At 46.0% G+C, this 288,358-nt stretch overlaps 5 protein-coding genes across 26 annotated transcripts in view; 2 read left to right on the top strand and 3 right to left on the bottom strand.

Annotated features, from left to right (window-relative positions):
• NCOR1 (nuclear receptor corepressor 1) overlaps positions 1-77,039 on the top strand; it is a gene marked incomplete at its 3' end in the record, with an annotated part of 146,190 nt that extends 69,151 nt beyond the window's left edge. For 6 of the 16 annotated variants that reach the window (XM_082602808.1, XM_082602813.1, XM_082602798.1 and 3 more), the window contains 33 exons: positions 1-9; positions 11,286-11,413; positions 13,974-14,191; positions 16,094-16,156; positions 17,976-18,115; positions 20,850-20,976; positions 28,301-28,847; positions 31,510-31,639; positions 35,060-35,255; positions 40,779-40,939; positions 45,296-45,416; positions 45,509-45,610; positions 45,989-46,089; positions 48,642-48,810; positions 49,807-49,947; positions 51,248-51,331; positions 51,820-52,076; positions 52,364-52,724; positions 54,402-54,629; positions 56,697-56,906; positions 57,353-57,502; positions 57,845-57,952; positions 60,394-60,559; positions 60,804-61,294; positions 63,711-63,839; positions 64,201-64,358; positions 64,517-64,740; positions 67,174-67,320; positions 68,915-69,057; positions 72,892-72,945; positions 73,606-73,827; positions 76,150-76,329; positions 76,480-77,039. The exon at positions 1-9 is cut by the window's left edge and continues 93 nt beyond it. In XM_082602808.1, the coding sequence (XP_082458934.1) occupies positions 1-9; positions 11,286-11,413; positions 13,974-14,191; positions 16,094-16,156; positions 17,976-18,115; positions 20,850-20,976; positions 28,301-28,847; positions 31,510-31,639; positions 35,060-35,255; positions 40,779-40,939; positions 45,296-45,416; positions 45,509-45,610; positions 45,989-46,089; positions 48,642-48,810; positions 49,807-49,947; positions 51,248-51,331; positions 51,820-52,076; positions 52,364-52,724; positions 54,402-54,629; positions 56,697-56,906; positions 57,353-57,502; positions 57,845-57,952; positions 60,394-60,559; positions 60,804-61,294; positions 63,711-63,839; positions 64,201-64,358; positions 64,517-64,740; positions 67,174-67,320; positions 68,915-69,057; positions 72,892-72,945; positions 73,606-73,827; positions 76,150-76,329; positions 76,480-76,679 (5,865 nt within the window). The remainder of the gene's footprint in view (positions 10-11,285; positions 11,414-13,973; positions 14,192-16,093; positions 16,157-17,975; positions 18,116-20,849; positions 20,977-28,300; positions 28,848-31,509; positions 31,640-35,059; positions 35,256-40,778; positions 40,940-45,295; positions 45,417-45,508; positions 45,611-45,988; positions 46,090-48,641; positions 48,811-49,806; positions 49,948-51,247; positions 51,332-51,819; positions 52,077-52,363; positions 52,725-54,401; positions 54,630-56,696; positions 56,907-57,352; positions 57,503-57,844; positions 57,953-60,393; positions 60,560-60,803; positions 61,295-63,710; positions 63,840-64,200; positions 64,359-64,516; positions 64,741-67,173; positions 67,321-68,914; positions 69,058-72,891; positions 72,946-73,605; positions 73,828-76,149; positions 76,330-76,479) is intronic. The other 10 variants (XM_082602814.1, XM_082602812.1, XM_082602803.1 and 7 more) reach the window with 9 other exon arrangements.
• A 726-nt stretch (positions 77,040-77,765) lies between these two features.
• Positions 77,766-104,375, bottom strand: TTC19 (tetratricopeptide repeat domain 19). 6 transcript variants are annotated; one of them, XR_014291820.1, is made up of 11 exons: positions 104,160-104,375; positions 103,968-104,080; positions 102,081-102,191; positions 101,588-101,626; positions 100,735-100,791; positions 100,360-100,421; positions 97,874-97,968; positions 82,734-82,888; positions 81,424-81,586; positions 80,257-80,843; positions 77,766-79,209 (listed from the first exon to the last, which is right to left on the bottom strand). XR_014291820.1 is itself a non-coding variant. In XM_082602815.1 (10 exons), exons 1-10 carry the CDS (start codon positions 104,341-104,343, stop codon positions 80,710-80,712), a joined length of 1,113 nt encoding a protein of 370 aa, XP_082458941.1. In that variant the 5' UTR covers positions 104,344-104,375; the 3' UTR covers positions 80,086-80,709. The 6 variants fall into 6 exon arrangements, 5 of the variants coding, with proteins under 5 accessions (XP_082458941.1, XP_082458942.1, XP_082458944.1 ...); XM_082602815.1 differs by lacking the exon at positions 77,766-79,209 and having other exon boundaries at positions 80,086-80,843; XM_082602816.1 differs by lacking the exons at positions 77,766-79,209; positions 101,588-101,626 and having other exon boundaries at positions 80,086-80,843.
• A 102-nt stretch (positions 104,376-104,477) lies between these two features.
• ZSWIM7 (zinc finger SWIM-type containing 7) lies at positions 104,478-117,411 on the top strand. Its single transcript, XM_082605293.1, has 5 exons — positions 104,478-104,581; positions 106,696-106,717; positions 109,751-109,853; positions 114,729-114,833; positions 116,189-117,411. The coding sequence occupies exons 1-5, from the start codon at positions 104,491-104,493 to the stop codon at positions 116,306-116,308; spliced, it is 441 nt and encodes a 146-aa protein (XP_082461419.1). The 5' UTR covers positions 104,478-104,490; the 3' UTR covers positions 116,309-117,411.
• Positions 117,412-117,531: 120 nt separating this feature from the next.
• On the bottom strand, positions 117,532-138,748 carry ADORA2B (adenosine A2b receptor; the record flags this gene model as incomplete). The annotated part of the gene is made up of 2 exons (XM_082605287.1): positions 117,532-118,909; positions 138,411-138,748. 2 exons carry the CDS (start codon positions 138,746-138,748, stop codon positions 118,246-118,248), a joined length of 1,002 nt encoding a protein of 333 aa, XP_082461413.1. The 3' UTR covers positions 117,532-118,245.
• Positions 138,749-153,404: 14,656 nt separating this feature from the next.
• On the bottom strand, positions 153,405-288,156 carry SPECC1 (sperm antigen with calponin homology and coiled-coil domains 1). 2 transcript variants are annotated; one of them, XM_082605266.1, is made up of 13 exons: positions 287,969-288,156; positions 244,195-245,774; positions 232,665-232,872; positions 229,885-229,958; positions 229,355-229,533; positions 215,350-215,495; positions 214,142-214,242; positions 209,961-210,042; positions 206,858-207,014; positions 203,851-203,953; positions 173,292-173,408; positions 163,738-163,797; positions 153,405-155,451 (listed from the first exon to the last, which is right to left on the bottom strand). In XM_082605266.1, exons 1-13 carry the CDS (start codon positions 288,006-288,008, stop codon positions 155,362-155,364), a joined length of 2,937 nt encoding a protein of 978 aa, XP_082461392.1. In that variant the 5' UTR covers positions 288,009-288,156; the 3' UTR covers positions 153,405-155,361. The 2 variants fall into 2 exon arrangements, with proteins under 2 accessions (XP_082461392.1, XP_082461393.1); XM_082605267.1 differs by lacking the exons at positions 153,405-155,451; positions 163,738-163,797; positions 173,292-173,408; ... (3 more) ...; positions 214,142-214,242; positions 215,350-215,495 and adding an exon at positions 221,525-222,932 and having other exon boundaries at positions 287,969-288,154.
• Positions 288,157-288,358: the final 202 nt, after the last annotated feature.

Genomic DNA, 288,358 nt, shown 5'->3' with positions numbered 1-288,358 from the left:
AGAAACCAGGTATGTTTCATTATTGTATGAAACAATTTCAGGGTTGGTGGAAATATGAAGATGAAAAATTTTAACAGGAGCCTTATATGTAATAAGGTGTACTTTAGGAATTGATGTTTCTATTAAATTAATTAGAATGTTATGAGCATGTTTTGATTATTTTGAATATATATTTAATGTGTTATATTTTCTACTTTGAATGCATTTTAAGTTTCTAGTATAACAAAATTAATGAGAAGTTTTATATTTTCATGCTGTCGAAATTGTGCATGTCAGAGTTAACAATAATAATGTAATTAAATATTAGAACCGTGACAGCCTATTTAATATACCACCTTTACCAGTCCTTTTGTCTGTGGAGGGGACAGGTAGAGTAAGGGAGAGAAGTACAGCATGGTGACTAGAGTACAGGGTTGTTTACTGAAATACCTGGGACCTGATTGTGTTTCAGGTTAACTTTATTTCTGGGGTTAAAGCACTTGACCTCAAAAGATTGTTTTTAATGCAGTGCAGTATGTGTTTTCACAGTCGCAGTTCAGTACTTTAGAAACTCTTTTCCTTCAAGTAGCTGATCAGCCGCCGTCACAGCTCCCATCTGTTCTTCCTGTGCGCCCCACACCCTGAGACCGCTTGCAGGATGCGTGGCACATGTGGGCGTGGACGGCTGCTGCCATCTTCAGCATTCCTGACGCTCTTCTGGTTCCCTCACACAGTCCCTTGCCTTCCCTCCCCTGGTCACCCTGGTCACCAGATACAGGTTCTCTCATGATGTGTGGTCATTGTTCCTCCAAAACAATGCCACCTGACAAGATGTGATGACACACTCATCAGAAGCAGTATTTCTTGGTCAAAAAAAGTATAGAGTGTTTCATCAGTCAACTGTGTAAAACGCTGCTAGAGGTCAAGTGAGCTGTGGTGGGTGGGTGAGGGGCCAGGACTAAGACCGTAGTGAGCGAGGGGCACGGGGTGCGGGGCGACACGCTGCAGAGCACAGGTGTCCCCTTGTTTGTAAGGTTTGCTTAGAGAGGGTGCCGAGGAACGGTGGCGGGGCTGCTGGGAATCAGAAGGGAGGGAAGGGCCTGCTGGTGCAGCAGCCAGTGTTGCAGAGACAGAGCAGTGGCTGCAGAGCTCCAGGAAGGGCTAACCAACTAACTGAATGGCAGGTTGGACATTGACGGTGATGTGGGAAACTCTGTTGCACCAGAGGAGCCAGGGTATCTCTCCACTTCCCACAGAGAAAGTGGAGTCAGTCCATTAGCCAGAGATGGTAGAGCCTACCAGCATCTTAAACATGTTTCAGCTACTAATTTTTTTTTTAATTGATTCTTCCAATCCAAGAACATGGTATATCTCTCCATCTGTTTGTATCATCTTTAATTTCTTTTATCAGTGTCTTACAGTTTTCTGCATACAGGCCTTTTGTCTCCTTAGGTAGGTTTATCCCTAGGTATTTTATTCTTTTTGTTGCAGTGGTAAATGGGAGTGTTTCCTTAATTCCTCTTTCAGATTTTTCATCATTAGTGTATAGGAATGCAAGAGATTTGTGTGCATTAATTTTGTATCCTGCAACTTTACCAAATTCATTGATTAGCTCTAGTAGTTTTCTGGTGGCATCTTTAGGATTCTCAGTGTATCTGCAAACAGTGACAGTTTTACTTCTTCTTTTCCAATTTGTATTCCTTTTATTTCTTTTTCTTCTCTGATTGCTGTGGCTAGGACTTCCAAAATTATGTTGAATAATAGTGGTAAGAGTGGACATCCTTGTCTTGTTCCTGATCTTAGAGGAAATGCTTTCAGCTTTTCACCATTGAGAATGATGTTTGCTGTGGGTTTGTCATACATGGCCTTTATTATGTTGAGGTAGGTTCCCTCTATGCCCACTTTCTGGAGAGTTTTTATCATAAGTGGGTGTTGAATTTTGTTGAAAGCTTTTTCTGCATCTATTGAGATGATCATATGGTTTTTATTCTTCAGTTTGTTAATATGGTGTGTCATGTTGATTGATTTGTGAACATTGAAGAATCGTTGCATTCCTGGGATAAATCGCACTTGATCATGGTGTATGATCCTGTTAATATGTTGTTGGATTCTGTTTGCTAGTATTTTGTTGAGGATTTTTGCATCTATATTCATCAGTGATATTGGTCTGTAATTTTCTGTTTTTGTAGTATCTTTGTCTGGTTTTGGTATCAGGGTGATGGTAGCCTCATAGAAGGAGTTTGGGAGTGTTACTTCCTTTGCAATTTTTTGGAAGAGTTTGAGAAGGATGGGGGTTAGCTCTTCTCTAAATGTTTGGTAGAATCCACCTGTGAAGCCATCTGGTCCTGGACTTTTGTTTGTTGGAAGATTTTTAATCACAGTTTCAATATCATTACTTGTGATTGGTCTGTTCATATTTTCTATTTCTTCCTGGTTCAGCCTTGGAAGGTTATACCTTTCTAAGAATTTGCCCATTTCTTCCAGGATGTCCATTTTATTGGCAATGAGTTGCTTGTAGTAGTCTTTTAGGATGCTTTGTATTTCTGTGGTGTCTGTTGTAACTTCTCCTTTTTCATTTCTGACTTTATTGATTTGAGTCCTCTCCCTCTTTTTCTTGATGAATCTAGCTAATGGTTTATCAATTTTGTTTATCTTCTCAAAGAACCAGCTTTTAGTTTTATTGATCTTTGCTATTGTTTTCTTTGTGTCTATTTCATTTATTTCTGCTCTCATCTTTACAATTTCTTTCCTTTTCCTAACTTTGGGTTTTGTTTGTTCTTCTTTCTCTAGTTCTTTTAGGTGTAAGGTTAGATTGTTTATCTGAGATTTTTCTTATTTCTTAAGGTAGGCTTGTATTGTTATAAACTTCCCTCTTAGAACTGCTTTTGCTACATCCCATAGGTTTTGGATCGTCGTGTTTTCGTTGTCATTTGTCCCTAGGTATTTTTTGATTTCCTCTTTGATTTCTTCAGTGATCTCTTGGTTATTTAGTAACATATTGTTTAACCTCCATGTGTTTGTGTTTTTTACATTTTTTTCCCTGTAACTGATTTCTAATCTCATAGTGTTGTGGTCAGAAAAGATGCTTGATATGATTTCAATTTTCTTAAATTTACTGAGGCTTGATTTGTGAGCCAAGATGTGATCTATCCTGGAGAATGTTCCGTGCGCACTTGAGAAGCAAGTGTAATCTGCTGTCTTTGGATGGAATGTCTTATAAATATCAATTAAATCTGTCTGGTCTATTGTGTCATTTAAAGCTTGTGTTTCCTTTTCTGTCTGATGATCTGTCCATTGGTGTAAGTGAGGTGTTAAAGTCCCCCACTATTATAGTGTTACTGTCAATTTCCTCTTTCATAGCTGTTAGCAGTTGCCTTATGTATTGAGGTGCTCCTATGTTGGGTGCATATATATTTATAATTGTTATGTCTCCTCTTGGATTGATCCCTTGATCATTATGTAGTGTCCTTCCTTGTCTCTTGTAACATTCTTTATTTTAAAGTCTCTTTTATCTGATATAAGTATTGCTACTCCAGCTTTGTTTTGATTTCCATTTGCATGGAATATCTTTTTCTATCCCCTCACTTTCAGTCTGATTGTGTCCCTAGGTGTGAGGTGGGTCTCTTGTAGACAGCATGTATATGGGTCTTGTTTTTGTATCCATTCAGCAAGACTGTGTCTTTTGTTTGGAGCATTTTACATTCACGTTTAAGGTAGTTATTGATATGTATGTTCCTATTACCATTTTCTTAATTGTTTTGAGCTGTTTTTGTAGGTCCTTTTCTTCTCTTGTGTTTCCCACTCAGCGAAGTTCCTTTAGCATTTGTTGTAGAGCTGGTTTGGTGGTGCTGAATTCTCTTAGCTTTTGCTTGTCTGTAAAACTTCTGATTTCTCTGTTGAATCTGGATGAGATCCTTGCTGGGTAGAGTAATCTTGGTTGTAGGTTCTTCCCTTTCATCACTTTAAATATATCGTGCCACCTCCTTCTGGTTTGTAGAGTTTCTGCTGAGAAATCAGCTGTTAAGTTTATGGGAGTTCCCTTGTATGTTGTTTGCCATTTTTCCCTTGTTGCTTTCAATAATTTTTCTTTGTCCTTAATTTTTGTCAATTTGATTACTATGTATCTCCACGTGTTTCTCCTTGGGTTTATCCTGTATGGGACTCTCTGCGCTTCCTGGATTGGGTGGCTATTTCCTTTCCCATGTTAGGGAAGTTTTTGACTATAATCCTTCAAATATTTTCTCAGGTCCTTTCTCTCTCTCTTCTCCTTCTGGGACCCCTATAATGCGAATGTTGTTGTGTTTAATGTTGTCCCAGAGGTCTCTTAGGCTGTCTTCATTTCTTTTCATTCTTTTTTCTTTATTCTGTTCTGCAGCAGTGAATTCCACCATTCTGTCTTCCAGGTCACTTATCTGTTCTTCTGCCTCAGTTATTCTGTTATTGATTCCTTCTAGTGTAGTTTTCATTTCAGTTATTGTATTGTTCATCTCTGTTTTTTGTTCTCTAATTCTTCTAGGTGTTTTTTCTTTAATTCTACTAGGTCTTTGTTAAACATTTCTTCCATCTTCTCAATCTTTGCCTCCATTTTTTTCTGAGGTCCTGGATCATCTTCACTATCATTATTCTGAATTCTTTTTCTGGAAGGTTGCCCATCTCTACTTCATTTAGTTGTTTTTCTGGGGTTTTATCTTGTTCCTTCATCTGGTACATAGCCCTCTGCCTTTTCATCTTGTCTATCTTTCTGTGAATGTGGTTTTGTTCCACGGCCTGCAGGATTGTAGTTCTTCTTGCTTCTGCTGTCTGCCCTCTCAGCTACTAATTTTTAACAATAGCTTTATTCCTAGTTAAAACTAGTATTTATAATATTTATTTTTAGAAATTATATGTATTACTGTTTAATTTTTTCAATCCCAGATAAAGTCAGGAGATAATTTGATTTATATTATACCTCACCTTTGCCGGGTTAGCAGTCTGTTGCTTATGATGACAGAGCAGGGAGTTTTGTGCGACGGGGAGTGTCTCTGTTACTCTGAAACATCGGCTTTCTATCCTAAAGTTATCTGGGACAGCATTTTACTCCTTGCTGGGATGTACGTGTCCCTGTGCAGTTCGAGGCACGGTGATGTTTTCTTCTGCACCACTTGTCCTCTGTGCTAGCACCCTTCCCACATCTCAGGACGCATGTGCAGAGCCAAGGTGGTTCGTGTGTACCCTCACTTGGACCTGAACCTTGGGATGCTTGCCCCTGGCTAGGCTCAGTTTCGTTTTTGGTAGCCTTTCTGATAGTCTAGTCCTGCCACCCTGAAGATTTTCCCTCTATTTTATATTTCTCTGGTTGATTCACTGGGAACTTGGGAGGGGAGGGAGTTAAATGATGGACTTACAAACTACTATCTCAGACCAAAAGAATCTTACCTCTGTTTCTTAGTTGCTTGTGTCAAAATACTTGGACAGTTTTTCAGAGGTAGGTAGTGTTGGGCTGTGTTTGCTCTCTCCTGTGGAACCGAATCATGGGCGCTGATACCAGAGGAGAGGCGAGGCCATTAGACTTTTCAGCAGAAGAGTCACCTCAGGTTTCATTGGTGACAGGAGGCTTCTGGCTGCTCTGTTGAGACTCTAATGTAGGGGAGGCCAGTTAGGGGTTATTTTAGTAATTTCAGTGTCTCGGACCAGGCTCTTGTGGGAGCTGGGGAGAACTGGTCAGGTTCTGGGTATGTTTTTGGAGGTAAGGCCAGCAGGTTTTGCTGATGGATTGATTGTGGGGATGCAAGGACGATTAGCAGAGATAGGCTGTCTTGGCTGCTGGAGTTGCCGTTGACTGTGACGGGCATGGTGGAAGGAGGAGCGGATTTGGGGGGATAATCAGCACGTACTAGATTTTAAATACCTGTTAGACTTTGTCCACATGGAGATGTAGAGTGGGCGGTTAGATACAGAAGTCTGCAGTTTAGGAAGAAGGTCTCGGTTGGAAGTAGAGAATTTTCTATATAGAAAAAAGTTCAGAAAGACTTCTTTTTTTTTTTTTTTTTTTGCCATGCCACATGGCTTGTGGGGTCTTAGTTCCCTGACCAAGGATCGAACCCAGGCCCCCAGCAGTGGAAGCTCGGAGTCCTAACCACTGGACCACCAGGAAATTCCCCCAGAAGACTTTAAAAAGAAAAAGAATCTAGTTACAAGTTAAAAATTTTTAAATGGGTATTTTTACCCTGGCAGGTATAGAGAGATCTAATTTGAAAATCACTCTACTGCTCTATTATGCAGTCAAGTTTGAAACCTCGGGTCATCCCGAGTGATTAGAGATTTATTCCAGATTTATTCCTCTGACGTGTGCACTCCATCCTTTCAGGCTTTGATTGCTTCTCCCCTCCCCCACTCCCAGCTGCTTACCTGTAGGAAGTAATTTTTATTCAGCAGATGAATATGTAGTATGCTGTTGGCTGAGAGATTCCACATCTGTGAGGTGTGATTTTTTTTTTTTTTTTGCGGTACGCGGGCCTCTCACTGTTGTGGCCTCTCCCATTGCGGAGCACAGGCTCCGGACACGCAGGCTCAGTGGCCATGGCTCACGGGCCCAGCCGCTTCACGGCATGTGGGATCTTCCCAGACCAGGGCACGAACCCGTGTCCCCTGCATCGGCAGGCAGACTCTCAACCACTGCACCACCAGGGAAGCCCGTGAGGTGTGATTTTTAACATTGCTGTTGCCATAGGGGACCTTGCATACTATTTATGCAGAAAATGAGTTTTAATCTTAGAATCATCGGGAAATGAGAGATAATCATACTTTTGTTACAATTGTGTTCAGAGATTATTGTTGGCAAAAGTTTTAACTCTTCTCTCAGAAATTCTGTTGGCTACTGCCCAAACCATTGTTACAGTCCATCTTATTGGCATCCCATGACAGGAATGAGTGTGGTTCTTTATCATTTTTAGTTGAAGCAGTGAATGCTTATCAAAGATTATAAACCAAAAGCCCCTCTTTGGCTTTACTGTTTGGGATCTAGAATTGTAAATACCATGCCAAGTAGTAACTTGATTCTGTGTGCAACATTTTTGTTAGAAGTAAGAATTCCATCTCACTTTCCAGCATAAACTCCCATGTAATAAGTCTGTCACTGTGCAGATGGGATTCCTGTGGCACCTGCTCGTGACCTGCAGTAAAGCAAGTCATTGTTTAGAAACCACATTTTTCATTTCCAGATCTTTGAGGGCTCTTACAAGAATTTGTACTCTCCCTTCATGCCGACAACATCTTCCCCTTTAACTGTGCCAGCGTGTTTTTATTCCCCAGAGGTGTTCAGAAAGCATATACTTATGTAAATGTAGTAATTGTTGAAGTTGGAGGAGTTTTTGACTAAACCGTTAGCTATGCACTAGTTAGAAAGGGTGATTTAGACAATTAAAGAATTGGGTATAATGGAAGGAGCTTTAGATCCCCAAATGCTCTGCTTCTTTGTGTCTGTGACACTCTAGATGTGTCCCTTCACTTGGTGACATCTGTGGGAGTGACATCTGTGAGCACTGGTTCTTACCTTGCAGGGTTTATAGGAGACTAGTTGTGTGTGCAGTACCCAGAGTGTAGGGACCGCCCAGTAAGTAAAGGGCAGCAGCTACCGCCTTTGTTGCCTTCAACCAAACATGCGTCTTGGTGATCAACAGCTTTCACTCTTCAGGAAAGTAGTCTCCAATTCAATTGCTTTAAAGGCATTAGTTATTAATATACTTTAATAAGATTGGCATAAGATATTTTCTGTTTACTGCCTGAAGTACTTAAAAAAAACCTCAGTGGCTGAAGTACTTCATTTTTTCTGTTTCTTGTACATTGTTATTTAACTAGCTCCTTGTTTTTAAATTTGGTCATTTCACTTTTTGGCAACTTCATTGTCTGCTGAATGGGAATTCCTTTATTTATTTGTTTTCTAAAGACCTGACCATTTTAACAAATATATATGAGTGTTAGACACCCAGTCAGATGTAGGAGTAATAAATCTCAGCATAAGCTAGCATTTGATCTTTTCTTTTTTCTTTCTTTTTTAAATATATTTCTTTTCAAAATTTATTTATTTCATTTATTTATTTTTGGCTGCATTGGGTCTTTGTTGCTGCGTGTGGGCTTTCTCTAGTTGCGGTGAGCGGGGGCTACTCTTCATTGCGGTGTGTGGGCTTCTCATTGCGGTGGCTTCTCTTGCTGTGGAGCATGGGCTCTAGGCGTGTGGGCTTTAGTAGTTGTGGCACATGGGCTCAGTAGTTGTGGCTCGCGGGCTCTAGAGTGCAGGCTCAGTAGTTGTGGCACACGGGCTTAGTTGTTCCACAGCATGTGGGATCTTCCCGGACCAGGGCTTGAACCCGTGTCCCCTGCGTTGGCAGGCGGATTCTTAACCACTGTGCCACCAGGGAAGCCCTAGCATTTGATCTTGCTATAGAGGACCCTGCTGAAATTGACCCTATTCTTCATTTATCTTCATGAAATACATGTAACTTTCACTTTTTTCATTGGAATTTTTATTTTGTTTTATAATGTGCTCTGCCATTCAGAGTGAATAGCTTATTGTTTGGCAGGAATGTTTCATATTGGGAGAACCTCCCTAACAGAATGAGACTTCTTTTTAATTGACTATCAAGTGTTGGGCTTAAGGAGGGAGAAACCTGGACAAGAAGCTCATGGGAGCGCCTGTGTCTCTTAGGGTCCTTTGAAGAGTTTCCTTTTGAAACCATGGCTTCTGCTCCAGCCAGCCCGCTGGAAAGGGTTTGAGGTATGTGGCCTGTAACCTCCATCCTAGACCATGGGGGCTGGCACTTTTCTTTACAGATCTACCTGGAACAGAAGCAGTGCCAGCCACTTCTTGTGAAAACCAGAGTTTGTTCCTTCCTTTCTTAGTGTCCGTGGCCATCCTTGCTGTGGGTCTTGATGCTTGTCTCCTGGGTTAAGTGCTGTCCACACTCTCGGGCCTCCCTTACATCCCTCTCCACTCGCTGCTGCTCGGCGTGGGGCTCTGCTCTGGAGGGGCACACGCTTCTGCAGACTGTCTGGCGGCCCCAGCAATTTCTTGAGCTCATTTGCACACACTCTGTAGAACTGGAGGCTGCGTTTCTGGAGGGATCCCGTCCTCTTCTTCCCTTTGACTGGTCAAAACAGGTGCTGCCCTTGCCTCTCAGCCACCAGCACTGCAGGAGTGGGCCAGTCAGCTGGGGGATGGTTTCAGGCAGCAGGGCACGTGGGGGATTGCTTGCTTACTTCAAAACCCGGGTCGGCATTAGAAGCAGAAGAGTATTCGGGGAATACAGTTATATGTGTTGTTCAAGTCTAAGGGACAGTAGACCTCTTTCTTTATCTTCAGCTGATTTGACACCTCCCCATCACTTCTTTGGGCTGTAAACCGTTTTCTGGGTTATGCAGCCCACTTGCTAGGCAGGGAGCAGAGTTTGTTGTTGGTATGTCATTTTGTTGGTTCAGAATGACAGATGAATGCTACGTTTGTGGCGGGCAGGGTGAGGTTATTAGCATTTCAGACAGATCTTGGGATCACTGTGATGTGCTAGGGAGTCGGATGAATAAAACATTCCCAGTTGTAAAGCAGAGCTAGTCATGCTTGGAAAGTATCCATTAAAATCTTCCTGATTTCTTAGTTTTCTCTAGCAATAATACATACTCAGAAGAAAAGGAAACTGACAGTTAGCCAGGGTGAGAACCTGGGAAGGTCAGGTAAGGTAAGTGAGGGAATCATGATATTGAAATGATTTAGCTGGGGTCAGAGTGGAAGAGTGGATGCCATTCTTGGTGGGCTGTGAAAATTTCCTAGCATCAAGGGATTGTAGATGGTGATGAGGACAAAAAGCAGGACTGGACTGGCGACAGTGGAGATGTGGGCTGGGAGGGATGTGAGTGGCGGTGGTTGCAGGGCACACTGTCAGATTATAGGGTCGGGGGGGGCAGTGCCCACCGAGGATGGCAGTGGTGACTTGCTGTGGGAGACTGAATGGCAATGACCTGAAAGTATTTCACACGTAGGATATCGTGTTGATAGAAAAGGCATTGACAGGCATCTTGAAATCTGAAGAATAATAGCGTGGCATAATGAGCTATGTGATAAAATCATCTCTGTGCTCCTGGGAGTCTTTGAGAGTCAGTCTGTTACACCACAAGAGGGAACAAGGTGTCACAGGTAGATTTTCTGAGATTTGTAACAGGAGGTTTTTAAATACCGCAGCTGAGCAGTGTTCTGGAAGTGGCAGTGGGGAGCAGGAAGGGTTTAGATTCTTCCTCCATGTGTTAGAAGGAGGCCTCTCCAGAAGCGGTCCCCCGTCTGGAGACATCCCCTTCTGGACCCCCTTCTGGAGGGGCTCCCTTCTGGAGAGGCCAGCTGTCTTAAGGAAGAAGCTAGATTGTAGTTCTGGGGAGGTGGTAAAAGACTGTGAGATGCTATCGGAAGTTGAGGAAGATTTTTCTCTATTCTGAGCAAAGGCATGAAAATGCTGGGTGTGCTGAGGGCAGCCCGGGTGCAGACCGTGTGGGCAAAGGTACACCTGGGCTGGTCGGCCGCGTGCTGCGGGGGAGCTGGAGTTCGGTCCTATTCGGTTAGGCTGTTTGATTTTGTAATTAAAACACCACAGTTTCATTTCACTTTTCTCAGGTTTAGCAAATGAGACATCAGAGTTAAAAGGGTCCATAATCTTATTATCTTCCAGTCTTTTGTTTATATACCTATTTACAATTACAGAGTTGTAATTACAGTTTAGGCATATTTGAGTGTTTTACTTTTTAGTTTATTATATCCATAATACTTTCCTAAATTGCTTCAGTCTTAATAATGGCCATGGCTGTCTACTCTTCAAGTAAATGAATGTTTCCCCAAAAGAGTAAAAGCATAAGAGGTTTCTTGTAGTATTATCCATAATGATGAAAAATTTGGGAACATATTAAGGATTTAATACCAGGGGGATGGTTTGACAAATTATCAAATTTCAAGTAGAATTGAAATGTGTAAGTGACAGATTAGATGTGGGAATTACAAAAAGAGAGTACCAACCTCAGATTTCTAAATGGAATCTTAACATTGTCACCTGTCTGATGGATCCAGACACCGTGAACATTTGTGTGTGTTTATATGTGTGTGTGACCTTTGAAGCAATACATATAGACTACATTAAAGAGCATTAGACTCATTTTTAATACATGACCCCTAGTTACATTGTAGATGGTGAATAAGTTAATCATAAATTTGTTGCATAGATATTTATTATTCATCATTATGATTTGAGGAGCTGTTTGTTTTACTTTCCAATTTTACAAATGATGGTTCATTCTAGCAGCAAATTGCCCGACCCTCACAAGAAGAAAAAGTAGAAGAAAAAGAAGAAGATAAAGCAGAAAAAACAGAAAAAAAAGAGGAGGAAAAGAAAGATGAAGAAGAAAAAGATGAAAAGGAGGACTCTAAGTGAGTTAAATAGTTAAATGTTGTAGTTATTTTTAAATAATGAGATTGAATCTATTGAAGGTATAAAATTTTAGATAAAAGAATCAATGGGATGTGTGCTTTGATCACCTGATAGTTATTTGACATAATTAAGGAGTGGAATATTCCAGTAAGTATAACTTTTGGCTTGATGGACTTATTTGCCAGACATGACATACTCTGTTTCAGAAGGGATGAGCTACAATAATATACACCATCACTGAGATACACTGAGTATAATTTAATCTTTGATTTGGAAGAACCTCAGGATCTTTTGTTTTGAACCCCAGGTAGTGTACATTAGTGTAAAAATGCTGCTGAATGGTTTTCATTTATATAACACCTTCTATTCCAGCTTTATGGATTTTATTTTTCATATAAAATAGACTTCCTTTTTTTTTAAAATTTATTTTTGGCTGCATTGGGTCTTAGTTGGTGCGTGCGGACTTTCTCTAGTTGTGGCGAGTGGGGGCTACTCTTCCTTTTCGGTGTGCGGGCTTCTCATTATGGTGGCTTCTCTTATTGCGCAGCATGGGCTCTAGGCGCGTGGGCTTCAGTAGTTGTGGCACGTGGGCTCAGTAGTTGTGGCTTGCGGGCTGTAGAGCGCAGGCTTAGTAGTTGTGGCACACGGGCTTACTTGCTCTGCGGCATGTGGGATCTTCCGGGAGCAGGGCTCAAACCTGTGTCCCCTGCATTGACAGGTGAATTCTTAACCACTGTGCCACCAGGGAAGTCCAGATTTCCTGGTTTGTTTGTGGTTGCTGTTGCTGTTTTCCTCATTATACAAATAATTCTTGTTCCTTACAGCAAATCAGGAAGAGAGAGCAAAATAGAAAGAAAATTAACCTGTGATTCTGCCACTCAGAGACAGCTATCGTTGACATCTTTGTGTACATGTTTTGGCAGGGTTGGGTGCGGGGAGGCCCTTAGCAGCTGGTTTGTTTGTTTTTCTTCCAAGGATCAGCTTTATTGAGGCATAATTTTGCATAGACTAAATTTCACCAGTTTTTAAGGGTATACGTTGATATATTTTGACAGTTATATGCACTGGTGTACCTGTTGCCGCACTCGTGACTCAGAACGTTTCCATCACCCCGAGAAAGTTCCCCTATGCTCCTTTGCAGTAGTTTCCCTCCCCCCCATTCCCAGCCCCTGGTAACTACTAATTTGTTTTGCCTTTCCTATAATTTCATATAAATGGAATCGTACAGTATGCAATCTCCTGTTGTGTGGCTGCTTTTACTTAATAAGTGTGAGATCCATACAGGTTGTTGCTTGTGTTAATAGTTTGTTTCTTTTTAATATTTATTGTTATTTCTATAATCCTCTTGGAAATACTGATGGTTTATCTAATTTTGCGGCAGCTAAAGCAGCCTAAATCTCTTGCCATGTTTTTTAAAGAGTTAGATACTCATGCCATTCTAATTTGTGCTTTAGGAAGATGTTATCTATAAAAAAAAATTTTTTTTTTTTAGTTATTCAGGTAAAACATTTATCCTCCCACGTGATCAGTGGTTCTGCTCATATGTTACTGCCATATCTTGTTTTTACTTTGTTCTTAAAATCCCTAGTTTATTTAACAAGTGCTCATTTATTACTGCTGTGAGCTAGGTCTTATGGAGGATGCAGAAATACGTAAGATACGTACTCTTCCCAGGTAGTTTATGATCTAGTAGGAAAAATTAGGCAAGATACAAGTACTCTTTAAGGAAAAGAAAAAAGCCTGGCAGGAATGAGCAGAGTCAATAAAGTGTGCTGGGAGATTGAGAAGAGGTTGAGGTTTCCTTCTGCCTGGATAGTTTGGAGGACTTCTTGCAGGAGCTAGTGGTCACTGTGGGTAGAACAGAGGGAGTGGTGTGAATGGACAGGCCTCTTTGGGAAATGGCAGATAGTGGTTTCATTGGATTTGAACATAGGACGCCTCAAGGAGAAAAGCGGAAGGAGGTTGGGGTTCAGTTAGGTCAAGCCTTAATGAAAGCTAAAGCGTAACCTCCACTCAGGAGGCTGCATGGCTCTGTTTGGGAATAGGTAGGATTAGAATGGAGGAAATGGTTTATTGCCAAAGCTGTTGTGCTAGAATATGGGTCCATGAGCAGTATAGAATGGATGGGGATGCAGAAGTCAGGAAGGCTGTGCTCTGAACACGTGCAGAGGTAACAGAGATAGAGGTGGTGGAATTGGTGAGAGAAACATCAGTGAGAGGAAAGCACCAAAACGAGGCACTAGTTCACAGACAGGTAACGAGCAGGGGGAGAGCTGAAGGTGAAGTCAGACCTGTAAACGGAGCGATCATGAGCATATGCTGGTACTGTTAACAGCTGCTGGTCAGGGGGCCAGGGAGCAGGAAGCAGGGTGGGGAGGGCGAGCGTGTTTTGGGGCAGGTTGAGTTTGTATTGATGGGAAGCCCAAGCGGTGATTCCAAGTAACTGGGAGGTTGGGTAGTTTTATTCAATTTCTATTTAAAGAATTTTCAAGGCTGTAATCTTTTTGGTGTATGTATACTTTTAAATCACACAAAACGTTCTTTTGCTGTTGTTTCTAGAGAAAACACCAAGGAAAAGGATAAGACGGAAAGTACGACAGAAGAAACTGAGGAGAGAGAGCAGGCCACGCCCCGGGGCCGAAAGACTGCCAACAGTCAGGGCCGCCGAAAGGGCCGGGTCACCAGGTCCATGACCAGTGAGGCCGCGGCTGCCAGCGCTGCGGCTGCTGCAGCCACTGAGGAGCCCCCCCCACCTCTGCCACCGCCACCAGAACCCAGTGAGTGGACGAGATTGGAGCGAACGGGCCAGAATTTTGTTTGGGATTCTGTTTCAGTGCTGGGGTGAGGCAGGAGGGACCTCTGATATTGATGGCCTAGAAATGCTGATCTGAAATTCTGGCCTTTAAATTTTTTTTTAATGAATTTATGTATTTTATTTATTTTTGGCTGCGTTGGGTCTTCGTTGTTGCACGCAGGCTTTCTCTAGTTGTGGCGAGCAGGGGCTACCCTTTGTTGCGGTGCGCGGGCTTCTCATCGCGGTGGCTTCTCTCGTTGCGGAGCACGGGCTCTAGGCTCACGGGCTTCAGTAGTTGTGGCTCGTGGGCTCTAGGGCGCAGGCTCAGTAGTTGTGGCGCACGGGCTTAGTTGCTCTGCGGCATGTGGGATCTTCCTGGACCAGGGCTTGAGCCCGTGTCCCCTGCATTGGCAGGCTGATTCTCAACCACTGCACCACCAGGGAAGCCCTAAATTTGTTAGACTTTAATATCAAAGTCTTTCGAAAAAGAACATAAGGCCCAGCCTTACTACCTAATACAGCTGTTTTTCTTTTTCCTCTCTTGTAATCCTAGTGTGTGTGCCACCTTGTTTCCTGATGTTCTAACTGGGCACATGTCCTGAATGTTTTCTACTTTCTAACTGATCTTCATTTTCACTTTCAATGGCCGTGAGATGTTGGCCATCTCCTCCCGCCTTTAAAACTAATATGGATAGCACTTTAATGAAAAAAAAAATCTTTATTCACATAGCATTTTCTTTCTGTTAAATTAGTTTTCATGGAAATAAATTCTTAGACAAGGCAATACTGGGTCTAAGAGTACACGCATTTTTCTCTTTCTTATTAAGGACTGTCTTCATTAGTTTATAATGGGATCATATTAATGATGAGTACCATCATTGGTGGTTCAGTGGTACCAAGTTTATCATAACATGAAGTATGAAAGAAATCGCAAGTTTTGGAAATAACAGGAATGAAGTGAAGGAAACAGTTGGACAAGCAGATGGGGCAGATCATGGTGGGCTTTGTTTGAACTATATCCTGCTTTGCTTACAAAGTAGGGAGCCTACAGAGGTTTTTAAACAGAGGAGTGTTGTGATTAGATTGGTGTCTTAGAAAGATAACTCTGGTGACAGTGTGGAGGAGGAGGTGTGTTTGGGGTAAGGGCTGGAGGCTGAGGGACCAGCTAGAAGGGCATCATTATGCATTCAGTGGTCCAGGCAGCGAGGGGGTGTATTCAGGAGACCAGAATTGACATACATCATTGCATGTGAGTGGTAGATGGATGGAAAGATTTAAAAATTAGTCTAAGGCTTCAAAAATTAGTCTGAAGATCCTGATAATAATTGGAGTGACTGGGTGGATGGTAGTAATGCTAATTGAGGAGAATATAGCAGGAGCTCATTTTAGGCCTGAGAGTCTCAATTTTCTAAAGTAAAGGAGGAAGTGTTCAGTTTGTGATCCATCTGTTTGGTAGATTTCAGGCACTGAGGATGAACACAGGGACTTCCAGGAGTTCAGGGGAGATGGGGGTTCAGAGAACAAGAGAGGACTGTGCCTGCCTGGGCAGGAAGCAGAAGGGCGACTGCTTCTTTTGACACTTCAGGAGAGAAGGGATGGAGCTCTAGGAAGTGGGGAGGCACCGCATTCAAACATGTGGACATGGATGGAATGTTAAAGAACGTTGAGGAAGACCATGGTGCTGAGGAGTGTGGGGTTTTCCCCTCTATTACAGTAGAGGAGAGGCTGATACCATCCTATTTCCATAGTCTCTTTCACCTAATGCTTTAAAGTGGCTTTATGTCAGATAAATATTTAGGCTATAGATTGTACGGTTGGTGCCATATAATCTATGAATGAAGGACTTCATTTTTCTCTGGCTTATTGGGTTCTGTCTTTATTTCAGTTTCTACAGAACCTGTAGAAACCTCTCGATGGACAGAAGAAGAAATGGAAGTTGCTAAAAAAGGTAAATGATAGTAGTTCAGGTTCTTCAGGTTTGTTTTTCTTTGTTTGTTTATTTTTAGGGTTATTGGTAATGAGTGAGATGGAACTAATTTCTTTTTAATTGAAAAAAAAAGTTTGTTCTTCCACAATGGTAAGTAGAATTTAGAAGTACACTTAAGAGTTCTTTTTGATGGTGTGGTGCCCTGTAAGGTGCCCCAGTGTGCCTTGTTTAAGAGGCCCACTTCTGAGGAATTTTTCTCTCTCATTTTGTTTTGAATGTCTTATTAGAGAGCAAGTAAGCTACTTTCAGTTTTCCAGAATAGTTGTGATTAAATGCTATTAAAATTTTGGAAGGTATTTGATATAAAAAGTCTCTTATTTAAAAGTTGCATTTGATAGAATGATAAATACTTTCTCAGTTTGCATTTAGTAAGGCTAAGTTTGATTATAAAATGATTCAGAGGAGAGAGCATGGACTTTGTAGCCAGACAGATGAAGGTTTGAATTCTGCTTCTGACACTTTCCTAGCTGTGTGGCCTTCATCTTACTCTGGAACTTTACGGATCTTGTGTTCTTCTGTTGTTTCTTATAAATGTCATACAGTTTGAGATTGAACTAAAATTTCTAAAAGGATAGATAATTGGTTTATATATAAAAAATTATTTTTTAAGTAAGCTAATTTTGAGAAAGATTAGCCAGCTCTTTTGGGGGTTAAGGATTTACCTTGTAGTTCTAAAGAGAAATTATTGCAAATAGCTTGAACTTTTAGTGACACATTTCAGATTTATTTTCTGTTTAGCTGGTAATGAGTAATGCATTTAAGAATCATATAAAACAACCTTAACAAAAATACAGCAGTTTAGAGTGTCCTGTCTTCAAAATAGTTTTGTTTGAAGTTTATTGCCATGGTTAGCACATCTGTGACTGTCATGCTTCCGTGTATTACTGTCATCTGACCGTCATAGCATCACAGTGGAGTAGGTAGGTGTCAGCTCTGCCACAGTGTGCTTTTGTCAGGTGCACGTCCTAGCACGTGACTGCTCAGGCACCACTCCTTCCAGCTTTTAGTCATATGTCAACAGGATCTGGAGATGATCTTCCAGTTATCATTGTGAAGGAAGCTACTGGTGTTAACCTTGGGAAATTGATGTTTTCCCATGAATTAATGAATTTGTACTAGCAATTCCTGCTTGGACACATCTGTGTCTAAAATATCTCTCTGTATTTATGCATTTATATATCCATACTCGTTGCACATACGTATCTGTGTGCATACGTGCATCATTTGGAAGAAACGTCAGATTGCGTAGGTTCCTGTGATGTATTGTATTACAACAGGTCTAAAAGAAAAAAAAACTGGTTAATATTTTTGAGGGCGTCCTTGATTGGGAATGGACTGAAGACATGCTGATTATAAATGGAACCTTAAGTATATCTTTACTTTGTGTTAATCACTTATGTTTGATTACCTTATTAACTTTGTATTGATACACTGTTTCCAAAGATTGAGAAGGACTGTACCCAATCCCTCAGTTTACAGTGTTTGGGCTCTTACTGTGTGTCCAGCATTGTCCTAGTCCTCTGGGAGATATATAACAGGGATACGGTTGAGTCCTCCCATTAATGAGCATGTTTTAACTTTGGGTAGAAAAATAGAGCTGTGAATGAGTTTTGTGTGAATCACATTTCAGCAAGCATTGAAGTATGTCAATAAATAATTGAAAAAACACTTTTAGTGTTAATGATTGTGGATGCAGTGGATTAAGTTGATTTTATCATTTTTCTTGTTTGCTTTATCAGGTGACTACTCAGTTAATGTTTGGTCTGTTTTTAAAATACAGGTCTAGTAGAACATGGTCGTAACTGGGCAGCAATTGCCAAAATGGTGGGAACTAAAAGTGAAGCCCAATGTAAAAACTTCTATTTTAACTATAAGAGACGACACAATCTTGACAACCTCTTGCAGCAGCATAAACAGAAAGTGAGTATATCAGGGGTGGTGAGTCTTCTACTTACTGTTTTTTACTTAGTTTTTTTTTTTTGAGCTTCAGAGATTGGCTTTGAAGGAAACTTCTTTGTATCTTGTATTTTTTTTTTTTAACATCTTTACTGGAGTATAATTGCTTTACAGTGTTGTGTTAGTTTCTCCAAGCAGTTGCAGCTTTGTTTTGTAAATGGCAGTTTCACTTAAGAATGCCCTTAATGTAGCAACTAAAAATTGGCTTTGGTAAACCTTGAGCCTTACACACACATCTGTTTGATGGTGGGAGGGTGCACAGAGCCCTCTGCTCGGTCCTGGTGAGCAGCGGGTCTCAAGGGAAGGCACTCTTGTGTCGTTTGAGTTCCAAGCTGAACTAGCCCCCCCTTTTCCATGGAATGTTATTTTTAATTAAAAGAATGCCAAAACAGATATGGTTTTTCAGACCTGAATATTTTGCAGACATCTTCTTGAAAATGAATGAGCCTGTCTTGAAAGAAAACAACCATTAGTATTTGTTGCCACTTTTAAATTTCCAGCTTTCAGGCAAAAATTAGAATTTTGGAAAGTGTATCTCTCACCGTGAGCTTAATTAACATCTTCACAATACTCAGATTTTTCTGATGAGATTAGTGGTAATAATAACTAATGTGATATTTTGATATATAATGAAATGTATCCAAATTTTAAAAATCTCTAACTCATTTTCCAAGTGACCAACTCATGATGTCACAATGTATGTTGTGTATGGATAAAAGATTTATAAAATGTTCTTTAATACACCAAAGTACAAGATAGAGGAATGCATTTTATTTTATTTTATTATGGTTTTTTTTTTTTTTTTTTTGCGGTACGTGGGCCTGCTCACTGTTGTGGCCTCTCCCGCTGTGGAGCACAGGCTCCGGACGCACAGGCTCAGCGTCCATGGCTCACGGGCCCAGCCGCTCTGCGGCATGTGGGATCCTCCCAGACCGGGACACAAACCCGTGTCCCTTGCATCGGCAGGCAGACTCTCAACCACTGCGCCACCAGGGAAGCCCAGGAATGCATTTTAATAGAGTACCAAAAATGTATCGATACGTTTCAGATTTCATGTTGCAACTAACCGTGGGTAGAGCATTTTATCCTTTTTAAAAAGATTTTCAGGAAAAAATGACAAAATGTCTAATACCTGTTAAAACTCAGTGGAAGATTTATAGGTGTTACATTTCCGTTTAAAACGAATACTCTCATATAATGAAGAAGGGGTCTGGAGGTACAGTAGCTCACTGCGTGTGAAGAGAGGGATGTCACAGTCATGGTAAGTTGCTGTCTCTTCTGCAGCCGTCCAGGACAGCGCCCCGCAGAATGGGTGGATGCTGCCAGAGGAGGGTACAGGTTGGGCACTGAGAAAACCCATAGAGTAGCTATTAGCTAATGCTCAAAAATAGAGCATTCATGGAACCTTCTGAAGGCTTCTTAGAAAATGTAGCCAGAGGAGTCTTCCCTTGTGTTCTTGCTCAGAACATAAGGATGGATTTTTTTTTGGTCTTCAGAATTTCATCTAGTTCTATTACTCTGATGTCAGAAAATGGATTTTTCTCTTGACTTAATTAATGCTTTAGGTTGGATCCTAAATAGCATATTCATATCTAAACTAAGAATAAGAAGAAATAAGAATAAGAATATTGGTAATTTTTCACAGTTGGTGTGTGGTAATAGGAATCTGTTACCTGTTACCTCTGAGGAATCTCTCCCTGGGAGAGGCTGGCAGCTGATGCCTGGTGGTGTGCAGGGTCTGTAGGAGGCACAGAACAGAGGACTGCCAGGGCCGGGACCCTATAGATAGTACAGTAAATGGCTAATGTCTTACATTTATGTACATAGACACATACACTTACAGACAAGTGACCCCAGTAGAAGAATGAACAATTTTACGTAAACATGTAGTTTGCAGAAGGGAAAATCCTATTTAAAAAAAAAAAAAGGAATTTGTTCTCATTAATAGTAAAAGAAATTCACTAACAACAACTATGAGTTGTTGCCTATGAAATCATATTCTTAATGGTAGTGAAGGAAGGCTATTGCAGCATTATTAACAACCTAAATGACTTGAAATAGGAAAATTTGAAATATATATTGGTAGAGTGTTTTAATGGAATCATTAATAAAAGTAGTAACCTTGAAGCACTTGTAAAGTAGGTATGTGTGTAGTTCATGATTATATTGTTAAAAAAAAAGGTAGGATATATAACTACATAGGGCCATTCTGTTTTGTTTACATGTGTACATAAACATTTATACACACATATACGCATGTAAAAGACTGAAAGGAAATGCAGCAGTATACTTAGAATCTCTAGCTGCTAGAATTATGAGCAGTTCTTATTTTTCTTAACATAATTTTCTGTCTTCCACATTCCAACACGTTATTTTTATTAGAAGATAAATATATGAAAATAAAAAGCAGGAGTTTTGTGGGGTTTGGCTGTTTGTACACGTATAGTGATGAGTAGTTCCAAAAACGGCTCGGATGTAACTTTTGATCAGTTTGATGAAAGCCATCCATCCACCTGCACAAAAGGCCCGTTAGTGGATCCCTGAGGTGACTGCACTCCAGCCAGAGTGCTTGTTGGACACGCAGCCTCTGGTCTGGTGTGTGCATGCCAGTGTTCTGCCTCACCTCAGGTGTGAGAAGGTTTGTTTCTTTCCTTTTAATTATTTAAATCCCAAATAGCAATATTTTTTACTCCTTTAGGCCTCACGGAAGCCTCGTGAAGAGCGAGATGTGTCTCAGTGTGAAAGTGTAGCTTCCACAGTTTCTGCTCAGGAGGACGAGGACATCGAAGCCTCCAACGAAGAGGAAAATCCCGAGGACAGTGAAGGTATCACAGATCTTCCATCTGGTTGTGGCTTCTGCTGGCTCAGATGCGTGACGTGTACCTTAGTCATTTGACTATCTAGGAATTGCTTCATTAAGGAAACGTGTACACAATGCATTTATTCGTTCACTCAGCACATATTTATTTATGTAGGTCCTAAGACGGCCCAGGTGCTACACCCAAAAGATCTTGAAGATGGTGGTCCTGCCTCAGACACTAAGTGCCGACATCAATAAAATGTCTGTGTGTCTGGATCGTTGCCACATGTATTGGTTCAATCGGTATCATCAGTTACATTTCCCTCTTTATTCCATTGAGCTTGATTTATTTCAGTGTTTGCAAAGCTTACACATGTCATATTGATGTTTTCACGTAAAAAGTATTAATGACCCAGAGGCACTGGCAGAAAAAAACGTCAGCCCAAAAAACTTAATAAAATCCTGTTCATGACTTGAACAAATTAATGACAACTTCCTGAAAAAGTAAATATTTTCTTGATTTTTTTCCTAATTAAAAAAGTTACCTAATTTATTTCCGTTTACATTACTTTCAAAGTTTCCTTGGATTTCTTTTGAAAACTGTCCTCTTCTGAAGTGGGGATTTTCACAGTGATTTCAGTAGCTCTTTATATATTATATCTTAAACATGTTCATGTTTTTATGTATGCAAATATTCCCTCCATCTCATTTGCTTTTTGTTTTGTTTTATCTTTAAATTACCAGAGTTTAATCTTTTCAGGTAATTAGAGCTGTTTACATTTGCCTTTGTAGGCTCTTATATTTTAAGCTTACGAGGTTCTACACCTTCCAGGAGTTTTACGTTTTGTTTCATTATTTTTTTCCTACAAGTTGTCGTTACTGGGTTTTCAACTTAAAATTTGTCTTGAAATGGGTTTTGGCTTTGAACAGTAAATTTTATTCTGTGAGGTTTTGTGAAAAATGAGGTAGCTGTTACAAAAGTAAAGAGACTGTTGGAGCAGGCTCACCCTGGGGTAGAATGAGGGTCCTGCAGACAGTTGGCGGGGAGGGTGTGTCTGGCACTTTGAAAGAGGTCCTCAGAGTTTGTTAATTTTCATAGGTTTGTAGCTGGTAGCCAGTATTCCCTAGGTCATAAGTGTACGTGAAGCCTGTATTTCGCAGACTGGGCGGCTTAAACAATAGAAATTTATCGTTTGGATCAGGGCCCCACCCTTATGACCTCATTTACCTTCATTACCTCCGTCAGGTCATTATCTCCAAATACAGTCACAGTGAGGGTTAGGGCTTTAACATAAATTTTGGGGGCAGTGGGGACACAATTCAGTTCCTAAAAAGGGCCAAGCCTATTTGTCATATATGTGTTTATTTCAGAACAGAGAAGCCTATCCATACATGGGCTAACAGATTCCTAAAAACTGAGCACCAGAAAGTGACCTTTTTCCTTCTGTTTCCCTCCTGTTACTTTCTTCTTAGTGTGAAGCTTTTCTCAAATTGTCAGATAAGGTGATTAAGGTTAAGTGAAGTATTAAAATCATGTTTCCGTTGGCTCTAATGTGGGGTAGCATGGTCACGTCATGCCCATTTATACATATGCTTGTCTCGTGACACCTAGAATAGTTTCCTATTAATAGGAAGTGAACTTGCCCCTAGAATTGTGGGATCTTCATTTCCTTGGACTTAATTTCATTTGGAAAGTGCCAGAGAAAAGAAAGTACAGTGCAGTGTCCACGAGCTATGCCCCGTCTCACTGCCCAGCTTCCGGAGACCCTACAGACCTCCTGTTGGTTGTGGGGTCAGGCTCTTGCCCACGGGAGAGGGGAGGCATCTGCTGAAAGCAGAGCCTCCGTGTCTGGCTTCCTGAGACACACCTCTAGCCGTGGGAGTATCTTTTGTGACTAGATGAGTTAAATCAGAAAGACCAAAACCTTACCAGAATTTGGATGTGTTCTTGTTCTCTTGTTCTAAATCATTCCTTATGGTGTTTTGGCAGGGGAAAGAAAAAAAGGCACTCACGTTTGGCTGGTGCTTGGTGAAGCGCTGTGCCTTGGAAATATTCCTACTCTTTTGTGGCTTGGAAGAAGAAAATAACTGAAAAAGTGCTTATGTCAGATGATATCATCTGTGTAATCACTAACATGTCCTCCTGTATTTGGAAGATAAATGACTTGTTCATTTGTCCTTGGGTTTGAGGCTTTCCATCACTATATGTATAGAAATGAGGATGAAGTCAGGCTTTTTGTTAGCCTTTCAACATTTTGGTAGCATCTTTCACTAATAGTAATTGCTGCTGTATATTGAGACCTTACTACATGTGAGGTGCTCTTCTGAGCTTTTGTCTTTTGATTTTTTTATTTTTGAGACTTGAAGTCTCATCTGAATCCAGGCTGATACATCTAACTGCCTATTTAACATTTCTACTTGGATACCTAAGCGTTAACATCCAAAGCCGACTTGTGTTTCCCCACCACTACAGCCTACTTTCCCTCCAGTCTCTCCCTCGGTCAGTAAATGATGCCAGCTCTCTCTCATACCCCACATGTGGGCCATCAGCGAGGGTTGTCCACTTGTCTTTAGATGCATTATTTAGACTCTCGTCACATCCCCCTCCCTCCATTGCTGCCACCCTGCTTCCAAGCCACTCTCATCTCTATTGCAGTGGCCTTTTGATTGGCCTGCTTGCTGCTGTTTGTTCCATTATATTTTTTTTCCTCCAAAGAACACCCAGAGTGAACCTTATAAAATATACATCAGATCATGTTTCTCCTGTACTCCAAATCCTCTGATACTTTTCCGCGTCTCATTCAGAATCAAAGCCAGAGACCCGTGGTGAGGACTCCCTGCGGGAACGGGCCCTTAGGTTTCCGTGACCTCCTTGTCAGCCCCTTTCTGCCTGCTCGCTCTGTTCTTTGTTGTTGGTGTGAACTGAGATAAAACTGACATACAACATTATATTAGTTTCAGGTTAACAACATCATTCGATATTTGTACGTATCATGAAATGATCACAAAAGTCTAGTTAACATTCATCACTGCATAGTTTTTTTCTCATCATGAGAACTTTTAATACCTACTCTTAGCAACTTCCAGGTTCATAACACAGCGTAATTAACTGTAGTTAGCATGCTGTATGTCACATCCCCAGGGCTTACTGTTTGTATAACTAGGTGCTTGTATCGCTCGCACCTTCATCCACTTTGCCCACCCCTCACCGCCTGCCTCTGACAACCACCAGTCTCTTCTCTGTGTATGCTTTTTTGTTTTTTAACATTCCACATATAGGTGAGATCATACAGTATTTGTACTTCTCTGTCTGACTTACTTCACTTAGCATAATGCCCTAAAGTTCCATCCATGTTGTCAGAAATGGCAAGATACACACAAACACACACACACACCCCACATTTTCTTTACCCTTTCATCCATTGATAGACACCTAGGTTCCTTCCATATCTTGGCTATTGTAAATAATGCTGCAATGAATGTTGGGGTGCATGTATCTTTTCAAGTTGGTGGGTTTTTTTCCTTCAGATAAATACCCAGAAATAGAATTGCTGGATCATATGGTAGTTCTATTTTTAATTTTTTGAGGCACCTCCGTACTGTTTTCCATAGTGGCTGCGCCAATTTCCATTTCCACCAACAGTGCATGAGGGTTCCTTTTCCTCTGCATTCTCACCAACCTCATTACTTCTTGTCTTTTTAACGATGGCCGTTCTTACAGGTGTGAGGTGACTGCTCCCTCTGTTTTGACCGCACTGTCCTCTTTGCTGCTCCTGAGCAGACAGCCCCCACTTGAGGGGCTTTTCCACGTGCTAATCTCTCTACCTGGAATGAGCTTCCCCACTTCCTTTGGGCCTCTTGAAATGTCACATTAGCTCTCTAATGCCTCCTTACCCACTGGGCCCCAATTTTGTTCTTTATTCACTGCGTTTATTACCACCTGACATGTCATGTGTTTATGGTTCGTTGTCTGTTCCACACTAGAATTTCCGCTCCATTAGAGTAATTTCTTTTTCCCACTGAAGTGTCACCAGGACCTCAAACAGCTCCCTGCATTGCATGGTGGATGTTAGGTACATATTTACAAATTCACTCTTTCTTTCATTCAGAGTTTTTAAATACTATGTTATGCATGAAAAGTATCCTTTCCCATATGGTCATTTAAGTTTTTATTTTTACTGTTTTTTATGTAAAAATAATACGTTTATGGCTTCAGAGTTTACTGTTTTCTGTTTTTATTTTGTTTTGTTTTGTTTTTGCGGTACGTAGGCCTCTCACTGTTGTGGCCTCTCCCATTGCGGAGCACAGGCTCCGGACGCACAGGCTCAGCGGCCATGGCTCACGGGCCCAGCCGCTCCGCGGCATGTGGGATCTTCCCGGACTGGGGCACGAACCCGTGTCCCTTCCATTGGCAGCCGGACTCTCAACCACTGCGCCACCAGGGAAGCCCCAGAGTTTCCTGTTTTGCTTCAAATATTTCTCCATACCTCCTGAGGTTATTTGTATCTTGTACTAAATTATCTTCTTAGAATTTTAAAAATCTTTATTCCATTTGGAATTATTTTTCTGCATAGTGTAGTTTTTCTTCAGACAGAGAACCAATTCTGAGAAAGCTAGCTTATTAAATATCATCCTTTACTCAATGATTTAAAGTATCACCTTTGGCATACATTAATTTCTCACATACTTTAGGAGCTATCCCTAGACATTATCTTCTGTACCACTGATTTATTTTGTCTGTCTCTTTGGCAGTTCCCAACACATTGGTAATACATTGGCTTCATAGTAAGTTTAAGAATCTGGAGAGGCAAGTCTCTCTCACGCTAATGCTTTTTCTAATTTTCTTGGATTTTCTCAGGGACTTATTTTTTCATATAAATTATAAATTGGTCTATGTAGTTTAAGAAGTTTTCTTACAAACCGCTGGGATTCTCATTGGAGATATGTGTATTAATTTTAGGGAGATTTAAAGTTTTATGTTGTCTTCTAGTCTATTTTAAGAAAATAATTGAAAACTTAATGTTGAAGTGAACATCTCTGTGTAACTATTTATAGCAGTGTCAAGTTGGAAGTAGCCCAAGGATCCACTAATAGAGGAAAGGTGAAGTAAATTTAAAGACACATTCACAGCCGTTCATTCACTTCTTACTTAAGTAAATGTTTGAGTCTGCTCTGTGCCAGGCACTCGGCCCTGTGCTTGTCTCTAGGACTTAGCTGATAAGCAAAATATATGATCCTTGCCCTTAATGGTATTTACAGCCTAGTGGGAGCAACAGCAAGGAATCAAATAATTGTGAATAAATGTAAAATTGTAACTGTAATCAGGACATGTGCTGTAAGAGCCATAGTAGCAAAATTCAACTTTGTTAAGGAAATGATAGAAGGCTTTTTTTAAGCATGTGGTATTTGATCTAATATCCAAAGGGGGAAAAGTAGGTGAAAGCCGCTCAGACTGTATGAAGTACGTGGTAGTGGACGCATGGGGTATTCACAGAACTGGAAGAAGGCCAGTGATATGGGACACAGAGAATGCAGGGCTCGAGATGAGGCTGGACGCTTGCAGCAAGGCCACGCTCAGGAGTTTGGAACTTTATCCTAGGAGCAGTGAGGGGGAGAGAGTGTGAGTGAGTTTTGGTAAAATTTGGCTTTTAAACTCACTCTGGCCTTGTAGAGAATGGTCTGGGATGGTGGTCAGAAGAGTCGGTTTTGGAGTCAAGTGGCAGTTGTGAAGTTGAACAGAAATGGCTGGATTTGTAGAGAGAAGATCTATGAGACTTATCGAGGCAGGATATGGGGACAAATGAGAGGAGTGTTTAAAAGGTGACTCCTAGGTTCCTGGTTTGTTTGTTGGATACTAAACACTAAAAAAGAACTTGAGTTGGGACTTGAGGAGTTGAATACCTGTCCAGAGTAGGACGTAGTGAATTTGTGATTCCTTTGAGATAATCTGGGTAAAGATGTCAAAACACATTAAAAGTATATTTATGAAATGGTACAAACGATGGGAAAGACCAGTGTTACAACGTTAAGTTAAAAAATCTATGTGAGGGCTTCCCTGGTGGCGCAGTGGTTGAGAGTCTGCCTGCCGATGCAGGGGACATGGGTTCGTGCCCCGGTCCGGGAAGATCCCACATGCTGCGGAGCGGCTGGGCCCGTGAGCCATGGCCGCTGAGCCTGCGCGTCCGGAGCCTGTGCTCCGCAACGGGAGAGGCCACAACAGTGAGAGGCCCACGTACCACAAAAACAAAACAAAACAAACAAACAAACAAAGATCTATATGATATTGTTCTAGAGCTTTGTTGTCTAATGTGGTAGCCACTAGACACACATGTGGCTATTGAGTTCTTGAAATGTGATTACAGTCTTCCCTCTATCTGAGGGTCCTGCAGTTCAACCAACTGTGGATGGAAAATATTCAGAAAAAAATTACAGAAAGTTCCCAAAAGCAAAATTCCAGAGTGGCAACTATTTACATAGCATTTACATTGTATTTACAGCTATTTACACAGCATTTGTATAGTATTACGTATTACAAGTAATTGTAAGTAATCTATAGATGATTTAAAGGATACGGGAGGATACTTTTGCGTAGGTTATATGCACGTGCTGCCATTTTACATCAGGTACCTGAGCATCCGTGGATTTTGGTGTCCGTGGTGGGGGCATGGGGGTTGGTCTGGAGTTAGTCCCCTGCAGACACCAAGGGACGACTGTAGTCCAAATTGAGATGTGCTGAAAATGTGAAATACAATCAGATTTTGAAGACTTAGTACCAAAAAAGGTAAAACACCTTATTACTAGGTTTCTATATTGGTTACATTTAAAATGATAATATTTTGCACATACTGGATTAAATAAGATATATTGTTGAAGTTAATTTTATCTGTCTCTCTTTTTACTTTTTTAACATGGCCACCAGAAAAATTTAAATTACAGATGTAATGTGCATCATGTTACTATTGGATGGTGCTGTTCTAGTGTTAGCTTTCCTGGGTAAAAAGAAAAGCACAGAAACAGGCTGGTAGAAATAAACCAGAACATTATCATTTATGGGAATGTTTTTTGTTTAGTTTTGTTTTTCTATCTTTCTTTGTTTTTCAAATTTCATATGGATTATTTTTAGACATTAAAAGCTTTTACGCTTTCAATTTCTGAAGGCCAAGACAATTTGATGTTTCCCTTTCATACTGTACTTAAGAAAAAACTTTAGTTTCCCAATAGCTGTAATACTTCAGTGAGGTCATCAAAGGAGGATAATTCATCCTAAACAAGTACTTTCAAGCATGGCTGCTGTCACCACCTGACAGGTGTTCATTATCAGATTTTTATGCTGTATCATTATCTTTAAGGTGCTGAAAATAGTTCTGATACAGAAAGTGCTCCTTCTCCTTCACCAGTTGAAGCTGTCAAGCCCGGCGAAGACAGCACTGAAAACGCGCCTCCTCGAGGGACCACGGAGCCTGCGGCCGAGCTGGAGGCCACACCCGACACCGTGCCCAGGGCCTCTCCCTCACCGGCAGTTCCGAGCACAGAAGCAGCCGAGGATGACAGTGTGGAGACCCAGGCGATCGACAGTGTGGCAGTGGACACAACAGAGCCGATGGACGTGGAGCACAAGGAGTGTGGGGCTGAAGGCCCTTCTGCTCTGGACCTCCCCTCGGCTGCCAAGGCTGACGCTGTGGATGTGGAAATGCCAGAAAGCAGTCCATCCAGAGTCGAAGGGGACCCCAAAGACAGAGACCTGGAGAGAAGCAGCGAGAAGCCGGAGCCTGGAGGCGACGACCTGGGGGTGGCCCAGCAGATGAGCGCCCCGAGGCCCGAGCTCCCCTCTGACCACGACTCCAGTGCCACATGCAGTGCCGACGAGGATGTGGACGGGGAACCGGAGAGGCAGCGGTGAGGCTCCCTCCTTGACCTCCTCCTGCTCTTTACTCTGTTGGTTGCAGACTGAACCCCAGGGCGGTGCTGGCTGCTGAGGTTACTCCTGTAGAAATACTGGCAAGTGAGAGAGTCTGTCTGCTTTTATTTTTTATTTTTTAATTAATTTATTTATTTATTTATGGCGCGTTGGGTCTTCGTTGCTGCCCGTGGGCTTTCTCTAGTTGCGGCGAGCGGGGGCTACTGTTGGTCGTGGTGCGTGGGCTTCTCATTACGGTGGCTTCTCTTGATGTGGAGCATGGGCTCTAGGTGCACGGGCTCAGTAGTTGTGGCTCGCGGGCTCTAGAGCACAGGCTCGGTAGTTGTGGCGCACGGGCTTAGTTGCTCCGCAGCATGTGAGATCTTCCTGGGCCAAGGCTCGAACTCGTGTCCCCTGCATTGGCAGGCAGATTCTTAACCACTGCGCCACCAGGGAAGTCCCTCTGTCTGCTTTTAGTGTTGGGTTCTGATGCTGTTCACCTGATTAAGTAACCAAAAAGAATTGTGTGATCATTATTCTTTAATGAGAAAGATTTTAATTTCTTTCTACATCACTTGTAACGTGCATGCCATATGATAGCAGAGAAGGGGCTGTCAGCTCACAGAGCTGTGGCCTGAGCTGCTTCTGTGGCAGAGCTGTGTGATGTGGTGGTGAAAGTGGAAGTGGGGGCCGCCGGCTCCAGCTTTGTCCCCAGACCGAGCAGCCTCAAGCCGGGCCTGTGGGGCCTGCACATGACAATGTGAGAGATGCTCAGGGCAAAGATGGGAACTGGAGTGAGTGTGTTAGAAAGCGTAATCAAGATTCAACTTAGTGGTCATTATATAACGATCACTTTTTTGTATCAGTTAAAACTGTAGGTTATGCATATTTGTAATTCAAAATATCAGGTACAATACAAATTACCTTATAAGTACTTTTAGTCAAATTAATAATATGCAAATATAATCTTAATGGTTTTTATAAAAATTACTGTAAAAAATACATATTTTGCAGGAGTAGATGCCAACTTCTTTAATATATTTAATTTCCTGGGTGTTTCCTTTTCCTTGAAAGCAGTGGAATCACCTAGAATCACAGTAGAATGCTGGATTGGTGCAAATTCTAGAAATGAATTAGACTAAAACGTCATTTAACCAGAAACCCAATTCAGCTCTGGTTTTTGTTTTTGTTTTTCTTTTTTTCCCCTTTTTAATAAGAAAGAGGCTCTCAGGAGATAGCCAGATTCTGCTCAGAGCTCAGCTTCCATAGTGTGTCCTGGTGTCACTGTGCTTTCAGTCCATATCCAGTATATTGTGCATCTTACATATTCTAGAATGAGACTTGGTACTAGAATAATATTGAACATAACAGTGATGGTTTCTCCAAAGAGATTTTTATATGGTAGATACTAGAATTTTAATCAACAAGAATTGAAATAACATAGGGCTCCTACTTAACGGTTGGTTTTTCAGAAAATTGAAGATTCTAGCCCTCTTTTATTCTCATGTCACAGTAATCTAGATTTTAATTGTCCCAGGCTTTAGAGTAAACATCAATGGATTCAAGCTGTGTGGTCCCTTTTTAAGCATGCTTTATTGAAATATCTCAACTAAAATAAGAGTTACCTGTGTTTCGCACTGCTGGTTTCAGTAACTTTTTTTTTTATAATCAGTAACTTATTTATAAATTTATAAATGAAGGAAAAATTAGGATGGCAGTAATCTTACAGGAGAGGAGCATCCTAAGAGATGACCGTGACAGTAGTCGTGAAATTCTGAAATTCCTTATAAATATATAGTGGTCTCTGGATGATACTCTAAAGTTTACTTCACTTCCAGACTATCAAAATAACACTTTCAATTGTCTTCTATATCTTTAATATTATCTTTATTCTTTGTGTAATATGTAAATTGTTTTCTTTTACCCATTCTAATTTTCTTACCAATTTATACCTTTTAAAATGTTCATCTTTCCCCAGTAACTGACAACACTGGGAAATATGATGGAGCCTGTAAGGTATTGATATAATTTCCCCAGTTCATACGTTGGGTGTCCTAAACTCAAGTGTATGTCCTGAAAATGAGTGAAGCTGGTGGAGTGTGAGCTGGCAGAGCTGTGACTGGGGAGCACGGGCTGGGTGGAGGGGCAGCCCTGCCAGTTCAGCCCGCTCTTGCATGGGGGTGCTACCTCTGCGGTGCCATGTCTTCCCATTTTTCATGAGAAACCAGAAGTCTGGGATTTTGGGTGAGATTCTTGATTTTAAAATGATGGTGGTTTATTCAAATGTTTTAAAAAAAAATACTCTGTGATCCTAGAGAAGCATTCTGTTACAGGTAACATAGTTTGTAACCTATGTTAATGATAAATTAGGACCTAACTTTTTATAATGGCCCTTGTTCAGACTATTCTGTTGGTTAGATGCAGATGATTAAATTCAGATAAATTTCAACCTATAAAGCTATGTTAGGCTTCTTTACCTAGAAAATTAGCACTGTAGATTTTTTTTCCTGACTGTTCAAATATGCAAGGTTAATGTGATGTGTGTGTGTGAGTGTGTGTGTGTGTGTGTGTACATGTTAACTTAAAAGGAATTATGGTGATTGTATGTTTAAAGTTTTAAATAAGAATATATTAATTTATCTTTTTAAATTGCATTTGCAGAATGTTTCCTATGGATTCAAAACCTTCATTGTTAAACCCCACTGGATCTATACTGGTCTCGTCCCCAATAAAACCAAATCCACTGGACCTGCCACAGCTTCAGCATCGAGCTGCTGTCATCCCGCCAATGGTAAGTTTTCAATGTGAGTAAGAGGTGTTGAAAACAAAGACCTTTAGAGACATTTTTTCTCTTCTTTAATCAGTGCTTGTTTTTTTAAAAAAATTGTGGTAAAAATTCACATAACATAAAATTTACCGTCTTAACTTTTTTTAAGTGTTCAGTAGGGTTAAGTATATCCATTTAACCATCACTCTCCTTCCCCCGCTTCCCCCAGCCCCTGGTAACCACCTTTCTACTTTCCATTTTATGAATTTGGCTACTTACATAAGTGGACTCATACAGTAAATATTTGGTTTTTTTGTGGCTGGTTTATTTCACTCAGCATAATGTCCTCAAGATTAATCCATGTTGTAGCACATATCCGATTCTTCTTCCATTTTAAGACTGTTGTATAGACCACATTTTATTTATCCACTCATCTGTTGGATACATTGCTTTTTCAAATGGATTCATCGTGATAATTGATTGAAATGGTCATTTCCATTTATAGAAAAAAGAGAAATATAGTGCTCTAGCCATAAATGTTAGTAAGTTCTGTGTTTGTTTTGTTTTGCTATAAGACAGTAGTAGAATAAATATATAACTGGGTTTTGAATATTTAGAATAAATTATAGAGGTTATGGTTAACTTTAGTATACAGTTCCAAATCTAGTATTATTTACATTTTACCTTATTAATCTCTATGAGTTTGACTCCCTTTTGATCCTGAATTCCAGTCTTGGGTATTGATCTTTTACTTAGTTATGTTCTAGCTCTTGCTTTATTTCAGAGGATAAAAATTTATTTCGTCTCACATGACAATATGTAAAAGTTAAGTGCGTGCTTTTTTAAAAAAATAAATTTATTTATTCATTTATTTAATTTTTGGCTGCATTGGGTCTTCGCTGCTGCACGCGGGCTTTCTCTAGTTGCAGTGAGTGGGGGCTACTCTTTGTTGCGGGGCACAGACTTCTCATTGTGGTGGCTTCTCTTGTTGCAGAGCCCAGGGTCTAGGCGTGCGGGCTTCAGTAGTTGTGGTACACGGGCTTCAGTAATTGTGGCTTGTGGGCTCTAGAGCGCAGGCTCAGTAGTTGTGGCGCACGGGCTTAGTTGCTCCGCGGCATGTGGGATCTTCCCGGACCAGGGCTCGAACCCGTGTCCCCTGCATTGGTAGGCGGATTCTTAACCACTGCGCCACCAGGGAAGCCCTAAGTGTGTGCTTATGATAAATAGGCTCACCAAAAAAATCATTAAGCATTTGCTCATTCATTGATTTACCCAAATGGACATTTATTGATTGTCTCCCTAGTTCAAGATAACTTTTTTTTTTTAAATAAATTTATTTATTTAATTTTGGCTGTGTTGGGTTCTTCGTTTCTGTGCGAGGACTTTCTCTAGTTGCGGTGAGCCAGGGCCACTCTTCATCGCTGTGCGCAGGCCTCTCACTGTCGTGGCCTCTCTTGTTGCGGAGCACAAGCTCAAGGTGCTCAGACTCAGTAGTTGTGGCTCACAGGCCCAGTTGCTCCGCGGCATGTGGAATCCTCCCAGACGAGAGCTCGAACCCGTGTCCCCTGCATTGGCAGGCAGATTCTCAACCACTGCGCCACCAGGGAAGCCCCCAAGATAACATTTTTAAAGCTGTGTGGAATATCATGATCTCTGACTTCAGAAAATTTAGGGATTGGTCTTGATAATAAGACAGAAAAAAAATCATAAAAAAAATTTAAAAGAATTAAAATGTGATGCTCTCTTAGTTTGAAAAATATACTATGGGTGATTCAGAGGAAGAGCTTCCTTCTTAAAGAGACAGACACTTAAAGAAGACTCCATGTAGGAAATAGTGTTTTGGTTGGACCAAAACAGTTCATTTCGCTTTATAGCAAAAGGAGGAAAGCCATGTTTACATACAAGCCAAAGCACAAAGGCAAGAAAATTATGTGTGTGTTATCGGTGCAGTGAAAAATCCTACTTACGGGGCTTCCCTGGTGGCGCAGTGGTTGAGAGTCTGCCTGCTGATGCAGGGGACGCGGGTTTGTGCCCCGGTCCGGGAGGATCCCACATGCCGCGCAGCGGCTAGACCCGTGAGCCATGGCCGCTGGGCCTGCACGTCCGGAGCCTGTGCTCCGCAGCGGGAGAGGCCACGACAGTGGGAGGCCTGTATACCGCAACAAAAAAAAAAAAAAAAAAAAAAAAATCCTACTTACGGCAGCAGAGAAAACTCTGGAAGTCTTTAGATAACAGGTTCTAAAAGAGTCAGATCTCTGCTATTCCCAGGACTCTTTTGTGTTCATGAAGTGATGGACTGAGTTAGGGGCTGTTTATTTATGTTGGACAAAGCAGCTTGGGTTCCTTCATGAAGTGGGAGAGACAGAAATGAAGCAGAGAAAACAAGCATCTAATTGCAAATTGTGGCGAGTGCTGTGTCCTGTGAAAGAGAGGGAGGGGGTTTGCAGTATGTTTTGGATGGTTAGGGATGGCCTGTCTGAAGAGGTGACGTTTCATTTCCGTCCTGAAGAGAATTGGTATGTTAATGAATTGGTTGTGGGAAGAGAGGAGATGAAGTCCAGTGTGGCTGCCAGGTTTCTGGCTTAAGCTGCTGTGGTTCTGTTTCGTGTGATGGAGATCACTGTAGGAGAAGCATTGAGTTTAGCAAATGAAAAGTTCCGTTTTGAATATAAGTTTTGAGGTGCTTTGAGATATCAAAGTGGATTTGTTAGGTAGGCAGTCTGTGAGTGTGGAACTTGCAGGAAAATGTATTAGAAATAGAAGTTTATGAGCCATTCACGTACAGGTGACATTTAAATCCATAGAAGTGGGTGTGAGCACCTGTGAGAGGGCAGAGGAGGGTGGGACCCAAGCCTGAGCCACTAGGGACTCAACATCGTGAGTTAAAAGCAAATGGAGGGCTTCCCTGGTGGCGCAGTGGTTGAGAATCTGCCTGCCAATGCAGGGGGCACGGGTTTGAGCCTGGTCTGGGAAGATCCCACATGCCACGGAGCAGCTAGGCCCGTGAGCCACAACTACTGAGCCTGCGCGTCTGGAGCCTGTGCTCCGCAACAAGAGAGGCCGCGATAGTGAGAGGCCCACGCACTGTGATGAAGAGTGGTCCCCGCTTGCCACAAGTAGGGGAAGCCCTCGCATAGAAACGAAGACCCAACACAGCAAAAATAAATTAATTAATTAATAAACTCCTACACCACCCCCCCAAAGAAAGCAAATGGAAATATTGTGATTTCTGTTTTGATTTCTCTTACCACAACTTCGGGATTTATTTTGTGTTCAGATCTGAAAGTAATTGTTTAGCATTTTAAGCATTATGCTTGAAGATTTGATTAAAAAATGGTAAAATCACTTCAAGCAGTCATATTACAGAAAGAAGCATTACTTGCCACAGATGGTAATTACTGTTTTGTTGGTCGGTGGCATATTTAGATTTTCTTCTTCCTGTAGGTTTCCTGCACCCCATGTAACATACCAATTGGAACTCCAGTGAGTGGCTTTGCCCTCTACCAGCGACACATCAAAGCCATGCACGAGTCAGCGCTTCTGGAGGAGCAGCGGCAGAGGCAGGAGCAGATGGATCTGGAGCGCAGGGGTTCTGCGAGCCCGCGGGGCACCCCCAGGAGCCCAAACAGAGAGTGGGAAGGTAGGTGGCCCTCGCGCCACAGAGAACTTTTTTGAAAGCAGTGTCCTTAGCGCTTAGGAACTTGATTTATGGCGCTTGTCCCTCACAGATAAAACGCCTTCACATTGACCTCAGTTAAACTAAAGAATGCCAGTATTTCTGACCACAGAGGGATGGCAGTAACATTTTCAGTAGTCTTGTTGTTAATGTGAATTTTCTGATACTCACCTTAATGCCGGATGACTGCATAAAAGCCATGCTTCACGCTGCATTCATCTGAGTTTTCCAAGCAAATCAGAGTAACATTCTAAATCTCTGATATGACAGGGGACAACTTTGTGTAGCATACAGCCAGTCAGACCTTGACTTACCCCTCGCTCTGGCCATGGGCAAGCCACTTGACCTTCTCAGCTTTAGTTTTCTCATCTGTAAAGTGCAAATAATATGTCTGTCTGTCTGTCTGTCTAATCTAGCCATATCTCTGCCTTGCCAGGATTACAACCTGTAAGAAAGAATGAGCATTCAGTATTGTTTTATAAGACATGGCTCAGCGTCATTTTATGTATAATATAATAAGTAATAGTAGTATATTCGTATATGCATAGTGTAACAGATACCATGAAGGTACTGTTGTTGTACGTCACTGTTATTTCAAGTGACAGATTTGAGTTGTGCATGCTCTTTTTTAGTTGGTGCATGATACACTTAGTTTCTTTTAAAAAAAGAAAAAAGAGAGCAATTTCTAAATTTTAATAACTTCTTCTGGCATGATAAGAAAATGGCACATGTATTCTGGTTGATAATGACTTATGGACTATCCAGTATGATATGCATAGCATATAAGACTATTAAAGTCTTCTCTTATTATGGTTTCCTTTTTTGTAATGATTCAGAAGACTGTAGTACCTGACATAGGTAAGAGCTATTAGCTGTAGAACACCATGCATTTCAAGGGCTACTTAATATAAAAGAGGAACTGTGCTGCTTAACTGATCCTGCTGACTCCCCGCCCCTGTCACACCAGTAATGACTTATTAGTTACATGACACACTGAACCTCTTATTTTAGAGTCTTACATATCAGATTGTTAGTGTTTTAAATATAAATCTTACGCTACTAAAAATGTGAACCAGAGTGATTAATACCCACCAGGGCTGTGTGTATAATAGGTGCTAAATGAATATTTCTTGAATGAAGATAAAAAAAACATTGTTAACCTTTGGGCTTTTAGTATATTGCCTCTAGGGAATCCTGAATTCCTAACTCAGTAATTGACATAATGTATACTCAGTAATTACATGTTAAAGGAATGATTAAATGAAGTAGGATAAAAATGGATTTAGCAGAAGTGCTTGTCTTCAATTATGAGAAAATCTGTCATTATGAGAATGATAAATTATAGAATAATTCAAAAGTCTTTTGATCTATTCCTTACATAAATGATTTAGAATAAATTTTTTAAGGCAGAATTAAAATGTAGAAAAAATGACAGTCAAAGGTATTTGCTGAACTCATGCTAAAGCTTAACATTATTCAGGTGACAATATCTGGGTCATTCTAACATGTCTATATTGTATAGTTATTTTAGGACCTCAGTTTCTTTTCTTGACCTCCTTTACGAGATGGATTGTATTTGGTAGCTGGAGAGACTGAACTAGGCTAGAGCCCTAGATTCTGAGACTCCAAACTGTGACTTGCATTTCTCTGTAATCAGTCACATTAATTCATGTGGTTTAGATCTGAATGGTACCCTTACTTTTAATAGTGATGCAGTGGTCTTAAAACCAAACTGTCATTATATATTTGATCAATATGACACCAAGGTGTTTGTTAATAAGACACCAATTTGGTTCAGGGTGACTCTCTACAAACTGGGATGGTTGATTTACATTTTTTCCCAAGGTTAACTTTTGTTTTAGCTAATCTAGCTAGTATGTTCATCCAGTAATTTATTTAACAAGTGCCTGAAGGCTCTCCTGAATTTATAGCTATCCTATATTTCGCTTAAAGGATAATCTCCCAAATAACATTTCTATATTTGCAGTTAACTTGCTTGTATGTAGACTGTTTGATATAAATGTTTTCAGTGCAGCATCATAGAATAGTTTATAGGATGGTAAATATAGTGAGAAGAGGATTTACGTATAAACCATCACCAAACTGGTATTGTCCACCTGAGGGTAGGACCACAGTTTTGGCTTTTCCCTTCATGGGCTCATTTAGAAGGCAGCAGGCAGCACCTGTTGTCCACCTGTTTGATTGAGTTCACCTTCTCTTAATATCAATGAGACAGGTGGCGTAAGCCTTTCCACTTGTAGAAAAGCTTGAAAAAACCTCAGAGAAAGATTGTTTTCATTTTCCAGTGACGTTTACACAAGTTGACTCCTGCTTTAGTTGGAAACCTTTTTTCTACGGTGAAAGAACTCAGACATTACACATGTAGAGAGAGAGTTAGAAGTGAAATTCTAATGCAGGTTTTAAAATCAATCCAATCAAACTAAGAGTTAATGCCTCTGTGCAACTGAATCTAGTTTATTTTGCTGTTGTTGTTTCTTAATTTTTTCAGCTGAGTACATGATGATTTAAATAGCTATATTTAAAACCATCTAAACTTTCATCCTTTTCTTTAGCACTATTATGACAGTGTGTTTTTCCACATGATTATAAAACAATCAGACACTGAATATATGTAATATATATTACAATGCACTCTCATGTTAAATCCTCTAGAAAGGGAGAAGTGATATTCTTTTAAAGTTGGTTTATTTCATAAATCTGCACAGTATTAGGACACTTAATAATCTAATTCATTATATTAATCCTTCAGAGAAGGAACGGGTAACATCATCTTGATGGTTACCCCAGAGGCATCTGAAATTTCTACACCCAGTGCTCAGGGAGACACCATTGCACTCAGGATGGTTTAGAGCTCAGGGCCAGGAATTGCACTGCTTTCGAAAAATCTCCAGCCTTGGTTGGGCAGTTAGATGTGATTCTTCTGAGCTTCAGTTTCCTCCTCTGTCAAATGGTGTTAATGATCTCATTAGTCATGAGGGCTAAACGAGATACTTCTGTAATACACAGTGCTCTGCCCATAGTACAGATTCCTATTAGCTGACATTATAGTTGTTGTTTCTGGTTTTTAAAAATATCTTAGTTAACTGAAGAACGTTTTAATTTTGCTAATGAGTCTCTATCTGAAACCAGTCACAAACCATCCACTTAAAAGTGAAATGCTAGAGACCGTCTCTTTAGAAAGGACCTGTGAGGATGCCCAGTGTTACTTACTGCAGTGCAGGAAGAAAGAAAGGAACCAAACGAGGTTTAGCTGTTGAAGGGAGAAGACAATTTACTATTCACAGGGTAAGATTATTCACCTAGGAAGCCTAAGAGAATTAACTGAGAAAGTTCTTAGAGCTAAGAGGAAAGTTCATTAAGTTTCTCAGAAAGAATTGATATACAGAAATCTACAACTTTCTTTCTTATATATCTGCAGTAATTAGTATATATAAATATATATATTCCCATGTATATTAAACAGATGGTTTTCCTCACAACAAAATATAAAATACCTATGAAATACTTTTTATGAAATTATGAAAAATGACCTATATGAAAACATCTAGCTTCCTCAATTAGAAAGCTCATTATAAAATGTCAAGTCTCCTATAAATACAGGAGAGAAATTTAATGCATGTCCACTGAAAATTCCAGTGATACTTTGTTTGGGGAGGAAGTATTCAAAATGATTTTAAATTTAGATTTATGTGGAAGAATAAATGGGTAAGACTAGGTAAGCAAAAGAATAAAAAATGAATGGGAATTTGTTCCGGCAGACATTAAAATGCCACAGTTTAAAGTGGTTTGGATTACAGATGAGTTTTCACTTTCTTCTTTGTGCTTTTCTTATTTTCCAAAATTACAGTATGTCGATTCACTTTAAAAAAAAAAAAGAAAAGATTGTATATTATATATATAATTACATATATGTATGTTTTTAAGTCTTAATATGACTCTGCATATCTGATATGCCCTTTAAATGCTTCAGGCTTTTTTTAATACTTTATGTGGAGGTAAATTATGTGGAATAATTTTCATCAGCATTACTACAGTAAAATTCATAATTTTATAAGCTTGTGTAGCCTTTAAAAATTATTTTGATCTGTATCTTTTGAAACCCTTCTTCCATTTCTTGATTGCATTTATTTCTCTGAATATTAAGCAGTGGGCTTCAACAGGCTAATTATAAGAGGTGAAATCCTCAGAGTTCTGGCCTCTAATTCAGGCCATACTTGAATTCACAGAATGACTGGATAATCTGATGTTTGCCTGCTGTGGTCTTTATTGCACGTGAAAATACTTGATTCTCCTATTGAGAGGAAAGAGAAGTTCTTTGTGATTTGAAAGGAAAAGTCGTAATTGAATTTTTGAGGATTTTATTAGGTCACAGTAAAGACGCTTACACAGAAGATTTAGATTTATAGGGGTTTTTAAAACCTCTCTGTGGGTGGATTCCCCCCCGGGAATTTTAGATGTTGATAGTAGTGTATAGTTGGATCTGCCCCTGGATGGTGTGGGCTTGGTCCTTTCACACTTACTATTTTAATATGGGGTTCTTCCCTTATTTTGATAACTTTAACTTTCATAGGAAAATCAGTCGCCTCTATGCCTTATTCTGAGGTTACACGTGCTCTAGCACAGGAAGCACAGATGCACAGTACCGCAGCAAGGTCAGCATCACCGTGTAGCCTCTCTCCGAGAGAAGTCAGTAAAGCTGCGCCACAGCCCGATGTGAGTGCAGCCCGCTGTAGTGTCCCGCCAGGTAAATACCTCTCCTCTGTGCCGTGGCTGCTGGCCATCGACCTACACGTGATGACCTGGGTGGTTTACTCCCAGGATGCGTCCTTGCTGTTTCAGAATTTCTCTGCATTCCATCTTCAGTTGTATTCAGTTGAGATGCACTGGGCCACTGGGAGGTTTGTGTTCATACATGTGTACTATGACATTGACTGCCTTCTTTTAAGAGTACATGTACTTTGTAAAAACCTTGAGATCCACCCTCCTAAAAAAAATTCAAGTGTCTGTGAGAGTCAGAATCAGCAAATGTTTCCAAATTATGCAGGATGCAAAGAGGACGTATAACTGGTTGTCAGTCAATCTATATATTCTCCAGAGTTGTAATATCAGCTGTTCCTAAGAAACACCCTTTTTCTCACCTCCATTGTGAGGTCCAAAGAGAGATGGAGAGAGAGAAAAAATTGTTTGCCACTTGCATATGCTGAGCAGAAATAGTTTGAAATGGACGTCAGCCTGAAGGCTCTGGTTTGCCAGGGAGTTGAGTATTTCAACCTCACAAATACCATTTGTGACCTGAGTATGGATACAGGTTTAATTTAAGTGAAAGAAATTTAAAATAGAAATGTTCATCCTCAACTTCATCTTGCACTTACAGTTTAAATGTGATTAAAGAAACAATTGATATAGGTGGAATGTCGCAAACTAGGAAATTGACTATTTTAAATAATGTTTTCTCCCTTTTGAAAGTCCTCCAGCCTGCTCCGCATCAAGTGATAACTAACCTCCCTGAAGGGGTTCGGCTTCCAACAACTCGACCCACTAGGCCACCTCCTCCTCTCATCCCATCATCCAAAACCACAGTGGCTTCAGAAAAACCATCTTTTATACTGGGAGGCTCCATCTCACAGGTAAAAGGGCTTCTCTTCCCAGTAGATGGCCTGTTGTTTTTTGCTTTGGTAAAAATTGTCCCTCCTTCCCATATTAATTTGTCAGAGTCCTAATAAATAAAAATGTATCTATTTATGAAGAGACAGTGACCTGAAAATGCAGCAGTCATTTTCTATTCCATACCACACACAGGAAGTTTATTGGAGTCAGGTGCCCAGGTTGAGTGACAGTGGCACCCGTCTGGTTTAGCTCGGGAAAGGTGCGTGTGCCGTGAAGTGTAGTGTAGCATGAATGGAGATGGAATAGTTTCAAGTACTAGAGGATAACTATTTTAAAGGTTCTAATATTAAATTGTAGATGATTGGTAAGCCCTAGTTTATTCTGACCTTGGCCTCTCTCTCTCTCTTGACGTGGTCTGATTGTAAAGCCTCAGTCAGGCTGACTGACGTTCACCACCAGTGACCGTGCCCCCATTGGGCTGGGGGCCATTTCCGCCCCTCCTAGGCTCTCTTCCTCCTCTGCCTCAAGCGCTCTCTGTTGTTGTAGGTTAGTTCTGCCTTTTCCAGAACTCGATATAAATGGAGTCTTACATTTTGGCTCTTCTTTGTCTGTCTTCTTTAACTTAGCATTAATGATTTCAGGGATTCGTCCAGATTTTTTTTTTTTTTTTTTTTTTTTTTTTTGGCTGTGTTGGGTCTTCGTTGCAGCACGTGGGCTTTCTCTAGTTGCGGCAGGTAGGGGCTACTCTTCGTCGTTGTGCACGGGCTTCCCATTGCGGTGGCTTCTCTTGTGGAGCACAGGCTCTAGGCGCGCGGCTTCAGTAGTTGTGGCACGTGGGCTCAGTAGTTGTGGGTCACGGGCTCTAGAGCGCAGGCTCAGTAGTTGTGGCGCACGGGCCTAGTTGCTCCGCCGCGTGTGGGATCTTCCCAGACCAGGGCTCCAACCCGTGTTCCCTGCATTGGCAGACGGATTCTTAACCACTGTGCCACCAGGGAAGTCCCCGTCCAGGTTTTTGTGTAATCAGTAGCTTCTTCCTTTTTATTGCTGAATAATACTCCATTGGGTGAACATACCAATTTGTTTATCCATTTTCTTGTTGATGGAAACCTGAGTTGTTTCTGCTTTTTGGCTGCTGTAAATAAAGCTGATACGAACATTCTTATACCGGGCTCTTTGTAGACATGTGGCTTCGTTTCTCTTGTATAGGCCCTGAGAGCAGAATGTCTGGGTAGATGGATGTTTTACTTCATAGTTTTCCGGAGTGGCTCTACAGTGCCACTGCCACCAGCACAGTCTGAGTTCCACTTGCTGTTGTCAATCTTTTTTATTTTAGTCATACTAGTAGGTATGTAGTATTCCACTGTGGTTTTATTCTGCATTTCCCTGATAACAAATGATGTTGAGCACGCTTCATACACTTATTGGCCATTTGTACATCTGATTGTGAAGTGACTGTCTTATTATTTGTTTTTATTGGACCTTTTAGTTATTAGGTTGCAGAAGTTCTTTATACATCACAGATGAAAATTCTGTTTTTTATATATATATTTTTTTCTCTATTTGTGGCTTGTGTGTTTTGATGCGTAGAAGTTTTAAATTTTGATGGAAGTCTATATATATTTTTTTCCCTCTTATGACTAGTTCTTTTTCTCTAAAAAATCATTGCCTGTTTCAAGCTCGTGGAGATTTTCTCCTAGATTTTCTTCTGAAAGCTTAATAGTTTTGGCTTTTGTATTTAGGTCCATGTGCAACTGATTTCTGTGTACAGTGTGAGGCAAGGATGGGCCTCATCCATCCATGTGGATCTGCATTCCCGTCACGTTGGTTGAAAAGTCTTTTCTCTCTCCCATTTGCATGTTTGGGTCTGTTTCTGGACTCTGTTCTGTCCCATTGACCTACTTGCCCATCCTTTCATCAGCACCAGTCTTGGTTACTGTGGTTTTTATAGTAAGTCTCAAGATCATGTCGTATAAGTTCTGCAGTGCTCTTATTCTCAAGATTGTTTTAGCTCTTCTGTGTCTCTTGTATTTCCATATAAGTTACATAATCAGTTTGTCACTTCCTACAAAAAATTCTGCTGGGATTTTGGTTGGTATTGCATTAAATCTGTAGATTAATTCTTAAGAAAGTTGAGTCTTCTAATCCATGCACATGTTCGTCTTTCCATTTATTTAGGTCTTTGATTTCTCTCAGCAGTATTTTGTAATTTTCACTGTAGAGATTTTGTATATGTTTTGTTAGCTTTACTATCGGTTAATTTGATTATTTATAATGTACTTTATGTTTTTATAAGTGATATTTAAAAAATTTTCCTTTTCTGGTTCTTTCTGGTGTATGAAAAAAGTTGATTTTTATATCTTGACCTTATTTCCTGTTACATTTACTTACTGTTTCTGATAGGGTTTTTTGGTTTTATTTTTGTTTTTTTGGGGGGGTGTAGATTTCTTAGGACTTTCTCTGTATGTGTGTTGTCTACAAATAAAGACAGTTTTACTTCTTCCTTTCCAATCTTTATGCCTTTCCTTTTCCTTGTTTTATTAAACTGGTTAGGGTAGAACTTTTAGAACAGTATTTAATAGAAGTGGTGAAGAGAGTATACTTTGCTTGTTGCCCATCTTAGGAGGGAGGCATTCAGTATTTCACTTGTAGGTATGTTAACTACAGACTTTTCATAGGTGCCCTTCATCAGATTGATGATGTTTCTGTATAGTCTTAGTTTGCTGAGAGTTTTTCTTTTTCTCCAATTCTTATACTTTCCAACTTCAGAATTTCTATGTGGTTCTGTTTTATGATTTCTTTCCCTTTGTTGATATTCTCTATATGATGAGACATCATTTTCATACTTTTCTTTAATTCTTTATACATGGTTCCCTATAGTTCATTGAACTTATTTATAATAGCTGACTTAAAGTCTTTTCCTAACAAGTCTAAAGCCCAGGGACAGTTTTTAGTCACTGCTTTTTTTTTTTTTTTACCCTCCTGTGTATGGATCATACATTCTTGTTTCTTGGCATGTCTTGTAATTTTTGGTTGAAACACATAACATAATGTAGAACTCTGGAAATCAGATTCTCCTTTCTCCCTAGGATTTGTTGTTGCTGCTGCTGTATACTTTTGTTGTTGTTTATTTGAACTAATTCAGTAAAGTCTGTATTCTTGTGTGGCCACTGAAGTCTCTATTTGCTTAATTAGCGGTCAGCTAGTGATTAGACAGAGAGTTCAGTGCCCAGAAAGAGGAAGTTTCCCAGTCTTTACTGAGGGGCTGTGTGTGCGTACGTTGGGATATGCCTTCAACGTTCAGCCAGGCAGCTGACAATTCTGCCTTAGTCTTCACTTCCTGCTTTCTCAGAGCCTTGAGGTCAGCCAGCGGTGAGAACTCATGTCCTTCTCATGTCTTCCCTGGCAGGTACACAGCCTTGCACGTGCACTTGGCCTTCTAGGTTCCTAGGAAGATGTTGGAGCTTTTCAAATCCCTTGTGAATATCACTTCCCTTAGCTTTTCCTCTCAAGGTTTTTGTTTAGCCTGTTTTATCGCCCTAGCTGTTCTCTCCTGCCTCAGCCAGTGGAGAGGTTAGTCCATTGACTCTGATAGTTTTTGACAAGCCTGAACTTTCTTCCCCACCACAGTCAGGCCAGAAAAGACAGCTTTGCAAGTGAGTCTCTCAGAGAACCGTCAGACCAGTCTGATCATGACAGTTACCTGGGAATGATAACCCCGTTCTTTCCCTTGTGCTGTCTGCTGGACTGCTGGTTTTCACCATGATCGAGGGCTGTGGGTTCTCAAGGCTGAGACAGAGCTGGCGGGGGTTGGGGGGTGGGGGGCGTGGGAGGGACAGCAGAGCAAGTCCAAGTGTCACAGAGCTCATGGTTCTTACCTAGGTTCTGCCATTTTTCTTGAATAAATACTCCCAGATTTCTACAAGCCTTTGGTTAAAGCGTTGGAAAAGAGTTCTTAAAGGCTGATTCTTAAAATTTTTGCTAGTTTTCTGGTTGCCTTTATGGAGGAGGGTTCTTGGAAGTCCTTACTCCACCATTTTCATTGGTGCTTCTATCCCATAGCATTTTTACGAGGGATAATGTTGTTAATAATAGTAGCTTACATTTTGCGTGTATGGTTAAGTGCTTTTATTTATGTAATTTGTTAGTAATGCATATTCATAAAATTTATGGTAATTTTGGAAGGCATATCTTGCTCCCTTTAAACACTTTTAAAATTTAACCAATCTGTGTCAGGGATTTTCTTGCTTTAGAAATAGCTGTTCTTAATTTTGGTGGGGGGTGAGTGGTAAGTTTTATAAACAGAAACCTGTACCTTAAATATATAGTTGACCTTGTGAAAAGACAGTGTTATTCTAGTCCTTTAACATTATTTTTAGGGAACACCCGGCACTTACTTGCCTTCTCCTAATCAGGCCTCCTATGCTCCCGAGGCAGCGAAGCCCTCGGCGGGCTCCATCTCCCTGGGACTGCCACGGCAGCAGGAGGCCGCCAAGCCAGGTCAGTGAGGAGGACGTGGCCATCTCTGCCTTTGTAGTGTCACAGTCAGGGATTCAGCACTTGAACTCACTTTCTCTTGCTTTGGTCCGTAGCTACTGTGCCCTACATCAAGCAAGAAGAGTTTTCTCCCCGAAGCCAAAACTCACAACCTGAGGGTTTATTGGTCAGAGCCCAACATGAAGGAGTCGTCAGAGGTAAAATATGCTGTTTGGCAGAAATACTAAACTCTGGTCCCCAATAAATATATCAAAGGAAGTCATTAATGTGTTTTAATGATGATGGGCTCTTAACTTAGAGCCTTTAAATTCTAAATGTAAGTTTTCTTTCTGTATAAAAATGACTTTAAAACTTTGAAATTTCATATTTCTACAGTCCTTTTTAATAATTGCAAAATTATTTTAAAAGTACATTTCAATAAAACAAAAACTATTCTTTTTGTGCTGCTGTTTCCTCTCTTCGAAGTAGGGGCTGGTTTTGTTTGCTTGGTTTTTTGGTTTTTTTTGTGTTGGTTTTTTTTTTTTTTTTTTGCAGGTGCAGGGGTGTGATTCGCTAATGATTTTGTTTTTATTCAGGTACTACAGGAGCCATTCAAGAAGGAAGTATAACTCGGGGAACTCCCTCCAGCAAACTTTCTGTGGAGAGCATCCCATCCCTCCGGGGCTCTATCACCCAGGTTAGTTGCGCTCATTCATGAGGCAACCAGAAGTGATGTGTCGAGCATGTTGGCTGCTCTAGCAGTAGTTCTGTGACTATGTTGTTCGTTGTCCTGGGTTATGGAACGGGGTCTCAGTGATGATAAACCTCAGATCTATAAACCGTGTGCAGAGAGACAGTAATGTGATCCTTTCGACCACAAGCCGTATCATCTGTACTGTGGTTCATTTGAAAAGGTCGATTATTTGCAACTTGGCAGAAGAAACAAGTTCTAATTCATGTAACTCTCACTGTCTTCCTGGCAAAGCTTTTACCATTGTGTTCAGCTTAAATAGAAATTGAGAGGAAAATCATTATAAATTGTTTGCTTGCTTTGCCCCTTCTGAAAAGGAAGGTCTGTAGTCTCAGGAAATATGGATGGTGTTGACAAAAGCACCAGAAGTCAAGTATCTTCTTCTAATTTTAGGCTGAGGTGCCAATTTTGATTAATAAAAGGTCTTTCTTTTCCTCAGTTAGATGTAAATTTTAGTTTGAAATGTAAAACAGTCCTTAGCCTCTTTATTAATGTAGATCTGGAAAAGGAAAATTCTATTTTGGGAATTCGTTGTAAACAGAATCCTGTACTTTTGTGCGTGTGCCTGTCACAAGCTTTCTGTTCTGTTCCTCTTCCTTGACTTCTGTTTCTGTTCCCTAGGACAGTGGTTGTTAAAGTTTGGTCTGCAGAGCAGCAGCATCAGTATCACCTGGGAAGTTGTTAGACATATAAATGTTGAATCCCTGCCCTAGTTTTCCTGAAGTCTCACCCGTGGGGCCGGGTTCCAGCGGTCTGTGTTCTCCAGCCCTCCAGGGGTTCTGCCGAGCGCCCATTCGAGAGCCAACCCTAGGGCCCTGCTGACCGAGTGTAGTGCGCCCCAGAGGAGCAGCACCACCTGGGAACTTGTTAGGATAACGCAGAGATTTCAGTCCCTGCTCCAGACCGATGGAATCAGAATCTCCTTTTTTTAAAAAATTATTTATTTATTTATTTATTTATTTATTTATTTATTTATGGCTGCGTTGGGTCTTCATTGCTGCGCACGGGCTTTCTCTGGTTGCGGTGCGTGGGCTGCTCTTCGTTGCGGTGCGCGGGCTTCTCACTGTGGTGGCTTCTCTTGTTGCAGAGCGCGGGCTCTAGGTGCGCAGGCTTCAGTTGTTGTGGCATGCGGGCTTCAGTAGTTGTGGCTCGCGGGCTCTAGAGCGCAGGCTCAGTAGTTGTGGCGCACAGGCTTAGTTGCTCTGCAGCATGTGGGATCTTCCCGGACCAGGGCTCGAACCCGTGTCCCCTGCCTTGGCAGGCGGTTCTTAACCACTGCGCCGCTAGGGAAGTCCCAGAATCTCCATTTTAGCAAGAGTCCAGTGATTTCTTTCTGATACGTGGTTATAGAGCATGTGGTGTGTAGTGATCTGGAAAGTTACACACTAACTTCTCAGATCTCTCCTTTCACATTTGACCAAAGTTATCCAGTCCCCTGATGTTAGTTTTCAGAATAAGCAAACACTTTAATATAAATAGAAGAAAAATAAATGGCCTATGCATCTTATTTTTCCTTCTTCATTTTCGCTCCAGTATCCAAACCGGATGCGGAATGAACTGGATCAAGTGAGGCTGGGCTTTGCCTGTCGATTTTCCAATCTGTCTGTCCGTGTGACATGAGCACTTCCAAAGAGGGTGTGAGGATTTCTGGGTGTTCACCACTGAGCTCACCTCTCGGCTGCACGAGCGGACACGTGGACCCCATCACTCTCCTGCAGGGACACATGGGTTCAGGGTGGCCTCAGTGGAGTTTTGGGAACACTGAGTTTTGGAGTGTGTGTGGGCTGGGGCTGGGCCCCCCACTGTCCCATGCAACCCAGGCAGCTCACTGTGCACAGTGTTCTGCACTTGAGGTTCCATGAGTGCTTCCCTTGAAGGAAGGGTGACAAGAACCGTGGCCACAGGCGACCCAGAAGAGGACTAGTGATGGTGAAAACGCGGGTGACCTAACCAAATCTGAGTCACATCACAGCACGGGGGCATCTGAGTTTTCTGTCCCCTCTTATTGATGACCAGAGGTCTAACCCAGCAGACGGTTTAGTAACTGAAAGCTCTTTTCCCCTCATCACAGTATGAGAGAAGGTGGTAGTACTTTAATTTAAAACTTAATTTGTTGACTTATTTTTCTTAGAAATTTTGAAAAAGCTTTATTACGTTTTCGTGATTTTAGGCCTTAAGACACATTTTGTTTCTGAGAGTTAAGTACCTTCATAGAGGTTTGACTTTGAGGTGAGGAAGAAAGCTCATCAACTCATATACCTGTTAGCATTTTAAGAAGTTTTGTATGGCAGGGTTCAAGGACCAAGGTACAGTGTTTCTTTACGTTTATAAAACGTGTGTCTGATTTCCCGTCATGTGCTGGCCTTTCTTATTTGAGGACATGGCTTGCTCTGACTCTCGGTGTGGCAGGTTACATTTTCTGAGCGTCTGTGTTTCCTGTAAACTCGAGTGACGCTGTGTTTGAATTGACGCTGTGCCTGTGTTTGAATTGATGACAGGGGACCCCGGCTCTGTCCCAGGCTGGCATACCAACTGAGGCTTTGGTAAAGGGACCCATTTCTAGACTGTCCATTGAAGAGAGCAGTCCTGAGAAAGGCCGAGAGGAAGCTGCATCCAAAGGCCATGTTATTTATGAAGGCAAAAGTGGACACATCTTATCTTATGATAGTAAGTATTGCATCTCCACACTGAAGCCAGTGTTGTAATGTGTGACTAAGGACATGGTTCTGGTTCCCTACATGCTTGCTTTGGAAAAGTTAGTTTTCCTTCCCTGAGCCCAAGTTTCCTCTCTGTAATGTAAAAAAAGGTTAATACTGGTACTTCTCGTGGAACTTTTGTGAAAAATTAACTGAAACAGTCAGTGAAAAGTGATTAACAGTGCAGAGCCCATACTAAGTGTCCCCTGAGTGGTATCTTACATCGCCAGCTGTGGTCATTTGATTTAGCCTAGGAAAAGAATCTTTGTTTAACTTTAATAGAATCACTTTTATTTTAAAGGGGTACCTATTTTATGTGTTAAGAATTAAGGAGTAGATAATAGTCTGATAATCCTAGAAAGAGTATTGAATTTAAATGCTGCTTAAATATAACTATTTTAATGTCTGTATGTATGTGAGCATTTATCTTTAGGTGTATCCTTAAGTTTCAGTTTTAAATTGCATGCTGTTGTGAGTAGTGAGATTAAATCTCACGCTATCCCACCCAGGGTGTGAATCTCCCCTTTGCCCACTGTGTCCACACTGGCTCAGTCAACAGTGACTTTCGTGAACTGCAGTGTTGTGTTCAGTGACCCTTATCTGAGCTTTTAGATGTCAGGATCCGCTTCCAGCATTCTCATAGCCCACTTGTCCATAGTACCGGTTACTGTGTGTAACCACCTGGTAATTTATCTGTATCCACCACTACTGCTGAGTTTCACGAGGGAAGGGACTTAATTTGTTAACCTAATCTGCAAGCCTGGTTTATGCCTGACACTCAATAAATATATTTGAGTGAATGAAAACGTTTTTATAAATGGCATCTGCACAGATGTATATAGTAGATTAAGACCAGTTTATATATATATATATATTTTTTTGTGAGATTATGAAATTAAGATAACTTATTTACCATACAGTAGGCCTTGGGCTCTGTCCGAGCAATTCTTGTGTCTATGTCCTGCAGATATTAAGAATGCCCGAGAAGGGACGAGGAGTCCGAGAACAGCTCATGAAATCAGTCTCAAAAGAAGCTATGAATCAGTGGAAGGAGCTCTAAAGCAAGGGTTGTCCATGAGGGAGTCTCCTGTGTCAGCACCGCTGGAGGGTGAGGTGTTGTTTCCAGAACGCTGTTTAGATACATTGAATTTCGTATAGTAAATTTCCATTGTTGAGTTAGGTTGTATTCAGTCTCTGTCGTTTCAACCTGAAATTTATATTTATATCAATATATAAATGAAACTCATATAAATATATTAATATATTACTAATGCATGTAATATGAAATATACAGTTAATATATTAACATGAAATTTATATTAATAAATGTTTAAACTTATGTTCATATCTACATGTAAATCAAGTGGTACGTGACAGTGGAGGGAAGTAAAAATTAAACATAATTGGTCATACCGTAGGTAACTGTTAGAATGCTCATATAATTTGTAGATTATTCCTGTTTGAGTTAAGTGAGTTTAAAAATGTGAAATTCATCCTGAGAACTTTGTTTTTATTGTGAGGCAGATAGAGTGGTATAATGGGCAGAGCAAAGACATGTATTTGAATCCTAACTTCACTCTTTGCTGGTGAATTCCTCTGTGTCTGTTTCTTGCTCTGTAAATTAAGGGATTGTACCTACCATTGTGTGCGGATTAGAGACAGGTGTGCAGTCTTGTGCTGAGCATGTGACCTGCGTTCATCAAATGATAGCTGTGGTTTGGTTTTGTTAGTGGCTCACTTTCCTTAAACCTTAACCTGCCTCAGTTATTTTATTTTAATCTAGATAAAAGACTAAAAACAGGGTAAGGACTCCTCAATCTTGAAGGCCTGTGAAATTTTCTAAGAGCTGGATTTTCTCTGTAGTAAAAAAAAAAAAAAAAAAATCTCACTTTCCTTTCTTTCCTTGATTCAGATTTGTTGGCAGTATAACATGAAACTTCTTAGGAGGTTATTTACATCTCTTTCATTTTGATTTTCATGTTTCATTTAATATATTTTACCTTTTTTTGAGGTATCCATCTTTCATGTTTTCCCCTTCCCACAGGTATATTTCAGAGCTAAACAGTGATTTCCAATCCCCCTATATTTTCTCTCACCTCTATCAGAAAGCACTGGGTGTTTAGATTTAGCTTTGAAAATGTTGCTCTTTACTTTTTGACTTACAATAGATGTCTTCTGTGGCCATTTTCTATTTGGGAAAATGTTTAAAAAGAAACGGGTGATGTCATTTTGGGTACTTCCAACTTTTGTTATTTTTTCCATGATGTTCTTCTGAATAGTTTGCAAATCTAAAATGGTACCCCTTTCTCCATGGAGCTTTTATCAACAGTACACCCTCTTAAGAACAGTGTGCGTGAACTGACATCCGTGTTGTGTCTAACTCCGGAATTGCCTCCTTGTTTTGAAAGGGCTGATCTGCCGAGCATTACCCAGGGGGAGCCCTCACTCTGACCTCAAAGAAAGGACTGTGCTGTCTGGTTCTATAATGCAGGGTAAATATTTTGCTCATTTGCTTTTATTCATTACTGCCTCACTGGCAAAGTAGTTTGAAATTAATGTGCAGTGTGTGATATCTGAAAAAGATATTTGTTTTTCAAGATATCTTCTCTTTTGAAATATTAGATATTTAAATCCTGAATATAACTTCTTCTCTTAGTTACATAGTGTATTGGAAGATGATAGTTGCCTAATCTCTGAATACAGAGACACCTTCATTATGTTAGAACAGTTCTGTGATTGTGATGAGTGATGTATTAAATCTTGAACAACACCGTCCCCCCCCAAAAGAATGGCCGATGAGTATTTATTTAAGGATCTTTTGTAAACCGAAAATTGATTAGAAACTGCAAGATGGCAAGGCATTCATTTTTTTATATTGCGGTAAATTCTGTGCAACAAAATTTACCATTTTAACAGTTTTTAAGTGTATAATTCAGTGGCATTAATTTAATAAGCATGTTTCTTGAATCCTTTTTTGAAGGCACACCAAGAGCGACAACTGAAAGTTTTGAAGATGGCCTTAAGTACCCCAAACAGATTAAAAGGGAGAGTCCGCCCATACGAGCATTTGAAGGTGCCATTACCAAAGGAAAACCTTACGATGGCATCACCACCATCAAAGAGATGGGGCGCTCCATCCATGAGATCCCACGGCAAGATGTTTTAACTCAGGAAAGCCAGAAGACGCCAGAAGTGGGGCAGAGCACGAGGCCCGTGGTCGAGGGCTCCATCTCCCAGGTAGCCATTCCGCTTCAGACTGCAGTGCGACCTGGTGATTATCAGGAGTTCTTATAAGCATTATAAGTGTCAGGTCTCTTGGAAGGAAACATGAAGGTTTGTGTCTGCTTTACCCTTAGTTGTTCTGGTGTGGGAGAGTGTGCAGCTCCAGCTCAGTGGACCTGTGATGGAGACCCATACAGACAGCAGCCGTCGTTGCTGCCGTCGTTGCCGCGAGCCTGACGTGGCCTGCGGTGGAGAAGCGGCTGAGCTGTGGCTGCCTGTGACGCCTGTCTCTTTCCCTGTAGGGCACACCCGTCAAGTCTGACAGCAGTTCAGGCCAATCCGCCATCAAGCACAACGTCAAGTCCTTGGTTGCGGGGCCTAGCAGACTGCCCCGTGGGCTGCCTCCACTGGAAATTAGGCCAGAGAGCATAAAAGCGGTCGAACGGGGAAAATACGAGGACGTGAAAGCAGGCGAGCCTGTGCGTTCCCGGCACACGTCGGTGGTAAGCTCTGGCCCCTCGGTTCTCAGGTCAACGCTTCATGAAGCCCCCAAAGCACAGCTGAGCCCGGGGATTTACGAGGATGCCAGCGCACGGCGGACGCCGGGGAGTTACGCCAGCACTGCGTCCAGAGGCTCGCCCATGATGAGCAGAGCTCCCGATGGTGTGTTCCTCTCGTGTTCTTGTCTGACGTTTGTGTTGTGCTGTCCGCCTCCGCCAGCAGCACACAGCCCAGCGTTGGCTCCAGGTGGTCGAAAGCGCTGTTGGCTGTGCTTGATGCTAGGGCTCTGGAAGGCTGGCTGCCACATTAAAATAGGCATAATTGTAGGTAAAATGCCTAATGTTTTAACTAAATGCAGAGTGTGATGGAGTCCAGAAATGCTCGAGTAAGTAATGCTTAGAGTAGATTTTCAGCTAACCCGTGAGCTTTTCTGGAAGTCAGTCTGGACTGCTGGCTCCTGGGCGCCGTCTGCTGTGGGGCTGAACATTTAAGCTGTGGAGCCGGGCTGCTTAGGGTTGAATCAGGGTTCTCCTTGCTGTACTAACTTGGACCCGTTCCTCAGGTTTTCTGTGCCATAGTTTCCTCATCTGTGAATTGGTGGTGTAATACTAAGGCTTATTACCTCATTGGATTGTTCTGAGGTGATAGGTTTAAAGAACTTGGAAAGAATAGTGCCTCGTGTGTAAGAAGGACTCAGTTAGTGTGCACTGTTGTTACAGTTGGTACTACTGTTGGCGCCACGACCCCACACCTCCTTGGGGTTTATGCTGCTGGCAGGTAGATCAGCGAGCTGAGAGGCATGGTTTCTACCAGGTGGTCCCTGAAGCAATCCAAGGCCCTTAAACATGCTTCCACTTAGCATTTTTGACGGTACTGCGGTACTCATTTATGGCTGGGCTTCCGTGCAGGGTCCTGGGCTGCATTCTGTGAGGCTGTGGGCGTGAAGGATGTGGGTGGTGGGAGGGGTGGCATGGAGGGAGAAGGAGAGGAAAGTGCCTGTTCGGGGGCGCGGAGTGAACCCAAACCTTGTTGGCTCTAGTTACGAAAGAGGAGAAGTGCCCTGCAGAGGGAAAGGCTCTGCAAGTTAGAGCAAGTTGGGGTGTGAGGGGATGTACTAAACCAGCCTGATTTCTTGGTTTTGACAGGCAGGTTTGTGTGATCATAGCAAAGTTGATATTATCAAAATCTGAAGGATTAGGTGGTGCTGACGGTTGCACAACATTGTATGTGTATTACTGTCACTGAAGAGTACCCTTTGTAATGGCTAAAATTGTAAATTTTATGTTCCGTGTGTTTTACCACAATCATTAAAATGATAGAGGGTTGTGGCTGGTAGCACTGATGGGACGATCAAGCCTCTCTGGATACCGTCATGTAGAAAAGAAGCAGCTGGGGCAGGGAGGAGACTGATGCTGGTAAGAAAGTCTCTGGACGTACAGAGCGAGGAGACTCAGTGTAGCCTAGCAGGGGCTGGCAACGCAGGCGGAGAGCAAGCTGAGGTTTGATGCATGCAGGATCAAGAGAAATTAGAATATCAGGTTGCAGAGACAACGAAACAGTGTATAGCGGGGTTTAAAGAGGAGTGTCGCATGTCGTTTTTAGTCGTAGCATTCGGGGGTAAACCCGGGCTGTGATCCAGAAGGGGGCAGTCTCCAAATCACAGAGGTGCCTGCCAGTTCTTCACATTTGCATATTCTGCAAGATTACTGTTACATGTTTAGTGGGAAGAGAAGATCAAAATACTATACGAATATGGTCTGTATTTGAGTGGTTGAGAAATGAACATTAACAAGTTTGCTTAAGAATTTGTGGTGTTGGCCCCTTTTTTTTTTCTTGCAGTTACGATTTCTTCTAGCAAGTCTACCAGTCATGAAAGGAAATCGACACTGACCCCTACCCAGAGGGAAAGCATCACAGCGAAGTCTCCAGTTCCTGGGGTAGACCCTGCAGTGAGCCACAGCCCTTTTGAGGCGCACCACAGGGGCAGTGCCCCAGGGGAGGTTTACCGGAGCCATCTGCCCACACATCTGGACCCAGCCATGCCGTTCCACCGGGCTCTAGATCCTGGTAAGCACCATGTGTAGTAATAACTGAAAGCAAAGAAATAACATACCTGTGTGCCTTTCTAGACTTTCTGTTTATTAAGGTACAGTCCGCAGACAGTTGCGTGTGTCATTAGTGTATATAGTTCAGTGAATTTTCACAAACTATACACCCCATGTAACCAGCTCTCAGATCAAGACACAGAATATTACCAGCACCCCTTAAAGAACTAAAAATACTAGGTATGTGGAAAGCTCTCTTGTCTGATGGCATTTGGTTAAGCTGATTGGAAAAGTGGGTTAATGTGAAGAACTGTTTTTAAATGACACATGGATATGTTAAATGTTTCAATTTACAACAGAGACATGCATTCACCAGTGTTCTGATCTCAGGTCAGGGGCCACTGATTAAACCTCACCACTGCCTCTCTTGTATAAATGATACATCTCCAGGTTTGGTTCTTTAAGTGAAGTTAGAATTTAAAGACACTTCAAAGCAATCTAAATACAGAATCCTTCTAGATTTTTTCCCAGTCTTTTAAAATTATCTAGTCCATACCTAATTCAGCTTCTATATTGAATCTTTCCAAAGCAGTCAGCTTAGTTTCTGGAGAAACCACTTTTTTTGTTCTTCTCTCAAAGATTTACAGATTTTTTCATTAAGTTACACAATTACAGTAGCAAGTACAGCTGGAAGGAACTTCTGAACAGACACCACTGACTTTGAGTAAACATGGCTTTGGTCGGTGTAGAAGCGTGTAGGTTTTCTAGAGAGCAGCCCGCACTGGGCACGGTGATGCTGGGGGCACCGGGCAGTGGACTCTGCACAGGGAAAGGAGTCCCATCAGCAGGTTGGTGCATAGTCTTTGCTGGGCTGTCGTGATGTCAGTACCATCACGTTGTCGCTTGAGAACGTTCAGTTTCAGAGGAGCCCACACCTGGTTCTTCAGGGCCTGTCTGCCTCCAGAACCGAGGCACAAGTTCCCACTCACACAGTCAGCTGACAGATTCAGCTGGGAGTTCTAGAGGAAGGGGACGCAGACACTCCCGAAAGCTTGTCGTTTGTTCTCCTAGGGAGAACATACATATATATATATATATGATAGTTCCTTCAAGCTCTCAGACAGAAGCAAAAGTTTTTACTTTCATTTAGTGTTTATCATAATCCTTTATTTCATAGTAGTTTCATTTGCTTGCCATTTTTGAGCTTGAGCTGGATGATCAATGTTTTGAGGATAGAGGCATTATCTTCTTTTATTCCAGTTTTATTGGGATAGAATTGACATACAGCACTAAGTTGTGTGTGTTCTGCTCATTACCACACCTCCAGCTTCCTGGCATCTGTGTCACGCTCTAACCTAGGGTCAGAACAACTACAGCCTCAGGCCAGATCCTGCTGCTGCCTGTTTGTACAAATAAAGTTTTATTAGAACACAGCCACACCTGTCTTTATATTTTGTCTGGCTGCTCTCACACTGTAATGGCAGAGTTGAGTTGGTACGACGGAATGGTCCACAGAGCCTCAAATGCTGACCACCTGGCCCTTTGCTGGCTAATCTCTGCTTTAAACAGACACGCTAATTAAATGCTAGTAGACTAATCATTCTTACCCCCAGAAAAGTAGATTTACTATCTGTTACAAAGTGTTTTCACACATATTTCCATTTAGTTGTATTAGATGATCGGTACTATAAAAAATAATTTTATTTTCAAACACAACTTCTGGAGACTTCAGGTGAAAAATCTAATAAAGTTCCACGTCAGAGATTGAAAATGAAACTACTGGAGAATTTTTTTTAGCTACTGTTCTAGTGGTAAAAAGCTTAATACTCTTGTTTTGTCTAGTCTGTCTTCCCCCTTTCCATTACGTCTGACATTAGAATATTTATATTCACGTTGCTGATATGTCAGGGCCTAAAAAGAATCCACCAAAATCCTGTATTCCCCCGACCCCCGGCCCCATGACAGCTAGAAGTTGATTGTGTACATAGCTCAGCAGATGGTTTTTTTCCTTACGTTTTCTGTGGGTGATGTTTGGCAGATGCATTCTACCCAGACTAAACTAGACGCCTCTCTCTCTCCTCTCCCTCAGCAGCTGCTGCTTACCTGTTCCAGAGACAGCTGTCACCAACTCCAGGTTACCCCAGTCAGTATCAGCTCTATGCGATGGAGAACACGCGGCAGACGATCCTCAACGACTACATAACCTCACAGCAGATGCAAGTGGGCCTGCGCCCGGACGTGGCCAGAGGGCTGTCCCCCCGGGAGCAGCAGCTGGGCCTTCCGTACCCAGCAACCAGGGGTGTGTGCCTTTGCAGACTCGAGCTTGTGCGCCCAGGGTTTCCTAGGCACTCTGATAAATGCTTGGCGGGTGGATGATGGAAAGAAAGAAAAGGCCGTTCCTTCTCTCCATAGCCATTAGCCCAGGAAGGCAAACAAAGTGATCCGTTGAGATGGGCTGTTTTGGCAACACTGAAGTATTGAAACCAGACCAGTGTGCTCGGGGTTTGAAGCCATGGTCTCACCAGTCTCCCTCCCTCTTTCCTCTCCCTCCCTCTTTCCTCTGTCCATGTCTTTGGGTGCTGGTGTGGGGTGCAGTACTTCATATCCTTCTCTAGATGGAGATGGTCTTACTGTGTGCAAATTATCATTGGGTTTTAGAGATAAACAAAATTAAAAAGCCAGGTGTAGTTCTGTATCTTTAGAATAACAAATAAAACATAATTCTGTTGTATTTCTTTTGAATAGGAATCATCGACCTGACCAATATGCCCCCGGCAATTTTAGTGCCTCATCCAGGGGGAACAAGCACTCCCCCCATGGACAGAATCACTTACATTCCTGGAACACAGGTCACCTTCCCTCCCCGGCCGTACAACTCTGCGTCCATGTCTCCAGGTGGGTCTGCGCTCACCCCTTGCTGGTGTGGACAACGTGCTCATGTGCTGGCAGCAGAGCCCTTGGAGGTGTTTGGGGTCCTTTTCCTGCATTTGGTCTGCAGTTTTCCATTTAATATTAGTTATCGTTCCTTTGCGCCATCTGTCCCTAGATACTCGGGAGAGATCTTGGGAGCCTGTGTCATGCTCTGAAGTCACTCGAGACTCCTAATAAGACACACTTCCTACAGTTCAGCTTTGGAACTTTCTGAAAATCTTTCAGTCACTTGAGAATGTAAAACTTGTTTGACGCACTTGTACGTTGACGTTTTGTCCTCAAGTTGCAGGTTTGTGTGTTTTCCAGGACACTCGACACACCTCGCTGCTGCGGCAAACGCTGAAAGAGAGCGGGAGCGGGAGAAGGAGCGGGAGCGCCTCGCCGCAGCCTCCTCGGATCTCTACCTGCGGCCAGGTGGGTGGGAGGCCTCAGGCTCATGCGGCAGCGGGTGACGGGGCGACCTCGCAACCAAGAGTTACCAGGCAGAAGGCGGTGATGGCACTGAAGTGGAGGTGCTGTGCGGGCTGCAGTGGCGCAGAGGTCATGGGCATTTGGTCCCAGCAGTTGGGTCTGCAGAGACTGGGCACAGGGCTCACTGAAGCCGAAAGTCGCCCGGGCGAAGGCTCACAGGAGACCAGTGAAGACGGGTGTCTTGTGGAGCTGGCGGTGAAGGAAGAGTGGACAGCATGGTTAGCAGGCTGTGTGACGGTGTGAATTACGGTCCAGTGCAGGAGGCAGGTGGTGTGATCAGAGGGGCATTTGCACGGGAGCAGCTTGAGATGGGTTAGAACCCAGGAGGCGGGTGTGGGCTGGTGCCAGGAGGACAGTGAGACCATGTGTGTCGTCCCTGTGTCTCCTGAGATAGGTTGACACTGGGAATGGCCAGAAAGGAGGTGCTTGGATGAATACTGTTAAGGTGAATCAAAAGGACTTCACAATAACTGGATAATGGGGGTTGAGGAAGAGGTGAGAGACAAGATTGGTCTGCACTTCAGATAGAGCAGGATTAGTGAAAACAAAGTGATAGTGATTGTTTTGGCCGTAGCTAATCTGACGTGTCTTTGGAAGATGTATTCTTATCCACGGCGTAGTTGTCATTTTATATTCTGTGAAATCAAACCATTGATCATGTCCATGTTGTCAGATACTCAGATCAGTACTTAGGAGAACAGACAGAGCACAGAGATGCTGACTGAGAGTGGAGAGTCTGGCTTGAACAAGATATCGGGGGGCAGGTGTGCACGGAGGAGCAGGTCTGTCCCGAGATGTTCCTGGGAGGGCTGCTAGAGGTGGGGGCAGAGGGGGCGGGGGGGCACAGGGGGCCAGAGACCCGCCTGAGAGGTTGCTGCGGACCCAGAGGGTGTCACGTTCCCGCGGCCACAGCCGACAGACCCCCTGGATTGAGGAGGGGCCAAGGCCAGCGGTCACCCCTGACTTCCTCATACCATTCCTGGGGATTTACCTCAAACAAGTCAATGGTTGCAAAGCCTACGTACGTTTAGATGTAACCTGTTGTCTGTATATAATTTAAAGAATCACTAAGTGTCTGACCATAGTAGATGCTTTAATGAATCGTGAGGTAGCACCATAATATTGATTATATGTTGATTGTATAGAAACCATGGGGATTGATTTTTTTTTTTTTTTTTTTTTTTTTTTTTTTTTTTCCTTTTTGCGGTATGCGGGCCTCTCACTGCCGTGGCCTCCCCCGCTGCGGAGCACAGGCTCCGGACGCGCAGGCCCAGCGGCCATGGCTCACGGGCCCAGCCGCTCCGCGGCATATGGGATCCTCCCAGACCGGGGCACGAACCCGTATCCCCTGCATCGGCAGGCGGACTCTCAACCACTTGCGCCACCAGGGAGGCCCCATGGGGATTGATTTAATTAAAGAAAGCCAAGTGGAACTCATACGTGATTTTTAGGAAACTGTGCCTTAAAAATGTTTGTGATCTCACTGATGGATAGCATGCATATTTAAGTCAATAAAGTACCATTTTTCTCCATCAGACATTTGAAAGGTCGATAAATATCCTGTGTTGAGGTGTGTGAAGAAACACTGATTCTTACACATTGTCAATGGCAGTGTAAATAGGGGTAGCTTCTTCAGAGATGTAAAAACGGAAATAGTAACCCCACTTCTAGGAATGTGCCCTGCAGGGCACTCAGTACCGGTGTGAGGTCAGAAGGGAGAAAATTGCTCAGAAGGCTGTGCTAGGCGCCTGCTCTGAAGTGAAGACAGGGGTGTTTGCTAGAGCTGCTGGCTCCAGTAGGAAAGTCAGGGTGAGGCCGAGAACCCCAGGAGGTGGGGGAGAGGGTGAAGAGGGGGAACCTGAGACCCTGTGAGTGAAGGAGCTTTGCTGTGGAAGAGCCTCGGCCAAGCGGAGGGAGCTGCAGAGCTGCAGCTGGGTGGGCAGTCTCAGGCCCTGCTGCAGCAGATGTGCATTATTTGCATTATGATACTTAGATAGTTGTTGCAAACTTGAGTTTGGAAATGAGAAACACGCCAGAGTTTGAGGAAAAATCTGAGAAACGAACTTATCTGATTTGTGTTAGTGCTTCATTATTGGTGTTATTTTTATTTCTCTTTGGATTCAAGATAGAAACTTGTCACCAAAATGGAAATGACAGTAAATGGTAGCTGATGATTTTGTTTCAAATTACTAGTGTGGTTTTATTGCATCTTTATTGGAAAACCCTTACAGAATTTATTTCTAGAAAGGCCAGAAAGCAGGGTAGCAAGTTTCTTCCCGTGTTTTCCTTTCTCCTATTTAGGAATATTAGGAAGGCAACCATCCCCCAGTGATGCCGTCCAGCCTCTTCCTTATGGCTTGTTTCTTTGTCCCTCTGCCCTGCAGGCTCAGAACAGCCCGGCCGGCCCAGCAGCCACGGCTATGTTCGCTCCCCGTCTCCTTCAGTCAGAGCTCAGGAGACCCTGCTGCAGCAGAGACCCAGCGTTTTCCAGGGAACCAACGGAACCAGCGTGATCACACCTTTGGACCCGAGCGCACAGCTACGGATCATGTAGGTCTCTGTGTACATTTGGACCAGAACTCCCCATCTTCTGCACACACGCCTTTAAATCTGTGACTGCAGTAGTCTAAGGAGAGTGACGTTTCCTCCTGCTGCACACTGTGTTTGTTGCAGTCCGTCCGTCCCCCCCGCCCCGCCAACACACACACACTCCCCTCCCTCCCTTCCACCCCCACCCCCTGCCCCCGGGAGAGAGTCTCCCCTTCACAGACCTTTGGTTTGGTTTTATTTTTAGGCCGCTGCCTGCTGGGGGCCCATCCATCAGCCAGGGCCTGCCGGCCTCCCGTTACAATACTGCTGCGGACGCCCTGGCTGCTCTTGTGGACGCCGCAGCGTCTGCTCCCCAGATGGACGTGTCCAAAACAAAAGAGAGTAAGCATGAAGCTGCCAGGTTAGAAGAGAATTTGAGGAGCAGGTCAGCAGCAGTTAGCGAGCAGCAGCTAGAGCAGAAAAGCCTGGAGGCGGAGAAGAGACCCGGGCAGTGTCCGTACACTCCTGCAGCCCTGCCGAGTGGCAAGCCCCAGCCTCCTTCTGCAGTAGTTTACTCTGAGGCTGGGAAAGAGAGAGGGCCGCCTCCAAAGTCCAGATATGAGGAGGAGCTAAGGACCCGAGGGAAGACTACCATTACCGCAGCTAACTTCATAGACGTGATCATCACCCGGCAGATTGCCTCGGACAAGGATGCAAGGGAACGTGGCTCCCAGAGTTCAGACTCTTCCGGTAGCTGTATGTATCTCAACCCGACCTCGCACTGTGGTACTGAGTACGGAATTACATGATTCTTTAGGGAAAGCAGAACCATACGGTGTAAAGAAATTCTAATCTTGGTAGTAAATGTAATGGAAAGGTTTTGTGGGTTAGGGGTGCAAAGTGTCTCTTCTGCTATTATGACTCTTTAAATATCAGAGTGTCTTAAGTGTACCTGTCAAGGTGTTTTCCATGAGAAGCCATGCCCTTTGTGGGATAAGGTTGGAAGGGAGATAGAGGCGGAGCCCACTAACATCTTCAGGCTCTGGAAGGTGACGGGTGTGTCATCAAGCGCAGCGCTACCGAGGCCTCATTCCTCAAGAAACGTTTCCTAGGATGGGATTCAGTACTTAGGCCGATACTCCAAAGCCTCTAGTGTTCTTTTTCTAAGATAGATTTTTTAAAAAGCGAGACCACCTTGTTGGTAATTATTATTATTGGTAATTGGCATTTCTTGCAAGTTGGATTTTGACCAAGTCTGGTTAGTCACTTTGATATCTACCCTGTTAAGTGTAAGAATTCACAGATCTACAGTAAAATGCTAGAAAAGTTACTTTAAATTTATTTTTAACTACAGCCTAAATTCTATATAGAATTCCTGAAGGAACAGGCCAGTATTTAAACGAGTATCCATTAATACTGAAGTAATTTAACCATACGTAGTAACCTCTCATTTCCAGTAATGAACTGAGTAGAGTCAGAGACAGTGACCTGTGGGCCCTGTGCACCAGCATGCAGTGCACTGTTGTTTAGTTTAGTCAGTTCCATGCCTAGTCGTAACCTATTTGGGTAAATACCCCATTGCTGAGGTTTCTGGAGACAAGTGGGGGGCAGCTTGGTAGCCTGTTGTGTAAATGAAAGACATCCTTTAGCTTGGACTATGAAAATCAGCCCAGTAGGTATTACCCATGCAGGAAATCTGGAAGATCCCTAGTTCTACGACCAGGCCTTCTGGAGGGAAGTCACCAGCACTCATGTGGTGACCCAGCCTGGGGCCTGTCGAATGCTCGCTAATCGCCCGACAACACTTCTTTTCAGTTTGCGTCACAGAATGTCTGAGAGCAGAGAGTCTGGCTCCTTTTCTGAGTGTTTATCTTTTCATCACTGAGTCAGTTCCTTGCGTGAAGCCCACAGGCTCTTCGCAGTTGCCGGCGTGCCCTCCGGTTTTTCCTCTCCAGAGCCTCCCAGCCCCCTTCAGGCATCAGGAACAGTGGCTCCGAGTGGTGCCAGGCCTCCCGTGACTGCGCGCTGGATGTGGGGAGCAGATTAGGAGGATGCTGGCTCGTGAACAGTGATGAATACCCACTGCAGAGCAGTATCAGTTACTTTGAATATAGTGACTTATTTTAGTTCTCCAAAGATAATTTCCACCCCCGTTAACAGGTTTCTGTCCTGAGTGTACTAGACCCAGGTTACTGCAGCTTCCGTGGCCTGGTGGGGGGCAGGAGAGGGCTGTTGAGATGAGGCTGGAGGAGTGGGTGGTGGTCCAGTAGCAGAGTTCATTCCCACCTTCTGCCTGTGTCCAGGACCCATCATCGCCTGGCCACGCTTGCTGATCTGGCCAGGGTCATACACCCTTTGGGCCTCTGACCGTTTCCTCAGGTGCTTCAGTGCACCCAAAGGTGCACACAGCACTCGCGAGTCAGAAGGTTCCTGAGCAGGAGGTCACAGCCCCCCGACGCCCCCATTCTCGGCTCTCAGGCCATGGCAGGACTGAGAAAAGTACCTGGACCCCTACTGCATAGACCCTCAGTTTCCTTGGGAACCGCATCGTAGAAGGGCCCTTCCCTGGCATGTGCATCCTCCCTTTCTGCTAACCCAACGGAGTGATTTGCTTCCCTGCAGACATTCCCTACCATTTGTTTATCTTCACAGTGTAACGTGGTGCTAAAAAGTGGGAGAAATTTTTGTCAGCGTACTCAGTGATTTGAGAAAATCATTATGTGATGTTACTTAATCTACAGCTTTAAAGTCGTCCTGGTAAAGAAGAGCTGACTGTCCCACAGAATGGAAACGACTGGAAACAGTGGACTGTTGACATCTACTCTCTCGTTGGTTTAATCCCTTCTGATTAGTTTCCTGGTGATTTTCTTTTCCAGCCCCCAGGAGTACGTCAAGCTCTGTTTCTGTTCTGCCTCACCTAAAGGTCTTAGAGCCCACAGACTTTCAGGAAACTCCATACCCTGCCAGGATTAGGAGTCCGAGGAAGCGCCTACTGACCTTTGACACCATGCATTGACCTCGTTGTTTTGTTTTGTTTTTTCCATTGACCTGAGGTGCCATTGAACATTTCTCAGAGTAAAACCTGAAAATTTGCCAATAGGTTTGAAGAGCTTGGACTTCCGAGACTTTTCATAGGATTAGTTTTAAAATAGATTCTTTTCTTTTCTTCAAGTATCTTCTCACCGGTATGAAACACCTGGCGACGCCATTGAGGTGATAAGCCCTGCCAGCTCCCCTGCGCCGCCCCCCGAGAGGCTGCAGGCCTACCAGCCGGAGGTCGTGAAGGCGAGCCAGGCAGAAAGTGGGTCTTTGCGTGTTTTCACATTTCCTTCTTCTTGCCTGTCCAGAGCACGTTAAGAAATAGCTCGTTTTGTTTGAGAGTAATCTTGTATGAGTCTAGAAACATGTAAAACTTTTAAAACTGCTCTAATGGAAAACAGTTTTTAAGCCATTATTGATGACTTTTTTGTGTATATTTTAATGATAACAGTTGATATTAGTTTTGTTTGCTAGTCTTCTGATTTCTCTCAGTGAATAAATATTTTTTCTTCAAAATTAAGATATGAATTCCCTTCCATGTGTTTCTCTGCGTTATGTTTAACCTTTGCTCATGAGTGAAAGGCGGGCCTCCCTGGAGTAAGACATCTGTCTGTCCCCGTTAGACGAAGCCTGCAGGCAGTACGAAGGACCGCTGCACCACTATCGGCCGCAGCCGGAGTCGCCCTCCCCGCAGCCACCGCCGCCCCCATCTTCTCAGGCTGAGGGGGTGGGGCAGGTGCCCAGGACACACCGACTCATCACACTTGCTGATCACATCTGTGTAAGTTTCTCACTCTTACTAGTTTTTTTTTTTTTTAAAGATCAAGTAGGAGGCACATTTCACGTAGAATCACAATAAAGTTGTCTACATTTTTTTACACTACACTTTTTTGAAAGTACTCAATGGCTCTAACTAATTCCTTCTTCTCTCACGCACAGCAAATTATCACGCAAGATTTTGCTAGAAATCAAGTTCCCTCACAGCCTCCCCAGCAGCCTCCTACTTCTACATTCCAAAATTCACCGTCTGCTTTGGTGTCTACACCCGTGAGGACTAAAACATCAAACCGTTACAGCCCAGAATCCCAGTCTCAGTCTCTTCACCATCAAAGACCAGGTTCAAGGGTCTCTCCAGAAAATCTTGTGGACAAATCCAGGGGAAGGTATGGTCTTTATTTTAAGCCATATGTAAATTTCCCAACAGTAAAACAGTTTGTATCTCCAAGTTAGGAGATTCATTTCTTATACCTAAAGTTATTTTACGTTCATTCCCTGGAAAGTGTAAATGAGGGTTTTTCCTCTGTATATTATTCTTGGGATGTCTACTGGGCAGTTTGGTCCTATACCTTTTTATTATGTATTCACAAGTTGATTGCTCTACTCTGTGGGTTTGCAAAGACAGGAAGAATGTGTGGTTTGGTGGTAATGTCGGGACACTTTGCCTGGTTCTTCAGAATCCTAAGAATGTTCAGATGTTTAGGAAGCTGACATTAAATAATGAAAGTGAGGCCAAGAGAGGCACCACGAGAGGAAACACGTTTATATGCAGGGCTACGTGGTGAAGAGCATGTCTTCTCCCCCAGTGCTCTGCATTTGGAAGCTTAAAAAATGGACGCAGGGCTGTTCGTTCAAGGTAGTAGACTAAGTGTTGGGGCATGTGAGTTGATGTAGAGCAGCATGAACGTTCATGAAGTTCATAAAAATACTGAGAACAAGACTGGGGTGTCAGCAGGTCAAAGATTCTGCAAAGATCTGGAAGACACACAGAGGGGTAGATGACCCAGAGCAGCAGAAGCCACAATTCAGTTTGCAGCAGAGGTGGTTCTCCAGTCTGCCTTCCGACCCCCCAAGTTAGCAGAGAACATAGGGAGGAAGAATAACTTATTTAAGAAGCTGAATGTGCTCATTTGGGAAAAAACAACTTTATTGTGGGACTTTTTGAACACACAGAAGTAGAGAGGACAGTGTAAGATGCCACCGTGCATCCATCGCCCACCTTCAAGATCCTCAGCATAGGACCAGTTTGTTTCATTTTATCCCCACTTGCCCTACCCTCAGACTGGGTTGTTTTGAAACAAATTTCAAATGACATAATCATTTCAAGAAGCTGGATGATCTTAAGGATAAGATGAAAACCCATTCTCTTTTAACAAAGACAAAAAAACCAAAGAAGAGAACTTGTTATCAAATAACAGAAAGCTATAGCAGAGTCATTCATGGTACATTCTTGATACGAAGTACTACATAGATTTTGAGCAGTTGATGGCATTTTTGAAAAGAAAATCCTTTTGACTTTTCACTTGTAATTTCTGCATCACTACACCTGTACATTTTTTTTTTTTTTTTTTTTTTTTTTTTGCGGTATGCGGGCCTCTCACTGTTGTGGCCTCTCCTGCTGCGGAGCACGGGCTCCGGACGCGCAGGCTCAGCGGCCATGGCCCACGGGCCCAGCCGCTCTGCGGCATATGGGATCTTCCCGGACCGGGGCATGAACCCGTGTCCCCCACATCGGCAGGCGGACTCTCAACCACTGCGCCACCAGGGAAGCCCTACACCTGTACATGTGAATGAGGAATGTTACATTTCTTTCATTGGTTTTAGTCGGATTACCTGGTTTTACAGTTTAAAATGTTTACAAAATCCATAGTGTTGTAAAACACCATTAACTGATTTTTCAGTCAATGAGCAAAACACAGAGGAGTTTTTCTAGAGTTTTAGAACAGAATTTAAATGCTGTAAATCACATAAAAATGGCTGAGTATGCTACATATACAGTTAAAGTAGACAAACTACAGATTAAAATAAAATGGGCAACAACATAGAGAAGGTAGTCAAGCTCTTCATCTTTCATGGAAGGAAACTGATAGATACTGTTTCAAGTTCTGATACATCAAGAAAGGTATAAGATTGATTATTTAGATGATTTAGAGGTGCCCACCAAAGAACTAAAAGAAAAATGGTCAAAAATGGCCACCTCTAAGAATTGGATGGGGTGAGATTGGGGAAAGAAATGACAAATAATACATATATATAATTATACTTATCTATAATAGTAATAAAAGCAGCTATTAAAGGTCACAGATGGCTTTTAATATGTACAGTTTCTAAACCAAAAACTCTTTTGGGCCCTAACAGTGTTTATCTCACACCATCCTTACAACATGGTGTCCAGAGGAAGAACATTAAATTGTAGGTGTCAGTGTGGCGCTCAAGTCCTTTGTCTTTTAACTTAATGGGGAAGTAACCTGGTAGGTCCTGGCTCGAAATCAGCAACAAGACCCTGGAGGGCTCAGTTGAGTAGCTGGCCAGGGGCACAAGGGGTCCGGTGCTGGGCAGTGACCTCCCCACAGAGCCCGGGCTGCGGCCTGTCCCCGGCACTGTCTGTCATGTGACTCCGTGTACCTGGATGAAGCAACAGTAACAGACTTTTTCAGAATAACTAGGTACAGAGTGAGTATATGAGGCCACTTTTTTTCTGATACGTATTGCCAACTCTTGGTCCTTGAAATGACTGAAGTAATGAGGTAACCAGTTCCTGTTCAGGGTAAGCCGCAGGTGAGCCCTGGGAAGACTGTCTAATGTTTTGTATGTTCCAGTATCAGGCCTGGAAAGTCCCCAGAGAGGAGTCACGTCTCTAGCGAGCCCTACGAGCCCATCTCCCCACCCCAGGTTCCGGTCGTGCACGAGAAACAGGACAGCGTGCTGCTCCTGGCCCAGCGTGGAGCCGAGCCCGCGGAGCAGAGGTGCCTGTGCGCGCACTGCGTGCCTTTCGTTTTCCTGAAGTCAGTGTGTTTTTCCTCTTCCGGGTCATGTGTCAGGAGGATCGTTTTGTTTCTGTTTTCCTAGTGACCTAATGCCATTGGATTTTAATGAAAAAATTGTAATATTTAAATAGGTCATAGAACATAATTGTTCATTACTCTTCTTGAAGTTAAGTCATCCTAGATCTTATTTTTAAAAGATTTCTGTGTGGCCGCTGAACTCCACTTGAGTGCTTGCTAGGCACCCGGCGTCTGGGCTGTGAGTGGAAGGGGGTCACAGTGAGCCCCTGGGCTGGGCTGTTTACCGTGTGTTCTCTTCGCAGTTTCTGACCCTAACCCAACCCTAGGAATTATTAGATTCTTATTCCCATTTGGTTTAGACGCCTTTGACTTGGCCCCTGCCTGGTCCACTTCCACCAGCAATCTGTCTAGAACTCAAGTGGACTCGAGCACTTACTTGGTCACGAGCGTGGCACTGAATTTCTCTGTGGCCAGGTGCATGCTCCTCACCCCACTTGCTGCCGCTCCACCCTCATGCTTCCCTCCCTGTGCCCTGAGTTCCCTCATCTGAACTCGTGCTGTTTTCTTGGTGTGGAACACCCTCCCCTGATGCTCTGATTTGCTGGTGATCAAATAAAGTAAGAGGGAGTCCAGCTTTAGACCAAGGTCTGTCTCACTCCAAACCGTTAGTGCATTTCTTAACAATGTGTCATAGTTATTTACTTATTGTATATATTAATAGGCAACCAAATAGAGGTTGGTACCTTTCAAGGAAATGAGGACAAAATCCATTTTTGGAAAGGGAATGATGTTAAATTTAATTATACGTTTACGTGTTTCCCCTAAGCTTGTGAGTTTTCTGAGGACAGAGACCAGGTCTTAGTCATTTTTCTTTGTCTTTCTTGGATACAGTAGGTGTTCTCATGTTTGAGTGATGGACCAGATTAAATCATCAGCACCTTTCCATATGTTCTCTGTTACCGTCTCTGGCACTAGTTAGATCCTGGGTAGTCCTGCACTGGTGGAGGAAACTTGTTTTTCTAAATGTGTTAGTATAGGAAGCTGCCAATGAAATATGAAAGGAAGTCTTTATGTGAAACTCAGCTCAACTGGTCGCAGGCTTGAAAACAATCAAATAGGTAACTTTTTTCTACATTGTAGCTATTCTGTTCAAGTCTAATTGTTGCTTAGGTGTGAGTGCTTGCTATTTTATAGGCAGGTGTGCTAGTAGTTACAATTTTATTGTACTTCAAAGTAATTCTGCTAGTAAAATAGTTCCCAGCTTACACAGTAACCCTAAATATCTCAGTGCCTGTGCTGTTGATCAGACAGAGTCGTGACCAGTGTTCCTATTAAGGTCCATTCATTCTTTGTTAAGAATCTTGGTTCTAGATTATCTCTATTCCAGTCCTCGTTTTTTGATGTCATCCTTGTGTCCTCAGATGTGATGTCCTCACTGGCTTTTGGTCACACGCTGTCCCTAGGCTGTCAGCACAGATGGGGAGGGACTCGGCCTGGTACTGGGATGGGCGGGGCAGGAGCGCATGACTGGTGACACGCTAACTGTCCCCAGCAGGAGTGATTCCCGATCACCAGGGAGTATGAGCTACTTGCCTTCCTTCTTCACCAAGCTGGAGAACACCTCACCCATGGTTAAGTCAAAGAAGCAGGAGATCTTTCGTAAGTTGAACTCCTCTGGTGGAGGTGACTCTGACATGGGTAAGTGGGATTTCCTTCATGAACCCCAATAAAATATGCAGTAATAATGGTGTCTCCAGTGTTGCCTCTCGTGTAATCCTTGAGTTCGAAGGCTCTTACAGGCATCTGTCCAAGCACAGCAGATCCTGAAGCTCCTTCCCAAATGTCTGTGGGCACGAGAGGATCTCCTGTTAGGGAGCAAGCACTTGCCTCCTTCCTCAGCCCTCCATTTTCCCTCGGAACAAGTGCCGGGTCTAGGACGTTTGTTTCTCATGTGGGGTGGGATTAGCCCTCCAGCGTTTGCTGCCCTGGTCCGCGTTTCCTCCATGCGGGCCGTCTCAGCTGTCTGCAGACAGGTCATGCCCTTCCAGTCTTTTCTTTACACGCACCCCCGATTCAGTGGTTGTCCATCAGGTGGCCTGGTTCTGAGCATTCCTGCCATCCCAAGTGTTCTTCATGAAAAACGCTTTATTCGGCTTAGCCTTTCAGTAGGTCTGAGTACTGTGGTAGGACCCACACCACATTCATCATTTTAAGGGGGTCTGGGGTCGTATTAGGGTTTTTTGACAACCTATGTGCTGTTAAGTTCCAATGCACTTAATGTCGGTACAGATAAAGTCTCCTGAGATGAGCTGCCCTTGAGCCTCCCCTTGCTGTCCTTCTGTGTCCCTCCCACCAAGCATGGGACGAGGCCCTCTGTGCTGGCTCCTTTTCTGCCCTGCCAGTGTCTTTGTGGGTGGCGTGCAGATCTGCTAGACCCGCCACCTAGGACGGTGCCAGCATCAGGAGCGGCAGCCGCTGCAGCTCCACGTGCAGCACTGCTGTGCTCCAGGCTCCGTTCTAAGCGGGAATACGTGTGGACTCCTGTCATCTTCATAGCAAACCCTGCACACCACGTGCTGGAACCATCTCTGCTTTGTAGATGAGGAAGCTGAGACGGGGGTTTCCTAACTGTTACAAGTTACATAACTAGTGATTTGGGCTGTGGTTCAGACTCAGGAATTCCAGCGCCAGAGCCCATGCTTCCAGTAGTTCTGCACTCGGCGTCCTCACCCAGGCCGCTGGTAAATGTCCACTGGGATAGAGCTCTGGGGCATCCAAGCCTTTCCTTAGGGTGGATATGCACGTGCCCGCTGTTTTCAGCACTCGTGCCATCACCCAGGCTTACTCGTGGTCCTTTCCTCACGTGTATCCAGTGATGCAGAAGCTGTGTGGGATGCCCTGTAGAATCCAGGCCTCCTACAGTCTGCTTTATTTCTGGGCTACCTGCTATAAACTGCCAGGTGGAGGTGTGTTTGGATCTGTGACACTTCATGATTGATAAAGGCCAAATGTCCCAGAGAAAAAAAGAGCACAGTGTCACTTGTTGTTTGTGTAGCTATCCTAGCTCTTGATTACTAGATTCACTTTTTAAATGGCAACAAATCGTCTAAAAGAAATACTTTAGAAGGCTGACCAGAGTTGCCCTCAGGCTTACAGATTTTCTTTCTTTCTTCTTCTTCAGGAAGAAATTCTTCTTGATAGGAAAATGCTCTGTATGAATTGAAGAAGCCTACTTTATATTTTTCTTCTCTCTTCTAATGTTTTCCATTGTCCTTAGGCAGTAGCTCGGTCATCCATTAATTCGATAATCATTTATCGAGCAGGGTGCTCTGTTGGGTGCTTTGAGAATGACAGGTGGTCTCTACTCTGTGAAAATGTATATTGATACAAATATCTAACAAGGTAAATTTTATTAATGTCGTAAGGCAAGTACTAACAAAATTTGCTTTAGTTTGGGATTTCTGATTGTGGAAAGGGACAATTAAAGGGTTGTACTAAGGAACCAGTGGGCTCGTGGGACTCCAGGCACATTGGGTTCTCACCAGGAAGTAGAACTGAGAAATCCAAGCCCTGGGCAACCAAGACAGCTTCACTTCACCTCAGGGCTCCCACCGAGGACATCAGTGCCTTTACTCTGCAAAAAACTTCATGCTTTGAAACTTGCTTTATCTCATCTCTCTGCCGCTGTTGACATTAGTGACCCACTTCCCTCTTCCAGAAATACTTTCTTCTCTTGGCTTTCAGGTACTGCTTTCTCCTGTTTTCTTCTCTACTTCTTTGACCATTTCTTATGTCTCCTTAGAAGCTAGGTCTTGCTTTACCTGGCTCTTGGATGCTGGTTTTCCAGTTTCTCCTCTTGCACTGTATTCTCTGAGTCATTTCATCCACTCGGGCGGTTTGCACTATGTGCTAAAAACTCCCAAACTTGTATCTGGAGTTCAGCTTTTTCTACTAAGCTCTACTTACACATCTTTGCTGCCCTCATTGCTTCCTGAACGTCTTACTGGCTCTTTGAATGTTTAAAATGACTTCCCATGCTAGCCCTCCACACAGAGGCCTCTGGTCCTCCCCCTCCTCCTCCACGGTTCCCTCACGAGGCTCCACAAATCACTCTCCCCGGGCGCTGTCCGTGGTCTTCACCCCGACGCTGCTTCCTCCTACTGTCACGTCAGCCTCAGCAGCTCCTAAGTGCCTGTCTGCCTTTCCCTCATTTCTGAGTAATTACCATGTCCTCTCGTAAGTCTGCCCATCTGTCTTACACCAGAGGCCCTCAAACTTCACTGCCCATCACAGTCACCTGGAGGGCTTGTTAAAACACGTGCCTATGGGGCTGCAGGAACCTCAGAAACCGGCACTTTACTAAGCTCCCCAGGTGATTGACCTGATGGCCTCAGAAAGTACCCCGCTGACCTGTGAGCTCCACAGGTGAAGGGGTGCATTTTAAGTCCAGTACCTTAGTGTTATCGTTGGTTGAACAGTATGAAATTGTCTTCATATGACCATTTTTTGATCAATATGAAGGTGATTTTATTATTCAGCCAAATAATCGCTCAGTAAATATTTGTGAAATGAATGAGTCCTATTCCCCAGGTTTTGTGGTAACTACCAGGCTGGGCCTACCACCCTGTGCTATTTCAAGTTCAGTTCATCTACCATTTCCTGACCTGTGAGGAGCCTGTACCGTGTGGTCCCTGCTGTGCAGTCTTCCTGGAGCTTCCTCCTCCCGCCCGGACAGTTTTCCCTGATCCCAGAAGTCAGCGTCTGGGCTTGCATGCGCTCCCCATCTGCACGGACGGGCCCCCCTTCTGGGGTCTTGCCCGAAACTGCACATTCTTCTCTGGGACACCGCTTGTTTATAGCCACCCACTTTACTTCCTACATTCTTTCTCTTTCAAAGTCTCAGCATCGAGTTGGAAGACGTGATGAAAACACCGTTTATGTTCCCAAATTCCTTCTATTTCTGGCACAGTGCTTTACAAGTAGCTCCCAGGTTGTCCCAGCTGTTGTCATTCAAGCTGAGCAAATGACAAAATGCACAGTTAGCAGGAATGAACAGAACCAACAGGCAGAATCTTATCTCATCCTGGGATCAAAAAAAAAGTTTCCAGGTAACCACGGCAGGGACACACGTGGTCACGTGTTCATGCCGTTCACAGGGCACCTTTCCCCCCGATCTAATCTCAAACTCGGATATTTGCAGGGTCTTCTTAGAGTCACCGTCTCTTCCCCAGCGAGCCTGGGTTCCTGTTCTGAGGGCAGCTTTTCCCTCTGTGTGTTTTCTCCAGCACTGCAAAAGTTCCTTTCCTTCCTGGGCTATATTATAGTACTCCTGTTCTGATTTCTTACTTTCTGATTTCTTTAAAAAAAATTTTTTTCTTTCACTTTATCTTCACTTAATGGGTGAAAAATAAAGTTGAGATCATGGAAAATAAGAAGGTTAATTTTATTGTAGGATTTTTTTTTGAGGCTATATCTCTTTCGATGTATGTGATTATCACATCTCAATTAACTTGAATGTTTGTTTAAATACAGCAGCTGCTCAGCCAGGAACTGAGATCTTTAACCTGCCGGCAGTCACCACCTCAGGTAAGATTCAAAAGACATTGTTTGCCAATAGGAAACTGGTACAGTAGCAGTCGGTCCAGCAAATAGGTATTGAATACCGACTGCATACAGGAAACTGCTCCAGGAAAGCTCATCATTTAGTCAGGGAGGGAGGGAGTCAGTGGCGGTAAATAATGAGTTGAGATTCAGTAAGTACTTGTTGAAAAGATAAATGAAGGGGCTTCCCTGGTGGCGCAGTCCGCCTGCCGATGCAGGGGACACGGGTTCGTGCCCCAGTCCGGGAAGATCCCACATGCCGCGGAGTGGCTGGGCCTGTGAGCCATGGCCGCTGAGTCTGCGCATCTGGAGCCTGTGCTCCGCAATGGGAGAGGCCACAACAGTGAGAGGCCCACGTACCGCAAAAAAAAAAAAAAAAAAAAAAGATAAATGAAGAAGGAGAATCAAAACTATTAAAGAGCTAAAAAGAGAAGAAAGCCATCCTCGAGTAACTCTCACACAAGTGGGTGCCTGATTTAACAAAGAAAAACACATTGCCTGTGAGTTACGCTTGCTGGACTTAGCCGGCCTCCGTGTGGGCTCTGTGTTGTAGGCACCTTGCCAGGTGCTGCGTGTCCTGGGGGGGCTCCTGTCTCCCAACTTGCCCTTGGAATCAGGCAGAGGCGTCGTGCTCGTCTTTTGCAGGCTCCGTGAGCTCCCGAGGTCATTCCTTTGCTGACCCTGCCAGCAACCTGGGGCTGGAGGACATCATCCGGAAGGCGCTCATGGGGAGCTTTGAAGACAAAGTGGAGGACCACGGGGTCGCCATGCCCCAGCCCCTGGGGGGGGTGCCTGGTGGTGCTGGCACCTCAGTGGTGACCAGTGGTGAGGCCCGGAGAGAGGAAGGGGACCCGTCACCTCATTCAGGTAAAGGGCTCATTTCCGTGCTCTTCTGCCGCCTTTCCCAAGAAAAAGCCAATTTATACCCCAAGTTCTAACGGACACTAAGAGATTTCATTTATGTGCTCATAGTCACCTCGGAAGGTTTCAGTTACTTAAACCAAGTCTTTTTTTTTAACCTGCTCAGACATGTTAGTAATATGAAATTTAAAAGGATGAAAATTTTTACCCAGAAAGTCACCCTCCAGCATATCAGTGTTTATTTTTGCTTGCATCTAGTCCTTATCTGTACACGTACATTGTAATTGTAATACAAGTGCAATTTCATATTCTGCTTTTGAATCAAAGTAACTTACGATTATAATAAAAATGACAGGCTCAGTATAAAAGAATTTTAAGCCACAGAATAGAGTAAGGGAAAAAAAGCAGATCACATGGTCTAGAAAGCTAGTGTTGTTTATATAAAAGGACAGCTTATTGGAATGAGATAATTTTATGCATCCTATCAAAAGCAAGCACACAAAAACCAGGACTCTACTCTTTATATATGTATATATAACCTTTTTTCTTAATCTTTTGAGAATATCTTTTATACCTTAAAAACTACCTGAAGGTCAGTAACATTTTAAGTTTAGTTTATTTTCCTGTTATGGTCAAACAAACGATCTCACTAAGGTTAAGAAAAAGATAAAGAGATTAGGGGGGTTAGTTATTTATTTTTACACATATATGTTAATTTTAGGACAGTATGAATTTATTTCCTGCTCTAAAAGATGAGCCACCGTCTCCCACCTCTGCTCTAATCTTCCGATTTTTATTGATTTTAAGTGTGTTTTAAGGTTGTAGTATTGGTGACTTAAACACAAATACAGTTATCCTGGTTACATAATCTTTCTATTATGGCGTTTCTGGTAAGGTTTTCACACCGTTTTCTCCAAAAGGCTGCTGTATCCTGAGGTGCATGCTCGACAGTGTCTTCTTGCTGCCTTTATGTTTGAGACGGCGGCTTGGCAGGTTATGATATTCAGCATGTACTTTTCTCAAAACATCCCGTAGACACTGTTAGGCTTTTTTCTGGCATTCATTGTTGTATAAAAAATAAGACCAGATGTCTCCCCCCCACCTTTTTTTGGTAGTGACTCTCTGCCCAAAGAATCCTTTTTTTACCTCGATTTCAATAAATTTATCATGAGTGTGTTAGTGTTCCTCGTCCTGTTGATCACAGGAGGGTGTTTGCCCCTTCAGGTTGATTTCTGCATTCAGGGAAATGTTCTATCAAATGTTCCTCTTAGTTATTTTCTTTCTTTTTGGGGCCCTCCATTTCAGAAAGAGTTACCTTTTTGCTGGATAGTCTTTGTTCTCTCTGTCTGTTAACCTTCTAATTATTTTAGTCATCTTGATCTTTTTCTGTTGCTTTTACTGTCTCTCAAATTTTTCCTTTGCACTAATAATTCCCTTTCCCTCGTGTCAATTCTGACCCTTGCTGTTCTTTTGTTTCCTAAGCCCTTTCGCCCCTTTCATTTTGGTTATCTATTCTTTGAGCTTCTTTCTTAAACTGGCCTCATGTATTCCGAAGTTTTCTCTAGTGTTTGAATCACCTTCCCTGCCCCCGCCCATTTCTTTATTATATTCTTTTCCTTATCATCAAGGATTTGCATTTCTTCTTTTTCCAGATAGTTGGAGGGGTCAAAGTTGCTTTCTGTTCCTTTTTTCTGTACCTCGAAGGACTGGGGGCAGGGTGAAACTGTTCTGCTAGGGCTGAGGAAAACATTTGCTGGTGACCTGGACTCTGTTCTCTTCTGAGATCTTTTTAACGTTTTGTTCTAGAGCCCACTTGGGGCTTCCCACTCCTGTGAACTTCTGCTGAGTTCATCAGCTGTACAGCCTGGAGAAGCAGAAAGGGCCACCTTGACTTGTCAAGCTCTGCTGAGGTCCAGTAGTGCCCTGAAGGGGCTTCTGTTCTACAGTTTTATTCCTCCTCTGTAAACTGGTGGGGCAGGAGAAAGTGAGGATTTAAGATCTTTGTCAGCCAGCTTTCATTTCCTTAAGCAGTTTCTGTGCTCCAAGGCCAAGAAAGAAATGATGTTCCAGAAATGCTAGTTCCTTGATTACGTTTCTGAGTTTATGGCATGAGGACGTACCCCTTTTTGACTTTAGCTGCTCTAAGTAAATTCTGGCTTTCTTTTAAATATTACTTTTTTACTTCATTAGGCGCTAGGATTTGGATTCTTCATGCTACCATTTTGCTTCCTTCACTTAGCATTAGATAATCATCAGCATTTTGGTAGATTTTAAAGTTGAGAACATAATTACTAAATATCAGCAGTTAATAATTTATTTCACTTTTAGGAGGAGTTTGCAAACCAAAGCTGATCAGCAAGTCAAACAGCAGGAAATCGAAATCTCCTATCCCGGGGCAAGGCTACTTGGGAGCTGAACGGCCCTCCTCAGCCTCCTCTGTGCACTCAGAAGGGGATTACCACAGGCAGACGCCAGGCTGGGCCTGGGAGGACAGGCCTTCCTCGACAGGTGAGGAGCTGCTGAGAGTCTGAAAGCAGCCGACATCAGTGCCTTGGTTAGCGCTGCTTCGAACACCGCTTCCATTACAGCCTCATTAGGGGGTTCCACTGTCCAGAACAGAAGCGGAACGCGTATAACCTAACCCTCCTTCTCCCGCAGGCTCCACGCAGTTCCCCTACAACCCCCTGACCATGCGGATGCTCAGCAGCACACCCCCTGCGCCCGTCGCCTGTGCGCCCGTCGCCTGTGCACCCACCTCTGCCAGCCCCGCCACCCCTCACCAGCCGAGCAGGATATGGGATCGGGAGCCAGCCCCGCTGCTCTCCGCGCAGTATGAGACGCTGTCCGACAGCGACTGACCTGCGGGAAGGGGGTCCTGGGGCCCCCTGGGCGGGGGAGGGGCTCTAGTTTCTGGTGGTTTCAGTTTTAATTGCAGGCCAAAAGCCTGCCCTCCTAGGACTTGTGCCCAGAGACTTTTCAGGAGAGCCTGGGCCACAGATGACGACGAAATGATGGAAGTTTATTTCAAGAGTCAAATGAGGGGAAAAGGCTGCCCTGATACAGGCAGTTCAGTGGATCATAATAATAGTGGAGGGTTGGAATGTAGAGTTTTTAAAAAGTGGATAATTCCTGTTCTTACATCTGTTTGTAAAGAAAATCATAATGTCTTTAAATCACTCTTGTGTAAATAGATGACCTTTTTGCAGTGTTTCCCCTCACTCTAGTATCTCGTGTACTTATATTCAAATCAGCGCATCAACTCGGGGGGTAATTTTTTAAAATCTCATCTTTTTAACCTTTGCCTTCTAAACAACCTCATACAGCCCAGTTATACAATGTTGGCTGTCACGGGCATTGTACTTTTATCCAGTTTTGTTTCCTCCAAACTCAGATTCCCAGTGATGTTTAAAATCTTGTGATAAATGTTTAGATTTTTAACACAGACCCTGTCATAAAATCTGTACGTTAACGTATTAGGGTCAAAAGGAGAAACAAAATTCTGCCATACTGTAAATTTCCAGTGCAGGCTTTAATTTTTTTAAATTAGAAGCACTGAAAAAATAGTACTGCATGGGTATTGTTATAGTTCAGTTTTTAACGTTTTAAAGGCTTATTTGAGGCATACCTCACTGTTATGCACACTGGTAATTAACCACGCCCAAGAACTCCTTTTCTCCTGCATTTGATGCAGCCCAACAAAGCTTTTGTTTTGAAATAAATCTGACTGCCCTGTCCATTAGCTACAGTAGATTATTTGTGATTTAAGCCTTTCGGTGTCTCAGGTTTCAAAGGAAAAACTTACGCTGTCCTTTAGTTTGATATCTATTACTGGTTGAGTCAGAAGGTTACAATCTGTGCAGAACCTCAGTGTTTCAGGCTTGCTCGTGCCGCATATCCTGGGCTCTCGTGGGAGCAGCCGGTCCTTTTCCCCTCGTGCCACCCTGTGCTTGCTTTCACTTTGATTCCTTGTGGGCAAGAGTTTGTCCGATGTTTTTATTTCACTGAATCTCAAGAAGCAAATAACTTAAAAGACTGAATTTTAAACCCATTATGGTACTAGAGGATCAGTCTTACCCTTCAATAATAATTGCTTGTTGAATTAAAAATTTTTTTCATACAACTTTAACATAGCTTGAAGCATCCTTCTATAGCACACGGATGCTAATGGTTTTGGGGGAATGCCACAGAGAGAGAGGTCTCTCAGAACGATAAAAACTAGCACTTTTATAGACTCTTAAGTAGACCTGAGCTTTTAAGTGAAAGTACTCAAGCCTCTAAAGACAGCAGGTGTCCGACAACCACTGACTAAGCGCCTCTGTAGTGGAGTGGACCTTGGTGTCTAGTCCCCCTTTTATAGATGTGGATGCAGGTTCAGTACCTTGCCCACAGTTAAATAAGCAACAGAGACAGGGCCACAGGCCGACACTTGTCTGAAGCTAAGGGAACTGTGCACCTGCGTATGCTTGAGGTCCTCAAAGTAAGCTTTAGATCAGGTGTAGTGGTCAAATCCCTACTACTTGGAAAGCTGGTACGACTTTATAAATACATACAAAGTTTTAATGTGAATGAAAAACAGTAACTTAAGGTTTTTGCTTAAAATTTTGTTTAGGTACTAGTAATATTTTAGATTTTAATTATTTGTCAACAGTCCCAAAGAGATGATGCTGGTATTTTTCTATGACTAGTTCTTGCGAACACGTCAGATCAGAGCCCTGTGCGTCACCTGTGCAGCTCCACTCAGGACCCAAAGGGAGCCGCTGTTGACCACTCACCCCTCCTCATCAGAGCGCAAGTTGTTTTACTTCACCTGCTGTCACCTGGAGAAGAGATCCCGCAATGGGAGACAAAACCCACGGTCCCGCCTCGGTTCAGAACAAGGGCAGAACAGAGTGCAGGCCTGCGGAGGGGGCAGACTGTGTGGGAGGTGGAGGCCCACCCCGGCGTGACGTGACCTGGCCAAGTCAGCTGTGAACCGAGGCGGGATGCTGCGGGCTGAGACCCCAGGGTTCTGAAGCTACAGCCTGGCAAGTGACTTTTTTTTTTTTTTTAGCACCCAGAACGAAGTTACAGTTCACAGAACTGTGACAGACAGCCAGTGTCCACCACGTGGTCGTGATGAGAAGATTCGTAGTGCTTGAATGCGGGTGTGCTGGGTGATTCTATCTTAAAATATCCATGCCCTGAAAGCTCCAGTGAGATAGTTCAAGTTTTTATACTACTGTGAACAGTTCACCTTTGGATTCAGCCCTGTCAGTGGCAGGCCAGTCCTCCTCGTTTTGCTGCCTGTAGTGACCGCACCGCATGCAGAGGGGCTTTCTGAAAACTCCCGCAGGTGTTCCGGGACCAGGAGCCGCATCACTGAGGAGGGTCAGAAATTCTCAGTAAAACCTGGAGCGAAAAACCTCCCTTTCAGTAACTCCTGCAACTGTGAGAAGGTAAAAACATTCTCAATGCAGAAGGTGAGTAGTCGACAGTTTTTTAAAGTCACAAATAAACGAAGACTGGTTGCACTGAAACTCAACGTGAGTTAAAGTTTCTCTCTCCAGAGTCAGACTTGAGTGATTAAAGGAATTAACTGGGTCGGAAAGTGGGAAGATGGATGCATCTGCAATGTTAAGATAATAGTTTTAGTCTAATCCCTGTATTGTTACTTTTATAACTCTTTAGTAAATTATTTTTTTATGAGAAACTCAAAGATTATGGAATACATACACTATTATTGCAGAGTGTCTAGTTTATTATGAAAGGATTCTCCCAGTACGTACACAGGAACCCAACTGTCAGTTTATCCCCCCCACCCCGCTGCCACCGCCGTACCAGCAACAACAGGGTTCCTTCGTGGTACCTAGAAGAACCGCAGACTGCTGGGGTGAAAACACCATCAATGCCCCGTGTTGTGTACTTTACATACGCTGAGGAAGTGTGATAAAGCTCTCAACACAGCAGCCTATCCAGGTAAGGTCATCCACCAAATGCATGCACCCAGGGCTGAGAGAGACTCACTACACACGAGGATACTGAGACCCAAACTCCAAAAGCCTGAGCTCGGGTCCAGAGCACTGGTTCCTCTACAGCACCAGTGGGACACGTCAGAATGACTGGGAAGCTTTCAACACTACACCTACAGGGCCCCACTCAGAGTCAGAGGGTTTGGGGACACCCATGACCGGATGCAGAGGAGTGAATGCTCAAGAGAGCAGGGATGCAGGGGGTCGTCATTCCTTGCCCTCCTTTTTTCACAGTTGTATATAACCAGATGATACATACAAAAACATAAAGTTCGCTTTTATTTATAATCAAATGGGTGCTATACTTTCAAGTGCCTAATTCCCACTTTAAAACTTCATGCTGCTGGTAAGCCAAGATACTACTTTTTTTACACGTTAAATCCCACACTGGGCTTCAGGAGATAAATTATAAGAGAAAATAACTCACCGTCATCTCCCTTTGCCATGAGACCGGTAGCTCTGGTCTGCCAGGTATTGATGAGAGAAGGCAGCAAATCAGTGGACAAAAATCTTACAGGACAGACGCCTGGCTGAAATACCAGACCCCACCCCAGAGGGAAACTGGCCCCTCTTAATCTAGAGTTATTCTCGGACCAGCATGGACAGCACCTAACCAGCCGTCTGCTGCAACGGAAAGCATTAACTGACACCCGTCACAGAAGCAAAATCAGGTCGGGGTGGGGGGGGGCAGTTTTCTTCGCAAAGCAAACGCGGCAGTGCACACAGTGTGTACAGCTTGTCCTCCAGCAAGGCTAAGTTGAGGGGACTTGAGTATCGAGGACAAAGGATTTAAGCCATTGATCAGGGTGCCACTGGGACTGGAATGAGAGGTGTTACCATAAATTCGCTATGACAGAAAGGGGCCCAGAGCTCGGCAAGGCTACGACAAAGGTCTCCTTTTCTTTGACAGCCCGGCCAGCTCTTCCCTGATGTGCTGCACAGAAACCTCATCTCTTTTCAGCTTTGCTCGCTTCAGTGCTTCCCGGTAGATCTCTTCTGCTTGTGCATATCGTTCTAAAATAACCCAGAAAGAAGGAAGAATAAAGAAAATGTATGTTTCACCATGATTCTGAAAGAGATTTTGAAGAGAAAGCACAAGTGATGGGACAAGTCTAGCTCATGGCATGGGGCCTTGTTTCACCCCGTGACCCCCGGGACCTCATGGAGCCCTTCCTGGCACACTCCAGTGGCTAAGGCCTTCGCCCACGGTGGTTCAGGTGAGAGACCTGTCGTTGCAGGTTTCTGAGCAGAATGGCCGAGTATGCCCATCAAGCTGCCAGGCCCTGTCGCACGAGCTCCGTGAGGAACAAATTAAGCTGCGTGTGAGACATTTAGAAACCTGTAAAGCACTACAGAAACAAGGTGCCACTGCAAACGTTTCCACCTCGATGTGCCTGACAGGCCGGCAGGGCAGGACTACAGGCGGGACGTGAGCTGGGCCCGACGGCGCCTCCCCTGCGTCTCTCCCCACTGGCCCATCAGCTCGGGAGCATCCTGTCCTCACTGCCCCCCTCAACGCCATGCACAGGCTTCTGATCCACTGACGCCCACCCCTCCCGAGGCCAGCCAGCCAGCCCGGCCCCGCGCTCCGCACCTCTGTGCATCAAGACCGCAGCCAGGTTAGTGAGCAGCACGTGGAGCTCAGGGTGCTCCACCTGTCTCGCCAGGTCTGACGCCCTCTGTGCGTGAACACAGGCCTCGTCGGAGCGGCCCTGCGCGTCCAGGGTGGTGGCCAGGTCACTCAGCAGCACGATGGTCTACACACGGGAGGAAACACAGGCAGCTGCTGCTTGCAAACACCTCCACGGCTCGAGAGTCAACGTGGAGTCTGACGAACTGTGGATACACTGAAGGGGTCGCCTTGCCTGGCAGTCCAGCAAAGGTCAGGGCGTCAGCAAGTCAGGTGCATTGATCATTCACACTGCACAACATCAGTCTGACCCTCTGGAAAATGATACAAGTCTAGACACTAGGTAACAGGGTGAATATTACTTATGAAGCTCACTAATTATCAAAGGAGAAGCAGCAAATGAAAAATAACAGCAAAAAGAAGTGACAGACTCTGATCCCCTTCTATTCAAGGCTCAGCACCCTTGAGAAGCTGGTCTCGGAGCCGTACTGTACTACGATGTCGCTCCTGTCTTCAGGAAGAAGAGGAGACCCACCACTGCTCCTGGGGAAGTTCCCACCGAGTCTACAAAACGCAGGCAGTAAGAGCTGCGGCCTCGCCTCCTCCTGCACTTCAGGCCCTGGTTCTTGTACCTGGTGACTTGAATTCCATGCCTGTCGTAGTCTTATTTCTCAATGATATCCCATGAAGGGGGTGCTCTAAACCCCCGTTCCTGCCAGTAACTTGACCTGCTCATCTGCTCGCAGCCTTGGGGCATGTTTAGCCCAGTTAGAACTTTCATGTCCTAGGTTGGGGGTTACCAAGCATTCACAAAGTGATCCATTTCTTACCTCTTAAGACAAAACAGATGATTTCAATTCAATGTGTTTACCGTTCTAACAGAAGGCTCTGCATGCCGTGCTTAAATTCTATGTCAGTGGTTTTAAATTTTGTTTAATGCAGTCCCACCGTCCTCTTCCCCCTATGTTCCATTTTATCGGTGGGGCTCAGGAGGTGAGGATCTGCGTGTGTTAACCTGTTCCTCATAAGATTTTCATAAGATTCAGTACCTAAAATACCGTGCTGTGCAAACCAATCCTCACGTAAGCCCTGCTGGGCAGACCCAGTAACTCATCAGCAGCCTCAAATCCTTCTAGAAACAAGCAGTTGGGCGCAGGGGAGGGGTGGTCGGGCACGAGGAGGGAGATGTACCTGGGCCGCCTGCTGACCGTCCCCATTTCGTATTTCTGGATTCTGAAGCTTTGTCTTACAGCCCTTCTGTTCTCCTCCCTTACCTGTGGGTGTCTTTCTCCTAGTATTTCTTCAGAAATCTGCAGAGCTTTTTCATACATCCTTTGTGCCTGTGATGGCTGCTTGGAGAACAGAAGGTAGCGGGCATAGGTGTCTAGGCACATGCCCAGGAGGAGGTGGGTGTTGGCTTTCTCTTCCACTAGGAAGGAAATAAGAGCAGTGCTGGGATATAACCAGTATAGTACAGAAAGTGAGGCAGAGACGTGGCCAACCTGCCCTGATCATTTTTCTTGTTACCAAGACCCACACTGATTGTTGCACGTCACTAAAGAAGTACTCCTAACCTTATACTTTGTTACACAAAGGTGACAATTCAGGTGGATTAACATCTAAACTGGCTCCTGGACCCACCTGTGTGTGCTGGGGAAGGGGTGGAGCGTCTCCACACCAACAAGCAGTTGGTCACCAGCAGGGTATCTAAGAATCCAACTAAATTCTGACACCATCCACCCAGAGTCCACAGGCTAACCCGCTCCCCCGACTTCAGACACAAGTCCGGGTCGTAACCTGTGCTTGTGAACAACTGGCTGTAAATCAGAGGGAATTCCCCAGGACTCCCTTCCTCGGGTTCAATTTGTTAGCTAGAGTGGCTCACAGATTACTAGATCACCGGTTTATAAAAGGCTGTAACTCGGGAACAGCCAGATGGAAGAGGCACAGGGCAAGGTGTGTGGGAAGGGGCCTGGCGCTTCCCTGCCCTCTCCAGGCACCACTGCCCCAGCACCGCCCTAAATCCCATCCTTTGGGATGTTGATGGCGGTTTCATTACAGAGGCACAACTGATTCAATCACTGGCCGCTGATTAACCTTCCAATCCCTCTCCCCTCCCTGGAGGTCGGGGCTAAGACTGAAGGTTCCAACCCTCTAATCCTGTGGCTGGCTCCACCTGCAACCAGCCCATCCTTAGGTGCCATCCTAGTCACCTCATTAACATAACAAAAGACACTTTAAATCACTCCCAACACTTAGGAAATTCCAAGGATTTGGGAAACTATGAATAAAGACCAAATATTTTTCGTCATCTGAATGACCAAATACATATTTCTTATAAAACACTTCAATATCCAATTAAATGATGTCTGAGTCCACACTTAGTTTCAAACTTTAATCTAATAATATTTAGCAGAACCAGGTGAAGATAAACTCAAAGAAGAATAAGTTAACAACAAGAAAAAGTCTAGGGCCAATGAAAAAGTTTTCAGGTATGAAAACAGCACTACAGAAAGGAACCAGAGAACACTCAGAATCCTGAAATGGGAAGTCACAAGCCAAATTTAAAGAATAGCTAATCCATTTTTTTTTTTTTTTTTTTTTTTTTTCTTTTTGCGGTATGCGGGCCTCTCACTGTTGTGGCCTCCCCCGTTGCGGAGCACAGGCTCCGGACACGCAGGCCCAGCGGCCATGGCTCACGGGCCCAGCCGCTCCGCGGCATATGGGATCCTCCCAGACCGGGGCACGAACCCGTATCCCCTGCATCGGCAGGCGGACTCTCAACCACTTGCGCCACCAGGGAGGCCCTAGCTAATCCATTTTTTGAAGAACAGTAAAAGACTGCAATGATATGGCACCTTCCAACACACGCAAGAATTGACTACACAACGTCTGAAAAAGAACAAACTTCAAACACCTAATGCCGTGTGAGAAGAACCAGAGAACAGACCTAGGGACCAGTAACTAAAAGCAACCTGCACAAGTAAAGACTCAGGAGAGATGATACAAAAAAATGTGGAAATGGCGATGAACTAGATCAAAGGAAATTTTGCAAACAGCTCAGCTGAAAGTAAATGTTTACACAAAGGACTTGAAAAAGAGGTGCCCTCAGATAATCTTCTGTAACACAATTATCAGACACCCAAATGAAAGGGTTCAGACGGGTTTCTTTACCAGCAAAGGTATTCACACCAACCAAATACCTTTCCTTCCATATCATCAAAGTTTCAGAAAAGTTACAAATGGGATAGAGAATTTAAAGACTATGTTACCAAGTAAGAGTATGACCAATTACTGAAGAGACAGTTTACATAAAACAATGCAAATAAAAATACCTACTGAAATAATATCTGAAGGTAAAAGTGAAAAAAACGTTTTTCTTCAAGTAGAAATCCAAAGTTATTACTTTGGCCTAGTTATATACAAAAGGTAATGATAATCATTTTCTTAAAACCAAATTAGGAGTAGTTTTAAATAGATCACCTTACAAATTTATTTTCGAAAAATATAGATGAAAATTATTTTTATAAATATAGAAAGTATATATAAGTTTATGGATATAACCAATATAAAAAAGCAAAACGTAAGATGGCACCAAATAAATACATGTAAAGATACCGTATTTCTCTTTTAAAAGGAAATGTTGAAACGAAAAAATATATCTCACTATGAGCACTCTTTTTAAAATGCTGAGCAAAAGCTTATAAAATCAGCAGCAGTTTAAGATCCACACTATTGGGAGATAATGTAATGGACAAAGGTCCAGGTAAAGACAGACAAACCTCTGTGCTCTCTTCACTTACTAACAAAGGTCCAAGGAGATAAGCAATTTGTAACAGACTGAGAATATACAGACACACTAAAGTCCATGTTCTTGGAGAACATTTAAAAACAAAAATATTTACCAAAACTATCACAAAACAATGTATAAGTTAATTATTCCAATTCTGGAAACTGTATATTTCAAATGTGACTACTGAATCATATTTCTGGAATGTGTGTTGTTAAATTCTCTTTAGATACTTCTACATTAACAAAAGCATGCTCTTTTTACATTTTACAATTAGAAAATATGTTCAACACTGTAACTCAAAAGTACAAGAATAAAGTGACAATTCTAGTAGAAAATTACCCCTGATATCCGTAATGGAAATTAAACTAGAATGGCAGAAAAGATAGTAAAGCTTTTTAGAAAGAATAACTGATGAGGTAAAATTTTAGCTGTAATATTTTGTCATTGTTAAGAAAATACATTTTAAATTCGTAGCACATTCAAATCGTACTAACAAAAAAATGAAAAAAATTTTAAACAATATACTTCTCTAAAAATAGGACCAAGGGAGAAATAAAGACTCCATAATAAAACCTTTATTAGCACACTGCCAAGTTAAAAGTTCACACTTTTAGTAAAGTACCAAAAAGAGCTCCTCTTCTAACTAATAACAATTAAAACATGGTTCTTTGAAATATTAATATAAACCCTGTTAGAAATTAGACAAGAACAAATCAGATAACCTAATAACAGCTGAGAAATAAACTGGGATCGTTTATACAGAGCTTCCCCCAAAGGATTACTGGAATCTGAGGGGGAGGGAAGCATACTTATTTCTTCAAACTTCAGTTGTAAATAGTTCTTTTTCACAAATTATTCCGAGGAGAAAAAGATGAGCTACCTAACATCAGTCTATGAAACAAACAAGATTCATCACAGAAATCTGTACTCAAAATATAAGCAAACTGAATTCTCAAATGCACAAAGGTAAACACACCAAGCAGTTTTTGTTCCAGGAATACCAAGAATGGCTCAGTCTACCTAACATATCAGTGTATCAGATTAGGCGTGCATAAATGCAGACTAAAAGGAGTTTGGTAAGTGACTGGAGCAATTATATGCACTCAGGAAAACAGGAATAGGGACTCCCCATCAGTAAGAAAAAGAGCATCTAGAACTTAAGAAAACGTGAGCACGGGCATCTAATTCCCCCGCCCACCACCAATAATAATCTAGGAAAGTCTACAGGGTCTTTGAACCTAAAGGTATTTGCCACCCATGTTCGAGGAACATCCTAGAATTTCTGCTAAGCTGAATCTCTCATTACCTAACCGATCACCCCATCGGCACTTCCCGAGACCACTAATGGGATCAGTGGAAGGAGTTTTTGGTTCCAGTAACATGACTGATAATCTGAAAACCCTTCTGCTTCAAATCTTATAACGAATAGCCTTTTACATGTACAGCTGAGTTCCCGAGAGAAGGAAATCCCAAGGGCCAGAAATTGGAAATAAGCTAAAACCCAAAGTGGAAAGCATGTGTGTTGATGCAGCAGAAGCCCAGTTCTGGTTGGTTCTGTGGGTGGCCTGAGTGTGTCTGAATCCAGAATTGGATTCTTCACCTTGTGCAGAACAGAGAACCAGATGTGAAGCCCCTGCATAAAACCAGGATGTTCCCCAGAGGCTGCAAGAGAAGCCTGAATGGCCAAAGAAGGATCTAGAAGGGAACAACGACTGCATGGAAAGCTGTATCATAGGCCTGTGCCCACGCAGTGTGACGTCTAAATCTGTATCATCCATTTAGGCTCGGACCCAAGTGCCCGGAAGAAACAAACAAAACCAGCCTGGAGACTCACTTCTCGAACCCCGCTGAAGATGAATTTATAACCCCAAGTATGTAAGCATGAAGATGCATCAGAAATGGAAATCAGCAGACAATAAAAAGGAGGTCTTCCCCTCAAGATAACTGAGTGATCCCAGACTAGAAACTAAGTAAGGCCAAATGCTGACTCAGACGTCAGGTATGCTCCACCTCAGAGCCTTGCACTGGCCGCCCCTCTGCCTGTAACTTTCCTCCCTCAGCGATGACCACTTGGCTTACTCACTCCCCTTCAGGTTTCTTACCAGTCGGGCCTTTCCTGACCCCTCTATATAATACTGTACTGCCCCACCTCTCCCCTAAATACATATTTCCTCATAAACTTATCTATGTAGCCCTTTATCATTTTTGGATATGTTATTAAGTTAGTGGATAGTGTTTATTGTGTGTTTTTCCTTCACTAGAAATTGAGGAGGCGTCCTTCAGGCTTTATTTACAGCTGTACCTCAGTGCCTAGTAATACGCCTGGCATGTCACAGCATTCAATCAGTTATTTCTTGACTGACCGGTTGAATGAATGAACATATATAAAAAGAAATGACTAGAAACATGAAGGTACTGAACTAAATAAGGAAAATACAATAAAGCTAAAAGTTTTAATTACAGAAGTAACAACACAACACTGCATATATCTATGAAAGCTCAGTACAGAGATGTCATTACAAACCAGTGAGAAACCGATGCACTAATAAAACAGTCCTGAGCTAAAATCCGTGCTTGAGGGAGGAAAAGAATCATATCATTACCTCACACCATATTACAAATAAATTCCACATAATTGAAGACTAAATGTAAAAAAGCAAAATATTTAGAAGAGACTATCTTTCTGACCTTAAAAGAGTGAAGGATTTTATTAAACAAGACTCAGAAAACACAAACTATAAAGGAAAATATCAAAAGATTCTATTACATTCAATAGAATTAATCAATCTCTGTCAAATGCCCTAAAGTGCAAAGACAAGGTCACAAAGAGATAATGTAACCAACAAAATAGATGCTCAAAAAAAGATGCTCAAAGACATTAAGCTGAGAACTCTTTACAAATCATTCAGAAAAAGACAACCCTTCCAAAAAATAAGCAAAGGGGATAAAGAGACAGTTTTCAGAACAGGAAATCTGAATGGCCAATAAATACATGAAAAGATGTTCTGTATCTCACTAGTAATCAGAGAAACATGCACTGAAGCCATAATGACACTCCATCAGATCCACCAGATCATGCAAAAATTTAAGCCCAATAATAACAAAGATATAGAGCAACAAGAATGCTAACACACTGCCACTGAAAATGTAAACCAGTAAAAGCACTGATAAGAGATTTGGTAATGTCTAGTATTTGCACCCCGGCAATTCCACTCCTAGGTGTACCCCTAGGGAACATCCTGTATGTGGGCACAGAGACACAGGTCCAAGCATTATTTTCTACAGCAAAACAGGTAGAACCTACATGTCCATCAACAGGAGAAGTGAGTACATGCCCACAATGGGGTGTCAGGGCCACCTCTAGCTGTATCCCTCCTTTCCAGGATGGAAAAAAAGCACAACCTCACCCCTCACCCCCACCCCAGGGGCTAAGTAAAGAAAGTCATCCCTTCTGGACAGACAGACAGCGTGGCAAGCAAACAGGGCCTTTGTGTCAAAAAACCCTGATGCTTTAAGTATCAATCTGGATAAATCTCTGCAATATGATAAGTGAAAAAATAAACTGCAGAAACAATTGTACAGTATGATGCCATTCATAAAAAGTTTAAAAACATATTAGTCCATAAAAAGTTTAAAAACAATAAACATATTGTTTATTGATGTATACAAGTGTAATAAACAGGCATAAGAATGATAAAGACCAAAGCCAAGTAAATAGATGGTTTACCTGCTAGTTACATCAAGCAGGAGTACACAGGGGTTTAAACTCCCCCGCCTCCCTGCCCCAAACATCACCTGAAGCACATATGGTAAAATACTTAGACTTGACAAAGCTATGGGGAAAGTGTACAGGTGTTTGTTAAAGTCTCCACTCTTTATTTTTGCTTGAAATCTTAAACAAAACAAACATACCAGAAGAAGAAAAGGACAGAACTGACTTTTCTGAATAAGTCAATAATATGGAATACACACTGGAAAAATTCCTAAAATACAGACAAGAACCTGAGAGGAGAGAATAAGTTTATACTACAGAACAGAGAAGAAAGAGTCCAACATACAGGTAAACGACACTCCTGAATAAAAAACCACAGCAAGGCAGAACTATAGCAATAATCAAAGGTGCACTACAGAAGCTCAAGAGAACTGGATATTAAAATGAAGGGTCACCACAGACCAGGCAAATTCATAGACACCAACCCCCTAACCTTATGCTAAAAATCTTCTGACACCTACAAAGTAACCAGGCAGGAGAAAACAGGTTATTTACAAAAGAAGGCAGGGCTTCCCTGGTGGTGCAGTGATTAAGAATCCACCTGCCAATGCAGGGGACACGGGTTTGAGCCCTGGTCCGGGAAGATCCCACATGCCGCAAAGCAACTAAGCCCGTGTGCCACAACTAGTGAGCCTGCGCTCTAGAGCCCTCAAGCCACAACTACTGAGCCCACGTGCCACAACTACTGAGCCTGCGAGCCACAGCTACTGAGCCCGCATACCACAGCTACTGAATCCCACGCACCTAGAGCCTCTGCTCTGCAACAAGAGAAACCACGACAATGAGAAGCCCGTGCACCACAACGAAGAGTAGCCCCCACTCGCGGCAACTGGAGAAAGCCTGTGTGCAGCAACGAAGACCCAACACAGCCAACAAATAAATAAATTTATATATAAAAAAGAAGGCAGGTAAGTTGGCCTCAGAATTCTCTGCAAAAAGTCCCACTAGAGGGGCTTCTAGAGGGGCTTCCCTGGTTGAGAGTCCGCCTGCCAATGCAGGGGACACGGGTTCGTGCCCCAGTCCGGGAGGATCCCACATGCCGCGGCTGGGCACGTGAGCCATGGCCACTAAGCCTGCGCGTCCAGAGCCTGTGCTCCACAACGGGAGAGGCCACAACAGTGAGAGGCCCGCGTACCGCAAAAAAAAGTCCCACTAGATCTAAAATTCCAGATCACAGAGAAAAAACAAGTGGGAAGAGGTAGGAGAATGTTAAATTGTAGTCACTTCATCTTACAGAAGAAACTGAAAACAATTTTTTTTCTGAGTCAAATGTCTTTTAGAAATTTTTAGGTTACCCTTTAATAGAACTGGAGACCATAGATGTGCCTTCCTTTCAAAATATAAATGGAGGTTTAGTGAGAAAATCGTCCCTGTAAGAGGGACTTGAAGGGACTTCCCTGGTGGTGCAGTGGTTAAGAATCCGCCTGCCAATGCAGGGGACATGGGCTCGAGCCCTGGTCCAGGAAGATCTCACATGCCATGGAGTAACTAAGCCCGTGCGCCACAACTACTGAGCCTGCGCTCTAGTGCCTGTGTGCCACAACTACTGAGCCCGTGTGCTGCAACTACTGAAGCCCATGCGCCTAGAGCCCATGCTCTGCAACAAGAGAAGCCACTGCAATGAGAAGCCTGCGCACCGCAACAAAGAGTAGCCCCCGCTCGCTGCCACTACAGAAAGCCCGAGCGCATCAACGAAGAACCAACGTGGCCAAAAATAAATAAATAAATAAATTTGTTTTTTTAAAAAAGAGGGACTTGAAAATATAAGAAATAACAAAAATGGAAAGCTTTTAATGTAAAAAATTAGACCAAATATCACTTTCAATTCTAACTTTAAATAGGTTTTAAGATTCTCTACCACAAGACAACAATACTCAGATTAGGTTAAAAAAAATCCAAACACAGCCTTCTACAAAACACATAGTGAAAACAAAATTACTCAGAAAGTTTAAGAGTAAGATACAGTCAACAATGTAAAGCTAAAGTTTGTGACAAATACCTTAAGTAGGAAAAAAAGAATCATTTTTCTGATGGAAGGATAATTCACAATGAAGATATTTATATCCGGGGCTCTAAACAGCATAGAAATATGTATAAGAAAAAACTCACAAAAACAAAAGTTCTGTCTAGAACTAGACAGAAACAGAAGACCTGAACAGCACTGTAAATACACCAACTAGACCTGACAGATGTCTACAGAGCACATCTCCCAGCCGCTAAGGGACATACTCTTCTCAAATGCATATGCAGCATTCCCTGAAATAAGCCACATACCAGGCCATGAAACAATTCTCAGTAAAATGTAAAAGGACTGAAATCATACAAAGCATGTTCTCTGACCATAATGGAATGAACTTAAAAATCAACAACAGAAGGAAATTTTGGAAATTCACCAATATATGGAAATTAATCAACACATGCCAAAATATCCAAAAGATCAAAGAAGAAATCACAAGAAAAATTTTAAAATATTTTGAGATACATGAAAATAAAAACACAACATACCAAACTTTATGGGATGTAGCTAACACAGTAGAAGGAAATTTATAGCTGCAAATGCCTACATTAGGAAAGATCTTGAATCAACAACCTAATCTTCTACCTAAGAAACTAGAAAAAGAGCAAAATAAACCCCACAGCAAGCAGGAGAGATACAAAAGATTAGAGTGGAAATAGGGGAGGTAGAAAACAACAAAAAAATTCGAGAAAATGAAACCAAAAGGTGGCTCTTTGACAAGGTCAACAAAATCGACAAAAAACAGGAGAAACTATGAATAAGAGTCAGGAAGGCCCTTCATAATTAAGAGTGGTAAACACAGAGGAGCTAAACCATTTAATAAACTAGGTTAGAGCAGATGCACCACATTCCAGCAGACTCCTTCAAAGTCCTCAATGAGTCTCAGTCTCAATCCTAGAGCATGTAATCCCCATAACAACGCTGTAAGGCACATTCTGTTTTCTTATTGTATGGATGAGGAAACTGAGGAGGGGATAAGTAACTTGTCTAGTCCCACTGCTGTTCTAAATGGAAAAGCCAGAATTCCAACCAGGCGCCAGACTTCAGGCACTCATGAAACCAAATATGCCACCAGAAATACTTCAACTCTCCAGAAGTGTTTTACTTAAACTATGAAAATGAATGAAACTCTCATCTCAAGGAGAGGAGGAAGGAATGGAAAACTCTCTTAAAAAAAGGAAATAGGGGGCTTCCCTGGTGGCGCAGTGGTTGAGAGTCCGCCTGCCGATGCAGGGGACGCGGGTTCGTGCCCTGGTCCGGGAAGATCCCACATGCCGCGGAGCAGCTGGGCCCGTGAGCCATGGCCGCTGAGCCTGCGCGTCCGGAGCCTGTGCTCCGCAACGGGAGAGGCCACAACAGTGAGAGGCCCACGTACCGGAAGGAAAAAAAAAAAAAGGAAATAAATCCACAAAATTAAAAACTGGGAAAGGAACATGATCCTGAATACATAACAGAATATTGTTAAGTTATGCTTTACAAATATAATTCCAAAGTAAGTTTCTTCCAGGAAAATACAGGTCTCCAAAATTCTTTCACCCATGCATTCACTTATTCAACAGGTATTTATTTAAGCTGTGGTCTTGGCACTATCCTAGGTACTGAAATCAACTCAAGAAAATGGAAGAAACTTAAATGTATAAGTAACCGAAGAAAGAAGAACAAAAGCTGCCAGAGAATCAACTCTAAAGGAGATCTGAGCCATGTGGTTTCATAGATCCTACAACTTCCAAGGACTAGATCACTCCATGTAATACCCCACACCTATCCCAGAAAACAGAAAGCATGCCAGTTCATTTTATCACATTAATACAATCCTGTGATGAGAAGCTCAAGAAATACACTATGGATCTCACAAAACAAAATAAATGTGAAAGTCTAAATAAAATATGAGCATTAACTATTACCCAGCAGCATACCGAACAATTAACCAGTTACCGGCAAGCCTGACTTGCTCCACACATAATAATGCATCTTCTCACACGGTCTTGCACCAAATCAGATACAAGACAAAGTTGTCCAGCACCACTGTTACTTAATGTTCTCCGGTTATGGCCAATGCACTAAATTTAGTAAGGAGAGGGAGTAGGGGCACAGAAGTATAACTATCTGAAAAAAGACAATTATCATGACCTCCCAAATCTTTAATTATATATCTGGAAATAGTGTGAATATCAACTCAAAAGCAAATAGTTTAGTAAGGTGTCCATTTAGAATCAAATGTAACAAAACAGCTGTCAGATCCACCTCAAAGATCTGTAAGGAGAAGCAGACCACGTCCCTGAACGGGAAGACAGCGTGATGAGAGCAGAGCTGCCGTTGGTCTCAGCCACTTTCCTCACATGATTCAAGCAGACGGGGTTCCGAACCTCTGTTAGGAATGGATCCTGATCAGTTTTAGCCAGTCATGCTAATACCACTTCTCTTGCCAAGGACTGGGTTAGAAATGCCATGTAACCCAATCTGGCCAGCAAGAAGCAAGCATAAATCTAAGTGGGGACTTCTAGGAAAAATTACCTTGATTCTAAGAGAAACATGCAAGAAGTGGACACTGTCGTTTCTGGATGAGATTCCTGGGATCTGACAGTCACTTATCAACCAAAAGGAAAGTGTGGAGAGAAAGCCAGCACACTGAGAGTGTCAGTGAGGATGGGGAGACCATGTCCCTCAGGACTTCAGTGAGCCACTTAAAGCACTGCCCCCTTTCACTAAACTGCCAGTCACATGACATAATAGTGTCCTCACTGCTAAACTTCATTTAGTTGAAATTTTTTGCTATTTGTAGTCAAATGCTAACTTATTCAGATGGCAACCTCCCCAAACTAATTTATAAACATAACACAAATCTAACAATTCATTCTCAAAGCACTTTGGGGGGCAAACAGAAAGATCTAAAATTCACATGAAAAATATCTAAAATTCATGTGGAAATTGAGTGAAAACCAAATGGGAAAAAATTTTGCAAAAGAAGTATGTGTGAGACCAGTATCACCATGTAACTCAAATGATAACACCTGATTCAGACAACATACACTGTTATGAGTCATCAGATGAATAAATCAGAAAGGAAAACCTTAAAAGAAACCCAAGTATATACTAACTAATATAAGCACATAATGATGATAGATTATTATCTTTAAGAAAGCAGTTACCAGGGACTTCCCCAGTGGTGCAGTGGTTAAGAACCCGCCTGCCAATGCAGGGGACACGGGTTCGAGCCCTGGTCCGGGAAGATCCCACATGCCGCAGAGCAACTAAGCCCGTGCACCACAACTACTGAGCCTGCACTCTAGACCCCGCGAGCCACAGCTACTGAAGCCCGCGTGCCTAGAGCCCGTGCTCTGCAACAAGAGAAGCCATTGCAACGAGAAGCCCGCACACCACAACGAAGGGTAGGCCCCTGCTCGCCGCAACTAGAGAAAGCCTGCGCGCAGCAATGAAGACCCAATGCAGCCAAAAATAAATAAATAAAATAAATTTATTTAAAAAAAGAGACCCAATTTAAAAAACAAATCAGGTTACAAAGAAGTCATGTACAGTGTGACTCCTCATTTGCTTATTAAAATGTAAATAGCTAGAGGAAAACAAGCCTAGAAAGACATACACCAAAAAATAAACAGGAGTTCTTAATACAATTATGAGTGATCTTTATTTTCTTCTTAATGCTGTCTGAAATTTTCTTCAACACCCTCGTATTGCTTTTGGAGTCAGAAAAGACTGCTTTATACTCTGAAGCAACTGTCTACAGTCAATGTATAAATGAAACATAGCAAGAGTGTGGATAGTTCAAAAGTGACTTATTTGACAGCTAGAACTTGTTTTTACATCTTTTGTGAATTTCTTCAAAGCACTTCCATACTGCAGTGACATTTGTCAGTGTTTGCTGGGCCCTTTCACTCAGCAATTATTACTGAGCCTCTATTATGTAGCAGGCAGTACTCTAGGTCCTAGGGATTTAGCAGTGACAAAACAGATGAAGGCTCTTTCCCTCTTTGATAGGGAAGACACTAAAAACGCTTGAACAAAAATGAACTTCAGCAGCGATACAAGCACACAACGCACACACACCTACTTCCCAGGGTGACGAAGCAGAGGAGGAGAGGGGTTCAGAAGGCGCGCAGGTGGGAAGACTGGCTGGCAGGCTGGCCTCCGAGCAGAGGCCTGGGTGAAGGCCACTGGCCACGGAGAGAAGAGCAGGCACGAGGCCCCGAGGCGGCACTGAGCTGGGGACGCACAACAGCGAGAGAAGAGCCGGGTGGCGAAGGTGGAAGGATGGTGTCAAACAGGCAGTGGTGGTGGTGGTGGGGTGGGCAGTAAATCCTCTGAGGGAATGAAGGGAAGCAGGACAAGCTGTGAGAAGGTGATTACAGTAGTCCAGGCAAGAAGCAAGGATGGCCTGGACCAGAGCGGTGGGGCAAGAGGCTGAGACGGCTGTGACGTGGAGGCATTTTGATGGCTGATTCAGTACAACTTGCTGGTGAATTACACGTAGGAAATGAGGACGAAATCACAGATGATGCTTAGGTTCTTGGCCAAAGCACCGGGTGAATGGTGGTGCCATTTACAAAACGGGCTGCCTCGTGAGAAACCAGTTTGTGAGGGGCAGAAACCAAGTGACCCATTTCGCGGGGAGGGGCACTACAGGGGTTAGGGAGTAAGAGGTACAAACTATTCGGCACAAAATAAGCCCCAAGGATACACTGTACAACTGCACAACATGGGGAACATACAGCAAGTATTTTATAATAACTACAAATGGAGTATAACCTTTAAAAACTGTGAATCACTATACTGTATGCTTGTAACATATAATATTAGACATCAACTATACGTCAACAACAAAAAAGTTAAATCAATGCAGGAAAAAAAAAAGAGAGGCCCATTTCAAACATGTTAAGTGTGAGATGACCGTTAGGCATTCAGGTCAGGATGTCAGGTAGACAATCTTACCCACGGGTCTGCAGCTCACATACAGGCTGGGGCTGAAGGTGTAAAACTGATATTTAAAGGTATGGGACTAACTGCTGTCTCCTAGGGTGTGAGGGCAGAGAGAAAAGGGAAGTGGGCCAAAGACAGCCCTGAGGCCCGCAACCTTTACAGGTGACCCGGGGAGGGCAAGGGACCAGTGAGGTGTCCCAGAACCAAGCGAATGAAGGGTTTCCAGTAGGAGACAGTGATCACCTGGGTTGAGCTGCTAGTTAGCAGAGCTGGTAAGATAAGGATTGAGAACTGGTGACCTTAATAAGGGGGGCTTCAGTGGAGTATGAAGGAGGAAAACAGTTATGTTCAAGGGAGAACTGGAAGACCCGTGAGTACAGAAAACTCTTTGAAGCCGTATGTACTGCTTTAGGGACAACAGAGTTGGCCGCTGTATCTCTAGCATCATGCTAGCTCTAGGCAAAGAGGAAGTGTGAAATCAGAGCTACTGCATGAATGTCAAATCTGAAAATTCCCAATACTTCAACCCACATTAAGAAACCCGAATGCGTATGAAAAGATGCTCAACATCATTAGAGAAATGCACATCAAAACTACAATGAGGTACCTACCACCTCACACCAGTCAGAGAGGCCATCATTAAAAAGTCTACAAATAAATGCTGGAGAGGGTGTGGGAGAAGGGAACCCTCCTACACTGTTGGTGGGAATGTAAGTCGGTGCAGCCACTGTGGAGAACAGTACAGAGGTTCCTCAGAAAACTAAAAACAGAGCTGCCATATGATCCAGCAATTCCACTCCTGGGCATATGTGTAGATAAAACTATAATTCGAAAAGACACACACACCCCTCTGTTCATAGCACTATTCACAATAGCCAAGACATGGAAACAACCTAAATGTCCATTGACAGATGAATGGATAAAGGAGATGTGGTACATAGACACAATGGAATATTACTCAGCCATAAAAAAGAATGAAATAGCGCCATTTGCAGCAACATGAATGGACCTAGAGATTATCATACTAAGTGAAGTCAGTCAGAAAGAGAAAGACAAATACCATATGATACCACTTATACGTGGGATCTAAAATCTGACACAAACTAACTTATCTGTGAAATAGAAACAGACTCGTGGTTGCCAAGGAGAGGGGGTTGGGGGGAGGGATGGACTGGGAGTTTGGGGTTGGTAGATGCAAACTATTACATTTAGATGGATAAACAACAAGGTCCTACTGTAGAGAACAGCAAACTATAACCAATCTCCTGGGATAAACCATAATGGAAAAGAATATTAAAAAAGAATGTCTATATGTGTAAAACTGAGTCACTTTTGCTCTACAGCAGAAATTAACACAACATCGTAAATCAAGGATAGGAAGGAAGGAAGGAAGGGAGGGAGGAACCCAAATGGCTGAGAGCCAGAGAGTGTCCCGCCCACCCCATTCTGTTCCCAGCATGACTCTTCATGCTCTTCCCTCCACAATGAGGACAAACAGACAAAACATGAGCTTCACTTCCTCTCTCATATCTGGTGGACATTGGGGACCAAAGGTACTTAATTAGCATTGTGACTGGTAGCTGAACCAAGAGACAAGAGAAAACAACTTCCCTTTCTGCTCCCCAATTTTCCAGAGATGATATATAATAAAAACCAACAGATATATTATGAAGATGTCACCACGGGGTTAAAAACAACAACAACCAGTGGTCAAGTCATTTAAAGAAAATATCTAATTCCAAACCCTCCGAGACCTTAGAAACAGCCACAGCTTCCAAAGTGAGTGACTTTCCCTCCCCCAACTCAGATACCTTTCTGTTTCCTTTACCACAGCCTAAGAGTGAAGCCCTTTGTGGCAAAAAAGGCAACTGTCCAAAAAATAGTCAGATTTCCCTACCTGACAAAGTGTCTTCTGATAATTCCTTTTCTCTTTCAATTTTTCCCTCCAGAGTTGAAATGCAGAACTCATAGCCAGCAAGAGCCAGTTCCTGTCTGTAAAGCAAAGAGCATCAATCAGCTGCACACCTTTCACAAAGTGCTCTTCCGTCCTCATTCGTCCAGCTCGGGTTTACATTATCAAGTGTAAGACGGGAAGAGGGAACTGTGTTTAAAGTCTCTAAGAGGTGTCAATCTGCGCTTTCTCAAGAGTTTGGGAGGGCTTCCCTGGTGGCGCAGTGTTTGAGAGTCCGCCTGCCGATGCAGGGGACACGGGTTCGAGCCCCGGTCCGGGAAGATCCCACATGCCGCGGAGCGGCTGGGCCCGTGAGCCATGGCCGCTGAGCCTGCACGTCCGGAGCCTGTGCTCTGCAACGGGAGAGGCCACAACGGTGAGAGGTCCGCGTACCGCAAAAAAAAAAAAAAAAAAAGTTTGGGTTTTTTTTGGTCACCTAATTAACGTTAACTTAAGACAGAGTTTCAATAACCGACGTGACCAGCCGTTCCCTCACCTCCCACTAACACAGCTCAGAGGGGTCAGCTCCTCCACGTGTGAGAGCCTCACCCCTGCTCGAAGTGACAAACCACCCACGGAGGCGAGGGCCCCTGCAGTAAGGATTCTAACTGCTGACCTCACTCAGGTTCTGGAGGTCCGTTAGCTCTACACTTCTCCCAAGCTACAGGTCTTTGATGCAAGTTCCTTTTACAGAAAGGGAACTCCTAGCTAGGGCACTAGAAGGCATTTAGCCCCACTGTCAGGACCTCAGTCAACTGGAGAGGACACCCAGACAGCAGGGAGACTGACTCTGGACAGAACAAGGGTCATCTGCTGGTTTCTACAGAGACGCACAGAAACACGACATAAACTCCGTCTCCATCCACAAGCTCAGCCCTGGTTTCTGCTCTTCCATTTTGGCTCTTAGCTTCTCACCACAGGTGGCACTACCAAGCTCACCTCTTCTCCTCTCGTGCTTTGCCAGATGACCCCACTGTTCTACTGTTCTCAGAAGAACCAAACCTTGGCAGGAGGGACCCTATCCGATCAGGGCACGGAACGGGGGAGGCTGCCCACAAGGCATCCTGAGTCGCAGCAAAATGTCTACCAACGACCCCTCCCAACTTGTATCAGCCTTTCTCAGCCTCAGGGCCTGGCCTGGCCACACATTTCCTGGTCTCATGAGTTTCTTAATAAATCAAAATGAAAAAACACTTTTGAGTAACTTCCAGGCAAACTACTAGTGGGTACTGCACAGCTTTCACCTCTCAAGAGACCACGGATGTGTCTTACCCTCCACTGTTACTATCTTTGGGCTGCTTCTCACCCTGGGAGTTCATACCCCATCTGCAGCTAGTCCTGTTGGTCACCTTTCCAGGGAGACTGACAAGGCTGCAGCGCTCCCCTGCATGGACCAACCGCAAAGCTCCTCTAAGGACTCGAAGTCAGAGCCCCTCAGAGGCCCTGGCCCATCTAGTGCCCAACCAAATGCCAGGAGACGGACTGGGTTCCGCTGAGACGGAAGGAGCTGCTGACTAGAGCAGCAGGGACCGGTGACAGAGCCCGTGGCCTCAGTGAGCACTCTTTCTACAGCACTAGGCTTGGTATCATTCCAAACTTCTGGTACCCAACTTCTGCAGCAACGATAAAGCAAAGGAAAAGCCAGGCTTACTTAGGTCTTTCCTTAAATTTACCCCAAAATAGAACTCTCTAGAGGAGCTCTCTGCTTATATCCTAGGGTTTCTTCTTTGAACCCCACCTAGAGAAGGAAGGTACCAGGCCTCTCTCATCCGCGGCACACACCTGGGTTGTCCCCTAAAGCCTTTCCCGTGTACCCGCAGACTCTTCCTTCTTTGTAACAACTTAGACTCATCTAACACTTTCAACTCAGCACTGCTTTCTGTCCCACCTGCAGGTCTCTCCTCCACTCCTAGGTATTGCTTCCTAAAACCTAGCTACCAGATAATCTCTACGGGCTTTAAAAGCTGCCCACTAAGCTAGCCACTAAGACATTCCCACAGCAACGCTCTCATCATTTAACTTTATACCTAACTTCCTAGTTTGTTGATCCTTAAACCAGCAAAATACATTATCCCCAGAAGTCTTTACAGTGCTCCCTCCTCTCCAAGGAAAAGCTAAACTAAGGCTCTAAGTACAACTTCCCTTCCCAGTTCAAGTAGGAACAGTAAACTTGACTAGATTTGTCACGGTGCAGCCAGAGGTATGAGGGCTGCATGTCCCACTCAGCAGGCTAATGGAAACAGCAGGGGCAAACCCAGAAAAGACTCAGAATTTCAAAGATGAGGGACGGAGCACGATGAGTGTGACACCTAAGTTTTGGAGACCCAGGTGATTAGCAGGTAAATGAAAAGTATGCAACATCCCAGGGTCAAAGTTTTGCCCACAGCCCTACTCCTTGACTGCTTCCACACCTAGATTCTGACTATACTTACCTATTCTGAGCAGCATAAATAGTGGCCAGCCTTAGAGAGATTTCTATTATTGCATTGTCTTCCTGTTGGGAAAAGAAAAATGAAGGAAATTTGTAACAAGTAAAATTTCCTCATGGGATATTTCAGATCAACTTCTAGACTGACTTTGACCTGAAAGCCATAGTCTTTAGACTTTTGGAGGAATCAGGCAACTGTGAATTCCTCAGGTACCGTGCTTTTGCGTGAATGAAAGACTGGCAATTTTTATACCAGTCTTAGGGAAAAAGAATTCCAACTCTTTGGCCAAAGCACACGTCAGGGGTGGGTGGAGTTTACAGGAAGTAAGACTTTTGAAAACTGCTTCAGCTAGGGAGCAATCCTACGTCACGTCCTTACCTGTTGCATGCCCCCTCCAAGCAGGTAACTCATTGTTGCTTTAAAAAGTTTTTCCGCCTAAAAGCACAAGGAAAAGATTTTTGTTTTATTTGGGTCCCCTATCCAGATGACCCTGGATTCTAAGTACTAGTCTGATGTACCATTCCTTGAAAAACACAACATGCACGTGCGCGCGCGCGCACACACACACACACACACACACACACACTTACACTCACATATACAAAGAGAAAGGTAACCTTGTGGTGGGAAAACAGACTAAAATACCAGGACTGCACATCCTCTGGGCACCTTGAAAACTATTCTGTGATGAGTAGAAACCAACTTCATAAATTAACTTCCCTTCCAAACCCACTGTGGCAGAGACTGGAAACTATCCCCTAATATTCACCCTCCTCTCCATCTTTTTAGTTAGACTCTCCTCAATTTTTACCAGGTCAAGCCTCCTTTGCAGTTAGGTGTGGTCATATGATGAAGCTGTGGCCAAGAGATGCATGCAGAACGAATGTGAACAATCTCTAAATCACACTTTATAAGGAAGTTGCTTGCCCTCCATCCTCTCCTTCTTCCTTCCTGTAGGCTGGAGGTGAGCCAGCTCTCTTACGCAGATGAGGACCTATCTTAGAAGGAACCTGGGCTTCTGGGCCACTTCCTGGAGCAGAGGCACCCACCCATCTTCAGGGTTTAGCTACCTCTGGATTAATGCATTAAAGGGAAATATGCTTCCTTCTTATTTGAGTCACTCTATTTTGGGGTCTCTTTGTTACAGCAGCTTAGCCTGTACCCTTACTAACAGAGGTTCCTTCAGGCTAGCCCTTCACAAATTCATGACATTACAACGTGATTTACTTACATTTTCAAGCTGGCCCCGCATAAATGCTAAGTTGGCCATCTGAAAATTAATTACAAGTTGTTTTTCAGTTGAGAGCATTGTATTCCTACTTACTTCAAAACGTTTAAGCTAAAGACTCCCCTTTGCTTCCACCCTCTAGCTAAAAAAATAGTCCAGAGAGAAAAGTATGTCACTGATCTGCTAGTAGCAAAGTACAGCAACGGTGTGAGAACAAATACGCACACAGACTTTGACGATGACAAACCAAATCTAGATCCACTCTTCACTGAAGAAACAAATATTAATGATATTCATTTCTTTTCTGTCTGGGATTGAGGCGTCTTGTGACACCCCAAGAGTAATAAAAATTGAAACCAAAAGAAAACTTAGTAAAAACAAAACCCAAAGAGCTTCAGGGCCTGCTGCAGGTCAGGAACATGAATCAGGAGCCTAACCACCCTTCTCCTGCATCCACCCTTAATCATCAACGGCTCAGAATGGTGAGAGGAGTTACCAAATCATAAGTGTAAGTGATGGCCTTCTTGTTATCACTCTTATAGGCAAGACGAAGAGCATCATGCAAAACTAGCTCTGCCTCTGCTGGCTCATCTTTCATGATGCACAACTGAAAAGAGAAAACAAAGAAAATAACAGAAAATGAAATATAAAGAAAGCAGATGCCTGTGCTACCACATGGAAGTGGGTACAGCTATATATCCCAACACACAGAAGGAAGTTATTTATTCATTCGTCACATACTGACTGAATTCCTACTATGCACCAGGTATTATGTCTACAATGGTGACGGGGAGTTCAGCCTCCCCTGCAGCTCTGGCCACATGACAAAACTCTGGCCAACAGATGCAGGCAGCAGGAATGTAAGTAATTTTTATCAAATCTTATAAGGAAGCTGCTGGCCCTACATCCTCTTTCTTCCTGCAGGCTGGAAGTGACCCTGTAGGACAAGTAAGCTTAATGACAACTAATGATAAAAGCTAGCAAGAAAAGCAACAGAAAGGAACAATAAGGGGTCCTCCTGAATGGGAGTCAGAGAAGACTTCCAAGGAAGTGACAGTTAAACTGAGGTAAGAAGGAAGAGAAAGAGTCAACCAAACAAGGAATTGTGAGGAAAATGACCCAAACAGAGAGTAGGGAACGAGCAAAGGCCCTAAGGCCGAAGAAAATGGTTTTTCAAAACCCAGTCAAGGGCTTCCCTGGTGGCGCAGTGGTTAAGAATCCGCCTGCCAATGCAGGGGGCATGGGTTCGAGCCCTGGTCCAGGAAGATCCCACATGCCACAGAGCAACTAAGCCCGTGAGCCACAACTACTGAAGCCCGCGCGCCTAGAGCCTGCGAGCCACAACTACTGAAGCCCGTGTACCTAGAGTCCGTGCTCCACAACGAGAAGCCACCACAGTGAGAAGCCCGCGCACCACAACGAAGAGTAGCCCCTGCTCGCCGCAACCAGAGAAAGCCCACGCACAGCAACAAAGACCCAACATAGTCAAAAATAAATAAATAAAATAAAAATAAAAAGAACTAATTAACTCCTTCTAAAAAAAAAAACTCAAAAATGAAAGGAAACACATGTGAAGGGAGGATGGTGAGCCTGACGATGATTGCCAAATAGGTAGGCAACGTAGGGTGGATCCTGTAGGGTCTCACAGGCCACGGCAGGAAGCCTGGGTTCTATTACAAATGCTGTGGGAAGTCATTCAAGGTTTATGGGCAAGGAAGTGATACGATCCGATTTACATTTAAAAAATCACTCTGGCTGCTGCACGAGGACTGGGTGGCAGGGGGCCAACAGGGCAGACCAGACTCGGAGTTAGGAGGCTGCAGCAGCGTGGCCAGGGTGACAGCAGGAGAAACAGAGAAAAGGGGGCAGATTTGAGAAATAGTTTGGATTTGGTGGCAAAATCCAAAAAGGCTCTGTTGCTGGACTCTAAGTATACCAGAAGGCGGTAGTTAGGGACCCCAAGTTTTAAGAATGACTATGAAGCGTCCAGGCTGGAAAACTAGGTAGGTAGCAGTGAAGAGGAGACGGTGAAGGGAGGTGTCGGGGGTGACACTTAAGATCAGGGGTTAGTCTGGGGCAGGTGAAGCCTCAAAGAGGAGCTGGCACGTCGGCACACCCCGCAGTCTGCGGGCATCAGTGTGGACGTTGTTGGCCAGGTGGCGGCAGTCAGCCTAATGGAAGAGACGCGATAACCCAGGGAGGGGGAAACCGCGCACGGCCCGCATTAAGCTGCACCATCAGGACGCCACACGTGTGCACAGTTCTCCGGGCCGGCGCTCTCACCCCCAACGGTGGCTAACTCGCTGCCCCCGGCGCCGCCTCCACCTTCACTGAAGACGCCGGGCCTCCGTCCACCGGTGTCACCGTCACTGCAGGCCCTCACCTTGGCTCGCTTCAGCAGCTGGATGATCTCGGCCTCGGCGTCCCCGGCCGCCGCCCCGCCCGCGCCCTGCCGCTCCTGCTCCGCCGGGGCGGGCCTCGAGGACCAGGCGAGCGCTGCGGGAAGGGGCGCTGAGGTCACCGCGCCCGGCCCGCCCCGCCCGGCCAGCCCAGCCCGCGGGCCCGCGCCCCTCACCTGCCAGCAGCGGTAGCAGGCCCGGGCCCAGGCCGCGCGGCACCTCTCGGCACGGCGGCACGGTCGCCGCGGGCGCTCGGCCTCCCGCCGGCCCCGGCAGCAGGCGCGCCGGGCGGCCCCGGCCCCGCCGCCCCGCCACCCGCAGGAGGTCTAAGGCCAGGCCCGCGCCCAGGAGTCGGTACATTACCGCCCGCGTCCTCTGCAGACTGCGGCCCGATGCCCGGAAGTCCCGCCCCGGAAGTCCCGCCCCTGGCGTCGAGCGCCCGCCGATTGGCCGGGACGCACTCGACGTCACCGCGTCCGCCACGCCGCGACTAGCGCGGGATCGGTCATGGCTGTGGCGGCGCGGGCCCTCACGCTGCCGGCAGTGGTGGAGGAGCTGCTGAGCGAGATGGCGGCGGCGGCGCGGGACGGTTCGCCGAGTACGGGCTGGAGGCTTATGCGGCGGCGCCGGCGGGGGCGGAAACCCGGGGTACCGGGGCGGGGCGGCTGGCCCCTACGAGGAAGGTTTCTACTGACCTCGTCAGTAGCCCTTCCGTCTCAAAATCTATGTTCGCTCTAAACGAATCCTCTCCTACATCCTGTCCAACGAGCGAATATTTCAGGGCCGCAAACCCGGCTGCAGACGCAGCGACTTGGGGTGGGCGGGGGCGGTTCTGGACGCTGTGGCTGTACCTGTTTTCCTTTGACCAGCAGAGGATGCTCTGTGACCAGGCTCCCGCATCCCTGGGCGTTCGCAGCACACCCCGGTATTGAGAGGGTCCTGATCGAAGCGCATCTTTATGAGAACTGCTCAACCAGCGTCCGAATGGTCATTGAATAAATAGATTAGACCTCAGAACTGCCCCTGCTGGTTCACTTGGATGGCTTTTGTTTGAAAAAGACCGCACTTTGAAAAGGATTTATCTTGAGTTACTGTTTTTAAAGAATTGAGAAAAGGAAGCCAACTTTTCTCATTTCAGTTAAAACTAAAGCAGTATATGTGCTTAAAAGATTAGGCCAGCCAGGTATTCAAACATGTTCTGATCCCAGAAGGGGTGGGGGGAAAGCCAGTCTGTTGTCAGCTCAAACAGTGGTTGCCCGAGATGGGCTCTGTGTCTGAATGGATTAATCCATACACTGAGAGTCTTGAAGGGGGCCTGCGGGTGCCCCTGATGCTCAAGACTCAGAGCGACCACTACCACTGACTCACGTTTATTTTCAGCAGAACCGTTTTCTGCTATTTAAAAATCTTTGTTCTAGATAGTCGTACACTCTTCCTGACCCCCACCCTTCAACGATAATTTCTTTAGGTCAATACTGAGTTTACACTTGTGTGACGATGTAAAATTGAGTCACAGCTGAGCCATGCAGGAAGCTAGGATTACGTTTCCTTTCCTGTAACTTTCTGCTTTCTCTCAAAACTGTCATACTTGTGTTTACTTTTTTATATATCCCTAATTCAACCTCAAACTCTTTTACCAGTGTTCTAAATCTCTACTCAAGATGTTCAGGTGAATGAGATGTTTTATCAATTTCATGTTCCTGCAGGAGTCTCTTCTAGAGCCTTCAGGTGTGCTCTCCTATGGGCTGGCTGTCTCCTGAGATCTCCCTTCACCATTATTGTCTGGGGAATTCCCTTTACCTAAGTTGAGCCTTATATTTAGTTCACCCTACAATTTTCTTTTTCTCAGTTTACTACCTTATTTTATAGAGCACATACTCTAGTACCTTCCTGAAGACGAGCACGAGATGTACTTTTTAAGGCTTTACATGCCTGAAAAAGTTCTTTTCCTATCCTCACACTTAATTGATAGTTTGGCTAGGTATTGAATTATATGTTGGAAATACCATTTCTTCAGACATCTGAAAGCATTATTCTGCTACCTTCTAGCTTCTTAAACTTTCTTTCAAAGAGTCTTATTTTAGCCCCCCTGCTTCCTTCCCACTCCAGAGCCATCTGGTGCCACCAGTTTCTGAGGGTTTTTTTTAGCAGGAGGGGGTACTAGATTCTGAAGGGTAAGTCAGGCTCTGATTTACACTCGGCTCTCCCATTGCTCTCTTAGGATTCAGTATTCTCAGGTCTTGTTAATTATTTTCCAGCTGTGTTACCCTGTCCTCATCCTGGGGAATTTATGCTTTTTAAAAAAATCCTTTTATTATTGTTTAGCAGAATATTGGGAAGTAGTAAAATTTGATGCCCACGTTCAATCCACCATCTTACACAAAAGTCTTTTTGGCTATAGTCTATTCTCTTTTTTCGATAAAATTATTTATCTTGGCTGCGTTGGGTCTTTGTTGCGGCGCGCAGGTTTCACTCGTTGTGGCTCGCGGGCTTTAGAGCACAGGCTGAGTAGTTGTGGCGCATGGGCTTAGTTGCTCTGCGGCATGTGGGATCTTCCCGGACCAGGGCTTGAACCCGTGTCCCCTGCATTGGCAGGAGGATTCCTAACCACTGTGCCACCAGGGAAGTCCCTGTTTATGGTCTTTTTAAGATGTTTTTGTCTATGGTCACTGGTTTAACACAATTAACTTTCTTTCCATTCCTGTTTTACAGTTCCTGATGAGCATCTATTATCGTAAGTATATATCCTGTTGTATTTGGGTTTTTTTGTTTTAATCATTAATGTGTTTTTAAAGGCCAAATTCTTTCAGCATCAACTCTTGATTTTTAAAAAATATTCTTACTAAACTAGGAACAATATTTTCTTTACATGATTAAAAATCTGTCTCAAGTGAATAACCAACACTGTATTTGACAGTACAAGGCATTCCCTTATTGTCCTAATTGCCACTTTAACATTGCTCTAAAAGTTGTAGCTGTTACACGAACACATGAAATAATGAGAAGTACACTTGATCCTTGAACAACACAAGTTTGAACTATGTGTGTCCACTTGTGATTTTTTCAGTAAATACATACTGTAGTGCTATACCATGTGAGGCTGGTTAAATCATAGATATGGAGAGCAGCTTAAAGTTATACGCAGATTTTCAGCTGCTCAGAGGGTCAGTGCCCCTAATCCCCGTACTGTTCAAGAGTCAGCCGTACGCCTATTTGCAAAGAGAGACAATTGTCATTATTTGTAGGGGACATAACTACTTTTTAAACACCAAGAGAATAAGGTATTTTTTTTAAATACAGAAACTAATAATTATTTTCCTTCATACACAAAGTTCAAACATTAATTACATTCTCAATAGCAAGAAAAAAGTGAAAGCTACTTAGGAATAACTAAACATTTAACTGCACATAAACATTTATATTTATACATATAAATATATATTTATACATATATAAATATACATTTATATTTAAAAACTTATACCAGAGGTTATCTTAGCGGGGAGGAAGGAGGTGCAGTTTAGAAAAGGGCTTTAACTTTTTCTCTATTTCTTAAATTTTTTACAAAGATTTTACATTATTAAAAAAATTACTACATTTAAAACAAAGAAAATAGGCAAATAATAAAAGAATTCAAGTTACCAAAAGCTAAATTTTACTAGTGATCATAAAAATACAAATTAAAATAATTAGATAACTTCCCATCTATAAAACCTGGGTATCACAGAAAAGATGTTGGTAAGAATCTTCCAGATGTTGGCAAGAACATGGAGAAAAGGATAACTGATATCCTGATGGTAGGAGTGTAACTTGGAAGGTAAACTGGCAACTGGGAACAGGAGCTTTAAAATATACATATTCTTTGACCCAGAAGTTCCACTTATAAGACTGTATCTCAGGGAATTAATCATGGATGTTTAAAGACTTTACAGTGAGCACATTCATCCACTATTGTTTATGGTAGCAAAAAAAAAAACACCTTGAAACAATCTAATTATTCAAATTAAATTTAATAAACTCTAATTATCCAAAAAATAGAGTTTGGGGAAAATAAAAGTAATTGATCTTTACAATGGAATCTTTATAACCATTTTAAGTGGTGAAAAGTGCATTGAGATATTCACAATATGTTATAAAGTAGACAAGGCAGGTTAAAAAAATTCTTATTAGATCCATTTTTAAAGTTAATTGGAATTATCTCTGATTGATAAAGTTATTACCAGATTTTGTCTTTAGTTTTCTTTGCCCATAGACAATCATCCTATGTTTAATTTTAAACGCTTTTCCCATTCTAACAGTTTGTTATAGTAACAGACTTTGTTAGAAAATGAAGAAGTTGAAGGTTTTAATTTTAAAGCCTTCGTGCTGTCTTCTTATTTTGTGTCAAATCATATGGGTTCTTTAAAACATTAACTTTTTAGTTTTAGTTCAGCCCAGCCATTTTATCTTCCGGTTTATAAAAATAACCCATACTTGTAAAAAATAAATAAATAAATAAATAAATAAATAAAGTCCTTGGAAAATAAAACATCAAAAGCATCAATAATCATACCAGCCAGTGATAATCACTGTTACAATTTGGTTTATTGCCTTTTTTTTTTTTTCAATGTAATGTTTTATTTTGAGGTAATTGTAGATTTTCTTTTTTTTTTAAATTAGTTTCTGCTTTATAACAAAGTGAATCAGTCATACATATGTAGATTTTCTTAAGAAAAAAATTTTTAACGTGATGGAGAGTTTCTAGATATAAAATACAGCGCCCGACCTTTCTCACCTTACGTATTGTAAGAATTTTCCCACATATCACATTTTTTCTGGTACATCATTTAACAGTTGGATAGCCTTTATTACTGATCCATAAAGAACAAATTTAACACCCACCAGATGGTCAAATATGAAAAGGCCTGATGATACAGGTGTTGGTGAGGATGAGAAGGAAACAGAACTCTCATATGGCGCTGGGGGGAGCACTGTTTCCGCGGTGGGAAGCTGTTGGCAGCGCCCATTAAAACTGAAAACTGCACATATCCTAAGACCCAGCAGTTCCGCTTTCACTTACATAACCAGGAAGGACTCTCATATATGTGCACCAAGGGGCATATACGGGGATAACTGAGTATTATTTATAATAGTGTCAAATGGAAACATTCAGAATGTCCATCAATAGAGTACTTTAAAAAAAATAGAGTTTTTAAAACATAAAATGTATTATGTACATAGAATATTATTCAAAAGTTTAAAAAATATATATATATACACACAAATATATACATGCATTATTCTCAAAAGTACACTGAGTGGGAAAAAAAAGTTGCCAAAAAAGGCTACCATATACCTTTTATGTTTTAAAACTTATAAAACGATACCATATGTATATATGTATGTGTGTATATATATGTATGCACACACACATATGTACTGTGTATTATAAAATATAAAAACATTAATAGGAAGGAAACCATCAAATGCATGTGGTTGCCTTGGGGATGAAGGAAGTTGGGACGAATTGGAAGGACTGTGAAGTATAAAGAGGACTTCTTTATCCAAACACCACGTTAACATTTATTCTGGGGGGTTGGTTACATGGGGTCATGTTAACATTTATTCTGGGGGATTGATTACATGGGGTTTTGCTGTATTATCACCTTTTTTTCCCCCAAATTAAAATGAACTGAATTTTCAAAAACTGCCGATGGTGATCCTTTGGGTCAAGTCGCAGAGGTGGCTTGAGTCCAGCCATCTGATCTGAAGCTTCTCTGCTCCCCAGGCTGAAGTTTGTCTTTGGCTCATCAGCCGTCCAGGCCTTGGACCTCGTTGATCGCCAGTCCGTCACCTTAATCTCATCACCCAGTGGGAGGCGTGTTTACCAGGTAGGGACCTAGAGGTGGGGATTATCTCCACAGGATTCCCGTAGGACAAAATGTTTTCATGAATCTCTGTGAAAGCTGGTGAGCAGCTCTGAGTATTTCCTGGGCTTTTGAAAAGCATTGGACCCAACTTAGTAAAATTAGAGTATGAGTAGTTATAATATAAACATGACCTGTTAGCTCTACCTGGTAGTGATGTGTAGAACCAGCAATGATGCAGAGAGGCTCTTTTCTCAGGTCTAACGGAGCACAGTCAACTTCTGCCTTCCTGTCGTTTGATACTAGAGGTACTTTCCCACCCCACCCCCAAAAAGCACTGACACCGTCACCTTGTTACATTATCTCTTGCTTACAAGCAAAAACCAAAATGTATTTTGAGGTCCTTCCACATGTCCAGATTCATCTCATAGAAATGATCTGTCAAAATTGTTGTCATGAAGTGTTCGTGAAGGCTAAACTGCTGAATTCAGGCAGTTTACTTGGACCTTAGTTTTGCCCACTGGAGCTGAAGGTAGGTAGATTTGTAAAGTAACAGATCAGACTCTTATCAGACTCCGAATTACTTTCATGTATTGATAATTCTCACCAAAAGCCCGGAAAGATATGCATTGTGCCGAAAACTGAGGTGCAGAAAATTAAGTCACCTCCGGCAGCGGGGATGTGTAACGGCCATCCTGCACCGCCTGTCTGTACATCAGCAGTGGGCCACACTCCCCACCCCCAGTTTAGCTACATTAGACAGTGGTACCTGCTGCTGGGATCGAGCGAAGGGAATCTTGTGAATGAAATTAAACAGCAGCAGCGGTCTCCAAAATTTTGTGTCTGGCTTGGAAGGGGTGAAACAGAAGCTGTCAGCTCTTGTATTTAATCCAGGCCTTGCTGAAGACCAGGAAGGAATGGATTTTTCAGTGTTTGGATTCTGGTTTATTTATGATGACCTTCTCAGAGTTGAGGCCATGTTGACTCATTTTTAGTGAGTGAGTGACTGGGCAAAGCCTCTTGGGTACATGGGTGGCTTTGCCTAGTTAACTTACTTGCTGTTCCACACTGTAGGATGGTGCAGCCAACCTGGCACGTCCTCCTGCATTTCTGCATGAAGTAAGCCGGGGTGATCAGTGCTGAAGGCTGCAGTTAAAACTTTGGGTTGTATTTACTTAAAAGAGGCTGCTGATTAGAATTTTCTCGTGGTGAACTTCATAGATTAATAATTGGCACTCTTAAGTGATATTGTTTGTACCTGAGGAAGTGTTTCCATCTTCTTTCTAGAGTATTTATTTTTGGTTTTTATGTAGCTAAATTACCCTCAACGGGGAGGGCCTCTGAGTTTTCCCATGTCTTTTAGTTTCAGATTTTTTGTCCTAGTTCCAACATCAGCAGAACCCCTGACCTGCACAAGCAGAGTCCTAACTGTCCTCTAGTTCTGGGATCTCATTGTTAGTTAAAATCTCAAAGACTCTGAAATATTTCAGTTATTGTTGACTTTTTTGTTCCTCCCAGGATCACTGTGACTTAATTTTCATCATTCACATTCTGTATTATATCATGTTGCTTTATTCGTCATAAAAACGCTAACTTCTGGGCTTCCTTGGTGGCGCAGTGGTTGAGAGTCTGCCTGCCGATACAGGGGACACAGGTTCGTGCCCCGGTCTGGGAAGATCCCACGTGCCGCGGAGCGGCTGGGCCCGTGAGCCATGGCCGCTGAGCCTGCGTGTCCAGAGCCTGTGCTCCGCAACGGGAGAGGCCACAACAGTGACAGGCTCGCGTACCGCAAAAAAAAAAAAATGCTAACTTAGAATTGTGGCTCTCAGCTTGGACTTTGAATTAAATGAGGCTGTAGAAATCTTACAGACACCCTCAAATTAACCTCAACGGTTTTATTGTATATAGTAACACAGAAAGAGGTTGGCTTAATTCAGAGGTCCTGTGAGATGATAAAAGTTGAGTCAGACACTGCCTCTTGGCCCTGCTAGTTATCGTTCCATAGGGCAACCTTCTCATACTCTCACTCCCTCCAGGTGTAGTGGAAATTATCCTAAAGTCACATTTAAGTTGTTACCTGAGTTGCTTTCTGATAAACTTTGGTCCACCCAGGAACGGGGGTGCGTCAGTCAGGAGGTGCTAAGTTAGGCTGTGGTAACAATGACCCCCAAATTTCAAAACAAAGTTTATATCTCACTCACTATACATCTCCATTAAGAGTCAATTGCATCTCTGCTCCAAAACATCTTCACTCAGGGTCCCAGTCGATGGAGCAGCCCCTGTCTGGAACATTGCAGATCTCACAGCAGAAAGAAAAGAGGACATGGTATGCCCCCATTTTTAACGTTTCTGCTTGGCTACTCACATTTTACTGGCTAAGGCAGGGCACACAGTCAGCCTGTATCTAATAGGGCAGGAACGTATAATCCTCTTCCCGAGAGAGGCACCGAACTCGGGGAACAGTAAATAATACAGTTCACCACTGTGATGGATGCTAAGAGGCTTGGCGCAGCCATAAAGTAAAACTGTCCCTGTGAGTGGATGACCATCCAGGTGGGTCAGTCACCTTAGAACCTCACTGAAACCGTAGCAGACTTCCTCCAGGCAAGGTGCACACAAGTCCAGCCTGGGTTTGAGTATCCTCTTTCCTGCATTTCTTTTTTTAAAAGCTCTCTCCTTCTGGGGATAAACATTCCAGGCTCTGAGTGGCTGGACTGGGAGCAGTTCCCGTAAGAGGAGGTGGTTTTTCCATTGAAGCGCGAAGGAAGTGAGTTAGACGGTCCCTGAGGTCAATTTCTAGTTCTAAACGTATCTCAGATCTCTGCCTGATTATTGGGTTTGTTAGTTGTCCACTGCTCGATAAAGAAGAAGCAAATTCAGAATTGACTGTTCGTTTACAGTATTCACTGCCTCGGGCGGCTGAACGTTTTCAGTCCTAGCCAGCCTTTGAAAGGATCAGCAAGGGAGCCTCTTGTAGAAACTCACCCCATCCCACCCGGCACTCGGCTTCATCCAGAGAGTATTCTGATGGGCTGGGGACCCACCATAAGAAGGAACTTATCAGTGTAGAATTCCAGAGGCTTATGCCTAGTTAAATGTAAATCCAGAGAGAAGAAATCTGAAGTTTTTTATTCATTGGTGACAGTTTGGAGACCCAAGAATTGTTGGTGTCACTGCTGGACGTTGACGGGTTTTCTTGCAGGACTGAGTGGGGAACAATCTGCTTTAATGCTCTCCCTTCAGCCTATGTTTTCCAGACACTGGGGAGATTCCTGCACTCATCCTCAGCGTCCACCACTGAAAACACGTCAGCGCCTCAGGACTGGAAATATGTAACGTGATTTTCTTCACACCTGATTTGTAACTGGGGCTGAAATTTTTAATGGGAAGAGTAGGCATCTTCTTACCCAGTCATGGGCCATTTCTGGTAATCTTGCACCCCCCAAGGAATTCTCCTGACTTGGTCAAGAAACCGTAGCGACATGGCCGCGTCACGTGAATGCCAGGACATTTGACAAACAGGCACAGCTCGTGCCTGAACACTGCTGTTGCTCGGTTGAAGCCTTACCTGCTGCTTTATTCTCTGTGAGGAGAAAGAAAAGCTCTGGCATTTGTTGCTTTTTAAGTCCTGGCCTTTTCATGTAGATTGCCACCTCAGAGCCTGCAAAACGTGGGAGCCCTGTGGCAACCCCTAAGTGGCGGTTCATGTGAGCTAGCCCTTGGGGTGGCGCCGTGTGCCCGGGACACTCCTTTTGCCAACAGTTTGCAGAATGCTTTTTTAAAAATTTATTTTATTTATCTTTGGCTGTGTTGGGTCTTTGTTGCTGCGCACGGGCTTTCTCTAGTTGCGGTGAGCAGGGGCTACTCTTCGTTGCGGTGCGTGGGCTTCTCATTGCGGTGCCTTCTCTTGTTGCGGAGCACGGGCTCTAGGCACGTGGGCTTCAGTAGTTGTGGCTCGCGGGCTCTAGAGCGCAGGCTCAGTAGTTGTGGTGCATGGGCTTAGTTGCTCCGCGGCATGTGGGATCTTCCCAGACCAGGGCTCGAACCTGTGTCCCGGGCATTGGCAGGCGGATTCTTAACCACTGCCACCAGGGAAGCCCTGCGGACTTAACTGTAGGAATGAAGCCCTCAGCTGTGTCTTTGGCCGCTTTGTGGTGGAGACATAAACAGGCGATTTCTCTGTTTGTCCAGTCACACTCCAGATGCAGCGTCATTTCCCTGGACGGCTCCTCCTCACCAACTGACAGCAGGCCGTCTGCTCTTGGACGAGCGTGTTCCCAGCCCTCGTATCTGTGCGCTCCTTCCATCCTGCTGGGGAACAGGCAGATCTGGGCTTGCCGCGCTCGGAGACAGCTGCCCGAGCAGCCGAGTCATCCCGTGACAAGATTCTCTGCTTTCTACATTCCTCCTGTTCTCAGATGCTTTTCAGAAGCCCTTTCCCGTTTTCTTCTGAAGACCTATCTTTCTGCCTCACCGCTAAGCCTTCACCTGTTTTCAGACTCCCTTCACACGTGTGGTGGAAGCTTTAGACGTTTACACACATGCTGTGCAACACCAGAGGTTGAGAAACACCACGATGACGTGCAGATGAGGGGGCTTTCTCCTCTGCCTCTTTACAGTGAACCCAGGAGCGGGCCCTCTGAATCACCAGCCAGAGGGATGGTTTAACCCACCCGAAACGCTTCCGTTTTGTCCTGTGGAGTCCTCAAGGGCAGAGCCCTAAGGCAGCGGGAAGGTCCCGCAGGCAGGGAAGTCGAGTTTCCACTTCTGCGGAAGTGTTCCTACGGTTCTTTCCAGCGCAGAGCAGCTCTGAGTCATCAGGCAGATAAATTCGGGGGAAGGGAGTGGTTTTCCAGCACACCTTTCCAAGTCTGATCCCATCTGTCCTTTCCTTTCTAGGTACTTGGAAGTTCCGGTAGAACATACGTGTGTTTAGCCTCTTGTCATTACTGCTCGTGTCCGGCATTTGCCTTCTCAGTGCTGCGGAAGAGTGACAGCCTCCTGGTGAGGATGGGAAGGGCCCCCCAACTGCAGCTGAGCTAGGAGAGAGACTGTGGGCCCTCGCTGCATCGTTTAAGAGCTGCACAAAATGGGGATTTTACTACATGTGGAAACAGACAGTAGTTTTTTCTCCTTGACTTCAGTTAGTCCTCTCTTTTGGGTTTACCCTCCCAAAATGCAGTGTCATTTTTAGAACTACACCAATTTCCCATTTTAATTTAAAAGGTCACAGATGAAGCTGTGGGGAGGGCAACAGGTAATCCCCAAAGTTGGCAACTGGGGAACCAGTTGGCCCAATAAAAATATGAACTAAATCGGATGCTGGCAACTTTGCATATCCCCAACTCCACGTCCAGCCTTGAGGTGTTTCTTCCCGCTCCCCATGAGACAGCCTGGCACTTAGCCATGCTCGACTTTCACGGGGGCAGGAGAGTACATCGGTGCCTCTGCTGATTTCACAGAGTCCAGGGCATCAAGCAGGAACAAGACATACTCACAAAACTCCTGATTCCACAGGAGAAAGCACTACCCAGCCGAGAGCAGGTAGCTATTTTTTAAGTCTTGCCAAGGAAGAAAATTATAGCACCCACTGAATTCTTCCCCTTTCTTTTACACTGTTAATTACACACCTCGGGAACTGGGTGGCAGGTTGAATGTCCCATTGTACAAGAAGCCACATTCACAGCTGATTTCACCTGTAAAATGACAGGGTTCAAGCAGGCCCTCCAGTAACCTAAGCTGTGTGTGCTATGATACAAGGTCCAGCACAGGTCCTCTCCCCAGAGGTGTTACAGGCCGAGATATGTGAGGGTCCTGCCACCCCTGCCCCTGCCCCCGACACCGCGCCCCGGAAGTCTAATAGCGGTGAAGGGACTACACTGCAGACTCTGAGCATGTGTGTAAGATGGGGATAAGACCTGTCCCCCTGGGGGGCTTAAATGAGATAATCTTATTATCTCATTATTAAATAATTCTCTCTTATTAAGTGAGATAAACTTTAAGAAGCACTTAGCACAGGACCTCAAGGAACGTTAGCCATCGCTATTAACAGCTTTCTGAAGGCGAGGAAGAAAGAAATATAATTTAGGACTAAAATAAAGAGCCTGTCTCGGTTTTCCCTTGGTTTTACCTGTACCAGCTGGATCTAAACTGTTGCCCCAAACAACAGGCAAAGGAAAACCTCCTTTGTCCCCACTGCCTCCTAGAAGGTGTCATCTTTGTCTGCAGTTTCAGGCAGTGAGTTAGAGGCGCACAGTCTATGTGCCCCACTCCTTTCCTGCTACATGTGATGGTGGTGAGAGGTCTGGGTTAGCCCGGCCCCTCCAGCTTCTAACTGGTTTGTGTGTTTTGTATTCCAGTGCAAGCACCTCTTGGCAGTTTATCTTAGTCAGGTTATGAGGACCTGTCAGCAGCTGAGTGTCTCTGACAAGCAACTGACTGATGTACTATTGATGGAAAAGACACAAGAAGCATCATAAATGGCGCAGATGGAGCATCACTGTCTTTCAACATAGGAGTCCTGTCCAGAGACACATGTAACTTGTCACGCGTGATTCACGCAGCGGAGACGTGAACCAGACTTCTTGTCGCTGTCCTCTCCCCGCTGGGCTGCAGGAGACATTGTGGGTTGGGCCCAGGATGTGTGTATGGTTTGAAGCCCTCGTGCAAAGTCTGAACCAGCCTCCAAGCCCCTTGGGTAGAAAATTTCCAGATGGAATCAAGCATTTTAGACTCCAAAGCCTAACATCATGTCACGATCATAATTAGTCAGATTCTTAAGTGACTAGAGTACTAGTCATTTTTAAGAGGTTGAAACGGTAGGTGAAACAGCAAGCTGAAGTTTAGATAAATAAGCATCAGTCCTTTTTCTTGGGTCCAGAAAATTTTTCTGCAGTAAGAGATTAGAGCGGAGATGTGGCTAAATGGCAGCAAAGATAAAAAGACATCAGGGTTCTGGTTTCAGTGAGCTGCAGAATCTGTGGTGTTGAGGCCAAAACAGCTGATTAAATAGGCTGTATTGTGAGAAAGGTAGTACCTAGGACAAGGAAGTGCCGGTTTGCTCTGCCTGCACTTCTGAGCTTTGTAACAAGCCAGATGAAGGAAGCTGAAGACGCTGCTGGGGATTTCCAGTCTGAGGAAGAAAAGGCTGAGAGATCCCAAGAGGATGCTGGGAGGGAGATCAGCGGGACTCGTCTGGACCCTAAGAGAGAGCAAAGGAGCGATGACGGATGGAAAGGAACACGAGACGGATTTCGGCACAGGATGGAACTTTTCATGGGGAAGGCTGTCCACAGCTGGAACGGGGTCCTAGAAGGACAGGCTTTCCTTATCTCTCTAGGGGTTCGTGAGCCGGCAGCATGCTCGCAGGGTTACTGCGGAAGGAATTGAGTCGGCGACCAGACAGGTGAAATAGATGGTTTTGCAGCCTCGGACACCCTCCAGCCCTGTGCCCCGAAATATGAGGCGCTAATGAATGACTGTGGGAAAGGCCGCAGGTGGCACAGGGCTCTGGGGTGGCAGAGCCTTCTCTCAGGTCGAGGTGTGGCGAATAAAGCCTATCAAGACTGTGCTACTTGGCAAACTTGGGCTCGGGTGTAAACTTATTTTAGAATAAAGAACAGAAGGTAGGTGAGCTCTGCACAGCAAGCCGGCGCAGCACCCTAAACTGTATTTTTTTTTAAGTTTTATTTTTATTTCACCTCATACATAAACACAATTCTCTAACTTTCCTTAATAACATTTTCACTTTGGATTCCAGCAACTTGGCCAAACTTGAACTTAGGAGAGAAGTAAAATTCACTCTCTAGCTCTGGAAGGGGGAAACAGAATCTGGTGGCGGAGGGATCCCACTTCTCCAGTTTCTTCCTTTAGGGTAGTTTGCTATACATGGAAAAGATTGTCACCAAACCTGTCATCTGATGACATTCTACTTAAGAACTTATGAGCCTGTCTTTCCCTAACATGGCAGTGCCTTGATTGAAGAATTATACTTTTAACTTTCCTGGTCACCTTCCTCAGAACAAGTACATATTTTTAGTATGTCCAACTTTTTCCATCGCTTGCTAAGTTAAGTATTTGTATTGTAATAGTTCACAGTGTTTCACAGTAAAATAGTTTCAGTCATTTTCTACCATGAAAGAGGTAGACAAAAAAACAAAACTTCCTTTTACAATCCATTCAAGTCGTCAGCATCATCAGCAAGAGCAGCCAGAGAACCATAAACACATCTGCCGACCCTCGGAACCTACTTGTAACGTGTGCATATTAACTAGGTACGCGGTACCTCCGGGGAAGTGCTCCGAAGAGGCAACCCGCTGGCCTGTGAGGTGCAGCTGTCCTTCAGTGAGAATCCGCGGGCCACGCCCTGTCCCTTTGTTACTGAACTTGTGCCTTCTCGACGAGGCCAGAGCCTAGGTCACAGGCCCGCCTGGAGAGCAGGCTGCGCCCCTGCCTGCCCATCCCCACTCTTGCGGACGTCTGTCCGGCAGAGAACATACCTGGAGATGATTTTGTGGAAAGTGTAGCGGAAGTCTCGGTTCCGGTAGGCATAAACAATGGGATTGACGACCGAGTTGGCATGCGACAGGAGGATGGCCGTGTTCATGGCCCACGTGGGCTTCTCCTTGGCCCAGTCTGGCTGAAAGAGTGAGGCACAGTTGATGGCGTGTACCGGCAGCCAGCACAGAGCAAAGATCCCAACAATCATGGCCAGGGACTTGGCCGCGTGGATCTCCCGCTGGAGGATGGTCCTCGAGTGGTCCATGAGCTCCATGCGCTGGAGCTGCCTGCAGGCCACCAGGAAGATCTTGACGTAGATGACCAGCATTATGAGCAGCGGGGGCAGGACGCACCCAAAGAAATTGAAGTACACCATGTAGCTCATGGGGACCACGTTCTCAAAAAGACACTTCACAAGGCAGCAGCTTGCATTTGTGGTTCCATCCCAGGGCTCCGTGCAATTGGTGGCATGGTCTTTACCGTTCCACCCCAGGAACGGGGTCAGGCCGATGCCAAAGGCAAGGACCCAGAGGACAGCAATGACCCCTCTTGCTCGGGCCCCAGTGACCAGACTCTTATACCTGTAGAAAAGAACAGCATCTGTTACCGTCAGCGTACAGCACTCTGCCACCAAAGTCCAAGATGCCACACCTCTGCTTTTTGTTCCTTTACCCCCAACAGCCTCTACCGTTCAGCCTCAGCGGGCACCATGGCCTTTTACCCTCAACACTAACAGCTTGCAAACAGGTATAAACAGCTTTGCTCTAACAAGCTCAATAAGATTTTCATTCTTAATAACTCACCTCTGTCTAATGACAAATCATGGTCGAGGAGAACAAGTGGAGAATTCTTAAAGGCTGCTTTCTAATCACCCAGATACTGACCTTGGGTCTGGGTCTCCTATGAGACACAGTTCTAGGAGGTCGAGATACACCAGGGAACAGAACCCACAAGACCCCTGCTTCTCAGGGACCTACATTCTAGCAGGGGAGACAGATCATAATAAACAACAAGCATAGGTTAGTAAATTATACGGTATGTTAGAAGGAGATGTATAGTGTGAAAAAAGAAAAAGAGTGAGGAAGGTGAGCCGTGGCAGGGACTAGTGTTAAAGAGGTCAGGCAGGGAGGCTTCACTGATAAGATGCCCTTGAACAAACACCCAACAAGTGAGGACCGGAGGCCCCTGGAGTCAGGCAGCCCCACCTGGTGACTCTGGGCGAGAAGCCTTCTGGTCGGTCTCCCACCAACACCCTAGGAAGAGTCATCCCCCTGAATTCCCCGGTAAGATGCTGGAGAACTAGAGTTCTAGCAGCGTCCCTGGCTGTCTCGGCTAGCGGCGAAGTTGATAAAAATTGGGAAAGAACTTAGCAAATATCAAATCTTTTTAGTAATTTTTAGACCATTAAATCTTAAAATCTCTAAAAATCATAATACACATTTTGGACGTTTTGCTACAAGGTAGTCCATATATGGTTTATAGCAAAGGTATAAACTCTGCTATTCATAACTGGTCCATAATATGTATTTAACATAATGTATTGAAAAAAATGAAATAAAATCTTAACCTCTGGGAAAAGAACTGGGAAATAACTGGATACACATTCTCTTAAGACTCGTCTGTGGGAAGCGTCCGATCTCCTTCGCCTGCAGGATTAAGCTCACGCTTCTCAGCACGGACCTCGGAGCCCTCAGGCCGCAGCCCCAAGTGCCCCTGCCTGCTGTTCCAGATAGCTGCTGCGTCCTGGCCCGGCTGCTCTCCTGGCTCAAAGGTCACCTCCTTTCCTGCTCACTTCGCAAGGAAAGGTGGCCTCTCCCACTCTCTGGCCCCAGACACACACCTGTCATAGAGTCTGTTTATCTCTCACAGGTGTTCAGCCTTTTAAGGACTTGGACCTTGTCCCTTTGATTTGGTGTCCCCAGGAGCTAGCATAGTGCCTGGCACATTGGAGGTTCTTAGTAAGGTGGCCATTACAAACACATTCCTGGCTTGTTACCAGACAGCTTTAAAACGGGATTCTGCTTATTAGGAATGCCTGATGCTGTGGCCTGGACAGGCAGCAGAACGGGTCCAGTTTGCGGGGGCAGTTAACTGATGTCTTGCCTTATGTTGACAGTGGTCCCTCATCTTCTCTGCTCCCTATGAGGGCAGCTCAGTTGTGGGGTCTTGACTACAGAGGACCTGCTGGGTGCAGCTGCTCGCTGAACTTTTCTGGGCCAATAAATCCATCTATTTCCAAATCCTTTCTGCTTCCCTCCTCATGCAGGAATGTAAAGCCATTCCTTATAAAAATGTTTTTCCTGGCCATTGCCTTGCCAGAGACGTGAAGAATGCAATCAGTCCCTGTAGGGTAACAAGGCCACCGACTCCTGAAGGCCAAGCACTTATGAGTCACAGAACTTCAGGCCCACGAGGCAGCCACGCCTCCACTGTTCAGGGGACTCAACTGCACTGAGCTGTGTACAGATGAACACAGACCAGCCCCGGGGGATGAGTAAGATCTGGGGTTAGCATATTCTCTTGTCAGTCATGGTCTGGGATGGATACGGGAGGTGGTTCTGGCCAATGTGACTAAAGGAAGTCTGCTAGGGTACTTCCAAGAAAAGTTTTACTTGATAAAAGGAGAGAGACCCACGAGGAGAGCTCCTCCCCATACTCATCCCTTTCTGCTTTTGATGTTCTTATGGGAGGCTGTGATGCCTAGAGCTGCAGCAGCCATCTTGTGACCATGAGGCATGAGCCTGAAAACAAAGCAAATGGCGAAGCAGAAGGGAGGAAAGAGTCCAGGTCCTTGATGGTGTCTTTGAACCACTACACCAACCCTAGAACTATCATGGCTCCATATTGTAGTTCAAGAGATAATTGATGGCCTAGATTGCTTAAGTCACTGTTACCTGCAGCCAAAAGCATGCTCATACAAACTGGAAGGGACTTTCATCTTTTCTAGTCCAACTTCTTTTATTTTACAAATGAGGAACCAGACATACAAAGTCTTTAAGTAACAAAGGCAATACAAGAACCAAAGACCAATAAGTCAGGACTTTCAGGCCTCTGTTCCTTACACCACGTTATGCTGCCTTTTTAAAAAATATTTATTTATTTACTTACTTATTTATTTGGCTTCGCCAGGTCTTAGTTGCAGCACACGGGATCTTCGCTGACGCATGCAGGATCTTTTAGTTGCGGCATGCAGGATCTAGTTCCCTGACCAGGGATCAAACCTGGGCCCCCCTGCATTGGGAGCACGGAGTCCTAACCGCTGGACCACCAGGGAAGTCCCTATGCTGCTGCTTTTACGTGACTTTTTTCTAAGCAATATTAGACACGGAGTCCTCTGTACACAGAGGGATCCCAGGGGATGGCTTCCTGGTGGAGTTCAAAACAACTGGAATCCACCCACATCTGAACTTCTCAAAACTGCTGGATCCTGCACGTATGAAAAACTACTTTTACGCTAAATCGTCTTAGATGAGGAATAGCAGCTGATTTCATTCGGGGAACAGCTGGTCTCAGCCTTCTCCGTGACCCCCTGCACCAGGGCCTTTCTCCCCTACTGGTTCATTATTTTATTCAGAGGTCTTCCTTGTATTACCACACACCCTGCTGGCAGTGGAAACAGAATCACAGCCCTCGTGGGTTGTGAAGCTAACGGAAGAGACAGAATATAAACAGGTAAACACTCAAAGGTACAATCACAAGTCAGAAGGAGTTTGGCCAAACCAAAAGGAACAGGGTGCAGATTAGAGAAAACCAGGAAGAGCTTGGACATAGGGTGTCAGGGAAGCCTCTTAGGCAGCAGAGCCGGAGGTGGAGGCGGGCACGGAGGCTCTGAAAAGCGGGGAGAAGCCATTCTAAGCAGAGAGAACAGAATGTGCATGGCTTCCAGACAGGAAAGGGTTTCACCTTCCTAGAGAAGCAGAGGGGTGAGGCGGGCCCGTCCCCAGGCCGGGGGAAGGGGCTGGAGCTTGATGCTCAGATACCCCAGTGCCGCGGGATACCATGGGGGGCTCGAGGCACACGGGGGGGACGGTACTGGTTTCGGCTGTGTAAAGCTCACTGTGGAGATGGAGTTTCGGGCAGCCAGAAGGAAAGCAGAGCAGTTAGGAAACTACTTCAGTGGTTAACTCAAGAGAAGATGTTGGCGTGGGGCAGGATGACAGCAAAGACAGGGCTCACAGCTACCCCCATCCTAGCAGCTCTGAACTACACGACACGCTGGGGGCTGGGGGAAGACACGTGCCTACAGACTCCCCCAGCCGCCAGCTGCACAGGGCACATCAGACACATGGCCGCCCCGCCTGAGCGCCGCTCTGCAGGCACCAGGCCCGCGCATCCCCCGTCTCGTGAGGTCCGAGCACCATGGCCAGCTACAGATGTGGAGGCTGAGGCTCCCACGGTTAAACGATTGGTCTGCTCTCCCCGAACTGCAGTCAGGACACAAACCCACCAACCCGATCTGATTCCGGTTTTGCCCAAAGCAGTCACTTTCCTGCTCAGGACCCTGTGGTTCTTCTCACAGATCCCAGCTCCCCCCTCCGCCAGCCCTGGCTCTGCTGCCCTCTGCCCTGGCCAAAGCTGCCAGCCATTCCAGGGATCCTCCGCCCCCAACTCCGTGGCTGGCCACACGGGAAGCGGCAGAGGCCTCTGCCGCCCGCTCGGCAGGCAGTCCTTAAAAGGCGGCAGGGGGACGCTTCTGTTGGCAGACACAACGAGACCCACAGGCGGACGTGGCTCCAAAGGCAGACGCGCTTTTAGCACCAGAGCTGCAGCCCCATGATGGCAGACCAGTCCATGTCTGCGAGACGCTGCCTGGACCCGAGCACGGGTGGGAGACGGCCAGGGATGCTGGGGAGAGCAGGCCGGTGTCCCTGCACCGGGCGGGAGGCGGGGGGCACGACCCCCGGGTCTCTGGCATCTCACGGCGGGGGGGCTCCGCTCTCCTCCCCCATACCCTCTCGTCTCCCACTTCCGGCTGGGCCTCTGTCCTCTCTCTGAGCGCCCCGCTCCCACCCTGCCCACCCCTTGCTCCTTTGCTCCCCAAGCACCAGGGGCTCTCAGAGCATCCTCGTGTGTGTGTGAGTGCGTGCGTGCCCCCCACATCATTCCTGAACGGCGGGAACGTGTCCTTTCCTATATCCGCCCCAAGTGCAGGAGGAGTAAATGGAAGGCAATGAAGAGAGGAAATGGAGGCGGCAGTATTACTCCAAGCAAGCAGGAACGGATCCAGCCCACACAAAAGGGGGGTCCTGGGAGAGTCCACCCTCTGGGAAGTGGCTGTGCCCCCGCTGTGCTGGACCCACCCACCCTCCATGCAAGGGGCTCATTAGCTAAGGAGCCGGACCGAGAGACAGTCACAACAAAAGGGAACAGTGTGGACGCCGGGCTCACACCACGATAGAGGGCCTGCCAAGGGCTGCTCAACAAGCGCTGGCCTATTTCTGGGCCAGGGTCCCCCCCCCTCCAGCTCTGTAACCCTCGGCTCAGACCAGGCCACACGCTCAGCCTCGGGAATCAGAATTCCCAGCGCTCAGGGTGCTCTGAATACAGCAGAGCCCCAAGGGCAGCCACCCTGGCAGTGACGCTGAGTCCAGACAGGGGCTGGGGAGAGCCTGAACTCTGCTCTCGGAAAAACGGGGAGAGTGGTGGCTGCAGAACCCACCCCTGTGGGGCCTTTGAACACAGATACCATGTGTGCAAAGCACTTTATAAATGCAAATCACTAAGTAAGTACACCCGGAGCTCTGTTCTGCTTCTTAAAATTGCTGATTGTTCCTTTAGGGACTTTTTTCTTTATGTTCTGTTTCGCTCCCAAGTTTCATCTCTCTGTAACAGAAACACTTCTGCTCCAAAACAACATACACATTCTCAGAAAACGTCATATTCTCTAAAATTGCACACGAACAATAACGGGACTTACGTGAAAATGGGGTGAGAACAGACCACTCAACACCTACCAAGCGTTATAACTACAGCACTAACAAAATAACTAGGACGGCCCAGCAGGCAGGTCCGCGGGGACGGGTAGAGGCTGCCGCGGTGAATATTAAAAAAGTCCCCAGAAAGTCTAATGGAAATCCTGGCAAAAGTGCAATTAGAGCAAGGCCGACGGGTGCCAAGGCAATGCAGCCGGACGAGGCGACGTGACAGCGTGCTGTGAGGGCTGAGGGCTGTGGGTGCCGCAGGAGGCCCGGGCCCTGCTTCCCTCCCCCGGGTCCTGGGAGCCGCTCTGGGCTACACAGCAGTCACACTGAGGACTCTTCCCTCCCCTGCTGAAGCCGGCCAGGCTAATCCCACTATTCCTGCTCCTGTGTCCGGGCAGAACCCCAGATGAACCCAGACAGTGCCTGCACCATCCCAACACCGTTCACCCAGAGCATGCGTCCCGCTCACAGGACAGAAATTCCCCTGAAGCGCAGCCCTGGGCTCCCGTGGAGCCCCGCGTCCCCAAGGCGCCTCGCAAGAGCCTCCCTGGGGGCTGCAGGGCCGTCCCCTGCGGCGGAGCCGAGACTTCCTCAAAGGCAGGGACCCCGTCGCTCACGCTCATATCCAGAACACCTCACACCGGGCCTGGCGAGCGAAGCCCTGACGCCAGCCTGACTTTGTAAGAAAGGAACAAAGTGTGCTTCCTCGGCACACGTACCCGCCTAACACCCACCCGGTAGCTCTAGACAAACAAGCCGAGGGGCGCGTGGACGTGTCCTGAGCTCCAGCTTGTAGCTCACAAGAGGCATCTGTCTAAGAGGGACCTTCTGAGGCTGAAGAGTTGCTTCCCACCAAGGTAACGGGGGTTTCAGATGTTGTCACGGACAGAAACAGTAGCAATTCTGCACTATGCCCATTCAAGACCCAGGATCCATCAACCTTCCCACAAAGAAAGCCGGAGACCCACATGACTTCACCGAAGATTTCTCGCAAACATGTAAGGAAAAAATACAACAATTTTTACACAAAAAGAACTGCTTGGTTCTGTTTACGTGAAGTTCAGGTCTAGGGGTGGGAGGAGGGTCTCCCGTCTACCGTCTGTGGTAAATAAATGTCTTGAGGGCCAGCCGCCTTGTCTCCACGGCCTGAGATGGTCACAGCTGGAGCCTGCAGGGCCGCTGGAGGCCAGGACAGCGCCTGCCCACCTGCTGGATGACAAGCTCTGGCCACCGGAGCTGCCCTTCAGGCTGAGTTCCTCCCAGGAGGCCAGGACCCTCAGCCACTCTGGCTCCTGAGGGTCCCCCATCCCCTCCACCAAGTTCAGACATGCCTGCATCCCAGTGGGGACTTGAGCCGAGCCACTGCCAAGGTGCAGGCAGGTGGAAGAGATGCCATCTGTCCTTCATGGTCACCCGGGAGCATCAGATGAAGAGTGCAGGAAAGAACGTGGGCAGCCGTCCGCACCAGGTCAGCACGGCCAGAGGAGGCCGTCCAGCGTGGCCTACAGAGACGGAGGGTGGTGGCCAGGACCAGGTCTCCCAGAGCTCACCTTTGAGGCTGGTTCTTGGCGAGGCTCCTATTTTGGTCTCACATATCGGGTGGGACCTGGGGACAGCCCAGGGTCACTGGGCTCCAGACTCTGGTCTCCTTGACGTGAAATAAGAACCCCCGAGAGAAAAGCCCACTGCCTGAACCCAGACCAGAGAAGAAAGAGGATACCTTGTCATCCTCTCTCCCCGCAAAGGTACCCTCCTCCCATGGCTGGGGCTGAAACACACTGCGCTTCAGACACACCATTAATTGTCAAAAGCGTCAGCCACCACACAAACAACCAGTTAGACGTCAAGAGACACGCGGCATCGGATGACGCGGCATCCTGTTGCTGGTGACGGTAACCTTTTTTTTTTGCGGTATGCGGGCCTCTCACTGTTGTGGCCTCTCCCGTTGCGGAGCACAGGCTCCAGACGCACAGGCTCAGCGGCCATGGCTCACGGGCCCAGCCGCTCCGCAACATGTGGGATCTTCCCAGACCGGGGCACGAACCCGTGTCCCCTGCATCGGCAGGCGGACTCTCAACCACTGCACCACCAGGGAAGCCCATGACGGTAACTTTGAAGATAACCGCTCGTGGGGGCGTCCAACAGGCTTCTCCGCTGGAACTGCTCATCCCTCTGTGATCGGCTGTACCTGTGCTGCATACACTTCGAGATTTTTGTAAACATCTTGGCCCTCATCAAACGTTCACCAGTGAGTTTTATCACCTGTTAACTGTTCTTCCCTGAACCAGTTATTATGATGACAGTTGCCGAGTGAGGATCTGCTTAAACTCAGTCATCCCTACTCATTCGAGAGCTGGCGTTCTACTGCATCAGGAGTTCCCCCAAGTCATTATGTAACTAAACAAAACAAAGCTCTCCTAGCTGTGTTCATCACGAGGGCCTAGAAGAAACGACGCTCCAGCAGCCAAGAGCACTCCTGCCGAATCTCGGTTTCTAAATACCATTCTCCACTGAAAGAAAACAGGGCTCCTTGGAGAAATGACTGATTCCAAAGCCAGAAAATACGATGGAGCCTGAAAAACCTTTCTGTGCCAGTAAGTAAGAAGTGTTCAAAAACGTGATGGGAACGCTCAAACAGAAGTCAGCTTGAACAGGCTCTCATTCACCAAACTTGGGCATCAAAGTGAATAACAGGTATGGACTGTAACACGTTAAATGAAAATAAAATTGCCTAAGTCCACTGGTATGTAAAAAAAATAATTTAAGGGGCCTCCCTGGTGGCGCAGTGGTTGAGAGTCCGCCTGCCGATGCAGGGGATACGGGTTCGTGCCCCGGTCTGGGAGGATCCCATATGCCGCGGAGCAGCTGGGCCCGTGAGCCATGGCCGCTGGGCCTGCGCATCCGGAGCCTGTGCTCCGCAACGGGGGAGGCCACAACAGTGAGAGGCCCGCATACCGCAAAAAGAAAAAAAAAAAAAAATAATTTAAGGAAGTGCAGGGAAAGGTAAACCTCTTCTCTACAGAAGAAGGCCGATTGACACAGTGGAAGGAATGAGAAAAAATAAAATTACCATTTGACATGGTAATAACTGATCCAAGCAAGAATCATCAACGGGGAAAACACACCTTTACAGTGATGAACGCTAGCAGTGATGAGATTTAACACAACAGCAGTGGGACAGATGGACTCCGTGTGCTGTCCTGTGTGATGGGCTGAAATGGACACACCATCAGGTAGACAGTATTGCCACCAAAAATGTTCAACTTGAGAATCTAATCATAAGGAAACAACCAAACTCAAAATAATGTATTGCCATGAAAGAGAGGGAGGGAAAAAACGACTGAGGAATGCTTCCAGATTAAAGAAAAACAAAGGCACATATTAAATGTACGTGTGACCTTTTATTGGAATCTGAATTTTTAAAAAACTGTAAAGAAAATGATGGGGATACCTGGGACATCTGACTATAGACTGCACCAAGTCAGTGTTAAAGCTCTTGAGTATAATTGTGTGTGTGTGTGTGTGTGTGTGTGTGAGAGAGAGAGAGGGAGAGAGGGAGAGAGGGAGAGAGGGAGAGAGGGAGAGAGGGAGAGAGGGAGAGGGAGGGAGAGAGAGAGAGAGAGAGAGAGAGAGAGAAAGCGAATGTAGCAAAATACAAACAATGTGGGAATCTGTCTTAGTTTTGAGACTTAGAAGTTGTGAAAAAACACACACTAGGGGCTTCCCTGGTGGCGCAGTGGTTAAGAGTCCGCCTGCCGATGCAGGGGACGCGGGTTCGTGCCCCGGTCCGGGTGGATCCCACATGCCGCGGAACGGCTGGGCCCGCGAGCCATGGCCGCTGAGCCTGCGCGTCCAGAGCCTGTGCTCTGCAACGGGAGAGGCCACAACAGTGAGAGGCCTACGTACGGCAAAAAAACAAAAACAAAAACAAAAACAAAAAAAAAAAAAACCACACACTAGTTCAGAATGACTCATTCTTTCTGAAACCACAGACCACATTAGTCAAATGGATACAAATGTGTGTGTGTATAACTACATATATATGTATATATATATACACACAGATATAGATACATATATACAAATATATCTTTTAATAGCAGGGACTTTTTAAAAAGTACAAAATGAATGCAGTACGTGTGTGCTTGTGTATGTATTAAAAAACTAAGTTTCTCATGACTTCTGAAAACGCCAAACTTAGGAGCCATTTACCCCTCTAGGCAATGCCAGTGTGTCTCTTCCCCTCCCTCTCTTTCTCAGTCTTCCACTCTCCCCGGCTTTATCCTGAGGACACCCTCCACGGGCTTGTCGTGTCTCCACGACAAGCTGGTCCATCCCTATCAGGGCAGGTCCCCCCAGCACACGTGTGCACACACACACTGACAACCCCTAGACACGTTACATGCCAGTAACTGGACCCGCCTACTGGAGATGCTGGGGGAGCAGCGTGAGCCCTGCTTATAAAGAAGGAGGAAAGGCAACCTTAATCCAGTGACAAATAACCTAGAAAATACCCACAAGCATGCAGAGAGCTGCAAGGGAATCCAGGGTGCCTCCCAGAGAGAGTGTCGTGGAAATCGGCAAGAGTCGGCAGGAGCAGAACATCCCACACAGGGAGAATGGCATGTGCAGAGGCCTGACCTCAGCCAGGGGATCGAGGGAGTCCAGAGAAGCAAAGCAGAGACACAAAGGGGAGAGGGGGGCGGGGGAGGCCGGAGGAAGGACCAGAGCCGGTGAGAGGCCGGCCCTGTCCCCAGGCGTCAAGGAAGCAGCAGCAACCAGGTGCGAAGAGGGCTGAAGGGGCAGCAAGGATGCAGGGCTGGCATCGGGAGCAGGAGGAAGCAGAGGGGGACCAGAGAGACCCGGCTGCAGGCTGGGGGGAGACGTGCCGCCAGCAGCACCTGGTCTGTGATGTCTTTCACTAGCGCTTGAGACTCTACTTTATTAAAAAAAAAAAAAAAAAAGGGCAGTTTTGGCGCTGGCGTCGGTGGTGTCAAAATCAGCACTGGAAATCAAGATGTGGGACAGAAAGCTGCTTTGGGGAGCCTTGTGGGGGGCAGGGCGGGAGCAGACCGGCCCAAAGCAAAGCCAGTGGGGCTGAGAGAGGAGAGAGCAGCTTGAGGATGTTTAAACAGCGCCGGGTCTGGAGTGACGCTGTCAGGACGGGCTGGATCCAGAGCCGAGGAGGGCCGCCCAGCCTGGCGCTCCCCGAGCGCCACCCCCTACGTACCCCGCCCCATGCGGGCGCCTTAACAGCCCCTGCGCCTCTGGGATGGGTCACCTGGCGGCCCAGAAACCCGGGCTCACCTGGACTCTTCCTCTGCTCGGGCCCAGCACCCTGCCCAGTCAGCAAGTCCTCCTGAACCCGTCACCCCTGTGACCCCTGTGACCCCTGTGACCCCGTGTCCCCGCCGCGAGCACACGGCTCAGCGCGTGGTGTCCAGGCGGATGCCAGCCTGGCCCCGACCAGCCGCGTCTCTGGTCCCCGTTCACCGACTGTACCCCCAGGGCCCACCTCTGGTCTCGGGGGTCCTCCCCGTCCTGGTCTTCTGGTTGGCTGCACGGTTTTCCCTGTGGCCCCTCTGCTCAGACCCTGCCCAACCTCCTGGCTGGAACGGCGCGTCAGCCTGCTTCCCCGGTGGAGGAGTCCGGGCGCTACCCGCCTTGAGGCTCCCTAGACTCTGCTTCCACCCTCACGGCCTCTGCCCCAGGCACACGTCCTTCCTTCTCTCCTGGAAAACAGCAGGCTGCCCTCCAGTCCACGCCCCTGCTGTCCATCAGAGTGGCTGTTCTATGATGCAAACCTGACCGCAGGAACTCCTGGTGAAAATCCTCCCCTGGCCTTCCAGGTCCTGCCTAACTGTCACCTCTCAGAAAATCACGTTTAAAGGACACTGAGAAACACAAAAGGAAATAACTTCATGATCATCCTAAAAACATAAGTGGAAGGTGACATCCAGCCAACCAGAGATTCTGATGAGTTTCTAGAAGCCAGAAGGCAGACGGGATCATCAGGATGGGGCATGGAGCCCTAAGCCAGTAACAGGCTGACCGGGAAGAGAGGTTCCAGCCTTGCAGACAGCAGGTTCCAGACGGGATTTAGGAAAGGAGCAGAAATCAAGAGGAAGGCTGCCTGCTGACCAGCCTGGGGCGGCCTCACCCCTCAGGCATCACGCCTGCACTTCCCGTGTAGCTGGGCACATATCCCTCACGTCCCCACCCTTCCCCTGAAGCTCGAGACCCAGTGATGGAGGATGGGGTCGGAGGAAGAGTTTTGATTATATACAGTCTATGCCACAGCAAGAATCCGAACCATGTGAATCCAAAAGTGGTTTTTCAAAATTGACTCCAAAAAATTTAACCTTAAATCAAAAGTAAAAACATGAATGCTAAAATTTAAAAAAACAAAAACAAAAATAGAAGAACTAGAGGGGAAAAGTCAAGGAACTCTTCTAGGGGAGAACAAAAGACTAAAGTATTGGAACCTTATATGTAAGAGTACATTTAAAAGACAGAAACAGTCAAGGAGGGAAAGTCTCCATCTACCTATCAAGAATCCCAGAAGGAAAAACAGACGGAATGGAGATAAGGCAATAATCTAGGAAAATTCTTTTTTAAGATTTCAGAACTGAAGACAGACCTAAGCCTTCAGACTGGAAAGGCATCATCCCCAGGTGAAGGAGAAAAGCTGAAAGTCAATATTTAGACCCAACCTCGTGGAATTTCAGAACACCAAGCAAAGCAAAAGATCCCAAAGGCTTCCGAGGAAACAGAGTTACAAAGAAGAAATAAACCCACGTTGGACTTCTTGGGCACCCTGGGTGTTCGAGCAATGCCTTCAAGCCTCTGAGCGTATCAGTCCAACTACCAACCACGTGTGAGAAAGAAAAACGCTGCTGGCATGAAAGAACCCACGTCGTGAAAAAGCTACCTATGGATGGTATATAGACAAAAACGTGCAATCCCAGAAAGAGGAAAGAAAACATGCAGGAGGGGGGGCAAGAAATGGCAGAAGCACCCCAAGAGTATGATGGGGAGACCCAGCACAACCCCCGCGTAGCACCGTGCACCCTCCACAATGAGAATGAAGGAGCTGGGTCGTCCTCTAATTTCCAGATGGGAAGTTCATGATCCAAACACTAGGCTGACTAAAATGGGGCATAATTCTGAGCAGTGGGCGGCACCTACAAACAGAACCCATGTGACCTGCCATGAGACCCATCTCCTGGAGAAGATGGGCTTAGTGATGGGAGGGCATTTCTGCTCCAGTCACCCTGCTCTGCTCGGGGTGAGTGAGAAACACGCGCGCAGAACATTATACGCGCTGGGTATCGGTTTCCACTTTTCAGAAACTCTCTACAAAGTGCAGGAAACTTTATTATAGATACAGAATAAAATGCAAATGATATTAACCTTGACACTGTGAAAGCAATGGTATAATATAAATGTGTTCAATACGTAATTTGTGCAGGAAAAAAAAAAACTAAGAAGCAGTGGTTGCCTCTAAGAGGCAAATGGGAAATCAGAGGTCAGACTGGGTGACTTACTTCCCCCAGTTTACCCTTTTGTATGGTTTCATTCTCTTTACTACGGCATGGATCACCTTTGGAAAGTAAAACCTCCTACCTGTCCAAAGTAAGGTAGAGACAGGGTGACAGCAAAGGTGGAGAGATGGGGGAGGGAGGGTGGTACACTTTTCCTCATTTTTCTTGACAGTTAACAGCTACACTGCCTACAAGTGATGGAATTAGAAATAGAGGCTGAAATAGGATCCACAGGAAAAAATCAAAATATAACAGAAATTGGAAGGAACAGGGCTTGTGTTGTGTGGTAGGCAGTCAACAAATTCTGGTTAAAGATGACAGCACAAACCCAGCTGTCACCGTGAAGGGCGGAGTGGCCCTGGGAACCAGTGTGGGAGGGCTGCCAGGCAGAGGGGCTGGTGTGGGCCACTCGGCCTTTCCCTCTGGAACCCTCTGTGCTTCTGAATACCTACTTCTTCACACTAGTTGATTTCTAACGTAGAACACAACAAACAAAACCAAGTCCTTCGTGGACTTACCAGTGCCTTGAGGACAAAACCCAAACTGCTCAGCAAGCCTCCGGGCCCCCCTGGACCCGCTGTGCTGGGACCCCGACCCTGAGGCCCGGCAAGCCCGCTGCTCCCACAATCCTCCCATCCTTCTCCTACGTGAAACTCTGGCATCAGCCCTCCAGAAAGACCACCGCCCCCTGTCAGCCCGGGCTGAGTTAGAAGGCCATCCTCAGCCCGTTACGGTCTGTTTCTAACTTTAATTCTTTCAAAGAAGGTACAGTTGCTCTTTGCTGTTCCGTCCCTGCTGCCCACGGCAGTGTCTCCAGCCTGTCAGCCTCCGAGGTGAAGAGCACAGCCTGCTAATGGGTCTCCTGGGCCGGGGGTGGGGATAAGAACCACACTGAAACCCGGCTCCTGAGGGTCAGTAATAAGTCGGAAGCATCAGAAAAGCCTGGGCCTCGCTTCCTGCATCTGGGGAAGGAGGAGGTGGCCGACAGGCTCCCGCGGTCCGGGCAGCTGAGTCACATCCTGTGACGGTTCATGCACCTGCCGAGGCACCGCAGCCTCCTTCCCCTCTGGCCACAGTGCTGTTCCGCTGTGTCCTCTTTGTCCTGGTGACATTTAAAGGGTCCCGCTCGTGACCGCCGGGGTCCCCCCTCGTCCACGCCTAGAGGCTGCAGCCTCTCCCTCCCGGGGACACAGGCTCACCCCGCCCTGGCCGTGTGACCTGGGCCGATGACAGCTCTCTGAGCCCTGTCCTCCCCACCTGTGGATCTGGAGGTGACAGGATCACCCCCAGAAGGCTGGCGCAGGGGCTCACCGAGGCGAGGCATGTGGGGGGCCCAGAAAAGGTCACAAAAGCGGCTGTGGCTCACAACCGTGCCCTGCGTTCCGGTGTCCAGAGCACACCTGTCCGCCCACGTGTCCCTGTCCTGGTGTTGTGACCCCGGCCGGCAGGCGAGCGTGAGGTGGAGACAGGGTACCGCAGGGCAGCTGTGCCCATGGTCTCAGCTCGTCTGCCTGTGCAAATGCAGTTAACTCTGCCCCTTGACACATACTTTTTCGGCACGTGATCAAAGGCCACCCATGCTTTCCAGAACCCTGTGCAAACGCTGCTGAGCCGCACAGCCAGGCACTGGGTTCCTGCGAGGCTGCTGCTCCAGGATCAGAGCCCGAGGGCCGCAGCCTTCTCTGCAGAGGGGCTCCTGGTCACCATGGTCCCGGGCAGCCTAAGGTCGCGGGGGACCCCGTCCCACTCCCCCGACCCCCCAGGTGCTCGGGGCTCCGCCTCCACCTCCCCCTGCACCAGGGGCTCCTGCACGAACGTCCAGCTGGTTGGACTCTACCCGCAGCAAGGGGACGGGACCCCAGGCACCCTCCGGATTGGAGATGGGCTGGAGGGGAGCAGGGCGGGGGATGTGATCCCCTCAGGAGCTGGTCCAGAGCTGCCAGAGGACACAGGCAACGAGGCCCAGGAGGGACTCTCGGATTCGACCAAGAGGGGGCCCTGCAAGGGTGGCCTGACGAGGGGGACACAGTGACAACGGAAGTGGAGGCCGTGAGACTGGACGGCGTGTCAGAGAAGCTTCCTGGCAAGGAAACCAAGGAACGGCCTGCATGTGGGTGGGGAGAGAGGCGATGGAGGGTCCGTTTCACACGTTCAGATAGTGATGGGGGTTCCCTGGGGCCACAGTAACAAAGCGCTGCGAACTTAAGCGGTGGCTGACGCTACTCAGTCCCTCGCAGTTCTGGAGGCCAGGAGCCCAGAATCAAGCGCGACAGGGCCACACTCCCTCACGTTTGCCTCCATCTGCAAACGCCTTCCCCCTTCTGCTTGTCTATCTTATAGGAATGGGGTTTCATTTAGGGGCCACCAGGTCATCCCGGGTAAGCTCCTCCTCTGAAGATTGACATAAGGTGATGTTCATTCTTTTCCTACCTAAGGCCAAATTCACAGGTTCTGGGGATTAAAGTGTGGACACCATTCAACCCACTCCAATGGGCATTATCTGGAAGAGAAAGACAGCCCTGGTGTGGAAGAAGGGAGGACCCAAGGTGGGGAGTGGGGAGACCCAGAGCTGAAACCTTCTTTCCCAGCTTTATTTCAAAACAACATTACAGGGCTTCCCTGGTGGCGCAGTGGTTGAGAATCTGCCTGCTAATGTGGGGACACGGGTTCGAGCCCTGGTCTGGGAGCATCCCACATGCCACGGAGCAACTAGGCCCGTGAGCCACAACTACTGAGCCTGCGCGTCTGGAGCCTGTGCTCTGCAACAAGAGAGGCCGCCATAGTGAGAGGCCTGCGCACCGTGATGAAGAGTGGCCCCCGCTTGCCACAACCGGAGAAAGCCCTCGCACAGAAATGAAGACGCAACGCAGCAAAAATAAATTAATTAATTAATAAACTCCTACCCCCAACATCTTCTTTAAAAAAAAAAAAAAAAAAAAAATTACAGGGACTTCCCTGGTGGTGCAGTGGTTAAGAATCCGCCTGCCAATGCAGGGGACACGGGTTCGAGCCCTGGTCCGGGAAGATCCCACATGCCGTGGAGCGACTAAGCCCGTGCGCTACAACTACTGAGCCTGCGCTCTAGAGCCTGTGTGCCACAACTACCAAGCCTGTGCTCTAGAGCCCACTAGCCACAACTACCGAGCCTGCACTCTAGAGCCCGAGAGTCACAACTACTGAAGCCTGTGCGCCTAGAGCCCGTGCTCCGCAACAAGAGAAGCCACCACAATGAGAAGCCCACGCACCGCAGCAAAGAGTAGCCCCCGCTCACCGCAACTAGAGAAAGCCCATGTGCAGCAACAAAGACCCAATGCAGCCAAAAGTAAAAAAAAAAAAGTAGATAATGTTTGAAAAAAATCACAGGTGAATTTTACTGTATGGGAACTGTAGCTCAATTTAAAAAAAGAAAAAAAGTAAAAAAATAAAAATAAAAGAACACTCAAAATCCCCTGCCAACCCCCTACAGTTCAGTCACCTACAAGGAGCTCAGTGGAGGCCACCTTTTCACCCAAGACACAGTCTTGCTAAGAGATCCCCAATACCTCCCTCCCAGACTGGACATGTGAGGCTCTGAGAAGACGCCTCCACACGGCAAAGGGGCCGGGAGGGTGAGCATCCAGGGACAGACAGACACGGCGCCTGCCATCCTGCTGACCCACGCAGCCAACCCAGCGCCCCCAGAAACACCCTCCTTCGGCCCCAGCGGACACTCAGCAGCGCAGTGCAGGGGAAACGGGGTCCAGGAGCTGGGAGGGCAGGCAGAGGGGAACCACGCGGCACTCCAGTGGCCTGGGGTGCGGCTGACAGGCAACAAGATTAGGGAGGAGGTAGGGCTCCTGCGGGAAACGCCCGAGGCAGCAGCTGCGCGCAGACACCCCTGCCCCGCAGAGCCCCGCCCTCCCAGCTCCCGGTCCAGGCACCACTGGGCCTGGACCCCCGGATGCTCTCCTGTGTGTGGACGCCCCTCGCTCTGAGGCCAAGGGCAGGGCCCAGTGTATGCAGACACGCCTCCTTGTCAGGTCAGCACAAGTTCTCGTCTTCGTTTCCGGCCATCTCCTCGGGCGCCCCTTTCCTGCAACGCTCCCTGGTCAGTATCTGCCTTGACAGCTGGGCCGCCGCAGGGCTGCGGGCTCTGCGGCCTCGAGCCGAGCCCACGGCGGACCACACGGGCCTCAGTCAGAGCCTTGGGGCACCGGTGACGAGTCCAAGCCCTGCTCGTGCCCGGGTAGGAGGCGGGCCTAAGCTCCTGGCCCTCACCCCGGTTACTGGTGCCTCTACAGGGAGACCCCTCCTCCCCAGCACACTTCCAGCTTCACTCCCACTGACCCGTGACCCCAGGGAGGGCCTCGGAGCCGAGTAGGAGCTGCCCGGCCTGGGTCAGTAAAGAAGGGAGCCTCCCGTCTCCCTGACTCCCAGAGGTCCTCATAGTTTGGTGGGACCAGAAGTCCCCGGTTACATACTGATACTGGAATCCACACACACCCGGCCCCAGAGAGTCTGATTCGGGAAGGCCCGGTGCGGCCCTGTAATCTGCTTTTTAGCTCAGCAGGCCAGGAAGTGCTGAAGCAGGAGCCATGGGGACCTCTCCAGCCCGTGAGGGTGGGCTGGGCGCCAGGGGGCAGGACACATGCCATCCCTTCCTGGGACAGGTCACCTCCTGCAGACCTCTGACCTCCTGTGGGCAGGCCGGGAGGGCAGGGGCGGGACCAGCACTCAGGGTGCTCTGAGCTCCCCACGCCTACATCCCACCCTCCTGCCTTCAGCAAATGCAAAGGAGAAGTCAGGGACCTGTGATTCACATTGCTTTTGCCTTCACACACCCACACCCATTCTTTCAAGACCCCGCCCAGCAGAGACCAGGACAAGAACTAACAGATTTAAACTTTCATGGAACTTCCTGCTCCACGGGGCACAGGGGATTCTTCCAGTAACTTGCACTGAGCTGAGGTCTCTCTGGACCTCTGCCAGGGCCAAACCCAAGGGGCTTCCGTCAGATAAGGCTGGAGCTTGTGGCTGCCTGCTGGGTGCAAACAGTCCAAAAGGCCACCAAGTAACCAACATGAGGACCAAGAGGAAGGAAAGGGAGCCCTAAGAGAAAAGAAGCATGTGCCGTGCGCCCCGGTCCTCGGAAACCCCTGGGCTCTGTCACACCTGATGGGACACATGGGGCCTCCTGGTCACAGGCCAAGGGCAGCAGCACGTGGAAAGCCCCAGACACACAGAGGAGGCTCACAGCCCGGCCAAGCAGGAGGCTCCTGCCCTCGTTGGGACGCAGGACACAAAGCACAGGGAGCAGGTGTGCCCCGCAAGCCTGCTACAAAGGCTTCTGGGAGTGTGCCCCCCGCCCATTCCCTCAAACACTTTCCCCGTACAGCCACCAATTTACTGCAAGCAGAATCCGCTTCCAGAAACGGCCGTCTGCTCTCTGCCCACATCCCAAACACTGATGCCACACACAGTGGGAACATGGGGCCAGCGCTGAGTCCCAGTCCTGCTCCTACACTGATTCAGAGGCACCATCCTCAGTGTCCTCCCCTCACCTACAGGACGCAGGTACCTCCCTCTGGGATTACTGACAGGATTAAAGGATGTAAGTTTAAAGCGCCCGACAGAGTTAGCACCCAAGAGATTAATTCCTTCCTTTCCCTCCTACTCAACTTCCCTGTCTCAGTTCTAGACCCAAAGAGATCCCAAGCTCACCCAACTCAGAAACGCCAAAGGGGATCCAGGCGCGCGCGCGCAAGAGAGAGAGAGAGCGAGAGAGAGGAAGAGGGAGAAGGAGAGTGAGGGAGGGAGGGAGGGAGGGAGGGAGGGAGGGAGAGAGAGAGAGAGAGAGAGAGAGAGAGAGAGAGAGAGAGAGAGAGAGAGAGAGAGGGAGGGAGGGAGGGAGGGAGGGAGGGAGGGAGGGAGGGAGAGAAAGTAAATACTTTCAATTAAGCCCCACGTGATGCTTGTGATGCTCGGGCTCTCAAGCTCCCAGCTATACCTGGGACCCCGCTCCCCTTGCTGGCCGGCTCCTACACCTTCTGAGTGTGGGAGAAACAGCGACCCGCAAGTCCTCCAGCGTTTGGAAACCCTGGTGGCACTTTCCCAGCCGCTGGGACTGGGCAGCAGATAAACAAGGCTATACAACGCAGGAGGCTCTCAGGCTGTCGGTCTCGGCGAGCCGGGAAGCACTTAAACTCTCTCTAAAGTATAAGGGGGTGATTAGAGTCTGCACGAAGCACGCAGCGTTCCCCAAAGTTAACTGGCACCTCCGCCCGGGTCGGCAGGTACAGCCTGGAGACGGGCGGCGAGTCGCGTCATTTTGCCCACGCAGATCCCAGGGTCCAAGGTTGCCCTGGAGCCTCTCTCCCCGGCCCTACCGCCCAGCGCTCGCCGGGCCCCTTCCCGCCCGCTCGGGGCGCTTTCCCCGGAGCTGCCCCGCCGGGCCGCACCCCCGGCGCCCCAGGGCTGTCCCTACTCGGGTCCCCTGAAGGAGGCGCGCGCCCGGGGCGCCGAGAGGGTCGAGCCCGGCGCACCTGTGTCCGGAGGCTGCGGGCCGGAACTCGCGCGCCACGCGCCCCGGCCGGGTCTGGGGTCCCGGGGGCCGGGTCTCCACGGGGCCGGGGCCTCACCTGAGCGGGACGCGCACGGCCAGGTACCTGTCGACGGCCACGGCCAGGAGGCTGAAGATGGAGCTCTGCGTGACCACGAGCACGAAGCAGGCGAGGAAGAGGCAGCTGTGGAAGTCGGTGCAGAAGCCCAGGCTGATAGTGACGGCGAAGGGGATGGCGAAGAGCCCCACGGCCACGTCGGCCGCCGCCAGGGACACCAGGAAGTAGTTGGTGGGCGTCTGCAGCGCGCTCGAGGCGCCCACCGCCGCGCACACCAGCACATTGCCGGCCACCGCCAGCGCGGCCAGCGCCAGCTCCAGCACCACGTACAGCGCGGCCTGCGCCAGCTCCAGCTGCATCGCCAACCGGCCCCGCCGCGCAGCCTTGAGCGCCGGGACCGCGCGTCTGAGCCGGGGTCTCGAGCTCTGCCGGCCGGCGGGCGGGACGAAGGCGGCGCGGGAGCGGGGGTGGCGCCTCGGCCGAGCCCGCCCCCTCCACCCCGCCGCCGGCCCCGGGCTCCGTGCGCCCCACCCGGCGGGGCGGTCCGAGCGCTCGCACCTTCCCGGGAACCCGCGCTGGGGGTCAGGGCCGGACCTGCCGCGAGAGGACACCGCGCCGCCGCCGCCGGGTGAGGCGACGACCTGCAGGCTTCGGGGTTCCCCCAACGGACCCCGCTGGACGGCAGGGCTCGCCCGAGAACGACGGAGAGGCGCGGACCGTCCCTTGGGCCGGGCTCCCCATCCTCGCCCCCAGCGCCGCCTCGGCCCCCTGTTCACCCCGGGTGAGCTCAGGCCCCAAGGCCTCACACGGGGCCCTTAACTGAACCCCCAGACCCTTCCCCTGCAGCCCCGGCGCCTCCGGAGAGCCGGGCCTGCGCCCTCTGCCGCCTGTCGGTCTCCCCAGGAGAGCCCGGGCCCAGTTGCTCGCCGCATCTAGAGAAAGCCCACGTGCAGCAACAGAGACCCAACACAGCCAAAAATAATAGATTAATTAATTTTAAAAAGTCACCGTTTAAATACATGAATGAATGAATGAACGGATCAGATGGCATGTGAACTCTATTTCAGTGTAGCCATAATAACAACAAAGCCCCTCAGCCTCCATCAGGCATGACCAGTATCACCTGCCTACGTATCAACAGGTGCAACAAGTTCTCCAAAAGCACTCACAGTGGATGTCCCGGCTGGGCGAAGTTATAGGGGATTTTCTCTCTCACTACCACGGATTAGGAGCAGACAGCAGTGCTGCTCCTTGCCCCCGCTCTGGGTTGCTAACGGAACCCCAGGTGGCAATGACATGCACACCCCAGAGGATGAATCAGGAGTGGTCTAAGCCAATCAAATGACCCCTTTCCCGTTTGCCAGTGATTGATCTAAGGGATGGGCGTGTGACTAACCCTGGCCAACAGGAAGGAAGGGGGATTAGGCAGTGAGGTTCCGACCTCCTCCCTCCCCTCCTGCTTTAGCCACTGTTTTGTGAAAACATGTATCTACAGCCATGGCAGCCACCTTGCAACCATGAGGTGACAAACCTGATGTGAAAAACCAACACACTGAAGGTGATGGAGGAAAGGGCTTGTGTCCCTGATCACATCTTTGAACAGCACGAACCCCGAGAACAACTACATCTGGACTTCTTGTTCAATACCCCTGCAAATGTCCCCACCGTTGTGCATGTTTTCTGGGACTTGCGTCAAAGAGTCCTACAGAATTCAGAGCTACACAAATACTGGGTCAAGGGGATCTTAGTTCTTGGCTCACACATTCAGCAGAACCCCGTGGGAGAGAACGATGGCTGGGACCCCGAAGCCTAGTCTCCAGGGCAGGGCCAGCTCTCCCTGCAGGACTGGGACCATCGCTTCACGTCTCTGAACCTTCGTTTCCTCAGGGATGAAATCATGAAAGGAGAAAGCTGAATCCAGCGCCCTCTAAGGTTGCTTCCCTCTCCAAGCTCCTGTTATTCAGAGTCCAGGACAGAAGTCCTAACTCTGCACAGGCCACAGACGCAGCAGGCCGCCAGCACCTGCTCCAGATTCCACTCCACAGAGCTCCAGCTCTGTTCTTCCTGCTGTCGGGGGTGACAGCTCAGATTCTGGGGAAGACGAAAAAACCACGAAAGGAGAATTGCCACCCCCTTAAGAATAAAGGTTGTCCAGGGTTGAAAAGTAAAACCGGCCATCCAGCGGCTCAGGATGAAATCTGGTGGGGCTGACCGTGGCCAGGTCTGTACCTGGTACTTCTGTTGTTGACGTTTTGTTTTCACACACAGCAAAAATGACAGGTGCTCACAGTACAAAGTTAAACTCACAAACGTGTTTAAGACAGTAAAAGTGCCCTCCCCAACCTCCCTAATCCTGCCCCCCACCTCTGTGGTGCACAGTTTTGAGTACTGTTCCAGACATTTTTCTGTGCTTATACAAATATGGTGCCATATATTATAGAATCAAAAACGCTAGTGATGGGGCTTCCCTGGCGGCACAGTGGTTGAGAGTCTGCCTGCCGATGCAGGGGACATGGACACGGATTCGTGCCTTGCTCCGGGAAGATCCCACATGCCGCGGAGCGGCTGGGCCCGTGAGCCACGGCCGCTGAGCCTGTGCGTCCGGAGCCTGTGCTCTGCAACGGGAGGGGCCACAACAGTGAGAGGCCCGCGTACCGCAAAAAAAATGCTAGTGATGACATATCCTGTGAAAACGTGAAGAGGGTACACAACCTGGAATTAGTGAACTGGGACATATGCATGTATACATACATAGATTTTTTTTTCCTGAGTACTTTATATATTTTATTTTATTCAATGTTTACAACAATCTTATGTAGGTACTATTATTCTTTGTTTCTTAAAATTTTTATTTATTTTTTAACATCTTTATTAGAGTATAATTACTTTACAATGGTGTGTCAGTTTCTGCTTTATAACAAAGTGAATCAGTTATACATATACATATGTCCCTATATCTCTTCCCTCTTGCATCTCCCTCCCTATCCCACCCTTCTAGGTGGTCACAAAGCACCGAGCTGATCTCCCTGTGCTATGCGGCTGCTTCCCACTAGCTATTTTACGTCTGGTAGTGTATATATGTCCATGCCACTCTCTCACTTTGTCCCAGCTTACCCTTCCCCCTCCCCGTATCCTCAAGTCCATTCTCTAGTAGGTCTGCATCTTTATTCCCATCTTGCCCCTAGGTTCTTCTGACCATTTTCTTTTTTTTTTTTAGATTCCATATATATGTGTTAGCATACAGTATTTATTTTTCTCTTTCTGACTTACTTCACTCTGTATGACAGTCTCTAGGTCCATCCACCTCACTACAGATAACTCAGTTTCGTTCTTTTTATGGGTGAGTAATATTCCATCGTATATATGTGCCACATCTTCTTTATCCATTCATCTGTTGATGGACACTTAGGTTGCTTCCACGTCCTGGCTATTGTAAATAGAGCTGCAATGAACATGTTGGTACATGACTCTTTTTGAATTATGGTTTTCTCAGGGTATATGCCCAGTAGTGGGATTGCTGGGTCATACGGTAGTTCTATTTTTAGTTTTTTAAGGAACCTCCATACTCCATAGTGGCTGTATCAATTTACATTCCCACCAGCAGTGCAAGAGGGTTCCCTTTTCTCCACACCCTCTCCAGCATTTAGTTTGTAGATTTTTTGATGATGGCCATTCTGACCAGTGTGAGATGATATCTCATTGTAGTTTTGATTTGCATTTCTCTAATGATTAATGATGTTGAGCATTCTTTCATGTGTTTGTTGGCACTCTGTATATCTTCTTTGGAGAAATGTCTATTTAGGTCTTCTGCCCATTTTTGGATTGGGTTCACGTCTCTGAACCTTCGTTTCCTCAGGGATGAAATCATGAAATGAGAAAGCTGAATCCAGTGCCCTCTAAGGTTGCTTCCCTCTCCAAGCTCCTGTTATTCAGAGTCCAGGACAGAAGTCCTAACTCTGCACAGGCCACAGACGCCTGTGAAGACGTCTGTGGATTGGGTTGTTTTTCTGATATACATACATAGATTTTTAAAAAATAAAAGTAGACTTACCCACCCACATGGTCAAGAAACCTGTTTTTAACAACTATCTCGCAGACATCTTTCTAACAACACATTCATCCCAGTCTATCTTGAATATGCCCGGTATTCCATTCTATTGGACACACACAATTTAGTTTTCATCACTCTTCTATTCACGGAAATTCCTACTTTACTCCCATTATTTTTGCTGTTACTCTTGTCCATAGCTCTTCTTGAATATCCATGAGTACTTCTCTGGGCTAAGTTTCCAGAAGTGGGAACACTGTATCAGAGGTTTATATATTGATATTTAACATTTAATGTTAAGATTTAACATACTAACATCTCCAAATCACTCTCCAGAAAGATCCTGTTTATTCATCCGTCACCAACAGTGTATGAAAGCATCCATTTCTGCATAATTGTGCCCAAACCGAACATCACCAACGTTTTTTGTTTCTTCCGATCGGATAATATTGATGTCATCATTGCTTTATTTTACATGACTTTCTAGGGAAGTCAAGCTTCCCTTCATTCTTACTAATACTTCTCATTTTTTCTAAGCATTGCCTGTGAATCCCTTCTTTGACTGGATTGTTTGTCTTCTCTATTTTTTTGGAGCTCTTTGTATTATGGTTATTACATAGTGACTGTTTGGTATTGCCTGCGATGTATTGCAAATATTTTTCTCAGCCTGTTTTTCCCTCCAGTCTGTTTTTAATCTCTTAATTTTGTTTACAGTGTCTTGTTGAACAGAAGCTTTTCATTTTATGTGGTGAAGCGTGCCAGTCTCTCTTCTGGGTTTTGTGTCTCCCTCGAGGAGGATGGATCTAAGCTGCCCCCAATCCCAACACAGCGGCCAGGTGCCCCGCCCCCCGCCGCGGGGATGTCATCCTCCCTCAGCTCAGGGCGCAGGTGCCCATCCTGAGTCGTAGCATCTCTGGACTCCGATCTGATGAAGGAATCTACTGCCCTCTCTTCCCAGCTGGTACCACACTTTTGGAAAGCACTGATTTTACGGCGTCTTGATACCTGTCTTCCTTTGTTGTCTTGTTCAGAATTTTCTCAGCCTCTTCTGCTCTGTGGGTCAGACTTGGGTTCCCAACAAGTGCGTGGGGCCCCGGTCAAGCGGCACAGACACTCAGGTGAGCATTAGGGAGCTCGGCAGACGCTATTTTCTCTAAAGGGAAGAATCGGGCTGTTTTGTTTTGTTTTGTTTGCGGTACGCGGGCCTCTCACTGCTGTGGCCTCTCCCATTGTGGAGCACAGGCTCCAGACGCGCAGGCTCAGCGGCCATGGCTCACGGGCCCAGCCGCTCCGCAGCATGTGGGATCTCCCCGGACTGGGGCACAAACCCACGTCCCCTGCATCAGCAGGCGGACTCTCAACCACTGCGCCACCAGGGAAGCCCGAATCGGGCTGTTTTAATGAGTTTTGAGGTCCAGCACTTGAGGTTGGGGTCAGGGAGAGCCATGGGGCTGGGCTTGCCGTCGTGAGTGTTCACGAGCTGGGCAACTGCCCAGGCGCCCCCCACCCCTTGCCCGCTGCATCTACCACCCTGGGGACCCAGGTGTCTCCAGGGGGCACACGTCCCTCCTGAGGGGCACCAGGTGGCCCCTGGGCGCTCAGCATCTGAGTCACCACCCACCCCATCCCTCCTGCACTGGAGTCAGGAGCCAGATTCTGGTCTGATGTGTGGCCCAGAGGCCACCGGGCAGCCTCAGTTTCCCTACATCGACTTTTCTTTTAAACCATTTTAACCATATCTAAGCGTACATAGATCAGTGGCATTAGGTACATTCACATCGTTGTGCAGCCATCACCACCAGAGCTTCTTCATCTTGCAAGACTGCAACTCTGTCCCCGTTGAATAACTCCTCCTCCCCCTCCCCCAGCCCCTGGCACCCCACCACCACCACCGATCCCACTTTCTGTCTCTATGGATTTGATGACTCCTGGGACCTCATACAAGTGGAGTCATACAGTGCTCGTCCTTCTGTGACTGGCTACTTCACTCAGCACAATGCCCTCCGCGTTCATCCACGTTGTACACGTGTCAGGATTTCCTCCCTTTTAAAAGCTGGATGATACTCCACTGTGTAGACAGACCTTCCGGCTACAGCAAATGGTGATGCTGGGCAGGGGTGGGCACCACAGCGGCTGCTGAGACAGGATGGAAGGAGCTGAGCAAATGCTTCTCAGCCTCCTGCACGAAGAAGGGCCCCCTGATCAGGCCACCCCCCAGGAGCCGGGCAGAGATCAGCATGTCTGGTGCTCATCTTCCCTAGGATGCAGGGCAGGCCCGGCTCATCCTGGGGTCCGCCCAGGGCTCCTGGGCCCTCCTGGGAGATGCGCTGCACCGACTGGTCCAGGAGGTGCCCCCGACTCCCCGGGTTTTGGCTGGAGTCCCCCTCCACTGCCCACTGCTGTGACCCCCGTCAGCTCAAACATTCCGTCGTCTGACCCAAACGTCCACCTCCTCCTGACCCCCAAATTTCTACCAGGCCACTGGGAACTCATGGTGTCACCAGAAAATGCCCCAAATCCTCGACCTCTTCTCTGAGTGTCCCGTCGCCCTCTTGCTCTCAGGAAAGCGGCCATGTGCCCCGACCCTCCCCAGGGCTGCTTGCCCCACGCTCTCTCCGGAAGGGGCGGATTTGGCCTCACGTCCACAAAAGGAAGCATTTCTGCCTGCGGCCATCTGCTCACCCTCTGGCCACTTCCAGGAAGGTGATTAGTCTGTGTCCCGCCCACACCCGCGCCCCATCCCTGCCCTTCTCTCCCCAAATGTCACCACTCCCGGCAGCTCCAACAATGACTTTCCGTGAATCCTCCGCCTCTGTCCCACTGGTCCACACTCTTCCCTCCAACCCACACGAACCACCTTTGCCCTCATCATCCTGCTTCAGAGTCACTACTAGCACCCGAATCACCTCCAGAACGTCTGCTTCAGCCGTCCCCCCACCCCCGGCCCATCTCCTGGGCCTCGTCCAGCTGCACCAGCTGTGAAAATAAAGACATGTGTCCACCCAGGTTGGCAAACAGCCACTGCCTGGGCCTCTGCACATCGGCCTCTGGAGCTCGCATGGGATTTCACAGCACTCCCCGCTGCTGCCCATGCATGGCCTCGCCCGACGCCCGGGCCCTCGCCGCCCAGGAGCCCTCCTTCCGCTGCTTCCTGCTCCCCGCTCCGGACTGTCCCCCACGAGCAGGCAAATGGGCTGCTTCCTTCCATCCTTTAGGGGAAAGAAAAGAAAATGACCACGACATCCCTCCCTAACCTCACATCCCTTCCCGCGATCTGCCCTTCACACCAACCTCCTCCCAAGCGAGGGCTTGGGCCTCCACTTCCTCCTCTGTGTCCTCTCTCCCACCTCTGAGGCCGTGGGTCCCGCCCATTCCTGAAACCATCTTGTTAAGTCACCAGCTGCGCACATCTTGCCCCATCCAATGGTCTACTCTCAGTGCTCGTCTAACGCAACCTCTCACAGCGTTGGTCCACCACTTCCTCTTTCTCCAGTCGCTGGCTTCCAAGATGCCCCTCGGCCTCCCCAGAGGCTACGTGTTGGAGGACCAGGAACCGTCCTCCTGCGGTCTTCTTCTTTTCTCCTGGGCTACAGGGGCCTGTAGTTTCCTGTCTACTCAACTTCTCTACTTGGCTGTCAAAAAAGTGTCTCGAGCCTGACGCTCATTCCGCTGGCCTTCTCCAGCTCAGGTTCAGCAGATGCCTGGCTCACACGCCCGCACTCCTCGTAGGTTCCTCTCCCCACACCAGTCAAAGCGCACGCTGCCTCTGCCTGAAACCTGATCCGAATCCGCCTGCTCCTCTCCGTCTTCCCTGCTGTCATCCTTCCTGAGCTCCCACAACGCTCACCTGACCTCCCTGCCAGGCTTTATTATGTTTGCTTTATTTTATTTTTACACTCTTGTCCCGCCACAATCAGTTCTCTGCTTGACTTCCAAAGAGAATGTTTAAGAATGTAAGTTAGGGGCTTCCCTGGTGGCGCAGCGGTTGAGAGTCCGCCTGCCAAGGCAGGGGATACGGGTTCGTGCCCCGGTCTGGGAAGATCCCACATGCCGCAGAGCGGCTGGGCCCGTGGCTGCTGAGCCTGCGCGTCCGGAGCCTGTGCTCCGCAACGGGAGAGGCCACAACAGTGAGAGGCCCACGTACCGCAAAAAAAAAAAAAAAAAAAAAAAAAAAAAAAAAGAATGTAAGTTAGACCATGTTCAGAACGCTCCGATTACTTCTGACAAGTCTGGAAGGTTCTTACCCCTTCCCGCTTCTAGACAGTCACCTCCACATTCTGCCGCCCACACTGGCCCCCCTGCTACACCCCCAACACAGGCACACATGCCCCTCCACACACAAGTGGCACGCTCCTGCCTCAGGGCCTTTGCACACGCTGTTCCCAGTCTATCAAGCTCCACCCCCCTATTTTCATAAGACTCCCTCTCATATCTTTCAGGTGTCTGTTCAAACTTTATCACCTACTCAAAGAGGCTTACTCTGTCCATCCTTCCTAGAACAGCACCTGCCCTCACTGGTCACCTGATTTTCTCCCCCTGCTCTGCTTTTCTCCCTAGTGCTTATCTACACCGTCATCTTGTATATTCCTCTGCTTCTCGCTTGCCTCCCTCATCAGAATGTGGCCCTCCAAAAGGGCCTGGGCCGAGTCTGTCTCATTCACAATTGCAGCCACAGCACCTGGCACAGAAGAACCACATGGAATATTTGCAGATGACTCTTAGGGTTGCTCAGATGCAACAGTGAAAGCATTCAAGTCAAGAAAACAAACACCAGGTTACCACTTATTCACAGACAAATGCAACCAGCTATTTCAAACGATAAGATTGTGCGAGTAGTTAGAAAAAAATAAATGCCTTGCAGAAAAAAATAAGGAGTTCCCCCCCTCCCACGCTTTAACCCCAAATCTGTCTGTTTTTTGTACTTTTGAAAAGGGGGTCACAGTGACTAAATCAGGTCACTTATTGAAAAAGGAAAAGTTAATTCATTTTTACAAGGAGAGAAATAGAACATGGTCAAATCCCAGTACCCAGTACCCGCTACCCAGTGGACAGATTTGATGGGCATTTGTGTACAAAGGATGTGGGGGTGAACGTGCAGGACTTAAAATTCTCATGTGACATAAAAAAGCACATGTAAAATCGATAAAGTGAATACAGGGCAGTGTAAGTTACTATTTATAAATATGGAGGTAACTAAACCATGAGCTTGTATTACTATGGAAAAAAAGTAAATATACTTTTCAAAAGCATATGCATCCATACCCCACATGAACACCCCAATAAATCCCAAATGAACCAAGGATTTAAAATAGAAGAAAGTTCTGGAAGAAAACTTTGGAGCACTCCTTCATAACAGGGCTCCTTTATAACCTTGGAACAGGGAAGGGCTTTGGCTTATAATCCAAAGGCATAAAAGAAAAGATAAAAATAAAAAACTCCTACGTGGCAAAAACCAACACACCATCATAAGCAAAGACAAACAACCAGCCGGGGAAACTATCTGCATCTCAAATCACCAGCATCATCTCTCTAATGCACCAAAAGCTCCAAGATGAGATTTCTAAACACTCAGTAAGAAAAAAATGGTCAAAGGAGTCGAAAAGAAAAGGCAAGTCACAGGAAAAGGAACATAAATAGGATTTTAAAGCATACTCAGCCTCATTCACAACAAAATGCACACTGAAACTAAATTCAGGGACTTCCCTGGTGGTCCACTGATTAAGACTCCACGCTTCCAATGCAGGGGGTGCGGGTTCCATCCCTGGTGGGGGAACTAAGATCCCATATGCCGCGCAGCATGGCCAAAACAATTTTAAAAAACAACTAAATTCGGATGCCGCTTTTCACCTATTAGGATCGGCAAAAATCCAACGGTCTGACAGCATGCTCTGTGGGCCAAGCTGTAATGATGAGAGAAGCCAGTCCAGCTCCCATGGAGGCAAAGTGGCAGTTTCTACCCAAAGCACAAATGCAGGCACCCTCTGACCCAGTGATCATATGTGAGACTTATTCAGATGAAGTCATCTATGCACGTGCACATTAAAATGTACACCATTGTTGTAACTGCAAAGCACTGCGACTGACACCCCCATGTTCATCCTTGTGGGGTGACTTCATGCCCCAGTTTGCTTGGGACAGTTTACACCTCTGCTCCAGTGTAATTAGTAACAGACACCCCCACGTGCACTCTTGGAAGGGTCCTGGTTTGTACGACACATCATCCAGCCACCCCACCCCTCCCCAGGGGAGCAGATACATAATTTATGCTACCCTCATGCAGTGGAACACCAGACAGCAGAAACAAAAAGTGAGAATGCTCTCTTTGTATTGACGGGAAAATGTCTCCATGATACATCATTAAGGGAAAACAAAACAGAACAAAAAGCAAAATGTAGAAGATGTGCCTAGCCTGACACCTTTCAGGTTAAAAAGATGGCGAGCATATGGTATTCACACCTGCTTGTTTATGTATGAGACACTCAGGAAAGGATACATAAAATAACTGATAACACGGTTACCAGTGAGGTTGTGTATGGAGAGAGGAGGGGAGGGGAGGGGAGGGGAGGGATGACTGAGCAGACAAGGGACTTTTCACTGTATATCTTTTCATAATTTTTACATTTTTGAGCCAAGTAAAAATAAGTTTTTGAACCTATTCAAAGAATTAAACTTTAAGATGAGAAAGTGTATACATTGTCACAGAAGCTTCTAGGTGCCTACACAATGTTGATTCTTCCCCTCCCTAACTTTTAGCCAGCTTCACTGCTATTCACCTAAAAGACTACATTTCCTGGCCTCCTGTGAAGCTAGGTGTGGCCATGAGACTAAATTCTGCCCAATGAAATATAAGTGAAAGTGTTAAATGGGTCTTCTAGGAAGACTTAAAAGGGACAGGGCACTCTTCCTCTATCCTGACACCTGGAATACAGTTATGATGACTGGAACTCTGGCAGCCATCTTAGCTCATGAGGACAAATGCCACTTCCTTGGGGATGTCAGAGTAGAAAGCGGTCTGGGTCCCTGAGGATTTGATGACTCTAACATACCAGCCTTGGACTTTCCACCTCTGGACTTCTTCTCTTTTTGGTGAGAAATAAGTAGTTTCTTACCTAAGATAGTATTGCTCAGGTCTCTCTATTCCTTACAGGTTAACCCAACCCTAAATGATCCATAAAATAAAATACCAAAAGGAGGTTAATTCTGGTAACCCATTTTTTGATGTGATGCCCAGAGCTTTGTATTGTCTTTTTACTTTTTGGTATTTTCTGTACTGAACATGTATTTTAATAACAACTGTCACTTTAAAACAACATTTACACTACTGCAGGAAACGCATCTTCCAGCTTCTGGTTTCATGGGAGTTTCACTTTCAAAGGCGGCAATGCTGCCACTGCTGAGGGTACCATCTTCCACAGCCACTCACAGCAGCAGAGACCTCACCACATCTCTGCTCTTGTGCAGCAAGCTTGGAGTCACAAGTTAAGGAAGAGCGCCTGCTGCTTTAAACTGTGAACAGGCGGGAGAAGATGCCTGGGTCCAGGTCCGATCCAGATTTGCCAAATCCCCAGGCTCCACGAGTCTGCTCTCTGCTGGGAGGCAGGTTTCCATTGTCTGAAGTAGGGGAGGAATCCTCCATGGCCTGGGGACACAGACAATGAAACGCAGGTGGGTTCCAGCTGACTCAGCCTGGAGGATGGGAAGGCCAGCAAATGTTCTTGGAATCCAGTCTGGTTCCTCTGCCATGTGCAAACTGGCACACTGCCATGTGCAAACAGCTCCAGAGGAGAACCTTTCCAGAAACGTGTAGAAAGGGGCTCCAAGGAGGCTGGTGACCACCGTGCTCCCTGGTTTTCTATTCCCAGATGCCTGCAGTTACACAATTTGTGACTCACCTTTATGGCCAGTTTTGCGCTCTTCAGCTGGACTCGCGCCCCGAAGCTGGACTCACGCCCCGGACTCGCAGGCAGGCCTGTGGGGCTCTCGACACCACGGGACATGGCTTTAGGATGAGGTGATGAACTGAACCTTGCTGGCATGTCGATGTTACTCGAAGATTTTTTTAGGGGAAAAGTCACCATTTTAATATGAAACTCACTGATATGCTGTGAAGGGAATGTAGAATTCTCAACATTTTTAAGACTTCAAATAAAAAATTTAGGCCCTCAAAATAAAAGATTCCCTAAAAAAGTCATAGTGCACAGCTTCAAACTTGTCTTGAGACCCTGAGGGGCATGAGCTGGTCTAGGAGATAAGGTCTAAAACCCTGGCTTACAGGACTGCAAGCTCAGACTGGTTGAAAATATCCCTGGCCCTGTAATACATCTGATCTCGTCATCTGAACAAATGAAGATGCGGCTCTGCCCTGGGGAGCTGAGTGCCCTGCGGCAGGAACAGCAGAAGCACCATGGAAGGTGCCCAGGGCCGGCCAAGACCCCTCGGGCAGCTCAGAGCCACTCAGGCTGAGTCACGAGACGCCACCAGGAGCACGGGCTGTGGGTCAGACCCACCGGAAGCAGACTCAGTACACGTGGGCTGTGCTTCGTCCAGAGAGGGGCCCAGGCCCACAGACCAGGAACCTCCCCGCTAGACCCCAAACCACGGAGGGATGACTGGCAACGGCTGAGGCACTGGCCATCCACCGAATGTCCACGCGTCCGTGTGTGTGGGCGCGCACGCATGTATGCGGGCTGAGCCGCTGACACGGCTTTGGGTCATCACACGGGGAGCCTGGTATCTTCTGGGTGCAGCATCGTGCGGCACCTGACGGCCCAGAGGAAGTGGCTGGCGGCCACCATCCTGGCCCCGGGCCTGTCACACCCTCATCCCAGGCTGTGCTGTCCTGGGAAGATGGAGTCCCCCAGGAGGGAAAGGCCAGTGTGTGGGGCCTCCCTGGGAGGAGGAGGAGGTGGAGAGGCTTCTCCTCTCTCCTCTCCTGTGGGCAGGGCTGGTCCCCAAAGGCACCATGAAGGATGGCCTCCGAGTGGTGCCCGAAGACCACACGTCACCTGACGAATCGCTCGCTCAGTGTCCTGGTGTCAGCACACACCAGCATCCCCGGTCCGTTAAAGTTCGTGTTCACTCTGCCTCCGCGATCTCAGTATAACCCCTCCTGCCCCCCACCCCCAGTGGGCACATCCAAGCAGCTCTGCAGCACCCCTCGCAGCGCTGGAGGGTGGGGTCCCCAGGAAACCGCGGTCACAGCAAGGGGCCGTGCAGGGGAGGGGGCCAAGGGGCGTCAGGACCCAGTCCTTTCTGGTGACCCCGGGCAGTTGCAGTGGGGACCACGGCCCAGTGAGCAACAGGGACGCGAAGATACCGGTTTGAAAACAGACTGAAGGAAGCCTGGCATTTTGAGAAAATAGTAACAATAAATGTCACTGGGACAAGTTCATAGTCAGACAGAAACAAAATATATTTATTAGAAATATTACAGAGCCATACATCGCACGCGTCCACATTCACAGTTACACACGCCTCTGTTGCGTCCTGACGGCGCTGGGCACGGTCTGTGCCCTTGGCAGAAATGAGGCCACAAACGCACTGCTGCATTCCACTCATGCAGTCGAAGTTATTGAGCTACTCGGGACAGCACAACTCTAACCTGGGTCGGAGAAGTGAAACCCACAGTGATGCCAGGCACACGCGATATCAAAAATCCTTTATAGGGCTTCCCTTGTGGCGCAGTGGTTGAGAGTCCGCCTGCCGATGCAGGGGACGCGGGTTCGTGCCCCGGTCTGGGAGGATCCCACATGCCGTGCAGCGGCTGGGCCCGTGAGCCATGGCCGCTGAGCCTGCACGTCCGGAGCTTGTGCTCCGCAACGGGAGAGGCCACAACAGTGAGAGGCCCGCGTACCGCAAAAAAAAAAAAAAAAAAAAAAAAAAAAAAAAAAAAAAAATCCTTTATAAAAAGGTTGCTGGGGCCTCCCTGGTGGCGCAGTGGTTGAGAGTCCGCCTGCCGATGCAGGGGATACGGGTTCGTGCCCCGGTCTGGGAGGATCCCATATGCCGCGGAGCGGCTGGGCCCGTGAGCCATGGCCGCTGGGCCTGCGCGTCCGGAGCCTGTGCTCCGCAACGGGAGAGGCCACAACAATGAGAGGCCCGCATACCGCAAAAAAAAAAAAAATAAATAAAAAAAAAAATAAAAAGGTTGCTGGGTCCTGTCCTTTGCCGCATGTCACTGGTCAGCTCCTCTCAAATGGCCCTCGAGCTCTGGGCTGGGAAGAACTAAGGCTGGATTTGGCAATGGGGCTTGTATCTGACAACCGAGACCTCTGTCCCTAGGCAGCGCGGTGCCTGTCCCCGGGGACGTGGAGGGGGACTGGGAAAGCAGCCCATGGGTCTGGGGACCGTGACGCCAGGTGTGAGCCACTCAGGATCCTCTGGGTGGAATCAACAAAAGCTATAAAACAACAGCTGGGTGAAGAACGAAAACCAAAGACCATCGTAGTTTCTGAAATGAGGAGGGACAGGATGGGAGGTGGGTGAATTTGCCTGGTTCCCCAGACACCGAGCCTTGTGGGCAGGGGCCGTGGAGCCACCCTCAGCCGTGAAACAACTCACAACGCAAAGAACCATGGACTTCTCTTCATGTCTTTAAAAATACAAAACAAAACAAAACTCCTCCACTCTTGGGGGGGGTCTTGCATTCTGCATCTATCTTGTGTACAAAAATAATACATTTTTTGGAAAAAGGATCTGTAGAGCCACCAAATAATTTTAAATGACCAAGTACTGGCTGAAGGAAGATGGGAAGTAACACGGATACTGTGGCCTTTGAAAACCTCAGGACAGAAAACTGGGGTGGATGCGGTTTGCTGACAGTAACCACCGTGTGTTCTCAAGTTTTCCACACTCAACTTGTGCTCCGAGCTCCCCAGTTAAAACCTGACCTACTCAGCCGCCCCCCACCCCCGGCCCCGGCCCTGCAGCGCTGGAAGGCCTGAGCCGGCACCCCTTGGCCCGCAGGCCCAGACCTGCCCCAAGGAGGCCACCCTTGTCCCAGCAGGCAGGACACAGGTGCGCTGGGCCCTAAGGGTGCAAAGCAGTCAGGCAACCTCTTTGCGTCATAAGAACAAATTGCACGTGGCCTTCTCTCCTCTTTTTAGCCTAAAGGCAGCAGCAGCTCCAGCATGGGGGGAGGGGAAACAGCAACACCTCCACCGCAGAGGCTCCGAGCTGATTCCGAATCCTCCTCAGTGATCGCTGAAGACAGGACGCGGCAGCGCCCAGGCCCCTCCAGGCGCCCTGAGGCAGCAGCGGCCCCTCCCACACGGAGCCCCACGGGGACCCCAGGCTGCACACAACCAGCAACGGCCCAACCCCACTCCTGGGGAACGGTGCGCCCATCCAGCAAGCAAGGCAGGGTCAGGGGACGAGGAGACACTGGGAGTATCTCTCAGGGGACCGCCCCTCAGGAAGGCGTGAGCTACACCTGTCCGGGTGGTGCCTCCAGCTTCCACATGAAGACAAATCATCACAGCCACCGTCACCAGACTCTGTCCTTTCAGTGCTTCTCGGGGACTTTGAAAATATACAGAACACAACCCTGGTCCCCTTCCCAGTACTCTGACTCCACGCTGGAGCAGGTGAGGAGTGTGTGTTTTCAACGAGCCCCCTGCAGAAGAACCCCAGCCAGTGGCCTCGGCAGCTTGAGGAGGAGGGATGGGTGCCGTGTGGGACCCGGATGCCTCTTCCAAGGCGGCCGGGAGGGAGGGCCGAGCTCAGCCGCCCCCAGGACAGGGACCGATGGGGCCCCAGCTATGAACAAGGGCTCCCACCAGCCTGCAGGGAGTACTGCGCAGGGCCAGTCGCCCTGGACTCTGGGGCCGTGGGAAGGACCCTGGTCGACGGGCGCTGATGTAAGCAGCTGCGGGATCCCCCTGGGCCGGGGTGAACCTCATTTGCTATGTGACGTACATTTATTTGCCCAGGTGATTACCTGCACCTGCACCTCCCAGGCAGAGGGCGGCTCTGGAGAGGGCCCTGCTGCCGCTTAGGGTGACTGCAGGCTCTAGGGAAACTGAGTTGCCTCCTTCAGTTGTACCCCAGCCGGCTCTGCCTGCCCCCAGGTTCTCCTTTGCTGTGCAAATGTAGGTGGCCTGGGGAAGGGCTAAAACCACAGCCAGAGTTGAAATACTGTTTACATCGCTGTCTGCCCAGCATCCCAAGAAATACACGTCCTCCAGCTGTTTGTGCAAAAGCACGAGGACCCCAGCCGGCACAGGCCAGTCCCTTCTGTCTGTCCGACTTTGTCAGGTTCCGTGCGGGGCAAACGTGTGGGTGTGGATGGGGTGTGAATACGTGCAGGACACTCGGAGCAGGTGACAGTCACGGAGGCTTCCCATCCGCCGCCGCTGAGCACGGGGTCCTGGTTTGACTGCGTCCCAGACACACATCCTCCTGTCCCTCCCAGGGACACCCAGCAAACTACCCAGGGGCTCCTTTGCATCTCAAGTTTGATCTTCCACCCAAAGAATCAAATCAGGGACAGGAGACCTAAAGGTGGTGAAGTCCTTACTGAGGATGCAAGTCATTTCCCCAGAACGCAGGGCGCTCATGTGTTTCAGGGTCGCTTGAGAGCAAACTTTGTCTTTTTGTGTTTTGTTGGGTGTTTTATTTTGGAGCGGGCTGGGAGGTGTCAAAGTGCAGAGTTTTTATAGAGGCAGAAGCCAGCATCTGTAGTAGAGACGGTGGGGTTTGGAAGTGCTGTTTGTCGTGAGACTCAGGGCAGCTCCAGTGAACACACCACTGGGCTCCCGCGGAGAAGGGGTCCCAAGAGAGCGTGGCCGCCCCCCACTTACGGGCCACGTGCGTCGGCGTTCAAGGTGGGCGTGGTGGACCTGGCTGTTTCTTGTGTGTGTGTTGGCACTGGGCAAGCTGGGCGGTGGACGGAGCAGGGACGAGCAGCAAGCGCTGCCTCCGGACTTACGTCTCGAAGTACTTGTAGATCTGGGCCACGTATTGCATCACGCTCTGCCAGTCGGGCCGGTCTGTGTGCAGCATCTCACTGAGCTCCTGCAGGAGAGGGCAGAGGTCATAGGGCGCCACAAAGCCTTCCCATGCAGCCGGCAGGTGCAGGCAACACCCAGCCGGTGCTAAAGGTGCTTAGTGAAAAGAAAAGCTTTTCCTTCCCGTTTGTTCAAGAGATGCTGTCCCTTTTAGGAAACATTAGACTTGACCTCCCGCCACTCCCATATTTTAACAACATGACAATGAACATTAAAAGAAGTTCTGAACTAAAAATAAGAATTGCCCTATGATCCAGCAATCCCACTCCTGGGCATATGTCTGGACAAAACCATAATTCGGAAAGATCCATGAACCCCAATGTTCTCTGCAGCACTATTCACAACAGCCAAGACATGGATACAACCTAAATGTCCATCAACAGAGGAATGGTCAAAGAAGATGTGGTACATACATATGATGGAATACTACTCGGCCATAAAAAAAGAATGAAATAATGCCACTGGTAGCAACATGGATGCAGCCAGAGATTACCATACTACGTGAAGTGAGTCAGACAGAGAAAGACAAATACCGTATGATATCACTTACATGTGGAACCTAAAATATGACACAGGGCTTCCCTGGTGGCGCGCAGTGGTTGAGAATCCACCTGCTAATGCAGGGGACACGGGTTTGAGCCCTGGTCTGGGAGGATCCCACATGCCACGGAGCAACTAGGCCCGTGAGCCACAACTACTGAGCCTGCGCGTCTGGAGCCTGTGCTCCGCAACAAGAGAGGCCGCGATAGTGAGAGGCCCGCGCACCGCGATGAAGAGCGGCCCCCGCTTGCCACAACTAGAGAAAGCCCTCGCACAGAAACCAAGACCCAACACAGAAAAAAATAATTAATTAATTAATAAACTCCTACCCCCAACATCTAAAATATGACACAAATGAATCTATATACAAAATAGAAACGGACTCACAGACAGAGAACAGACTTGTGGTTGCCAAGGAGGAGGGGTTTGGGATGAGCAGATGCAAACTATTATCTATATAATGGATATAAGGTCCTACTGTAGAGCACATGGAACCATATTCAATATCCTGTGATACACCATAATGGAAAAGAATATGAAAAAGATGTATATATGTATATAATTAAATCACTTTGCTGAACAGCAGAAATTAACACAACATTGTAAATCAACTAGACTTCAATAAAACAAAAGTTTTGAAAAGAGTCACCGCGATTCCATTATTGTAAAGGGATTCCCACCTCTCCAAGCTACCTCTGAACGCACACCTGGGTCCCACACGCTCTGTCACTGTGTGCCCTGTGCTTTGTCACTGAACACTTTTCATACACAATTTCCCACACAACTGTGCTCTGTCACTTCAGCAGCTGTGCAGCGTCCACGGGCATGACTCTCCCCCGTCCTCTCAGTGCATGGCATGTGACTGTGGTCCCTTCTTCACCACACAGACTTTGCAATGAGCATCTCCTCTGTGCGGTACTGCTTCCTTCTGTTGGATTCGTGCCACAAAAGTCCTGAACCGATTGAAAGCTGTTTTATCAGAATCAAGGGTCACCATTCACTGTTTTATTGTTGTTTCCCCCTCATTTTGTTGGCAATGAGCAGGCAGAGGCAGAGGCCGGGAGTAGCGGCAGGCAGGACCGCACTCCGTCTACTGCTTGGCCAGGCCTTCCTGAAATTCATGCTGTTGAACGTATTTAATAATTCACTTTGGGGCTGAACCTGGATTCTTTTGTGGTCACAGGAGAACACTAGGGAAGGTCCCGGCATAAAGCCAGAAGCAGAGATGCAGTGGAAAAGCAGGCTGAACTTAGCACATCTGCTCCTGGGCGGGGTCAGAACTGGCAGAGGCCTGGAACCAGCCATCTAGCTTCTGTTTCAACATCTAAATATATTTTACTGATTTTGCTCCCTGGTTATGCGAAGAAATCAGCACAGCATTGGTCATGGGAAAGGGGTGGAAGAGAAATGCATGGAACGTTCCACACAGATGTACCTAGAACAATCTGAAAAGGAAAACAAAGCGTTCACAGAATCCAAGGGGGAGAAGTCTCCTTCCACCTAAAACACTGCAGTCAGGACTGTGCACACAGACTGATGATGCATGAAGAGCTGAAATTCTTACAACACAAGGGTTGCCAACATGACAATACAGAGAAGAAGTGGTGAGGAATCGAGCACTTGAGAGGCAGATGAGCTCTGAGAACAGAAGGACAACCCAGAGATGCTGGAGGGACGGCAAACCTCCCTCCAAGGGGGGCAAGGACGCGTCTTCCTGCTCAGAGAGGATTCGGAAGTCTGATCAATATTCACTGTTTTACTCAGAGTATCCGATAGTCCTGAACCTAACAATAATTAAATTTTAAAATATTTTGGTACATGGTTAACGTGACATCTGAACGTGTTTGAAGAAATTATTTAGCATCTTTCAGGAGAAGAGAGGGTATGCCGCATCAGTAAAAATCTGCTAGTGGGCTTCCCTGGTGGCACAGTGGTTGAGAGTCTGCCTGCCGATGCAGGAGACACGGGTTCATGCCCCGGTCCGGGAAGATCCCACATGCCGTGGAGCAGCTGGGCCCGTGAGCCACGGCCGCTGAGCCTGCACATCCGGAGCCTGTGCTCTGCAACGGGAGGGGCCGCGACAGTGAGAGGCCCACATACCGCAAAAAAAAAAAAAAAAAAAAAAAAAAAAATCTGCTAGTGCATGACACTTGTTTGATTTAGTAGCTTAAAACCTTCCCAAAAAAGAAAACACCAGGCCCAGATGGCTTCACTGGTTAATTCTTCCAAACAGTTCAGGAAGAAATAATACCAATTCTACACAATCTCTTCCAGGAAACAGAAGAGGAGGGAACACCTCCTCACTCATTCTGTGAAACCAGCGCCAATACTAATACCAAAACCAGACAAAGACATTACAAAAAAAACTAACAATTTCTCACTTGAACATAGACACAATAATCCTTAATAAATATTATCAATTGAATCATGATTAAGTGGGGTTCATCTCAGGAAAGCAAGGCTGCCTCAACATTCATATATCAATCAATGTTATTTATACTAACAGACTAATAAGAAAAACCATATGGTCATATCAATAGATGCAGAAAAAGCATTTTACAAAATTCAATAACTATTCAGAATAAAGGCTCTCAAAATACCAGAAATAGAAGGGTATTTCTTTTACCTAATAAAGAACATATACAAAACCCAAAGGCTGACATCATACTTAATAGTGAGAAACTGAGCACTTCCCCGCTAAGATCAGCAAAAAAGAACAAGGTGAGGATGTCTTCTCTCACCTCTCCCAGTCAGCACTGTACTGGAAGTTCTAGTCAGTGCAGTAAGGCAAGAAAGAGAAACAAAAGGCATACAGAATAGAAAGAACTAAACTGTCTTTATTTGCAGATGACATGACTGTCTATGCAGAAAACTCCAAACAGTCTACCAGAAAAACCTCTTGGAACTAATATGCAAGTTTAGCCAAGTCTCAGGACACAAAATCAACAACTTTCCTACATGCCAGCAATGAACAACGGCATATGAAAAAAAAAAAAACCCAACCATTTAAAATGGCCCCCAAAAAACTCTCCATGCAGAAAACTATAAACCACCACATGCAGAAAATTACAACATACTGATGAAAGAAGTCAAGAAGCTCTAAATAAATGGAGAGATATTCTAGGTTCATAGCTTGGAGACGGAGTATTGTTTAAATGGCAATTCCTCCCAACTCATCTATAGGTACAATGCAACCCCAATCAAAATCCCAGCAAGCTTTTTTTGGGAGTAGATAGCGACAAACTGATTCTAAAATTTACAAAGGCAAAGGTACCGGAATAGCCAAAACAATTCTAAAAAGAAGAATAAAGTTGGAAGACCTGATGTCACAATTTATAAAGCTCTATTAATCAAGGCAGAGTGGTGCTGGTCAAGGGCAGACACTTGGGGCATGTTATGTGTATTTTACCACAATAAAAATAATTGATAAAAAGAAAAACGACAGGGCTTCTTGTCCTCGGGGGTCTTGGTGGGGATGGAGATAAGCTCTATAATCAGAGAAATTACAATATAACACACACATGCTCCACAGACTATGAATAAATTGTGCTTTCAGAGCCCAGGTGGGCATGGCTGCCCAGAGGCAGGGTCACGGACGGGTGAGATGTGACGTGGGCTCTGGAAACAGCTGGCCTCCTTGACCCTTGTCTTTGCTCCTCACTGGCCATGTGCCCTTTCATGGAACCACACTGTCTCAGTGTCCCACCCACAAGGAGCATCTACGTTGCAGGACTTTTGAGAGGACCAATGAGTCAACACATGGAAAATGCCCGGCACAGAGTAAACATGCACATAGTAAGTGAATTAATTGTCTAAGTAGCCTCTATAAAGTTTATGCTACAGATCAGGCCCAGTTATGCCTAAGGAATCATTCTGATAGCCCCATAAAGGCCTGAGCTGTAATGACCTCCCTTCCCAGGTGACCTGAAGACCTCAGGCTGTGTGAGCAGTGACTGTTCTGGTGGACACACTGGCTCACCCAGCAAGCAACACCCTCACAGACCGTGTGACCTAGTGTGGGTGTGCCCACCGCAGCAGGCACGAACACATCAACCCTCGGAGGGCACACATGCTGGCTGCTTTTACAGCGGTGGCAACAGTATCACACATATTCTCTCTCCTATTCTTCCTGTGAGGAGTTGTTCCACCTGTGCTGTGGGGTGTTAAACTTCTATCTTACACTGTGGCTGGGAAGGAATGCATTCTAAAATTTGGGAACACTGTAGAGTTTTCACTTGTAAAAAATCTCTTCCTTGCTAACATGGTAAACCCAGAAACCTGTATTTGCTAGAATATACACATATAAGGGAATTTTTTTTCCTGACTAATCTAGTAACAGAACTTGACCAAGGACTTGGGATTATTACTGCTGTCAATTCTGATTGGGTGTATTTTTAAAATGTCATGTGTAATTAAATATATTATTTTTCAATCCATCTCACGATACTGTAAAGCAAATTTAATAATGTAGGAAGCTTCTCTTTTCTTGATGGCATAAACGGGTTAAATTGCTCACAAACATTCCTAAATGGTTTTGATGTTTGTCAGTAGCTCCTCAGAGACATCTCTACAAATGAAATTGCTGGCTCTGACTATTAGTTCAACAAGATGATCTCATTTGCTCCCCAGCTTTCACTACAGTAGTATGTGAGATGAAAAATAGGAAAAAATGTTAAATTTAAAAAGCAAATACTAACTGTAACACTACAAAGAAAACCGTATTCTGCGTATAATATCATCTTCTAACAAGTTCTCATTGTGTCTTTGATTCCTTATGTAAATTATCTGTGGTTACTTGTTAGCTGTTTAGTGTTTCAGAAGATAAATCAGGTTTCTGCTACGCTATCTTGGCCAGACATTAAGTCCCCTCACTCCTTTTTAGATTCTCTAGACTTGTATTTACACAATAGGGACACCTGTTTCTTAAAGGTTCAGTGGAATTTGGGCTTACTGGGATTTTTTTGTTTGTGTGTGTGTGACTATATTTAAAACAATGAATTTCACTTCTTTAATAAAGGTTAAAGTTCTACTTCTTTCTAGGTAAGTTTTGGAGAAATATTTACATTTACTATTTGAAGGAATGTATTTACATATTTTTTTTAGAAAACTGCCCATTCTGTTTCAAACACTTTGGCGTACACTGTCATAGTACTAAAATTCCTATGATAGCTGTCCTTTCCCTTTGTCATTTCATCCTCTGAGGTTACACAAGTATGTCTCACTGTTACTTCAACTGAGATTTTCCTAATTGCTAGTAAGATTGAACATCTTTTTAAATGTTTACTGGCCATTTGTGAGTTGTCTATTCCAGACTTTGATAATTTTCTACTAGGTTTTTTTTAATTATTATTATTGGTTAGTAGAAATTATTTATAGATTATATGTCTTTGCTTTTTTTGCAGTTATGTGATGATGTGTCTGGATGGATATTTTGTATTATTCATCCTGTTTGAGATTCATTAAGAATCTGTGGTTTTTCATCATTCTGGAAAAATTTCAGGCACCACTTCTTCAACTATTATGTCTCTTCTTCTTTCCTCTTCTTCTGGAATTCCCACTGGACGTGGGACTTAGACATGGTCTGACTTTATCTTCCATGCCTCTTAAGCTCTGTGACAGACACTACCAGATGTTCCCAACCTCTCTCTCCCTTGAAAGGCTTCCCGCTAAATTTAGAGAATGAGAAATGTTATATGCTTACTTTCCCAAATTCCCTTGCAGCTGGTGTGGCCACATAACAGAGTACTACCAATGAGCTGGAGGGACACTGGGGAGCCTTTTGGTTTCCTTATCAAAGGGGGAAGATGTTAGGCACTTGCTCTTCTCCCTTCTCCCTCCTTCCTGCCCTGCAGACAGGAGTGATGTCTGGAGCTTGGTAGTCATGTTCAACCACAGAGAAACAAGTCTAAGGACAAAGAACCAACAGATTAAAGATGGTGGAGTGAAGAGAAGAGACATTCTGGGGTCCTTGATTATAACATTGTGCAGTGAACCATTCCTGAAACTAAAAAAAATATATATATATACATATACACACACACACACACACACACATATATATACACACACACATGTATATATATTTATGGTTGAAGCAACTGTTAGTTGGGTTTTCCATTTCTTGAAGTTGAAAAACCTATTAACTAATAAAACCCCTCTACTACATTTTCCATTTTTAAATGTCTCTGTTTTATGTTCTGCGTAATTTCCTTACATCTAGTTTCTAATTCAGCAGTTCTCTCTTCTGCTGTATCCAATCAGTTTTCAGCCCAACTAGTAACTGGTATTTTTAATTCCAAATTTTAATTTCTACAAGTTTTACTTGATTCTTCTCCAAGTCTTTTTTTTTTATAGTACTGTGTTCTTTCCTTATGATTTTAATATGTTTAAACATAGTCTTTTGAGGTCTCTTTCTTCCTGTTTTATTATCTCAAGTTCTGGTAGATGATCCTCTTGTTGGTGGTGCCTGCTGACTAGCTCAAGTAGATCGATTTCTTTTCTTTTTTAAAATTTTATTGAAGCATAGCTGATTTACAGTGTAGTGTTACTTTCAGGTGTACAGCAAAGTGATTCAGTTACACATATACATATATTCATTATTTTTCAGATTCTTTTCTCACGTAGGTTATCACAGAATCTTGAGTAGAGTTCCCTGTGCTATACAGTAGGTCCTTGTTGTCAAGTAGATCATTTTCTTGAGCGTTTTGTAATTCTGGATTGTGAGTGTATTTTCAGCAGCCTCTGTGCTACCGGCTCGGGAGCCTCCTACAGCAGAGACAGTATAAACCGGGGGCTGCTTGCAGTAGATATTATAAATTTGGACTCCAAACCTCGTCTGACCCAGTTTTCCTTCCTTACAGGAGATTTTCCTTTTTTGGCCACCAAAAAATCCCAGGAGGAGACCAAGCTTCCTTATCACCTCCCTGGACTGGAAGGTGAAGATTTTTATTTCCCCGTCACTAAGAGTAGCATTTGTGAGCCTTGGTTTTGTGCAGGGGTCTCAGGACTAATGCACTGTTTACAGGAGCTCAGGGCCTTGTCTCTTGCCCCTGCGTGGGCAAGAACCACAGCCTATACCCATCAGATGCCCGCTCACTATGAGCTCCCTCCACCACCCCAGCCCCAACCCTGGGGGTGGCCAGAGTCCCAGCACATGCCTCAGGGCTCTGGTCTTCACTCCTCTTTTAATTTCCAGCATCTGGTTATTTCCCAGTCTTTCTTCAGAGATCAGCTATGTATTGATTTTTTTTTTTTTTTTTTTTTTTTTTTTTTGTGGTACGCGGGCCTCTCACTGCTGTGGCCTCTCCCGTTGCGGAGCACAGGCTCCGGACGCGCAGGCTCAGCGGCCATGGCTCACGGGCCCAGCCGCTCCGCGGCATGCGGTATCTTCCCGGACTGGGGCATGAACCCATGTCCCCTGCATTGGCAGGCAGACTCTCAACCACTGCGCCACCAGGGAAGCCCTGATATTTTTAAAGTTACATTTTATTCAGATTTCTAGGTGCCTTGAACAAGAGGGTTTTAATGATAATTCAGTCTAGAACTGAAATTTATCCACAGTGAAATCTTCACTGAAAACACTCTAAATCACATGTGGTCAGACCAACTGGATAATTTTCATTAGGAATCATGACTAACATATCTTCAGCAGATGGATTTCACTGTTCTGTAAAAATTATTTAGTAGATGGTATAAAGTTCTTCCTCATATGATTAGAACAAAGTATCACAAGGACACGAAAGAGGATACTTACCAGGCTGGGTTTGATGCCTACACTTTCAGCTGCTTCAAATGCCAACAAGAGATTTCTTTTCTAGGTTAAAAAGACAAAGACAATGAAATTATCAACTAAAAATATATAGCTTTTGCTAGGAAAAAACACCAACTGACATTCCTATAAAGATTACCTACTGTTTATAAAACATTTAAGTTTTGAAGTCAAATATGCAACCAATGATCTTAGTTTATGGGAAAAAAAAGATTAACAGGTTACCGTTGTCACTAAAAATGACATTATTGATTCATTCCTGACCATCAAAGATACATTTTTGTTAATTCGGTTATTTATTTATTTTTTTGCTTTGTCAAGATTTATGACATACACATTATGTTGTGTATCAAGTTGTTTAATCATGGTGTTACACCAAAAAAATTATCAAAGTAATATGTGTACATTGTTAAACATAGTCATATGAAAAACTGTTGCTTCCCTCAATCCTGGTCCTCGGGAGAAGAACTTTTTGTTTCTCTCTTTAATTCTGGTGATCTCCTCCATATCTCTGTAACTGCTCACAGCACCGTTGCTTGATTTCCAAAATAGAGGCATTGGCTTCTAACTTCTTCCCAAGATAAATGAGGACTTAGGTACCTCTCTCCTCCCCGCATTATACTCACATAGCTCATGTTAGTTGTTTGTGACTTTAACCATTTTCCTTAAACCTCCATTTCTTGTCCCATCAATTACAGACAGCAGTTCCCGACTCCACTCTGTATGATAAGGAAGAAGTTCCCTTGCCTTTCATCCACCTTGTCAAGTTTTAGACTGTTAAAGCTGATGGAATTTGCTTCCTTTTCTTCAACCACACTTAAGTGTTCAGCACCCTCTTAACAGAACGACTCTGAAGGCTGAACACAGTAAGTGGTGTTTACACAGCAGCTGAGATCAGATTCCTCTCCCCGGTTCCACAGTCGTGATGCTGTGCCCCTCAAAACATTTTTTCCAAATGATTTTCTTCTTTGTAACTCGACTAATGGCTCAAAACCACACCACGTTTCAGTGTGCTCCAGACCTGGACCTTGACTGTCTTCAAGTCCGTTTGCTTTCAGTTCTGCTTGTTGGGATTTTTCTTGCTGGGAGAAGAACTGTGCCTCCTTCTCATCTTCTGGTTTCTTATCTTTCTGACTATGGCTTACAATCCATGATATTCTCTTGTACCAAACTGACTTTCTGTTCTAACATGTTCTGTTCTCTCATTGCACCCCTTTATTAGACCCCCAAGCTCTTAATCGTATCATTATTCTATGAAACCCTTCAGCCCTGGAGTCCTCCAGAACCTGTCGACTGAAAAAAAAAAAAAAAAAAAAAGCACAACCTATAAGTGGAGAATGCTGTTTTATTTGGTGGACATACTGAGGACTTAAGCCTGGGAGACAGGCTCTCAGATAGCTCTGAAGGGATTGTTCTGAAGAGGTCAGGGAGAAGCCGGAATACACAGGAGTTTTTCAAAAACAAACCAGGTAGTTGAATATCAAAAGATTTCTGCTAATTAAAGAAAAAAACAAACTTCTCAAGCTAGTGAGTTTAGCACCTTTCTATGCATGGGAAGATGCAAGAGTCTGGGCTCACTGAAATCATTTCTCTGAAATGCACCTTCACTATCTAGGGCCCGTATCCTGCTTTCTTCCTCCATCCTGGATCCCTGCAGGTTACACAGTCGGGGCGGGGGCAGTGGCTGAGGGCTTGATGGTCGCAACATCCTTTGTTTACTGATATGGCAGGTGACACTTTTTGTCCACAAACCTCATGTCAGTCTTTAGATAATACCCCTGTTCTTTTAAAAAATTTTTTTATCTATCTATCTATGGCTGCGCCCTGCAGCTTACGGGATATTAGTTCTCCGAGCAGGGATTGAACCCACACCCTCGGCGCTGAAAGCTCAGAGTCCTAACCACTGGACCACCAGGGAATTCCCCTGAGAACCATATTCTACTAAAGCACATTCTTAGTTTCCCTCTTAAAGAAAGGCTGTGGGAGAGATACATTTTCTGGATGCATTCATATACGAAATTTTCTCTTTTCTACCATCACACTTGGTTAATAATCTGGCTGGATACAGAACTCTAGGTTGAAAATAATTTCCCCTAGAACTTCAGAGGCTCTCCACATCACTTAGCCCTCATTTGTTGCTCCTTTTTTGAGACCCTTTCTGGCTGTTCTCTGATGCTTCTTCATCTGGATGAACTTAAGAATCATTTGGTCATGCCTCCTCCTGTAATTCATTTGAAGTCATTCAGATTATATGAAACTTTAATTAAACAGGTAAATTAAGTATAATTGGGAGACTAATGTTTCCCTATGTATTCACATTTTCTGTTGTTCAGCAGAATTTCGTAATTTTATGCATTTAGATTTTCTACAGAATTTTATACATTTCCCCACTTCCCCTTTCTGTCCTTTCCGGCACATCTGGTGCCTGAAGATTAAGGGGTCCGCTGGACACTGAGGCAAACTCTCTGTACTAGGTACCAGGTCACGGGAAACACTAGAGCACGGCAAAAAACTTTTCTTCTGGTCTGTGGTCGGGGCCTTGGAAAGCCGTTGACCTGTGGTCGTCTTGCCCAAGCCGCCAGCCCCCTTCCTCCATATTAAAGGTAATTAATGGGGATGGACTGAGTGGAAACTTTAACACTGCTCTCCGTCCTGCTGAGAGGGGAGCTGTCCAGTGTCTCCTGGCTTCCTTTACTTTAGCCCCAGCCAGCAGCAGGAAGCTCCTATTTTGGTGCTAATGAGGCCTTTGTCCTTATTTTAAAGTCCTTTCGGTTCATTCTGGGGGAGGAAAGGGGTTTGTAAGCCAATGGTTTTTAGGCTACCATTACTCCAGACATTAAGATACAAACATTTTTTTATGGTTTTTGGTATGCAATGACAAACAGTTTTGTAAATGTTAACACAGTTTTCAGTTCCAGCAACAGTGTTTAAGTGCCCATTTTCTCCCACCTTTACTTGCATAGAATGTTACTATTTTCAAAAGTCTCGGGCTTCCCTGGTGGTGCAGTGGTTGAGAGTCCGCCTGCCAATGCAGGGGACACGGGTTCATGCCCCGGTCCGGGAAGATCCCACATGCCGCGGAGCGGCTGGGCCCGTGAGCCTGAGCATCCGGAGCCTGTGCTCCACAACGGGAGAGGCCACAACAGTGAGAGGCCCGTGTATCGCAAAAAAAAAAAAAAAAAAAAAAAAAGTCTCTGCCAAATGCAACAGGTTAAAAGTAATATTTTGTTTTAATTTGTATTGTTTTATTACCAGTAAGGTCTAAGGAAAAGGCATTTCTAAACCTCAGGTTTTATACAGAATTCCCCCCCCTGCCCCCCAAGACCCTTTATCCTGATTCTAATGAAACTGCTAGTGTTTTCTAAGCAGAAATTGAACAAAGAAGAAACAGTCGAAAAATTGTCGGAAACCACTCTGAAATAGCATATGGTACGACATGGACCGTTATAGGGAGAGGTGGTTTCTGGTGCAAGAAAATGACTTTTACTGGTTTTGGTGGCAGCAGGACCTTAGTGATGAAGCATCTTGATCCGAATTCTCTCATTAGAACACCATCACGGCCACTGTGGGGAGGCCAGAGGGGAGACAGACGCAGAGAGCGTGCCCGGCCAGGACCTTCCAGCCCCGGGACAGTGGAAGCCCCCAGCCATGGGAACTCTGCTGCCAGCTGGCCCTGCAGTGGGGATCTCGCCTGAAACTGACGGGACTTCGGAGCCCCAGCCCAGAATTTCCCCCTCACATCAGTATTTCGTTTCAGACACCAACATAAAGACGGTCCATCCTACCACATGAATCTGAGGACCTCAGCGGGAGTTTCACAGGAGGACAGAGGAATACGCTTTTTACTGAAAAAACACCAAACTTTCCACTGACTGTAACTCACATCCCGTGCTTGTAAATCTCTTTACCGTCTCAGAAGACATCCTTGTTAACGTTTTCAGAAATTCCCTACCTAGTACCGATGTCGCACTTCCACTGAGGAAGGAGGAACAGCTCATGACTTCTGAACGTTCTGGGCTATCGAGAGCTAGATCATACAATTTTTAGATTCTGATTTTAATGGGTTTTTACAAATATTACAGGCCTCTCCTGGTGCCCTTTTTGATGTATGTTGCTCAGCAAAAAACCCGAGAAGCACCCAGCGCTGAGAGCTCCCCAGATCCAGGCTCCAGGTGAGGGCTGGACTCCACGCATCCTGATGAGGTCAAGGGCATACTTTTCATTCCAATTAGCTCGTTCCCTTTGAAGTCCAACTTCGAATAGGTCCCTTCTAGGAAGCCTTCCCTGCCTGAATCTCTCTCTCTACACCAGCAAGATACTCCCAGGCTGAGTCTCACACACATGCTCAGTTTTAAACTGTAATGATTTGATTTGCCTGTGTTGACACACTGTTTTTGAGAGCCCTCATCAGTAACTCTGATAGATAGGAGTTTCTCTCCCCATCCTGAAGGCAAAGCTCCCCCAGGGCAGTGGCCAAACTGTCCCTCCACCCAGAGTGCCTCTACATGGGGGCATTTAGGAAGCAGGAGGCTGGCTGGTCCTTTGGGGAGGCTGTGAAGCCACACGGTTTTTTTTTTGTGTGTGTGGCCACACTGTGTGACACGTGGGATCTTAGTTCCCTGACCAGGGATCGAATCCGCATCCGCTGAAGTGGAAGTGAGTAATCGTAACTGCTGGACCGCCAGGGATGTCCCACCACATGACGTTAAAATGAGAACTCTGGCCACCTGGAGCTCAGTCCTTCATCTCCTCACAGACCCGAAGCCTTCCACGGTCCGATGGCGTGCTCCCCAATGACAGCGTTCTGGATTGGGGAGAAGAGAGGCAACCCCACGTGTAGGAAGCAGGGGCCCCTGGACCACAAGGACAACAGAGTGACTGAGCCATGATGCCTGGCTGTTCTGCGGGTTTCCAGATACAGGCAGCTGGCCGCACATCGCGGGAATCATCGGCATCCCGGGAGACGCTGCGGTTTCCATCATCAGGAAGCAACGTCACGATCCCAAGTGAGCAAACAAACACTTTTAGGCCCATTATTTTCCAACACATCCGTACTGACTGGAGGGCAGAGCGCCCACAACTGCAGGCAAAAATGTCACACTCTGAGGATGTATCTGCATTAGGCATCGACCAGACCTCCCCATCGTTAGGGATACCTGCTCACCGTAAGGAGCACTGTTCTCCCGGCACCAGCAAGACACTCCCTAGGAGACAACCTTCCTTCTTAGTCTTGCCAGGTGCCATGATGACCCATGACCTACAGCAGACCTGGATCTTGTTAACCATTTAATGCACAGCTCTCTGTCTCAAAATCCTATGTAACTGTGCTTTGACCTCTAAAGGGTGGAACAGTTCTTGGAACTTTCTCAGAGGCTGTTCCCGGGTTATAATCCTCAACTTGGCTCCAAGAAAATTTTCTATTTCTTCGTTAGATCAGCTGATTAATTTTTTTGTCAACGGTGCCCAGGCTGTGTGGACCCCGGGACTCCACATGCCCCCGCTGGTCTCCTCCATGGCTGTTCCTTCTGGTCCTTTCGCTGGGACCCCCTCCTCTGTCCTGACAACTGTGGAGTCCTCAAAGCTTGTTCCTTGGTCTTCTCCCTGTGCCTCTGTGAAGTTGTGATTTATAATAAGAAATGCACCTTTGCTCTTTGTCCTGGTTCCTGGCACAGAGCTCCTAAAACCTGTGTAATTTTCTGGGGGGCATCTAATGCCTGGGGGCATCTTTTGTTACAATATTTGGTTTCTGTCCTCGGTTCCAGAAACAGCTTCAGAGCAATAAAGGTGAAACAGGTGTCTTATTTTTTGGCTGCATTGGGTCTTCGTAGCTGCATGCGGCCTTTCTCTAGTAGCGGCGCGCGGGGGCTACTCTTCGTTGCGGTGCGTGGGCTTCTCATTACGGTGGCTTCTCTTGTTGCGGAGCACGGGCTCTAGGCGTGTGGGCCTCAGTAGCTGTGGCTCGCAGGCTCAGCAGCTGTGGCTCGTGGGCTCTAGAGCACAGGCTCAGTAGTTGTGGAGCACGGGCTTAGTTGCTCTGTGGCATGTGGGATCTTCCCGGACCAGGGCTCGAACCCGTGTCCCCTGCATTGGCAGGTGGATTCTTAACCACTGCACCATGAGGGGAGCCCAAAACAGGTGTCTTTTGTTACTCATAACAAACCCTTTCCAACAACACCAGCGTTTATGTTAATGAGGCAATTTTTTTTAAACCCCTGGATGACTGAAGGATGGGGCTGGTTGCCAGGGGAACCAACCACGGGATTAGAGGGTTGGAACTTTCTGTCCCACGCCCTGACCTGCAGGGGCGGGAGAGGGGCTGGAGGTTGAATCAATCACCAAAGGACAATGATTTAATCAATCATGCCTCTAATAATGAAGCCACCACAAAACCCCAAAAGGAAAGGGTTCGGAAAGCTTCTGGGTGGGTGAACGCATCGATATGTGGGAGGGTGGCACGCCCCAAACTCCAGGGGACAGAAGCTCCTGTGCTCGGGACCCTCCCGGACCTGCCTCTATGGATCTCCTCGTCTGGCTGCTCATCCGTATCCTTTAATATCCTTTGTAACAGACCAGTAACCTCGTATGTAAGCTGTTTTCCTGAGTTCTGTGAGCTGCTCTAGCAAATTAACTGAACCCGAGGAGGGGGTCCTGGGAACCTCTGATCTACAGCCGGTCGGTTGGAAACACAGGTGACAACCTGGACTTGTGACAGGTATCTGAAGGGGGTGGGCAGTTGTGGAGGACTGAGCCCTTAACCTGTGGGACCTGACGCCGTCTGCAGGTGGAGAGTGTCAGAACTGAGTTAAACTGCAGGACACACAGCAGGTGGCGCAGAATCACCTGGTGTGGGCCCCCCACACGCGTTCACAGAGGTGTCAGAAGTGAGATGCTGAGAGCAGAGGAGCCACACGGGAGGGCCTTTCCTTAGTGCCTGGGGCCCAGGTGACCCCCACGCTCATGGCTTTAATACCACCTATACTTGCCCTGTTCAGGGTCACGTCACTCATGATATGTGGCTATTTAATTAAAAGTAATTAAAATTAAAAATTCATTTTTCCAGTCACACGAGACACTTCCCATCAGCAGCCCATGTGGCGAGTGGCTACCGCACGGGACAGCATGGATGTATCACATTTCCATTGTTTCCGCTCAATTAGACACAGCTGGTCCATTCCCTGGGGCCCCAAATCTCTATTTCCAGCTCTGACTTGCCCTCTGAACCCTGGATTTGCTATCCAATTGCCTCTGACATTGCTACCTGCACACTTCACAGACATCTCAGATGTAACATGATTCAAAATGGACCATTTTCCCCCCAAATGTTTAATAATCCTGTCCAGCCTGCTTTACAGATTACAAAGTATAAATTTTACTTTATGCCCTGAAACTTTAATACTTCTGTGATGGTTAATCTTATGTGTTGACTTTGCTAGGCCTTGGTACCTACATATTTGACTAAAAATTATTCTAGATATTTCTGTGACGAATTTTTAAGATGAGATTAACATTTAAATTGGTGGACTTTTGAGTAAAGCAAATGACCTGCCATAACGTGGGTGGGCCTCACCCAATCAGTTGAAGGCCTGAATGGAAAAAGACTGATCTCCCACAAAGAAGAGGGAATTCTGCTGGCAGATGGCTTTTAGACTCCACCTATAACACCAACACTTTCTTGTCTCCAGATTGCCAGCCCACCCTGCAAACTTTGGATTTGTCAGCCTCCACAACTGCATGGGCCAACTGCTTAAAATAAACATCTCTCTCCCTCTCTCTCTCTCTCTGTATGTGTGTATATATAGCTGTGTGTTTACACACATACACACCCACATCCTAGTAGTTCTGTTTCTCTGGAGAACCCTGATACACACTCTAAACAATTAAATCACTTTGTTCAGTTATCATCGCCATCAGTGCCAGGACCATTTGGACTTTACTTACATCCTAGTGTGAGAACGTCAAAAACAGAGCTTTCAAACATTTCTGTTCCTTCCCCCTCAGCAAACAGTCCTGCCAGCCAGACACCTGGGTCGCCTCTGACTTTCTCTTCTCCCCACAGCCACTTAGTCACCGCGTCCAGCTGGTTCTGCGTCTCAGATGTATCTCGGCTCTTCCTCTGCCTTCCCACCCATGGTGCTGCCACCGGCCTCCACTAACTGGTGAACCGGGAAGTGAGCTCTCACCACAATGCTTACAACCTCCCAACTGCAGCCTCTCTTTCATTCTTGTCCCCGTGACAGTTCACTTTTTCACAGAGAGATCTTTTCAGAACAGGCGTCGTTGTCTGTCACTGTCCAGTGCCGTCTGCCAGCCGTCGTGGAAGCCAGGCAGCATGGCAGGCCACCTTCCCTGTCCCCTGCAATCCTGGCCGCAAGCACCGGGCGTCCCCTCGGCTGTGCTCCCTGGCTCTGGAAAGCCTCCCCGCTTCATGTCACTGGCTGCTTCACGTCAGCTCTTCAGCTGGAATTCCGCCTCCTCGGAGACCTTCCCAGCCTTCCTGGTGGAAGTTAGGTCCCCTTGTTCACCCTACAGCCCTGTGTTTCTCTCATGTTCTTCCACATTTTGTTTATTTACAGTGTTGCTTGTGACAGGTTTACTCACTTGTTTACTGAACGTCTGTCTACCTCCTGAGGACAAAGAACCTGTCTACGTGCTCACTGCTGCCCTTATTACTGTGAGTGACGCCTGGCAAGAAATGCTTGTTGAGTGAATGAGCACAGGGCCCGGGACAGCGTTTCCCAAAGTACACTCTGTGGAATGTGATTTTTAGGATGTTCTAGGTCAGGATTTGGCAAACCACAGCCTGCAGGCCAATCCTGGCCCTCAGCTCATTTTTGTAAATAAAGTTTTATTGGAACACAGCATGCCCATTTGTTTACAAACGTCTGTGGCCGCTTGGGCGCCACAATGGTAGAGCTGAGTAGCTGTAACAGAGACCACAGATCCATAAAGCCTACCACTGGCCCCCAACAGAAGTCCGCTGATTCCTGTTACGGGTGATTATATTAAAAGTTAAAAAGGTTCTGTGGCTCTGATATAGGTTGGGCTAAACAGAGTCACACAGGTTTCTTTAACAAAGGACCTCTTGAAGTCTTTACGAGTGCTGTGAATCTCCAAAAGTGTGATAAAATATACAGCTTCCCAAGCTTATTTGAGCAGGGAACTCTTTTTAGTGGTGCTTTCTGGTTCTTTGGATTTTGAAAGATTTTGAAAATGCTGGCCAAGGTCTTGAAACCATGAAGGTGAGAGTCCACCAGGGCTTTCTTTGAAAACGGGGTGACAGGAACTTCTCAGCAGCCACAGTCAACTGGGCTCCACTGTGTTTTTCTGGGTAACAAAGGAAACTGAGAACATTTACCAGGGGTGGGGTTCTGCAGTGTAGACCTGTCCTCCATAGTTATCTGTGCTGGAATCAATACCCCAATTTCCACCCCAAGTCCACAAACCTCACCCCGGTTGGGATGTATTGAAAGTATGAGGAGTTTTCCTTGTGTGTTCTGGAGGGTAACAGGGGTGACCAGGGAGGGGTGGGGGGGACTTACCTTCTCCTGACTGTTCAGCTCCTGGTACGGGATGTGAGCAGGCAGGTAGGTGTGCAGGAGAGCACACAAGGCCAAGCCATCACTCCAGCTGCTGCTGAAATTGGTGATATCGATGTTCTGTGGGGGAAAAGCAGCATTTATCACTAAACCGTGCCAAGTCACAGACTATGAACAAGACCGTGCTAGGATCCATGTGCGTGTCCACCTCTGGGTTTGCAGTAAGACAAGATCAGACACTACCCAATCTGCTGGCACTACCTTTAATTTTGGTGCCAGGAATGGTGGCCTGGTGTTGCCCAAATCCATTCACAGAAAAGCACAAGGGACTTCTCTGACGGTCCAGTGGTTAAGATTCCATGTTTCCACTGCCTTTGGAGCTCAAAACAGTAGGGAACTTCTTTTTTTTATTATTAATTTTTATTGGAGTATAGTTGCTTTACAATATTGTGTTAGTTCTGATGTGTAGCAAAGTGAATCAGTTATATATATATATATATTTTTAAGATTTCCTTCCCATTTAGGTCACCAGAGAGCACTGAGTAGAGTTTCCTGTGCTATACAGTAGGTTCTCATTAGTTACCTATTTTATTCATAGTAGTGTATATAGGTCAATCTCAATCTCCCAATTCACCCCATCCCAGCTTCCCCTCTTGGTAACCATAAGTTTCTTCTCTACCTCTCAAAACAGTAGGGAACTTCTGCCCACCCTCTGGTATGTCAAAGGCTCTGATATCTTACTCTCAAATTAACCTACCTAGTAAGCTTTGCACATCCCAGCACCTCCCAGCCTTATGTGGCCAAAGAAGAATCATCACCATCACCACCACCATCACCATCATCATCACCATCACCATCATCATCACCATCATCACCGCCATCACCATCATCACCACCACCATCACCACCATCACCATCACCACCACCACCACCACCATCATCATCACCATCACCATCATTACCTATGACCCCAATTAACAACGGGGAGACCAAGACTAAGCAAGAAGACCTTAAAAACCCACATGGCGGGCTTCCCTGGTGGCACAGTGGTTGAGAGACCGCCTGCCGATGCAGGGGATACGGGTTCGTGCCCCGGTCCGGGAGGATCCCATATGCCGCGGAGCGGCTGGGCCCGTGAGCCATGGCCGCTGAGCCTGCACGTCCGGAGCCAGTGCTCCGCAACGGGAGAGGCCACAACAGTGAGAGGCCCCCGTACCACAAAAAAACACAAAAAAAACCCCACATGGCTTATTCCTGCCACTACCCTCTTCTCCCCACAACTTGGGGGCATCTCAGGCTGGGGAGAAAGGAACTCCTCCTTCAGGACATGCCGGGGACCCAGGGCCCACATCTGGCCTCTCTAACAAGTCTTTTCCCACCTCCAACTGCAGTCCAGGGTGGTCCCGGGACGCCAGGACGCCCCTCTGGAGCACCGCCTTCAGCTGTGCGTCCTGCTCTGGGTCTGGTCTTCAAGTACACTCCCAACCCCCGCGAGGGGACGTGGCCCAGAGCACAACCAAACACACAAGCTGCCAGGTACCAGTGTGACATAAACGTCTGAGAATCCTCCGCTGGGAGGGGCCAGTCTGTTCTCAGGCTGGAGGCCAAAGCCGGGACCCCAGACAAGTGGCTCATCTGCATCTTTGGCTTCAAAAGTCTCTCTGGGGACTTTGGAGCTATCTGATGAGGCCTGGGGGCTGCTCTAGACATGAGAATCGCTTTGATGTTATACCTTCTGAAGAGGGAAGAGCCGAGCGGGGCCACGATCCATCCAGTTCACTCCGAGTCTCCAGCTTTCAAAGCAGACACTGGGCCATCAGACCCTGGGAAGGGGAAGCCAGGCTGGGCCGGGCCAGCTGCAGGGAAACCGGGCATCACCGTGAGGGGCGGTGTTTCCAAATGCTCCGTGATCCAGACTTAAGGGGGCGGTAGGGCAGAAACGTTTGCTGAGTGTCTACAAGGTGCCTGTCGCTGTGTATTTTCTCATTTAACTCCCAGAACAACCATGCACGGTAAGCCGTGCGGTGCTCATTTGACAACTGAGAGAGCTGAAGCGAAAAGAAATGCTGCCGGTATACCAGAGTCATGGGCCAGCTCCCGCCCGCCCGGCTGCAGGGCACGAGTCCTCTTGCTGTGTTTCCTTCCTCCTTTTCCCTTTCTTTTCTCTCTCCCTCCCTCCCTCCCTGACTTCCTTCCTGTGTAAATTCACTTTACATTGAAAGCGTTTAACACTTGGTAGATCTTTCTTTCCCTAAAACATGAAAACATTTTCTACACTTCTCTCTCGTGCCGTCTATGACACAAGGCATCATTTTTCTCCATCTGCACAATCTTCACTGGCGTTTGGAGAGGCCAAAGGGACCCAGAGGGATGACAATGCCATCCACCTCACAAAACCAAGACGGCACCCTCTGTTTTAGTTCACTGAACACCACTCAGGAACAGCTTTTGATCTGAAGTGTAAATGTCCTCGTTTATTGAGCAGGTTGAGATGAAAATCTGGTGCGACCACAGCCAGGGTTGAAAAGTCAATCAAAACGACTCATGTCCTCAGGACAGCGCAGATGGCCAGGTCACTTCCGGGTGGACAGCCGCTCGCAGGCCATCGGGGATTGTTGAGACACACGTGGACCCTCACGCTTCAGCAGCGGGACCACCCAACACTGTCCCAGACAAAGGAGGCAGTGTCCTAGCTTTTAAAAGAAGGAATAATGGAAATTCCAAATCCGGTCAGCTCACCAAATCCAACATCTGGGTCAGGAAGGGCTTCTCTTTCATGTCAACTATTTCCCAGGTTTTGGACTTTGAACAGTTCTGACTCTAGCAGAGACAGACGGCAGCAGGCTATGATTCACATTACATTCATTCCAAGAACATGACGTTATCAAAAAAACCTTACCCGTTTTATCTCTGGGTGGAACAACCCAGCTCTAGTTCCCTGAAGGTCATCTGAAACTGTCCATGGTTCTACGTGAACAACAGGAGTAACAACAATTCCCACCTCAGCACAGCTGGCGGGACAGCTAAACACGTGTGCATCTATGGTCCCTCTGGTCAGAAGGTGAGGGCCAGCGTGCAGAGGCATCAGGCCTCAGCGGTCGCCCTGTTGCTATCACCACCCCACGTGCTTCCTTACTGTCCCCCAAGGTATATTTGGGTGAGTGAGAGGTTAGCTGTGGGGTGACACAATTTGATAACGGCCGTGTTTTTCACGTGAATCACAGGAAAGGGGTGAGCTGATGTGTGCCCTACCGGGTCTCTCTCACTTGAATCCCTGTTCACCTGTGCACCCATCTTCAGATCACTGACCTGAGTGCTCTGAGGGTCTCTGGTCAGCAGACCGAGGGGGCGCAGGGGATGCTGAAGATGCAGGGGGATGGCCTCGCCGAGCAGGGAGCCGGGGCTTCCTGGGGACAGCACGGCCTTCCCAGGGGCCCTGCAGACTGGACCGTGCAGACAGCTTGGGGGTGCCGATGGCAGCACGGGGACCACCTATCTCTGGGTGGCCAGTTTCCCTGGACAAGAAAGGCATCCAGGGTAGCTGGGCAGGGGCTGTGGGCCCAGCCCCACTGCCGTGACCAGAGAGGTCAAGGAAACACAGCAGGTGGTACTCGTGGATGGGACCAGGGCGCCGGGTAAGGGCAGAGAGAGGACAGTTTCCTGGGCCAAGGAACAAGGCGACTACTGACTCCAGGCCCCACCCCTGGACAGGATGAAAAGCCTTCTTTTCAGTTGGGGATGATCAAGATTGGCTCCGCCTTGGTGAGGGGTGAGGCTTCCCGAGCTTGCGGGCAACAGTCCTCAATGCTCACAGATACACTGACCAAGGACAAGAACACAAACACCCCGTGAGTACTAATACGATGTCTTCCTCTTCCTAATGACCATTCAGTTGAATCTTAGGGTTTCATCAAAAGAAAAACTTAGAGAAAAAAGGAAAACGGCCAACAAGGCATTCTACAAGATAGATCCTCATTTCTTTTCCTTGTTACTTATTCCTGAGTAAAACTGACTGCGATAACTGCTATCCTTGACTGGAAGTCGGTAACTGGAAAGGAGCACGAAGGGGATTCTGGGCGGGGGCAATGCTGTGTGTCGTGAGCTGGACGCTCGTGACGGGGGCTACATGCACTTTGTGAAAATTCACTGAGCTGTACGTGTGTATGTACAATAAAACCTACATCAATAAAACAGGAAGGAAGGAAGGGAGGAGGGGGAGGGAGCGGGGGAAGGGGAGGGGGAAGGGGGGGATGGATTAGGAAGGAAAAAGGAAAGAAACTGGGACCCTGATCTTCTTAAGGGGCTGAACTGTGGCTATTAAAAAGAATGCCAACATTGTGCAATTTAGGTACTATAAGGTTTACTGGCGGGAAAAAGCAGAGCGACAACCAAAAGAAACTTGCTGATTATTTTCCCAAGGGTGATTACTCACTGCAAATTATCTTTAACTTTCTCTGGGATATAAATACCTCAGAGATATTTCTGAGTGAGAGAAAATTCTGGGGAAAAGAAGGCTCAGATATAAAAAAGGTAACATTCTGAGCATCTCCAAAGTAGGTTAAGTTTCTAGGAGCACTTAGAAGAGAATTTCATAAGATAAGAGAATTCTGTCCTCAGGGCAGCAAAAGTCATTTGAGAAACATGGAAACACTGAAGGGCACAGGGGAAGCTAAACTAACTTTAGTGAGCATCCAAGAAGATCATCAGAGTGGCTGAAACTGTAGACAAGTTCCAGAAGGGCGAGTGGAGAAGCAGCACTCTTAATGCAGAGGGACAGAGCAGAGCAAAACCCAACATGCCACAGCATTTGCTTCTGGAAGGTTCATTTCATTTGCTTCTGTCGCCTGGAAACACCGACATCTGGTAGAAACAGGAACCACTCTACACAGCTGGGTCCCCTCAACCCCACCGAGGATGTGGCTGTGCTCCCACCCTGTCTTCATCTTCTCTCAGGGTCTCTCTAGGCTCTTCCGCTAGATTTCTAGGAGCGGGTCGACTCTGTGTGCACTAAATGCACGAGTTTTTAAAAAGTTAAAAAGAAAAAAAAAAAGAAGGTTCTGGGAAGAAGACAGGAGACTGATTAGAAAATGCCATCTGTCCCCTGCTGTAGGGACCAGCTGTCCTGGGCACAGGGAGGCCTTAGCATCCCCTCTCTGGGACCTCCTGGACCTTTTTTTGAGACATCTTATTGTCACAGCTGTAGAATCAGACTGGGGTTTTTTTTGGGGGGGGGGCGGGGAAATGTAACAATTTATAGCTCATGGAGAATAAAAGCAGCTCATTCCTCAGCAAGGTTCAGCTCATCTAGGAAGGAGTCCTGGGGAGACCAAGCTTCCTTTGAAGATTTGGTGAGAAACAGTACAGAGCACGTGCACACATGGCGGGCAGGGGGTGGGTGAAATCACCACAAAGGCGGCCTGCACGCCCTCCCCTGCACGTGACCCGGCCTCACTCCTTGCCTGGATACGCGTCTGCATTCATCCCATTCCAGGAGCCGGTCCAGCCTCAGGCTACCCGGTGAACCCCGAGTGGCCTGGATCCACACATGGACAGCACAGTCCTCAGCCGTGGAGTCATGGAGACCCGCCTGTGGACCACAGGGGCCCCTCTCTGCAGATTCTTCCTTTCTGAGGCCCCGTACCGCTGAATGTCACTGTACTGGGTGCCCACTCTGATCACTGCCTCCCATCCCCCGAACACACCAGCTCTGCACCATGATGGAAACTGTTCCCCAGCAGAGAGCTGTGACCATGGGGTCACCTCGTGAGTTTCCCTTCTCTCGGAGATTAGCTGCCTGGAGATAAGTATGTCTTACCAGATAGCTAAATTTATAAGCCAACATCAAACATTATTAGAATATAGATGAACGGATTTATCATCTTGGGGAAAGAAAGCCATCCAAGGCACAAGAGGCAACGAGCATAAAAGAACTGAGAGAACCGACAACATAAAATTAAGTTTCTGTGTGACAAAAATTAAAAATAAGATAGATGCATACATACAGCAAATGACTAATATCCAGAATATATTCCTTTAAACCATGAGAAAGAAACAACTCAAGCAAACACTGGCAGAGGAATGAACTGGTGAGGTGCCAAAGAGGAAAAACAAACAGTCAGAAACATAAGAAGAGGTGTTCAGTCTCACCAGAAAATAAAAATAGCAAAATATTTCACTCAACCAACTGGCAAAAATGAAATAGATTCTAAATTCACAGAGGTAATGAAGATACGGGGAAATAGGTATTCTTATATTGGCTGATAGGAATACAAATTGGTACAGGCTTTTAGGAAGGCAACCGGAAGCATTTTTTTTTTCATGAAAATATGATTTGATCAAGCAATTTCACTTCTAGGCAACTTTTCTAGAAGAAATAGTCATGCATCTGCCCAAAGACATACCTACAAGAATGTTTACTGCAGCATTATTGTTCAGAATGGGGGACCGGCAATACACTAGGCTGTCTACCAATTAAGCTAAATAAACATTTCTTTTGAAAAACTTAATAAAAAATCTGTAACTCAGTTTTCTAATCTGTATACGTTCCTATGAAGCTCATGGGAAAACTGTGATGTTCTGGTTTTTGATATGTTTGCCATATGCAGGAACTTCTAGATACTTGGTATTTTTCATGAATTATTGGATAAATGTTAGTCTAGAGGATTGGTCCTGTATTTTTCTACATCATCATTGACTTAGTTGAGGAAATCTGGGAGAGACAGAGAATAACAAATGCATAGATTCAGACGCCCAAAAGATTTCAGTAAATCAGAAACAGGAACCAAATTGAGCTGACATTCAACCTAATTCTTCATCTTCCTTTTGTATGTGTTTCCTGGTTTTTTTTCTACAATGACTACGTGCTACTTTTACAATTAGGAAAAATAATACACATTAAAAATATTAATGGCGTCAAATGCAGACAGAATAAGCCAATGTAGATTCCAAGGTGAAGAATGAATCTGAGTCCTAATAATTGTATGTTTCTATATTGAATAGTTCCTTGGGTTATGCCCTCTTTTTTCTTTTCCCCCCCAAAATTCTGAGGAAGAATACAGACTTGGCTGTAGATGAGCGAAGGAAAATGGAATTAAGAACTTGCTAGAAAGACAGTCTAGTGACCATAATTTTTTTCCCCTTGTGATAGATTAAAGGAGGCTACAGAGTCTCCGAAATCTTCCACTGGAGGGGCTGTGTGTACCCCCTCCTCCTGCTGAAATCTGGTTTGGCCTTAATAATTTATGAGAGTGTTGAGGAGTGACCCGTGGGACCCTCAAGGCTGGGGCACAAGGAGCCTTAAGCTTCTACCCAGGACTCAGAACATCGTCTCTGGGAGCCCTGAGGCTCCCGGTGTGCAGAAGCCCACCCCAGCCAAGGGCAGAGGCTGTCTGGAGAGAGGCTGGTTAGCCCCCAACTGTTCCAGGCCCCAGACATGGTGCAGCAGAGCAAGTCAAGCCTAAACTGAAGACTTGGGAACAAAACACTATTGTTATTCTAACCCACTAGATTTTGGGGTGGTTTGTTGTACAGGTATAGGTAACTCAGAACTTGCTTTATGTACCTCTTTTATGTCTGCTGCACAGAGGAGAATGGAAACCAACCTTTTGTTTCTCAAGCAAATAACTTTGGGGCTTCCTTGGAATTCCTTTCCTCTCCTGATCCTATTCATATCATTGTTTTAATCATTTGTTTCTCTACTTAAGATTTTATGTGACTGATTATCTCTCAAATCAAGTCTGAAAAGTTTTGCTTATCCTTTTTTTCCCTCAGTTGTACTAGTCACATTTTAAAAAATTATTTTTTATCTATTTATTTTTTATTTAAAATTTTTTGGAAAATTGAGGTACAGTCAACATACAATATTATGTGAGTTTCAGGTGTACGACACAGTGATTCACAGTTTTTAAAGGTTATACTCCATTTATGGTTATTACAAAATATTGGCTATATTCCCTGTGCCGTACAATATATCCTTGTAGCTTATTTATTTCATGTGTAGTGGTTTGTATCTCTTAATCCTCTCTCCCTATCTTGCCCCTCCTCCCTTCCCTTTTCTCCCCACCACTAGTTTGTTCTCTGTATCTGTGAGTCTGTTTCTTTTTTTGCTATATTCACTAGTTTGTTTTATTTTTTAGTTTCCACATATAAGTGACGTCATACAGTATTTGTCTTCTCTGTCTGACTTATTTCACTGAGCATAAGATTTAAGATTTTATGGTCATCTCTCTGGAATCCGTAAGGTGGGTTAACAGGGGGTAGGATGAAGGGGCCTGACCTATTCCAGCTTCAGTATGTTCCCAATCAGGTATGGCAAATGCACCTGCATTATTATACTATATACTCCTCAAAACTTTCTTGGCTGTTCTTGTTTGTTCTACCAGGTGAATTTTTAATTATTTTAAGTTCATGAATAAAGAAATCCAATTAGGATTTTTTAAAAAATTTACTTATTTAATTTATTTACTTTTGGCTGTGTTCAGTCTTCATTGCTACACGTGGGCTTTCTCTAGTTGCGGCAAGTTGGGGCTACTCTTCGTTTTGGTGCGCCGGCTTCTCATTGCAGTGGCTTCTCTTGTTGCGGAGCACAGGCTCTAGGCACGCGAGCTTCAGTAGTTGTGGCTCGCAGGCTCAGTAGCTGTGGCTTGAGGGCTCTAGAGCGCAGGCTCAGTAGTTGTGGCGCACGGGCTGAGCTGCTCCGAGGCATGTGGGATCTTCCCAGCCCAGGGCTTGAACCCATGTCCCCTGCATTGGCAGGAGGATTCTTAACCACTGCGCCACCAGGGAAGTCCCCTAGTTGGGATTTTAACTGGAATTGAATTCAGAGATTAATTTGGAATAATTTTTCAATGATTCTTCCCACACTGTATCCCTGTTGAAGGAACTGAGGCCTCGAGACCTGGGAAAGCATAGCTCAGAGCAGGGAGTCTAGGAAGGGTTGCCCTTTGCCTTACATGGCGAGGACCAAAGGGGTAAGTTACGGGGGAAAGAGAACAGGAACATCTTCTGAGGATAAGGGCTTTCTGATGACAAAAGGGCTGCTGTGTCTCCAGGGATGTACAGGCAGATATGCATAACCTCTCCCTGGAGACAGAGTCAAAAGGGTACTGACATCAGAAGAGTAGCTGGAGCTTGTCTTTCTTGCTTCGTCCTTCCTCACTGAACAAGCAGTGGAGCGTCCCCAGCCACGACTTCCCTCCCTGAGGTTCTCTGACCTTGGCATTGTGACACATGGCCCTGTTTCACTGCAAGTGCCCCGTTGCCTCAGGGCCGGCCCCTGAACTACCTAGCTGGGTCGAGCCCCACGCCAGCGCCCCTCCCGCCCTGCCCCCAGCTCAGCTTGCAGGGATGACCTCCCTCAGCACGGGGACAGGGGACAGCAGTTCCTCTGCAGCTTCCTGTGATGTCTCCCTACCCCTTCGGCTTGGCTCCCAAACAAGCCCCTGCCGCGTCCTATCCCCAGGCCCAGCCCTCGTTCCAGGTCTCGTTCCAAGAGGAACACCTTTCGAGAATCTTCTTCCTCTCCTGTCCTCTACTGCCTCTCGTTAATTTCACCCATCATTTTCATTAATTTCACTCACCTTCTTGGCTGCCTCTTTCTAAAAAAAGGAGATGGTTATTTGCAGCTCTGCTGGTTCCATTCATCCTAGAATGGCCCAGTCACCCCCTTTCCAGGCTCTGTCATCTCTCTGCACCCCTAAATCCCATCCTTTTAGCTGAGAGCTTATCTGTATCCATCAAGGATGTGTTACAGAAACCTTCTCATGCACCATCTGCACCCATGGGTCAAATCTCCAGGCTGGAAGAAGAGCCCAACCCACTGCTCTGAAATCTAATTACAGCAAGTGTTCATCAAGCCCCTCTGTGGGTCAGGCGCTGAGGGACAGACAAACAACGAAGCGCGGTTCCTGGCCCAAATGACTGGCCACGTTCAGTGGAGCAGGTGGGGCAGACACACCATGATGGGGGGGTGGTCACATGGAGGAGGCCCCTGGTGGTTGGGCTGCAGAGAACCAGCAAGTCATGGACGGGATTCCCCATGTGGTTGTGGGACACTGGAGACAGAAGTCTGGTTTTTGTTTTCTTTTTGTGGCCGAAAATCGGATTGAACGGGCCTTGGCAAACCAAAACGTAAGTGGCTCTAAGGAGAAAAAGCACACCCGAGTTGTGACCAGCTCCTAGGCCCGGGTCTTCCTCTGTCACTAAAGCAGCCATGTGACTGTGACTTCAGGCAAATGACTCAACTTTTCTGGTTTTTAGTTTCCCCATCTTCCAAATGCCTAGATTAGATTCGGTTAGATTATATTCATGGTATTGAAATGACTGGCTATGGAACCTGCCCTTCCAACAAAAGCTTCTGCAGAAGGTTCTGCCAAAGTCGAGCCTGAAAACCAGACGTTTAAATGCTCTCTTGCTGGCTCCCGCATCTGTTCTGTCCTACACTGCCCAACACAATAGCCACTAGCCATGGGTGGCTGTTTAAATTAGTTAAAATTAAATAAAGTTTAAAATTCAGGTTCTCGGCCACATGAGCCACCTTTTAAATGCTCGGGAACCACAAGTGGTGAGAGGCTACAGTGCTGGGCGTCACAGATCTAGAATATTCTAATCAGCACAGAGAGTGCTACTGGACAGCCCCGCCCTGCACTTACACAAACACGTATATTTATTTCCTCTCCTTTTATGCAAATGTAGCATGATGTGCAGACAGTTCTGCATCCTGATTTTTTCCCTCTCACCAAGATCCATAGAGATAGGTCTTTACACCACAGAACATAGAGACGGTTACAGTGTAGAAACTAGGAGGCTGGATTCTGAAGCCAGAAGCCCTGTCAATTACTAGTGGTATGATTATGAGCACTTAGGCAACTTCTCTGTGCCTTGGTTTCCGAATCCTTAAAGTGGATTTGGAATAGATACCTCATAGGACTGCAGTCAAGATTAAATGCACAAGGCACAGGTAAGCATGCAGAACAGTGTCCACCACACGTGAGATACTCACTATACACCAGCCCATTCTGTTCTCCGTTCTTTCCTACGACATGTGTGGACACAACAGACCTTTAGGCTGTTTCCAGTCTTTTGTTATCACTCTGCACACATGTGGAATAAATTATGATGGATTCTGCCAAACTGCCCTCCAGGACGTTCTTTCATCTTATTCCCTCCCATGCCCACCCCACAACATACCAGTGGCTTCTCTACACATTTGTAAGGGAATCCACAAAGTTTCAGGGAACAGCATGCTTTTGTCCACCCTATGATGTTCTAAACACTCCAAACAGAATATTTTTAGTAAGGAAAAAAACCCCATTTTTTAAGGGAAACAGCACTTGTATATTTTTGGATGTGTTTACTAAGAAAATAATACATAATAGCTAAACAACTTGTGGAGAAATTCTGTTCTAAGACTGAGTTTAATTTATACTAGACAAACAATCTTCAAGCCAATCTTAACCTCCCACCCCCAGAAAGACTGAATTCAGCCTCCTTAATCCAAAGCTTCTTGCAGCTGGAACGCTTTTTTCCCAGATGAACATTTCATGATTAAGAGAATGGAAAAAATCCTCAGTGCAGAGTCGCTTGGGACTCTTATTATCTAAACAGACTTGCGTGCTGCCCTGGGGGATGGAGAGGCAAGGGCAGCAAACATCCAGGCCTCGGCTCTTACTGAAGGCAGGATGATGGCGTTTGGTGTCCGGTGGTGCCGCCCTGCCACACTGGCTGCTGGTGTATCTCATCTCCAGAGCACCCCCACCCCCAACCAGGGAGCAGACAGGAGGCAACATTCTCACACCATTTTACTTTGAAAATCCTGCTCTTGGGCCTCCCTGGTGGCGCAGTGGTTGGGAGTCCGCCTGCCGATGCGGGGGATGCGGGTTCGTGCCCCGGTCTGGGAGGATCCCATGGGCCGCGGAGCGGCTGGGCCCGTGAGCCACGGCCGCTGGGCCTGCGCATCCGGAGCCTGTGCTCCGCAACGGGAGAGGCCACAGCAGTGAGAGGCCCGCATACCGCAAAAAGAAAAAAAAAAAAAAGAAAATCCTGCTCTTGCTTCCTGAAGCTGGCGGGACACCTAACATTTCTACGCATACGGAGAAATGTACGCACTGGCGATGTAAGAACGCAGGCATTTCGTGCCAATGATCCTGTGAAGCCACGAGACTCAGCTAACTCGCAGCAAGAACCTCCAATGCTGCCCCCAGAAGCCCACCTCCTTCTGCCCCCTCCCTTTCTCCTGCATTTGGTAGGAATTCAGCAGGTTGGAACGGACAGGACATGGGTCCCTCGGCCTGTGGCCTGCTGGGCTGCCCACACTCCTCCCCGCTCTCCCCGACAGCCCCTCCCCAGCCTGACTCCAGCCCACACCCAGCCTGCCCTCCATCCTGCTCCCTCTGGGACCCCCTGCCTCTAGTTCCTCAACACAGACCTTTATGACCTCGGAACTCTAGAGTCCAAATCCTCAGGGACCAAAACACTCTCCTTTTCCTGGAGGACTTACTCTCCCAGTCTTTCCAGTAGGTGGTGGTGACTTGGGGTGGGGGGACTACATTCCAAACCTCTGAGAAAAGGGAGCGAAAACAAAACAGCTAAATACTCCTGCTGGAAAAGGCTGACCTTCTCACACAGCCCACAGGTACGGGTCTAACGTCGGGTCAGTACAGAGCCACTGAGAGTGGCAAGTGGTCCCCAGAGCTGTGGTTCTGGGGCACTGAGGTGTCCCTGCTGAGTTCACCCACGAGGCAGGCGGAGGGCTGCAAAAGCAGGGGGGTGACACCTGCCCCAATGTGGACGAACCTCGAGGACGTATTGCCCAGGTGCTATCAGCCAGACGCAGAGGGACGAGCACGGCACGGGGCCACTTCTGAGGGCACCTGGGGCGGCAAACTCACAGAGACAGCAAGAGAACAGAGTTACTCGGGGGAAGGGGGAATCACTGTTCAGTGGGGACAGAGACTCAGTTTGGGAAGATGCGAACGGTCTGGGGGTGGAGGGCGGGGACGGCTGAACAGCAACGTGCATGTGCCTAATGCCGCTGAGCTGCACACTTAAAAATGGTGAAGACGGTAAATATTACATTATGTATATTTGACCACAATTAAAAAGAGAGAGAGAGAGAGAGAGATCGAGGACAAGAAAGACAACCGGGCTGAAGGGATGGTTCCTCCCACAAACACCAACACAAGTAGCTAAGTGGGTTTCTCTGACAGCAATGGATGCTCCCTGGGTAATTAAAAGTACTTTCAAGAATATCCTGCTCTACTCAGCAAGCTGCTAAGTAATCTTGCCCAGTTCGGATTCCATCAAATCGCTGTTCAGAAGTTCTCCTTGGCTGTGCTGTTGGCACCGTCCTGTCCCCGGAGCCCCTGCACAGCTGCACGTGTGACCACGTGGTGTGGCCACATCCACTCCTTCTCCCCTCGCCCAGCTTGCTCACCCCCTGACCCTTCCAGGTTGCTGTCCGACCCCCTCTTCTCCAGCTCACGATGCTCCAGATGGCTCCCAGGTCTCCCAAGTCCCTCTCCCTCTCAGGCACGACTCTGGCTTTGACTGCTTCCCTGGAGGCTGACCCATCCACCTGGCCTGAGCAGCCGGCCTGTGCTCTGACCCCAGCTCTGCCTTCTGACCCCAGCAGGAATCCCTGAACCATTTCTCATTCATTCGAATGGCTTTTTAGTTCTACATTTTAAAAACCAGATTTTGATGACAAAGGTCTCTTTATTCTACTCAAATTTGATAAGTACTGACCTTAGCTTAATCTCCACTTGGATTCTCGGGTGGGGACACCTGTGCTTTTCCCACCTTTTCAACCCGCATGCTTACCACAGGTGCCGTGGCTGGAAATCAGTAAAAAGAAAACCAGTAGGAAAAGTATACTACGAACGAAATAAGACTAAATCCATACTAATAAGCCACAAGAAAATGTGAACGGACTAAATTTCCCTATTAGAGGAATTTTCAGATTACACATAAAGCTAAAACTATTTACAAGAAATCCACTTAAAGCGAGTAAAGAAGACAGAAAACAAAGGAAGCCAAAGATACATCACGGAAATAAAAGCTGAAGAGCAACAGGAACAGTATGTCGGTATCAAAAAATGTAAACTTTCAGATCAAAAGGTTCCACTGAAATAACAGGAAAACGTATAAGAGCTACAAACCCTTAAATCTGGTATCAAAATATCTAATGTTTAAAAACTCTTAGAAATCAAAGATTTTGACAAAAACCACAATCAACGTGAAAGACTTCAACGAATCTCCTGACCGTACAGTGAAGGGCACTGTCCAGCCTAAACCAGGCGACAAGAGAAATGTCCTTTATGACGAAGAGTACAGAAAACAATATGCTTCGTATTAAAAGAACAGCCATAATCAAGCAGAGATTTCCCCCAGGAATAATATACCATATTAATAAATACCATACACCATGACCAAGTTGGAATTTGGCCCCCAAGGGATATAAGAATGTTTCCCTATTAGGAAATCTGTTACATAATCTATTTATGTTAATTACACAGATGGGTTAAAAGAGAAAAACACCTGATGGATTTATTGCTCGACAAATGCCAAAAAGGAATTGGATATGTTTCTTATCTATTTCTGGATTAAAGAAAGAAAAACCTCTCAGTAAACTCAGAACTAAGCTTCCTTTAGTGGGCAGAGTGTTTATCAGGAAACAACACAAAAATCATATTTAAAGGTGAGATACTACTCACCTTGAATGCAAAACAAGACAAGAATATCCATCATCAAAAGTACTATTCAACATTTTCTGAACTTTTACGAATGAAGAAAACAAAAAAAGTATGAGAGCTATAAATATTGGAAAGCAGGGGGAAAGTTATTATTTGTAACAGTCTGCCTCAGAAACTCTAGAAAATCAACAAATACAATCAAATAATGAAAAATGAAGAGTTGCAAACACTGTGATCAACCACAAGGACAAGGAATGTTCTCAGAGCCCTTCCCATGGCTCTGCACATGGTAAGTACCTGCTGGTCACCTTCCCATTTTTCTGCACAGCAGCCACTGGTGGCAGAAAACCAGACCAAGAGACCAGCAGAAGAGCCTAGAAAGTCCAGATGCTGAATCTCCTTTTATGTCTGGGTCTATCAAGTGGTTTAACAAAGACTGTTAAATAAATGATGCTGTAACACAGAGCCACTCATTGAGAAAAAAACGTTACAATTCTACCTGGTAAAATAAACACAAATTAAAAAAAAAAAAAAAGGAAAGATTTAAATGTTTAAAAAAGGATATCTGGAACCACTGTGGCAGCTGAAGGCTAATATTTTAACCTATAAATAGCTCTGAGACTACTGGGTAAAGAAGGCAGACGGACACACGCTCTTAAAGCCCCTTTAAAACCACAGAGAAGAGATTTTGGTTTCTCCCCCAAAGGTATTAACTGATGAGGAAAAAGGAAACGGGAAAGGAAACAAAATTCTGCTATCTGAAAAGCAGATGTACCGGAAATAGCTGACACAACAGACCTAAGAAAACGAAATCCCAGGCCAGCAGGGGGAAGAGCGAAGATCCAACCTGACGTCAGCGCAGAACCTCCCCAAGGTCTGGCGATTGGCACGAGCACCGGGGACGTGGGGACAAAGGCTGTTAAGACCAGGAGGCCCGGGTCTGGAAGTCCGTGCACAGCGGTCAGAGCCGCAGATGCCTGGGCATCTCTGTACAGCCCGGGGCGGCCCCTCCACATGGCCGAAGCCTGGAGAGCAAAGGGGGGGTGGTCCCCGGACTGGGGGGTATCGAGCACAGTGCTTATCTATTTCTGGATTTAAAAACAAATTCCCAGCAAATGCAAAAGAAAAGCAAGGTTCCTTTCGTCAAGAGAGCATTTATCAGAAGACAATACAAAAATCCTATTTCATGGTGAGGCATGTCCTGAAAACAGGGAATCAAGAGGTATTTACTGGGTGCCCAGGTGGCAGACAGTCCCCGCCCCTCCCCACTGACTCCTCTTCTCTGATCTGCTGTCCCAAACCCCCGCTGCCAGGCCGATGCCCTCAGGCAGGAGACCGGAAGGTCCTTCTCTGGGGAATCCGACCAGCCCAAGACACCGACACCAGGAGTCTGTCAAGGGCATGGCACGAGCACAGCACTCCACAGTGACAGCCTCAGTCACAAGCCAGGAGCTGCCAGTCAGCTCTGCAGAGCCCCACACTCATCAAGACCACCTGGCTTCTGATAAAGCCTCCAGCACAGAGACCCGGCGGTACCAACACAACAAAGGAATCTGTAGGAAAATCTAAGCAGGGGGAAGATTTGGGAATAAAAACAACCTATTATTCTCGGCAAGATTAATAGATGATATTACATGTGTGAAAAAAGAATAGGATGCTATAAAAAATTCAGGGTCCAAAAAAAGAACCCCTAAGACTTAAAAACATGATAGCACATACACACAAAGGAATATTACTCAGCCTTACAAAAGAAGGAAATCCTGACACATGCTACATGGATGACCCTTGAGGACATTATGCCCACATTATTATGTAGAATAAACCAGTCACAGAAGGACAAACACAGTATGATTTCACTTGTGTGAGGTCCCTGGAGTCATCAAATTCATAGAGACAGACAGTAGTAGAAGGGTGGGTGCCGGGGGGCTGGGGGACAGGTAGTTAGTGTTTAATGGAGACAGAGTTTTAGTTTGGGAACATAAAAAGGTTCTGGAGATGGATGGTGGTGATGGCTGCAAAAACAGTGGAAATGTACTTAATACTGAATTGTACACTTAAAAATGGTTAAGATGCTAACATTTTATGTTACATGTGTTTTACTACAGTTAAAGATTAAAATAAACTGAAAGGATGCAAAAAATATGATAGTAGAAATGAAACATTTAATAGATTTTGGAAGACTAAGTTAAAGAAGTCTTAGAAAAACAAAACTGTAAAACAGATGGAAAAAAAGGTAAAAAAGATAGGATAATGGGGGATCCAGGCTAGGAGGAATTTGAGAAAAAGAAAACAGAGATGAAGAAATTACCAAAGAAATAATTCAAGAAAATAAATACATGTGTTACCTTATTGAAAAGGTGCAGTGAGTGTCCAGTATGACAGCAAAAAAAAAAAAAAAAAAAAAAAGAAAGATACACATCAAGGCAGATGACCCTGAAATGGTAGAATACTGGAGGACAGAAGCTCCTACAAGCTTCTGGAGAGGAAAAAATGCAAAGGATTGGAATTATTTTGTTCTCATTGCAACACTGGAAACTAGAAGACAATGGAGTGACATCTACAAAATTATGAAGGAAAATATTTTATGACCTAAAATTTTATACCCAACGAAACCATCAAGTGTCAGAGTAAAATAAAGATGCAAGGTCATAAAATTTTACCTTCCATGAACTCTTGTTCAGAAGATACTGGAGGAACCAAAACAAGAAAAAAAAATAGGGTATGGGACCCCAAAGATAAAAAAAAGGGGGGAGGCAGAAATATAACAGTGACACCTGAGCATCCTGTAGGTCTCCCACTCATCTCTCCTCTGCCCCATCTATTCTCTACACCATCACCACAATCACCTTTCTTTCCTTTTTCTTCCTTTTAAAAAATTTTGGTAAAATCTACATAATGTAAAATTTGCCATTTTAACCATTTTAAGTGTACAGTTCAGTGGCATTAAGTACATTCACAATGTTGTGCAATCACTTTTCTTTTACAGTTAAGTAAACTTTTTCTGAAGTAAAACATATATGCAAAAGGGGGTACAATTCATAAATGTGCAGCTTGATTGTTTATAAAGTGTACACACTGTGTATCCCATCAACTAGATCAGGAAATATCAGCTGGAGGAGACCTTCACATCAAGAGCATACATTTTACATAACTGTAACCATAAATATAGTCTTGCAATTAGGACAGCTAGCATTTATTAAGCCTTTATTCTGTATTAGTCTCAGTGTTCAGTGATTTATTTGCATTATTTCATTGAATCCTCCTGATCTTTTAAGGTAGGGATAATAATTATCTCCATTTCACAGATGAGGAAATTGAGGCCTAGAGATTATCCAAGACCATATCATAAGCAGGGTTTGACTCTAGGCTGGAGTTAGCGCCATCATACTGTTCATATTATTTCATGCCTGAACTGCTTCTCATTTTTTTCTTGCCTTATTTATTTTTTACAGAAATGGCTGTAACCATTTAAAAATTTTTTCACATAGATGTCATAATGAATTTTTTATAGTGGAAGAAATTACATAAAATTTACAGTGTTACCATTTTAAAGCATACAGTTCAGGTGCATTAAGTACATTCATTATTTTGTGTAACCATCACACAAAAGTCATCACTATTTTGTTCTTCTTTTTCAACACGATTTTGGGTTTTCAGGACTCCTTGCAATTCCATATGACTTTTAGGATCAGCTTTTCCATTTCTGCCAGAAAAGGCCTGTTTTCTTAATTTCATCTTCAGATTGTTGATTGTGAATATATACAACTACAGCTGATTTTTGTGTGTTCATCTTGTACCCTGCAACTTGTAGATTCTTTGGGGTTTTCTATGTATAAGATCATGTAATTTGTGAATAGTTTTGTTTGTTCCTTTTCAATTTGAATGCCTTTTAATTTATTTATCTTGCCTAATTGCTCTGGCTGGGACTTTCAGTACTGTGCTGAACAAAGACGACTAAAGCAGGAAAAAAAAAAAAAAAGAAAAGAAAAGAAATACAACAGTGAAACGGTTTGATGGCTGGGCACCAGGCACAGAGGACAAGCCAGGATAGAGGAGGTCAGAAAGCTCAGGAGAGATTCCTCAGGGGGAAACTGGTGGAATCCCTCACACGTATGATATAAGGAGATATTCCATGAGGGTTTGGATTGAATTAGTGATAATCATATAGAAAACTAAAGTAAACAAAGAAACACAAAGATGATTGAAAATACAAGTAAAACAAGATATTATACAGAAAAGAAAATGTAATGTATACTATTACATGGCTTATCCACAGATAACATTTATATCATTTTAATGTAAACTCCAAATACGCACAACCACACTGGGGAGAATGGGAAGACAGGAAGTATGGGGGGTGGTGAAAAAGATAAACCCTCATCTTTCACAGGAGGAGGTCAAGACACAACATCTAAAATAGGAAACAAGAAACAGCAGTATAAGTGTGCTATTTAGCAATGGGAAGGTAAATTCCTAAATACACAGCGGCTGCACCATTTTACATTCCCACCAGTGGTGTGAGGGGTACAATCTCTTCACATCTTTGCCAACACTTTTCAAATTTTTCATTTCAGTTCTAATCCTTCTCAGCTGCAGGATTTGTTTGGTCCCTTTTTATACTCCCTATCTCTTTGCTGATTTTCCCATTTTGTTCATGAATCCCTTCCTTGATTTCCTTTCGTTTTTTGGCCAGGGCCTCCTTGAGCTGAGTGTACTGAAGGCAGTTGGTTTAAGGTCTTTGTCAGTAAGTGGAGTGTCTGGGCCTCCTCAGGGGCGGTGCCTGTATTTTTTCCCCTTGTGCATGGTGCCAAATTGTCTTGGTTTTCTTCGTACCTGTAACTTTCTGCTGCAAACTGGCATTTAGAGCATGACCGTGTGGCAACTCGGGAAGTCAGAGTCTCTCCCCCCGCAGGGTTTGTTGTTACCATTTGCGGTGGTGCCTGTTTGTGTAGGGACTTCTCTGAACTAGTTTTGTAGGGTCTGTATTCTTTTCCGAGCGAGTCACTGCAGTCTTGGCTCTGTTAGATCAGTGACCAGCTAGTGACTGGACAGAGATTCCCTCAAACGCCGGGAGACCTCCCCAGTCTCTGCAGGGCGGCTCTGAGAGGACTCGCCTGCAGCCACTTAGAGCTCAGCCTTCCCCTCCTCCCTGTGCGGAGCCTGAAGGTCGGCCAGAGGTCAGAGCTCAGGCCTTTTCAGGTCCTTCCTGAGCTTCTAGATTCTCGGGATACACAGGGACTTTTCACAGCCCCATCCCCACATACCTCCCCCGCCAGGCTCTCCTGTCGGGCTGCTCGGTCTGCCTCTGCTTCAACCACCCGTCCACCCCTCGACGTGGGAGGCAGAATACCTCTGCCTTCAAACACCTGTACCCGGGAAGCCACCCTATCTTTAAGGAACCATCAACAGGTCAAAACGCACAACCACAGTCCTCAGAAAGCAAGGTCTGTTTGGCGCCCTCTGGTACTAGCAAGCTGCCCAAGGAACAGTGGCCTCCATCTTCACAGTTATCACTGAGCTGGGGGTGCGGGGGACACTAGCAGGGGAAGCTCTCTGCCTGGAATTCTGCGGGTAATTTTCCCCCTTCACCTATTACGTATTCCCCCCCCCCGCTTGCTGTAAGTTTTTGATTAGATTTCAGAGTTCTGAAAAGGTTGGTCTTGACAGTTTTGCCCCCTTATTTCTTGCTTTTGTAGAGGGATGGAGTCTTGGATTTCCTAACTCCCCACTTTTGCTCCTGTTCCCTTGGCAGCATTTCTAGGGGTGGTGGTAGGACAGATATTATGGATTGCTTTAATCAACGGCCCTCTAACCCCTTTCAAGGACCTCCAAAGTTGAAAAGTACATCTCCAAGACACACATGCAGCCTGGGTTCAGCATGTGATTTGGGTTCTGTCAATCAGAGGCACTTGCAGGAGACGGATTCAGAGCTGAGTCACACGGGGAAAGAGGCAAGGCTGCGGCGTCCACCCCATAGCAGAGGCGGTGTGATGCTGGAGCCCACAGCTCCAGTAATCACGGATGCAGCTCCCCTGGCAGGTCAGTTCTGACATGTGCAATTTGGGAGTTATTGGGTTGGCCAAAAAGTTCGTTCAGGCGTTTAGTAAACTGTTACGAAACACCCGAACGAACTTTTTGGCCAACCCAATGTTTCTAGAAATTTCCGCCTGGAGTATGTGTCTTTAATACTCCCAACAATTCTGTGAGCTAAGTATACCCTTACTAAACAAACCCCTTCCTGCTAAAAACACCTGGAGTGGATTCAGTGGTCTGTAGCAAAGAACCCTGAGAAATTCAAATGTAAAGTAACAAGCAACCTAACGGTTCATTAATAGGAGACCAGATAAAGTATGGTGACGCACACCATGAAAACCTATGCAGGTATGAAATATAATAAAGTAGCTCTAAATGCACCAACAGAGAGATAACCACAATACATCAACTGAAACGTTCACCACAGATCAATATACGATCTCATTTTTGTAAAGTTAAGTTTTTATACACACATTTGTATATTTAAAGCAGTGGTTCTCAACCAAGGGCAATCTTGTCCCCTCCCTCTCCTGGCTGGGGACATCTGCCAATGTCTGGAGACATTTTTGGTTGTCACCACTAGGAGAATGCCATGGCATCTAGTGGGTAGAGGCCAGGGATGCTGCTGTAATCCTACAAGGCATAGGGCAGTCTCCACAAGGAAGAATGATCTGGCCCAAAGTATCAGCAGGGTGAAAGCTGAGAAACCTTGATTTAAAGAAAAATACCCAGGGACTTCCCTGGTGGAGCAGCAGTTAAGAATCCACCTGACAAGGCAGGGGACACGGGTTCGAGCCCTAGTCCAGGAAGATCCCACATGCCGCAGAGCAGCTAAGCCCGTGCGCCACAACTACTGAGCCTGCACTCCAGAGCCCGCGAGCCACAACTACTGAGCCTGCGTGCCACAACTACTGAAGCCCGTGCACCTAGAGCCCGTGCTCTGCAACAAGAGAAGCCACCATGATGAGAAGACTGCGCACTGCCAACAAAGACCCAATGCAGCCAAAAATAAAGAAATAAATTTATCAAAAAAAAAAAAGAGGGGCTTCCCTGGTGGCACAGTGGTTGAGAGTCCGCCTGCCGATGCAGGGGACACAGGTTCGTGCCCTGGTCCGGGAAGATCCCACATGTCGTGGAGCGGCTGGGCCCGTGAGCCATGGCCGCTGAGCCTGCGCGTCCGGAGCCTGTGCTCCGCAACGGGAGAGGCCACAACAGTGAGAGGCCCGCGTACCGCAAAAAAAAAAAAAAAACAGAAAAAAAACCAACAACCACAATGAGATATCATCTCACACCGGTCACAATGACCATCATCAAAAAATCTACAAACAATAAATGCTGGAGAGGGTGTGGGAAAAGGGAACCCTCTTGTACTGTTGGTAGGAACATAAATTGGTGCAGCCACTATGGAGAACAGTATGGAGGTTCCTCAGAAAACTAAAAATAGAGTTATCACATGATCCAGCAATCCCACTCCTGAGCATATATCCAGAAAAGACAAAAACTCTTAATTAGAAAAGACACATGCACCCCAATGTTCACAGCAACACTATTCACAATATCCAAGACATGGAAGCAACCTAAGTGTCCATCAACAGATGAATGGATAAAGAAGACATGGTACATAAATACAATGGAATGTTACTCAGCCATAAAAGGAAGGAAATTATGCCACTTGCGGCAACACAGATGGACCTAGAGATTATCATACTAAGTGAAGTCAGACAGAGAAAGACAAGTATCATATGATATCACTTATACATGGAATCTAAAAAAATGATACAAATGAACTTATTTACAAAACAGAAACAGACTCACAAAGAAAACAAATTTATGGTTACCAAAGGGGAAGGGGGGTGATAAATTAGGAGTATGGGATTAATAGATGCATACTACTATGTATAAAATAGATAAACAATGAGGATTTACTGTATGGCAAGCACATGAACTATATTCAATATCTTGTAATAACCTATAATGGCAAAGAATCTGAAGCTGTACACCTGAAACTAACACAATATTGTAAATCAATTATAGTTAAATTTTTTTAAATGTAAAAGAAAAATGTCTTCACAAATCACCGTGTTTCATGAACAGCTGCAGAAGCAGAGACAGCAGGTGAAAAGGGGCCTCCACAGAGTACAGGCCAATAAGGACACTGGTTTACTATTGGGAATCTATCTTTATAATGCAGGAAAAGAGCCACTTTAATGACGATAAATAAATCAAAGCATTTTACATTCTCTGAATCGTGCTCGCAGCTCTCAAGAGACCTGTCTCAAAAAAGAAAACAACCAACAGAGCCCCAAGTGGCCTGATGGAGCACAGGCTGCTCGCCATTGGTTAGGTGCTTGCTGGTGCTTGTCTGGGAAGCAGACAGAAAAACACAGTGCCGGCAACGAAAACGACGACGTGGGTGTTCTTTCCAGATGCAAAATAAAGTTTGTTTTGGACAACACAAAGACTGCTTTTTTCTCTAACAGAAGAATGCCTAGCTGCTAGCTGAGAGGTTAAAAACAGGCTCAAAGATGTCTGGGTCTTCGTGACAGCACGGCTATCTCCTTGCTAGCTCAACTCGTGCAATACAGAATCAGAAACTGAACAGATTCAGATACATTTTCAAGTAAGTCTCTTGACATCTCTGGACATCTGAACGGACATCTGAACACTGGCTTCTTGCTATCTGAAATGCAAAAGCCAAATATGATTTGAATGATGGGGGATACTTGTGTACACCTTCATCTAAGGGAGGGGTCAGCCAACTTTTCCCGGGAAGGGCTCTTTTGCAACTACCCAACCCTACTCTTGTAGTACAGAAGCAGCCATAGGCAACATGTAAATGAATGGATGTGACCGTGTGCCAATAAAATTTTATTCATGAAAAACACGTGATGGGCCACATTTGGCCCCCAGGCCATGGTTGGCTGAACACTGATCTGAGTCAAGACTTAAATGTTACTTAGTGTAACAGGATCAGACCTATGCTATTTCAAACGGCAAAAGCTTTGATGATATAAAATGTGAAAAAATAAGATGAGCCAGGCCAAAATGAGAAACTTTTGAGTTATAGTATGTGCCATTCAGGGTTAAGGACATTTTAGATATACCACTTGGAGAAGCCCATTTTTCTGAAAAATGTGCGATCAATCTTTTAGGTTTATGTTTGATTTTCAAGCCCATTCTTTGTACTGTAATTCCTTAGGTGTTCTGCTCTTCCACTTTAAAGTTTTTGTCAGAAAGGATCTGGTTTAATTATTGACTGTAACACACTTTTATGGCCTTTTCCCTCAGACTTCACTCCCAAACTGTATGTCATAACACAACGATAGATACAAAGAATATATTTGGATTATGAATCATGATATTAAAGTGAACACGTGGGGCTTCCCTGGTGGCGCAGTGGTTGAGAGTCTGCCTGCCAATGCAGGGGATAAGGGTTTGTGCCCCGGTCCGGGAAAATCCCACACGCCGCAGAGCGGCTCGGCCCGTGAGCCATGGCCGTTAAGCCTGCGCGTCCGGAGCCTGTGCTCCGCAATGGGAGAGGCCACAACAGTGAGAGGCTCGCGTACCACACAAAAAAACAAACAAATAAAGTGAACACATGTGAATCCCACCTCCCAAATAAAAACTAGAGGACCAACACCTTGCGTATCTCCATTTTACTTTTCGATTTTTTAAAAAAAATTTATTTTATTTATTTATCTTTGGCTGTGTTGGGTCTTCGTTGCTGCATGACGGCTTTCTCTAGTTGCGGCGAGCGGGGGCTACTCTTCATTGTGGTGCGCGGGCTTCTCATTGAGGTGGCTTCTCTTGCTGTAGAGCACGGGCTCTAGGCGCACGGGCTTCAGTAGTTGTGGCGCGTGGGCTCAGTAGTTGTGGCTCGCGGGCTCTAGAGCACGGGCTCAGTAGTTGTGGCGCATGGGCTTAGTTGCTCCGCAGCATGTGGGATCTTCCCGGACCAGGGCTCGAACCCATGTCCCCTGCATTGGCAGGCAGATTCTTAACCACTGCACCACCAGGAAGTCCCTCAATTATTTTTTAATATATGAAGTAATACATGCCTACGTTTTTTAAAGTTATAGTTTGATAAGATTTATAATTTAACTACTGGTTTCCTACCCTGCCCCCACCTACATCTCACCTGCCATCTCCTTGATCTCTCTACAGAAGCTCTTCTAACTACCTTTCCTAAAAGTAAATAATAGCTTTACTGAGATATAATTCACATACCATAAATTTTACCCTTATAAAATGTACAATTCAGTAGCTTTTGAGTGTTCTCACATGGTTGTACAACTACCACCACTATGTAATTCCAGAACATTTTCATCACCTACAAAAGAAACCCTGTACCCACTCACTCCCTCTGAAACTGGATACCCCTAAAATCGAATTCCCCTGCGGAGTTTATGATAAACCTCTCTACCTAAAAAGTTTATTCTCTTCCATGTCCTGCCCCTTTCCCCTCAGGATGGAGGAGTATATCAAAGAAAAGGGGGGACTGAAACAGAGCAGGATCCTGTGGGGCCTTCCCAGGTACAAAAGCCCCCGTGTCCCCTGTCTCTTTTTGTAGAAAAAAGGCTTTAGTCTCCTAGGCTTTTCCTGAGCTCCAAAGAGCAGATTTAAGCAGTTACTAATTAGGTAAGGAAGGAATGTGGAGAGAAAGGAAAAGTGGTCAAGAAACAATAGTTCAGCATTAAAAGAGAGTCCAGGTTCCTCCCAGGGGATACACAGAACAATCTGACGCATATCTCTGAGTTGTTCTGCAGGAACTAAGACCCCCGCCCAGGTGGCGGATGGTGACTACAGCTGACCACAGCATGCACACCCCAGACTGGCTGGAACCAGAAGGTTGATGATTAAGATACTTGAAACACCACCCTGTTACCTCACCTCCAGCCAATCAGAAGGATGCGCTCAATCTGATTACACACCCTGCAACCCTCTCCCTCTCTTTGTCTTTAAAAATCCTTCCCTGAAAGTCATGGGGAGTTTGGGCCTTTTGAACATGAGCTGACCATTCAATGAATGGTACACCAATGGCCTGAAAAGTCCGTCCCTGGTTGATCACGTAGGAAAAGTAAATAATCTGACCCGAGGGAAGAATCTGGGGTTCTCTCTGTTACTTCCAGATCCCAGTAACTCCACTCTAACAGCATTCTGTTGCTGCAGCCGCTTAAATGATACCCATTTATTGTTAGCTCGTGTTTGTGGGTCAGAAGTCCTGGCAAGCTCCGCTGGGTTCTTTGCTTCAGATGTCAAGGTGTCAGCCGGGCCGGGCTCTGCCCTGCAGGCTCTGGGACAGAATCCACTTCCCAGTTGACTCAGGGTGTTGCCAGAACTCACCCTCTTAAATTTGCCATATGACCTTGATGGAATTGCCAGTGTCGGCCACAGTCCAGGGCATGGCAGGGCCCTGGGAACATAGCCAATGTGCCACCTGCAGAGGGCAGGGTGGCTGCGCCTTGTCCTGCTTCCTGGGAGGTCCCAGGACCTTGCCGAGATTCGGGGCTGAATTCCACGCATTCATCATTGTTACAGGTCAAGACCCCTCAGCTAAGGGCGGCAGGAGGCCAAGCAAGCCGAGCATCCTTAGCCTAGCTGAGGTCCGAGGGCATCAGGACAGGGAGAGAAAGGACAAAGGACCCTGCAGCACCAGCCGGTCCACTTCCGAACTGCTGGGTGCCCCCATGGCGTTTCCTGGGTGTTGGCAGGACCTCGGCGCTGCAAGTCCTCCATGCTGGAAAGTCCTGGTCTCCTCACTGGCTGTCAGCTCCTCTCCACGCGTCCCCTCCACCTTCACACCCACCGACGGTACGGGTCCTTATGCTTCAGAGAAAACTCTCGGCTTCTACGGGTCCATGTGTTAGGTCCACCCAGGTAATCTCCCTTTTGTCACATGTACAGTGGGAAACTCCACAGGGCGAGGGTCACTGGGCATCATTCTTAGAATTCTGCTCACCCCACCCACCACCACCTTGGTTTTCCGCCCCTGTAGAACGCTTCCTGGTTCTTTAGAGATGGAAATCTCTCTGTCGTAACCCCGAAGAGGGAACTAAAAGCAGATGAAGAAAGGGAGTAGCAGGGGTTCTGTGGGTCAGGTGGGATACAGCTAAAGGCATAACCAGCGCCAAGCCCAAGACTGAGGGCAGTCTGCAGGGCCTTCCTCGGAAGTCTGACTTTTTCCCAAAAGGATCCAAGGACATCTGAGTTGAGCAGACCATCTGGAAGGGTCTCCTTTTAATGAGAGCCATTTCTGGCTCAGTGCGGGCCCCACCCCACAGTGCAGGTCTGCTCAGGCTCTACTGCCCAACCTCCATCCTGGGGCAACCCCAAGACACCAGAAAGCTGGGCCGGGGGCCCAGCCGAGGGTCTGGCTGGCCGTTCTAACCTTCGCTGCCACCAAATGAAGCAGCCACCCACCTCACATTACTTCAACTCCAACTGATGCATCACTAAGGCCATGACCTCCGAGCCTAGTACTTGGTGTGAGATAAACACTGATGAAAATATGAGTCCTCACTTTGTCCAGGTGAGCTGAGCTATCACCCAAATATCACCTCTCTGACCTTTGTGTTAAAATTGCATCCGCACGACCGACATTCCCAGTCCTCCTTCCTGGCTTTATTTTTCTCCCTAGCACATTCCACTGGCTGATACAGTACATATTTTACTTTTAAATTTTAATTAACTGTCGTTCCCCATGAGAATGTAAGTTCCTCGGGAGCAGAGATTTTGCCTGTTCCATTTCCAGCACTTAAATATTACATGACTCCAAACTGGCACCTCAATACAAATTCACTGAATTAACATAAGGAGACTTCCTTTTTTTTTTTGGCTGCTTTGGGTCTTCAGTGTTGCGCGTGGGCTTTCTCTAGTTATGGCAAGCAGGGGCTACTCTTCGTTGCGGTGGTTTCTCTTGTTGCAGAGCACTGGCTCTAGGCACGTGAGCTTCAGTAGTTGTGGCATGCGGGCTTCAGCAGTTGTGGCACGCGGGCTCTAGAGCGCAGGCTCGGTAGTTGTGGCACACGGGCAAACTACTAAAACTACCACAAGTTCCCAGACCAGGGCTCGAACCCGTGTCCCCTGCATTGGCAGGCGGATTCTTAACCACTGCGCCACCAGGAAGTCCCAGAAGGAGAGTTCTGATCTAACCCATCACGCTACACTTTGGTGGGGTAAAAAGAAATCATTTTCACTCAAAATTACATGGCTACCGGTTTTTAAAAAGATGGGTTTTAAACTGTCTGAGTTTTCTACAATTTACTTTTGGCTTCCCTAGTCGGAGAGAACAAGCTTTAAAGGCCTGTCTTAAACAAACAGGTCTAGACAGAGAATATTTTGTGAAGAGTAAATAAATCAGACACATATGATTTGTATTTCTCTCCAAGTTTACAGAGATTTAACAATGAATGGAAGATACTCTGCAGGCAAAATGAGTTTGGGTTTCATCCAACGTGAGATGCTTTGAAAACCAGTTCAAAATGTTCACAAAAACAAAGCAAAACAAAGCACTACAGCAGGAAACGTCATTCTCACTCACACGACTGGAAATGTCTCGTCTAATCTCTCCCTGAGACCAAATTATAATGACATTCCACGTTCAAGGGCTGATTCCTTCTGAAAATTTTAATTGTCTTTTCGTACCTGTTCTAGCACGTCCCTCAGCCCACTTCTGTAAATCGGGGAAATGACAGTCCCTTCGACCACGGGCTCGGCCATGGTTGGACCTCGTGCCTGGTTGATTACTCCTTCCCATTTTCACTTTTCTGTTACCAGGCCTACTTCCTTCACCCTGAAACCTCCTGTAACCAGCTCTCCTCCCTGACTCCTTTGTACCTTGGGAGCCTCTATTATTGGTCATTACCCTGATCTTTTCTTTTCCTTTTTTAATGGAAAATGAAAAGAAGGTAATGTCACATATACGGGACGCTTCTCTTCTTGGGCAGAGTCTGATTTTGAGACGCTTGACTGCTGCTGTTACAAAGATATCCCAGCTGCTGCCTTGCCGCCTGGGCTGGCTCTCGGCCAAGGCCTTGTTTTCTTGCCACCCTTAAAAGCTGGAGGTTGGAGAAGGAGAGTCATGGCGCTGGTGGCTTCAGAATTTTTAGAAAAATGGGGTACAAGCACGGGAGGCTGGGTCTGAATAGGGAGAGTGGAGAAGTTGGCCATTTTAAAGAGGGCGTCTCTTTAACGGGAAGGTAGAACAATCCAACTTCCAGAAGAAAACGTAAGAAGACGTTTTCATGACCGTGGAACAGTCAAAGGTTTCTTAAACAGAAACAAAATGCACTAATCATCAGAGACTGATAAATTATACTTAACTGAAATGAAGAACTTTGTTCAACAAAAGAGTGAAAATGCAACCACCCTGGGAGAGGATATTTGTCTATTTGACAAAGGACTTGTACGCAGAAAGTATAAAGAACTCCTGGAAGCAATAAGGAAAGAAAGACAATCTGCTTCTAAAAATGGGCAAAAGGCCTGAGCAGGTGTCCCAAGACAGACAGCCCAGACAGATGTCCAGTGAGCACATGAAAAGGAGCTCAACCTCACCCTCCAGCAGGGAAACGCCAAGTCACAGCCACAGTGAGACCCCACGTCACATGTGTCCAAATGACCAGGAGCAAAAAGACTGACAACAGCAAGTGCTGGGGAGAAGGTAGAGAAAACAGAAATTTCATAAATCATTGGTGGGAGGTAAACCGTACAACTGCTTCGGAAATCTGGCTGGCACGATCTACCACACTTGAACACACTCACATCCTGTGGCCCAGCCATTCCATTTCTAGGTACAGATCCAGAAAGAATGAGCACGTGTGTGTTCCAAGAGGAGTACAAGAACATACCAGCAGGATTTATGACAGCCCCAAACTGGAAGTAACTCACCTGCCCATCAACAGCAGGAAGGATAAGTGAATAATGGTGGGACCATACAATAGGTTACTGATGGGTGAAGAAAATGAACAGACTTACAGTTACAGGCAGCAACATGGTTAAATCTCAATAACTTAACTTAAAAAGACAGATGGAAATACCACAGTTTTTACTTCCATTTATATAAAGTTCAGATGTGGGCAAAACGGACGTGGCATTTAGGGACACACACTTTTGGAGAAAGCCATCAGGAACCGAATTGAGGACAAAGGTACCTGTAGGAGTCGTGAGGGGCTATGACAGGAAAATCACACAAAGGGTTTGAGGGACGGCAGTGCCGTTTCTGGATGCGACTCTGTGGGTTTTCACTTGACCATAATTCATGAAACTATGATTAATGCTTGACACACTTTTGTCTTTGTATATGAAATTTCATAATAAAAAAACTTAAACTTATATCAGGTATAACTTCCTTGTTTAAACTTCACGGAAAACAAAAACTGTCCCAGTAAACCGAAACTCTTCAACTAAATTCAAGCAACTCCTAAAGGAACAGAAGAAGTTGAAGGTCCACCACGTGGGGACTTTACGTGAATTACGAAACGGCTCCCTCTTTGGGAAGATGATTTAGCGAAAGCTGTCTGCTCGGGCTGAGCAGCCTGTCGGGCGCCCTGCTTGGGGGTTTATACCTCCTCTGAGCAAAGAAAAAGGCCCCCTCCCGTAAGAGACGCAGGCCTGCGTTGAGGTCACGTCTGCTGGGAGTACAGACGGGCCTTCAGTCCCACCCGCCTCTCCAACGGGGTCCTTGGGGCCGCACAGACATCTCCCTCCCTGGCAACCCCACCTGTGAGAACAGAAGCCGACAGTGACAGGCACAGTGGCCCAGCCAGGCCAGTACACACGCAGGACACAGGACCCCGCCCGCCCGCCCGAGCCGCTGGACGCTGGCTGCCACCGCCCCTTACCGCGTAGCCCTCCGTCTTCTTCTGGCACCACCTCAGGAGAGCGTTGCGCTTGGAGCCACCGTATTCCCGGGCCAAGGCAGCCAGGGGGTCTCTTCTTTCCACGCTAGTTAGAAAGGAGAGCACACAGTACAGAGAATATGCTAACTTTTAAAACCCACAAATACATAGGTAATAACTAACTAGATTAGAAAAGCAAAAGTCGAGGTCTATCCAGTGAGACTCTAAAGAAACCACCAAATTGGTCCCATCAACAATACATTTTTATTATGTCTCGTGGTATGAAAGAGAAAGTAAATTGTGCTTCTTGGCTTTCAGAAGTCTGGGGAGGGTTTTGTTTTTTCTTTCTAATCTATCTGCTGCTCCATCCTTCTAGCCTTTTATTTATGTATCAATACTTATGTACAGTATCATTTTAATTAAAGACACCTATAGAAAAACACTCTGCATGCTTCAAGGCTACACCTATTTCCATGTAACAAATAAAAGGTAGATTGGAAGGGCGTTTTAAAAACACCAGATTGGCTACTTCCGGGGAAGTGATGGGAATGGAGGTGAAAAACAAAATCGGTAAAACTGACTCAAAAGGGGGGGGGGGCTGATACTCTGAAGGTGACACTCATACTCCTCAGTTTATGGTGCAGGAACTCAATTCTGAGCACCTGTTTAGCCAAAGGAAGTGATTTCACTAATTAATACCATATCATTCCAAGAGCAAGAGTTTAGGTGCTCCAGCCTCAGTTTTCTATAGACACCTATACTTTGTATGTGACCTAAAATTATCCAAATACTAAAGAGGGACTAAAGATCACACAGTGTCTTCCATGACGAATATCATGAAATGAGAACTACGTTCCTATAGCATGTGGCACAGTATTCTATTTCCCTCCACCACTAGGAGCAGAGGGAGTACAGGAGGTGGTGCACGTCTGGAGCGGCACCTGTAGCAACAATTTAAGAGCAACAGACAAACACTCTACGATGGATTTACATGTGGGATCTAAAAATTAAACAAACTAGTGAACAGAACAAAACAGACTCACAAATACAGAGAACAAACTAGTGTTTACCAGTGGAGGGGGGCCGATAGAAGGGTGGGGGGATTAAGAGGTACAAACTACCGTGTATAAAATAAATAATCTACAAGCATATATCGTACAGCACAGGGAATATGGCCAATATTTTATAACAACCATAAATGGAGTATAACCTTTAAAAAGTGTGAATCACTATGCTGTACACCTGAAACATATATAATATTGTAAATCAACTATACCTCAATTTTTTAGGAAAGAGTAATAGGATTTCCTCCCCAATGTATATATCATCAGGGCATATATACAAGAATGTTCACAGCAGCACTTTTTATAATAGCAAAAAATTGGAAACAAGCAAATGTACCTCATCAGGAAATGGATAAACTGTGGTATATTCATACAAGGGGATACTATATACCAATAACAACTAAAAGAGTTACATGTGTATGCAATAATGTGAGTGAATCACAGGAATAATTTTGAATTTTAAAAAAAGGAAATAAACACATGATGTTTCCATGTATACAAAATGCTAAACATATAATTTAAATAATATGTTGTTTATACTGCTAGAGGTACAAACATACATGGTGATAGTATAACAAAAAGCAAGGAAAGTTCAGAATGGGGGGCGCAGGGAGGTGATACCAATGAAGCGGCTGATAGGAAATTTCAAAAGTAATGATTTTCTTTTCCTTAAACTAGAAGGTAAGTACCCAGGTGCATCTCCATTGTACTGCTAATTCCTCATGCCTTAGACATATTTTATTATTATTCTTTTGTATCCATCCACTATTTAATTACAATGACTTTTAAAAGAGTAACGGGACACTTCTGGACCTCAGGTGACTTCTCTCCTGTGTACCCGGCATATTTGTAAATTGGAGTCCACGAGTTTCTGTGGTCAGAATCACCGTTAACGATGAAGTTATGGTGATTTTGCCTGTTTTTACCATGCCTGGTCTTAATTCATCACTTAACTCATCAAATTTGTCAGCCAAGTTTCTAGGCCTGACAAATCAGAGAACACTGAAGGGAAGGCTTGGAAAAGAGTTTCTGCATAAACAAATAAAACATGTACCAGTTTTCTTTAAAATTATAAAGTTAACTAGATATTATTGCAATAATAATACGAGAATTTCCAAAGTAAATAATTTCTATTCTATTATTGGTTTGTCTCAATAACATGAATATAAAAATGAAACAACAAATTAACTTCACTAATCTAACCTTTCATGATGAACGTATAATGTAAATAGCATATTAATATACACAGAGCCTGTTTATATACATTTCTGGCATAAAGAAAAGAAAAATTTCAGAATAGCACTAATTCTGGTACTTAAAGCCTGTTTTGATTATTTAAATCTCTTGCACATAAACAAGACAGAAATGTAATATCTGGGGCTTTAAATTAAACCTCTGAAAGATATGACCTCATCTATTTGGGTCCAAATATAGGCCACACCCAAAGATATGACAATAGCTGGCCTGAGGTATTCAGACTTATATAAAATCCTTTTATAATACTCATAATGGTAGTTCTAATGTTTGTTAAAAAGCCATTACTTCTAAAGTAGCCCATTTTGTGTATTCATCTACCTGCCTATTCATAAATATTTACTGAAAGGCTCAGTGTAGCACAATACAAGGGGCTGAGAAAGAGATTAAAGTGTTAAGATGAAGTATTTACTGTCCACTAAATTATAGCCCAAACGGGGACAAAGGCACACATATTATGCAACGGTAAACTAAATACCAAATGGGTGTCAGACACCAAAGGCAGAAAAGGGGGTGTCCCGGATACCGGGTGGTGAGCTGCAACCTCAGGGAAGGGTTGACACAGATGGAGAAGTGGTATTTAGGAGCGTGAAAGGACAAAAGGAAGACGGTTCGGCTGGAACCTCGTCAGCAGTCAGAACTGCTGGTGTGACACTGCAGAGGCAGGACACGTAACAGGCTCTGATGGATACCTGAGTTTGCTTTGTGGCTTCCAGCCCCCGGTGGGAGCGCTCAGCAGCCTGGAGCCCCCGAAGCCCAGAGAAGGGGGTCTGCTCAGGGACTCGAGCGACGGGCTCTTGCGGAGATAAGGGTCTGGTCTCAGGTCCTCGGCCCTTCCCTTCAGAAGATCTGTGGGGACAACAGGATCACCCATGTGAGGAGGAGAGACCCGACGGGTCACCACACTCTCCGGTACAATCCTCACGTCAGTGTCATGTACGAACGCACAACAGACACTGACTCACTGTGCTGTGCACCTGAAACCAACACAACATTTTAAATCAACTACACTCCAGTAAAATTATTTTAAAAAATACACAACAGATACAGATGGAGATACACAGATACACTTTTTGGACTGAGCGATGAAAATGCAAACAGGGACATGGTGTTTTCTAGAAAGGATTCTCCAGGCAGGACTGGCTCTGGAATTCATAGGGGACTAATGCCAAGTTAGCCCCTCGTTCAAACATTACTCTGAATTTCAAGATGGCACCAGCACGGCACTGAACAGAGATCCCGCTTCTAAGAGCCTTTGGCAGGTGCGCAGGTGGCCAGGCCCACGAAGCCAGCCCGACCCCCGGTGAAGCGCCATGTCCGAATCCACGCGCATCTGAGGGAGGGCGCCAGCAGGAAGACCCCTAGTGGGATTATCGGGTCAAAATGCTGGGAACAGGAAGACACCCATTTCCCAGGACAGGAAGCCATGCCAACCACAGGGCCTGGCTTTTGCCAAAAATCAGTCGTGGTATTTCTTCTAAGGCTCCTCTCTGCTGTCATCTTAGTCTGTGGCAAAACAGCTCATGAAACAGCCTAACCCTCCAGAGGATATTTCCTAAAGGATCACAAAAGTGTAGAATGGGAGAAAATTCCCAAGACTGTCTAGTTTGCATGTGCAGAGGATTTGGGAGCAGGAAGCTGGTCACTTGCTTGATGCCACACACAGCTGGTGACCAGGCCGAGCCCAGGGTCCCTCCTGTGACGCCACAGTCATGGAGAAAACAATACTTGCACGGCTGATAGCATCGATTACGGGTGCTCAAGCTGGGGGTGAGGCCAATGAGCTGGGAAGAGCAGAGAAACACAGAGCTTACATCACTAAAGGGAGCAACGAAAACAGTGTATTAACCCCGGGCCTGCAGCTTCTGGGGACGTGATGCTGCAAGGCTGGCCGGAAAGCAGGCAGCTGTCACCGTGCAGTCCCTTCTGAGCCAAGTAAACAGAATCACCTGGGTGGACAGGGGCCTGCGGCAGCGGGGAAAGGGGGGTGACTGAGGATGAACTATTTACTTCTGGGCAATTGCCGCTGTGGTCTCAGCGTCAGTATGTATCTTGTCAATGAAAAGAACGGTTTCCCTACCCAAAGGAAATTTTAGAGCTGGAGGAACAGAAATTACCAATACTAAGATCAAAAGTTCACCTGATGCACCGAAAAATGGTTCAGATGGTAAATTGGATGTTACAGATATTTTACCACAATTGAAAAAACATAACACACACAGTCCTGTGCTTATAACCAAGTTATTCCTATTTCACACTATGTGGCAAATGTGGAGAACTCAACACGGGCACCCCCTCTGGTTTCCTTATTCCTCTGACCCTGGACAACCCGTGGTCTCTGGTCACCATTTCCTTCTTCCTGGAAGTCATTATGACAACTTGAAGTCCTATACAAACTGTGACCACTTCTTTATGAAGCTGCTATCAGAGCGATCGCCAGCCTCATCACCAGAAGGCAACCGGGTAGAAAGAATCCTATCCTGGTCCCAGAGCTACTCAAAATCAGTGTGGCCTTTGTAAATTGCTTAAGCACTTCAGGGCTTGAGTCTCTTACCTGTAAAGTGCAGCGAACGGACCAAGGTAATCTTTAAATTCTCAATGTCAGTGTTTATCTAAGGCTAAAATCCTATTAATTCCATGAAAAAGAAAAAATTCAGAAGATAAAAAAATAAGGTGGTAAGGTGTAACAGTTTACAGTCAAAGGGTGAAACTTATCTCACAGAAACAGCTATTTTAAGGATAAACCTATGCTTGATCATGACCTAAAAGAAGGACAGTGGGGATGTCTTTTTTATTCACCGTGTCACAGAAACTGTCTGACACTTAAGACACAAAGGATTTCTCTCCATGCGTCTAGATTTCTGGCTTTCTCTCCTTCTAACAGGCACCACGAATAAGTCAGTTAGTGTTCTTTTCATTGTTTTTGTTTCCTCATAACAGTGACCTCGCAGCCAGCCATCAATTTCCAGGGTTCATGTTCTAGACAGCCAGAACCTTCCACTGACGCCTCCCGGCTCTGGGGTTTGAGCTGACTCCGCAGGCGACAGTGCATAGCTGACAGCAGCCCCTCCGCGGCTCTGTCCCCAGCCCGGCTGGGTTCACTCAACCCTCCAGGCCGTCCCGCGAGGCGGACAGCACGATTTCTGTTTCGGAGATGGGGGAACCCCAGCGCCGAGGGCTGGAACAGCCGGGCCAGAGCCGGACTGTAGGCAGCAGGGGAGCCAAGGCGCAAGCCCACACGGCGTCACACCCTGGTTCCCCCTCAACAGCTCCTTCACATGGGCCATCAGCACGGCACGTGCAGCAGGAGCGAAAATGAGGCGCGTGAGGCCCTGCGGTCACAAGCAGCGCTTCACCGTCGGGATCCGAAGTTTTAAAAACAGGGCATAACAACAGGAAGAGGTCTACACTCAGAGACAAAGATGGCTCAGAAGAGGCATATTTTAGGTACTGTGGGGGCGACAGACCTTCAGAATCAGATAAGATTTTTTTCTCAAAATAGTTACTTTTAAAGATGAGATAGTCTCTGGAGATTTAGTTAAAAGAACAGACAAAAGACCTCCAGAGCCTGACACTTCTCCCAAACTCATGCACCCTGAGAAGTGCAGCCAGCAGAACACAGCTGGGGTCTCGTGTCCATAACACATACACTCAGAATTTGAAATCGTTTGCAATAAATGCCACTTATTGCAAATAAATGATTCTTTTTCTAAGCTCAGTTTCATGCAAAGAAAAGAAGAAAAGTTAACCTCACAATACGTAAGTCAAAACTACTTCCTATTTAAGGTGATTTACCTGAGAGGGGAAGGTCTGGGAGATCCAAGCGCTGAGTCACTCCTTTGCTGGCCGGCCGAGCACTACTGAAGGTTGAATGCCTCTGAAACCAAAAGGTATCCGCACATAGGCGGACGTGTCACATCAGGGACAGCATGAGCAAGGGGTGTGTGCGTGTGTATATGCGTGTGTGTGCGGGTGCGTGTGTGCGCACGCGCATATAACAGTTCTCAAGCTCGTCAGAATCCCCAGGGGGACCTTTTAAAACGACTTCTTTATTTGAATAGGTAATAAATCCTATTAGGAACAGAAGGGACACAGGGTGAAAACAAAGTCTCCCTTTCACTCCCATCACCCAGTTCTTCTCCCTGGGGTAACTGTTATTAATCAGGTTTGTGAACATCTTCCTGGAATATTCTATGTATATTCAAGGATGCGTGTAAAAACTACTGTTTTTTAATGGCCAACAGGTACATGAAAAGATGCTCCACATCACTAGTCATCAGGGAAAAGCAAATCAAAACCACAATGAGATATCACCTCACAACTGTGAGGATGGTCATTATAAATAAAACAACAACCACAGAAAAAACAAGTGTTGGTGAGGGTGTGGAGAAAACCCTCATGCACTGCTGGTGGGAATGTGACACGGTGCCGCTGGTACGGAAAACAGTGGGGAGGTTCCTCAAAAACGTAAAAACAGAACTACCACGTGATCCAGCAATACCACTTCTGGGTGGATACACAAAGGAATTGAAAATGGGATCTTGAAGAGGTACCTGCACACCCATGTTCACTGTAGCATGATTCACATTAGCCAAGAGGTGGAAACGACCTAAAAGTTTATTAACAGATAAATGGATAAAGGAAGTCTTTGCATGCAATGGAATGCTATTTAGCCTTAAAAAAGAAAGGAATCCTGTCACTAGCTGCGACCTGGATGGACCTAGAGGGCAGGATCTGCTGACAGGGACTGCACCTGTGCCGTGGCCCGAAGGCTGACCCTAGATGTTGACAGAAGTGGTCCCAGGCTGCACTTAGAGGAAGACTTCCTGATTCTGGCAGAAATAGATGTTCCTTTAATGGGCCAACTCTGGGGTGTTCTGGGAACGTTTGCTGAAGCTCAGTGCAGATCAGAGCTTCCCCTGCAGCCTTCCCTGTGTTAAATTCCTTCCTGCTTAACTAGCCAGAGTGACTGACGTACTTACAAAAGAATGGGGATACACATTCATAGAGAAATAGCCCCTTGAGTGGGGAAAAATTTGTAGAAGGAATTTCACTTTTGTAATAAGTTTTTTTGTTTGTTTGTTTGTTTTGTGGTACGCGGGCCTCTCACTGTTGTGGCCTCTCCCGTTGCGGAGCACAGGCTCCAGACGTGCAGGCTCAGCGGCCATGGCTCACGGGCACAGCTGCTCCGCGGCATGTGGGATCTTCCTGGACCGGGGCACGAACCCATGTCCCCTGCATCGGCAGGCGGACTCTCAACCACTGCACCACCAGGGAAGCCCCACTTTTGTAATAAGTTTAATCCAAAACAACCTAAATGCCTATCAACAGAGGAGTGGTTAAGTTAATCACTGCAGTATCATATAGCCTTCAAAAAGAATGAATTATTTCTCCAAACACTGACATTTAAAGATATCTGATATATTCCTTCATTTATTCAACATATATTTATTGAGCTTCTACTATGATATGATTATGTGCAACCACTGTTCTAGACAAGAGATATAACATCAAGCCAAAGGGATAAAAATCCCTGCCCTCAGGGGTACATGCCAATGACAAAGCGAAAGGAGCCAGTGTCTGAATAACATGTAGTGTAACCCAATTTATAACACTTTCTCTCCCTCACTACACCCACCGACACCCACCCCCCCACACACACACTTTTTTTTTAAATAAATAAATTTATTTATTTATTTTTGCTATCTTGGGCCTTCGTTTCTGTGCGAGGGCTTTCTCCAGTTGCGGCGAGCGGGGGCTGCTCTTCATCGCGGTGCGCAGGCCTCTCACTGTCGCAGCCTCTCCCGTTGCGGAGCACAGGCTCCAGATGTGCAGGCTCAGTAGTTGTGGCTCACGGGCTTAGTTGCTCCACGGTATGTGTGATCCTCCCAGACCAGGGCTCGAACCCGTGTGCCCTGCATTGGCAGGCAGACTCCCAACCACTGCGCCACCAGGGAAGCCCCACACATTTTTATGTTAAAGAAAAACATCTAGAATACACAACAAGCCATAAACAGTGGTTATTTCTGGGGCTAGGGAACAAGGGGGATTTTTCACTTTTTCCCTTTTATACTGAAATTTTTGGGAAAAAATGTATTTTAAAAATAAGTACAAGGGCTTCCCTGGTGGCGCAATGGTTAAAAATCCGCCTGCCAATGCAGGGGATGCGGGTTCGAGCCCTGGTTGGGGAAGATCCCACATGCCACAGAGCAACGAAGCCCGTGCACCACAACTACTGAGACCGCGTGCCACAACCACTGAAGCCCACGTGCCTAGAGCCCGTGCTCCGCAACAAGAGAAGCTGCAGCAGTGAGAAGCCTGCGCACCGCAATGTAGAGTAGCCCCTGATCGCCGCAGTTAGAGAAAACACGAGCACAGCAATGGAGACACAACATAGCCACAAACAAATAAATAAATAAATAAATTTATAAAATAAAATAAGCACAAGAGTTAAAAATTGGAAATAATCCAAAAGTCAACCATTAGTAGGATGGATAAACCATCAGTAGAATGGCATATTTACACAAAGGAACATGACACCACAACGAAAAAAGAACTGCCACAAAAATAGGAATGTATCTCACAGATTCAACGTTGAGCAAAACAATCCAGTGACAAAGTCTGAGATCACAGAGAACTAATCTGTGGTGAGAGAGGTCAGAGAACAGTTCTTTCTAAGGGGTCACTGACGAGATGGTGGCATGAGAGGCCCTTCTGAGGTGACAGACATGCTTTATCTTGGTGTTGGTTATACATGGAAACATTCAAGTTACGTATTGAAGAGGTCTGTACTTCATGGTATGTGAATTATAGCCAGTGGTGTGCTGCAGCTGGTGTGTACCTGCTCATAGGGTCGATTGATAAATTTTCAGGAATTGTGCAGGCTAAGCTACTAAACACAGCCATTATTAAAATGAGACTATGTTAAAAGCAAAAGTAATAAATACTCAAAACTCATTGCTTCCTAATTATTTTTCTACATTTTGCTAATGGGGTTTTCATACCTGCTGTGTCTGTCTTGTACAAGTACTACTAAGTCTTGTACAAATACTATCTAATGTACATCTCTTCTCAACCCCATATGCATTGAGGTCGTAGAAACAGCTTGAATTGGCCACAACGGGAATATTTACCAAGAAATTGGCAAACACTACAAATCGGGGCTCTTTCCCCCGAGGAGCCAGTTGTAAAACATTTACTAGCAAACTTGTGTTTATAGCTCAATAAAGATAAGTAAAAATGAAGCATGACCTCTTTCACTTATATTAAATAAAAAATGATTATCATAAAATAAATAATTGTTTTATTTGGTTTTACACAGAAGGTGGTGGAAGTTACCTTCAAGGGCAAAAAAGTGAAAAAAGTATTTTTTTAAAGCTTAAAAGATCCCAAACAATATCCATAACTACTAATAACATCAAAAATGGAACTTGTTGGGCTTCCCTGGTGGCGCAGTGGCTGAGATTCCGCCTGCCGATGCAGGGGACGCGGGTTCGTGCCCTGGTCCGGGAGGATCCCACATGCCGTGCAGCAGCTGGGCCCGTGAGCCATGGCCGCTGAGCCTGCACGTCCAGAGCCTGTGCTCCGCAACGGGAGAGGCCACAACAGTGAGAGGCCCACGTACGGCAAAAAAAAAAAAAAAAAATCGATTCTTTTGAGAAATATATCCAGTTCAATGTCCACTTCTAATAGAAATTACAATCTTCATATAACTGAAAACTTTGACAGTGTCATCTTATGGGAAACCAAGAAAGAGGCATTAACAAAACTGTATGACGTTTGCAGCATCTCAGACCTTCCTCAGGAACCAAAAGGTAATTTTTAACGAAAGTTTCATTATTATTATTTTAGGCGTACTAAAAAAATGTTCCATGTGCCTCAAAAAAATAAACCCACTGGTTTTCGGTTCCCTTTTGTTGCCTGGGTACCGCGTGACACCAGCCCTACCCCCCACCCCACGCCGTTGGCTCTGATACCTGCATTGGAGAAACAGCGGCAGCTGGAGTGGTCCTCACAGGGATTCCACTCAGGGGGCTCCTGGAGGCCTTATGCACAGAAATGTCCTGCCCAGCTCCACCTGACAAGAAAAGAGATGGGGACATTTCTACACTGCTCCGGCTCAAAACAGCAAATAACAGTTCCTGACTTGCTACTCTTTTTGGTGACTAAAAAAGTATCCCATGATGCTAATTAGGTATTATGTGTACTCTTTCACCCTCTTCTGCCCTGGACCAGTATTGAATTGGGGGATGAGTTGGGGGGAGTTAACTAAATGGGGGCTGGTCTTAGATGTAGGACACACGAGGGACAAGAAACCATACAGGTGATGAGTCACCTGCAGAAGGCAGAACAGAACACTCTTGCATAAACCATTATTGTTCATTCCTTTCCCACCTTCACAGACCAAATGTGGTCACTGAGCCTTCACAGCTTCCAGTCTCTGTAGTCTAATCTTAATCTAATTTAGCCCCAAACTATTTTAGCAGAGACAGCATCCTAGGATTAGCTGTTACCCTGGCCTTCCAATACAACAGGCATATCTGTTGCAATCAAGGGAAGAAATATATTGCATTTTGGATACAGGCACATTTGGTTTCTTCTCTTCACTGTATTTATGGGTGTACGGTATAGAGATGCATTTTTCTCATGTGGCGGTAACAGTGAATAAAGGTGAATTGTGAGTCAGGCAGACATTGCCAGAAAAAGCTGGGAATGTCCCACAATCAGGAACAAAAGATCAGCACCAGTGGCCACACACAAGACACGGGGGAGAAGCATGTAACAGCACGCTCTAGGATAAAGAAGTCCAGGGTGTGAGCAAGGCAGCCGAACACACAGATCAGTGCCTCATTTCCCGAGAGACGAAGCCTCTGGCTGACCCTGCTAATCCTCACGAGATGGTAAGAAGGCGATCAGCAGTGACCTGGATTTAACAGACACAGAGGCGGAAAAGGAAGGTGGAGAGGCAGGAACTGGAGTTGAGGAGAGGAGGACAGGAGAGCTGACTCGTTCTGTTCTCTCACTGGAGCCCCAGAGGGCATCATGCACCATGTCTGCACGTGGATGGTCTGGGAAGGGCCCCGTGGTCACACCAACGTGGGACCAAGGTGGTGGAGGACGGGTTTGATCCATGGGGCCACAGTCTGAATTTGAGTTTTGCTTATGAAACAAAATGATGAAATACCTGGACGCCCCAAGTCAAATGACTTGATAAGGGATTTAACGGTGGTTGCAGACTCTGAAGATGTTGGAGGGGTTCTGTTCACGTAGCCGCCATGCCACCGGCCAGGAGCGTCCACCTCGGAGGGCTCCGAGTCTTCCTTCACAGGTCTGCACGGCAAAGAGCAAATCAGATTGAAATGGTGGAGGATGTCCCCACGGGACACAGGACACAGATGGAAACAACCAACATCGAGAAGAGAAACAAATCTGGAAGGAGGATCCCAAACTGAAAATCCTGTTTTCCGTACCAGCTTTGCATTTTAGGAAATAACGTGGGTACCACTCTTAATTTTTATCACAGATGTTTTCTCCGGAATGGCCAGAGATAGCATTTTTCTATGTAGAGTGACTTGACATGAGCTCTAAATAAAAAGGATGTAACTGGAAACTGCAAAAAAAACCCCCAAATGTTATTTATCATAAAATAGTTAGCTTACTGTCCGTGGTGGATACAACAGGTTGGTGTGTCAATGTGAATCTAATCCCCACCTGGCACACAGAGGTTGGAAAGATGACATTTCGGGACCCCCTGCAGCTAGGATTTCAGATCGGGGATTTAGGCTCCCACCAGAAAGACTGGACGAGATGTGGACCAGGACCTGAGTCAGGAAGGAGAGGCAGGGCACAGGGCCTTCACTACGCTGAGACAGACGGAAGCAGAGGCAAGGTGCTCCTGCTGCTGGGAACTGGTGGCCGCTTTCCCACCAGGTAGGCAGCTTCCTGGTTGAAGGCTCGCCTTCACGGCAGAGGCAGCAGCTGGCCTGGCAGCCCAGTTCTGTGTGCTGTAACTTCGAGCGTTGTTCCTGGAAGCTCAGCCTGGAGTCTGTTTCTCCAGCAATCCCCCATCCCCCAACAATCCTGCAAGCCCTTTAGTACCTTCCTGCTTAAACCCACGAGGCTGCCATCTCTGAGGTACAAGAGAATCCTGGCTCACGTGTGTTTGCCCCCCAAGAGAATGGTAATTGTACTCTAGAGCAACACTGCAACTCTGCATGAGGTGAGGCTCCTCCGCTCTCCCACACTTTCCTGGTGAGTTCTCTCTGTGGTTTCCAGACTGCAGCACAGACTCATAGAAGAGCCTCTTAAAGACAGACCATCTGCGTCAATCCTCTCATGCATGGCTTCCTCATCCAGGGGACGTTAGCCTGTCATTTAATCTCCCTGTGAATGTGCCAAGACAACACCTCCCAACTTCCCATTCCTAAATCACTGCTCTTTCTATTGTGTCAAATTGCCACAGCTGTTTTGCAAAAAGATGACTAATTTATGAGAATGGCTCAAACAGAATACTCCGACAGTGTACTTTAAATAAGGTCAGTGGAAGTTTAAAATATTCATTTATTGTTCTTTTTGAAAGGAACCTAGCTACTCATAAGCTTCTGCGGTTGAATTTACTTGTCCTTAATCCTCAAAGCTTTCTCCTGTTGCTCTGTAATCAACGTGAGTAGAATAAATTTAAGTGAAACAGAACTTAAAACATTTTAGTCACACTGCCCTACACTCTTGTCTTCACAGTCCCTTCTTTTGAGTGAAAAAAAAAATCAGTAAATTGATGACTTTTCTGGAACGAAATATCAGGTATTTCAGAAATTGGTACGGGTTTGTGTGGTTTTTTTTTTTTTTTTTTTTTTTTGCGGTATGCGGGCCTCTCACTGCTGTGGCCTCTCCCGCTGCGGAGCACAGGCTCCGGACGCGCAGGCTCAGCGGCCATGGCTCACGGGTCCAGCCGCTCTGCGGCATGTGGGATCTTCCCAGACCGGGGCACGAACCCGTGTCCCCTGCATCGGCAGGCGGACTCTCAACCACTGTGCCACCAGGGAAGCCCTGTTGTTTTTTTTTAATCGAATGGGGTTGGTTCTTGTTATTTTCCCTGTTGTGTCACACAGTATAAAATCAGATGGTAAGTAGGAAGAAAGAGAGCGAAATCAGGTAAGGTATAAGCAAGGAAAAAACCTCTCATTTCTGTCCCAGCCATTCTCAGGAAGGTGATAAAGAGGGCACCTTCTTACCCATCCATGCACCCGTCCTGCCACCTGGCCTGGAGGATTTAGAGAACCCCTCAAAGGAAGACTGTTTTTAAAAATCCACTTTTATTTCACTCCTTGATTATTTAATAAGAATAAAATTACATTCCGCTGAGATGCTCCCTTTGATTACCTAAGTTTCTCTGTGACTCACAACATCAAATGGTACAGAGGACTCGTTTCAACACCATAAGGAAGTAGCAAGGATGCAAGAACCAATCCCAGCCCCGCTGCTTTCAGGTATCAAGGGCAGCGTTCCACACTAGCAACGCTAGTCTGCTGGGCTAGGACAGCAAGAATGAGTGTGAGAAAACCCAGCCAGTTGTTTAAGTAGGTTAACGAAGCTACTGGACTAAAGACCTACCACGTTACGTAACAGTGATATATGTGTGCGTGTGTGTGTGTGTCTAGGGAGAAGACCCATAGAAGTGTGTGTGTGTGTGTGTGTGTGTGTCTACGGAGAAGACCCACAGAAGTGTGTGTGTGTGTGTGTGTGTCTAGGGAGAAGAACCACAGAAGTGTGTGTGTGTGTGTGTGTCTAGGGAGAAGACCCACAGAAGTGTGTGTTTGTGTGTGTGTGTGGTGTGTAGGGAGAAGAACCATAGAAGTGTGTGTGTGTCTAGGGAGAAGAAGCATAGGGGTGTGTGTGTGTGGTGTGTGTGTGTGTGTCTAAGGAGAAAACCCACAGAAGTGTGTGTGTGTGTGTGTGTATCTAGGGAGAAGACCCACAGAAGTGTGTGTGTGTGTGTGTGTGTGTGTCTAGGGAGAAGATGCATAGGGTGTGTGTGTGTGCGTGTGTGTCTAGGGAGAAGACCCACAGAAGTGTGTGTGTGTGTGTGTGTCTAGGGATAAGATGCATAGGGGTGTGTGTGTGTGTGTGTGTGTGTGTAGGGGGAAGACGCATAGGACGCTGTTGGTCCCATCAGCACTGTAACAGTGAGCAGGGACACCACCTGGCTTCAGACTGTTGGGATCGACCAGCAACAACCCCAGCGATAAACCGAGTACGACATTCCCTCTGTTCTGCAGAAGAATACTCTGTATTCTATAAAGGATACTAAGAAATACTCAAGCATACAACCAGGTGTACACTAGCCAATTCACTAAGGAAACACTCCAAGGGCCCACTGTGGGTTAAATACTGTTCATGGTCAGCTACAGCCTCCTAAGACACACGAGAAGCTCTCGGGTTGATGTGTAAAGTAAAATTCACACGTATAGCCAACGGAGCCTTGGAAATCCCTTGAATCGCCCAAAACGACAGCTTGCACGGTGCTGTAAATACAACTGCACACAAAAGCCTCCTGCAGCTGCTCTTCTTACGCTTTGCGCAGTCTGCTTCTCAGGTGCAGCTCAGACAGCTGTGTCATTTAGGGACCACGTTTAACCAACCACAGAAACGAGGCATGTTTCCCGTCTGCTCCCAGCATGTACAACTCTGCTGACAATGAATAATTTCCACAAAAAAATCTGTGTCTGATATGTAACTCCACGGCCCATACCATGGGTCTTAAAAACATTATCTAATTTACTTTTCCGCAAAAACTCCGTAAGTTACAATCCTTCATTTTAGATGAAACACTTGATGAAGGTCATAAGGCTTGTATGTGGTGAATCTGGGGTGAAAACCCAGCTGTTTGACATGCCTTTCTCAGGTTTTTCTATGACGCGTGGGTGTCCTGTGAGAGGCACAAAGGGCTCTTAAAAAAAAAAGTAATAATGCTGATGGGACTTCTCCAAATTTGTTTAATGTATATTTAAGAAAAATGCTACCAATATTTCTTTCCTTGCTTTTATTTTTATGGGGTACTCTGCTCTTAGGAGGTGGCAACCCATCTCTGAGAACGACAGAGAGTCAGTTGTATGTGAGGTCACCCGAGGCACCAACACAGGAGATGGGGGTGTGTCCTGCCTGTGGACCATGCCCCCTGCTTGCTGACTGCTGCCTACCTTCTGTACCTCTCATTGGTATTTAAACATGTACACGTGCCTATGTCTGCACTTACCCCTTACTTTTTTTTTTTTTTGCCGTACGCGGGCCTCTCACTGTTGTGGCCTCTCCCGCTGCGGAGCACAGGCTCCGGACGTGCAGGCTCAGCGGCCATGGCTCACGGGCCCAGCCGCTCCACGGCATGTGGGATCTTCCCGGACCGGGGCACGAACCCGTGTCCCCTGCATCGGCAGGCGGACTCTCAACCACTGCGCCACCAGGGAAGCCCCCCCTTACTTATTAAATGTTGTCTAATGCCTCTAACGCACGGCTTCCCTTGTTTGGTTACAGAACAGAATCTTCAAATAGTGTCGGTTTTCTACGGCTCTTAGGTCATCACACAGGGCACAGCTCGGCGATGCTGTTGGTTCTGATCCAAGGACATGCGAGTTATTGCTTGCAATTAGTTTTAAGGTATTCAAAGGTTAACTACGTTTGGGAAACGTCGCATTACACCACTGCTGCCTCCACAATCGGGAGAAACTACAGAAAGATAGCATGTCCGTGCCTCAGACTTTGAAGAATTTCTGCGACGCAGAGAATAAGTGGGGGAAGGTGATGAGAAAAATACTACCGGTTTACCCCGATTCCCTTGCAAAGAGATTGAAGATGTGGGAAACCCCACTGAGGCCCCGGGTCCTGGAGGGCGGCCAGGGCTGGAAGCAACACCTGGGGGACAGGCAGAGCACCCCTCCTGCAAAGGATCAGTGACACAAAGAAAGACACGCCTGTCCAAGGAGGCCGGGGTGGTTGATTCCTGGCACGAAGGACAGTAGTAAAAAGGGGCAGATGGGGAAAGGCCACAGGACATGCCTGAAATGGACAACGGCCAAGCAAAACAGACCCCGAAAACCAGCTCCTACATGCCGCCTCCTCCAAACAGAGAAGAAACCAGACATGGGTGAATTTCCCCCGCTGGCACCTCTTCCTCCGCACTCCTCCTTGCCCTGTCTGTGTCTCCAACATGCAACAGAAATCTACCTTAAAGAGGCTTCCTTCAAGTTTAAGATACGAGAAGAAGATTTCAAGAGCAGTCAGGCAGAGCGAGCACAGATCGAGGCAGAATCCAGACACTGATCCTGGGTGAGTGACAGGCCCTGATACACTTTTATCCACTGAAGCAAGAATAAGTGATGGGAAAAAACAGGCCCTGATCTATGAATAGATTTCACAGTATAAACTGAAAAGAGTCACCGCACTCAAGGGAGAATAGACATTTGTAAATACAGAACAGGAAACAGATTTAGAAACTTAAAAGCATCTGCCTTCAGAATACAATAAAATTCAGGAAAGTATATGAAAGATGACACTTTAAGGTGAAAGGCCGAGTGTAAAAAATTATATTAGCAATCTAATAATCCCATGAAGACTGTTTAAAGCAGCATCAGCTCCAGAGAAAAAAGAACAAGAGCATACTGGGAAAGTCTCTCTAAAAACGGATGAAATGAACGACGTCAAGGTGGGATTTCAGTTCTGTGGGCAAAGGATGGTATGGTAATATAATAAAGGGTGCTGGCGTGACTGGCTGTCCATCTGGAAGAAGAAGACCCACTCCTCACATCAGATTAAATAAAGAAAGCAGACCAAATATCTGAGAGAGTATGTGTGTAAAACAGATGAAGAATACTGATTACCTTCCAGGACGCTACTCAAGGGGGAGAAGGATGAGTAGTTTTCTTTCACGCCTCCATTTTATCACTGGTTCACCAAAACATTACTTCATAATTAAGAAGAAATCCAATACAGTAAATCATCAAACAATCTACTATTTGTTTTTAAATTTCAACAAGACAGTTCTAGACTTCAAATACCATGTCCTGTACTTTGCAATACTTCAGAATCTTTAATTAAAAATTCATTTATGCAAAATTATTATATTTGCTCCTTGCCCTCGTTTCCAATAATGAAATCATTAAAAAAAAATAACATTTGTACTTAAAAATCAACCTCCTATCTACAACTTGCATTGAAAATACTGTTTGCTTCTGCCTCAAATCCAGTCATCTGACGTGGCTTTGAAGTTCTGAAACTACACACCCTGGAAAACTGAGAACAAAGCGACCGGAAGGCCCTGCAGAAACGTGGCCAGTGATTAAAAATCAGGCAAAAGACTCTTCTAAATAACGACATGTTTATTTAGCACTTCGTAAACGCTTACATATAAAAATACTCAACAGTCCCCAGAGAAAGACAGATCAAAATATGTGTGGCAGAGACAGCTGTGCATTTGAAGCTGCGATTGCATTTTTCTTGTTTGTATTTGAAAACACTTGGCAAATGAGTTTTATATCATTCTAAGGATTCTCAGTCCGAGGTAAAGATCTCCCAGTATATAAATTCCTGTCCCACTAGGACAACTCCAGCGAGTGTCACAACTATTTTTACAGAGAGGACATTGACCTCTCCTCTTTCTGTCACCAAGCCAAATTTTTCTAGTGACTCTGTGCTCTCTTGTTTGACATCCACAATGTCCTCCTGAGTTAAAGGGCTTTCCTGTTCCTAATTTTCCGTGGATCCCATCTTGTCTCACCTTCCTGATGACGTAGCTAATGGTCTAGAAGCTCTTCACACGAGAGCTGCAATGAGTTCTGCCGGATAGAGGCTGAATTGGACCCAGATCTTAACAAACGTACGGACTTCCAAGAGTTTCAAGTCACACTTTGGATCTTGGATCCCTCTGAGTTCATGCTTCTGGATTGAAAAAGTCTTTAGATTTCCAGGGTGAGTTTTATTTACAAGGCTTTTGTTGTTGTTCGTTAGTTCTCAGTTCAATTCCAATTAGCATCATCACCACAGAAGCTTATCTGATTCAACTACATCCTTTACAATCAAGCAAACATCTATGCATATTGAACCCCAAAGAGATTTTGGAAATCGGCCCAAAATATGGTGGTGGCTTGTTTCAGACGAGCTGAAGGAAGTCAGACCCCAGCTTGAAAAGGTGAAATCAAGACTTGACACAGAGGAAGCAGAGCTTTCTAACTTCTTCAGAACGAGACGTCATGCAGACAGCTTCCTATTTCACCTAAAACAGTGTTAATTCCAAGCTTATCAGACACTGTATTCAAAAGGAAACATAAAAATAAACTCCAGAAAAGTAAAGCACAGCCTGGGCTGTGTTCACTCTGCACGTGCAACGCCACGGCCCTCGCTCAGCACTCTGGCTGCATCTCAAAAATTTTTTCACGACAGACTTTGTTTTGCAGAACAACTTTATTTTGTGCTCCAAACAAAAGACTGCTGAATCTTCTGAGAAGAATAAAGAAAAAAAAAAAAGAGGGAAGGATCATCTTTGTGCAGAGTTGACTCCAAAATGCAAAAAGAAAAAAAAAAAAGGTAAAGAGACTTGATGACAATGACTGGGCAACAGTGGCTGTTCTAAGGAGACCGTTTGGTTCTTTATCAAAAGGTTATTTCTCCTCTACACATTCCCCCTTTCACACAGAAATGGCTGTGGTTTCCCATCATGGCAAGGGCTGGGCGGCCTCTCTTCCACCACCTGCTCTGCTATAGCTGACAGAGACCATGGAGCTGGAAAATAGAAATGGGAGGCAAAGGCTGGTAAAGGTGTTACTTAACGCAACACTACCTTAGTCTACACACACAAGGACTAACAGCTGGCGCTGTCCACGGGGAAAAGCTCAGAGCAGCACGTCTGAATTTCGACTGTCCCCATCTCTTTTGGAAGTCAAAGGTCTTCAGACAGAGAAAATGCTAAAACTTCAAAACGCTGGGCTCCTCCCACTAGACCGTCACCAACAGACAAGGGTGTCGGCAGAGATGTCCAAGACCAACCAAATCAGGTCCCTGTAATTGACAGAATGGCTCGTGCTTCCCTGTACTGTCCTACAGTTAAGGCCAAAAAATAAAAAAAATTAAAAAAAATATTTCTTTTACTATTACAGTATACACATTCTAAAGGCTTCCGGGAAGCTCACGCCCACTTTTTAAAGCAAATCTGTAAAGACAGAGGCCTGGGAGCAGAGAAGCAGACGTAGCTCTTTAGAATCATAGGCTACAGCTCTAATGCCACAGATGCAAATTGAAGCTATGAAAAAATAAGTCATATGAGAGTGAGAGGATTATGCTTGCTGGGATACCAGAGGACCGGTTTCTACTTCGAGGGGCAAATAAAATGCCAGAGGCCCCCAACAGTTGGAGGTTCGCTTGGAAACTGCTCAGGAATCCCCACGAGAACTGGCCCCTTCGCTGGAGGGCCAGAGATGCTGTATCAAAGCATCCATAGGGAGAGAGCTGGACAAGTCATCTCAGTGACCCAAGAAGCTATGCCTCCAACTTCCTACTTTCCCTTTCCAGTGACAGCTCCAGACACCCAGCGAGCGGCTGTGACACATTACAGCTGTAAGAACAACACACAGGGCGCACAGGCACACAGCTGACGTCAGGGCAGAATGCACGTGTGCACACACAGAGTTAAAAGCCAATTCCAGAGAGTCTGGCAGTGACTGGCCGCCATGCTGCTCAGTTCAGAGGTGACAACGAGAGAACCAGTGGTACAAGCTAAACACACTGGGAACCTTTGACGTTCTATTTTAGAAACTGATACAGTTATTTAGGCACAGACATTCAGTGTGTTTAACTCTTTAAGAGGCTGCTTATTGGTGTCATATGATACATACAGCAAAAATCGAATGAGTCACCATAAAAACAATGGTCCATACTGTGTCAGAGTAACAGAAGGCACACAAAGGTCTCTCCCTGCTACTGTTTGAGACGCCCGTGTCATGTACATATCACCGACAGTGTCTTCTGTTAGAAAGGCTGCATGTGGCCCATCAAGGCATTAAGTCGAGCTGCACGTGTGTTCTCTAAATCCCAAGGACTCAACTTTTCCGGAAAAAGTTCTGATGTTTTAACTTTGGTGAAAGTTTTAATTTCATTGTGTTTCTCTTAATGGTTCAAAACAAGAAGCAGCCACAGTTGAAAAAGTTATTCATTATCCTTCCATCCAATAATTTCTGTGTCTGGCAAAACAGATCATTTTCAGGTCCACAAAAACTACACGGGTTTGTTCAAATTTCTGGAAGAGAAAGAGGAGGTCCACGGCCCAGCTACAATACGGAGATGACACTGTGTAAGGGAGACCCAAGGCTTGCGCTGGGAATGTGGTACTGGGGCACATGTGTCCCTGACTCCCCCATCAGAGAAAGGCTCCCTGACCAACCAGTCTCAGAACAGAGCTTAGGGGGGGTCTTAAAATCCAACCTACTCTTACCTTCTCATTTGTTAAAAAAATTAATTTATTTATTTATTTATTGGCTGCATTGGGTCTTCGTTGCGGTGCGCAGGCTTTCTCTAGTTGCGGTGAGCAGGGTCTACTCTTCGTTGTGGTGCGCAGGCTTCTCACTGCGGTGGCTTCTCTTGTTGCGGAGCACGGGCTCTATGCGTGCGGGCTTCAGTATTTGTGGCACGTGGGCTCAGTAGTTGTGGCTCGTGGGCTCTAGAGCACAGGCTCAGTAGTTGTGGCGCACGGGCTTAGTTGCTCCATGGCCTGTGGGATCTTCCCGGACCAGGGCTTGAACCCGTGTCCCCTGCCTTGGCAGGCGGATTCTTAACCACTGCGCCACCAGGGAAGCCCTTACCTTCTCATTTAAGAGAGGAAGGAGCTCGGTCTGGGAAGAAAACCTTGCCAGTTGGTGGCAAAGATGAGACCAGAGCCTCATTTTCCCATGTATCTTAACATCAGTTATTCTGACTCCAAAATAAAAATACCTCTGAAAACATCACAGGATTGAAGATGGCTAATGAGCTAAGCTTTAGAATCATCTAAAACTACTACATTAAGTAATGTTCCACTTCAACTATTAAGTTCTTGGTAATAAACGCTAACTTGCCTTCACACCCAGGCACCCCACCTGCCTTCCTACTGGCCTATGATCTCTCGAATGCCAGTTGATGAGAATGCGGATCAGTCCATCCAGGGTCACGATCAAGTCGCTTTTCTGATGCTCTTACTTTCTCTTGGTTGTACTTGGAGGACCCCATCAGAGAATTTTCTGCAAGTTCTTTGGCTGTGGCTGAACCGAGAAGGAATTCTGAGTTCTTGTCAGAAGACTGTCAAAGTCAAGAACCCAGGCAGCCAAGATGGAAACCCTCTGCGGCTCTGGGATCTCGGAGGGTGTCAGCTGGCTGCAAGTCTGGCTCACGTGGTAGGTTCAGGAAGAGGTGGAGCCATCAGCAAGTAACTTTCCAACACCCAATGCTTTAGAAGGGGCAGCTAGCCGGGGCAGTGCAAAATCAGACAAGGAACCACTCTGGCAATCATATGAAGGGCAATGACAGCCAAGAAACCCACGGACGCCTGCAGGGTTTCAGTAGCATGCCATGTTCTGAACTGGTGTCAGTTCTCCAATTTTGAAACATTTTGTGATAAGGGATTAAACTGCTGGAATTAGGAGGTAGGTTTGCAAATCACTGGAAAATCAAAAGAGAAACATACTGTGTTTGAAAAAAAAAGTGACCCTAAGTTTGAAAATGTTGGATGTAGCACATGGGGCCCTAAATTGTCAAGATGCACGCAGATTTCCTATGGTATCAGGGTTCCAGTTGTATAATCTGACCTGTATCTTAGAATCTAAGTAAGAAATGCAGCATCCCATACAATAACTTATTTAGGGCCACCTCTTAAACTCAAGGCTTGTCTTTTATCATTTATCTGTAAATTCACATATATATGAAGCAATGCAGGTTATGATGTGGTTCCTCTTCCAAAGACACACAATAGAAAAGCAAGACACATGGACAAATAAACAAAAGCTGACACCAAAGCAAACCAGGATGACCTCACAATCATTTCAGTAGGGAACACTATGAAATCTAGTTTTCCTATTCTGCTTCTCCCTTAAAATTCACGTGCTTTTGGTGGCCAGAGGGTATAGGTGTGACTATAAAATTATGATCTTGATTTTCATAAACAAAGGGCCACCAGATTGATTGAAGCAAGTCTGGTAAGAGAATCAAAAGAGAATTCTGAGCAGAAATCTACGCCTTCCACTGCTGTGAAGTTCATGATACTATATCAGACCCAGAGGCTCGGAATCCAGCCCCTGTCAACCCTGGAAAACAGGTAAAAAGGGCAAACTGTACAAATCTGCATCCAGAATTTAATAAATCTGATTTTTAAATTCTACTACATTTTATGTTGAGAGAAATCCAAAAACTCAAAATAACTTCTAATAACCAAGAATCTCAACGTCAAAGACATCTACTCCTGATTGCGAAAAAGACAGCACTGCATTAGCTGAAGCCTAAAATACTGTTGATAGTCTTGTTTGTAAACCATTTAAATTTTAAACAATAACCAACTCTGGGCTCACTTTGGGAACAGCTTATTCTGAAGGCTCGCTGTTAAGAAGGGCCTGTTTGGGTAACGGACTGTGATGTTCCCCTCGAGAGCAGAAGGGAAGAATCACGTATCAGCCGGACGCATGCTCTCCATGCTTACCCTTTTTAATAAAGTGGCTTATTTCAAGGTCTTCTGCAGGGAGCCGACGGGGGCTGCTAATACAGAAGCAGGTCCTGGGCCAGGACAGTGAGGCCTCCACCTGGTGGCCAGACCCCAGGAAGCGGTCAAGTTTCTCCCATTGGGTGAGGGTGACCAACACGAATTGCCCAGACCGACAATGAGATGTAAGAGCATCCTTTCCTCCAAACCTGGAGGGGACTTGGCTAAAACTTTGTCCCCTCGAGTGATGAGCTTTCCCACCACCGGGAATGGCGGTGACGGTGTTGAGCGGAATATTTCTACCATGGAGCTAGTTATTCCCTGGCAGCGGCTTAGTTATTCCCTGGCCGGGAGTTAGTTATTCCCTGGTGGGGGATCAGTTATTCCCTGGCCAGGGGGTTAGTTATTCCCTGGCCGTGGGGTTAGCTATTCCCTGCCGTGGGGTTAGTTATTCCCTGGCTTGGGGTTAGTTATTCTCTGGCCGTGGGGTTAGTTATTCTCTGGCCGTGGGGTTAGTTATTCTCTGGCCGGGAGTTAGTTATTCCCTGGCAGGGAGTTAGTTATTCCCTGGCCATGGGTTAGTTATTCCCTGGCCGTGGGGTTAGTTATTCCCTGGCCGGGGGTTAGTTATTCTCTGGCCGTGGGGTTAGTTATTCCCTGGCCGGGGGTTAGTTATTCTCTGGCCGTGGGGTTAGTTATTCCCTGGCCGTGGGGTTAGTTATTCCCTGGCCGTGGGGTTAGTTATTCCCTGGCCGTGGGGTTAGTTATTCCCTGGCCGTGGGGTTAGTTATTCTCTGGCCGTGGGGTTAGTTATTCCCTGGCCGGGGGTTAGTTATTCTCTGGCCGTGGGGTTAGTTATTCTCTGGCCGGGAGTTAGTTATTCCCTGGCCGGGAGTTAGTTATTCTCTGGCCGTGGGTTAGTTATTCCCTGGCCGTGGGGTTAGTTATTCCCTGGCCGGGGGTTAGTTATTCTCTGGCCGTGGGGTTAGTTATTCCCTGGCCTGGGGTTAGTTATTCTCTGGCCGTGGGGTTAGTTATTCTCTGGCCGGGAGTTAGTTATTCCCTGGCCGGGAGTTAGTTATTCTCTGGCCGTGGGTTAGTTATTCCCTGTCCGTGGGGTTAGTTATTCCCTGGCCGGGGGTTAGTTATTCTCTGGCCGTGGGGTTAGTTATTCCCTGGCCGGGGGTTAGTTATTCTCTGTCCGTGGGGTTAGTTATTCTCTGGCCATGGGGTTAGTTATTCCCTGGCCGGGGGTTAGTTATTCTCTGTCCGTGGGGTTAGTTATTCTCTGGCCGTGGGGTTAGTTATTCCCTGGCCGTGGGGTTAATTATTCCCTGGCCGTGGGGTTAATTATTCCCTGGCCGTGGGGTTAGTTATTCCCTGGCCGTGGGGTTAGTTATTCCCTGGCCGTGGGGTTAGTTATTCTCTGGCTGGGAGTTAGTTATTCCCTGGCCGGGAGTTAGTTATTCCCTGGCCGTGGGTTAGTTATTCCCTGGCCGTGGGGTTAGTTATTCCCTGGCCGTGGGGTTAGTTATTCTCTGGCCGTGGGGTTAGTTATTCCCTGGCCGAGGGTTAGTTATTCCCTGGCCGTGGGGTTAGTTATTCCCTGGCCGTGGGGTTAGTTATTCCCTGGCCGAGGGGTTAGTTATTCCCTGGCCGTGGGGTTAGTTATTCCCTGGCCGGGGTTAGTTATTCTCTGGCCGTGGGGTTAGTTATTCTCTGGCCGTGGGGTTAGTTATTCCCTGGCCAGGGGTTAGTTATTCCCTGGCCGTGGGGTTAGTTATTCTCTGGCCGTGGGGTTAGTTATTCCCTGGCCGTGGGGTTAGTTATTCCCTGGCCGGGGTTAGTTATTCTCTGGCCGTGGGGTTAGTTATTCCCTGGCCGTGGGGTTAGTTACTCCCTGGCCAGGGGTTAGTTATTCTCTGGCCGTGGGGTTAGTTATTCTCTGGCCGGGATTTAGTTATTCCCTGGCTGTGGAGCTATTTATTCCCTGGCCAGGAGTTAGTTATTCTCTAGCCTGGGTTAATTATACCCTGGTCATGGGGTTAGTTATTCCTTAGCCGTGGGGTTAGTTATTCCCTGGCCATGGGGTTAGTTATTCCCTGGCCAGGAGTTAGTTATTCTCTAGCCTGGGTTAATTATACCCTGGTCATGGGGTTAGTTATTCCTTAGCCGTGGGGTTAGTTATTCCCTGGCCATGGGGTTAGTTATTCCCTGGCCGGGAGTTAGTTATTCTCTAGCCTGGGTTAGTTATTCTCTGGCCGTGGGGTTAGTTATACCCTGGCCGGGGGTTAGTTATTCCCTGGCCGGGGGTTAGTTATTCCCTGGCCGTGGGGTTAGTTATTCCCTGGTCGGGGATGGGGGCAGAGGGACCTGGAGGGGAGGGGAGGGCTCAGGACAGACACCCAGCATCACGTGCGTGGATGCCAGTGGCCCCGGCCAGGAGAGCAGGTGGGCCCGGCCCAGGTTGCGTGCGGCACTGACCCACCTGCCGCGGGCCCGCGCGTCCCCCAGGGCCTTCTGCAGCCGGGCGTTCTTCTCCTCCTCCTCCAGCAGCCGCCGCCTGACAGCACGCAGCTCCTGCTGGGCCTCACACTTGATGTCGTTGGCCACCACCACCGCTGTCTGCAGGTCAGCCTGGAAGCGCCGCCACTCCTCCGTCTCGTCCTAGAAGAGCCACAGTCCATGCCCGCGTCAGGCCGGCCCCCGGGCAGGGGCTGCGGGGCGCCGGGTGGGTCCCCGAGCGAGGCCGGCCGTAGCAGCCTCGCCGCCGGGAAAAGGCGCAGGCAGGGCTGCACCCTCGGGGGTCGGAGTGCCTGTCCTGAAATCAAGGCCGCCTGAACTTCCCTCCCGGCCACACCATTCGTGGTTCCAGGGCCCAGGCCCCGCAAACCTGCTATTCACAGCGGGCCAGAGAGTCATCAGGGTACCTCTCAAAGGTGTCCAAACCTATGTTAACGGGGACACTTCCAGTAAAATGATGGAGGGCGTCCCATCCCTGCCGTGACCACGTCTCACCTTTATCTGCTTCGTCAGAGTCTTCAGCTGCCTCTCCAGGTCCGACTTCTGTTCCTCCAGTTTCATCACATTGCCTGGAAATGAACAGGCAGACAGAGTTGGAAAAGTCTCGAGACTCTGGGGAGAAGCTAAGCTCGGAAGCAGAGCAGACCCAGATCCTGCAACAGGCTTTGAAGCCCACCCCTTGCTGGGGCCCCATTTCAGTGTCCTGAGCACGGGAGCCAGAGGCGCGGGCTCCTCCAAGAGAGAGCGGGATGATTCGGGAAAGCGGCGGTGTGAGGTTAGGGCACAGCCTCAGAGAGCTCCGGGAAGAGAGCAAACAGTGGCTCACACTCACACACTTACTCTCGGCCTCCCTGGAAGTGCACGCGGCATCCTGAACGTCCTTCATCACTGTGAGGTGGAGGGAGGGCTTTTGCGTAACAGCGGATATGGCTGGTTATTACCGTTTTGACTTTTAGGTCAGTTTCTACAGCCATGGGACTTAACTGCAGTTAAAACTCTGAATCACTTGGGAAGCTTTCCAAAAGAGCAGATGTTCAAGCCCCAGACTCTGCACAGACTCAGAATCTCCCAGGGTGACAAGGATCTGGCGGGTGTACGTTAACAGCTCCACTGGGGACTGGACTTCCTTTCCCTAGTAAAGAACATCTTACTTGGAGGGTGTTATGCTCAGTGAAATAAGTCAGAATGAGAAAGACAAATACTCTATGATCTCACTTATACGTGGAATCTAAAGAATACAACAAACCAGTAAATACAACCAAAAAGAAGCAGACTCGCAGACACAGAGAACAAACTAGCGGTTACCAGTGGGGAGAGGAAAGCGGGGGCTGGGGATTAAGAGGTACAAACTATTAGGTATAAAATAATCTACAAGGATATATTTTACAACACGGGAAATACAGCCAATATTTTATAATAACTATAAATGGACTAACACTTCAAAAATTCTGAATCACTATCTTATACACCCGTAACTTATACACTATTCTACATCAATTCTACTTCAATAAAAAAAATAGTAAAATAAAATTGAATTAGAAACTAAAAAAAAAAATCCTCAGTCCCTCTCTGCCTCTAGTTCTCTCCATGTTGCTATCAAGAGTCGTTCAGTTTAAATCTGATCGCGTCCGTTACACGTAGTGTAAGTTCTCCAGTGGGTCCTCACGGTCCCTCCAAAGCTGTCCTCGTCTATTAAGGATATGAACCAGAATTACCAGAAAAGCTTCAAAAAACCCACACATGGTCAGGTTCTACCCCAGCAGTTCAGGTTCACACGTGGGACCTGAGGATTTGTGTTTGGGGTCAATGGTGCAGAAAAGGACAGTGCTCCGTAACTTCTTTTTATCTTTCTGTCCATTCCTCTGAAGGGTCTTAAGGGGGAGGAGTGGTTCATCTCGTGATGGATTTTCGTGTCCCCGCATCTCCTGGTGAAAAGACACCTATCAACACCCTAACGTCCCCAACAGACGTTAACGGCTTCTCAAAAGATGCAGGTCTGTCATTGTTCTTTTCAGTCTTGGACACGTTATGACGTAACCAGAGGGAGTGGGCCTGACATGTGCTCTGGACAGTAATTACATGCTGCTTTCTTGGTGTGTCTGTGCTGACTTTTTAGGATTTGGGGACAGTATGACCGAATTCTCAACAACAATAAATCACTGAAGCAAAATCAAACAAAATACAAACGAAACAGGTCTCCTCCTGTTTCTTGTACTTGTACTTGTCCAGTCCGGCGTCAGGTATTCTGCTGTCCTCTCAGGTGTGATCTCTGAGAAGAGCCTGGGTGACAGTGATGCTGAGTGTCCTGTCGTCACCCCCATATTGCACACGAAGTAGCTGTGACGCTGACCACCGGAGCGAGGCAGAGACTACGTGGCCAGGTGCCACGATCGAGGCAGGTACGTACAGTCGCCAGGCACACAGGATCAGCTCCCGTGGCAAAGACGGGCTACGCTCCCGTGGGCCTCTGGTCCCGACGTTTTGCACATCGGGAGGCTCAAGCTTTCCACTGCTCTGCACGGGCGCCAGCAGCAGTGGGAGCGCTGGGGGTACTGGTTTGGGGGGTTACAAGTCAGTCTGGGCGAGCAGGTGAGTTCGAAAATAAGGGTTCCTCAAATAATCAGGATGGGCTGTACCCGTTGGGGGACTTCTCAGGCAACCAGCCGTGCTATTGTCAGTAAGGCCGGTGCCACTAAAAGCTCTGCACGCTAATTCTTTTGTTACGAAGGGAACACACATTAGATGCGATCATTTGATAAGGCTTATTTGGACAAGGCAGGCAATGTTTAACTAATCTCTGACAAACATCCCTCCCTATTCAAAACAAGCAGCCGGTTCACAAGTAAGGCATATACTGGTGCCTCTTGAGTGAGAAGTGGGTAACAACTGTAAGTCATCTGATACCAACCGTCCATGGGGCCCATGCTGGAATTGTTTTCTCCTGAGGCCAAGAGCACACGCCATTCGAATACGTCCGACCCCCTGCCCCCTGCCTTTCTATCCATCAGAGCCCAATGGCAACACCGGTTGGCACCTGCCGTGTGGTCAGCAGCGGCTCACACACGGTGCTCCTAACCCCACACACTGCCCGCCCACGATCAACAGTCTTTCTTCTGCATCGCCTGCTTTGCAGCTCAGTCGAGGAGACTGATGACTCTGTCTCTTTTAACCGCCACTCTTCCCGGGAGACCACAGCGCACGCAAAAGGAAGACCTCTCACCGGCATCCTCCCCTCCCTCCTGACCCACACTCGCCCTGGGCTTGGCTCCACTTACTTTCCAGCTCACTGATGAGCTGCTTATTGTGTAACTTGACGGCTCGATGCTGCTCCACCTGGTCCTCCAGCTCGAATATGGTCTCCTTCATGTCTTTAATCTCTGCGTCACTCTCCGACGCTTTCTCCTGCAGCTTCAGGCTGGTTCTGCTCAGCTGTTCTGCCTGATGATCGCAAATCTCCTTCAAGTAAGAATAATCCTTTTCCACCTGGAAGAAAAGGAAGGTTCCCTGGTCACCTGGACAGGAAAAAGCTCCCCGCACGTCAGCGTCAGGCCCATCGATGCAACAGCAAAGGAAGCTCTGGGCACGTGTGTGTCTGGCACCGTCTCTGCATCCTGAGCCTCGGAAACAGCCAAGGCAACAGATGTGCAGAGGAACGTGATGGGTGTTAAGGGGCCAAACGGGGGGGATTCTGGGCCCCTTCCTATAGCCCACAGAAAGCTGCACGTGCTTATTGAATGCCCTTCCTTTCTGCCCCTTCCGCGGTGCTGCCCAGCCGCCTCGCGGCCGCTATGCCACCGCGCCCCCTGCTGGGGACCCAGGAGGCTGACACCCCCCGCACACCCCAAACCTCTGTAGCTACAGTGTTTCTTTACAGGAACATCCATGTGACAGCAATGCCAGAAATGTGCACACGCCAGACACGGAGAAGCGCACAACACGCCCATGTCACCTGTTCAAGTTTAATCAGTGAACGTTCTCAATATACAGAAAAGCACCAAAGGTGACGGTAACCAGGCACCAAAACAGATGAACCAATGGCTAAATTTTGCACGTCTGTGAAACCTTTAACGTTTGTTAAAGCCTCAACCTTCCTTCCCACACCAGAGAGTGTCCAAAAATTGGCGTGTGGTTTTTCCTCGAATGGTTTTTCAGGTTTACTATATGTGGACGTGCCCAAGATAATACACAGTATTGTTCTGGATGTTTTTAAATTCTTACACAAATGATATTACACTGTATGAAGCTTTTGCAGGGCACTGTATTATACTGCATTGTATCCTATGGTAAGATGCTCTTGTCCTGTATTATACTGTGTCCTGTTATATGCTATGCTGATTACACTTCTGTAACTTGTTTTCAACTATGTTTTTGAGATGTATTCATGATGATACACATTGCTCCGGTCAGTACTTTTTTTTTTTTAAGGAAAGCTTTCTTCTTTTTTTTTTTTTTTTGGCTGTGCCACAAGGTTTGTGGGATCTTAGTTCCCCAACCAGGGACTGAACCGGGGCCCCTTGGCCATGAAAGCACCAAGTGCTAACCACTGGACCACCAGGGGATTCCCTAAGTCACTACCTTAGATGCTGCATAGTGTTCTATTGTCTGAATATACTAATCATTTTATTATTATGAACTATACCTTGTTTCTGTAGTTCTCTGTTATTAAATAACTGTATATTTGGTAGGTAACATAAGCTTGATACCTAACAGATTTCTTACTAGATTTGGGAGAGGGGGTCTCCATATATGATAGTTTTTTTCCAATTGCATTTAATGTACAAAACGTGTGGGCCGTAAGCTCTGTGGGGACAGAGCCCGTCTGCAGTCTTCCCCTGGTGTATCCCTGGTGCCAACACCATCAGACCCATAGGAGGCATCTAATGAGTAGCCGATGAATGAATAAACAAACACTGGAGGGCAGTATTGCACTGGTTTTCAACTGGGAGGTTGTGACAAAGGATAAATAAGGAAGGAAGGAAGGGAAGAAGGGAGGAGACCAGAGAGAGAGAGAGAGAGAGAGCGCGAGAGAGCGCGAGCAAGCATGGTAAGGGGGAGAGTGATGGTGAGAAGGAGGGCCATGCCCATCGCTGCAGGGGGTCAGGAGCCTGAAGGCTGCTGTGTGACATCCAAGGGGCGGAGGCTGCAGGCTCGGAGCCAGACTGCAGAGTGTAATTAAATCCCAGTTCTGCCAGACCAAGCCCTGTATCCTTCCAGCTCCCTGCCTCAGTTTCCTCATCTGAACAATTAAACAGTGAGCTTCACGAGTTTATCACAGTGCCCGGCACACGGTAGGCATGCGAAGAACACTATCATTTCTCTCTGTCTCCATGTATGCACATTAAATGATAATACAGGTCCAAGAAAATTACAACACATGGAAAAGACCAGAAGTCTTATGTTCTACAATAGCTACTTTAATAAACAGAAGGCAACTCTTAAGGAGGAAGAGCCACTACATCTTAGCTACTAGAAGGCTGACGTCTGGCAGCCTTTAAAAAGTAGCCACAGAGGGCACCTGTGAGTCTTGCATCCCGAGTCAGACCTGGCTTTTCTTCTGCAGAGTGGCCGGGCTCCACATCGTGGAACCCTCAGGCTGAGGGCTGCTCCCCTGGGGTCTAGAAACACGCCCATTACTTGGCTGGGACTAAAACGGGAGAACGTGACCAGGTGAGGCAGGGCCGAGAGCCTCTCAGCGGCTCTGGCCTCCCGTCACGTCCTCCGTGTTGCGGTCATGAGCACAGGCACCAGCATAAGCTCAGGGGCGGGGAGGGGGCCCTGTGATGTGTGCCGAGCACGGCTGAGGCCAGCCAACCCTAAGCCAGTGAGTGCACTCTTCCAAATTACACACATCGCTCTTCCTTCTTGATTTGGGGATAATTCTCTCAAGTTTAGCCATGTATTCTGGACAGCTTTTTTATTTAAAAGAAGAAGAAAAAGAAAAACCCTAAGTAGCTTCACAACTCTTCCCACAGGGGCTGGGCAGTAACAGGGAGGTACTGTTATATTCCTCTCACAGAGTAACTAATGGAGAGAAAAATTAAATCATTTGAAAAGAACAGTCTGTTCAGCCGCTCAGACCAGCAGCCTGCCCCTGACGACTGTCGGGTTCCAGCTGCCCCCGCACCCGGCCAGTTCCCCTGAGCCCAGCTTCTCTAGTCCAGGAAACGCACTCGGCACCCACACACCCGGTGACGCAGTTTCTTTCCAACGCTTTTCTTTAAAGTGAGAAATCACTCACGTGTTCCAAGCACCTCTCCTCTTCAGAAGCCAACTTTCTCTAGAAATGGGCGGCGCAGGGCTTCCCTGGTGGCGCAGTGGTTGAGAGTCCGCCTGCCGATGCAGGGGACACGGGTTCGTGCCCCAGTCCGGGAAGATCCCACATGCCGCAGAGCGGCTGAGCCCGTGAGCCAAGGCCGCTGAGCCTGCACGTCCGGACTCTGTGCTCCGCAACGGGAGAGGCCACAACAGTGAGAGGCCCACGTACCGCAAAAAAAAAAAAAAAAAAAAAAAAAAAAAAAAAGGGCGGCGCAGAACTGCACCACAAATATGTCAAATGAATTCCCTGGGAGCCCGGGAAAGAGGGTGCTTAAAGCCATCCCTGATGCTCTGACAACCAGCAAAGGCAGGTGGCAGCAGAGACCACTCGGGAGAGACTGTCTTGCGGGGCTCAGCCTGAGCCAGACAGACGGGGCTGGGATCTCAGCAAGGCTCACCACCTTCCCTCTGGCCTGTCAGACACTGAAACTGAGGACCCGCTATCGTCAGAGGCCTGTTCCCAGGGAAACAGACCCTGAGATCTCTGGGCTGTGCTCAAGGAACTTCCCTGGGAGCACTGTGGAGACCCACACCCGCAGGGGCAGGGGGTGGGGAGCAGGGCCGGCAGCAGAGGAGGGCAGTGGTGGAGCAGTCACAGCAGAGGCTCAGCTCCTCCCAGGGCAGCTCTGCCCCAGGATGCCCTCCAGGGCTGCCCCACGCTGAAGCAAGGGCCAAGGGCCGGGCCTTTCTCCACGCCCTCACACCCAGTGGATTAGCCATGGGGGCGCTCACCCTGGAAGGCGGTGGCTCTCCCCACAGAGAGCAGGTTCGGGGAGGGGCTCTGGCACGGCGCTCGGGGAAGGAGGGCTTCGGTCCTGGGGGCCCTGGGGGTGCCCCCCGCCCCCCCAGATATTACAGAGCATTCCTGGGCTGGCCACGGGGGGCACCACACACACCCCTAGATTCTCTCCCAGGGGAGTGGACAAGTGGTTGGCATGGTTTCACCACCAGGTGATCTGACCACGGCGGGTGAGGGTCGTCTACACGGGCAGAGGGTGGTGACGGCAAGTTTAGAATCCTACCCACCCTACCTGCAAGGACGTGTCCCCACCTGACGCCGCTGAGACGCTTTGCAAACCCCAGCAAAGGTAAATGCAGGGTGTTCTCCTACTTGTATTCTTCCTGTGTCTCAGATACCGGAGGGGCAAGGGGTCCTCGGGCACGAGAACAGAGGGGCCTCCTGGACTCGGAGGCATCTCCGTCCAGCCTCAGTGTCCGCCTGTGGCTGGGTCGGCAGGTTCCAAGAGTGGCCGGGCTTTGCCGGCCTGGACGTCCCTTCTGGCTCCACTACTCCCACATCCGACAGCCGTCCCTCCTCAAACCTGCTCCGTGTTCCGTGACACCCCACCTTACAGTAAGCAGCACAACCACGCCATGAGTGACACAGCCAGAGATCTGCAATGAACTGAACCCCTCCTCTCTCCTGCACACCCCCAAACGGCCCGCCTGTCCATCAACTGACGAAGGCATAAACAAAACGTGGTCCGCCTGGACAACGGACTATCACTCAGCTCTAAGCAGGAATGAAGCTCTGGCTCACGGTACGATGAGGATGAACCTCGAAAACATTATGTCAAGGGAAAGAAGCCAGACGCAAAAGGCCACACGCTACGATTCCGTTTAGATGAAACGTGCAGATCAGACAAATCTACAGGGACAGAAAATAGAGCTGCCATGGTTGCCAGGGGCTGGGGGGAGGGGATACTGAGGAGGTGACTGCTCCCAGGTACAAGGTGATAAATAAGCTCTAAAAGTGACTGTGGTGATGGCTGCACAACCCTGAGAATATATTAAAGCCCACAGACTTGTACACTTTACATGAATTGTATCTCCATAAAGCTGGCATTAAAAAAAAATTCTTCAGAGGCTCCCACTGGCTTGAGGGTACAGTTCAAAGCTCTTGACTGGGTCTCCTCCGGGCCCACCGCAGGTGGCCACCGTGCACTCAGCAACTGCAAACCACTTCCTTGATCAGCGAGAACTTGCTGTTCTCTTCCTGCGACATTCCCGCTGTCCCCGCCCCTCCAACACACCTGGGTAACCCTGACTTCCCTCAAGATTCAGGTTATAAATCAAACAAGAAGACGTGTCTTGATGACTCAGCTTTTCGCTGTGAACTTCTCTACTGTGTTTACAAGTAAGAAATTTTTCCTAGTTCATCGAGACCCAACCGGTTGCTTCCTTCAAACCAAAGGGCTTTGGCCATAAGACTACACTGTATTTGAGCCCTTAAGGTCTGCTTTCGATGGTTCTTTCTCTCCTCTTTATTGTCACGTAACCAGGAAGCAGTATAAGTCAGGGATTAAGAATAAGAGTTCGGGGGTCAGACCCAACTTTGAATCCTGGCCTTCATCAGTTAATTAATTAAGCCTCGTAACTTAATCATTCTCTGCCTCAGTTTCCTCAACGGAAAAAAAAAAAGATGATGACAGTACCTACAGCCTAGAACTACGACGATTAAGTGAGATTAAATGACCTAAAGGCCCTAAGAGTGCCTACTAAAACGGAAGCTGTTATTAAAATATGATAAACTTTTATTTTTTAACATACTGATATAAAATTCTAGCAGCCTCGCTCTCCTAATTCTGTTGCAAGTTTCTCTGACATTCATTCCTTCGTTCATTTACTCACTCACTCAACAAGCATTTACCGGGTGCTTAAAAGTCACATGTCACGACTGTACATAGTATGACGGCTTGAGTAACTGTACCATGAGTGTGTGTTATTTTGTTGTGTTTGTTTTACATCGAACTTGGTTATTCCAAAACTCCTTCTGCTGACTCTTGGCCCTGTTCTGAGCAGACACCGCTGATGGAGAGCCGGGTCTCTTTCACTCTGGCCTACGTTTGCACTATTTTTTTACAATGCTACTCTGCCACGGGAGAGGGAATACACAGGCTAACTCAGTCTGCACTTTTGTTCTGGAAAAAGAAAAATGGTGATGGAAAACTCGAGGAAGAGGGTAAAAATCTGCATTTCACCGGGGAACCCTCGAGGAGACCTTCAGAAGCCAGGGCTGTGATGCTCTCCGAGGTGTTTCCCAAGATCTCACCGGGGAGGCAAGCGCTGGGGTGGCCAGAGGCTTCAGAGACCAGCCCTGCGGTCAAGTTAAAGAAGAGAATGGTGCTCAGGACCAACTCAGCACCTCCGAGGTGCCCAGGGCGGGCAAGAGGCCCCATCTCATCCGGGACATGACCACCTGGGTCCACAAGTCCACAGCCCCCCAGAGCTGAGGGTCTCCCTAAAGAAGGGACGCTGCAGTTGAGACCTAAAGCTTAAGACAGGACCTGCAGGGGGAGGAAGGGGGCAGCCACTGCCCTCCCTCCACCCCCCCACCCCCACAGACACCTGAGGGTGAGAACTTCGCCCGGAGGGCAGTGAAGGGGCCGAGGCTGGAGGGGAAAGCAGACAAGCAGATGGGTGGGAAAGTGACCACGCGGAGTCCTGCTGGCTGTGGCAACGGCTCACCTACCCAGGTGCCACTCCCCCTTCTTTTCTTACTTAGAATGCCCATTTATTCAGGAATCTGGCTGTGATCCTGTGATTTCAGGGAAGGTGACCAAGGGAGGGTGTGTGACCCAGTTCTGACCAGGTATAAAGGGAGGGCTGCTGAGGGGCTCCCAGGGAAAGTTCTTCCCACGGGACTGAGAGCCTCCTGCCTGCAGGGACCGAGGGGACCAGACGCTGAAGAGGTCGCACTCACCTGCACCCCAGGCAGGAGGGCTGAGGGGGTCACGGAGCCGCCAGCCTGGAGCCGTGACGTTACCTTGCCTGGACCCCAGGCTCTGGGTTATGGAGTATAGTGCGCATCTGCTGGCTGGGGCACCGACACCAGGGGTCTGTTTCTCACGGTCCAAAGCGTCACCTGGGTATCCTCATGGACCACCTGCTACTTAAGCCAGGGTCCAGGTCCCTCCAGTCCTGGCAGGGTCCTATTCTCAGTCACAGAGACGGGATCATCCACTTGGCCACACCGTCCTCTCGAATTCTGCTTTTGCTGTTTGTGGTCAGTGGCTACCCTAACTATTCTGCCTTGGTGACCAACGTTGGTTGCACGATGATCATGTCACCTCTAGTTTTCCCCAACCACTCACAGCAAGTGTTTCTTTACGATCCCCTTACTCCTTGGGAAAAAACACCTGAGTTTTTGCAGAAAGAACTGAATTTCAAAGGATACCACCTATAAGCTTTCAACCTCAGGCGGGGAAAAACATCAGTGTTTTCTCTGAAAACATCTAGGTTCCAAGCCTTATAAATTCTCTAGCTTGACATCAAGATCCCAAATGAATGAAAACTTGAAAGTCAAAAAAATGTAAACCTGGGTTGCATTATAGTCTGGAAACAACGATGTGGTCCAACTCCACGCCCCTGGCTGGCTGGGGCAGGCACGTGTGTGATCACAGGAGGCCGAGACCTCAGGATTCTGTGGAAATCAGCCTCTCCCTCAAAGCTGTGCAGAGGTAGGTTACACACTCACACAGAAAGCTGCCAGCAAAGTTATATAATGGGTGTCACAGAAGCTCAAAGAATGAAGACAAAGAAATGAAAGGAAGAGAAAGCCTACAAAACATTCACATCATTAACAAACACACCCGCTAACTGTCCACTCACTGTATGAGGAACTGACACACACGCACCCCACCCCCTCGCCCAGTACCAAAAAAAAGTACCTTTTAAGGCCTTGCCGAGGCTCTTCTAACAGTATCTGAGTCACTTAAGTAACTTATCTAAACTGGAGACTTCTATAGATTTACTAAATCTAAAAGGTCACAGAATGGTTTGGCATTGCCTTTCCTCTCTGTAAATAGGTTGTTTTGTTCTTTTCTCATAATATTCACCTTCTGCCAAGAATTAGGGTGGACGGATGCAGGGCTCAAGGGCAAGAGCTGTTTAGCACCCCGCAGTCTGCTTGGTGACAAAGAGGATAGCCACCCTGGCATCTGCTTAAGGAGGTTACGTTTGAAAGTTCTATGCAAAGCGTCCAGTGAAGCAGTTGAGAACTGGAGGCTTAGAATTTACCCAGGAATGCAAAAGTGGCTTAACACCAGACTGCCTTAGAAAGTCTGTTACCCTAATCTACCTCATTCACACATTAAAGGAGAAAACTCATTATGATTATATAAAAACTATTAAGATTTTAGTAGATGTACAACAACTACTGCATAGATCTTACAGATGTCTAAGATCTACAGTGGATATAGAAAAATTCAACCCCCATCCTTTTTTTAAAAACAAGCAATGAAGTTAAAACACTAATTCTTCACAAAATACTTGCATAACTCAATAAAAGGTATATAGCCAATGCCTACCATGGACATCCTTCATGATGAAATGCTGAAAGCACTCCCTTTAAATCAGGAACGAGGTCAGGATCCCTCTACCATCATGCTTCTACTGTACACTTGGAAGGGGCCCATGGTCACCAAATTAACCATCAGCTGAGTTAGGAGGACCCAAGCGTTCCAGCTGGTCCAGCATTTATATCCTCATTAGAGTTTTGTGCTAAAAGTGCTCTGGTTTCCTTTGGGCAGGAGTCCCTATGTCTCACCATCTAAATTCACAGTTGCCGGTGGATCAGTTGATATGCTTCCGTGGGGCTACAATAAGCTATTAGTCAGGCTAGGAAATCTGGGTTTTACTTTCCTACATAACAGAAAAAGGCATGAAGATTAGAAGTTACAACTTCTCTGTGTACAAGCACAAAATCACAGACCTAAGATCTCTATCTGTGACATCATGCCTCACACCTTTTACCTCCAACTCATATCAAAATACTAGCTAGGACCTTTCTCATCCTACCGTCAAGTATGTGATCATTCTAATCAGCAAGCAATTAATAAAGATATGGAATATATGAATAATATAATAAACAGCTTGATGTAAAGCATATATGTTAAAAATGCTTTTTCTTTCTCTCCAAATTAGACTCCATTTATCCTAGAAAATTCTAGACTTTACTGTCTTCATTTAGCCAAAGCTATAAGGGGCAAATTCATAGCTTTAAATACTTATACTATCAACCAAGAAAGGATAAACTTAAATGAACAAAGAATTCTACTCAAGAAACTAGGAAGAAACCAAAGAAATATACAAAAGGCAGGATGAAAGAACTGATGAAGATAAAGGTAGAAACAAATTAATCAGGAACAGATTAATAGGAGAATTGATAAACGAATCCAACTGGGTCTTTGTGTTCACAGAATGTGGAGTGACATACTCTATTCTCCTGAATTGGAAGATTAAATATTGTAATTATGCCAGTTCAAGTTTGTATGCATGTCAAAATGTGCTTAACCTATGAAAATGTCTGAAAAGATAAAGAGTAAAAATGTTAGCGGCATTTTTTCCTCCAAGTAGTGAGATTAAAGGTAATATTTATTTTCTTCTTAAAACTTTTCTGTATTTTCTAAACCTTCTGTGATGAATATACAACTTTTTGATCAGAAAAATAAGCTATTGTCTTAAGATGCCAAATTATTTCTCGCTGACACACATATTTAATGTAATGTCAATGGAAATAACAAAGAAACAGATGAAGGACTGAGGGAGGACTTCAAGAAAGTTGCCTGGGAGATCAAACATTTCGCAACAGAGTAACGGAGGGGGGATTATTCCAGACACAAAATCTCAATGTAAAGCTACAAATTACCAACAAACAGTTCACATGGGCACCTGGCTAGTACCTGCCAAGGGCACCACTTCCACACTTTCAATAAAATGCTGTGAATTAAGAACACAATGATAAAAACTTCTAACACTGCCCACCACTCAGATCGGCCCAATGTCAGAATCAGGTTCAACTGTCAATCAGTGACAATTCTTAAGGCAGATGAAGCAGGAAAGAGAAATCCCCCTGGGGGTTCAGGGAAAATTTGTTTCTTAAAAGAGTGACAGCCTCTGAAATAAGGTGGGAAGATGTTTTCAACCTCTCTCACCAAGGGACCCCTAAATCACAGACCCAGAGCTAAGAGGCAACAGGAAATTGGAAGCCACCTGTCTACACTTTTCCAGCACTGCTCTGTGGGTGGGCAGAATATCACACAGTCGGGTTTCCCTGGTGGCACAGTGGCTGAGAATCCGCCTGCCAATGCAGGGGACGCGGGTTCGAGCCCTGGTCCGGGAAGATCCCACATGTCGCAGAGCAACTGAGCCCATGCGCCACAACTACTGAGCCTGAGCTCTAGAGCCCGTGAGCCACAACTACTGAAGCCTGTGTGCCTAGAGCCCGTGCTCCGCAACAGGAGAGGCCTGCACACCGCAACAAAGAGTAGCCCCTGCTCGCCACAACTAGAGAAAGCCCGCGCGCAGCCACGAAGACCCAATGCAGCCAAAAATGAATAAATAAATTTATTTTTTAAAAAAAAGAAAGAATATCACACAATCACCAACAATCTTCACCACAGAACAAAGGTCCAGACTGATTAAAGGATTATTTTTAAAAATGAAGGTGGTGATCATTTATTTGATCCTGGGTTGGGGAAGATCTTTCCAAGTAAAAAGGGGAAGGGTAAAAGAAGAAATGAAAACCAGATCTGAATGACCCAACAACTTTTGATACCAAGTGTTGGCTAGGGGTCAGGGAATCCCTCTGCTGGTGGGAGCACACCTGCGTCACACTCCTGGCGGCCAATCTGGCCAAATGCATTCAAAGTCCTTAAAACGGTCATACTCTGACACAGTAAGTCAATGAGTAGGAATTTTTCCTAAGACAGAGAGATTAAAAATGATTTACACTATTGAAAGACTGGAAAAGAACACAATGTTCAACAACAGGTGACTAGCAAAGTACTTCGGAAATATTTATAGAACAGAGTACTATCTGGCCTTCAACATCATTTTGCAAAGAATACTTAATGATGAGAACATGCTCAGGAAACATCAGATTTTTAAAAACTTTATATACACAGGATGACTCTAAAAAAATTTGTTTTAACTTGTGGGATACACACACACACACACACACACACACGCACGCACACACACACATACCTGGAAGAAAACACCAAAATAGTGGTTATAGCATTACTTGGTGGGGAAACTCGGGGTGGTTTTACTTTTCTGTTCCTAGGGGCCCAAAGCATGGTATCCGAAAGCTCTGGATGCCTCTCACTCATTCCTTCAAGACTCAGCTTACTCCACCTCTTCCAGCAAGTCCTCTGGCACCACTACCTCCTTTATCCACGTTATTCTAGGTGTTTCTCTGGGCACTGGACTCTGGGCTGTCCTCTGCGATGCTCTTTATCCCCGCATCATCTTTATCCCTGCATCAGACTCACTGTATCCCCACTACACATTCAACTGCTGTAGCCAGAAACTGGGGTGTCTCATTTCTGCATCCCCAGTCTGTCTGGACTCTGACAGATCTTCAGGCTAGAATGCTGGATTATGAATGAAATCGAGCGCCTGATTCTCTGTACCATGTGCCTCGAAAGGCCGAGGAGGGCTGTGCTGGCAAGGATGAGCAACCCTGGCAGAGAGAACGCCCCTTACCTTGGACAGCAGGCTTGAGACACGCTTAACCTCACCGTGTGCCTTCAGCAGTTCCTGTCTGAGCTCCGCGCAGGACTGTTCCAGCTGGTCCTTCTCGGCTCGGGCCACCGTCAACATTTCCTGAACGTCACAGCCCTCGGCCGTGTGCCCCGGGGGGCTGGTCTCTACAGCTTTCGGCTTCTCGTTCTCCAGGTGAGCCTTCAGAGACCCGTTCTCCACCTTGAGCCCTTCCAAGGTAACCCGACACTCCTCCAGGGCCTTGGCCATGGCCCCGCTGTCACGCCGTTCCAGCTCCAGGAAGGTGCTCAGCTCCCCGTTCTCCTCCTCCAGGTGCCGCACCGTTTCCAGGGCCCCCCGGTGCTCCTCCTCCCCCTTCCTCAGACGGCAGGTCAGCTGCTGCTGGATGCTGAGCAGCTTCTCCCGCTCGAAGCGGCCCTGCTCCAGGATCTCCGTGCACTTCTGCTCCAGCTCCAGGATTTTTCCCTCCTGAGTGCCAAGCCCCTCGCTCTTGACTCGCTCCTGCAGGAGGGTCATCAGCTTCTCGTTCTCCTGACTCAGCTGCTCCGCCCGCTCCCGATGCTGGTGAAAGGATGCTTCCAAGAGCGTCTTCTCGTCGGTCAGCTTCTCGTTTTCAGCCGTCAGTTCCTGCACCATCTGCTGCTGGTCTGACAGCTCCTGCAGTGTGGCCTGCAGCTCCTCGGCGGTGCTGTGGTGGCTTTCTTCCATTCTGTGGATCTTCTCCGTCAGGGACGCCAGGGACAGCTCGCTCACGGCCTGCGGGGAGCTGCCGGCTGCCGAGCACTTGGAGCTCTTGATGAGGCTCCCGGCGGGGGACAGGGGCCCCGGGGGGGCATCTGCTGGGATGTGCTCAAAGTCGGAGGCGTCCGGGGACAAGGAAGCCTTGGTGACATCGCTGCTCGAAGAGCCCGACGTCCGCAACACATCTTCGGGTGGATTTTTTTTATACACGTCGATTTCGCCCGACAACTCATTTCCCATCGGGCTCCCGAAGCTGGACTCCTGAGTTACCGACGTCCGGCAGCTGCTGTCCCCTGTGTGACTCGCTCCCCCCTCTGAATTTGGGGAATGCTCAAAATAAGTCAGTTTCTCCTTCAAGGCCCGGTTTTCATCCTCAAGCTCAGCGAGCTCTTTCTGGAAGTTCCTGTTCTTCTCCTCGAGGGCTCTGATCAAAGGCTCCGAGTCACCTGGCAAGACTGACGCTCCGTCCACACTTGGGTCCAAAGCGTCAGCCCCTTCGGTGTTCTGAGTCCACTTCTCCATCCATTTCTTGAGTTCACTTCGGAGCCTGTTAATTTCACCATCTTTCTCTTTGGCTTCTGCCAAGAGTTCCCGAACCTGGGACTCGAGCGCGGCCTTCTCTGCGTCTTCGTGCTCCGGCCTGGGTCTCGTGGGAGTGGCCCGCACGTGCTTGGTGGGGGTGGGCGCGCTGGAAGAGGTGGGGCTGGATACCACTTTCCTGGGGTTGGAGGGACCGCGTGGCACCGTTCTCTCTCTCGAGACTGCTACCGCGAGTTCTCGAGGGGTGGGAATGCCTGTCCGCTTGGCGGCTGCCACAGCCCCTGAAGAGAGAAGGAGAAACCAGTGAAACCCAGCGAGCGCTTGTATAAACAACTCCAACTACAGGGCACGGTGAGCAGGGCGGCTGTTGCCTCCCTCCATCCCCCCTCCCCTAGGTAACTACCCGGCTCTGACTGGGGTTTCTGTACCTGTACTTTGGCGGGGAGCTGACTTCAAGCTGAGCTACTCAGCATAACCCCATCCCCAGCCATGGCTGCTGGTTCAAAGGCACGGCATGAGCCCCCCAGTCAAGGTCAATGAGACACAAGGAGAGGTTTCCTGGGCGAGTTTCTAAAACATACTGGACACGGGTGAGTGGTCGTGTTAAGTCTGGCGATGGCTGGCAACCACCATCACAAGAGGAAGGTGAGGATGAAGAGTAGAAAGAAGGAAACCGAGCTCTTAGTGGGCTGTGGAGCTGTGGACCAGTCACCCTGAGGCTGGCCCTATCCCTGGCCTTCCAATTACACAAGCCAACAGTCACCTTTCATAAGTCACCCTGAACTGGGTTTTCTGTAACTTGCAACAGAACACAACTGAACTGAGAGTGCTGGCAACTAAACAAAATACAGGATTGTTGTGAATTCCTAAATAAACACTCAAAAAAAAATTATCATTAACATTTTTTTTTTTTTTTTTTTTTGCGGTACGCGGGCCTCTCACTGCTGTGGCCTCTCCCGTTGCAGAGCACAGGCTCCGGATGCGCAGTCTCAGCGGCCATGGCTCACGGGCCCAGCCACTCCGCGGCATGTGGGATCTTCCCGGGCCAGGGCATGAACCCATGTCCCCTGCATCGGCAGGCGGACTCTCAACCACTGCGCCACCAGGGAAGCCCTATCATTAACATACTTTGACTGGGCACAAATTCGGTGAAGAAATTAGAAGACCCAAATAATACTAAGGAGACACTGATCTGATTCAATGACCTATTATTTTTAACCTAAGTGTGAATGCTGTGTGCATTTATATTCATAGAGAAACAAGAACCAACAGGATAAGGGCCCAGTACGTTCATCTATGGTATGGTTTTCAATGCCAAATGGATTTATATAACATGGAAATGATTCAGGATTTACAATACTTATAATGGGAAATGTAAGGTACGGAACGATTTGTTATTTTCCTCTATACCACCATCGTTATTTTTTAGTCTTCATCTATACTACATTTTTAATTTTCACTTATACTATTTACTCTAGACGATGTCAAAAAAAATTCTAGGGGTGAAAACCCAGACATCGATCTCCTAAATGCTCTAGAAATAAAACCCCCTTGGAGTTTAAAGTATAAAATGAAAAATCTGGACCTGTTTTACAAACTCAAAAGACATTTGATAAATCACAGCCGATCGCAGTAACTTATACATTTGCACCGTGGGTTGGAGGCCTCTGCCGTGCAGGGAGGGTTGGGAGCAAGGACACGCCCACAGGCTAGCAGAGGCCTCCGTCTTCTGAGGCAGAAGCAGAAACCACTGTGGCGAAACAGCTCTGAACCCACTGCCAAGACAGCTACTGAGACAGGAGCAGCTGCATCTCCCAGCATCCCAGAATCCGAAGGGATGAAGTGGAGGCAGGTGGTGTCCTCTGCTAAGTGTCTTACGGCTGAGTGCTTTGAAAACTTTGACATAATAAAGGCTAAACTGTCATATTCATATACTGGAAGGCTATGTTTTTTAAGTTAACTTTTCCAAATTAGTTACCAGAAAGCTAAGAGCACGATAATACTACATGTAATGCATGTAGGTGTCCAGATGCCTCACTTGCCATCACGCTAAACAGTGATGAAAAAAAGATGCATTTAATTATTCTTGTAAAATGAAGATTAAAACCACTAAGCAATAAAACATTCTAGTAACACCAGCCCTCTGGAGTGAAGTAATCTTGGCAAGGACCATAATGAAAACTGGAGGGTAACTAAAGTTTCAACATAATTATAGTCAGAACAGGCAAAGCTGAGAGTCCAGGACTGACTGTCATAGAGGCGTTTTCCATTCCTAATAACGCCACTAAAAGTAAGGCTCCTTTTCAGCTATTTGTTGGTTTGGGAAGAATGACAGAGGACCGTAGACCAACCCGGGCACCATTCCCAGCTACAGCTTCAGTCCTTCCTTTTGCCAACAAATCTTGGTCTGCTCGCCACTTGGTGTTGTTACTTATGGCTTATCTAAACCACTAGGAATTTGCTTACATCAAACCAAAGTACATTAATGAAATGCATCCAGTTGTAGATTATGAAGCACACAGTCCAGCTATACTTTTACCACATCTGCTCCTTTTTCCATTCTTGCCACTTCATCCCCGGAAGATCAGTATAATTTGCCCCCTGATCTTCTGAAAGCCTCTTCCCATCTCTGGACACATCTTTTCAGAAACTGTAATGAGCCGAGGTTAAGTTGAGAGGGTTGCTAAAATTCATCATCAGACCAAACTAAGGTGGGTGTCGCTCCCCCATCTGTGCTCAGACACCCCGGCACGGTCACTGGCAGGGGGGCGGTCCCTTCTGTCATCCACCAGAAGGGTTCCTCTTCTCAGTCTCCTTCAAGTACTGAGTTCAGAAGCCTCACCACGGAACCATCCATCCTGGGCACGCTCCCTCGCACAGGACAGCGGGGCAGGGTGACAGCAGGGTTGGCGGGAAGCCTGGGTCCATGGGCAGGGCCCAGCTCAGCTGACGCCCTGAATCTTTCGTCTTCCTCCCCTCCTCACACCAGAGCACGGCTTACTCCTACCGAGGCTGGTGGTCCAACTGCAAGAAGTTAAAATAAAAGCAAGCTCCACCTAATGTGATAATTTTTTTAAACCGCGTGTGATGTGTCACATTTCACAATGCCAAATGAAAAACTGTATTATACTGTGGTTGATCACAGGTGCATCCAACTACGTATCACAGAGACACACACGAGAAAGGAAGAGAGGACACAGAACAGGAGAGTGTTAAGCTGGTCGGACTGTGAGTAATTTTCCTGTTTCTTTTTATAGTTACATTTATGCAATAAAGAAAAAAAGAGGAGGGAAAAATCCTATCATGCCAACACACAGAGAGAGAAGGTGGTGGGAAAAATTAATCTTTCCAGAGAACAAAAAGCACGTTGTACGTAACAATAGCGCAATCATTTCAATCATCGACCACGTTTTCAGAAGTGATTCTTAGGAGCTGAAGATAAAATATTTTCAGTCCCCTTCTGACTTCCTCATCTTACCTAAAAAACATGCTACTGGGGCTGTTCTAACGTGCACGGGTGAGGGAAACGGTGGCATTCTGAAGTAAATGATTAACCTTGATTTATGCACCAAGGATTCGAGGACCTGCTCTACAGGAGATACATGTGGTTCACATCGTCACACGCCTGTTGCCCTGCCTCCTAAACACAAGGGGACCCACTCGTTCTGTGTCTAAAAATCTAAACTACTAGGTTAGTCTTTACTGTTAAGTCTTTTTTTTTTTTTTAAAGCATTGACTAATTTAATCCTCACATCCACGGTGGCATTGGTACTTTTTGTTTTTTTAATTAATTTATTTATCTATGGCTGTGTTGGGTCTTCGTTTCTGTGCGAGGGCTTTCTCTAGTTGTGGCAAGCGGGGGCCACTCTTCATCGCGGTGCACGGGCCTCTCACTGTCGCGGCCTCTCTTGTTGCGGAGCACAGGCTCCAGACGTGCAGGCTCAGTAGTTGTGGCTCACAGGCCTAGTTGCTCCACGGCACGTGGGATCCTCCCAGACAAGGGCTCAAACCCGTGTCCCCTGCATTAGCAGGCAGATTCTCAACCACTGCGCCACCAGGGAAGCCCCTACTGTTAAGTCTTCATAACCTTTTTCTTGGAAAGTTCCAATAATTTCTTCACTGTCAAATCTACTTTCCCTGGGCTCCTTGTCCCTCTCCGGTCTTGGCCGGCGGCTCACTTTTGAGAATCTTCACTCTTTTTATTCACGTTTGATACTGGCACCAAACGTTTTTCAGGTTCTCCCATTCAAGGAACCTTGAAAACATATTTAAAACTTCCCTCCCGCTTTCTTTTTGTAACCAACCAGTCGGTCACTCAAACGTATTAACTGGTTTTGGAAAAGTCTCCATATTTTTCCTTTCCCTTCAGTATTGAATCTAGGCCAGGTCCTTGGGATGTTCCGTTGAAATTTCTGAAATGTTCTCACAGGGCTTCCTGATTCCAGCCTCTCCAACCTCTGAGATGTTCTGGATCAATAACCCTTAAATAACTCTCATTTTTCTGTTCCAGAATCTAGGTATTTCCTCTCGTCTGCTGCATCAACGTCAAACCTCTTCCCGTGGCTTCAAGGTCACTCCAAGGTCATGCATAATCTCTAAGCACACAGCCAACCATATTCACTATTTGGGTGTTTCTGCTCTCCACCACCCCCACTGAGCTCTAGCCAGTGACCCCAATACACATGTGACTTGTGGAACTATCATTCTCTTTCCACTGGATACTTCTGACTGGCATTTAAACACACTTTAATTCTCTTTAATTTAAAAGATACATGCACATTTTTCACAGAACTAGAACAAAAAATTTCACAATTTGTATGGAAACACAAAAGACCCCGAATAGCCAAAGCAATCTTGAGAACGAAAAATGGAGCTGGAGGAATCAGGTTCCCTGACTTCAGACTATACTACAAAGCTACAGTAATCAAGACAGTATGGTACTGGCACAAAAACAGAAAGATAGATCAATGGAACAGGATAGAAAGCCCAGAGATAAACCCACGGACATATGGTCACCTTATCTTTGATAAAGGAGGCAGGAATGTACAGTGGAGAAAGGACAGTCTCTTCAATAAGTGGTGCTGGGAAAACTGGATAGGGACATGTAAAAGTATGAGATTAGATCACTCCCTAACACCATACACAAAAATAAGCTCAAAATGGATTAAAGACCTAAATGTAAGGCCAGACACTATCAAACTCTTAGAGGAAAACATAGGCAGAACACTCTATGACATAAATCACACCAAGATCCTTTTTGACCCACCTCCTAGAGAAATGGAAATAAAGACAAAAATAAACACATGGGACCTAATGAAACTTCAAAGCTTTTGCACAGCAAAGGAAACCATAAACAAGACCAAAAGACAACCCTCAGAATGGGAGAAAATATTTGTAAATGAAGCAACTGACAAAGGATTAATCTCCAAAATTTATAAGCAGCTCATGCAGCTCAATAACAAAAAAACAAACAATACAATCCAAAAATGGGCAGATGACCTAAATAGACATTTCTCCACAGAAGATATACAGACTGCCAACAAACACATGAAAGGATGCTCAACATCTTTGCTCATTAGAGAAATGCAAATCAAAACTACAATGAGATATCATCTCACACCAGTCAGAATGGCCATCATCAAAAAATCTAGAAACAAAAAATGCTGGAGAGGGTGTGGAAAAAAGGGAACACTCTTGCACTGCTGGTGGGAATGTGAATTGGTACAGCCACTATGGAGAACGGTATGGAGGTTCCTTAAAAAACTACAAATAGAACTACCATATGACCCAGCAATCCCACTACTGGGCATATACCCTGAGAAAACCATAATTCAAAAAGAGACATGTACCAAAATGTTCATAGCAGCCCTATTTACAATTGCCCGGAGATGGAAACAACCTAAGTGTCCATCATCGGATGAATGGATAAAGAAGATGTGGCACATATATACAATGGAATATTACTCAGCCATAAAAGAAATGAAATTGAGCTATTTGTAATGAGGTGGATGGACCTAGAGCCTGTCATACAGAGTGAAGTAAGTCAGAAAGAGAAAGACAAATACTGTATGCTGACACATATATATGGAATTTAAGAAAAAAAAATGTCATGAAGAACATAGGGGTAAGACAGGAATAAAGACACAGACCTACTAGAGAAAGGACTTGAGGATATGGGGAGGGGGAAGGGTAAGCTGTGACAAAGTGAAAGAGCGGCATGGACATATATACACTACCAAACGTAAGGTAGATAGCTAGTGGGAAGCAGCCACATAGCACAGGGAGATCAGCTCGGTGCTTTGTGACCGCCTGGAGGGGTGGGATAGGGAGGGTGGGAGGGAAACGCAAAAGGGAGGGGATATGGGAACATATGTATATGTATAACTGATTAAATTTGTTATAAAGCAAAAAATAAAAAATAAAGATGAAGGAAAAAAAAAAAATACATGCACCCCTGTGTTCACAGCAGCACTATTTACAACAGCCAAGACATGGAAACAACCTAAGTGTCCAGTGACGAATGAATGGATAAAGAAGATGTGAGATACACACACATACACACATACACACACACACACACAGTGGAATACTACTCAGTCATAAAAAAGAATGAAATAATGCTATTTGAAAGAACACTGATAGACCTACAGATTATCATACTAAGTGAAGCCAGATAGAGAAAGAGAAATATCGTATGATATCCCTTATATGTGGAATCTTTTAAAAATGATACAAATGAACTTATTTACAAAACAGAAACAGACTCATAGACATAGAAAACAAACTTATGGTTAGCAGGGGGCAAAGGGGAGAGAGGGATAAATCAGGAGTTTGGGATTAACAGATACACACCACTGTATATAAAACAAATAAATAGGGACTTCCCTGGTGGCACAGTGGTTAAGAATCCTCCTACCAATGTAGGAAACATGGGTTTGAGCCCTGGTCCGGGAAGATCCCACATGCTGCGGACCTACTAAGCCTGTGCACCACTACTATTCAGCCAGCGCTCTAGAGCCCGTGTGCCACAACTACTGAAGCCCACACACCTAGAGCCTGTGCTCTGCAACAAGAGAAGCAACCGCAGTGAGAAGCCTGTGCACCGCAATGAAGAGTAGCCCCTGCTCGCTGCTACTAGAGAAAGCCCACACGCAGCAACAAAGACCCAATGCAGCCAAAAATAAAATAAATAAATAAATTTATTTAAAAAGAAAAAAAGGGCTTCCCTGGTGGTGCAGTGGTTGAGGGTCCGCCTGCTGATGCAGGGGACGCAGGTTCGTGCCCTGGTCCAGGAAGATCCCACATGCTGTGTAACGGCTGGGCCCGTGAGCCATGGCCGCTGAGCCTGCGTGTCTGGAGCCTGTGCTCCGCAACGGGAGAGGCCACAACAGTGAGAGGCCTGCGTAGCGCAAAGAAAACAAAACAAAACAAAACAGGTAAATAACAAGGACCTACTGTATAGCACAGGGAACTATACTCAGTATCTTGTAATAACCTATAATGGAAAAGAATCTGAAAAAGAATAGATTAATATGTATGTATAACCAAATCACTTTGTTGTATATCTGAAACTAACGCAACACTGTAAATCAACTATACAATAAAAAAAATTTTTTTTAATAAAAAAAAAAAGAATATCTGAATCCATATCTTCCTCCAGCTCATCTCTGATCTGCCCCTCCCCCTCCCAGCAGAATCCTGCCCCAAGCTGTGTTTACTGGTTGTCTTCATTTCTCCCCCCATATCCCCTCCTCTGCCCACTCCCATTACTCAACCAAATGCCAGTTCATCAGTGACCTCCACTGCAATGGGCGTTTCCAATCCTCTCAGCAGGGCGGGAACAATACCTCCCTTTTTGACACATGCCTCCGATGTCACGCTGACCTAGCTCTCTCTGACCTCAGCAGCCACCCCCTGTCTGGTTCCTCCCCCTCCCCGCTCTCTGCATGCTGGAATTCCTCAGATCTCGGTCCTGGGCCTTTTCCCTTCTCTTATTACAAGTATTTTCTTGGTGCTTCTACTCAGGGCCATGATTTTAAATACCACCTACATACTGATGACTTCTACATCCCTTCTCTCATACGGTCCTCTCCTCTGAGCAACATCTGAATATCAAACAACTTGATAAGCATAACTGAATTACCACAAAAATACCTCAAACTAGATAAAAGGGAGAAAGGCAGGCTAGGAAAGTGTGAACAGAATGGGCAAAGAACCTGGAGTGCAGGGAGGGTGAGGCAGAAGGTTAATTGGCAGAAGGCACTCAGGGAAGGTCTTGCTATTGAGATTCAGGGTGACATACATCCACTAAAACAAGGCCAGGATGCTATGGAAAAGGAACACAGGTAAAACAAGAAGAAGCTCTCAGAACATTTAAATATGTTTGTCAAATTAAAAGATTCAATGGAAGGGATGGAATGCAAAATCAAGGAACTCTCTCAATGTGTACAAGAGAATCGAAACAAGACGAAAACAAAAAAGATAAACACAGAGGGCCAATCCAGGCAATCAAATCATCAATTAATAGAAGTTCCAGAACTGTAGATCAGTGGGAATGGAGTGGAGGAAATAATCAAAGAATGGACACAAGACAATTCCCCGAAGTTGAAGAATGTGAGTCTCCAGAATTCGTGTCAGGCAAAACAAATGAAAAAAGATCTAAATACCAAGAATGCCTGAAAGTTTAGGGAAGGGGTGTGAACTGAGAATGAGACTGGCCATCATCATGTATAGGCAATACTGAATTCTAGAAGGCAACAAAATAAACGCCTTCAGAGTTCTGTGGGAAAATGATTTTCAACCTAGAATTCTATACCCAGTCTAACTATAAATCAATCAGAGAGGTGGAAAACACGTTTCGAAACATGCAAAGTCTCAGGAAATTAAACTGTGAACACCCTTTCTGAGGAAGTCATTTGAGGATGTGCTCCAGGAAAACAAGGAAACAAATCACAGAGAAGAGGAGGAGTGATCCAGGAAGCATGGCCCTATCAGAGGAAAGCAGTCAAGGGAAGTCCAAGATGGTATCCATGGAGCAAGTCTGGAGAACAAGCCCAAGTTGGGTGAGAGGACAAAGTGCCTAAGAAGGGAATTTCTTTAACAGAACACCTCATCGGGTGATGAGTACTGGGGGTGGGGGGTGGGGGAATGAGGGTATAATAAACATGGTGAAAAAAACAGAAACCTCATAAAAACAAGAAGCCACATAAGAAAGGTAACAAAATCATAGCACATGACTTCACTCTGCAAGGAAGACTATCTATGTAGTCATAATAACATTAATACTACTTAAATTGACCCAAAGTAGGAAAGACCCAAAGTAGGAAAGACTATTTTATAGAACATTTGAATATTATCATCCTTGTCAGCAAAAAAAGTTGAAGTACAGATGAAAGAAATTGGGAGGTAGAAGACAAGGTGGAGAGAGCTGGCAGAAAGGGGTAGTAACAATAATATCCATCCTCATCTTACAAATGGAAAGTCAAAGATACTAAATACAGTTGACGAAACAAGAAAAAAAGATGAAATACATTATTAAAATAAAAGAGGTAACCAGGAAAGGAACTAAAAATAGTGATATTATGACACCGGGAGGTGAAACGTTATGAGTTAAATCCTCATCTATCACAGCAGGAATCCACAAAATGTCTAAACTTGAAAAATTAAAATACAGCCATGTCAAGAGAATGATTAGACAAGCCACAGACAGGGTGAAAAAATTTGCCAAAGACATATCTGATCAAGAACTGTTATCCAAAATACACAGAGAACTCAACAATAAGAAAATGAATAATCTAATTAATGGGCAAAATATGTGGACACCAAGGAAGATATACAGATGGCAAATAAGCATATGAAAAGATGCTCAGTGTCATATGTCATTAGGGAATTGCAAATTAAAACAACAATGAGATACCACTGCACACCTATTAGAATTGCTAAAACCCCAAACACTGATACCAAATGCTGGTGAGGATGTGGAGCAACAGGAACTCATACTTTGCTGGTGGGCATGCAAAGTGGTACAGCCACTTGGGAAGACAGATTGGTGGTTTCTTACAAAACTAAATATACTTTTGCCATGCAGTCCAGCAATTGCACTCCTTGGTATTTACCCAAATGAGCTGAACATTTATGTCGGCACAAAAACCTGCACATGGATATCGATAGCAGCTTTAGTCACAGTTGCCAAAACTTGGAAGCAACCAAGATGTCCTTCGGTGGGGGAATGGATAAACTGTGGTACATCAGCCAATGGAATATTAATCAGTGCTAAAAAGAAATGAGCTATCAAAAAAAAAAAAAAAAAAGAAATGAGCTATCAAGCCATGAAAAGACACAGAAGAACCTTAAATGCATATGACTAAGTGAAAGAGGCCAATTTGAAAAAGGCTACATTCTGTATGATTCCCAGAACATGACATTCTGGAAAAGGCAAAACTATGGAGACAGTAAAAGAGATCAGTGATTGCCAGGCTTTTAAGGGGGGCGGGGATGAACAGGCAGAGCATGAAGTATTTTATGGGCAGGGAAGCTCTTCCGTAAAAGACTTAGATGATGGATATATGTCGTTATACATTTGTCTAAACCCATATAATGTACAAACACCAAGAATGAGCCCTGATGCAAACTACGGACTCTGGGTGATGATGACATGCAGGCCCATCGACTGTAACAAGCTCACCACTCTGGTGCGGGTTGCTGCTGGTGGGCGAGGCCGTGTGTGGGTGGGAGCAGGGGGCATATGGGAAATCTCTGTACTTCCTGCTCAGTTTTGCTGTGAACCTAAAACTGCTCTAAAAGTCTACTAAAAAAAACTAAGCAGCATAAGATGATGAAATGGTTACCTTTAAGAAGCGGGACAGGCAGCAGTGGCCTGGATTTTCATAATAAGGGTCTTGCCCTATTTCATTTTTTTAACCTGTACATCTACCACTCTGTTCATAAGACTTAAGAAAAAGAAATGTGAGCGTCTGTGGATGCAGTGCGGAAGCAGGTAATCAGCAGTTGGTTTTATAGGCAGCGCTGATCCTTTGGACTTAGATAAAAGAGGACAGCTTGAGGCCACTCAGCAAGCAGGAGCACTGCCGCAAGGAGTCTGTTATCACGTCTCCGGGCCGCACCTTGCCTGTGGCAGTTAAGTGTTTCCATAGCTGGACTGCCTTCTGGAGAATCTCAATCGAGTGATTTCTAGAAATTCATACATACCTCATATTAATGTTCATGGAAACTCCCTCTGCAAACCAAACAGAGGAAAACACACAAAAGAGTTCTACACACACACAAATGAACCAAATGACTTGCTCATCTGGCTTCCTTCACTGAAGGCAAGCAGTAGGGTCCACATTCAGAGATGGTTTTTGTAACAGGACAAATGGTCTGTCGCATCTTCGTTTCACTTTTCTTTCTCCAGAATGCAGAATTAACTTTGATCACGCTCCACTTCGTCAGCGACTTGGGTGAGGTTACAAAACACCCGTAAATCTGCATTCTTCTCCTTCCCAAACACTCACACTGGACCGCAGCCACCACATACAGTGCTCCAGAACCGGGGAGCTTCTGAACAAAAGACCCCTAACACTCAGGAGGGGCTCTGGCCTGGGGAGGACACAGTGGCTGCTCTGTGCCGGGTTCAAGGCGAGATGGGGCAGGAGACAAAGCGGCAGTGTTTGCAGAAGAGCTTCTTGCAGGCGGCCCGAACAGCCGCTCGATTTGTCATCACCAGGAGGAGCCGAAATGCAAACGGGAGCTGGACGGGCAGCTCCCAACGCGCCGGCCGAGAGGCATGGGGACAGCTAGTTTCCCCTGAAACCAAAGTGGCCCGGAATTCGCTCTGCAGGCCATGTGAGCCTCCTGGTCCATCGTGCATGTCACATACCATCCTCATCGCCTAACCCTAGAGCTCAGCATCTGCACGCAGGAATCTCCCAGCATCCCCAGGGTCTTCAGGCAGCAAACGCGAAGAATGAGGGGGAGCTGGGGGCGGAGGGGCTCTAGTGAATGAAAAGACCTGCCTCTCCATGGGCAGCCTTCCTTCAGGTCAGACAGAAAAGATGGACCTTGAGAGGCTTGATGCAAGGGGGGGAATGACCTATCTCAGATCACGATTTAGCTCTGGTTCCTTAAGATGAGACACTTGGCTCTATCTCACAGTGACCCCCAAGAAACTTCCGAGCTCCAACATTAAAAGATATGAAATTCACCTGAATTTGCGCTTGGAGAAACAAGAGAATTAGGTGGACTGGGCAAGCTGAATCCTATTTATCTGATTAGTATCGCTTTTCTTTTTCCCTCTCTCTTTTTTTTTAACCACCCATAGGTCAAAACAAACAAAGAACCTTAAGGAACTGTCCACATTCTTTAAGCTGGAGTTCACAATGTAGGCAGTTATAACAGCCTTTGACATGTGTGGAGGGCTTTGGTTTTCACAGCATTTTCATACACATTATGAGGCTCACAAAAATCAGCCGGCAACGTGCTGTTATCTTCATTTTATGGAAAAGGAAAATGAGAGTCTGAGAGGCCTCACGATTTGCCTAAGGGTCACATAATAAGTACATCTTCTGAGACCTAAGAAGGCTCAAAATCCTGTTATTTCAGAACTGGAAGAAAAAGAGAAATCATGTAGCCTAATCTTCCACGAAAAGTAGTTATCGATAGCCTCCAACTTCTGTTGCTATTTTGAACTCTCACGTTGGACCCAGCATTAGCTGCTTCCACTGCTGAGCAGCTCAAATCGTCAGACAATCCTTCTTTATACTCGGCTGTACGGTGTCTTCGTTAACATGGCACATGCGGGTTCCAGTTCCGAAACCATCTGGAACCACGAACAACAAATGGATTGCCTTTTCCACGGGACATCTGAACATCTGAGGGCAGCTTTCATCCCCCCGGTCTTCTATTCTCGAGACAGGACATTCCTAACCCTTCCCGCCAGGCCTCCCAGGACCCGGGGTCAGTCATCGGATGAACTGCCTGGAGATCCTCTGATTTAGCAAGGTCCCTCTGAAATGTCACCCAGAATCTCAAAAATGCTGTGGACGTGGTCCCTAGGAGTTTTTGCAACAGAAAACCCAAGTCAAGCTTGCAGTAATAAAAAGAGAGGTTTTGGGCTCGCAGAACTGGAAGTCCAGGAGCGGCCCAATGTCAGGTCCAGCTCAGCAAGAAGATGTCCTCAGGGCCCATTTCCCTCCATCCCTTGCCCCGGGCTTCCCAGACAGGTGCCCTTCATCAGTAAGCTGCCCTGCCTCAAGGCCGCAGGATGCCCCTGGCAGCTCGAGGCCTCGTATCTCCACACCCCCAAACCCAGTGAAGAGCGCTAAGTCTCTCCCAGAAGCCCCGACAATGTCTCCTCACATCTCAGTCTGACTGGACCATCTTTGTCTCACTGATGTCAAGGGATCGGCTGATCTACTAAAAGTGGAGAAATGGTGAATTGGCCAAGGAGAATTCCTGAAAGAAGAGGGAAGTAGATGCTGCAGACAAACATCAAAGTTTCAGAAAGTGTTCGTAATGTGGTCTGAGCAAAGCTGAGTTAGTTTCCTGGTACAGTACGCCAGTATGGGAATACAGCATAGAGAAAATGGCATAGTACTCCAGTTCAAAACGAAGAAACAAAAAAGGCTTCAGACCCCAGCACAGGATATTAGGCAACAATTAAAAATGAATCGACAGATGAATGGATAAAGAAGATGTGGTGTGTTGTGTATATATGTATATAATACACACACACACACACACACACACACACACACAACACTGGAATATTACTCAGCCATAAAAAAGAATGAAATAATGCCATTTGCAGCAACATGGAGGCAAGCAGAGATTATCATACTAAGCGAAGTAAATCAGAAAGAGAAAGACAAATACCATATGACATCACTTATATGTGGAATCTAAAATATGACACAAATGAACTTTTCTACAAAACAGAAACAGACTCAGACAGAGAGAACAAACTTGTGGTTGCCAAGAGGGGCAGGGGAGGGATGGATTGGGAGTTTGGGATTAGCAGAGGCAAACTATTATATACAGAATGGATAAACAAGGCCCTACTGTAGAGCACAGGGAACTGTATTCAATATCCTGGGATAAACCATAATGAAAAAGAATATATATATATATTTATATAAGTCAATTTGCTGTACAGCAGAAATTAGTACAACATCGTAAATCAACTATACTTCAATAAAAATTTTTTTAAATGTATACTGTTTGCCATACTTTTAGTGTATATAATGCATATATACTATATATATATTACATATATACAATTACAATATCTAATACATACTTATATGTATTATAATTGTATATATTATATATGTATTATATATATAACATCGTAAATCAACTATACTTCAATAAAATTTTTTTTAAATGTATACTGTTTGCCATACTTTGTGTATATAATGCATATATGTAATATATATATATTACGTATATACAATTACAATATATAATACATATATGTAATATTTAAAAATAAAACATTATATGTAAAAAGGCCAAGTGGGATACCAAATTTTAAGAGTACTTATTATAACTAGGCAAACCTTTCTTGTTTATGGGATGGTTTATTTGCGTGCGACACGCAGCTGGGATCAGCCCCGTGAAGGCTCCTCTACCCTGAGTGTACAAACATCGTCACAGTCACACTGCTATCTACCAACCCTGCGTGTCTCAGTTACCGCTGTTTCAGGACTAGTTTCCCCATAACCTCAACGCTTTAAACCACCATTTTATTTTGCTCATGGTTCTGCAGGTCAGGAAATGTGGGAGGGGCTGGGCTGGCTTGCCCGCACGGTCGGCAGCTGGGAGCTTGGCTAGGTTTGGTGGGAGCACTGGGGTGGCCTCCCGGCAAGGTGGGCTCAGGGCTCCCAGCGTCCCTGTTTCTGCAAACAAGGGCAGCTGCAGGGCCTGTCGTAACCCGGCCAGCCCCGATGGTCACACGGCATCACTTCTGTCATATCTAGTGGTCGGAGCACCTCCACAGGTAGACAAGACAGAGCTGCATCTCATAAAACCAGCAACCGCTCACTGAGCCGTCCAGACATGAAGCCAACGTCCGTGCTGCTGACGATCTGCTAGTCCCCAAGGCACAGTGAAGACACCTGTAAAGTCCACTCTGCTAAGCACACGACTCTCTATGGTCTGCACTTTCCTGGACAAGCTGGTCCCACGTCTTCACTACATGCCAAGGAGTGAAGCCACACAGAGATAGCCATGCTCTTTCTAAAACTGAAATAATCAAAATCCCCTACCTTCCTGAGCCATCGATAAGAACTATGAGACATGGAAAGAATGCGTTCTTCCACGTTGAGACAAAAGGGCTTAGTCTTTTGTCTGGGATCATGACATCTGCATACACAGCATAAAGCTGCAAACACTCCTTTGTGAATTCTATTTCATCACGTTAGAATACACTGCACTTACAACCTTCCAAGACAGTGGGAATAGATCTCGCTGCTTTTTTAATAATATAATACTTCCTAAGAATAATGTCCTGCAATTTATTCAGCCAGTTCCTACCAAGGAACATTCAGACTGTTCCTAGATTTCGGCCATTACAAAAAAAGTACTGCAATTGACAAACTTTTTCTACCTTCACTGCATGCTTAAGTACTGGTGCTTTTATTTCTGGAGGACAGAATCCCCTTAACGGGACTGCTTTGTCAATAGAAACGTGTATTTTCAATCTCAACAGCTACTGCCAAACTGCCTTCCAAAACGACTGCAATCACTCACGCTGCCACCAGGACGTAGGGGAGTAACTGTTTCTCGAGTCCCTGACCAGCCCGGGAAGCTATTACTCTTTTCGATGGGCGAAAAATGGTTGCGTTTGACTTCCACTTCTCTGATTACAACTGATGTTCACTATCTTTGTTTTTTCTTTTCTTTCCTTTTTGCCATTTAGTTGCTTGTCATACTATTGCCAGTTGACCTGGACCACCACCCACTCTGGCATTTAGTTTTTCCTTATTTGCATTTAGTTTTTCCTTATTTGTTTCTAGGTGGACATCATAGACACAGGGTATCCTGAAATTTTTCCCCCGATTGTTACGTATCTGTAAGCAGAGGTTGACTGTAGCCCAGAATTCCTTCCCTTTTCCTCCTCAGTAACTTGACTTTTCACTGGGGACATGGTTTCAGAATGAGGACATTCTCCAGCCTCTTTGCAGCTGGGTATAGCTGGGTGACTAGGTTCTGGCCAACTGGATGAAGCATTTTCTGCAAGGTCTCCTTAACACCCCTTTCCTCCATCCTTAAGCCTGAAGTACAAATGCCACATTTGGGACCACGAAGTCAGGGTCTCACACGGTGGAGCCAGAAGTCACCAGGAGCCCAGGCCCGGAACATCAAGCCCCACGCCGGCCTGGACCACGTACCCAGACTTTCACGTGAGAAATAAACTTGGGTCTGGTGTCAACCTCTATCATTTGGGGGAGGGGGTTGTCACTTGTAGCCAAATGTAATCCTAAGATAGAGTGACTCTGAATCTAAGGTGATACCCATCTCCCAAAGAGCAAAATAAACAAAAACAAAACAAAATACAAGCTTCTTGACCAACCTGAGAAAGGTTTCATTGCTGCAGACAAAGAGGTGAAATCCCTATCTTTAATTTATATATTATATATATTTAACATGTAATAGGTATTCCATATATCCATATAAAATATGTACTTTAATTATATATTTATTAATATATATTATATATAATGCCTTACTGCATTACATAATGTATATTAATACATTAAATTTCTATTTATATGTTCATATTTAAATCATATTATATAAAATATATTCATTCAGAAATATTGATCCCATACTCACATTTCAAGAAAATGTCCAGATCTGTCACAAGTCGTGTTCTACATCACAGTCTCCATCACCACTAGAGCTACTTTTAAACCATCTATTCCAATTTACAAGAGAACTGCTGAAGCTGTTTGAGATTCTGTGCTTTTTGAGTCCAGTGACAGAGTATCATACTGTCAATGAAAATTTTATACCAAGTCACAAATACATATTTGCATGATACCAGGTTGATTCTTTAAAAAACAGTTCTTCCCGTGGGAATATATATTTCAGAACTCTACGACCTAACCACCTACTGTACTGTCACGTAATCTTTCAAAGCCTCACGCCAACAACCTATGACACTTGTAACTCTGAGATCATACCTCATGGCATAAGTACTAAGTTTGTTTTAAATATGCCTCCCTTTTTCTAAACCAACTCTATAATTAAAACTCTAAAATTAAATCAGAGTCAGGTTATTTTAGTCTGTCTTCCCCAAATATTACTTTGTTATTCAGAATAAAGTAATTAAGGACATGCTCAGTTAAAAATAACATTTTGTGAGGCTTGAATGTAAGGAACTTCCTTTTTTCCTAAGAAATAATTCTGGGGAGAAATTAGTCTCATATCCAGGCATATTAATTGAGAAGTACAGCTTCTGTATCATTTCAAGTCTTGTTTTATGAACCACAATGAGATTTAATATTTTTCACCTTATGTTCTATAATAGTCTAGTTAAAATTAATCCTAGATATTTTATGGCACCCGTGATTTTCTTTCTTTTTTTTTTTAATTTTCAGGGTTAACCAGTTCCTGCTAGTATAGAAAAAAAGCTATTGTTCTTTTTATATTTCTCTTACAATCAAATTCCCTTATTCTTGGGTCTAATTTGTTTTTTCTTTTCAATATTTAAACCAAAAGACGTTTTTGCTTAATAGCATTAATACCAGAACAATGTTAAACGCTAGTGATAATACTTCGAGTTTTCTATTTTTTCTAGGAACAGTTTTGTGAATTTATATTTTGAGGGAAATTCATCCATGTCCTTCAGTTTTTCAAATGTGGGCTGAATTTTTCATTTCTTTCATACTATAACAATAGATGCTTACTCATTTTTAATATTTTTCCTTTTTTAAAAAAATCAGAGATCATTTCCATTATTTGCCTTTCAAAGAACTAGTCTTTGGCCTTATTTATCTTCTTTACCATTTTATGTTTTCTATTTCATTCATTTCAGCTTTTATCATTATTAACTTATTTCTCTTTTTTTTTTTCTGTTTCATAAGTTGAATATTTCACTCATATATTTTCAGTCTTTCTTTTCTTATATACTAGTAAATGCGTCTATGATTATACATTTTCCTCTGAGTATGGCTTTAGTTCTATTCCATGAATTTTGCTACAAAACTCTCCTCCCTCCGTTTATTTCTAGGTGATTTGTAGTTTCTGTTTTGACTTTCTTTTGGTGCAGAGATTATTTAAAAAGTGTCTCTGAATTCCAAAGCAGTTTTTTTAATAATCATCTTTTTTTTTAACCACTAATTTCATTGGATTAAGACGACATATTGCAAATACAATCACAATGTTTATATTTTACTTTTTGTTTTCTGTGACAAAGCACATGATCAAGTTCTGTCAACAATCCTAAGGTCTAGAGGAAGAATATATAAATTTGCTGAGTGTGCTATTTATAACCTGTATACTTTGCTTTTTTGTTTTATTTGTTTTATTTATTTATGTATTTATTTATTTTTGGCTGTGTTGGGTCTTCGTTGCTGCACACAGGCTTTCTCTAGTTGCGGCGAGCGGGGGCTACTATTCGTTGCGGTGCGTGGGCTTCTCACTGTCATGGCTTCTCTTGTTGCGGAACACGGGCTCTAGGCGCGAGGGCTTCAGCAGTTGTGGCACGTGGGCTCAGCAGTTGTGGCTTGCAGGCTCTAGAGCGCAGGCTCAGTAGTTGTGGCGCATGGACTTAGTTGCTCCGCAGCATGTGGAATCTTCCCGGGCCAGGGCTCGAACCTGTCCCCTGCTTTGGCAGGCGGGTTCTTCACCACTGTGCCACCAGGGAAGCCCTACTTTGCTTTTTTGTTTCAGAGGTTGAAAACTGGCAGCCTGCAAGGTACAGATGTTTTCTTTGGCTGGCAGAGTGCTTTAAAATGTATGAATCTCAATGCCCTTAGGCAAGGCATGCATCCTCCAGTTCATCGTGCAATCCTGTCATCTGTGCTGTTTTACACCAGGAATTCACATATTCACGCTGCCCAATTGGTCCCTGTGGGCATCCCAAGTTGGCAACCTAGTTCCCCTGGTCCGTCAAATTAGAAAAGACACATAATTAACATCTCCTGGCATAACATTTTTTTTAATTCAATTCTTCTTCTATTCCCAGTTTTTGTTCTGCGTAGTTACTTAAAGATTAAAGATGGTCACCTATTTTTGGTTTTTATCAGTATATATCTCTCTTTGTGCTGTTCAATGCTTTTGTTCTTCACTCTACTTTGTCTGACACTAAAATTGCTATCTCTGTTTTTCATGGGTGAATTTGGCTTAAGAATACTTATTGTGAGGCTGTTTCTTTGGCTTTATTGTTTCCACTTCATTTTGTTTACTGTTTATTAACTCCTGGTTCACCATTTTTCCTCTCCCCACTTTGGCTGATTTGGTACTGTCTCTCCCCGTTCCTCTGTGGCCTGCCTACCCCTCACGACCACCCTCAATCCCTGTTATTTGGAGAAAACTAGCTTTTCTATTCTGTTTGTGGTTACCAGGCATTCCTAACAGTCCTAACCACACGTTCATCAAAATTAAATAACGATGCCCCCAATCCCTTGCCAACAAAGAAGAGATTACTTTCACAGTAATTTTACATCTGAATGTCTTGAATGCCCCCAGCCGCAAGCCTGGGCTTTGCTGAGGTAGGCAAGAGTTCTTAGTTCTGGGCTATTCCCTAGATTTTCCCTGAGAGGGCAATCCTTCTTTTCAAGAATCCTACTTCACATTTTCAGCCACATTAGCATCCTCCACTTGTGTGCAGTGTTTACTGAATTCTTCACCCCCCCCCATATTTCTACTGATCCAATCACCAGCATCTCATTGGACGTCTGAATATTTGCTCAAGTAGGGGACATAAGTCCTTCATGTCTAAAAATACCCTTCTCTTGCCCTGATTCATTGGACTGATTCATCTTGGCAGGGGGGGCTGCATCCGGCACCCTTTCTTTCCTGTGCTTGGGGACTTCCACACTCTGCGAGTCCCGGGGGAGAGCAGGGTCCACCTCGCATCAAATCAGCTGAGAACGTCACCCGCTTGCTTTCCCAGCTGCCGCCCTCCACCTTGCAGCCAGGGAGGCCCCTTGTCCTGACGTCGTGTGCGCCTGCCCTGGACTCTGACTCCGGAATTCCCGCTGCACGGCGACGCCGAGGCAGGGGTGCTCGCTGGCAGGCATGGTGGCTGCAGCAAGACCTCCAGGTCCCAGCAGGCGGTGGCTCAGGCGCTGGCCGTGGCCCCGGTGCCAGCGTGTCTGGGGCCAGGCACACTGGCCATGCTCCTGCACACGCAGTGGCGTGTCCGGCCAGAGCCGACCTTGCCTGCGGTTCTGCGCGCTGCTCCTGGCTGCAGCATCGCCGAGCCTCACTCGCCAGCCCTCGGGACAAGTCCACAACTACTCAATGGCCTCTACGAGCTGAGTTTTCTTTCTCAAGGAACCGAAACCAGCTGCCGTGGCTGCAGGGAAGCACCCAGGCCCGCAGGGCTGGCACGGAAGCCGCGAAGACCTTCAGAGTCACTCGTCCCTACAGATGTGACCCTAGCCCCCAGGGCAGGGGCACCTGGTGCCATCCCCACGCTCCTCAAAGCTGGACTGTCCTCCTGTGGAGAAGCTGCCAGGACTTTTATCTTCATTTCTGCAGTCTAGCCACCAAGTTATGTCTTTTTCCAGAATTCTGTGAGCCCTCTTCATCTGACGTCTAAAATTTTCTTCGACTCAGGTCTTCTCCCTTTACTTATTTATGTCTTCTCCCTTTTATTGATTATTTTATTTTTATTTTTTATTTTTTGGCTGGGCCACGCAGCTGGTGGGAACTTAGTTTCCCGACCGGGGATGGAACCTGGGCCCTCAGCAGTGAGAGCGCAGAGTCCTAACCACTGGACTGCCAGGGAAGTCCCTCTTTTTTTTTTTTTTTTTTTTTTATGGTACATGGGCCTCTCACTGTTGTGGCCTCTCCCGTTGTGGAGCACAGGCTCCGGACGCGCAGGCTCAGTGGCCATGGCTCACGGGCCCAGCCGCTCCGCGGCATGTGGGATCTTCCCGGACCAGGGCAAGAACCCGTGTCCCCTGCATCGGCAGGCGGACTCTCAACCACTGTGCCACCAGGGAAGCCCGGGAAGTCCCTCTTTATGTCTTCTCCATCTGTTCCTTTTTCCCTGCTAGAAATCCTAGTGTTCAATGATCAGGTCTCTTGGATTGACCTCAAGCATCTTCCCTTATTCACCTCATGATATCAATATCTTTGTGTTTACAAGACACTCCTTCCAGAAAACTAATTCAGTTCTCAGTAGGGGCTGTGATCCTTTGTATTTCATCTTGTAAAAGTTTCATCAGGAATACTAACTCCTTGAGAATTATCACTTTCTTCTGGTGAATGCTTTCTTCTGTCTCTTTATTCTGAATGTTCAGCTTGAGGTTTCTAGCTCAAGTTATTCAATCTCTCTTAAGGTGGATCAGGTTTGTTCTTTGCAAAAAAAAAGGGTTTGGCCCCCGGCATCCAAACACAGCAATGCTTCTAGGGCAGCGGCAAATCATCACACAGAGCAAGTTTCATTCCGGAACCCAGCAGTGAACGGGCTGGCACACTGGGACCCCCTCCACCCAGCCATGGGGAACATTTCGGTCTGAGCTCACGTCTCTGAGAATAAACAGAGGAGACGTGCTCCTTCCCGACTGCCAGCTCCTGCCCGCTCCAGGTTCCTGGGATCTTCGGGACGAGGGGCCCCTTCCAGGCTGAAGGCAGGGAGGGCAGAGGGAGCTGTTCCACCTGACACACCACGGCTTCTCCTATGCTGAAAACCGCTTGTGTCCTGAGCAGTGGCCAGAAGATGGGACCAGGCCTGAGATACACCATCTCCATCCCGACTCCAGACGTAAATAAGGTTCGAAGGAGATGGGTTGGGCAGGGGTGGGAGGGGGAGGGGGCGTTGCAGGGTGGGGAGTGCTGACTCTGCTCTTCCCTTTCTGCATCTTTTCCATAACCCGCCTCTGAAGTGTCAGACAGCCACTCCATGTGAATGATGCCCAAATATTAATCTCCAGCTATAAGATTTCCAACCACCTGTGTAATTTCTCTATATCTATGTCCTGGAATGAATGTAGCTCAGATTATTTGCTTTTTTAAAAAAATTTTTGGCTGCATTGAGTCTTTTTTGCTGTGCACGGGCTTTCTCTAGTTGCGGCAAGCGGGGGCTACTCTTCATTGCGGTGAGCGGGCTTCTCATTGCGGTGGCTTCTCTTGCTGCGGAGCATGGGCTCTAGGCATGTGGGCTTCAGTAGTTGCGGCACGCGGGCTTCAGTAGTTGTGGCTTGCGGGCTCTAGAGCACAGGCTCAGTAGTTGTGGTGCACGGGCTTAGTTGCTCCAAGGCATGTGGGATCTTCCCGGACCAGGGCTTGAACCTGTGTCCCCCTTCACTGGCAGGCAGATTCTTAACCACTGCACCACCAGGGAAGTCCCAGATTATATGCATTTTAACAAAGCTTTCCTGAATATGTTGTATGTGCCAAGCACCCTGGTACACGGTATTAATGCCGGAATGTATGTAACAGATACCCAAAGAGGTGCTTTCAATACAGTGTGGTAAAAAGAGAGACTTGGGAGCACAGAAGGGCACTGGGTCCAGCCCAGGGGGTCAGGGGAGGTGGTCAAGGAAAGGATCACAACTAAGCTGGGTCTTCAGGACAGACCAATGAAAGCAGTGAAGACAGGTCATCCCAACAGAGCTGGTGGACTTGCAGATGAAGAAAGTGGAGCAGACAGATGAAGCTACAAACCTAGTAAAATAAACAGCACGTAATAAAACAACAAAGAGTACACCAGCATTTCAGAAATTAGGGAGTAGTCAATCTCACCCCATCATCTTGAAAAGCGCCATCCTGAGACAGAACAGTTAAGAGGATGAAACCCAGAAAGGACTCCATAAAGACTGAGGGCAGCACAGCAGGGATGACAGCAAACGCACCTGTTGTACAATGAATTGTAAAAGATACTAGCATGGCTGTCCACCCCTCCTGGAGGAAAGGAAGCATCCCTGGGGGGCGGGGAGGGAGGTACTTAGACCATCCCCATTGAGCAGCAACCACTTTCCCCTACACAAATCGATGGCAGCTTAACAAAAGACGCAGAGCCATTCAGATGTGCCCGTGCGCTAAAACTCAACATTTCTAAAAGTGAATTCTTCACATTGTCTCTCACACCCTCCTCCGGATGTCCCTGTTTTCAGCCTCTGTCTCTCTCTCTCTCTTACTGATATCACCATTTTCCCAACCACCCAATCTTAACACACATCGCCTTTAATTCATTTCTCCCTTTATGGGAAGAAAGTTAAAATTTTTACTAGATAATACAAAAGATAATTAATGAAGACATTTATCACATTCCTAGAAGGAAAAGCTCTATACTGGAAAATGTGCTAATTCCCTCCTAGAGTAATACAATTTCGCTAAAATTCAAATTGGATGTTTTGGAAACCAGCTAAAGTGACTCAAATACTCATTTGGAAGAATAAATTTAAAAAACAGTAAAAAAAAAAAATTACAATGAAGAAAACTTGCCTTGTCAGATACTAAGATACTGCATAGCTACAACAATTAAAATCATACAACCAATGAGCAAAATATAGAGAACAGAAAATTTATCCAAGAATATACAAGTGTCTAACATAAGATAAAAAATGGCAAATTCAAATCAGCGAGGAAAAGAAATCTTGCTTAGTAAATGCTGCTGGAATAATTGCCAAATGTTTTAAATACATTTTCTTAAAACATATGTCAAAGTACATTCCAAATGGATTAAAGACATAAATATTAAAAAATGGGAACATGAAACCCCAAAACATCTGACCTTTAGGAAGGAAAAATCTTTCTAAGCCTAGAAACAATGCTAGAAATCACAATGGAAAAAAAAGACTTTTATATTTCAAAAAACTGAATAATTAATATACTACCAAAAAAAAAAAAAAAACCCTGTACAAATTATCTCCAACAATAGAACAGAAATGGATTGGCAGTGTTCACATGCCAAAAAATAAACAAGAATAATACTAAAACTCCAATGGAACATTGTGAAAAGACAGGAATAGACAAATCACAAGAAAAAATGACCAATAAATATATGAAATTTAAGAGATACACAAATTAAAACAATGAAATACTTTTTTGCCTATCTAATGAGGAGAAATCATTTAGGATCAGAATAACACTGGCAAAAGGCTACCATGAGACCAACGCTCTCCTCCTATCCAGCTGCATGTATTTTATAACACTTCCAGAAAGGACACAGAATACCTATCAAGAGGTTTACAAATGATCTTATATTTTGGCCAAGTAAATATCTATCTAATAATTTAGCCTAAGGATATATTCAGAAACTTAGACACATTCATACATAACAATAGACTATCACGGAGATGTTAAGAATATTTGGCAATATTTAATGACACAAACTTTATGATACACTGTTAAGTAAAGAAGTCAGGATGTGAATCTGAATACAAAATACAGTTTAACCGTGTGACAGTGCGTATCAGAAAGGCTCAGTAACCACACCGCACAGAAATGTCAAGAGGCATGATCTCCGAGTGGCAAGATCATGAGTGATTTTTATTGTCTGGACACAGTTCTTTAGTTTCTTCATTTTCTATAAAATGAGCACGTATTACTTACGTAATCAGACAAGACACTTATATTTTAAAATTAACTACCAAAACAGCTCCACTGGCTCCCCTCTCTCCACAGGATACATTCTAAACCCCGGACCACAGCACACTGCCTTTTTAACCTCCACATCTTGCCTCCCATCCCTCCTTAATGCTCTAGCAACAACAAAGAGCTAACCAGCCCTCCACACTGCTGCATTCTCGCACAGCTCCACTTCTTGGCAGGTGCTGCGCCCTCTGCCGAAAGGCCCTTCCACCCCCAAAAGGCCTCTTCATCCTGAAAGACTCACTCGAATGTCCCTCTTCTGTGAAAACTTCCCCAATGTCCCCAGGAAGAAATACTGCTTCCTGGTCTGGGTTCCACACCTCTTTGCTCAGGGCAGCACTGTGGAGGGAGTGCGCCGTAACGAGGTTTACTGTGTGTCTTCCTCCCTGTGGTAGACACGATGATGCCCCAAAGATGTCCACTCCTAACCCCCGGTGCCCGGGAATATGTCACATGGCAAAGGGGCTTTGCAGGAGTGATGAGATTACGGATCTTGACTTGGGGAGATTATCTTGGATCATCTAGGGGGTCAACATAATCACAAGGGTCTTGTAAGAGGGAGGCAGGAGGGTCAAAGACAGAAAAAGGAGATGTGACCATAGAACCAGAGGCTGGAGGAGGAACTTTGAAGGTGGAGGGAAAATGCAGGTGACCTTTAGAAGTTGGAAAAGGCAAGGAAACAGATTTGCCCTGAAGACTCCAGAAGGAATGCAGCCCGGCCAACACCTTGATTTTAGACATCTAACCTCTAGAACTATAGGCAAATAAATCTGTGCTCTTTTAAGCCCATAAGTTTGTGGGTTTGTTACAGCAGCAATAGGAAACTAATACACTCCTGACCACACCAAAAGCACCTTGGGGCAGGCGAGGGGAGGGGAGGGGAGGGGAGGACAGGGCAGCAGGGGACACACTCTGTCAAACATCAGGTGATAAACGAACCACTGTCTACCTCAAGGAAAACGATGGAAAGTAAGTAGGAAAATGAGAGGAAGGAGGAGAAGGAAGAGGAGGAGGGGTTAACATTTACTGAGACATTAAAGTTTATTGCTAATTTATTTGTTAATGTTTATTAACATTTGTCGAGAACTTATTCCCCCTTCCAGGCATTGTTCTAAGAACATTACGTTGTTCTAGGAATTCCTTTATGGAAGTGCTATTATCCCCATTTTACAGAGAAGGAAAACAAAACAAGAAATTAAGCAACTAGCCTAGGATCACCCAGCTGGTAAATAGGGAAGCCAGGATAAGAATGCAGGAATTCTCGCTCCAGAGCCCAGGCTGTTGAATATTAAGAAGAAACAGCGTACACACTGAGGGAGGGACCTGCAGGAATTTGCACGTTTGCATAAGACATAGGGAATACATATACTTTAAATTAGGCGGAACTTATTAAAGGACTATTCTCTATTCGACCTGCCATGCTCGGCGCAGCTCTGTTCTCTGCATAGTCCGACTCACACGGGGACGCAAACCCCGCGGCCTGATGCCGAAGGGGCTGTTTGAAGGCTGCGGGGATGCTGCCTGGGGTCTATCCTTCCCAGGCATCCAGCCCTCCCTCTTACCCCTGCCCAGTCTGTCTGCCCTGTCCGTCAGTCCAGCGCACACTCCCCGCATGAGGACCTGAGCTGACAGCAGTCAGAGAAGCCCCAGGACCTGTAAGAAGTGTTTGTTTTGGTCAGGAGAGCAGGTGGAAGGGAGGTGGGTGACTGGAGGCTGGCAGCGGCACTGACCCACCCGGAAGTAAATCTGTCATGGTTCCCAGATTACAAGGCAAGGCCAGTGGGGAAACACATCTTTGCAAAGTCTCCCTTCCCTATTTTCAGTAAGATCTGAAAGGAAAACACCTTCCTTGGCCTCAGGAAAGACTGCTTTCAGGTGCTAAATACTGATGCCTGGCAATACTGCCCACGACAGAAAACCAGTCTGTGAGTCAGAAGACCAGCTCAGGAAAGTCGCTCCAAATCCTGAGAAAAAGGATAATGGGATGAATACAATTTTTTTTAAAATTAAGAGACATGGAGGACGACCAGCGAGATCAACCTAAGCACTGTAGGAAAGCCAGATGGCAAGAAGAAAGCAACGGGAGAAAATTAACCTGAGATAAAGAACAGGGTTAACGGACTTCAGAGATCACCGATTACCTGGCAAAGCACCACCAGGGGTGTGAGCCGAGCCGGGCTGGCCCGCGGCAAAGGCAGGAGGGAGGGCTCCGACGTCTGACGAGGGCGCTAGAGGCTGGAGCCTAGGAATGACGGGCCCCGACTGGGGGCTCCCCATCCTCCGGGGGGCGCTGCAGATGGAGGTGCCGAGCCCACAGCGAAGGTGCCAGGCTGAGCTGGAGGATGTGGGGAGGCCCCTGGCTGGAAAGAACGAACCCTGCTTCCCCGCTGCACTCGCCCCGACAGCCGACCCCAGAGGGGTGGGTTCCCCACTCCGGCCGCCTCTCTCAGCCGCCTGAATTCTGCCCTAACTATCTGGACTTAACCCGGGACCCACAGGTTAAAGTAGGGGCTCAGTCCCCAGGATCGCCTCCCCCCACCCCCCGGAGGTGCTGTCACAAGTCCCACGTTGTCGCCTGTACTTCTGACCACCCAGCTGTGAACCACCGGTCTCAGCCTCCCCCTCAGCTTTGATCATCTGCTACAGCCGCTCACAGAATTCCGCAAACAGGTAGATCACCGGTTTACTGCAGACGACACAACTCAGCACAGCTGGATGGAAGAGAAGCCCATCCAGGGGGGCCACAGCCTCCAGCACCTCGACACCCTCAGCAGCCCGGAAGCTCCACAGCCCACAGTGAGTTTATTAGGGAGGTTCCGCTACGTAGGCAACATTGATGGCCATTGGTGGTGAAACCCCTCCACACCCCCTCCCCGCCCCAGGGGTCCCAAGCCTCCCACCACCTGCCCGCCCGCTGGTCCCTCTGCCACCAGCCCCGCCCTCAGGTACGGAAGAAGGAGCTCGTTACAATTAAGAAAAGACATTCCCCTCACCCCATCACTCAGAAATTCCACTGGTCTCGGGGCTCTGTGCCGGGAACCGGGGCCCAGATGTATATGTCTTAACTCTGCCAGGCATCACCAGGCCTGTGACTTTGCAGGGCAAGCAGTGACCTGGCCTCCCCGCCCGGCCTGCAGCACACGTGTCCCAGGGGGTACAGAGCGAGTCAGGCCCCGCGCTGACCTCCTGAGTCAGCCAGTCCCTGTGCGGGCAGGACCTGTGGTCAGCATGGAGCCAACTCCCCACAACTGAACTTTTTAAGGAAGAAAACTCCGGGTGATCTTCATCTGCTTTCAGGACATCAGAGTGTTCCCTTCCGGGCAGAATTAGTAAAGGAAATGAAAGATTGCTGGAAAACACCAGGAAACAGATTCTCCCTTGGGGTCTTCCCCTGGCTGATGGGGGGCGACAAAGGTCTGACCACCCGGCCTCAATATGGGACTAGTGTGAGGACCGTCCCAGCTCCAGCTCCCCCAGGACTGACAGACAGCGGCTGTGACTGCATCACTCCCCCTCTGCCACCCCACTTCCGTGGCCCCCTCACAGGTACTGTTTCCACGGGGACCCCCCATAAACCTGCTTGCACACAAATCTCTGTCTTGAGGCCTATTTCCCAGGAAGCAACCAGAACCATCCATTATAACCTCATTACACGTGTGTAGTGTGTTCATTTAATTATTTGATCTTAAAATAATCTTTCTTTTAATTTAGTCTTACTTCATTTTTTTAATATATATAAGTTTATTTATTTATTTTGGGCTGCATTGGGTCTTCGTTGCTGCGCACGGCATTTCTCTAGTTGCGGCGAGCGGGGGTTACTCTTTGTTGTGGTGCGCAGGATCCTCATCACAGTGGCTTCTCTGTTGTGGAGCATGCACTCTAGGCACGTGGGCTCAGTAGTTGTGGCACATGGGCTCTAGGCTCGCGGGCTCAGTAGTTGTGGCATGTGGGCTCTAGAGCGCAGGCTCAGTAGTTGTGGCGCACGGGCTCTAGAGCACAGGCTCAGTAGTTGTGGCGCATGGGCCCAGTCGCTCCACGGCATGTGGGATCTTCCCGGACCAGGGCTCGAACCCGTGTCCCCTGCACTGGCAGGCGGATTCTCAACCACTGCGCCACCAGGGAAGTCCCAAGTCTTATTTCATTTTAATTCGTCTTATTATTTCTTCAATCAGAAGTCAAAAGCTCAACTGCCAAGAGATCCACACAGGTAAATAAAGGTCTGAAAGGCAAAGTAAGGAGCCAAAGGAAGTGGAGGGAAATATGACATGTGGAGCTCAGGCCCCATCCCAAAACTTCCAGACACTCCGGAAGTAAAGGAGGTTTGCCCATCCACATCCTCTGTACTGTACTTCCACAAAGACATAATCGGCACACACACAACTCTGCACTCAGCTTTGTTCATCCCCCTCGACATCACATGCTTCTCATCCTTGGGTGTAATCCTGACGGTTCCGTCTGGTGCTACCCAGTGAGTCAAATCACCACAATCACTGAACCGTTCCTTCTGTTTAGACGGCTACACTGTGGGGAAGTGACCTAGCAATGCCTGTGATGGTTATCAGATGGGGTACTGACTGAACATCTACTGTCAACATCTGTGTGCTTAGATTAATTTTTTCTAAATTTGGCTTTCAGGCACTGCTCCTGATACACAGACAATGAAGCATGGCAGTTTCATAGATAAAAGTGAGCACGAGGCTCTCAAGGATAATATAATCCACTCGGTATTACACAAACACCTTTAAAGTCTAAATAGCAACTTCTTTGGGAATAATGGTCAAAGCTGCCCATTTCACCTAAATATGAAATAAAACAGAAACCTTTAGGTCAGTCAGCAGTCTGCATTCTTTTCATGCCAAGGCAAAGGCTAGACTTGTATTTTAGTATGATTTCCCTTTGTTTCCCAGAGTAGCTCATGCACCCTTATTTGGAAGTTTTCCTTTCTGGCCTGCAATTGGGGGAAAAAAACAGTACTCTAGAAACTCAAAATGCCTTCTAGTCTGGCGTCTCCAAAGCATCCCATGGAATCATGCACTTCTTCTAAAAGGTGGAAGGGGCGTCACGAATACAGCTCAGGCCCTCATCTGATCAACATGAAAACCCACCGGGTCAAAAAAGGAGAAATGAACCTCCAGCGTCTGTCTCTGAATCCAGGGCTCTGTGTAATATATGACCTATCACCGAGAGAAGACGCAGTTTATTTCACGCAATCCATGTATAATCAACCCCCTCCCTGCATTGTGCACACTGACTGTCTCATTTCTGAAGCACTCAAATCTGATGCTACAGCCTTGAGGGGAAGAGGGGATTAGAATTCCTTGAGGGACGATGCCCAGGATCACATCAGTGACTCCCCCCTCCCACACAGACCATGTCCCCTTGTTTCTTCCTCCCTTTCTCCTCTTCCATCTCACCTCCCTCCCCGGCCCCCCCAAGCATCTCCTCTCTCCCTCCTCCCGGTCTGGCCCTGCTCCGGCCTGTCCTCTCACGGAAAGAAGCCTAAATTTCACTACTTCGCACAAACCCCAGCCCAGCCCCGCCCCGCCCCAGGGGCCTGTCCTCTCACGGAAAGAAGCCTAAATTTCACTACTTCGCACAAACCCCAGCCCAGCCCCGCCCCGCCCCAGGGGCCGTTCAGCAACCACACAAAGAATCTTCCCCCCTCCCCGCCCCCGCGGGAGGAGAAGGGAGCCTGCCCAGGCTGGTGGGGAAAGGTCCACCTGGGGAGGCCACATGTGAGCTGAGGCCTGGGAGGATGAGGAGGAGGTTAAAGGTATCGTTTATCTTCCCAATGGCGGCACTTTTGACGGTGAAGGTAACAAGAGTAAACCAACGGGCGGCGGGCGTTGGCTGGGACGGTGGCGGGCAGGGTAACCCGCGGCCGGCTTGAGTCCGGTGACAGGAGCATCCCAGGAAAGGGGCAAGGACCGGGGGAGGGGGGGGTCACGGGACACAGAGGCCACGCCTTAGGCAGGAACGGCACGTGACTACACAGGTGCGCGTGGAGGCCCTGGCTAAGGCTCACCTGGATGGCCCTTGGGCCTCCTGCGGTGTTGTCATTAACGGGAACAAGAAGAGATATCCAGAGACGGTAAACATGTCTGGGCCCTAAACTTCACACTCTTTCATCAACAGGAGAAGCACCTCTGCTTTAGACACATCTGGCAGCTTTGGTTACTGGTTTCCAGGTGCATGGGAACACACTTGCGGCAAGAGATAAGTGATGGGGGGAGGCCAGAATGTGACCAACACATGACCCCGTGTGGACTGACCGCAGCCATCAAGGAGCCCCAGGGCACCCCAGAGTCAAGACTGGGGACAGAACTGACATGGACAGTGACGACCTGAGTAAACAAAAGGAGGACGTCGGTAATACTTCTGGGGATGATTTTGCATCCGAAGTGGGTAGCGTAAGACTCCGGATACCAGAATTTACTACAGAGAAGAGGTTGTTTTAATGTACAGATCACATTAAAATGGAATCACTGTTATCTCTTCGTTTTCATTTTTTCTTTTTTCTTAATCGCCTAGAATTACTGATTGAAAATCCCTACCAAGGCAGAAAGCACAAAAGCAGAAAGCCACAGAAGGTTAGGATGCCAGGCAAGTTGTGAGGGACACACACACACACAACACACATAAAGGCACACCCCTCCCCAACACTGTGAACCTGCAGAAAGACACTCTTCTGCCACATCTTTGGTCCAGCTTGCAAGCATGTAATTCCACATAACTCTGGCACAGTGTAACGCACTCAGACTGAAGAGAGGGCAGAAGAGACCAAGATAAAACCACAAACAGATAATTTTCATGATAGTTCTATGCCCATGTGAGCCTCTGAATAGGGTCTTTGTTCATCTGTTTATAAATCAGAAGAGAAGGTTAGACTGCTGATAACTTAACCTTCCAAGTTGTTTTGTTTTGTTTTGTTTTTTAATGTGGCTACTGGTGCCAGAGAGAAAAGCAGGACCATTTAGAGGAAGGAGATGAATTCTTTGGCAGATAAAACAAAGGGGATTTTCAAGGGCTCTGAAGGTGGTTGGCACTGGTTCTTTCCTGGATATAGTTTCAGGTCAAAACTTATGACTTTACTTTCCAAGTTGATCATAACCCCTAATCTTAACACTCATCGTAATTAGGTTTAATTTGGAACAAGCAGCTGGAAATGAGGGAGGATAAGGGGTAAAGGAGAAAAGACTAGAGAAACAGAGCACGGGTTTTACAAAACGAGCAGAGGCAGAAGGACACTGGTAAGAGAATATTTATGAATAGATCTGAGTTATGACAGGGGGATGGCCTCTGTGATAGGCAGGGAAGGAGACGACGAGGGCAATGTCCTGGCCAGCCCCCCAGGGAGTCCTCAGCCCAGGATATCTGGCTTATCTCTGTAGTGGTGTGGAATGCAGAAAAACTCTTTCTGTGAAAGAAGCTTTTCTGAATTTCATAACATTAAATGATTTTTTTAACCTCAATTTTAAATATTTGGCCAACTGCATTAATTTTGAAATATCAAACCTACTTTCTCCTGAGGATTCAAAAATTCCCTGGCAATACAAGGGACAGCTGCCATCAAGGTCTTCATAAGGATACACTGAAACCTTCAAAATTCTCCATGTTTTAATGCTGCTTCTATGATACTACTACACAGTCTGGTCTCAGCTGATTGAAGCCGTAACAACACTTAAAGAAAGTAAAACAGGATTCAACAGACTAGAAATCTCATACCTAAAGCACATTCGGGCAACACAGTCCCCAGGTGAAATCCCATTCTCCTCCATCCCCAAAGTCACAGAATGTTAAAGGTAGCAGAAGGGCTTCCCTGGTGGCGCAGTGGTTGAGAGTCCGCCTGCCAATGCAGGGGACGCGGGATCGTGCCCCGGTCTGGGAGGATCCCGTGTGCCGCAGAGCGGCTGGGCCCGTGGGTCCGTGGGCCGTGGCCGCTGGGCCTGCGCCTCCGGAGCCTGTGCTCCGCAACGGGAGAGGCCACAACAGTGAGAGGCCCGCGTATCGCAAAAAAAAAAAAAAAAAGGTAGCAGAAAACCCTGCACACACACCCTTTTTTACATACAAGGCAACAAGGGACCAAGAAAAGCTTTAACTGATAATTCACCTTTCCTGTTAAAAAGGTTTTTTTTCCCAAGAGGAGGATTTAAGAAAAACCTGATTGAAAATTTCATTATAAGGTGAAAAATTTCAAATCCATCACATTATTCTGCCTAAAAAGAAAAATCATAATCTCAAGAGCGATGCCCAAGAGGCATTTTACAAAACTCAGCAACTGTTTCTGACCTTAAAACCTGTAATATGTGAAGGATAATTCCTCCGTGTAACAGGGGACATCCATCTTGTGATCATGAGCATCCAGCTCAGAGTGGAGAGCTCACAGTTCATCACAGAGGGCCTCACACACCCATTTCTCCCCAGGCTCACGCCATGAATGTGACCTTTTAATAAACCCTTGTTTCCGGTTATCATTAACTTAAAGAAAGCTACGGTCCTACACACATCTACATACACACATGGACGCACGTATATGCATAGACACACGTATATGCATGTTCGCACATATGGGACTATACGTGCATTTCCAAGCTGGTTACCTTACTGTATTCTCACTAGTTCTAATAGTTTTTCAGTTGATCTTCTTGGCTATTATAACAGAAGAATTACAGTCTCTATAAATAATGCTAATTTTGTCTCATTTTTAATAAACCTTAAAAAAAAAAATCTTACTGCCTTGGCTAGTCTATCTGAAAACAACGTCCTCTATGGGCACCACTGTTTTTTTCCTGACCTTTGAAGGAATGTTTTTAGTTTCCTGTTAAGCATGGTGTGTGTGGCTTTCAGACCATTTTATTTATTATCTTAAGAAAGAATCCATTCATTCCTATTAAATGTTTATGAAGTAGATGTTAAGTGTTATTAAATGCATTACTGACATACAGTAAGATGAATTTTTTTCCTCTTTAAATTTACTGATGTTGTAAATTCTATTTATATAATACTATTATTGCATTCTTGGAATTAACCTTTTTTTTTTTTTAACCAGTGGGTGTAATATTTTTAAAAGGCATCGCTGGAGTAAATTTGGCTTATATTTCAGCCGGGATGTGCACTCCATACTGTCCTCCGGGTTTCTTTTCTCCTCTCTCTCTGAAAGGCTCTGGTATCAGGATGATTGTTGATAGTATTAGCACTGCTTCTGTCAAAATAAATTGAAATGCTCTCCATCTTTTATGTACTTTGGAGTATTTTTCAAGCTTCTGTTATTTGAGTATCACCTTTACATTTTTGGCTGTATTTGCATTTACCTGTCCTATTGTATATTTAATATTTTTCTGCATAAACTTAGTATCGACTCACTTTTTTAAAAACCTAACCCTGTCCTAAGCAACACAGATTCGATGAACTAGTTACAGTTTTTCTAACACATTTTAATTTAATTATTAAAATAAGAACTAGTCATCAGTATATACCTTAAACCATTATCTGCACCTTCTGTAATATAATAATCTTTGGGAAACGATGCATTAGACATTTTTAAATAGCACAGAAATTCTATTTTTCTGATCTTTGAAAAACTCTGCCTGTAACACCATCTGGGTTCAAGATTCTTTTTGGAGCTTTTTTTCTTAAGTCACTTTGTGATGTCTTCCAAGATTATTTTTCTGCCCAAGTATCTCATTACTTCATGAATTGATTTTGGTAATTTCATTTTCCTAGAAAATTTCAATTTCATCAAAAATTTCTATTTTTTTCTCTTTTTTAAAATCTCCACATCTCTGATTACATACATTCTTACATTACTAATTTGGGGTATTTGTGGGGTTTTTTTCTAAGTTTAACTACAGCTTTATCTATTTTATTGTTTTAACAAAGGACCTACTCTTAGATTTTTCAATTCTAGCAGTTTTTTTTTTCTTTTTTGTTAATTCATATATTCATTTAACAAATATTTACTAAGTGCCAACCATGTGCCAGGCCACCTGCCAGGTGCTGAGGGTAGGAGAAGGGGGAACAGATGCTGTCGTAATTTACTTCATTAATTTCTGCCCCTTTAAAAAAACTCCCTCCTGTTTTCCCAGATATCTTTTGTTGTTTATTTTCTAATTTTCTGCACTTCATTTATGATAACAAAAGCTTTCAGAGAAATGAATTTGCTTGCTATTTGTAACTTTATGAAGTATTTCATAACTATTTTTCTAAATGATGTGAATTATAGTTTTTAGTTCCTATTTGCATCAATTTCCAAATAGTTTTTTTTTTTAGGTATAATTGACAAACAACATTATATTAGTTTCAGGTATACAACATAATGACTGGATATTTGTACACACTGTGAAATGACCACCACAATAAGTCTGGTTATCATCGGTCACCAACACTTACAAAATGATTTACCCTCCCAGCAACTTTCAAATGTGCAATACATTATAATGAACTATAGTCACATCACGCTGTACCCAGATGGATTAAGTTTTTAAATTTTCAATTTTTATTCCTACCGTTTTATTGCCTTACAATCACACAGTGACCAGTAAAATTTCCCTTAAGAGATGGTAATAAGGTTTTCTTTCTGGTCTAGAACAGATCAATGTTTTAACCATTCCACGAACAATCTACAAAAACTGTAAGGCACAGGTTGAAGTCTCTCATTTCACATGTGAGTTTTTTCAGGCATTTCTAATAGCTTTTGCTTTAATCATTTCCAGGGTTTTGCTAGTTAGTATACTGCATTTTGTAACTGCTACTTTTTCTTCTTGAATTGTACTTTTATCAATAAAGAAGGTCCTGTCTGATTTAAGGTACTCTGTGGTGTGTGTCTTTAACTGATACTACAGTCACACTGCAAGCCAGGCAGAGGCGTGAGCGATAGCCACAATTAAATCACATTTTGCTTTACTATCAAGAAAGACACCGCCTTAAGAGACAAAGTGTTAAGAAAGGCAGACAGAGTTGTATCAAGTCAAAGGTCTTCTGAGTCAGATGGGAAAACGTTTACATATTTTAAGTCCCAAAGACGTGCAAGCCCTAATCAAGTGATACGGCCAGCCATTTGAATGGAGGTCTCAGACTCCTGTCAGGAGCTACAGGAATTACGTAAAATGTAATTTGAATCTAAGGTACATGGGCATTATGACCACTTCCTTCTTCAAGTTTTGAAGTTAGTGTCACAGAGAGATTACAAGGATTTTGAAACTAGAATTCTCTACCCTATCAGTAAGATTGAAGGCATAAGAGAGATATCCTCAGATAAAGGTTGAGACAGTGCATCACGCGTGGATTATCTTTGCATGGGCGCAAACCCAACTGCTCAAGAATGTGCCCCAACCACAGCAAAAGGTGCTCTGCCTGCTATGGGTAAGAATCCCGTCCCTGTTCCTGCCAGAAATCTCTGCTGGTTAAAAAACCTCAGCAAACTGAGAAGGCAACCCCAAAATTTTATGAGATGAAATCCCAATACCATTTATTATTTGGAGTAAAACACTTAAGTAAACATATTTTAATTTGAGAGGTTAGAATCAAGGAGAAAAATATTCAGAATAATTAAACAAGTAGTAATAGTAGTATGTATTAAGAAATACCTGCATTTTGGAATTACGTGTTTTAATGTTTAAGAGAACTGGACCTACCAAGAGTTACTGATCAGCCTCAAGATTCTAATTTAAAATGTGTAATTGAAAGTGTGCATCTATATACACACACATATAAAGAGAGAATGTGTGAGTGTTTGGGGATGTATAAGAGGACTTAAGAAACACTATATTCTTAAGAATTATTATTAAATGTATAAGACTTCTAAAAACTGGACTTGTCAGTCAGACTTTAACAGGTACCTAAATATATTAAATAAACACAATTTAAAATATTTAAAATTTATTAACCAAGTTTGAAAACTTGGTTAATACTAATCAAATAGTGATTAATAAATCACCCTTAAATAATGATTATTAAATTTTACTTGAGTTACAAATAGAATAACAAGATGCTGAATTGAAAGCTTTCTTTAGAATTCGTTTCTTATTATTCACAACTTTAACTGACTTAATTTTAAGAATCAAACTAACATCTGAATATGCTTTTCTGCAGCACATATATTTTGTTTTTTGTTTTAATCTAGAGGAGGAGGCTCTTTTTTTAAGTGAGTTTAACCCACTCACATTTATTATAGTAACAAATATATCTGATATTCTCACCTTTTTTTTTATTATGGGTTATCATTGATCTTTGATATATATATCTTTTTAATCCTAAAAGGCTGCATTTTCCCAAGTATGTCTCTGAGGACACTAGTTCCACTCTGAAATTCTTCTATGGAACAAAATACATCTGAGAAAAATGCATGCTATATTCTCTTCTTTGTGACTGCTGTAAAAAGTCTGATGAATCCTTGAAATCTAAAACTAAGGACAAGAGAAGCCACTAACTCATTGGCTCAAGCCCTCCTACCAACTCCACTCCTCTCCTCCCTTAACTCAAAACCCCAAACTGCTATGAATAAGATAAAACAGAGCACAAAAAAATACACTGGAAATAGAAAACAGAGTTGATGAAATTTTAGAAGGCAATAGGAAAACTGGAAGAAAAATGTGAACATAGAGATGATACAATATATAAAAGTTCAGCAACAGAGAGAATCACAGGAAATAGTCCAGCCAAAGCAAAGGGAATGCAGGAAAAGAGAAAAAGGATTCAAAAAGCAGTGGGTTCACCGGAGAGTGAGACAGGACCAGAAGGCAACCAAGTCCAAATGGAAACATCAAGTCAGAAGGCCTAGAATAGTAACAACTAAACCTTACCAGGCACTTTCTGTGACGCGTGAGCCTATTCTAACCCATCATGTGTTCCAACCTATTCATGACCACAACAACCCCATGAGGTAGGTTGTCTACTATCCCCTTTTCTAGAGCTTAACTCACTTGCCCAAAGTCTCAGAGCTACTAAGTGACACAACTGGGATTTGAACACGGAGTCTGGCTCCAGAGCCCAAACTCTCAACCACCATGCCTTGTGTCTCTAAGAAGAAAATGAATTCTCCACAACAATCCATAAAATCGAGGTGGATAAGAGGGTAAAACCATGTTAAGATAATTTTCAAAGTATCAATAAATATACTACTTTCCAATCTCCTTACTCATTCTATTTTTCTTTTAAAGTAATATTGTCTGTCACAGATTATAAGTTAAATGACCTAAGATTGCATTTCCTTCTCTTCTACATCTAAATGCACTACCTGATTTTCCAGCACATAATACACATGGGATCCTAATATTTTAAATGCTGGTTGGTTTTCAATTTTTACAATCAACCTACAAACACGCACAGAAGATTTAATGATACTGATTAGGAAACAGAATGCTCTAGCCATGTAAAAATAAAGGTTGAGAGTAGGCCAGGATAGGGTATGGAGGATGTAGGGGAAAAGGCAGAAGAAATTTAGAGACAGCATATCCTCCTTTACCCAGCCAAGGACACCGTTTAAAGTTGGTTACCGTCAAGAAATACAAGTGGTAAATAATAAAAGATCTCCTTAGTATTTTTGTTTTTTGAATGAAAATTTCATTGAGCAAAGTTAAAAGAATTTTACAGTGAACAACTAAACACCAACAACTGTATTCCACCATTAACACTTTACTAACAATAGATTTAGAAAATTTCAGTATGACTTGCAGGACTGGGGGAGGACAGGAAGACAGCAGTAAAAATGTGCTGAATTCCTCACCTTGCACAGTGACGGTTAGTAGACAGCCTTCAAAGCTAATAAGTCAAGAAATAGCATAGGTATAGCATATTATGTAGAATTACAGAGATAACCACCATTTCTTTGAAATGCATCAAAAAATAAGAGGGACTGACGGATGGATAGCAGGATGAATAGAAGGATAAAGCAAATGTAACAAAATGTTAATTGTAGACTCTACGTGGTGGGTCTATGGCTGTTAACTATATATATCTTTCCATTTTTCTGACTAAAATTTCGTAAGAAAATATTGACACAGATGTGGTTGAGACTGAGCTGCCTTCCAGCCCTGAGCCTGGCCGGTGGAATGCGGGTGGGGATGACGGGCACCCCGTCCAGGCCTGGCCCCACCAGCCCCCGCAGGACCCTCATGCCCTCTCCCCTCTCCTGACCGCCACCAGAGCCGGCACAACCGGGGAGCCAGACCCTGAAGACAATGTTCCCCAGCCTGAGCCTCTAAGAACCCTACAACTCCCTGGACGGCCCCCACCTCCCCCTAGACTGGGGCGTGAGCAAAAAATCAACTTTTACTGTCTTAAGGGGCTATTGTGGGATTCGTCTTTAACCACAGTTAGCATTAACTCTAACCAGCCCCGAGTGGAACCTGAGGGAGTATGGGGAGAAGCTTTTACTTTTGTTTCCTATCATTGGTAGCCACTGTTTAAACACATACATGCAAATTTAAAGCCAAGAGTAAGCAGATATCAGCTAGCTGTGAGACTGGGAAAAGCCTTCTAAGCTTCTAAACCTAAGTAGAAACTAACGCCTCCTTTAGCATACTGGGTACCTCTGTGTGAACATAAAATGGCAAAATGGCACCTCTTTCTCCAGAGCGATACAACCCCACCCGGGCCCACTCATTTCTTTATTCCCAGCTGCCTTTGAACAGTGCGCAACCCGCGCGACTATGCCCAGCAGCCCTCTCTGACTTGCAAGCACCAACAACCTGGTTGGAAACTGAAAGACTGTTAACTGAGATCTTTTAGGAAGTAAGAGGTGTGGTCATCAACACGTTATGATTCCAGCTGCCCTCATCCGTGCAAACTTTCATGCCTTCTGCTTGATTCATTTCTCCTGTCCATCCTGTAACACCACAGTAAAAGTGACGCATCTCAGAGGACTGCAGACCCCACAAAAGAGACTCTTGCTGTCACAGCAGCCAATTCCAAGGCTAGAAAAGCAGCAGCAGCTGAGAACCGCCTTCTGCCTCAGGCCTGCCCGCAGAGGGGGCTGGGGTGGGGTAGGGGTTGGAGATGGGGCTTTTACCTCATTTACCCTCTCACAGCCCCTCCCTGTCCGAGTAACCGAGGTCAGGGATCCGAGGGAGTCAGCCAGGAGGTGCGCCACTTGGATCTCCATTCGACAAAGACCCTGGCGTTCAGCTGCAAGGACTGGGGTCAGCTGACACCAGCTGTCAGTGCCACTGGGACTCAGCCTGGCTTCTGGGCCTAAGGCACATTCCTCCCAGGCAGCCTCCAGCAAGAGGACCAAGGACTGGCCATCACTGCCCGAGCTGGGGCTCCTCTCCTGGGCGGTCTGCTGGGGGCTCCGGGCAGCTGGCCAGGACTTGGTCGGACCTGCACGGTTCTCTGCCCACACTTGCTGCTCCCTCCTTTTCCATTCCTAGGTGGTGTGTCTGCATCATGGTCCACAGGCTTTCCAGGCCCGGTCCTGCTTCCCACCCCTTCCCTCTCCCCTCTGATAACCCTCCTTCATTCCTGATTCTGTTTAAGGGTCTGCGCCTCAGAGGACAAAACTGACACGACAGAAGATGGTGTGACAATCATACTCGGGCGTTTGTTGCTCTGCCTCGTCTGCCTGTTTCTACCCGCCCTTGAGCCCTGCTCTGATGCCCCGCCGGAGCACTTGCTCTGATGTTAGTCCAATGCACCACACCTGCCAGTGGGAGGCCCCGATGCTTCCCATGCGGGCGAGGTGGTAAAGGGGATTGAGGATTCGTTAATCTTTAACTAAACTCTCATTTCCGGGATCTCATTGGCGCATTCTATAGCATTTCATCACAGCATGGAGATCACCTAAAGTTATACACACACTTTCAGCCAACAATACTCTAGCATTATAATCCTTCCTAAGACTTTCTAATTGGGTATCTTTACTCGCAGCAAATCAGCCTGAGTTCCCATTCTGAAATTATTTGTACTCTGAAAAATGCAATAAAATAACTCACTGGCATAAAGTGTCCTTTTCATCTCCTATCCATCAGCGTTCCCTGGTGGCGCAGTGGTTAAGAGTCCACCTGCCAGTGCAGGGGACATGGGTCCGAGCCCTGGTCCGGGAAGATCCCACATGCTGCAGAGCAACTAAGCCTGTGCGCCACAACTACTGAGCCTGCGCTCTAGAGCCCACAAGCCACAACTACTGAGCCTGTGTGCCGCAACTGCTGAAGCCTGCGAGCCTAGAGCCCGTGCTCCGCAACAAGAGAAGCGACTGCAATGAGAAGCCCGCGCACCGCAACGAAGAGTAGGCCCCACTCGCCGCACCTAGAGAAAGCCCGCGCGCAGCAACGAAGACTCAACGCAGCCAAAAATAAAATAAATAAATAAATAATTTGAAAAATAAAATAAAAAGGTCACTTAGAAATCGGAACACAAGCACCCGAATGAATAACTCTTAAAAACTCTAACAAAGGGCACAGTCTCTTCACAGTTTTGACACTAAAGAAATAATACACAGAACAAGTGTGTACTACTGAGAGGTGTTTTTAAAATGTTACATACCCTTCACCTAGTAGCTTATCACAGGGCTGTTTATGACACACGCAAATTTGCATTAATTTGCAAATGTTGGCTATTTTGCCCAAAGAAGTTTGGATAAGTGCTGTGCAGTTTATAAAGTCACCCCTACGTAATCAATAAAGTAACCCCATCTCTAAAGTTTTTCTTCGCGGTCTGTCTCCCTGTGTGGCAAAGTTTTCCATCCCGGTTGTCATACCAGTCCAATGTCCCACAGCTGCCAGGGAGGCACCCGCCTCTGCCCAGCCTCAAGGATGTGGCCTGGCCCTGCTTGGCCTCCCTGCCAAGGTCAGTGAAGAGCAGTGTCCCGAGTCTGAGATCCAGGTCTTAATTAAACGGCCCTGCCTCCAATTCGAAGGATAAGTCACCTGGACCATTCGCTGCGCCTCTCAAAGCTTCCATTTCCTCATTCAAATTCAAATTTAAAAATCACCCGCTGGAAAAAGTGTTCCGAGTTCTGACTCTGTCCCACAAACACAGACCCGTCACCTGCCAGCCCAGGACTCCAGTCCCAGTTGGACCATCTCTCCCCAACCGGCCAAGATGCACTTTTGGGGGCTAAAGGAAATCCCGTTTGCGTGTGTGACAGTACAGAAATGTTGTTTTGTTTGTAAACGCGACCCCGCGGTCAGCAGCATCTAACTCTGCTTAGGAGGTAAGGATGACCAACAGGAGATGAAAACCAGAGGCCAGCTGCCTTCTACCCAGCTCGCCCAATCCCTGAGCAAATAAAAATTTGATAAGCCGGAGAAGCGCCGGTATCCCAGAATAAGCACTGGCTATTTTGAGTAAGAAACAGTCACAATCCAGCCCCGGGTCTGAGGATGAGTTAACAGACCTGCTGACGGGCCGCCACCTTCCACAGGACTCTGGAAAGTGTGACACGCACACGGACAGTGCCCATAAAGTCCGCACGAACTGCCCACGCGGCCACAGGGGCGACCCCGGCCCCTCGGCCGTCCCCGCCCCGCCCCGCCCCCGCCCGCGGGCCCGGGCGCCAGGTGAGCCGGCGGCGTTTCCCCGTCGCGGCGCGGACACAGGTGAGTTCACCACCCCCGGCGCGCATTCCAGAGGCGGGACTCACGCCCGGGAACTTCGCCGTCCGCGCCCCTCGGCGCCCGCGGGCAGCGCGGCTCCGGCCCAGGGCGGTGGGGGAAGGGCGCCCGGCCGGGAGGGGGTGCGGCGACCCCCCACCCGCCGCACCGACCTGCTTCGGGATCCTCGGGTCGCCCCGAGTGGTTGCCCATGCTCTGCGGCCTCGGGCAGCGGCCCCTCGGACAGCGTGTCCACCGCGCGGCAGCTCGCGCCGGCTCCGGCTGGCGAGGCGGCTACGTCCGGCGGGTCCGCTCCAGTCAAAGAAAGGGCCGGCGCCTCCAGTCCCCGCGACCGCCGGCCGCTCTGCGCCCGCTCATCTGCATACCGCCCGCCCACCTTATCTACATACCGCCCCCCACGCAGGCCGTCCACCTCGACTCGGGCTGCCCACCCCACGCGGCCCGCCCACCTCATCTACATACTGCCCGCCCACCTCATCTGCATATCTCTCTGGATCTTCCAAAGCTTCCCTCCCAGGCGGGGGAGGGACGCGCCCGCCGCC

This window comes from Mesoplodon mirus, assembly GCF_964341445.2.
Source record: "Mesoplodon mirus genome assembly, chromosome: 18".
In the NCBI taxonomy this organism is placed as follows: domain Eukaryota; kingdom Metazoa; phylum Chordata; class Mammalia; order Artiodactyla; family Ziphiidae; genus Mesoplodon; species Mesoplodon mirus.
Note: the sequence above shows the minus strand (reverse complement) of the source record. Positions and strands in the feature narration are given on the sequence as shown.

Coding starts and splice junctions, on each gene's coding strand:
- TTC19 (XM_082602815.1), bottom strand. CDS start 104,343: ATGTACCGACTCCTGGGCGCGGGCCTGGCCTTAGACCTCCTGCGGGTG. Junction 102,192..103,967: donor AGCTGCTGAAGCGAGCCAAG/GTGAGGGCCTGC, acceptor TTCTCTTTTCAG/TTGTGCATCATGAAAGATGA. Junction 97,969..100,359: donor ATTTATGCTGCTCAGAATAG/GTAAGTATAGTC, acceptor TTTGCTTTACAG/ACAGGAACTGGCTCTTGCTG.
- ZSWIM7 (XM_082605293.1), top strand. CDS start 104,491: ATGGCTGTGGCGGCGCGGGCCCTCACGCTGCCGGCAGTGGTGGAGGAG. Junction 106,718..109,750: donor CCTGATGAGCATCTATTATC/GTAAGTATATAT, acceptor TCTGCTCCCCAG/GCTGAAGTTTGTCTTTGGCT. Junction 109,854..114,728: donor GTGGGAGGCGTGTTTACCAG/GTAGGGACCTAG, acceptor TTTCCTTTCTAG/GTACTTGGAAGTTCCGGTAG.
- SPECC1 (XM_082605266.1), bottom strand. CDS start 288,008: ATGGGCAACCACTCGGGGCGACCCGAGGATCCCGAAGCAG. Junction 215,496..229,354: donor GACGCGCGGGCCCGCGGCAG/GTGGGTCAGTGC, acceptor TTTGCCGTGCAG/ACCTGTGAAGGAAGACTCGG. Junction 214,243..215,349: donor ATTTGACTTGGGGCGTCCAG/GTATTTCATCAT, acceptor TTTTCTTGTCAG/GTGGAGCTGGGCAGGACATT.